Here is a 256,095-nt window from a genome sequence, read left to right on the forward strand (position 1 = left end):
TTTTAAGTATTCTGCGACTATTAATCAGTCCAAGCGCCAAATAAAGAGCTTCTCCTCCTTGTTGAGCTACACCTTCTGCTGCTGCTGCTCCCAGAGGTGTTTTAAACTAATTTGTTGTCCCGTGTCTAAATTTCCCTCTGTGTATTCTGTAATATGTTGTTTTCTGGAGGATTTTCTTTTCGTACCAGGAGTTCTCTCTTGATTAAAATCCCAGGTACATCCCCACACCGGCTTAATTCTCACAGTGTTACATAACAGGTTGCCCTCATCCCAGGTACTCTGATAAGAACCTTGTCTCGTCTGACGATGGTAAAAGAAGTCAGGTATTCGACATGATAATGGAGTGTAGCTGGAGAAACACTGCTGAGCTTCAGAGGTAGAACAGGTAACTCATCTTAATGGCAGAGGAAATCAGTGCCAGCTATATTCAGCACCAGAGGTTTCAAGCAAAGTAAAAAAAATCCACTGCAAGTCTTTCAGGTCCCTAAATTATGATGATTAAAATTTGCAGATTTTCATTTCAGCACTCTCATTCTAATCTCACTGGTGCAATAGGCCGTACCCTACGATATCAAAACTGGATACCGACCGTGAAAATATTTTTGCATTCATGGCACAAATCAAAGAAATCTATAGTCAAGTCTCATGAAAGTCAAAAAAGTCACAGCAGTTTCTCCCCCTACTCGCTGAAATAACATTTCCGTTGTAACTTCAAAGGCTGTAAAGTAACAATAACATAAATGATTCTGACAGAAAGAGGTCTCCTTCTTTATAGTCTATATAAACCATGTTAAATCACAGATGATGCAGGAGCCTTCACTCACTGAGCTCAGTATGTTTACAGGTAGTATCCAGTCTTACTCTTACTGCTACAAAGACGTTGTGACTCTGAGATGATATTCCTTTGTTGGTAAAACAAACGGGAGCTTCAGACGACCTGTATACATAGTTAGCCGTCAACTTGACTCTCACGCGAGACTTTGCGAGTTCGCGCAAGACTTTGTATTACAGCTCCGTTTACAAACATGTCGGCTTTCTTGAAGTAAACAAACCCCTCGGCGTATGTTTGAATAGCCATCTGACGCTGAAAAATATTGCAGTTTTGAGGGATGTAAATAGCCTTAACAGCGTAAAATCGGTTCCTTTAAAAAGAAAATCTTCAGATTACTTCTTTTAAACCTAAAATATTAGGAACCTAAGGGCCCAGGTTGAATTTGCCTGGAATTGTCCTTTAACATGGTCAATAATTCTTTCTTTCTTTCTTTCTTTCTTTCTTTCTTTCTTTCTTTCTTTCTTTCTTTCTTTCTTTCTTTCTTTCTTTCTTTCTTTCTTTCTTTCTTTCTTTCTTTCTTTCACCCTCTGAAGAGGTTTCACAACATCGATTTTTTGGGATTACCAATATTCTTCCCTTAACAAACTTTATAAGCAGTCTGTGACTTAATTCCAGGAAATGTTTATGCAGAAAATTATACACTCCACTTCTGATAAGTCAAAGTTAAAGCCTCCTGCCATATTTCTTAAATTTAAGTCTAAGTAAACATTTTTAAGTCCTACAACAGGAAATGGAAACTAAGTGTTAAGTTAACGCCATAGTGCCCTGCTTTTTAATTGGTCATCAAAGGGAAACTAATCTTTTGAAGGATGCTGAACAGTTTTATAGTAACTTATATTACATGAAACACACCTCATCCAGTCCTCAGCTGTCCAGCCAACATCTGCACAGATGTGTTGTGACACACACAGTTGGCACTACTTATGTGTGGAGCTGCTGTAGGGACCCCACACTGAGACAGTGTATGAAGCACCATCTTAGCTTCCCGCTTCCACTGAGCCGCCAGCTGTAGAAATGAGTGAGGCAGGCTCTTCACAATGGGGTTATTCCACAAGATTCTGCCAATCCAGGCCTGATAGTAATAAAATCTTTTTAAGAGGAGGATGCTGAGCTGCTGCTGTGTGGATATGCAGCTCACACAGGACAGACAGAACTGGTGCACTGTAAATTGGCCTGATCCTGGCTGTTGCTTTATCACGTTTGGCCACAAAAGCCGATTAGTGGATTTCACCCCAGTCTGGTAGAGCAGGGACAGCGGGGCTGTCTTAGCCCCTCTCCCCAAAGAACTTTCTGGAGGAATCCAAAGTCCCAGCTCTGAGTGGAGGAATGGAAACATGTGGGTTGTATCAGGCAGGAACGATGAGTGGGGGAAATGGATCATTCCAGTCAAACGGATGAAAGTGTCAGCTCTTTATAGAGTTCATACTGAACTGACACAACTGGCTATCTAAACAGAGTTTAATATAAATCAACAATGTCAGGGTGTCGACAGATATGAAGATCTGTTACAGTAAGGTTTTCCAATTTCAAATTGTTATGCTCTATTTTCTTTCAAGTTGCTTCAGGTTTTGATTCATTCAGACAACCCTTTGACTTGAAACATAGGTGTGCATTACAATCACAATTACTCACTATTGTGAGTCAGTGCAATAATACTCACTATTCTTCCCAGATAAATCTCCTCCAGCAGCATTACAACACACTGGTAATCAACAGACAATAGAGTGGATGTCGATAAGAGATGAACTCCCTCGCTCCTGTTTCATGTTTCTAGTAAATCATCAGTGGAAATGAATCTTAACTAATGGTTGCCTGGAAGGGAGAACATATATTAAAAAAAACATTTAAAAACTGATTAGCAGTATGGTCGAGCACAGTATGTGCACTTAAATAGTAAATGGACTATATCATTCAAAAACACTGGAATAGTCCTTTACCATGCTGAGCTATTTCCACATCATCAGCATGTAGACCACATACACACTTACTCCACGCTGGCGCCTCGGCACTTGCTTAAAACCACACTTAATGGAATAGGAAATCATATGATTCATTTGTAAACTTTGGGAAATAGAGGTCATAAAACATTCTAATAAAATCACTATTGATTTGCATCTCACTGGTCTGATAACAGCTTGTGCCTATTTTTAAATGGTCTTCAAATACACATGGCTGCTGCTCCCTGGTGCCCAAACTCATCTCAGACGGTTAAACGATGCTGTGTTTGCATGCAGTTTATGTCCATACATTCAAATTCCAGCTCATAATGAAATTGTGGGTTATTTATTTATGATTATCTTGCCTTGCTCTAAATTTTAACAGAGTTGCATTTTGGCATTTTGGCTTCTTTTGTTTTCTCTTTTGTGCACAAAACAAGGACGGGGCAAGTGGACAGTGCAGTCTTTGAGCTGTCCCTCGGTAATGGAGCAGCCTTATCTTCTGTGTGACTCAGACTAGCAGAGCGCGTCTCTCTGCACGAACATGACAGTCAAAACAACAGAAAAGACAATTCTAGTCTGTGGCCTAAAATGTGTATCTGATGAGAGAGTCATGTTCTTATTTCAGAGAGAGGACAGATAGAATTGGCTTTGCTCTCGCATCCTGTATTCAGTGAAACAGTGAGAATAATATACATATAGTATATACATGATTGTTTTGGGTGGTCTTATGTGTCGTCTGCATCACAAGACTGGTGTGTGCCCTGAAGATTATAATAATAATTAAACAGATTATTTTCTGACTTTACACAGCTGTATTCCCATCTGCTTGGCCTCCCAATGAGGGGCTTTGATTGATAAATGCAATAACATTAGCTATTCAGACAAGAATACCCCAGCTCATTTGCATAAAATGGGAGTGGGGGTATTTATTTTACCTTACCTATGTTTTTTTCTTCTTTAATAATATCCTGTATATATGTGTTTTATAATCCTTTGTTTAATGTTACTGCAGGTTGTCAAGACTGCTGTCAAAATCACATAAACACTATAGGCCCACATTTTGCAATACAGTCAAATCAAAGAAGAAAGATCACTTTCATCTTTTTTTTTTCATCTTGTTTTTTGAATTTCTTTTTTATTCTATCATTTCCCATTAATTTTCTTGACTCCCCACCAAGATCTCATCTCAAATATGTCAATTTTTATTGCAATGATATAGAACCAATGATATAATACTGTATAGGCTATTACAGGAGTTGTTACGTCTCAAGCGAAGCCTACAAGCATCTTTGCAAGTTCTTCCATCAGCTTTGGATGATGCAATGTTGGCGCAGTCGAGATAAACATCCAGCTTTTGTATAGCAGCCGGATCTTTACTGAACACCTATAAACTAGTGGATCTTTTGGCTGGTTTTGTGAGCATCATTTATAGTTTTACTAGTTTCTACTCATTTGCATGTCTTATCACAGCCACATAATTTGATATTCCTATGCTGGTAAAAAAAAAAAGAGGCTACGGTGGTGATGCCTGAACCGAGCGAACAATCTCGATTATTCTTCATTTCTGAAAGATAGAAAGCATACACAGTGTAACTAATTTGTCTTCACAGTCTCACCAAATGAGCTCAGTCACTGAGACTTGGAGAATGTGATGTGCACTTTAATACAAAGATTACCTCCCTCCACACTGATGTAATGTAACATAATTTCTACATGTCCAAAATGTAATCCATTTATGCCAAATTAATTTAAGTTAGGTGTGAAAGTTTTTTCTTCTTGAAGTTTGACAAAATAATCTCAAATCAAGGTTAATTTAGGAGACTTTTCCAGAGCTTTCTCCGATATACCAATCAGGCAAAACATTAAGATTAAGACACCTTCCTAATATTGTGTTGATCCTCGTTTTGCTGCCAAATATGCAACAGACTGTGATGCACTGCATATTCTGACACCTTTTATCAGAACCAGCATTAACTTCTCCAGCTATTTGAGCAACAGTAGCTGGTCTGTTGGATTGGACCACATGGGCCAGCCTTCGCTCTGCATTACTATTCCTTCCTTGGACCACTTTACTGACCACTTTACTGACCAGGAACACCCAACAAGAGCTGCAGTTTTTGAGATGCTCTGACCCAGTCGTCTAGCCATCACAATTTGGCCCCTGTCAAACTCACTCAAATCCTTCTGCTTGCCCATTTTTCCTGCTTCTAACACGTCAACTTTGAGTACAAAATGTTCACTTGCTGCCTTATACTGTATATCCCACCCACTAACAGGTGTCGTGATGAAGTGTTATTCAGTGTTATTCACTTCACCTGTCAGTGGTCATAATGTTCTGCCTCATCGGTGTATATTTGTCATACATCACAGTCATGTGATAATGACTAATCCTTCACCTTGCAAACAACATCTGCAGATAAAGACTGTTCTACTCATATGCAGTCAAAGCCTGAAGTCTAAAGTGCATGCATGCATGTGTGTTTATGTGTGTACTTGTGTGTTTGTTTGGGTGCACAAGGAGCACATCATTATTACTGAGAAAATCCATACAGCATTTTATCATTAATTTTGTCCTCCATAAAGTTGCTACAACCGGCCTATAACTTTTAAAGCTTTTATCTGTTGATGAATTAAATTTTTGTTCAGTAAATAACGAGCGCTATGGCCTATGCATATAATATGTGCATATATGCGCGTGGTCGGGAGACACTCACTTATTTGTGTTTGTTTTAGCATTGATTTTTTCCTACTTTTTCATCTATTAAAGAGATTTACTGAGCAGTAAATGCTTTTATAGAGCCTTGGTGGGAAGCACATTACAATGCATCACATGATGGCTGCTCAGCATTTTGTCATCAAATGGAAATAAACAGTTGCCCTTTTTAAAATTCATATACAGTTAGAGGAGTGAATTATGCTCAACGCTAATGCAGAGGGAATCACGGGGATGACTGAGTGTTCGTGTCCTGATTGACATTTCCCTGAAGTAGTGCACCACGTCATGGTTGGTTGTTTAGTATTACAGTAATATTTCTATCAACTTTCCATCAACTCTTGAGGTTTTCCCGATCACAGCATCCAGGACTGAAAATAATCCTCATTGAAGCCATTGACTGTGCACCCTAAACAAGGACTAGATCATGTATCAGTTAAGATAGCCGTGAGTTGCTCCAGCCGATCAATAACAAATGATTGGTAGTTTCCTTTCAGCATCTTCAATACTTGACTGTGTAGGATCTACAGGGCTTACTTGGAGCAGGATGTCCTGATGAAACATTTACAGTTTGTTTACACAAGTCATGGACATGAATTGATTTCTCCTAACAGCATATGAAAGTTTCTTTTAATAACACAACATTTTCAAAATGATTTGCAGTTTGATGTGCGTATGATATGTTGGTATGATTTAATTAGGCTGTATTTATCTTCTATATTTTGTGGTTTGACATTTAATTAATAATTGATAGTCTATTAATAATGAATGTTTTCCCCTCTCTATCTTAATTTTGTGTTTCTTACTTTGTTTTTGCATAGAACTGTTGTACAGTGAGATATTTAACCTTACTGTAGGTGTTTTAGCAAGATAAAAACAACACAACACAACACAACAACAAATGTTGTTAGAAAATGAAACTATCTTAGTATAAAGATGTGTAAATTGCCCTCGATGCTACTCCAAAGTCACTCTGATGACACTTTCTGCAGTGCTGCGTCCACCAAATCATTACATCACCACAGAATGGGCTTTCCATGCAGAGTACAGCTACTTGTTGTACCCCACGAATACTGTGGCTGTGTGTGTGAGTGTGTTACTAAAGATTCTTGACACTGATTGGAACAGAGATAAGAATCCTTCTGATCACCATTATTTTTGCTTCACTGACAATGACAGAATATTCCAGTCCCTGCTCTCTAAATCTACTCCATCCCCGCTGTCATTCAAACGTATGGGCCACTAATTGATTCTCTCTTGCTTGCTGGTTCCCATATCAGTCCGGCTGTCAGCACAGTAGATGGGAAGCGTTCAGACGTATGCTGCTGCCTCAGCAGATCTGATGGATAGCAACCAAGAAAAAAAAGAAAAGAAAAGCTCTTCTCCCATGATGCAGATGTGCAGAAAAGGAGAGCTGCTGCTTTTTCCAGGAACTTTTTCTTGCACATGCAGTGCAATATTGTGTTACTCACAGAATGGCTTATTGGATCTAGGGTTTCAATCTACATGGTCTTGTGTTTCATGCCGTCCCATCTGTAGCTTGCAGTCGAAGCCATCTTGCTTTGCTGACACAGACGCACACAGTGTTTGCTGCAGAGAGGAAAGAGCAGCTTTGTAATGTCAGTCACACAGTTTTAGAGATGTGCAGCAGGCTGGACATGTGCAAAGAAAGATAACATATAAGTTGTTTTCATTTTGATTGATCTTGAACTTTATTTTCAAATTCAGCCACATTAGTCGTTGGTGTAGTTTTCATAGTTAGTTCCTGAATATTATCATTACATTATGCAAAATCTGTCAAAAAAAAGAGATTTATGAATTTTACTGATCTGTTAAGTGTCACCAGCGTCCACTGGAAATGGCAAATTTGCATCACTTGCATGTTTATAATGCATTTAAATAATTTAGTTTTGCATATGTAGTTTCCTGGCAACATTCATCAATTTTTTGTTTTTTAGGATTTCTGTTTACATGTCAAGGCAGTGATTTCACTTAATCTAATTATACTGAAAAATGTCAACATGGAAAAAGAACTGCTATATTTTTTGAAATTGCAGACTTCTCCCATCTTGATAATGACATCTGAATTAAAAGGGTTTGGGGACCATAAGAATGAATGACGATGACAGTTAATTTTCTCTTCCTTTAAAGGATTTCTCCCTTATCTAATGACGTTTGCAGCATTATACTAAAATAAATGGGAAAACAAGCAGCAGTAAAGAAACAGTAATGGCAGAGTGATTAAGAGTAGGAAGGCAATTTACGGTGGAATAGTTACAGAGGAGTCGGATGCATTGAAGTTACTTCAGTGTGTAGCATCACATCTTATGTCTCATTTTATATCTACTTACACTTTTTTGATCAACAACTACACCGGGACAGTAGCAGCCATTGACCTACACCTCCAGAGCTTTGACACTGCAGCTGAGGCACTGCAGACTTCATCAGTCTGCAGACATAAAACTACAATACACTAAAGTTTCTTCGCAGCCAGCCAAATGTATCCTCATCTTTTCTGTGAGCTGTAGAGCAAAAGGCATCCTCAGAAGGCTTCACTGTACAGTCCTGGTAGCAGTACATAAATTAGCAGGAGAATGCAGCGCTCACTTTAGGATATTATGCAGAGAAGGCGTCATGGGCTGTCTCTACCGACACTGCAGCAACATTACTGTGATTAATGCCGCGTTTCACCCATCCCAAAGAAGAAAAGTCCTGAAACTGCCTCTTGTCCTTCTCCTAATGCACCAGCCAGTTTGACCTAATTGTGGCTCATCTCAAGCTAGAAAGCTGCTCACTGAGACAGTTATTAACTATCCCATTTCCCTGTCATGAAATCGCAATTGCATCAGAGCATTTAATGTTTAATACTTCTATAAATTTGCCAGCACGTGTCCTATTCAGTCAGAGGCTGAACCTTCTATGCATTTTCACTGCCTCTAACTGTGACATACAACCAGCCCTTTCCCATCAGCCCTCACTGTGTCTGGCGCAGTACATCTATAGTGCATGATGCAGTGGGTGCTCTCCATCTTCCTATAGCCAGAACCATAACAAGCAAAGTCACTGAGATATTAAAAGTGGGAGAAAACACAAATCCTTCCAACGGAGGATTTGGAATTTTTCTCTCATTCATCTCCATTTTAATATATTCACAGTCCAAATGTGAATTAATTCAATGCTTAACAATAACAAATACATTATTTTCTTTTCTACTGCAAAGTACAAATTACATTTTGTTGGATATGGTGTGAATGAAAGTTTATAAGATTTCAAAGGTTTAATCTGCTCTCCAGTTATCTCAACATTTTCTGATGCCTCACACCGCATCACATATGGCAAAATAAATACTGTATAAGTACATCTGTAAACCTCAAGGTGGCAGCCCAGCCACTGCCTTACTTCCCACTGAGAACATCTCATAAACAGTCAAATCTCCGTCTGCCAACACACACTGAATCACTGCTCTTAACAAGACAGTTTGGTCGAGTGCATGTCTATTTCCTGACCAAATCTGTTTTTTCTCTCCGCTTTTGAAAAGCAGCAGTGTGTCCTTAAGCATCAACTAGATTAGCTATTGTATAGAGCAGTCTCCAGTGCTCTACGCTGGGAATCAGTGGTCAACTTAAGTGGCAAGTGTTTTATTTTCGGGCACTTCCTTCTCCACATCCGAGTTCTCTTCAGCGCCACAATCCCCCGGCCAAACACATGCCTGCTCCCAATCTGTCCCCAAATGCAGTCCAGCTGCCTGTTGTCTCCTACACTGTTGGAGGAGGTTAATGAAAGGGTCCAGAGCCCATGATGAAAAGGTACAACCTGTGCTGAGGCTTATTACCTTGCGTAAAACCTTAAAGCAGGCCTTCGAGCCATATGTAAAGAGGAACTGTTGTGGTAATACTTTTTTTTTTCAATAGAAGAATGGAAAATTGTTCCTTTAAACACAATGTTTAATAGTAATTTTAAATGTAACCAGTGTGTGAATGTTTGACCTAGATCTCTTCAGACTGCAGGCTCAGCAATTCCCATTTAGATCAATATAAGGCACAGAAGCACATAGATGCATCATCGAAATATGCAACCATCAAATTGCTTCCTTCAAGTGTGATTTCATGACGGTTTCACCATCACTGACTGCACATATAGTCCAATACAGAAGGTGACAGATAGGCAATACAGTCAGTCCAAGAAATTTCACACTCTTTTTCCCAGAAAATCCAAGCTGGTCTCTCATCTCAATATTCAGTAGGGTCAGACTGCCAAGAAACAAGAACACACAATGTGCCATCTGGTAAATCGTAGTCCTCTCATCAACTCTTTCCAATCTGGAGTATCTCAGGAAAAGAAATGACATCAAAAAGCTACTTTGACCAGAGGGTAAGGTCTTAAAGTGATGTTGAACAGATTGTTAAATAAATACATGAATAAGATACAGGGGTGGTACAATATTTCTCAAAATTGTTAATCCCATGTGAGATTTATTTTTGGGTTGTCATTCCAATGTGAAAATACCAAAAAAACATACAAAAAACACTCGATTACATACTCTCTCAGGAAACACTATTATATATTTATTTTAAGTAGCTGATGAACATGAAGTCAGTATTAATGCAGGAGAAATGGTGTTTGCTGATGTGTGAAAAGGCGCGATCGCAGCTATGCTTGGCTTCACTCCAATGCCCAAATATCCAACCAGGATGTGTGCGTGTGTGTCTGTCTATGTGTCTGCATTAGCTGGCCACCGTCCTGGATTCCTGTGTTCTTATTTTAGGCTTGGGAGATTTAAACATGACCCATAATTGAATGCAAAAGGGTGCAAGTGCCCTGTTTTTTCTCCAACCAGTCCCCGGTGACTGAGCAGGAGGGCTGTCCACACAAGGCGAGGGGCGGGGGGAGTAGGGGGTTTCCTCAGTTACCCACACATCCACAGGGTGGATAAAGTGGGAATACGGTGCATGTAGCTGATTTACATTTAGGGCCCTTAATTGCCTACTTTTGATTCCTATTACTGGAGTTTTGTACCTGTTTATGTTGCCAGCCCCGTATGTTCCTCTAGGATTTGAAATTCATGTACTGTCTCAATCGTCAATCATACTGACAGCTCGAGAGAGGGCTCCAGCTGCCATGGAGGCCAAATGCTTTAACTCTAAATATTGCTGAAATGATAATTAATAGTAAGCCTATGAAGAGGAGTTAAAAACCAAGGTGAACAACAGAAAATAAACATAGGAAGAGAAAGACATTATACGTTGTGTAAATACATAATCCAATGCGGTTATTTTCATTTTTATTCAAAGCATCAGGACGGGATAAGATTACCTACACAACAACACATGTAGCCTACTGTAGATAAAATATGCTCACCTGATCCCAGACCTTTGCAGCTGTTGCCACCAAATGTCTGCTTTACTGTCTTCTCACTAGTCTTCTTTGGTCCCTTTGATATCCCCACACCCACCTCAAATCACCACTGATGACTCAACATGCTCTGACAACATGCTCCTATTAAAAAACAACAAAAAGAAACTTTCCAGCTACATGGCAGGCGCTCAGTCTGTGATGGAAGTTATGGCAAAAAGCAGTTATTAACTCTGTGGGACACTTACTAACTTTCTAAATTCTCCTGTGGATATTTAATCAAACGGCCAACTACATAACATGGATACAATATGAAAGTCAGACTTCATTTCATTTCAGACAAGAAGCTAATAACATTACACAATTTCCATATTATTCAGCAATTACATTTCTTATCGTCTAATTAAATGTGCCCATGTCAGAAGAGCTATGTTTTACTGTTGCTGGCTACATAGCAAACGTTATCATTAACAGTTGTTTACTTACTAGTCTTAGCAAGAGCTTCAGCCATTGCTGCATTTACAATATTAAAGAAATTTATAAGATAGGCAGGGTCTAGCAGTATGCTAACTAGAGAAGAGGGGAAAACAAAACAAAGGAGTTGCTTTCCACTAGTGGAGACAGCTCTCGGGGAGTAAAGGAATGGCATTTGTTGCTTAACTCACAAACTAAAGCTACAGATAGCTATTTTAAAATCCATAAAGGCCCAACTAAGCTCCTAAAGTGCTTGGTGACATGGTAGACCCTCAGCTTTTTTGTTGTGTGGGTAAATTGGCTGTGGGGAACTATGAGCTGCCCTTTTGTAGCCTATATCATTGAAATGGAGAAAGATGTTTGTCATGTATTTTTGCGTCGTTGTGGAAATACAGAACTCAGTTTTGACAGTGTATGGGGGTCAGTTCAAGTTGAAATAGAGTTTAAAGGGGGAACTCAAGCACTATTGCATATGTGGAAAAAGTTGAACAAGGCTTTTTGTGATTCCAGCGGAAGCTGAAAAAACAGCCTTTTGAATAATGACTTAAGTTTGGTCTTGAGAATGAGGTGATGTTAGCAGACCTCTCTAGTCCATCTCTGCTTGAGGCTAATGGTTTCAGGATTGATGTACTGTGGGTAATGTTGGTGCCATAGGTATATAATTATATATTTTCTTGAGTTGTGCGCACTTTATTGGAAAGACCCAAGGACTGCATGGGAAACCAGCTAATGCTATAGAATCAACGTTAGATAAATAAATAATTAATTAATCAGGATCGACTTACTCCATCATATGGAAAAAAGCCACAAGATCAATTCTGCACTCTCTATGTTGGTGGTATACTATTACATTATAACAGATCTGCAGAGATGCTTTGCAGAGAATTTATCCACAGCACCTGTGTTTCTTTCTCAGTAAAACTCCTTGTAAACAGTAAAAATGAGAAGAAGCTTTTCCACCAAGTTGAGGTCAAACTTATGGGCTGCTCTTACAACATGACTGATGTCTCTAAATGTAGGCAGTTAACAGCATGAAGGGCTTGGTGACTTTGGAGGTGTTTGTACATGCTGAATGACATGCAGCAGATGAAGGGAAAATGTGACTGAACAGCGTTTCCCCCAGGACTTAACATCAAAGCCTCTCCAACAGGAAACATAGTTAATCTCCCTCGTCTTCCTCCCCAGTGGGGTACTCGCAGCACAATGAGGAAAAATGGGCCAAATGCATGAGGCCTGTAGAAGGATCAACACATATGTGCACAAACAAAAGTGCACACGTGCTTCCAAATGCTTGCACACAAACCAACATAGAGTTTAGCCTTGGATTACGCCCACAGTGACCACTACTGCAGGCCCCTGGCCTTTCCCATTTGCATATCACTGCACTACTTACTTTCCTTTTTTCTTTCATTCTTGTTTTCTTTCTACATAAAAATGCATCTCTCAACCCTTCGGGGAAGTAGAACGCAGACTAACTTTTGTGGGCTGTTTGGAAAAGACAATAAATTCCACCTTTCCAAATGCATCAGAGCTGTTTTCAGCCATGACACAGTGCTCAACGCCATAGAGAGAGGCGAGACCCACCCTAGCTTAATGGCTTTCCTCCTCTGAAAGGAAGCCATAATTAAAGTTAAGTGAGCAGATGCTGAAAGAAAAGCATTTTTTGAGATAATAAATGTGGTTTTGAATTTAACACCTCAGGGTAGAGGAACCCTATCTAAATGACCCTGAGGCCCCTGCCACTTCTACAGTACGCCATAGTGCTGTAAAGTGCGGTGACAACACCCTCCTCCACTTCCACTCAGCCCTCCTCCCCTCCCAGCCCGCTGGCTAAGGTTGAAACCCTTCTGTTTCAGAACGGATTAGGTTACTGCACTTAAGTGTAGCAACAATGTCAATGAAATCGAGACCAGTAATGTTTGCATTGTACCTACAAGATAGCTAACCCCAACAGTTGAAAGAGGTGTGGGAAGAAAAAAAAGATGGTTAAAGCTGCAGAAAAAATCTCTGAGTGCCAGACTGTCAGAATGCTAATTATTTATTTGAAATACTTGCAAGCAAGCAAATATTTGCATTTTAAACATTTATTTTCTCTCAAAGAAATGGCACATCTTCAGCATTTGTGCTTTGGAAGAGAAATAACAAATATCTACAGTTACAGTTAAGAAGTGGTTGTGAGATTATTTCCACCATTATTATTATAACAGCCGCCATTGTAGCTCAGGATCAAATCACATGATGCAGAAAATGAAAACGAAAACATTACACAATACACTGCAACAGTGGTTGTGTTATCCAGGTGTATTTTCTATACTCTGCATGTGACTAATATAATATGGTCCCTTTCCCACAGATGGTGAATACACTAGATTCACTAGATTGAGTTTGAACATGATGTGTTTGAAGGAACAACTCCTTTCTTGTGGTTACGCTCTGATCTGCATTTGACTTCTTTTAATTGCGGTTCAAGCTGAGGATAAGGAGACCCTTCAGGGACTGGGAGGGGAGGACCCCCTGCTATAGCCGGTGTAACCTGGAGCAGAAACAGAGCAGGGGTCCTTAGATATCACCCGCCCCCTGCCCATAAGGGAACCCCAACAGATCCCCTCTCCCCTCGTCTCGGAGCCTGAAGTGAAGTCTGCCTGAAAGCCTGAGCCCGTCCGCCACAGCCCATATCAGCAGGGGTCCACTGGAAAACTCTCCGGGCTCCTGTCTGCTGCAGAAGAGCGACAATAATGAAATTAAGGCCCTCTTTTGTTTCTTCATCAACACCCACTTGAACGTCTGGTTTTTCCTCCTAAGGCAATAGGATTGATAACAATCAATCCTTCATACTGCTTTCTGCAGTTGTACACTGTTAAACTGAAGTATCTCAGCTCTTCTCACTATACAAACTAAGGCTTATCCACATGCATTTCGTCTGGAGCCTTTTTTTTTGTTGTTTTCTTAAATATGCTCCTCTAAAATGTTTTGCCTAATTGTTTGCGCAAATGGGATTTAAGAACATTTGCTTTTTACTTTTCATGGTGTTGTTTTAATTTGTTCATTACTCCAGTGAGTAAGCACGCTGCTTACTCATTGCTGTGCATTACAGCTCAGCACTAAAACAGATTTATGCAACAATATAGCACACATGTAAGGTGCAAAAATAAATTCCAGCCCAATATTCAAAGTTTTCCATTAACAGTTACTTACTTTCACGTAAACAGCTCACATTATACGCCAAAGAAACATGATTAAGTGGGACTCGTCTTTCTTGTTGGTAGCAAATGTTTAGTTACAAATTAAAAGCCTTACCTATCCGTACTGTAAGTGCTTTATGAGTTGAATAATGTAATGCACTGTGACTGTCAGTGTGTGTGTTTATGTGTGTTGCGTCGCTGAGTGTGTATGACCATGGAGTGGGTGGTGGTGGGGCGAAGGGGGGGTATTTTGATTTCCATTTTTCCTGCTTGGTTTGCATATTGTTCCCCCCTGGCAACAACCTATTAATGAGACAAGCAGGTCATTCCTAGCAAAGGATGCTTGCCATGCGACTACATACGAAAAGACACACGCTTTTTGCCTTTTTTCTGTTGAGTGTGCATATGTACACACACACACACATGCACACAACTGTTAAAAGACGCACGTTCACATGCAGGAGTGCACTTCCTCTCCACGCATCTTTTCACTCTCTCACGACCTCTAGAGAGTCCAAAGTAAATTGGCTGTTTTTCGATTGGTTTGACCTTGTGCTGACAGTTTGCGTCCATCTCTATGTTGCCATGGTATGGAAGAGGAGTAACAGCCTGCCATTCATGCAAGAAGGATGTAAGAACCCATCTCTCCGTGTCCACTTCATCCTTCCTTTGAGTTGCTCACTCTTTGTGTTTACATGTTCCCTCCCCACCCGCTCACCCCTGCTCCTGCAGCTGTGCAGATCAGATGGCTGATACATTAATGGGACCTGTGCTGAGTAATGGGGCAGGATTGGAGTTTGACACACTGACCCCACCCATCAGTGCTGCTTGCCACCAGTAGCCCCACAGGATGCTCTCTGGGAAATGTCTCTACTGCTTATTGGAATTTCTTTGATGAGCCTGAGTTTCAGGTTACGGAAGAACATGAGCTGCACGAGCGTGAGCTCCGTCATGTTGGTCTGAGCCTCATAAGAATAGAGATCACAGATTGGATGGTTTACAACAGCTATTTTTTCTTCATCATCCACATCTTTCTTATCTTGGGTTGCACGGAGTTCATTTACAAATCAGGAAGTAGTTTGTCAGCAGAGAAATGTTTCTCTGAGATGTTTAAATGAATCCTTTGGCCTTTTGTTGCCCTGAAATGAGACAGTTTCTCATACAGTATCATAAGACTGGAATGCAAAAGGGTGAAATGGATTCCTGTGTGAGCTTTCATTGGGTGTCATACATTGTGTTTACAGTAGCTTTCTCAGTCTGACTACATTACCATAACCTGGCATTGCTCCCCCCTCAAGCGTTCATAAATCATTGTTAACAGACAGAGTTGACATGCTGCTCATACATCATCACGCAGGCCTTTACTCCTCCGTCATTCAAACGCTGGATGTACAAACATCCCTGGCTGTGTCATGTCAGTTCAAAACATAGCTGAAATTCACACCCTAACAAAAGACAACAGGCCTGACTCTCAGACGAGCCAGATGAAAGCATCTTAGAGTAAGTGGAGAGCTCTTATGCTGTGGAACATTATGCTGTGCTTTCTTCTCTCACCTACTAGGAATTTGAGTTTTTGCATGATCCAGGCAAAGTGAGACGGCAAAATGAGAGTGATTCAGACTTTGGTGAACAATTAATTAGACGTTTGTTGAACAAGAAAGGGCAACAGGAAAATTATTATAATCAAAAAAACAACGAAAAACCTTTCTTTGTGAAAACCAACCCAAACCTTTTATTTGGAGTTCTGTAATTACACAAAATCCTATTTTGGATGTGCACTGTTGCTGACTTTCGAATGATATTGCTTTTGTTCTGCATAAACATGAAACATGAAACGTTCAAATAGTTTGACAGCTTTATGGAGCTTTGGGTTATTAAAGACACAAAAGATAAATTTTAAGTATGAAATCTGCCTCTCCCCTCCTTCCCAATTACATCCAAACATTTCTTGGCAGCCATCTGGCTGATTGTAATCAGAGTGTTGCTCTTGCTTTGCCAAGACTCCAATTGTTGCCCAACTGTCGTTTCACCTACAGTGAGGACCATTAATGCTGATTTCCTGGACAAAAAATATATGGGAGCTGATGATTTATAATGGCGTCTATATATAGCAACGCTGGTGACGTGTGGTGTCAGGCTGAATCCATTTGAAATGTGTGTTACAGTACTTATATGGACAATAGGATACAGTTCTGTAAGAGTTTCCATTGGTCTGGTTGATGATCCACCACACTGTCATCACAGTGAAACAGACAGAGCGGTCTCCTCATTGATCACTTGCTATAGCTGCTTTTAAACCATCAATACCTTTTAAAGCACCACTTAAGATGAACAGCATATGTCTCCCTGCTGCCTGAGTGCTCCTGTTGTAACGAGCTGGAGACCGGCAGAAGGTAGAACGGCTTGATACACGAGAGAGTCTGGTGGCAAATTCACAAGCCTTAACAAATCCCAACAACAATGTGCAGTGTAAATAACCGGTTCATCTTAAAAACAATATTTACATGTGTACAATCAGACTATTTTGGTGGATAATCTGGATGCTATTCTCTCTTGAGGAGACAATGAGCTAAAATCCACAGCCTGTATTCAGTGCAAGTAAATGTAGCTCAAGTTAATTTGAGGTGCTTAGCAGTCTGAGTTACACAATTAAGTGTATATCATCCAAAGTTACTGTCTTTGTAGTACAAATTTCCGCCTTTGTCTGACTACGCCTCTGCTGCATCTCCACACAGAAACACTGTATAATTATACTTCTCAAAGATGCTCACTTGATTTGTTCAACTCAGACTGCTGAAGCCAGGCATTAGCCTCAGCTGGGTTTGAGTTGTTTTCTCCACAGAACAAGGACCATGGATTTTAACATTGGAATCCATTCAGGAAGTGTTTTCTTTGTGGCTAATTTGGACAGGCTGTGGAGTACAAATATTAAAGTTTAAGTTTTAAGAGTCTTTCTGACCATCATATAGATAATTTGCCAGTGGCAATGACATAGTAGGGAAAAAAGAGAGTTGGCTTCAATTTATTTTTCAATCTTGCAATGTTGTCGGAATTGAAGACATCAGCAAAGTTATTCACCTTAAAGAGGATACAGAATATGTCAACCTTACAGTATAGTGGAGCTGTCTAAAATTCGTCTCAAGAGTGCCCGTGTAAAATTTTCAGATGTTTGGCAGGTGAAAACTCTGATCTGCTGCCGGTATCGAGTAACAGAAAATCATTAAAGTCAGGTTCATCCGCTGGGGACCACGATGTCAACACAAAATTTCATGGCAACCCGTAAGATACTTAAGTCTGTAACAAAGTGGAACCGCTGCTTACAGAGCCACATTACTGGCTGTGCAAGGGAAATCTTTGTTTTGGAAAAAGCTGGACAACATTATGGCCCCACTTCTATATGTTTATAAGGCTTGAGAGGTGAGATCACTTGTTGAGGTAGAGAATGGAAATAGTTTACAAAGAGTCACTCAAGTTGTACAGGCATCGTCGAGCCTTATGTCGGAGAGAATTGAAGCACAGAAATGTTCTGCTCTCACGAGTAGCAGTGACTATTTTTTATTGTCTTCAAAATATTCTTCATTTATTTTTGTACACTTTAACATCAGTGATAATAAAATAAAGAAATTGATGCTTCCCAAGAAGAGGTGAAAAATCGGCCTCTGTAATCTGATTCATTTTTCACAGGATTTCCTGTTGATTAAGCTTGAATTCCTGTTGACAAAGGACTATTCTTTGCCAGCAAAAATGGCACTCTAGACCTTCATGAATAATTCTCACAAAGCTGTTATTGCACTGGATAATACTGGGTTGCATACAGTACATCTCGGTTGGCAAACACTGCTGATTCTAATTAAATAGCAGATGATCATAATGGATGACAGTGGTCTGCGGTCAGTGAGCGACATCTTCATGCTGCAGTGTATCATAAAACATGTCATGAGTATACTCGGACTAATTAGCTGAGATTGCTAATGTCAGTGTTAGCTGGTTAGTGTCAGAATATATTAGACTTTATTAAGCCATATTTTTGGATTTCAGAAGGGAATAACAACATGTGGAATAAGACAGTGGTGCATTTTACATGAATAGTCCACATCCACATATATGTTAGAATAACAGATTCTTTTTCAGGCTCATGTAATACTCTGAAAAACAACAACAAAGTACAATAAACACTTTTAATGTGGTCACTCGAGAAGAACAAGTAATTATGACTGAAATGGCAGTTGTACTTGCCATTCATGGTTCATAAACTGTGTTAGATTGTGCTATTCATCTGTCTCAGAGCTAATGATGAAAACAGTACATCAAAAATTGAGCAATCATAAATATTTGTCCTCATTTTCGCAATGTGGGTTTGCATTATTTTGAAGCTCTCTCCACAAGCTTCCTGTCAAAAGTAGATTTTGTGGTAAATATCAAAGATTTGAAATGTCAAAGAACAGACAATAATACCGCATCTTCATTTGGTATGAAGAAGTGAAAGTACACAGTGGATCTTTTTTTTTTTCTTCTGACATTTACCAGTGTGTGAGTTTTTTTTGTGTGTTTTTTTTTACACTCTCATATTCATGAAAGATCACTCATTAATTTATGCTTATCCACAAGTGTGATTTCCTTGTATTGTTGTAGAAATTAAAAGGGAAGAGAAAACAGAAGAAAGACAGAAACAGTCTTCTGTCGGCCCACTGCTCCAGTTTACAGCAGCATATTTCACCCCAAGCCAAAGTCCCACCTCCTCTTCTCACCGTCCTTGACACACTTACCCAAGGTGGACACACTGACCCCATCAGCTGGTGCTGTACACGTCCCATAGGGGGCCGTAACACCCCGCACCCCTACAGCATCTATCTCCTGCTCCCATGTGCCTCTGTGTGGCCCCCTTCAAATGCTGTGGGCTGTCCCTCAGACAATTCCCTCTCAAGGAGTGATTAATGCCTGTTTACTTCAGAAAGGCCAAACCATTTCCCCGGATGGGAGGTGGGGACTGTAGAAAAAGAAGTGGGGGGAAAAAAACGAGAAGGGAAAAGAGGGATGAAGCAGATGTGAGGATGGGAGACTGTGAGATGCTGCAGTGCTGTGTATCCCATGTGAAGAGATAATCAGAAGCTTTTATATAGTTAGGAAAGGCCATACAGGAACCTCTGAGGATTTGAGTCACAGCATTCAGTGGGAAGAGAGCAAATACTTCGCTTCAAGGATGCACTCAGTGTTTATTAAACAATGAATCACAGGCATTCTCTAACTGCCGCATGGATATTGTAGTGGAGCACTGTTTTCCTGTTGAAATGCCACAAATTTAGGCTGTTGTTTAAACGCTGTCTTCATTAAATGACTGTAATCTAAGGGCCCTAGATGAGTTCCAGTTCCCCAGTAAAACCAACAGCGGTTTTACTGGGAAAAGACAGAAGAGCAAACACAAATGCATCATTCAGTGTGTTACGTAACAATTGGTTCCATGGGAAAAGTGAGAAAACGGTTAGACGACAAACAAGTGATTTATTGTTATTTCTCCATGATGAACTTTCCACAAGCCTTTTTTTTGTTGTTGTTGTTTGCACGACATACAGGGTGGCATCTAGAATCAGTAAATTGGCTGTGCATATGCATGAGCTGTTGGCTTGTGTGTGACCTGCTTATGTTTGGCACTATGTTTGCCTTGCGTTGCTTTTGATGTTTTCCACGATAAAGAAAATTTGCCCAAGAGGGATTAATACTTGATGTACTTATACTACTACTACAACAACTAATAGTATTACTGTTACAACATCAGCGGCTGTGAATCTTTTAGCCATGTTTCTGCCCAGATTAGGATATCTGCTTAGCTCAGATCTGATCTACTCGGACGGTTTGGACAGATACTAAACAGAGGCAAGCTGGAGGCTTTGATCCAGCTTCCACAGCGCAGCCAAACCTGAGCAGTGGCGGGAGATATTAGATGTGTTGAGGGGCATGTCTGGTCTGTGGCGCAGCAGGGCTCTCACCTTCCTCGAGGCTGTATGTTCAGATGAGAAGTCTGAACTATCACTGGCTGGTGCAGCAGGGTCAAGGTCTGGCTTGCGTCAGCAGTCACAATGGAGCAACTGTGGTGGTCTAAGGAGCTGCAGCAGTGTAATCAACCCCGGGACTTTTTAGTACTGTATATGTAAGTAAGTACAAACAGCATGAATGGACCCTCATCAGGCTGCTGTCACGGAGGCCCCCGACCGAAATTTAGAATCAAGTAAAACTGTTTTGAGAAATACCGTTCAGGTGCATTTGGTGAACAGCATTTCCATTTTTGCCTTGAACCATTCTCCCAGTAAAACATTCCTCGTGTAAAATATTTAAAACCCCATGCCTCGCTCAAGCTGAGCACTATCTGAAACAAACAAACAAAAAAGGAATAAGTGGAACCCCTCTATGTTGACATGTTTACTGGTTGTGTGAAGTTGATTCATTTTAAAAGGTCGGCAAATTACAGATTCTGTGGAACATCTTTTCTGTCAGAATGCCATAAATATAAGAAAAGAAAAGAAAATATGAAAAGAAATTTCAGGGCAGCGACAATGACCTATTTTATAACATGTACATCAAAATGAAATGATATTCAATAAATGACAACATTTTCAATTATGATGAATTTCTTTTTTTCCCCCTGCAGTCTTCTTGTATTACATAATTGCAGCAATGGGAGACACCACACCGGCACCAAAAAAACCCAGCTTGTGTGCCGATTGTGTAACTGTCATGTTGAAACACGCCCCTGGTGGCAGCAGTGTCTTCGGCTTGGTGTGTTTTACAGGATGACTCACAGGCGTGATGGACAGGCAAATCGATATTTTGACTTTGGCCACTGGTTTTTCTCTTACAGGAGGAGCAACGGTAATGGAAGAGGACTGTAAATAAGTGGAAGGTTCTTGACAAATGAATCCATTAACATTTGCCTGTGTCGCCTGGCGAGCAGATTTGCTGTTTTATGGAGCAGGAAAAAAGAGCTAGTAAATCTGAGGGCGCTGTAAGGGTGAGGAGCTGAGAGCAGGCTGGGGAACACATCTCCCATGATGCAGCACTTTATCTCCCTCCCAAATGGCATCTTTATCTGCCTAAATTAAGTTTTGATTCCTTGCCACATACGGAGCTGCAAATCACTTTTAATACTGATATCAAGAGCAGCAGTAAAATGTGCCCAAAGCGATAGAAAGTAGCTTTATTGTGTGACACACACCACCACCACCACCATTCACTGTCTCTCTCTGGCTCACAGTTGTAAAAAAAAAAAAAAAAAAAAAAAAAAAATCAGCCCCAAACCACTGCTTTGTGTGCAAATCATATTACGCCATTTGTCATCATTCAGTTTTCTCTCTATCCTGCAGCTCAGCACATGGAGTAACTTCTACTATCTACCTGTAACTCCGTGGAGGAGGAAGAAGGATACCCCTAAAGGTGACTTAATTTATAGCTGTGATTAATTTCCAATTCCATTTTCACTCAGTGATGTTTATCTTTAAAATTAGAAAGAAGCTGAGGTCTATTTGTGTGTATGTGTATGGTGATGGGAGGGAGGGGGATGGGTCGGAGTTGGGGGAGTGGGCTCCACGTAGAAACTGCATTACATTGCCTCTGCATTATCATCAGTCTGCCTGCATATCTCTCTCTGTTTGTTTGTCTGCCTATCAATCTGTCTGACTGCCTGTCGCTCTGTCCGACGGATCGGCAGCCTGATGGTAGAGACAGAGGTCCTGTGAGCACTCAGCAGGAATATGGGATGTCTGACGTGAGCCTGTGCCGAGAAACAAAGGATGAAAGTGTATGTGTGGTAACAAGGCCAAGAGTCTATAGACATGCTGGTGGCTCTGTGAGACTGTGGGCTACATAGGCGTGATGTTGTTTTGAGCTGACAGCTAACATCACCATGCTAACATTTTAGCAGGTATAATGTTTACTGTAGTCAAAGTTGTGCTAAGTTGCACAAAACAAAAAGTAGAGCCGGGACTGATGAGGACAGGCAGACTAGCTGATGCCACCGGAAGAAAAATCACCAAAGTTATTATAGTTCATCCTGTGCATGCAGGGCACAGAGATTTGTTCAAAATGTCATGCCAATCTATCCAATAGTTGTTGAGGCATGTCGGTAACAACCATGGATGTCAACCTCCTCCTGGCCTTTTCTGGCCTCTGCACCAGCGACAGCCGAGGAAGGAGGCAGAGTGTTTTCACATTGTCCATCCATTCATCCGTCTGTCTGTCCGTCCCACCCAAGTGGACATGATAGCTCAGGGGAGTCTCTTCCAATTTGCTGGAAACATTTACTTGGACTCAAGGAAGAACTGATTAGATTTCGGTGGTCAAAGGTCAAAGGTCAATCTCCAGGTGACCTCAGTAGAACACGGTTTTGGCCTGGTGAACACAATATCTTGGGAACCCCTCGAGGGAATTTCTTCAAATTTGGCGCAAAGATCCAGTTGGACTTAAGGATGAACCGATACGATTTTGTTCGAGGAGTGGCCAAAGGTGAAAGGTCAATGTCACTGTGACCTCACAAAAGACATTCTTGGCCTCTTGCTGTACAAGTCGTACCTCAAGATCACGATGAGGGAATTCCTTCAGGTTTTGCACAAACATTCAAGTGGTCTGAAGTCAGAAGTCATGGTCATGGTCACCTCAGAACAGAGGGGATGCCGCTACAGCCGACAAAAAAAGAATGAACTCAAATGTCAAAAGTCAAGGTCATTGTGGTATCAAAGATTCATGAGATTCAAGAGATTGTTTTTGGCCATAAATCATGAATTTATACACTAAACAGATGTATAATAAGAGCAACAGTGAAGTGATGACATTCCATATCTAAATGGTCAAAGGTTGACTTCACTGTGGCACCAAACACCTAAGAGCTATAGGAAGGGAGATTGTGAACATATTTCCTGTAACTTGGCTCGTTGGCAGAGACATACAACTTCAAGGCGGCAATTCTATTTTTTTTTTTTTTCCTTTTTCATCAAGTAGGTATTTCACAGAGTAAGTGACAACTTTGACCTACTGGTGGCTCTAGATGAAAAAGTAAGGGGGGTCACCAAAGTCAATAGGATTTATCCTCTAAGGAACATGAATGTCTGCAGTAAATTTCATGGCAATCTACAGTAGTTGTTGAGATATTTCAGTCTGGACCAAAGTGGTGGACTGACCAATATTGCCGCTCCTATGTGGCTAACAGCAGAGATGATTCGCACAGAGAAGCACTATCATTAATGTCTCCACTCGAACCATTTTGATGAATGTCAGCAAAGGTTAGCAAAAGCATGTCTGAAAGGGACGTGCTATCTGCCTAACTTCTACTTTGGGCAGAGCTATTTACATCCTTGTAGATTCTGTGATTGACTACCACAATATAACCTCCCACTCCTTCTCATTTGAACAATATACAATATAAGTTCACATTTTCCCCTTCTCTTAAGGAAATCGTGCACAGATGTGACAGAATCTTATGCTTTTCACACATAATAAATATTCAATAGGATAAACGTTTGATTTCACACTTCTTAATAATTTTTAGAGGAAAATAAATACAAAACATATACACACTCTGTATTCACCTTCCAAGGTTCCGTCCCATTTAAGCAAAGAACTGAGTGACTCAGACGATGAGTCATGCGTAAATAAAGCATCGTTATAAAGCATGCAGATAAAGCTCAAGGGTTCAGTTGCTCTCAAACTGAAAGCCAAAATGGGTAAGATGTTTGATTTAAGTGACTTTTTGCTTGCTGTGGTTGTTTGGTCCAGACGCTCCACTTCCAGCATCTCAGACATGCCCGCCCTCCTGGGATCATCATGCACTACAGTGTCAAGTTTCCTGCGAGACTAAAACATCCATCTGGCAGCAGTCCTGTGGGCCTAAATGCTTCTCTCCTGATAAAGGTGTGCAGGGAGAGGAGTTATTTGCTGAAAAGGGCATGTTAACAATCTGGGTGGTGGGAGGAGAGGTTCATTTACACCTCAGTATTTCCAGGCTTTTCACTACTGGCACTCGTGCTGTATATCCCCTCTCAAAAGCTCACGCAGGTCGGAAATAAATGTTTAAGGTCACATGAGTGTTTCTGTCTTCTCCATAAAAACTGAGAGCATCTTCCTCCTTTCTGTCTCTCACTCCTTCGGACTAGATACATTAACGGCCAAATAGTGTGCTGCTCAGTGGCAATGAAATGCAATTAGAAAGAAAATGTAAACACAAGAGCTGTAGAGAGAGCAGACAGCTATATACAGTAGAAATATGATAGATTCAGTGCAATTCTTCTGGAGGCAACGGAAATTAACTGCATGTGATTATGTTTTTGAAATTTTAAATGAAACTCCCTCTGAAGTTAGTGAAGGTCAATTAAACTTAAAAGACATACCCATAATAAGCTGAAATTAATTGATATTAAAAAAAAATCTGTGTTTATGCTTTACTGAACAACTCACAACAAAAGTGAGACAGAAACCATAGAAAGGGTTGTAATGGTTTTGAGAGCCACTGCTCATCAAAGGACAATGGCAAAACTTGTTCGAGTTAACAGGCCACAAATAAATGACAGCAGTACAACACAAATGTGCAGAGGGACATCTCAGAAAGCACACATCATTTAACCTTGAATTGGATGGGCTGCAGCAGCAGAGGGCTACGCCACTTTCCACTCCAGTCAGCAAAGAACAAGAAAATGAGGCTATGTGAGCCATCACCAGAGCAAGGGGACCGATGAGCATTTTGAAAAAAAAAAGAAAAGAGGCTGATCTGAGAAATCCTGGTTTGTGATGTGTCAGACATGGTGACAGCATATGGATGTGGCCTTCACGGTCGCCCTCTTTATGTTCAGTTGGATACACGCAGCCAGATAACGTGCCATTTCACATGCACACATCGCTTCAAGATTGTCCTAAGACCACGACAGCAACCTCAGTTTTTCTTCCATAGTTTTCCACCCACTCTGCATATCTCGACCACACAGAGCACCGTTGGGATGATGTGGAATGTGTTGATAGCAGCATGAATGCATCACGGTGGAGTCAGTGTGGACTGACCCTCTCTGTGGAGCATTTACAGCACCTTGTTGAATCCTTGTTTCCATGAAATGGCAAAAAGGAGCTCCTACCTTGTCAAACACACACTGTGCAAGTATGCACTATATATTTAGAGACCCAAACTGCAGCTTTCTTTCCCACCATGTATTTGAGCGTTTGGGTCGAGAATAAAAGCAGTTTCCTGCATATCCTACCTGTAATTAAAATGCCAGCAAGGTGACAGTTGCCCATTGACATCAGCGCATGTTAAAAAAAAGAGACGTTGGAAGGGAGGAGAATAACATGCTTCTAAATTAGATTCATATTTTAAGTTATCATGTTTCATTTTGGCGCAGAGATAGTGTCAAGCTCATATTTCACATTAATCACATAGTGTCAGGGGCATTGCCTAGACATCTGTCATGCATTTGTAATTACTCATCAGCCTTTTATCGGAATCACTGAAACAAATTTCCCCTTGCAAAGCAAAAGTCGTGCGTGTGTGCGTGTGTCCACGTGTGTGTGTGTGTGTTTGAAAGTACGTCAGTTGGTTGAGCTCATTATTGATCAGGTTTTGAGACATGCTATTATTACTTCTAAATAACAATTAGAGTGGCTGAAACAAGGGCGAGTGCAGGGCCCAGTCAGATAAATTATGCCTTCCTGTTCCAGTGCCTGCACTAAATTAATGACGATTTATGTTCTCAAAACACACGCAGCGAGCAGCAAACGGAAGCACCTGTTTGCCATACACAGGGCTGGGATATAATGAACGTTTTGTTCAGTACAGTACCGGACAAAATGCATTTCCAGTTTCAGCTGCTCTGAACTTCTACTCCACAAAATATCAAAGGGAAATATTTATGTTCTACTTCACTTCATGTTGTAGCTTAATGTTGAATATTAGTTGTGATCTTTCGCTTTAGTTTAGTTTTGTTGATCCGGTGTTTTATTATTATTTTTTGCATTTTGCTTTCAGATACTGTTTTGCCATTTTGCCTGTTTTAACATGACCCCTCTGAACAAAAAATCAAAAACATCAAAGAAAAGGAAAAGAGAAAAAAAAGAGTAAAGATCTGTGCACCTTTCTGTTTCCTTTCCCATTAATTATCTGATGACCCCTCAGATTTATCTGTGACCCCTTGCAATGGGCCAACCCATTTTTTTTTAATTCTTGAGAACCTCTGAACTACACTAATGAATTGTGTCTAAAATAGTTATAATACCAGTAACCACGAATAAAATGCTGCTTTTGCTCTTATGCATCAGTTTTCACAGCCTAAAAATGTCCCATAATATGTCAGTCACCCTGGACATTCCACTGCCACTGTTTATATATATATATATATATATATTATATATCATGCTTTAAGTTTTTAATAAAGTTAAAACCACATGCAATACAGCCTTAATCAATACAATAAAGCTTAGAATATCCCTCACTCGTTTTGCTGAAACTCTGCAGCTTCCTACATCAGACTTTTCTACAGAGAAGACCAAATGAACGCCACAGGTCACTTCAGGCCACTTTAAAAGCCCCACTAACTTCAGCCATCGTCATGTGCGTTGAACCGAAAAGCTTCCATGAATCATGCACGTGATAGACTCCATCCATTCCTTGCCGCTGTCCGGGCCAGGTTTTGATACAGCGCCACCACTTGCCGGAGCACTTGGATTGGCTGAAGGAGCAAGGTAGCCCGCAGAGACGGCTCCTTCCCCCCAGTTCAGTCCCGTCAGTGGAGCGCGAGGCGCGGCGCACGCACAGCTCACACACACACACTTGTCTGTACGCGTGAAAGGTGCGACAGAGAGAGAGAGAGAGAGAGCAAGAGAAAGGGGGGCACTTACCGGAGGACTTAGATTTTTTTTTTAAGCGTGGGACTGACCGGAGCATGAATTTGCCATCAAGACATCGATCCACACTTCTAGACAAACCAAGTGAACCTTCCAAAGGAGAAGCGGACGGAGACAGATTTTAATGCAACATCTTCCCTGACGGAGGGCGATGCACCCATCTCTTGTTCCATAAACTGTCACAGTTCGTATGTTTGCAGAAACACAGCGCTGGATATATCTCCCGCACAGATATTTTTTTACGCTCGGGGTTGCGAGGGGTGAATTTATTTTGGCTGCGGCGCACAACAGCGAGCGTGTTTGAGCGCAATTTCTCCCAGTGACTCGGACTTGCCTCAGAGCGGAGTTTGACTCCTCATCATGGGGTACGGTGCACAGATTGACAGAGAGGGAGGAAGAGTGTCGAGAGCTTCCCCGGAGATGCTGACCGTGTCCTGGCTGTTGGTTTTTCTCCTGGTGGATATCGGTGTGGCTCAAGGTAAAACTTTAAACCTTCTATTCTTGACCTGTTAACTTGGCGTCATTGTTATCGGTAAAAAAAAAAAAAAAAAAAAAGTTCTGTAAACTCAGCCACAGGAGTGAGTGGAGTGAACAGGAGGAAGACCCACCTGAACCAGGCGTACTCACATTCGCTACAGAGAAATGGAGTTGATCCACCTTTTGGCTCTGGGCTTTATTAAAGATTAGAGGATAAATCCAGCATGTAGCCAGAATCAAAGCAAGTAGGCCTGTTAGGCCAACACACTGCCAGAGTAATGTGAGCTCAACTACCACAAGTCTAAATTGACTCTTCTCTGACAATTTGTTGACATCATATGGTAATAACAATCCAAATTTACCTACAGCTGTACTGGGATATAAAATCAAATTATTAGGGGACTATATTTAAATATCCAGAGCAGAGGTGGTAACAGAATCAGCTCTGTCTCATTCAGTAATCAGAATATTGCTCATTTCAGTTGAGTATAAACCACATCTTGGCTCTGTCACATCTGTTACTCGGAGGAAAGAAATCAAGAAGTGCTGCTGTGCTGCTTCAAATAGAGCCTCTGACATAACATCAAAAATAAAATCAAAGCCATGTTCAGGCTGTTGCTTTATATTCATGGGAAGAAAAAGATCCTAAACGGTTGTTGTTACACTGAAACAATGGCAAAGCTCCAGCAGATGAAATGTAACACAGAGACTGTTCTTTTCTGTAATTATTAATATAAATCAAATTGAATTTCAAGTTCAGATTCTTCAAGCTTTTCGTGCAGTTTCAGATGGAGGGCTGAATGTCTATTCATTCACTTGCTCCTTTGCCATCCACTGGGCTGTTTACTTGAAACTGGTTCAAACAATAACTCACAGAATGATTCATTCTTCAGTATTGATTTGGCATACATATGGACTACGTATAAAAACATCCCCTAATAATGAATGCTATCAAATTCCACTGAAGGGGTATAAGATATTATAGTGTTGACCTTTGCTCAAAGGACTATTTATCAGGGCTGAATAGCCTCTGTGTTTGAAATATGAAGTAGTGAAGTTAAGGAAATGGCCGTTTTCATTTTCAGCCGAACACTTCCGATGTAATCAGTCCAAGTCAGTCATTTCTGTTTAACTTTAAAGCTGTCGGTGTGTGTGTGTTTTCAGCCCGTTTCCCTCAGAGTAGAGTCGTCCGTTGAAAGATGTTTTCTGTAAACCACGGTAGCCTTCAGGTCTGGAAAGCACTGAGATAATGCCACAGCACCTGAAGCCATTTACTTAATCTGCTCTCTCCTGAGTGGGATTGTCTGTCAAACAAAGAGAGCTGGGAGGGTGAGGGTGGATGCACACGATGTGTTTGTGCATGTGTGTCAGATGCAGAATGTGTATGAGTTAAGGTAGGTGGTCTGTCGGCTCCTTCTGGAATGAACTGTGGCTGAGCAACATGACAAGATGGGGGGAAATGAGCTGTTTTTTTGGAGTGGTGGTGGTGGTTGTGGCAGGCATATGTCTACATGGTAAGACCTAAGGTAGATCTTTAATGGTGTAATATGTTTTTTTCCCACTTTAAGGCTTCACTGCTCATACAAGAGTAACAAAAGCTTAAATTGGTGGTCCGAGCACATAACCTAGACAGGGATGAGGTTCTGTGAGCAACCTTATCTGGCCGCTCCAGACCTTCATCTCACTCCTACATAGTTAATGAGCAAAAGAGGGCGAGGAAGAATGAAAAACACCACAGGTCCGGTTTCTGAAGGGCAGGGTGAGATGACATAATACCCATTGCAAAACCCCGGAGAGCCCTGTGTCATTGACTAGATGGGAATACGAACAAGGTCCTTCTCTGTCCATTAAGAAGTCGATACACCAGGAGAACATTGTTTGAGACTAATTAATGGGCCCCGCTATTTTTGGGCACTGATGAGCTCTACACATTTCCAAATCGCTGGAGAGTCACTTCTTCAGTGTGAAACTACTGGTGATTAAAGTGGCTCACTTACCCAGGCGCTCCCTCATAACATCACTCCCTTCCTGCATATTTTGTTTTGGGGAGTCGTTTGAACATATTTTGTGGCACAGTATTTGTATATGCATTTCATCTGGCTACAGTGGGTTTATTTTTTCACTTTTTTCTTTTTTTTTGGACTTCAGCCTCTGAAAGGACTCGCTCTCTTGCCGTCGTGCACACAGAAGTCAGCAGTGGGAAATGAGAGTGCTCATTAACCTGCTGAACTCTTGACAAAGGAGACAGGTTGAGACAGATATAAGCTGGGAGCTGCCAGAGAGGTGGCTGAGAGCTCTGTGACAGTAGCTTGATTGGAAACCCTCGGTGCAAGAACAGATGTGCTTCTGGTGTTTCCAGCACAGCGGCAGAGCTGTACAGTATGTCCAATGTCCGTGTCTGTGTGCATGTTTTTTCTTTTTCTTTTTTTTTTCCAAGTTGATGTGGAGAATGTCAAGGTGTTATGGGAATACATGGAATACTTCCTCTTAAGAAGGAGAGCATGTGGGGGGGACTAAATGATATTTTCAACACTTTTTCTTTAAAAAAAAAATAGTTTCCTTTATTGATTTCTTTCTTTTTTATGTTCATGGCTGACCTATTTATTGTGTGTCTTTGTATCAGGCAGTGGGCTTGTTATTCATACACTTAAGGCAAAAACATGGATTTTTCATGCATTGGTCAATTTTGAGATTTTGGACTATTTTACTCCCATAACATGTCTTCTTGAAGACTAGTGGGAAGAAAATGTCCAAATAAAACACATTTAGACGTTTATTTTATGGCAGTTTGTGTATGTATCTGTAGAATCCACTGGAAGTCAACACACAGGGGTTGTTGTGTCTTTCCCCTGCTCAGTGCTATAGGATCCAAACATATTCCCTTCGAGTGTGTCAGATATTGTGTCTGTAAATAGTGGCTTCAAATAAAAATGCATGGAAGTTTACAATACATATAAAGTACTTTTTTCTCATACTCTCCACAGTAGCACTTACATGTTCCAGCATCCGACTTTATTCCTGTCTGTGTTGTGAAGGTTTTTACAGACGAGTCTGTTTGTATATTGCTCATAGTCTGGTTTATGTAATATTTTATTCCTAAAAAAGTGTGGAAAATGAATTTTTTATGGCTGTTGGCAGAATTTTCTGATATATGGAGTGATAAAAAGAGAAATCCCTTGATTTCAATATCTAAACAAATGGAACAAGAATTTGGACCTGGCTTCATCTAATGTTAAAATTTCTGCTCTGGAAACATGCAAATCAGTGCATATCTAATTAGATAATGCCTCATTTACATATGGAAACAAAAACTTCTAATATGAAAAACTCTTTTCATTAAGTGGGCAAGTTTGATGGTGTTTTATAAGTAAAGATTTGTACTCCAGTGTCCTTCCATGAGCCCAGGGGTGGTGGCCTTCCAGGGATTGGTTGAATTTTTCCACAGTACTGCTCTTATGTCTTCCTCTGTCTGTCTTACTCTCACTCCGTCCTGTCTCTGCCGTCTCTCCGCTCTCTGACAATGTGTCCTCTGAGGATTGTTAATGGAGGGAAAAGTTGAAGGATCTTTAATATATATGGCCTCTGAAATATTGTAACTCTGTGCCCAGTAAGAAGTTGCCGTTACGATGGCTCCCTTTCAGACTGAAGCGAGCGCTGCTTTAACGGTGTAGGTAAAAACACAAATGTTATTTCTATCATTATAATTCTAGCTGGTTTCCCTGTGGCCTGACAACTGGCTCCTCGGGGGCCGCTAATTTTACATCCTCTGCGGTCATTCTATAAACAGGGGCCCACGTATATGCACAATGAGCACATTGTGTGTGAGGAGTGGTTCTTATAAATTATAAATCACCTCTTATGATAGCCTTCTCCAGTGCTTATGAGCTGACAATGCAACACACTTACAGACAAGCAAATGTAACGTAATTGAAGGAAATTAACATTCAGTAACACTCTCTCTTACATGCAGGTGAAGGAAGAGGGCAAAGTAAACAGTGTGTACAGTATGGTCAGAGAGTGCTGAGCGGGATCAGAGGTGCATGCTGGTCACTCGCCGAGCCACAGACGGAGCGTGGTAGTGAGTGATAATTACTGTGAAAAGTGGCTGCTGAGTTTGCTTCCCTGCTCCACTTGATGCCATATACTATTGTTATGAAAGCAAAAAATATATGACGTGCTATTTTGAGGCTTGGGAGCAAATTCTATAGTCATGTGAGGATATCTTTGCTGTGCTAGTGGGGGCAAATACTGTTAAGTGTCTTTGTGGCCAGGATTTTAGATGTGCCTAAGTCATGAGTCCTGATTTCTTCTCGCGCAACCATGCATTTTATTGATTTATTTAACAGTTTAGTTATATTTTATCTCTTTATGGTGTTCTAAACATTCTTTTTAGATCTCTCCACTCACTGCCAGGATGTAACTCTGGTGGAGAAATTCAAAATCCTTGTCTCATATCTGAGTCTAATTTAACACATTTTGCCTAAAATCTGTCAAATTTAAATGCATTTAAACTAACGAGCCCCCGGAAGCCATTATATTTAATTTGTGCATATAATGACTGAGTGTAAACTCCTCCGCAGGTTGTTAACACTCTCAGTAACAATACAGAGGATATGATCTTGCTGTCAACAACGTTTCTCATGTTTAGGTGCCCTGCCGGTTCACCCGAGCAATTTATGTGTTTATTCTGTGTTTATGGTCTCTGACCAGCAGCGCAATGAATGAATGACTACTGTAATGTAAAGCTGTAGGAGGTTTTTTTTTTTTACTTTTTTGTTGATTATCCCATGTTGCAGTTGTTTTGCAGGGGGTTTACATGTAAACATGAGCTTCGGGGAGAGTAATAATGATTTCAGATTCTCATTTAATCTCCAGGGAGAAAGATATTAAGACAGGAGAAGAGGTGCAACAGTAATGATGGGAAAAGGGTGATTGCAAGGACACAAAAGAAGCAAATGGGACAGAAAGATTAGTGGAGAAGAGAGGGAGCTGAGAAGTGGGGAAAGAAAAAGAGAGTGAGAGAGAGAAAGAAAGAAGGGTGAAAGCAAGATATGGAGCGAGGACAGGGACGGACAGGGGAGAAAAGGAGAGAGTGTCATTAATCACCCTGTGTGACACTCCCAACTACAGGGGAGCTTCACAGTGCAACATTCACTTCTATTAGCAGTCCATTAGCAGAGCTCAGCACAAGTAGCAACACTTGACAGGCAGGTCTGTGCCAGAAAGGCTGACCTGTGTGTCTTCACAACATATACTGCACCATTTAGGCAGTGTGTAGGTTGGCTAAGAACTTTTTGGTGCGAGTAGGATAGGGCAATAAAAGGGCTTTAAATTACAATGACATACATCTGCAAGTTTTGCGTTCCGGGCTATAGACAGCATATTAAAATAAATATATATTCCAAAAAAGTCTCACTTACAAGTACACTACTGGATGAGATAGGGTATAATGATTGTAAAGATGATGATGGTGGCGGTGACCTGATTTCCTACCTGTGATATCCCCTCTGCCAGAAAATGGCTCTTCAAAGTTGAGATGGCTGATGCATTAGAGGAACAGTCATTTGTCATTCAAAGAGTTGTTGGCCTCTCACAAGCCAAGAGCCCTGTGATTGCAGGATCCCAGCCAGGGGGGGGGGGAAGGGGGTGTGGACCACTGTCCCTGCTCTTGATCTACAGTTCATTTATGATGAGAGATCAGAGCCAACAGTCAGGAAATCCAGGGGGTGATGGGTGAGGGGGGCTAGAGAGGTAGGGGACAGGGGGGGGGGGGGTAGTGATTACGAGTTAAGTGGCCCTTCTCATGCCATTATAAGCAGCAGGGCTGACAGAGCACATCATGAGTGAGTATAAGTACACACTCCACTCCTGCCCTTTAATTTGGCATCATGGCCTCCCCCCTGGTGCTCAACCACTAATGTCCTCCTGCATTTTTGTGTTCCTAGCACGAAATCAGTCAAGGACAAGTCATTACCAGCGCAGGTAAATAGATAGGAGTAACTAAGAGGTGGTCAGGGCAAGGGAAGGTGCTTTGCGAGTTGTTGCCGTATCTATGTTTTACATTAATGATTACTCCTCCTGATACTTTAGTAATAGCTCTTATCAGTTTCTCTTCGTGTTTGTTATATAATAATGCGATGGACATCAGAATTTTGCCATGATTTAGATGATGTAACCATCTGTGGACACAGCATAAATGAGTGTCCTGTACTGTTGCCATACATGCCATTCTACCTATTAAAGAGGATTAGGGTGCGAAATAGACAGAGTTATGGGGGATTTGAGATGCTGCTGCAATGCTGGTACGCTTATGTATGCACACAGACACTATAAAAAGCTCAAAGTGCTGATGAGCAGTAAAAGGCCGAGTCAGTGGTATCGCTGTTATTTCCCCGATGTCCTTTAACTGTGTTCCCTGCCATCTCGGTTCCCCGGCCCAGCGTGGAGCGCAGACCAGCCACAGTAACTACCACATAGCAAGCACAGATCTAACGTGGCACAGCAAGATCTGGGGAGAAGCTCTGACAAGTACCCCGAAAAATTTAGGCCAAGCATGCCCTGCATGCAGTGTGAAGGTGTGAGGTAATCCTACTCAGTTGTTGGATTTCAATGGGACCAGGAAGCAGCAGTGGTCAAAAGTATAAGGGAAACTTTTAACTTGAAATTCCTGCAAAATGGCTTCCTGGTCCTAACAAAATTACACCTTATAATTTAAACTGCCAAGTGCACAATTTACAAAAAATTTAAATGACTATACATCAAACGCCTAAACCCACATCCTGGTTGTGCCCACAGACAGTGTTGGAGACAATTTTCCTGTCACTTGTATGTCATTTTAAAAACATTATCTAAAAAGAGAGGCCATAGATCAGAGGGTACAGTAGCTTCTCCTAATCCCATAGACATCCACTCTATTATATACTGAACATATGTATAAGTCACATACCTTAGGCTGCACACAGAGGAATAACTAGGAACTAGAAGTTCCACCAAATAACAAGCATATCTTTAAATTAAGACATTATATTTTTAATAGATGATTGGAACATTCAGAGACGGAGCTCTAAAAACAGTCTTGAGCATGAGTATCATCATTTCAAGGTGCTCTTTCAATCCTCTGCTCCGCCGCCGCTGGGGCACCTTTGATGTTAAAGGGAGGCTATATGTTCAGGTCTGATGAGAAAGGCCAACATACCACTGAGGCGGTAATGAGCGAGATGGTATCATTGGTGACTCATAACACCTGAGTCACACACACGCAGCGTGGCGGCTTTGGCAATCACCTGAATTTTCACGTCTCTGTGGAAATGCTGCACGCTCTCCAGAATGGAAATCCAGCTGCTGTCTCCCCCTCTATTCTGACTCTGATTGACAAAGCTAAACCCTTAATCCTGGCTTTGCCCTGTCTTGTGCTCAGAGCCGGGGCTTCACTAGTGGAATGGGACTAAGGCAAATCTATGAAAGCCCTTCCAAAGAATAGGAACAATATTCATCTGTAATAAGTCATTTGGCGAGCTGGCGCGTATTTTGTTAAGCCTTCAAGTGGATAGATCCACACATTTTATATACCTGCGGACTCGTAACATTGGCTTCGTTGTTGTTGGAACGTGTCGCATCCCTGCATCGCGGAGAGGAGTGGTGGTTTCCAGACGCTGCCCTAATGTCTGGGTTGGGGAGGGTTGTGGTCTATGTATGTCAGCAGAACAGAACGGGGTGAGGAGAGAGGGAGAGGGGGGAGGGCGGTGGGTGTAGGAGCGCTGGTCCCAGCTGAAACATGAGAGCAGGAGACCCACGCTCCCCATTTCCTGTCTCCACTTTATCAGCATCTTGCTCTCTGTTATTCCTGTGCTCTTAAAGCATCCAGTGAACGCCTTGCCACAGATAAATGTTTGTTCCTCCTTGTCTTTTTATGGGGCTCAAATGAGGGACTTTATCCGCCCGCCTGCCTGCCCCCCCTCCTCTCTCCTTCATCTCTCTCTTTTTTTTTCTTGCTCCATTCCTGTGTCTGCTTTGAGATGCCACAAGAGAAGTTATAGCCTCTGGTTTACATTACTGTTCCTTAAAGATGGGCTTGGGACGCCTAAAAGGACAATGCTTGTTCTTGTTCTTCTGAAGGAATACATTTTTACTAGACATTGGAGAAAGGGCATGAGAAACGGCGGGTGGTTTCAATGACACCGCATTTGTGCTCACTTTGTAAGAAATAATTATTTCCACCGCAGATTCATTCAGTAAGATGTGGAGAATGAGAAGTTATATTCTTTTGAAAAGAAACTCATTGTTGTGTCCTTAACAGTCCACAGTCTCTCTCCGCTTATCACCTCATGTGATATTTTCACTCTGACTCACACAATTCAGTGTGCCTCTGTTTTTTTAGCTTTCTGCATGAGCATAATGTTGTGTATAAGTGCGTATTGTGTGTGTGTGTGTGTGTGTGTGTCCTCTCTGTGCGCATGGTGGCGGAGTGGTGTGTATGCGGGTGTGTATGTGTGTTTATTCAATAATAACAGAGTCTGAGAAAGTCTGTTTCAGATAAATCTGTGTGAATACCAGACCATTCATCCCCAGGAAATCAATCTTTCTCATAATTCCCTTCATTTTTCTTCCATCTGTTATCTACAGAGCTGCCAAACAGACTTTTAAACAGAGCAGGCCATTACCAGAGGGCAGAATTAAATGTGTGTCAGAATGCCAGCCTGTAAAGTTGTTGTTTTTACTGAGTTAAATGAGGTGCTAAATTAAAGCTTCACAATTGGTATGCACTGTTGTGTGATTAATCCCCCTCCCCAGCCCTCCACGTCCTCCTGTTGACAAGAGCAGAGAAGAGTCCAAACGTGTGCTAAGAGTCAGGGATGTTTAAAGAAATATGCTATTGAAATCATGCTTGACTGTTGCAGGCATGTGATGAATGGGCTTTTTTGTCCCTTTTGTGTGTATGTGTGTGTATGTGTGTGTCTGTAATTACTTTGTACAAGTCTCAGCAAACACTGTGGAATTCATCAGCAGCATCGTGGAAAACATTTTGTTTTTCCACAGTCAGAGTTAAGCACCCAGCCCCTGCCGCCATCATCATCACCACCACCGCCGCCACCAACCCCAAACACCCTACTGCGTGACCTCCTTTCTTCATTTTGGGCTTTGTTACTGCGAGTCCAGTAATAGTTTGCAACTCGAGATTGCTCTTGGGTGTCAGCACTTTTCCTGTGTTTGTACAGCGTGAGTTTGTGAGTCTGTGTGTGTGTGTGTGTGTGTGTCTGTGTGTGCCATATCTTGGCGATCTATCAGTCCCCGGTGACCTAAGTACTGGCAGACAGTGTTTAACTGGGGCAAGCTCAATGGGTCTAATTTAAATGGGGCCCAGACAGAAGCCCCACGGTGACGGGCTACTTTATGACTCCTAACATGTAAAGCACACTGTCGAAGCTGCTACAGTTTGTGTGCTTGCCAGGGAAGACAAACTGGAATGTATTTTTCCTCCTCTCCGTGAATCTGTCAGGGAATCCAGAAAGTGCTGCTAAAAATCTGCCAAATTAGGAGGTTCCATGCAGAGCATAAGTGACTGTTTTGTCTTTGATTTGCATTCTGTATTTAACGAATACTATGGAGATGAGGTTGATAATGGCAGAAAGCCTGTCTGTGCCGCTCAGAAAGTTCACTGCTGTAAATGTCAGAATTATTAATGAGCTCAAAGTGTCAGTCCCTCGCTTGTCCTACACCGTGTACTAACACAAAAGGATTGAGGGGGAAGTCAAGTGTAGCTGCCCTTTTACATTCATAATATTTCTGTATCACAATGAATGCGCGCACGTCCTCATTGGCTGAACGTGTTCTCACTTTAATACATTAGGAAAGATTGTACGGTGCAATAAATGCAAATCCTCCAAAGTTGCGGAGGGGATTGGCAGCAGAGGGGGAAGCTTCCAGCTGTGCGTTTGCCCCTTTCAATGAGTTAACCAAACAGTAGGCAGAGGGTGAATAATGGATGTTGTTGTCATGATTGCTTAGAAATGCAAAGAGTGAGAGAGGGAGGAAAAGAGAGAAAAGTTTTTCCCTAAACCAGGTCAAATGTTTGAATTGGCCCTATTTTGTATACAGACGAGCATTCTTGCTGGAAATTTCTCCCATAAACACAACTCCTGTTTGCCGTTCAACCTCCACGGGCTCGCAATCCGTTCAGGCGTGGAACCCACAATATTGGTACAGACACTTACTGTGGCATGCACGCCTCTATTAGACTTTACTGAGCCTCCTGCAGATTAGAACAAGCCCTCAGTATAACTCCAACAGGAAGGATCTATTTCTGCTTTTGCAAGCTGATGAAATCACTGCCATTATTGTTCAATTATTAGTATTTGCACATATGCACTCCTTTCATTAGTTGTGTCATGAATAGTGGGATTACATTGACCTGGGGAGTTCTGCTGTTAACACAGTGGAGGGTTTTCGAGAACTTCTCTCCCTCCAGTCAAACTGACGGAGAAACGAGATCCTGAGTTTGGAAAAAATGACCGAGCTTAGTAAGATGACAGGCTTGTTTCTCTAATTCCAGACCTCTATAAACTATGACCCCATACAGTACACCAGCTGCACTGGAATCAGCACACTGGCTGTAAGCTGATACACCATAATGGCTTGCTGCAGATATGCCGGAGCATGTGCAGCGGAAACCGATAATTCAGTGGTGACACACCATGCATAGGGGTTCCCATGGTTTTTTAAGGCTGACGTGAGGTAAGCTGATCCATCAGGTAAAAAGCAGAGAGGGGAGGGGGCGTACACAGGAGAGACAGGGAGGTGGGGGTGGCAGGAGAGGGAGGGCAACACAGGGTAACCTCCGCTGTGTAAAGGAAGGAGCAGTAGACTGGTAAATCATACCTCCTGATGAGTTTCCTTCAGTAGCTGCTTGTTTAAATCCGACTGCACACATACTCCTCGCATGGAGAAAGCAGCTCCGTTACTAAATCATGGTATTTTTGTTTTTACAAGTCTGCGAAGACTTACTAGCTTTCTGTTAGCCACTTTTTTTTCCTCTTTTCGTTATCGCTGTTCTTCCATGCCAAATGTTTTATTTAGCAGCCTGCTCTTGCTCAAGACCTCGCCAACAAAAGCAATGATACCGGCCAGAGGAAGAGTAGGAGAAAAGGGGATGGGGGTGGGGGGGTGCAGGCTGAGACGAGGAATGAAATGAGACAGGGATAGTAGAGCCACTCCTAAGCTGCGTGGCTTTTACCCACAGGATGAACAGGCTGAGAGCATCCACAATTGAGGCACATTAACCCACAGCTATTCTGGGCTGCTTTGTGTGGCTTTTTGTTCATGGAAAAAAAAAAAAACAGCAAGGATGTGGTAAACAAATACAACAATGTGGAACACACCGATGTTTTAAGGACTGAGCAGCTTTGAGCATTTACCAACTGACATACGTATTTCCATTTCCCCAGCAATTTTTTGGGAAATTTGGCAGCGTAACCCGAACCTTATTGTGTTGCCTTTTTCTGTGGAACACCAGATACCGGCGCAACCTGGTTTTGGTTTTCTACTGCCATTTTTCTTGTTGGCAGTTGTTTCCACGTTGATTGAATTTGAGCGCGAGGGCATGAGAAACTCAGAGCCGGGGTATTTACACTGTAGCTTCCATTTTCGTCCCGTTGCCAGAGTTTGTTTTAATAAGAACTTGACAGAATGCAGCGTTCTGTCAGAGGAATTTTCAACGTGGGCATGTCAAGTGTCAGCGGCCACTCTCGTAACACGCTGTTGTGTCTGAAGGCCGGCGGCCGCGGAGTCGGATGGATCGGTCAGAGCAGTTCTGACACACAGGGGTGTTTAACGAGGACTGGACAAGTGGGAGGACAAAAGTGATCAGCGCTTTGATGGATGTGTCACAATGAGGGGATGTAGCTGTCTGTCTATCTATGGGTGGTTAAAGGTTTTCTCGGCACAGCCTGTCACATCCAACTTTACTCTTCATTTCTATTCTTCTTTCCTTTGGCCCTCCTCTCTCACTTTGTCAGAAGAAGCTGGTTGTCAGATGGGGGGGAGAGAAAAAAAATCCTGTCAGAGCCTACAAAGAGTTTTTGTAATGGCTTACAAGATTATTTGTTACTGCGTGGCCCCTGTTACACGCAGACATCTCTGTCCTTTGTATCGGGGTGGTCTCTCGGGAGCGAAGCAGACGTTTTAATTCAATCAGCTGCAAACAGCAGTAATGCTCTCCTCCCTCCTAAAACTCACTCATCGCACTTCAGTGATACAATTACGAGCTGAGCAGCGTTGGCCATCTTGTTGTGATTATATGTGTTTACATGGGAAGGAGGTGTTTACTGTGGAAACTGCAGCCCCCCTCCTGCTGCTCATTTGGCTACTGGAGAGAAAGAGCTGCTCTGAGATTTAATTCATATACATCATCCATGGAAGTGAGTTCTGATGATTTTCTATCAAGCGTCACGATTGTTTCGTCCTGAGCCCAGTTCCCTTGAGATGAGTAGCTCCAGATTCAGTGAGAAACAGATACAAGAGTTCTGCATAGACACAAGGACACATGGATAAACATGTTTTTCTGTCAGAAGCAATATAGCATCCACTCTTCAGCCATATCTGTACTGTTGCTCTTTTTTTGTAAGTAAAAATAACATAGAGATTACAGATGTGTGTTTGATCCACAGTTTGTTAGACTTTTCTATTTCTCAATCCACAAAACAGTTAAAATGTTGCAGGCATGTGATGTTAAAAATGTTTGAATAGTCTATTAACTCTCAGTTATTTTAGTACAATATGCAAAAGTTCAAAACTGAAGTTCAATAACAGGAAGGAAATCTAATTAGGAGCACATACTGATTTTCTAAAAGGAACATTTAGAAATATAACAAAAGGATTATAAGAATGCTCATTGTATTATTAGAGTATTAAAAAGCTTGTTTTTATATATGGTCTTATTTTTACTATTCCCTCTCTATGTGCTCACAATGCAATTCATAAGAGTAAAAGGGCTAAGTGGTTATGAGTGATTGTATCCACAATCAGTCTCTTAAACTGCATGAGACTTTTAAAAAGGGCAAATTGAATCATTTGTTTTCCATTTCATATTTTTAAGTACCCATTCACCATCGGCCTTGTACCGTCCCATTACTGCGGCATTCGAGTGATAACATAGACCTCACTAATCTTCCTGATGGTCACATTGCTTTCTCAGCCCCCAGCACTCTGTTTTATTGGTGCAGCATTAAGTACAGTGTTTTGACCATTGTTTACTCCACAACATGCCACTTGTTATCTTCTGCAGCAAATGGACATGTCTTTACCAATTTCGTCTGGCTTTTGTCTACCTTCCCTTTTTTTCCACTGGATGAGCAGCCATTTAGTGCAAGGGTCAGGGTTGTAATTGACAGCCACCGCTAAACAAATCTGCCTGCCTCGGCGGTAGACCAACCCCACCTCCTGCCCCCCCCGTTACTCTAATCTAACTAATGCACCCATGTGTGTGCTGGAAAGTGAATTAAGCATAGAAAACTCAATACCTGATCCATCTGACAGAGCTGCCTGCGTGCACATTAGCAGTTTCTCTGCAGCCTCTGTAATTGTATTACACAAGTTGGCCACTCTAACGATCAGGCCTTACACACACTTACACACTTATGCACACTCTCCCTGTTGTCGTTAATCGCTGCCTTCGCTGGCCCCGGAGGCGTACAGCAGGCCAAGAACAGAGCGATCGGGAAGGAGGATGATGAGGCGAGTAGTTCAGCTCTCCCTCAAGGCTGACATGAAATGAATTCATATGCCGTCTCTCACTGTCTCTCTCTCTCTCTCTCTCTCTGTATGTATGTGTGTGTGTGTGTGCACTGAAACTGGCATGTTGCACTGCATCTTCTTTTGTTTTTTAAAGCTCCGCCGTTGAACTGTTTGTATCTGACTCTTTGCCTTCTAATCAGCGCCTTTCTGGGCACTCCTGCTGTGTGGCCCTGTTTCTGTTTCTGCCTTTCCCGTATCCCCGCTATCTGTGTACTGTCAGCAGCCCTGCCCCTTGCCAGAGACCACAGCGTGATATGATGATGTTTCACTCTCCCTCTCTCCTCCCCACTAATCTCCCTTGACCTATGCCGACGTATGCAAGGTTAGAAAAATACATCCCTGTGAAGTATTTTCACATTACGCAGCAGGTAAGGTGCGAGGACTCGGGAGATGTAGATGTAATGAACAATATATTTGGTCGGGTGCAACAAAAACACATACCTGTGACGGTGTTTCACCTTAAAGAGTTTAGTTAGTTGACTTTGTGGGAAGAGGAGAGGAGAACAAAACAGAAGGAGAAGGTGATTAAAGGGCTTGTTGTGTTGATTTGCTTTGTGTTGCCATGCAAGCAAGCATTTGCTCTGGCCTCACTAATGGAGACTTCAGTTTGAATCCAGGGAGAAGCAGTTTAAAATTTTATTCCTTCTAACATGCTGATTTATAATGATGAGCCCCAGACTCTTTCCACCGCAGCAGGACATCACAAAGAATCCAGGGAAGCGAGGGAGCTATATATAGCGAGACCGTGAAGGGGCTTGCTGTAGGCATGGCAGAATCCAGCAGATAGATGGTGAAAGATGACCTCCCCGCATGTGTAGATGCACTGTGTTGTCCAAAAGACTTTCGTGACCTCTCTATAACCGCTCAAGTCGCCCGCCCCCCCATCCCCCAAGGTTCCCAGCTCCCAGGGTCCAGTGATACCCTACCTGCCAGATGACACCCCATGATCCTATATGCCTGAGAAGAAGTCTGGATTGTGTGCATGTATAAAAAAAAAGAAAAAAAGAAATCCCTCAGGGAGTACTTGTCAGAGAGTAGGTCATCAGATACGTCTGTGCGTGTGTGTGCCTCTGTGTCTGTGCACGCTTAGATTTGTTTGTGTGTGTGTGTGTGTGTGGTGCACATAACAGCAGAGGAAGAGGGAAGAGCTGGGATGGGCAGCTTTATCATGCTTATCTGAAAGGTCACTCCGTCATTGTCGAGCTGCACTTTACAGAACCTCCCCGTGGTGACCGCAAGGCAAACTGATCTTGGAGAGACAGACGGAGGGTAGGGTTGACAGACGTGAGGTAGCTACGCCTCCAAAAACGCTGCAGCGGCTTTAAGCAAAGTTCCAAAAGTTCCAAATGCGCATGAAAATTAAGTTATCAAAACTAAATGCACCTTTAACTCTAATGTAATTCCCGCTGTATGTTATTTTGTAGATTTTTTCTCATCTGGTGTGGGATTTATGAAACTTGGCCTGAATTATTTTCCTCTCTACACCTATGTTATTTTCTTTCCCTTTCATTTTATAACTCTAAGTAATACTGGCATCTGTGGTTTGAATGTACGGCTCCCCCACCTCCACACTGCCTGAAATATAACAATGTGCATCCATTCCACGCTCCTGTAAATTAAACAAGAAAAAGATATTGTCAGTCATCTCAAAAAATCCATTCCCATCTCCTTTTGTGCGTGTTCGCTCCATTTTCCCTGTAAATACATCAACTTTTCCAACCCTGTCAAGTGTAAAAGCTTTTATTTGGGATTTCTTACAAATCTTTTGAACTTTTTTTTTCACACTGTAAGTTAGAGTAAATCCATGTACTGGGTGAAAATAAAAGGGGAAATAAGGAATAGATGTCAGAACTACATGCGAGCCTATGAAGGGGTTAATTAGCTCTGGAAGCACAATTATCACCAGCGTGTAAAAGGTGTGGGTGTGGGGACTTGTCCTCCTGTCCCTCCTGTGCACAAGCCAAATCTCTGAGCGACACTAATCCTACTGGTTCTGCTGGTTATCCCTCCTCCTTCCTCCTCCCATCATCCCTCAGCAGGTACTGCCCCACTGCCAAAGGTCCTTCTGTAACACCCCCACCCCACCGCCCCCGCTCCACCCGTAACGCCACTTCTCCCATTCATCCCACCTCATCCCCTCCTCGCCCTCCTCTCCTCCAGCACCCTGTTTGTTTTCACTGTTGTGTCTGAGTGACATTAGCCTCAGTAATCCAATTGAAAGTTCCACAGACCCGGAGCCGGGTTCCGTGGGGTTGAGGCGTTTCCATGGGGATCTCATGGATTCCTAATTAAGCTCATTAAAGCTCGTTATTAAAGCTCGTTAAATCTCATCCTGACACGGTGGCACAGCTCCTGGTGTCTAACTTTACTAATTCATACACTAATACCCCCATACACGCACATGCACACTTAGAAACGTGCACATTCAGGCACACACACATGCACACACACAAGCACACACACAGAACTCACCAGTATAATGCGCTTTGGTTGGTGTAATTAAAGCTCTCAATAAGCCCTGCAGTTTTTCCCAACTCCTTGGTTTGAACGCAATGGAGAAGTGAGGCATAAGGATTTTGTGAACAATATCATTTACATACACAAACACATATGCACTCATGCTTGCTGAGTTGATGTGAGGTTATAGTGCGAGTGGGAATAAGATTTTTTTTTTTAAGTAGTTCTCTTAAAATAAACAACACATCATACGTGAATGATATGTTTGAGCCATGGGAGATATTTCAGTCGAGTCCGGGGAAGGAGGGAAACCTCACTTTATTTTTCACTCACACCTACTGAACCGTGTTACCGGGTGCCCCTTGACCTCACTCGCAGTTTACACGCCAATTCCAAATATTGTTCTTTGGCTGCGAAAGGAACAGTAAACCATGATGTTTTTTGGGTTCTTCTGGGGGGCTGAGTGGAACTGTGTGTGTGTGTGTGTGTCTGTGTGTGTGTGGAGAGGGAGAGACAGAGGGAGCGAGTCTCCTCTCACAACCTGAATCAGCCCTTTGATGCTGACTGGCCTTGACATCAACAATGTGGCCTTTCACAGCCCTCACCCACCTCTGAGGAGCTTACCAAGAACACACACGTATGCACTCTTTCTCTCTCTGTCACTCTCTTTAGTTTTCACTGTTTATTTTAGCGTGTGTGAGAGAGTGTGTGTGTGTGTGTGTTGCTTTTTGTGCCCATTCACAAAGAAACGGCACTTTAGCAGGAAAGAAAGAGAGTGTAAAAAAGGCAGAAGAGGGACTTGTCACATGGATTGAGTGGAAAAATAGACAGCATCAGATTCAGCAGTCGTTCATTCAGCAGCTTCCCAGTAGCCCAGAGACCTGGTTAAGTCTTGTGAAGAAATTACATTGTAAACACCAGAGAAATGAAAGGATATTGAGCTGAGCATATAAGGGTTGAGTCAGTCACAAATCGGGACATATAAGACAGTGGATTTCTTAAATTTCCTGAATATTTTCATCCGTTTTCAGTATTGTCTTAAATGCATCCTGTGTCACAATGTCTGTGCTTTAAGAGTCTGTAAATGAGGTCCACACCAGATGAATGTTGAAGCACTCAAAGTCCTCTGAAGGGGAGTTCTGAAGTGCGGGCCCTTGCCTAGGGGACATCCATCATTGACATCACTGCTAATTTTGGTGACATAGCCGGCAAAACATGCCCAGCTGTGTGTGAAAGAAATACATGAAGTCAGTGTTTCCAAGTCACTTTTTTCTTTTTTTCCCCTCAAATTTTACTCCGGCACTTTTCAACAGCTTACAAAACCAGACGCTTATATCAAACATGTGTTTCTGTAACACTGTATGTGTGAAAAGAATTGACCGTGATTTGCGCTGACAAATGATGTTTCCAGATGTGTGTCAGGCCGCTGGAACGTAAATTCTCCCCGAACTTAATCTTTTGTTTACTCTGGGCACGCTGCGATGGACCTGTTAGCATTAATTAGCATTGGCTCACCAGTAATACGGTCGCATTATGCCGCTGTGGGCAGAGACATTTATAGAGGTTGACACTGGTTGACAGGGGTGAAGATCTCTCCTCGGGGTTGTGGCGTTCTGCGTGCAATAATGAGATAATATGAAAGTGCAGGGATGACACCAACCTGGCTTTTGTGCTTCTCAATCATACAGCGGTTTAGTTAATTGAGACTCTACAGTAAACTACGAGTAGATGCATGCCTCGATTTCGTTCAGGTCCTTTCCAGACCTTTTGTTTCCACTGAGTTCCTCTTAAAAACCAACAAGAGGCCAGTGGTTAGGACATTACCTCTGACTTAAACACATCTCACAGAGCATGCTATTTCCTGAAGATGAATAGGGCTCTGATGCGGAGAGCTAAATGCATCCAGTCATTTCCCCTGGAGCACGAGTCTGTGTTTAGGTGATGGGTCGAGCTAAGGATGTGGGCAGTTGCAGGATGGCTTGGTTTGGTGCCTCTCCGCCTGCCTCCTCTGCCTCTCTGCCACGTGGATGCTCGGCCATTAAATCAGCTGTTTGTTTTTTTTCCCTCGGGGGAACGACTTGCGTGGCCAAGCCTCAGCCAAATGACTAACCCCAAAGATGGCAAGGGAGATGAAGATGAAGAGCTGCATCTAGTGAGCTGGAATGTAGAGAAGAAGCTTCTTCTCCTGATACAGAACTGTAACTTTTCTTTGAGCCATCTGGGTTTTTAATAAACATGCCGCTACAGCCCACCTGCCTTTCAAGATACCCATCTCCTGCCGCTGTTGCTTGGATATGTTGTGTAGTTCCGCATGTTGAAATTCACATTAAAAAGTGTGTATTTTGGTTGAAGAATCTTTGCAGATAGAAAGTGAGAGATTGAGAGAGAGACGGTGGTTATACTACTTCTAAGATATGGTAAGAGGCTCCACGGGGAGTGTTGGAGGTCAACACTCATCTTGTAACTTATTTGCGGGCATTTTGCAATATGTAGAAGTGTGAGTTTGAGCAGGTTTTGCAAGGCAAGGGGTGGACCTGTTCAAATACATAAAGAAAAACAATCCTGAATGCCACTAAGGGCCGTTGTTACGGCTGCTTCTTCTGAACATCGGCTCATACAATAGGTTTTTCTTTTTCAGAACTAGTGGGGAAAACAGCCCAACCATTTGGATTTAACAGTGTATAATCAATTACTGCCTGGCTGATTGTTAAGTCAGTTAAGGCCATTTCCCACTCAGGGCACAGTGATTACAGTAATGGATACAGCGGAGATACAATCCCTCTTCTTCCCACTGATGATTTAGGGATTCTTGTTTTCTCAGCCTGTACAGCACCAGGTCAAGTCAGCTGCTGTCAGGGAGCCTCTGAGCTCTGCCCAGCTGCTGCCTACCCTTGTGCCTGCATCCACAGCTCACAGTGGTCAGAGAGCTCATATTCCAGTCTTTCTGACTGGGGTGGTTTGCTTTGATAGTCAGGTCTGTTTACCGCTCCATGTCCTGGGGGCTAACTGGGCTCAGATCACCCTCAAATGAACTGAAGAGTGAGGGAAATATTCAACACAGCTGTGCTTACTCCGAGGGCTGAGGCCGAGAGAGACATGCTGCTGCTGCTGCTGCTACGCTTTCAGGTACAGGGCAGGTCTCGCCTCTGAAGCCGTCTTCAGAGAGTCTGTTTGCATTTATAAAAATGTTTGCTTGGATACAAAAATAAAGATTTCCCCAATGGTGAGGGATGGGAATGTAAAGAGAGAAAGTGAGCTTGGATGGAGATAAAAGAGTTTTGTAACAGGTAGGAAAGTAGCTAACCCAGTGGCTGCGAGGGAATATAGCATGATCTCCACGGCAAATCAAAGCTTGCGGTTGTGTGAAGACTCAGGCAGGCAAACTGTCCTTGAGTAAATCCACCCGGCCTCTCTCCAGAAGCTTAGATTAAGAAAAATGGTGTAGTGAATGTCATTTACTGTACTTTTTTTTCCTTTTTGCCTCATCCATATGTCTTATGCAGGCTTGATGCAGCATCCCAGTTGAATAACATCCCCTCATCTCTGATGCCTGCCTGTTTCACTTTAAGATTCATGTGCGATGGGGAACCGTTCAGCCTCTGCTCTTTTCTCACTCTGTCTAGATTTTGTCTCAGCCGACTTTGTTGCTCTGACCAACTCACCATCTCTGTGTTGTCTGCACAGCACACCCAAGGCTGGCAGCCGCCATATGAGTGGCACAGGGAGACTGCAGTGTAATGAATAGAGGGCATGGCTAGCTATTTGGCAGGAGCCGATGGGAGGGGATCGCATATGCCGCTAAAGCGGGTAGAGTGGAGAATTATGACAGGTAGTATGGAAACAGTTTTTTCCTGCCAATAATCAACCCTCGTCGTGCTTTCCATGCATTTCTGGTGCAGTATTAAATAACCAGCTGTGGAGCAGTTGTCACTCGGGCGTGTTTATGTTTGATGTCCACACTCCTAATTAAGAAATCCATTCTTAATTCATGAGTGTGGCCTTGTAGATGAATGAATATCCATGCAGGCCTAGTGTTTGTTTGCCCAATTAACGATCCGTAATGTGCCTCCTTAGTCTTACCCACTTTTTCCGGTTCTGTCTCACACACACACTTGCACACACACCAACCTAAATGTAATGTAGAAGTATACCATACACAATATAATTACCTTACTTTTTAAGAGGCCTTTATCAGCTTTGCCTCTAATCACGATACAAGAGTTACCTCCTTCCTAATTAATGTAACACACATTTGACAAATGCCAAATGCACTGAATTGGATCTTTTCCATTTATCTTTTCTGGCCTTTGTGAATGTTACCAAGTCAATGTAACGCCTAGATGAATATGGAACAACTGTTGTCAAGAGAAGTGGAAAGTCATGAGCAAGCAGCAAGTGAAAACATGTTGTGAGTGTATCCACACTGCCCACTGTGTTGCTGGCTCCCAGCTTGGCCCCCTGTTTGCGTGTGCATCCTGTACCCCTCTGTTTCATCGGCCCTCCCTATGTTTCTCCATATTTCCACTAGTCCTCTCTGTCCAAGCTTTGCCTAGTGTGAGTTCTGGCATGCCGGTCCTGCCCTGCCCCTCTCCGCTCAACTCTACTTCCTCCCCCTGGCTCGGTGGCCTGGCTGCCTGGCAGGGGCAGCCTGCTCACCTCCGGGGCAGCTGGCATGCCTGATGGCCCCATTCATCAGACCTGAGGGTGAGGGTTGGGGGCCCACAGTGGAAAGGGAGGGTTGCATCGTGGGCCTCGTTGTTTACTTTATTGGGATAGTTATTAAATAAGCCATGATGACAGGGGAGACAGAGGAATGCTTTCAACTCCCTCTGCAGGAGATGTCCTACACAAACCCTGGGACTGGATGGATGTCGGCAAGGACGGAAGGAGGGAGGGACGCGGCAAGGCAAACAGTAATTTTTTGAGCCTGAAACACAGAAGGGGGGAGAAAAACAAGCAGAGAGATATATTTATAGGGACAGCGACTTTCAGAAAATGAATTAGGGATGTATAGAAAAACTGAACATTAGGGAAATAAGGAGGGTTTTGATTGTGGAGGGAAAGTTTGCTGTTTGTTGTCATTTAAAGACAGATGACTTGCCCTAGGCGAGGGGCTGGCGGCCCGCAATGTTGAGGCTGGTGGCTGAATGGCTGATGACTGAATGACAGAACCCCTCCTGAGATTGGCCATTAACACACACAACTCACACATACACACACACAGAGTCCATTGAGTGTCCCAGCAGGGGAGAAGACACAGCCTCTGGGCCAGGGGCCAGGGGAGGGATCCAGAGGGCAGTGGAGGTCTCCCCACAGTTTCAAATACAGCCAGCAGTTAACTATTGGCATGGGAAAATCCAGCCCTGCGCCTCCACACCCTCGGCTGCATTCAAGCCTAACAGTAGCACATCCTTGTATGTGTGTGCGTGAGATTCCCTTGACCCTAACCCTGCTCCACAGCTGTTGAACAAGGGAGGAAGAAAGCCGCAGCACTAGAAAAGAAAGAGAGGGACACAGAGAGAATGGATGCCAGAGATGAGAAAGCTTGAATGTAGTCCCTGGGGGCAAAATGAATGACTCACTGACATCCTCTTGGCTTGACTCAGAAGTCTAGTTGTTCAGAACAATGCTCGAAAAAAGTTTCATTCCACTACGTTTATTGCCACAATTTATCTTTCAGCTCTTTGTGCTCGACTTTTATGCTAATACACAGTGGACCTTCTTGTGTACAACGTTACCTGAGCTTTACAGTAATATCTTGGGGCATTTACACCACTTATCTTTGAAATGCATAACAGGGGCCATACGCTTCTTTTAAAGACTGCACCGACCATTAAACTCATTTTTAAAATTTGTGAAAGAAGGCCGACTAAAGAAAGAAGACAGGATCTCACTCTTAGGTGTTGTCACCAAAAAAATCACAAAGGCTCAACCTCCTCAGCAGCCCTGTTATTTACTTGTCTGCTTGAGAAAACCTGCTGGCCAATCACAGTGCCATAACTGTCAGTCATCGTAATGCAATTTACAGCAATTAGGCAGCAAGAAGTGACACTACCTGTCAGGTGTCAGGAATCTTGAAGGAACAGGTTGTGCAAGCACTAATTAAAGTTTATTTAATGTTATTACGCTGAAGACAGCTTCGTGTGGATGCATATGAAATATTATGTTCATCTTGCAAATGTTTTTTCTGTCCCTTTGAATTTGACTGCTGTGTTGCTGTGACATGCAACCTGGAAAAAAAAAGCCTTAAAAATATAATCATTTCTGAACCTGGCCTGTGTGGAGAAATGTTCCCATTGCGAAATACATGACTGTGGCTGATCGACAGTAAGATAAAGTCAGTTTTATTGTAGGCAAAACTGACAATATCGACGGAACATTGCACGTATATTATAGGGCATTTGCTGGATATTTAATTTAATTTGCGTTATATAAAATGCATAATTTGAACATGCACTCTCCTAGTTGGTTTCCTGGCTTGTTGTTTGATTATGTTCTTGCTGTGTTTTTGTGGCTGGCCAGGCCACTGTGTTGTGTGCGACTGCTGGCATGTTTGCGAGGGGAAAATAACAAAAGTAGCACGGTTACAGCCAAGTTTCCCATGAAAAAAAAATTACCCATGTAGTTGCTCATTACAAATAAACAAATACAGCTGGCAGCATAATGAATTGCACTTCAAAAAAAGAAAAAAAGAAAAAAAAACATGTGCACATGTTCAAGAACCCCTTCCACACTTGTGTCTTAAAAACGCACTTGAAGGCATGCGTGTGCCAGCGACTGCCGGTTTTCATCCATCGCCTCAGTCATGTAATTATCTTGTCAATTGACCTGGAGGTGGAAGGATAAATGATGCACTCGTCTCCTTCACCGTTTCCACTGATGCCTCCTGTTTTCCTCTGGTTTCACATGGCTCTGCAGAGGAGTGACGGAGGGAGACAGACTGATGTATATTTCTGGGTTTTTTGTTGTTGTTGTTTTCGTTGTTTAAAATCAGGATGTATTTAAATGTGACTTTGCTGATAATTTGAAGGTTGCTCCTCCCCCTCTAAACTGTGTGATTTTCTTTGATTCCTCCATGATGTGCAGAGTGGCACACATTGCAGTGCACGAGAAGAAAAGTAATAAAGAAGTGCTGCTGTTCTTTTTTTTGTGCCTAATTTCAAACTTCAGATTTTCAACATTTTAGTGAGAAAATAAATGTCTAAGCTGTATTTTACTTGGTAAGCATTTTTCTTCCTGCAAGACCATACTGTTAGTTTTTGGATAACAGAGCTGTAATGTGTCAGAAACTGGCATTCTAGATGAAATATTTTCTGCTTTGTCCTCATGTCATGTTCTTACACCTTGATGGAAGTAGACACCAAAATGTTTGTTTCATCCGCCTCAGTGCATCAGCCAAATGAGTATAGACTTTTCACCCTCATTTACTGTATGTTATGCGTTGTGCTAGATCTGCAGAAGTCCGTGTCACATCTACATCGGCTCAGCAGTGTAGACCGAGTAAATGAGTCCGCCTGTGTGTCATTGTGTTGAAGGGAACAGGGACAAAATGCTGTCGCGTCTGAGCAAGCGAAGCGCAGTGACTGCTTGGACCCGTGCAGGATCCGAAGTGTCTGTGTAGTTTTACTCTGAAGATTTCCTTACCTCAGCAACAATGACAACCCCCTTATTGAAAAACCTAAAAATAGTGTGACAAATGATGAATAACTGAACCTTCCTATTCATTTTTAACATCACATATATGAAATGAGATGGCAGGTAGTTTGGGGAATTGAAAAAAGGATGAAGTAGCTCAGATAGCGTTTGAATGATGAATGCCACATTTTATCTATCTGTGTCCAAGGTGTCAAAAAAAAGAAACTGATTTGAAAATATTCTTCGGGTACCCCAAGGACACCCTGAATGCACCATAACTAAAACTTGCAATTGAATGTTTTAAGTGTGGTTCATGTGGTTCGTTTTTTATTTTTATTTTTATTTTTTTATTCTTGTACAACAGAAGCCACAGAAACGGTCTTTGGGATTCAGTTGAGATAATTTTGTATTTACTAACTGTTCCTCAGAGAAGTCTTTGAATAGAGATGGACAAAAGTGCTCCTACAGTCAGTGGAGGCAGATAGTCAATAAGGGAAGATGGGCTTGGCAGCTTGCTTTTTCTCTTTTTCTTTCTTTCTCTTTTTTTCTCTCTTTCTCTTTTTTTTTACCCCTGCTAACTGACTCATTATTCTGTATCAACTCATTGGATCTCTGCTGTCAAAACATGTTTGTTTACAGACAGGCCACTGCTGACAGATGTGAGAGGCATTTAATAAGCAATCTAGCAGTCAAAGTTGTTCCATCAAGGAGAGTGCAACAAGAAAATGTTATTTACTTTTATTTACATTCACCTGTGTTTTAAAATGACACAGCCTGTAGTCTATGTTGTTGAATAGGGTGAGCAATGTTTGGGAGTGAGGGTTGTCAGGATCCAAATGTGTTCATAGCTCTGGCCAAGTGGATCATTTTCATTCAAATGAAAGAACATTTTGAAATATTATACTCACCAAGCACCTTATCAGGGACACAGTGTTAATACTGGATAGAGCCTCTCTTTATTATGGAACAGCTGGTTCCTCGTGATTCCACAAGATGTTGACTTGACATATCATCGTCATCATCTTCATCATATAATTTCTTCAATCCATTCATCCTCACTCATCCCTGTGGTGTTCTTTCGGATTCAGACCTGGTGACTGGGGAGGCCACTGAAGTACACTGAACTCACGGTGCATTATCATGCCGGAAGTGGCCATTAGAAGAAGATGGTCAATTGTGGCCATAAAGGGATGCACATGAGCAGCAGTAATGTTGAGACAGGCTGTGGCATTCAAACAAGGACGGATTGGTATCAAGAGGCCCCTAAGTGTTGTGCAAAAACATACTCCACACCATTACACCAGCACCACGGGTCTGGACTGTTGACACAAGGCATGTGGGTCCCTTGATTTATGCTATTGATGCCAAATTCTGACCTGACCATCTGCCTCGGAAGAAATACCTTGAATGGTCGGACCAGGTTTTTTTCTGGTTTCCAGAGCCCGTGCCCTCTGCAGCCTCAGATTCTTGACGTGTTGTGGACTCCGAGCTGCTTTTCTGCGCAGTTGCGAAAAGTGATTATGTGAGATGCCGTAGCTTTTCCATCATCTCCAACCACTCCGACCATTCTCATCTAACCCCCCCACTCCCCCTCATCAAGGAGGTGTTTTCCGTCGGCAGAGCTGCCATTCACTGGGTGTGTTTTTGTTTTTCACACCACCGTGAAGTGTTGTGTGTGTGAAAATCCCCGCAGTTCAGCAGTTTCAGAAAATACTCAAACCAGCCTGTCTGGCACCAACAATCATGCCACGGTCAAAACCACTGAGAACACATTGTTTTTCTCACATCCTGATGTATTATGTGAACATTAACTGAAGTTTCTGAGCTCTGTCTGCATTGGCATGATTTTACACTTTCCAAAATACTCTTTTTAATTATGAAAAACACAAGAACCAATTCTAAAATTGATGACACAATGTCTATAATGGTGGAAAAGGCATTTTCATATGGGATTATTTGGATAGAAAACCACTGACATCATAATGCCCACTCCCTCCAAACCAAATCCCTGGCTTTAGCTGTGCCAGTGATGCGCGCTAAGACTCGTGGTAATTGTCATTCTAACACTTTGTAATTGGCATTCTAACACTTCGGAGATGTACTGCCGACACCTTGCCCCCGTGACCCTGCATAACAATGCTTATACCTCACACACCGCTGAGCACAACCAGTGCAGGATGGATGCACATGTGTGCATGAAGACAGGGAGACAAGGAAAGAAAAACAGAGAAAGAGAGAAGGAGAGAGATATCATCTGTCCATCAAGAGTGTTGTCGGTGCATCTCTCCTGTTGGTTGGTGTGTATCTGCAGGTGCTCACTCCACTGAGCACTCAATCACTGGGAATGGCTTGTGTGAATTTTTGTGTCTGACTTTGAGCAAGAGGAATGAGGCCGTGTGAACTGTGTGTGTCGCAGGGTTACCCATGTGGAAGCTGATCAACACACCGATTGCATTAACACCAGCATTGTGTGTGTTCGTGCGTGTGTGTGTGTGTGCCCTACATGTGCCTGCATGTCCATCTGCGCTGCGCTCTTTTTACAACTCCTTCACGTCTTGCCACTTGTGCTCGGAGTGCAGCTTTCGTGAGCTCAAGCTTTTAATTTTTCAGGAGCCAGTATGCCTGTTAACTTAACCTCCGAGTGACCTCGCTGATGTCAGTCTCCCCGGACCGCTAGGCTCCGCCCTTTATTTTCCTCTTCCTCTTCTCAACCAGCCCACAAAACCTATCAGCGATGATTTCAGCGATAGGAATGGGACTTAATTAAGAACCAGCATGAAAGGCTTCATAGCACGGTAGTCCCAGCAGGGCAGATTAATGTGATAGAGATGGTTTGGATAATGTATTGTGCTGTACTTGCTCTCTCTCGTGATCTCTAGGGACACAAGACAATAACAAGCTTGTAAATTTTTTTTTCTTTTAATTTTGAACATTATTCCTTTGAAAATTGACGACGATTAGGCTGACATTGTTGAGTGGTAACATCTGAAGGCACGCAGCACAACCCATCATTATCTGCTCTTTCTTCGTCCCTTTTGTTGGATTTTGCAAATGCGTAGATGGATGGGGAGCGACAGGGGAGGAGCGGGTTAGAACAGCGGGAGCAGCTAATGTAAATGCAGATGAAAAGGCTCATATACTCGTCTAAACACGGAACACATGCTGGTGCTGTGGCCTCCGGAGAGCCGGCTCCAGCATCCCCCTGAACTCCTCATGTCGTACCGGATCACAGCAAAAAAAAAAGGAGAAGAAGTGGAGAGAGAGAGAGAGAGGGAAGGAAGGTGGAGTGGAGGGATTGCATTTGACATTCAGCCCCCCTCTTGCCCCCCAGTCATCCATTTAACCCTGCCACCGCGGCTGGTGCAATATTAATGCCCTTAAACGCAGATGAGGTGAAAATGTGTCTGAAGGAGCGGATCCCTGTAGGGAGGGCAGCTGCATGCATGCACAGGGTTATGGGCACACACACACACACACACACACACACACAGTACATCTAGAGCCCCGGATATTCACACACAGCGTCCCCCATACACAAGTCATAGTAAGCCATTTGATGACATTTACATTCAGATGGTCTTCTCGGCCAGATGTATGGATGTGTAGAGTCTCTATACTGTACATGATCTGTTCAGCAGCTCCACTGCCTGAGTGTTTGAGCAGGCTCTTTTCCTGCTGTTTGAAACTGAAACAGGCTTAGCAGAGATTTAAGGATCAAGGTGTGTTTATGTGAAATCCTAAACCCGCTATAATGCGGGCTATTCCACCAAATACCCCTGAATACTTGCTCGTGTGGCCGGGCCCTTTGCACTTTGTGTGGAATGTTGATCTGAGAGGAAGAGGAGGCAGGTGAGAGGTGAGGGGTGAGGGCAGGAAATCGATTTAGTCCTGTGTTACCTGAATAATGAATAAGGGACTGTGTCCAGAGATTAGAGTGTTACAGCTGGACGGTGTGCAGGGAAGATAGTTGTAGAAATGTGTTTTTTGGGTCTACATGGCTTTGAGGATGCTCTGCTTAAATGCTAAAATTGAAACATTAGTCATAAGGTATTTATGCATAAAATAAACTAAGTGGAAATGCAAGAAATTAAAAAAACAAGGATAAGCCTTTACAGGCATGCTACCAGCTCAGCGAGGCTGCACTTAGGAAAAGCACTGCCCTGATTCCTTCAATAATTTGTGTAATCTTGTTATGTCCTTGTGAATATATTCACATAAAGGTACTTGATGGATGCATGCGCCAATTTTGCTCAAATCTTTAGCGACATTTTATATGGAAACAGGAATCAGGTTTTACATGACCTCTCCAGCACAGTGCATCAGGGAGCAGCACGTCACATCGGGCCACACCTCTCTAAGCCAAGGGCCAACCCCCAACATTTACCTCACCCCACCTCACTCTGCTCAGAGCGAGTAAGTGTCCCACATTGCTTCTGAAGCTGGACAAAGTGGCCCCGGACTGCCCCGTGGATGAGCTTTCTGTGTTCTCCGACCCTGCTACTCCAATAACAGCACAGAGCTCGCAGATTCTGTTTTATTCTGTGAAAAAGCTTGTTTGAGGCGTCTCAGGGGCTGATGGAAGTAGTCACAGCGGTGGTGGTGGTGAGGGGAGAGGGGAGAGGGGAGAGGGGAGAGGGGAGAGGGGAGGCGGCAAACAAGAGAACAGAGGGCTTTGGGAGAGTGAGCTCGAGACAACTCTGTAACGCTCTGCAACCTTTAACTGTCGCTGCAGAAAGAGCAAGAAGTTATTCTGAAGCCCAAATACTTACCATTAAGTCCCTCTGAACCTCTGAGAGTATTCTGCTGCTACCACCGCCCTTGGCTGGCTTTTAGGGGGTGTTTTGCTTGGATGTTTTATTGACAAGAAAAGAGGAAAAAAAAAACCGTAGCACACTCAGTCATGCGAATGAAATGTAACAGATTTGAACTTGTGACACTCTTGGAGTGTGAAGGGAGACTATGGAAAGACTTTCAGATGGGTGGGGTCACCAGTTTCTGCTCATGCCACCAGTACTGGATGAGGTCAGCTCCTTAAACTCGGTGCTGCCCACACCACCTCTCCCACAATGAGAGCTGAAACCACGCAGTACAAATATTCACTTTCAAAACGCCTTTCCACCCCAGCTCCCAAGAAAACACAAAAATCTTTTTTTTTTTTTAAGCGATGCCCTGCGTTTGACCTCTGTCTTTTCACAGCTACTGTACACACACATGCCTCTGTCACAATTACTTTCACATCAAAACTCATGCATGCACGCACATGCGCACTCACAGGCTTGTTTCCTGCACTGGCCGTGGTCATGGTGATGGGGTGACAAAGACAGGACTAATATTGCCCCTTAATATTTGATGTGCTGAGAGGAGCTCGGTGTGTGTTTTTCATCAGGACATTCCTCACTCTGTCTGGCTCTCGGGCTGCGTCTCTGCTCGGGGATTGTGTAAGAAACTTAAGATTACTTAAAGAAATAGATGGTGCTGTGTAATCTACTTATATCATTGATTTATCTTCTTATCCAATTGTGTTTCCTTTGTAACCTAACTCCAGGCTATATCTCTTTATAGGAAGAAGGAGCAGCCTCTTAAATGTTTATCGACAGATTCTTTACACATTCAATTAACAGTTAGCAGGTATTGTAGGACAGATACCCCAATGAAATTTATAGTTTGCTATGTTTGAATTTGTAGCTGGGGCTCTCCATTTTCATGGAAAGCTGTCAAAAATCCAAAGATTGTTTTTTTTTCTCCTTTCTTTTTTTTCCCTTCAAAGATCCCAGAAGACACCGTATTTGATGTCATTGTTTGTTGCAGGAAGGAAAGCAGTGTGTGCTATAGCCCAAATAATTGGTGGAGGATTCTCAGCAGGGGAAGATAAACTGAAAGTGACACCAGGGTGGAAGGCTCGGCATGATGCCGTCTTCCTTTCAGCACTTCAGCTAAAACTACAGACCCTCTACGGTTCCACGGGAGCACGAGTGAGAGCTCGCTGACTGGAGGAGCACAGAGAGCCTTTGGCAGACCCCAACACTGATTCTACCCCCCCTTCCCCTCCCATTAATCTTTCATATCCAAGGCTAAATATGAGCCAAGTTGATGTGACGCTGTGTCTGTGTCAGGGGCAGACTGAGAGTGTATGTGTGTGTGAGTGTGGGTGGGGGGCTGTTGAGGTTAAGTGCTCTGGTGTCTGCAACTCGGGGGACATGAGGAGAAGAAGAAGGAGGGGTGCGCTCTAGCGGGGGAAATTGAGGGTGGGAGAAGAAGAGATGGAAGACAACTGAAAGATCATCCCATGAGGGGAGACCTCAGAGCCGGGGGTGAGGTTTTATGAGTTTGGCCTCTGTGCCACACGTGTGCGTACTCACACAGATACATGCGGAGGCACGCACATATACAGGTGGTGAGCCTCTAACAAAAGCTTGTCTAATCCAGACGGTTCTCATGTTTCTGTCTGTAAAGATCCCCAGGCTCCTCTCAGGAGGGGGCACAGGCATAATATTCTGGGTACTGTAATCCAAGAGAAGTTTGTACATTTTAAAAATTCTCACAGCAGAGGTTTTGATTTTCTGGGCTACTGCAGATCTTCATGGGGTGCTTCCACTGCGCTGCAGTTTTTTTTTTTTTTTTTTTTCAAAGCGTTGTGTGATTCTATTGTTGGCAAAATTTAAAGGGAGCGCTGGCTGGGGATCCGGTGCAGCGTACAGTAAATCTTAACTGTCTCTCACTTTGTCTCTCACACTCTGCACATGTGCGCACACGCAAGCCGTAGCAGAAACCCCTGCTGTTCGGCTACATTTTGTATGTTACTAGATGCAGATTGCTGCCCGTGTTTGAGATCCCTTGCGTGCGTTAAGGGTGTGCGTGTGCGCATATGAGGTGGAACACGGTGCAGCAGAACACACCCTGATCATCATATCAAAACAATAATGAGAAGAAAAGTCAACATTGTTCTCTGCCACGCTCCATTAACAACAGCAGAATCCATAATCGTATTCATTTTCAAGCAGCTTTATTTAATAAAGTGGAATAGGCCTGGTACCTCCATTACCATAATGCTACTTAACATTAATCTTGGTCATTAAAGAAGACTGATACACAATCCCCAGGCATCCGAGTTGTAGGAATTAAGGATGAACTGAGGGAAAAGGAGCGTTCGCAACTGTGATAATGTGTTTGCCCCTGTTTTTCAAATAGGGGAGTCGTTGCAAAAACCCAACGTTTCTTAATGTATGTGGAAGCACTGACGCTGCCAACCATGACTTGGAGGTGAGGTTTTGATCTGCTGCTGTGGATGTAAACAACTCATTAGGAAGAGAGCAGGATGCCTGCTGACTGGCAGGGACAGCAGGGGTGCCTGGGATAGCTGGGAACATGTAACTATCTCACCATCACTATCTCTCGTGCTCGCTCGTCTACTCTACTTTCATCCGCTCATCAGCCACCGGAGGCTTACATTGGAGATGTGGGGGTATAATTGTGTCTTACTCACAATACTCAGCTTTTCTTTCTTTCTCCCCTTCTCTTTACCTGCAGATTGAGCCTGAACCTACATTCAACTCCCCTTGTTGCTCTTCCTCTTACCGTTTTAGTCATCCTTTTCATCCCACCTTCTTACCTCTACCTTTTACTCCCTTGCTGGGCTGTCTCCTCTAACACTTCCTTGCTCTCTTAATCAATAACCCCCCCCAGCTCTTCTTAGCATTCTTCATTTCCTCTGGCTCTCTGTGTCTCACTCCTCCTTTGAAGAGGATGTCAGACAGTCTTTCCTCGTACGGGGCCGTTTTCATTCGACTCCATCACCCCAGAGACGTGACCTCCCCACGCACCTCTTTTATTCCCCTCCTCCGCTCCACCTATGGTATCTCTTCATCGCTCGTGTACGACCAATTCACAATTGAGTCACATCTCCCTCTGACGAGCTTTGATAACAAAGTAATTGTGTGGTCATCGGATTCTCTTGTCTCAGCTGGGGATCAGTAAACAACTGCTGTTTGAAGACTTTGATTACTGTGACATCTTCAGCTGGAAAGATTATACATTTTGCTTTGTGGTTTTTGTGCAGCATGGAGTACGCTCCATGTAGGCCTACATCCCAGGAAGCCCTTGAGCAAAATGAGTTTAACCTTAAATGCCTGAGAAATGTAGCTCCTTTGTGATTTATGCCTGTATTTCTCAAAGCTGGGCCTGGTAAAAGCATAGTTTTGACTAACACAGTGCTTCATCCATTTTTATTTTCACCCTGATCAATAATTAGTGCTCTAACCAAGCAGAAAGAAGAGTTGCCATTGGTGATATATTGATTGGGAGTAATAGTTCATGCATGCTAATGAGTCTTCTGATCCATAAAAAAGAGCTTTATTTATTAAATTTGAGTTTTACAATGATGGTGTCAATGGGCAGCCTGAGCAGAACACGAGGGTGGACTCAAAAATGGATTTGAAGCTTATTCTGCTCTTTATGTTTTCCAGGAAGGATGTAATCATCTTTTGATTTATCTTTGTTCAGACTTTTAGATCCTCTTCCAATCCAACATTATGTTTAGTTAAGTTGTCTGTCCTCATACCTCCAGCCAGTCAGTTGAGCGGGGATTAGTGTCTCTTTGTCCTCCTGACTGGCAGCGCAGGGTCTGTGACAGACCTCAGAGGCACCGGAGTCCCATCAGATCAACCACACTAATTAACTTGTTTAAACAAACTGGGAGCGAGAGGCAGGAGAAAAAGCTTTCAGCCTCCTTCAAAAAGCCATTAAAAGGGAACAGGGAGGGGAACTGAGTGACACAAGAGGGGTGGTGTGCACTTTTATCAACGGCCTGGAACCTGAGTCTTTTTTTGTATAAAACGCATGTGTGTTTATGTGGCGAGGAGAGCAGATTACGGGGCTCTTTGTTTACGGCGTGGGTCGGTCTGGAATGAGGAGCTTCCTGAGGAATCCCAGATGCGAGCAACTTGACCTTTGACCTCTGTGTACTGAGCTCAATCAGAGATCGCAAACACAGATTCTAGAGAAAGAAACGATACAGAGAATGCAAGTAGGAGCAAACAGACAACCAAAGAAACACCTCAGGGGAAAGTCCTGGACCACCACAGCTTCATTGTTAACCCCATTTAGCTCAGTGAGTCACCCGCGCGCTCATACCCAGTGAATCAGCCGTTTTGTTTCTGCTCCCAGACCAGTGAATGTGTTTACTTCTTTAGGCTGTGCACACAGTGATATAATGTGATTGTCACATACCAAGCTGTTTCTATTGCAGTCACTGGTTTCGCAGCAGTGATTAGCTCTGTATTATCTGATTGAAGCTTCTTTATAGAGAGCCATCCGCATCGTCACAGGCTGCACTAATGAGCTCAACTTAGCAACAAACTCTTAGCATAACAAACGCGGTCCTGTCATAGAGCTGTGTATGATGCATGCCACCTTTTCCTTCCTCCTCACTCTCTGTGCTGTGTGTGTGTGTGCGAGTGTGTTTGTGTGCGTTTGTGATTACTGGCATTGTAATTAGACTAAGGGACTATTATCCAGTAAAGATGTTTTCCCCCACAGACCAGTGGAAGGCTCGCCTTGAGGATGTCGCAGTGCTGAGAGTTAATAATAGAAATGTTCATGCCGAGTAGAAGCAGCATTTCCATAGGGCTTCGTTTAGTAATAAAACCCCCCATCGGGATATACTGTAGTGGACAGTCTCGCACGCACACACATATACTTGCACACTGCATGTCAGAAAATGACACGCAGTCACATTTCTTGTGTTTTCACACCCACATCTACGTGTAAATCAGTTCCATTAAAAATCGCCTTTGCCAAAATTCCTCCGCCACCGAATTATATTCTACATCATATCCCATGAACGGCCATATGGTTTTACTGCAGCACGACAAACACGCATAAACAGATGCACGGTCACACAGTGGAGACAAAGCCATGTTAGAGTCGCTGGGATGCCTCAGCGTGATGTATGATCTTCATTCCCTCCTCCCATGGGCCATCTCCAGCTCAGCATCAGCCATAAGACAGACAGAGGAAATGAACGTTGGGGAATTTATCTCCCATGCTGGCATTGTTTCTGCCTGGTGAGCTCTGAATTAACACATTTATTAAAGTGCTGGGTTGAGACCTCCACTTATTACAGGGCAGAACTGCTGAGCAGGGCTTGTGCGTTGCGTGTTTTGTGAAAGCACAAATTGAAATGAAAGCTTTAGATTAGTGAATTAAAAGGTTGTAAAATTAAAAGGAGACTATCACCACACGTATCATCCATGTATTTATACTGTATGAGGGGGCAGGGGGGCATCGAACCTCACTAGAAACAGTGTGTGAGTTTGTATATTAATTTTGATATAGTCTGTATATGAGTCTTAATAAACAGATATACTGTATATTTACTCTATTTTCTCCCAAAGTCATTAGTGAGTAGTTTACCGTCTGTCTGTATATATTCTCTCTGTCTTTGCAAAGTCACTTGGGAAGTCGCTGCTGTCAACATTTGCCACTTCAAAGAAAGTTGCACTAAAAGAGACATACTTGAGGGGATAGCGAAGTTCTTATCTTCCAGGATTGTGTATTTTGTGTCATCTTCTGCTTCTTTTGCACGACATTATGCTTCTCAGCTACATGATGGTTGACTCGAGCAGCATTCGAAACTGACACGTCCCTGCAAACTTAAGCAGAATTTGGCACAAAGAAGGAGATAATAAATTAAGAAGCAGTCAAGTTTGGGCAGATTTTGTGTGTGTATTAGATAATCTCTTGGCGGATTAATATGGATTTGTTGCAGTTTGATAGGGTAAGCCATTGTACAGGAGGAATGGTGAACATGGTCGAACACATGGACACAGGTTTAAATCCCTCATGCACCCACCCTCACATCACAATCACTCTCTCACACAGGCAATTACGACCCCCCTGACAGAACATTAACTAAGTGGCAACGGTCCCCTCTATAAACACTCATTCTTTAACTGGAGAATCCCCGAGTTGCTCCCTATCAAACATCCAGTCAAAGTTTGGAGAGCTTGGGAGCATGAACAGGAAATACTGCTGATTAATGATTGGATCGGCTCATAAACCCAGAGGCCAGATTTGCCAGCAATTGAATAGCAACTGCACTGATTCTTGATCAGACTCAGATGTGAGGACCATGGACTGTATAAGGTCCAGTGGTATGAAACCCCTTCTTGGTTTCTTTTTCATTTCCTGTGGTGTTTCCTGCTCTGTTCATTGACTGCATTGCCTCTGTCTTCAGGCTGGAAGGTAAAGCAGAGACTTGGGTTTGACGTCTGAGCGGCATGTCTTAAACTTTGCCCTCCAGCCCTCTTTTCTCCTCTGTCCAGGACTGATGTCTCAGGGGCACCTCATCTCCTGTCTCTCTCACTCTTTCATCCACCCACCCTCCACCTCTACCCCTACGGCTACAACAGTCGGCCGGGCTAATGGAGCCACTTACTGGCCCTTTAAATCTTAACGGTGCTGGTTAACCCTTTATTGATGTTCCTAGACCCCTCGGCTGCCTACAGGCTGGTCCGACTGTAAATCTACTACCTGCACTTGATCAGCTGCTCGCAGGGAGGCTTTGACTGAAGTCAGGCTAGGTCATTAGACAGAAAAGAGGGGGGGAAAAAAACGTAGCCATTCCCATTTGTCAAGAACCGAGCTGTGATGTGTTTTTCTCTGCCAGCCCTTTGTTCTGTTTTGAGGCCGCTGCCTTCTGGTGTCTGCTGCCACTTGAGATGGGGACACAATGAACATTTTGAGGTTTGCCAATTTACGCAATGACATGAAAATTAAAACGTGGAAAAAGTACTCAACTCCTTATATCTGTATCTAATTTGTGTTGGCTTGAGGCTTTTTTTGTTTGTTTTTTTCATGAACACGCTTTGCATGACAAGCTGGCGACGATGCGTTGAAGCTGAATTCAACCCTCGGGTCTCTGCTTCACATAGATCAGCCTCAGTGGCGAGGGGTAATCTGATCACAAAGCTAAGAGATATACACATTAGCTGTAATCTTATGAGGCCCATTCACATCAACGTGACTCAGAGTCAAATGGGAAAAAATGAGGAAAGAGGGAGAAGAGTGTGTAAGAGCAGCAGTTGCGAGCGAACAATGACAGGCATCTAGATCATACGTCTCGGATCATTTCCCCTTCCATATTGGAGTTTATGGTTTGTAGATTCTACTGCAGTAAAGAACGTATTTTCTGAGGCAGATGTTAGCTTTTGATTGATTTCTTCTTTGCTGTAGAACATCTCGCAGATGCTCACAGATGCTCACTCTGTGTTCCTTCACTGTTTGCAATACAGGGACGGGCTAAAGCCTTAAAACCATCAGCAGATCTCCCCTGAGGCACGTAGAGCCTTATGTAGTCTGGTGTGCTTGTCCTAATATCTAATAACCCATCTTTGGTCTTTGAGCTACATCCCACCTTCATCCTCCTTATATCTCCTTTCCCCCTGAGGGCTTGAATGGGAGGAAATGTGTTTACCCAAAGGGAAATATCCAGGGTTACAAGGAATATTGCAGCTGACCCACCTCCACTGATTTTCTTGTACCTATAGCAAGTATATCTACACGACAGGTGGCCTCAACTGTGGCCCAATAAACTCTGCAAGACTGCTTGTCTTCCTTTTTTCTCCCACTTTGAGGGCCTCCCCTCTCTCCATCCCCCCACCTCTCCTTTGCTCCAAAGGCCAGCCGTATCCTTTTACCTCAGGCGAAGTTGGTCTGATGGTCTGGGACATGTTAGCCAGCTGCCAAATGAAAGGGGATAAATCACACAAATGAAAACAAATAGATCCAGGTCTGCTTGACTCTAATTAAAGCCGGTTCCTCTACTCTGTAAACTCGGCTGTGTTCTACATACTTGATGGTGCTCCCGGAAACATGTGTTCCTCCTGAATTCCCCCGTTGCTGAAACAGAGCCATGTGTGGCTGCACAGTGGGCAGGAGTACTCAGGCTTTTCTTTCTTTCTTTCTTTCTTTCTTTCTTTCTTTCTTTCTTTCTTTCTTTCTTTCTTTCTTTCTTTCTTTCTTTCTTCAAATGGTATGTTCTGCTCATGCTCTGCAGAAACATTCTTTTCACTGTATAACAACGGTGATTAAATTTAATTGTGTTAAAAGAATATTTATTATGATTTTGCACAGTATTGAGTGTAATTTAGAACCCTTGTGCTAATTAATGTTTCTCCCTCTCTTTTTCTCTCCCATGCTTCGTTTGACATTTTCCTCCTGCGCCTGGTAACTCCACTGCATATAGGTAAGCATATTCTAAAATATGTATTTCTACCACATTATTACTCATCGGTACAGTTAGAATCATCTGGAGCAATTCACAAAGTTCACGAGTTTGAATTATACATGCATGCACCACAAGCCATTACTTTGGCGGCTGCACTTACATAACAGGAAAGCCAGACTAATGAGCACTGGCTGCATGGCGACTAACTTAATGGGCTGTAGTGATAGGCCTTGATGAACCTGCCCCCACATGGCATGTGTCATTCTCCATCACTCACACTCTCTCATTCATATTACAATGTCTGGGACAGGGACAATTTCATTTGTAATGGGTCTATTCACAGAGATGGGATTGTTGGCTGTGTGTGTGTGTGTGTGTGTGTGTGTGTGTGTGTTTGATTGTGTGTGCATGTGCTTCATCATCAATCAAGAGCTACATTTTGGGGAGGAATGCATCAAGGACTTTCGATTTTCCTTATTTTCCCGGTGTGAATGAGACATATTTATTATTTATTAATTATGATTTAATAAAATGCCTCTCTCCATACTGCTCGTCAGCAACTGGCTCAGCGGTTCCTCTCTGGTCTTTACTGTAAAGCCTGAGAGCAGCTCTGTTGTCGTACAGTGGGAGGCAGGAGTGCCCTCCAGCAAAGACGATTTCTGCTCTGCCAGAATGTATCTGTACACTGCTGCTCAGGGAAAACAGGAAGGCTCACTGACCCATGGACCAGTTCAATTAGCATTCGCCACCGACACCTGCTCTCACCAGCAATACACAACTCTAGAGTGAGCATGCATGTGCGTGTGTATGTGTGTGTGTTTTTTCTCTGGTATTACTGCACATCGCCATTAAATATTAAAACATAAGGCCGGGAGTGCACTGGGGTAGACCTCCTGTTCCCCTCTCTCATCAAAAATAAAAGGACAGCAACTGTAAAGTATTTGGAAGATGGAAAAATGAGAGGCAAGCTGAGAGTAAGGGTTTTTACAATAGCTAGAGGAAAACAGCGGTGGGAATATGGGCAAAACATCAGCAGAACAATTAAAATCAAAGTTTAAAGTAATTATTAGTTACACAGTAAGATTGTAGACAAATTATGAAAATAAGCCATTAAGCTCCAGTTCACAATATGTTTTATGGTTATACCAAGGAGCTGTAGAATTTGGTAGCACCTGCTGCTGTCCACGTTAGTTTCAACTAGAGCTGCCGGGAAGAAAAGATAGAGTGTAGAGAAATAGGGTCAAAGGTCAGAAAGTGGAGCCACCCAGCTCGTAATGGCTTTAACCTCTGACTCCCAGCCATGTCCTGAGTCATCTCTTAATGCAGTATGACTGACAGCTGAGCAGTGCTTCACATTCTCATGTCTGTGTCTCCAGCAGGCAGAAGAGCAACTCTAAAAAGATTCATGGAAACTTAAACACCCATTACAATGAATTAATGAATTAATGGTTGTGTAAGCCATCGGTTTATAGGCTATTGGTGCCATTGCACTTTGTGTGTGTTCTCACAATCAAATGATTTAAAATGCATCATCACCATGATGCAAAATGCTGAAAGTTCATTTCCAGGAAGCCCCCTACTGTAGCATGGCTTCTGTGCTTCCTTGAAGCCAGCAGCCACAGCTTTCACTGTAATGGAACAGAGGACTTCAAACGTGACTAATTGTTATCTATTTGTTTGTTAATGTGCCTCTTGTTTGGTGCTGTTGGGAACAGATGTGCCTGATGAGCTTTGTGAAGTGGCGGAGATCTGCAGTGGGACGAGCCTAATCAGTAGCGCAATTATAAGTTGTGGAGTACATCATCTGCGTGTGCTGAGGAGGAAAATAAAGTTGTTGTTGTTGTTTTTCATTTGCCGTACATGCCACATCTCGAGCCTGCCTCTTTCACAGTGAGCGATTGCCAAGTTTTCAATAGAGGAAGATGAAGAGGACAAGTCACGCTCCAAAGAGAATAAGAGATATGATGAGAGCCTTAAAGAACATCTGGCCTATAGCCCGACCTGCTTGTGAAAAAATACTGACAGGGGAGGAAGGAGGAGAGGTGTATAGTGAGATGTGGGATTGAAATGAGGATGGATCTGTTGTTGAAGGATGAAGGGCGGTGACATATTCCCTGACCTCTTGCCTGACCCTAAGTGGTGATGCCTGAAGTCTCCTTTGGAGGCCACGACCTCAGAGCTCAGTGATAGATGCCTCAGGCATCACCGGGATTGTCTGTGAACACCTACTGGGTACTTTATAGTCAAGTGTGGGAAATTCATTTCATACCATACCCACTCATTATCTTCCTAGAAAGACTTGAGTGACCTCACACTAACCCTGGTGCTAATTATTTTCTTATAAATATGTTATGAAAAGATATTGTTTTCTTTTCTTTCTACTGTATCAAGGGCGGTCATGCTATAGAAGGGGTGGGTTTTATATGTGTAGGCTTTAGACTCCTGTCCAACATATCACAATCATTTTTCTCTCCTAGTGTGTGGCCTTTGGCACACAGCGTCAGGTCCTGGCTGGCATCTGAAATGTGCAGGGTCTGGAGGTTAGGGTAGAGCAGCTACACAGCTTGGCAGCAAAGGACACAAACCCCTCTGTCACTGCTGCGGCACAGAAACATTAAACTGTACAGTCTCAAACAGAAGACACATCAAGCCTCATATCACCCACATTAACACAACCAACAATATTTGTTGAACACATCATCCCACGTGCATTATGTTCTGAAAGCAATGGGATGTCGGGGTGGAGCTGCACTATCATCATAATGGGAGATGGATGTTGCTCAGCTCATTCCCCAGGGAATTTGTAATGCTTTTGTCTGTTCATGAGGAAAAGTAAGCTATGATACACTTTGGTTAAATGAACGCTGATTTTCCTTTTGAGATGCTCTCTTTACAAGTGTAATACTTTAAGGGAAACCAGCTTGGATTTATGCGGATTTGTTTGGCACTGTGTCTTTCCTGAAAATCCTTTTTTTTTTTTTTTTTTACATTTAGCCTCCTCCACCTTCCCTATCTTTAGCTCGTGTTTTGTCACACCAACCCTCTATTCACACTTCCTTATCCCCTATTAAGCTCAGAGAAAGAGTCTTTACTGCGTATAAAGGGTGATTTACACTCATATGCAGATGTGAGTCTTCACCATAGGTATGCACATGCATTGTTTGCCATTAAATTATACATAGGGGCTTTGCATGCTATATGGACACAAACTTTTAACTAGTCTGCCTGGTCTTCATTATATTTCATTACAATATGGATGAGGTCATAAAAGTCTTTCTTGCAAAACTTCTTTATTTTTGCATGTAGAAAAATAATATCTAGTGCAAACTTTCTATTTTCACTACTACCATCACTAGGTTATTAATGTTTGTGAATGTATAAGGTACAGTATGTGTTGTCTTTCTTATTGCACAACACCTCCATTTAAATTCAAGTTAGAAATGTGACAATAAAAGGGTGAAAGCCACCAAGAGCTATAAATCGTTTGGTCAACATGGTGACATGTCAATACAGAGGTATAATTCAGGCTGTAAATTAGAATAACATTCTCTATATGTAAGGACTGGGCACATGTTCTTCCCTCTTCCTTTCCCCTGATTAGAGTAACCCACACAACCTCAGCTAAGACCAAATCCAGATTCCTGCAATGAAACACAAATCTCCACAGGCTGTCTGGAAAGGCCACACATCTAAATTACATTTTTACCGCACAACACATCGGAGCTCAACACACTTCACACCACTTTCGTGCTCTGAATGCAGAAATGACCTTCTGCTGTATGTGATGGAGATTTTGATGTGTGTGTGTGTGTGTGTGTGTGTGTGTGTGTGTGTGTGTGTGTGTGTGTGTGGATCATGTATTCCACTCTGTTTGCATATCTGTGTGCTTTCCCTTGCAGTTGCACATACATACAATTGTGTGCATGGTTTTGTTTGCATGCCTGCATGGTGTGCAAAGCCGTCTTTGTGAAGTCTCTGATGCTGAGTGTCCCCAGCAATGTGTAGGAGATAATGGCAGCAGACAGAGGCTAATGTACAGTCCTATAAACAGTAATGGATCCTGTGGGGATGCAGAACTGATAGTAAACTTGTAGGCCACTCTCATGGTATATTGCCTTTATTATGGCGTTGTTGACACACAGCGCAGTGCATGATAGGCAAGAATGTTTAGAGAAACAGTAGGAATATGACATGACTATATTAAAAAGACATTAGGAAAATACGAACCCGGCGCTGGCAGAGGCTCAGCGCTGAGCTCCAGTCCTCTTGTCAGTACATGGAAGATCATTTTTGGATTTTAATAGTTTTAAATTATTCCAGTGTGTAGGAGATAGGATGGGATACGGTGCTGATTGTATCAGTCTTGCCTCCAGAACTGTGTCATTAATCTGAGCATAAATCCTTCATTCCTCCCCGTTATTAACACAATGGAAGAGAAACAGACAAAATACAAAAAAAAAGCCTCTGGTAGCCGTCTTCTTTTTCCGTATTTCGTAGAGGACACTGGGCTTTTCATAGTCTCAGTGATTATGCTGGAAAAAAGTTATGATAATGTTTAGTGGAGTCAGGGACAATTGTGCTTGCATGACCAGAAACACCATTAATCATTCTGTCGAGAGGGGAGGGAGGCACGGCTGGAGAGGGGGATGCTTTGGAGGGGGGTCGGTGTAGGGGGCAGTGACAGTTTGGCAAGGTGATGTGAGCTGAACTACTAGCCTGTGGAGAACCCTCCCCAACCCCACACCTCCTCCCTCCTCCCCCTCCTCCCTGTCTCCTCATTTCCCCTCCCCATATCGCACCATCTCCCCTCAGCGGCCACCAGTCTCTTTTTTCCTCTGTCACCTGCTTCCCTCTTACCAGTCGTGTTTTCATCCCGTCTATTAAGGCGCTGTGTTTACCCCCTGGTGTGTATCTCCTGGGTTCGACTGTCACTCACATGGCTGAGTGTCAGGCCACATGTCATGCAGAGATAGGATAAATTGAATTCTGAGGAGGAAATGTGTGTAACAATTGATATGTGGCCACAGTATATACACGCCTGGGATATATATAGATATCCACACGCATAGCCCAGGCCAAGCTGATTCTGATTTTGTGTGAAGAAGGCAAGAGGAGAAGATGCAAGCGACTTTGAAAGAGGGTTCATTGTAGGGGCATGGATGGCAGGAGCTTGACTCACAAAGACTGCTCAACTGGCTGCTGTTTCACTAGGAGCGGTGACTGAAGTGACATCTGCATTCAAATGTACTCTAGTGCAGTGCACTGCTCAAAATGTGCCCATTGGGAGAGGATGGCTGCTTGCTCTGTGTAAATGCAGCCTACAGCTTTCTTGAGAGCATCACCCAAACAACTTCACACTCGACATCCAAGTCGTGTGTGTGTGTGCGTGCGTGGTTGTATGCGTGTGTGGTCAGTGGTGAGTTTAGTTATCCGCTGTGATTGCGTGACCAGAAAGTGCCGTCACAGTCGAGTTCCGCTGCAGAGGTCAGTGCTGCGAGAACCGTAGGTACTGGTCCGCAGAGATGTGGAGTGTGGAAGTGATACGGTCAGATGAGTCACCCTTCACCATATTCTTCACAACTGGGAGAGAGAGAGAGAGAGAGAGAGCCCTGTGTGGTGGACAGGACACCAAAGAGAACAGCGCGAGCTCTGTCTTGTAGGGGTGGGGCATTCTGCTGGCACAGTTTGGGTGCACTCGTCCCCAGAGAGAGGAGGGTCACTGCAAATCAATACAAAGTTGCTCTGAGTGACTCGTAGAATCAATGGTTGTAGATGGAAAGTCAGGGGGACCACCAGTTATAACAGTTTCCTCTGAGACGGACACGAATGCTTTTATAAAATGTCATGGCAATCCAGACAGTAGTCATTGAGGAGATGTTTCAGTTGGATTTACAAAGGTCAAACTGATGGTGGAAAAGCTAGGGGACGAGATAGGTCATAGTATTAATTGTCTATGATTTTTGATACAAAAAAAACTCATGGATAGATAAAGTAGTGAACAGATTTGATTTGTCTTATGGAGCCTGTTAATGTAAAAACAATGATTGATGTGTATAAATTAGATTATCTTTTAGCTCATGTTCAGAATTCTCTGTTGCTATCAATGCAATTATGTGTGTTTATCGTTGTGTATACATAGCTATGCTGTGCAGCCATCAGTTGTAACAATTTTGTGTAGTCAGACTTTTAGCTTTTCAGTGATTACCGACTAATTAGATCTGACAGTAAATGTCAGAGTAGCGGCTCTTCTTCAGAGCTGTCGAGTGAAAAGCTTTCATGTTTTAAATTCAGTTCAAGGATTACATGCTCCTTAATGGGATGAGAAAGATGTCCATACCCTTGATTCGTGAAACTATTTCGAAACCAATTAGATCAACTGGAAAAACACACAGCCATCAAACTGAAATTGACCTAAAATAATAGTTGTGAAGTACAACTCATGTCTTACATGAAGCGTTGACATGTAATTACTCATCATTTCTGACGGTCGAAAACAATAAAAATATAATATATATATATTTTAAAAGAGTTCCGTTTTTGGTAAGGCAGTTTTGAATGTCAAGTACGCTGCATGTAGCTCATATGGGCCGAGAAGGGAAGAAAAAAAAAACTGTATCATCTGTGGAATCCTGATATGAACTGGAAACAGCAGTGGTCATTCCTTTAACACAACCGCAGGGATAATTGGTTTTTAGGAAAACATCCCTCGGTAGATTTTCAAACGATCTCAAAGGTTCATCCCCGTGTGTGCGCTCTTTGATCTGTCAGCCTGATTTCCCTATGAAGTTTCCTCCTCGATATTGTGCGTCTGCATTCGTGTAAGCCGACTGAATAGACTACATGCTCCTAGGTGGGCATGCATGTGTGTTAGCGTGTGTATTATTTAATGACTGAAGGCCATGTGTGCAGGAGTGTGTAAGTGTGTGACATCAAGGGCTGAGGCTATAGACAGGAACCCCAGGGAGTTGCATCAGCTTGGCAGCCAGACACGGCACTATCTGATGTGATTGTCGTGTCTAATTTAACCTCACCTGTTTCAAATGAAACTCCCAGCATGAATATGGGAGTCACATTGGAAAAATTACAAACATATTAGAATATTTCTCTTTGTCTTTATTTCTCTTCCGCTCTTCGTTTTTCTACCTTTTCTCTCCGTCTCGTTTCTTGTTCTGGTTTACGAGTGAGGCTTCTGTGTCAGGCGTGTTTTAAACACCTGCTTTGAAAACAGAGATCAGTCGTGTGGAAAAGCCCAACAGAAGCCTTCAAGGGCTGTGGATCACAGGCAAAGTCAAATATTTGGGTATGGAGCAGTGGGGAGGTGCACAGAAGAAATCTTTTCAACCCCCCCCCAGATGAGGATTTCTGCAGCTGTCAGAATGCATCTTAGGGTTTTAGGGGAATGAGTCCCGGCAGGTGACAGGGTGAGATACACACACCAAAGAGGCTGATTACAATATCCCTCTGTTAGGCCATGTGGCTCACCATTGTTGTTGCAGGGAAATATCCCTGAATGTTTAACTTGATATTCCTTCTGTATATACTACTGTGTAGAAGAGAATATTTAGTCTGTATCAGCAGACATTTCTCTCCTTCCTGTGGCTTCTGTAGAGAACATAGACCTTTATAACAGTCAGTGGAAAACGAATTAGTTGGAAACTTACCAAAAAAAAAAAAAAGTTAACAGAATAGGCCAGCTAGGATGACTCCAAAGCCTGTCCAGCTCCTTCTTCTCTATTCTTTGTGATACTTTCATTTGTATGCGACCGTCAGGTTTATATTAATGACGATGATACCAGTACATCCTGAGAGCACAGATCCACTTTAAAGTGTTCCAAAGGTTACTGTAGATGTGAGTTATTATTGCTTTCTTATGTAACCTATGCTGCTGCAGCACCCGTTTCTCAATGTTTTATCTTAAAAAAACAAACAAAAAAAAAAAAACGTTTTTGCATTTTTCTATGAAACTGCAAAAACCTGTTGCTGTCAAGTGTTGCTCTCTTTATCTGAGGTCACTGATAAGACAAAGTACAGAATTATTCACATTCACATTTTTTTTGAATTGGAAATAACCTGAGTATCTTGAGTGCAAGAGAGACTTTTATCTAAATGCAAGCACCAAGAAGTCAAGGAATTCAGCAATCTCGAAATCTTGTGACTGGTGAAAGTGAGAACCCTGTCGAGGTTGGCAGCAACAATGAGACAACCATATCAGATCACCGAGGTGAAGAAAGAGCACCATTTTGCAAATGGTCATGAGATGAGGTAGTGATGCAAAAGAAGCTGATCACAGATAGCCAAGGCAAGCTGTTGCACATGATCTATTTCACCAGGCTACCATTTTCAACCAGCTGAATGGGCAGTATTAGGATTTATAACATCACTTTATCTCTCTATCTTTTTCGAAAACTTTGAACTTGACAAGACTGAGGCTTTGCCAAAAGAGCACTTTGGGCGTCTTTCAGGAAGTCCTGCGCATTTTCTGGGAAAAGCTCATCAGGGCAGCATGAAGAATGGTGGACTGAAGCATTTTAGCTCTCTATGGTAATTACAGCATATGTTAAATACTGACAAATAGAAGGTATGAAAGAGAACAATCTGCATCCCTACCGTATTGAGGAACCTTATTTCAGCTGCTTGTATCATCTGCAGCGAGGTTCAGTACGAAAACTGGGATAATTGGCTGAGTTTCTTTATGTCTGTTGCCTACTGTCATCTCTCTGCTCTAGTATTTTAGATATCTGCCACTGGGGAGTGTCAAAGAGATGTATGCTGTGTAGATGAGAGGAGGCAGACTCCACTTTGTAGACTGTGGAGCTATCGCTATCCATGGCTATTTATCTGCATTTCCCTGTGGGTGACAGGGAATGTGGCTGAGCTTGACTCCGGCTTAGCTCCGTCCTTGGAAGTGGAGGAGCAGCGGACAGGCTGGGAGTCAGACAGATGCCCTCAGCTTACCACAGATCATTAATGCATGAGGGAGATGGAGATGGGCAGTATCCTGTTCCACTGGAGAAAAGGTCACAGCCAGTGGAGACTGCGGAGGAAAGACAACATGAGTTGAGAGTGCAGGAAGATGCAAAGGATATAAGTAAGATAAGTAGAAGAGAGGTAGGGTGGAGAAGCGGACTACGAGGGAAAACTTGCAGTGTGTTGATGGTATGTGCATGCATGTGTTAGCATGTGACATGATTATAGGAGATGGGGGACAGCAGTGTATTTGATTTACACTTTGAATCAATAACTACATTTACATGGACTACAGCAACCAACCTATTGATATACTCTATTCTAAACAATATGAAGCTGTTTACCGCGGTTATTAATAGTTAAACCATTCATATTTCCATTTATGTGGTATGGTACAAAGCCAAATCAATGATGGGGAACTGGTCCCTCCACCCCAGTATTTAAACTACCATAGATTTCTGTTGTGTTGTTTTGTGCTTGGTGTGTTCTTCATGCAAATTTATCACGATGCTGTGAGCAGTCCTTTTTATTGCTACAAATGAGGGTAGATTCCGGTGAAGCATGTACAAAGGTGAGTCCCCTGAGAAGGGCATGAACACACAGGAGATTTGTACTTGACAGAGAAACAAAACAACTGAAGTGACACAGTTGCAAAGAGTCTGCAAAGATTATAACAAGATGGGGCCGAATGATGCAGCGAGGGCTAAAATGTCCTGACAATGCTCCAAAAACTCTGGATCCTACTACTAAACTTATAGTACCATATTGCAGCCCGTATGTTTAAATAAGTTTAGACAATCTGGTGATGAGTCATTCTAACAAATCTGATAAAAGACATGATGCAACTGTTTTCCCTATCAGCTGGGTAATACTTCCTGCCCCTAATAAATTGACTTTGACATGCCACACTGGTGGAGTGCACCTTTAATGTCGATGCGTTGCAGTCCCGGTAAACAGCTTCCTTAGCTATCCTCCACCTCTCTCCTCCTCCATCTCATGCTCCCTATAGCAGAGTGACAGTGATGAACCATTTTGTGATTGCAAACAGTTCCACACAATACACACAATATCCATTATTAAATTTTTTCCAATTTCCCCTTTCTCATTCAAATTTGCAGAGATGAGCATTTTAAGCCGATGGTGCGAATTTGTCTTGTACAGTAAGTGTGCACATTCCATGCAAGATGCTGGATTCTGCTCCGTTCAAGCGTGGCTGTGTAAATGGCTGTTGTGGCTGGGAGGTCGGGATGTTGTGGCTGGCTGTGCCCGTGTCTCCTCAGCCAGCCCCTCCGTGTCCGTGGGGGGCCTCAGCTTGCTTTCTGTTGCCGGACGGTGGAGGTAACGGGTGTGAGAGTGCAGGGGGGGACAGGAAGGTGGGGGCGCATACTTGCTCCTCGTTGCCCCTCCATTATATCTGGTTGACCTATTTCAGCAGTGAGCAGCAGAGGTGGGGAGAAAACTGGGAGGGGTAGAGGGCAAAATCACAGGCTGACAGAAGTCCCCCGGTGAGTGGAGCTGGGTGTGTGATTCCCTAATGCAGTCACCCCCCACACTCGCACAAAACAAACACACACATACACATATACACTAGCTGCCTGTCATCCCGCCGAGCATCTCCTCCTCTTAACACATCCATTAACAGGTGTGAGATGTGTGCGTGTGTGTGTGCACGTATGAGGATACAAAGCGTATCTGAGTGGCTTTGTGTGTTTCCCTGTGTCTCTTACGTGTCAGACTATTAATCAATATGGCAATATTGAGTTTACAGTATACCATATATCTTGCAATATGCTCTCCTGTGATAGCGTCAGACTTTTCACAAATTGTATTGAGGGCTACTTACATAAAAAGCACCATTGTTATTTTTCTCCAGTAGTTTGTTCAGGTTTTTGTGTGCCTATATGGCATTGCTCATATTTAGTAATAAAAGGCATCTTGATTGAAGGTTTATTTATAAATACAAAATTACTATTACAAAAGTATTAATTTACCAAGAACATGTCATGATACAGTACAATCATTCAGTCCTCATTATGCCTTGGTGGGAATCCATGGAAGGGCCATGTCCTAGTATTTGTGTGGCAGGACAAAGCAAAGTCTGCACCCGAGGCAAGTTTCCATCTTGCTTTTGCTTTTATGAATAGTTTAAACTAATATACTAATATAATACATTGTTTATTGTGTCTATATCTTCTGTCTGTTGAGTTGTGTTGTGTTTTTTTTTTTTTAGCCCTCTCTACTTTCTTCCTTACTTGGCTGATGTAACAACAAAATTTCCCCATTGTGGGATGAATAAAGTACATCTAATCTAATCTAATCTACACAACACATTTTATTTCCACATATTAAATAAATAAAAAGGGACAGTGAAATCTGATCGTAAGTGGTCGCTCAAGATATATTTGAGATGCACTCTGGTCAGAGGTGTGCACCGCCATCCATCTCCGCCACATATAGAAACAGTCCGGATATATCTGATGCACTGACGATAGCAGGTCTGACAGGGGTCACAGTGACAATATCTGTGTTTACGTGTGTGTGTAGACTTATGCCTTCATACGTCCACTATCATCAGTGTTTATTACACCATAAAGATGCAGCACAATTACCGCACATACAACTGCGCCGCTTTGTTGTGGAGGCTTTCCCTCCCGTCCATTCAACCATGATTACAGTATGAGCCGAAGGCAGAAAAGGCAATAACAGCGAGCAGTGGCTATTTGGCTTAGCAAGGATGCAATCGATTGTCCAAGCTGGATATGGTGTAGTATGGACCCGCTGCTTGAGAGTCAGTGTGAATATGATACCCCCATCCGATGTGTAATAGCGGCTATGTTGTCATTTCTTTCCAAGCAGATATTACAGTGGAAAGGAAGTGTGTGAAATATAGCAGAGACAACAGCTTTCTTGTTATTCTGGTTGAAGCCAGTAAAACAAGCCCAATATATTGATTGGTTAAATCTGTCTAACATAAAGTATGAGGTTCTGGACTAGTGAATGTATTTATTCTATGGAATGAAATAAAAGTAGATCCACAAATGTACAGTACCATGTGCATGCAAATTCACAGGTAAGTCAGCAGGTAGAGTCTTGACACACCCCAAAATAAAAAAAAGCTAAGACCCTTCTGCAATTATACACCGTAGACACTGTACAATGCTACTGTAGCCTGTGTTGAAATTCCCCCTGAATGCTTACAAAGCCCTTTTCATTTTAGACGTGAGCCAAGCAAGCATCCTGGCTACCCTTGAATAAACATGCAGGAAGAAACAGTAGAGCTACCCAAATACAAGAGGAAAATTCGACACCACAAAACCATTGTGAGGCAGCCAAGCATAGTGCACGTCCTGCTGAATTCCTGTGCAGCTCAGCAAATATGCCTTATATGGCGAAATCGGTAATAAATAGGTATAGGTATTTCACTGTAGCACGAATGAAGGCAGAGTGAGATGAATGTTTATGATTGTGTATGTGAGGTGAATATCAAGCGCTCTCAGAAATGCAGATACAGTATGAGGTGCTGCATTAATTATTGTTTTAATTCACCGGAAAATATGTCTGCAGCTAAACCAGCTCAGCCCGATGCATGTGTGCAAGGATGATAACTTGCTTCTCCACTGGCAGAATGCCTTATAATGTGCACGCCAAAACCCATAAGAGCAACCAGAAAAAGAAGGTACCTGTTGAAATGAATTTACATATGTACAGGCGGTGCATAGATCAGCTTTCAAGGGAGCAATCACAAGTAGAACCAACAATTAGGTTTGTGCTTAGTACAACAAAAGTGCAGTAGTAGTAAATCAACAGTAAATAGTGGCAGCTGTCAACATGCTGTGCAGTCTGGTGAGACTGAGTCTACTGATCAGCTGGTCAGGAGAGTTTGACAATGAGCCATGTTGGATCTTCCGGTAACAACAGCCACAGCGTCATCTGTGATCCTGCTGCAGTGAATAGTAGCAATACTGAGAACGGAAATGCTGTCATGTTATTATTATTTTATTTTACTTTTTTTTTCAGAATCCCATCCAATGCTCTCTAAAGTAAGTAAAGAATTAGCATGTTGTACAACAGAGAGCTTGTGTAACAGTATTAAGATTTTAACAGCATTACAGCCCTATCTAACACTTGAGCTGCTGGGCTCAGAGCGGCATAATAAATTGCTGGAAAAGTGGATAGAGTTTGTGTTTTGTGTGGATTTGTATTCTGCGGTGCCATGTGCATGTGTGCATATATATGTGTGTGTGTGCATGTCGTAACCTTTAGGGCCAGATATAGAGTCATGTCTATTAGCTGGCTATTGCGGCTGGAGTCTTGTTTTTATTATCAGCATCATAATGGTGGCGGTGGTGTGTGTGTGTGTGTGTATGTGTGTGCGTCTTTTGTAACATCACCTCCTGCTCTCCCTCTACTGATCCTGAGGCTAAGATTTATGATTCTGCATTACATCTGCCTTGTCACATTAATTCAGCCATCACACACAGACACATGTACACACAGGCAGTCACATACCTCACCCAGCCCACCGCAGACACACACCCACGGTTGTACCATCACAGCCTGCATTAGGCCATACACCTATGTTTGGTGTATCATGGCATGAAGTAAATACTGATCTCCTTATTTTCAATACACATCTGAGGCCTTAGCACATGGCTGCAGGTTCCTTTTATTCAGCTCACCAGTAAAGTTGGGAACACAACAGAGCGTACAGGTCTAGAGAGATAAGATATCGCAGAACTTCTGAAAGCTCTAATGTTTTCTCACCTTGCAATTTGATTGACGAGATGGCAGGAATGTGATTTAGCGGGCTGATGTGTGAGGGCTGTTACATATCTATGTGTGAACATGTATGTGTGTGTGTGTGTGTGTGTGTGTGTGAGTGAGTGTGCGTCTCAGGGGAATAAGCAGGCAGCCAGATTCAGTGACAGACATGGAGAATAGACTGTGTGCGCTCTGGGGACGGTGTCTCACACATTGTGACACACTTCATTCTGTAGTGTCCTTCAGATGAAATGCTGCCAGGGATTTCATATGTGTGTGGAGGGGTTGGACGTCTGAGTGCTCCAGGATATACTGCATGTGCGAGGCGTGCATATGTGGGAAGTGTGTGCACATGTGTGGGGGTGGTATGTCCTCTTCTGCATAATGTCATTCTTGTACAGAGAAACACTACGAGTGACTGGATATCTGCCTTTTATTATTTTTATTTTATTTTTTTAAGCTGTCATTTGCACTGACAGTTCTTATTGTCATCATCCATCTACACATTCATCCTGATATGTCTCCTCAAGCACTGCACTGATGTATGAAAATTTGTAATTTAAACACGGGATTCTATCACTGCTCTGTGCATCAGGAAAAGAAAAATACTTTTTTTTTTTTTTTTTTGCTGAAAACAGATTCCTGCTGTGACATGACATAAATGACACTATGAGAGTGTGAGTGAAGAACTGTAAAGCTGTGAGTTACACGGCTAAACAAAGAGCTAAAACTTGCTACGAAGCTCTGTAAAGTCGAGGAGAGCTGAAGATTCAGGATGTAACAGTCGACAAGTTCATCAACACTAGCAACAACATTGTGGCATTGTTTTCACATTCTCATTTAATACCTTGTTATACTATACCCGCGATGATTTAATAAAAAGTACCAATATCAGTGTATTATTCTATAATTCCATTATGTCAATGTTGTACCTGTTTTCATCATCATTGCTGTAGAGTCCAGTGACATGCAGCTCATAGCAGCTGAATTTCTGGTTGGTGATCATTATCACTGAAATGCAAGCATATCATAATACAACACAGAACAAAAAGACATCCAAATGCGAACTTTCTTTTATTAAATTTTATGAATTTTAATTTTGCATGGCAACTTCAAGAGCTCTAGTCATGTTTTTTTGTGCACAGTGTTGCGAGAGTAATGTAGCAGAATGTAAGATGGGCTGTAATGCACACTTGAATATGCACAATGGAAATACTTACGGAAAGCATCAGCACTTGTACTGTACTTTACACCTCTGCAGCCTTGTGTAAGTAAAGCTGATAAATAGATTGGCAGCCTCCACTCTCACTTCTTTTCAGCATTGTAATTTGGCACAGAGAATGAATTAGTTATCATTCATTCTCTTTGATATTTAGCCCTCCTCCAGTTCGCAAAGTGATTACAATGGCGGTGAATGGCATAAGTAGTAGTGAGAGAATTTTCAAGCTGTCTCTTTGAATCTACTTCTTTGCCTCCCTCAGCATCAGCTCGAATCATACCCTGTAATGTAATGTAAAAAAAAAAATACACTGCTGTGCTGGTCAACCATTTTCGGCTTTTGTTTCACCATGAAGTGCCCTCTCCTTGAATATCTTGTGAAATATGAATGCAACAGTGTAAATATAATACTTAACAATTGCGGAGTGTTTTCTGCTGGTATAATAGTGATGTGGCCTACTGTGATTGTAGCTTTTTGGTATGATGATACTGTGTTCCTGTTGTCATCTAACTCTTTGTATGTTTTGGACGCTCTGGTCTTTTGGCCTCTTGCTGGTGGCAGAACGGCTCTGCCCGCTGCTCTGAGCCAATTAGCCAAAGTAGAGGCAACGCATCAAGCTATTGGGCACAGTGAGGGGTCAAAGAGTAGGACACGTCTCCACTGACAAGAACCGCTCCACTCCATGGCCCACCGGTCGGTATGGCGCAGGGTGATGGCCCTGTCTGGCTATGGGCACCCAGGGGTGTGACAAGTGAATGGGCATGCCAGTTTGGGCTAAAAGGACCAGTCGTTATGACAGCAAGTGAAGTCAAGCAAGGGGCTTCTGCATGCGATGGCTGCCTTAAAACTGTATTAAAGTGTTTGTGCATCATTGAATCTGTGTGTTCGGCCGGCAGTGGGTGGGCGGGGCAGGGAAGCATGACACATATTCATATTGACACCTGTCATTGAAGCTATGAAGCATAAAGGCAGCAAATATTAAAACCCACATGGAGTTAATTGGGGTTTGTCTTGTACTGTCTGTGTTTGAAGCCTTGTTGCACCTCTTTGGTAGGTGTTAAGGTCGGACCCCCTCCCCTTACAGCTCCTCCTTTACACCATTTCCCCCTCTTGTCTCTCCCGTGGACTCTGCTCAGAGACTGATGTCTGTGCCGTCCCGCACCGCACCGTAAATTAGTCCCGGGTGGTGACATGGTGCTTGCTGGGTAATTTGGACAATGGGGCGTTTGACAGCTCACCCATCACAGCTACAGCGCCCCAGGGAGCCACTACTCCTCCTGAGCTTTTCTCTCTCTCTCCTTGCTCTCCTCTCCTCTCTCCTCTCTTGGTGCTGATGGAGTGACTCTCTAAGTAGCAGCATCATTCTCCGATCAACCACCAAAATGGCTTTTCATCCAAGAGGGAGCAAATGGGAGGGAGGACGGGAGGAGGAGGGGTGTGAATGGGAATATACAGCACAGGCAGAACGTCGGAAAACCATAACTGCTGGAGAGTGAGCTGAGAAACATTTATAAAAGCTGTAGAAAAACAGAGATTGTGACGCATGTGAGAAAAGTGCCGGGAAAGAAACCGATAACAGATTTCACTTAAAGCCTCTTCAGCGATGTAAAACTAACAAGTATACATATGAACACAGTGTAACAGACAACGTTAGAAACATGTTAAACAGATAAATGCTTTGTAAGTGCCATTGATAAATACTTTGTGCATCAAAGCAGCGTGACCTTTGCTCTGAGAAGAAAGGTTCCCACATACAGTAACCTGCTTATTGACCTTTCTCTCTCAGTTACTGTAGTGACATAACATGCTTCTTATTCTTCTGTGTTTATGTTACTGTGTGTGATCTTATGAAATAGTACAATGCATAGTCTCTTGAACGTTTGAACACAAGCAAGATCGCTCAGTATTATTTTCTTATTTTCTTTCTGGTATTCCCATTAGGGTTATCAGGGTTATCCCATTATCACTCTGGATCTTTTAATTACAAAACTGCTAAATTAGTTAGTTATTTTTACTTTTTTTTTTTTTTTTTAAGTTTTGTGCAACTCATTTTCATTTACTGTCTATTTTTTTCTTTTTAATTTTCTTTTTGCATTCTCCATTTTGTTCTTAAATATTACTGGAATAAATTTGTTTTCAAGAGAACTGTGATTGTTGAGGTGGCAAGAAGCACAGCAACATTTAAACATGTGACAATGACCAAGACAAAAAATTCTAATTTTCATCAATTCATTTAAACTTTTATAAACCTGTGTATTTTTGTGAGGATGAAAATTTGTGAGGATTTGAAATGATGAGCCTTAATTACCATGATACTTTGACCTTGCCTTTCCTGGCACTGTGATGTGGGTGGACAGACAGTGGCCAAGGCCTAGCATGACCCTGGCAACCACCAGCTGCCTCCTGCCAGAGTGTAGCCTGAGAAGGCTGAGTGAAGGTCAGGGATAAGGACCAGAGAGAACATGTAAACACCACCAACCAGGAAGAGATGACTGGATGTGCAAAGACAGGAAGAGAGGAGGAAGACCGTGCTCTGATTACACAACGTAATGGCTGCTTTTACTGTGTTTTTTGTTTTTTTTGATATTGGATTCTCCTCTTTTCTCTCCACCTAATAAGCTAAAATGGGGATCAGTGGAAGGGAGAAAGGAAAACACAGGGCACAATTTACCGCGTGAATGTCCATTTCCTATTAGATAGATTTTTTTTTTTTTTTTTACCGCTTATCTCCAGACCTTCTCCTCAGTAATACAACCGCTTTCCTTCCAGCTGTGTGTTTGCACTTTACTGCAGTGGGCTAAATCATTTTGTGCAGGTTCATTTTTCCAATTACCACACATCCTCTGGTAAAGATAAGGCCCATGAATTGGACCTTTCTATAACGTCCAGATTGAATTATTCATTTGGTTTATTTAGCTGCTTTAGTGTGCATGAGCCCTCTTCAGGTCATTGGAGAATCTGGCCCGCACTGGAATGACTGTGAGCCGTGAACTGATTGGGAGGTTAATGTTGTAACCGTCTGACTTTTAACTTTAGGGAATGTCTGCTTGTTTTTCTTAACTACTCCTCCCCTGCTAGGTTTTGTGATGGCAGGATTCCCGAGAGATGAAATATGAGTGTGCTTAGCACGCCCCAGCAGTGAAGCTCAGATAGGACAGGGCAAGGGAGGGGGGTCACTGGAAACCAACAGTAATCAATAAATACCTGCTGCAGCCAAGCGTTAGATAGGGCCCTGCAGACAATGTGTGCAGACACATTAGTGTATATAAAGCACTCGGCTGGAAAGAGACATTTGGAGTAGAGGGAAGCCTGCGCTCATTTTGCCTGTTTCTCGTGAAGCTTCTAAAGGATTGTGCTTTTAAAACAACAGCCATACATATTGATTTAAGCCATCGGGATGTATGGGGTCTTTACTTAATCCAATACTAACAAGTATTGACTGGGGAAAGTCATTACCATTGATTTATGTTCACTCAATATAATGGGTAGGTGTGCTCAAAGCTCATTTATAGGTAGATCTGATTGACAGTCTATTTATCCTGCTTCAATTGACATGACAGCTGAGTGGTTTATTATTCTGCTTGACCACTCAGCTGAAAACCACCTCTTGTCCTTCCCCATGGCAGCATAGCAAAAACATCTCCCAGTAAAACTCCCTGTTGTCTATCTGGCCAGCCACTTACAGGGCATTGTCTCTATTTGGAGCAGGGATGAGGAGGATGAGTGGGAAGAAAAGTGAAAGCGAGAAGGAAAGAGAGGAGGGTGAAGAGGATAAATAGGAATAAAACAGGAATGAAGAGGGAGAAGATTTATGCCAGTGTTCATCCTTGTTCATGCTTGACTCTCCCCTGATGGAAGGGAAACATTGGCCCCAGTGATACAGTGCTTTCCCTGGGACAATAAATCTGCTTGAGCACAGATAGAATAGAGAGAGCTTATCTTGCACAGTGGTGTCAGTGGCCAGCATTCAAAAGCGGTTATCGCAGACATATACAATATATGATATAAGAAATACAGTCTTAAGAATATTCAGCAGAGGCGTGCAGCACGGGGAAGACAGATGATAGATCCCTACAGCTTACATAGCGTGTGTAGGGTATAACCTAAAAGCACCGTAGGATGACATTTCTATCTTTTTGATTTAAAGTCAACAATGTGCCTTTAAAGTTGCATTTATCAGCCAACCATGTTATCAACAGCCCAAGTACTGATATTGGTATTTGTTAATTGTTAAAAGATTTTTAAGACTTTTTATAGATAGTTTTTATCATAGGTAATAAAATGATGTTAGGTGACGTGATTCTTTTTTTAAATTTTTTTTAATAAAAACTGGAGTTATACTGTAGACCTTGTGTCATAGTGGACGACCAGGTCCTGTGTAACCATGGTTTCCATTGTCTCATTATGGTTATGTCAGTCTTGCGTCGACAGCCTTGACAGGAGAATTGTGCTATTATAAAAGGTCTCCAAGCAAAGTATGTGGCACATTCTTTTTGTACATTCATATGTTCTCTAGTAGGTGTCTCTACTTCACCTTTGTGGTCCGGCTCCATCACTGATGCCATGAAAACGTACCATGCAGTATCTTTACAGTGTCTTTAACAGTGTTGGCATATCAAATATTGGAGGCATAGCCTTCCTAAGCCAGACATACGGCTTTATGCTTAGATAAACTTGGATGAATCTGTGATCTTCAATGTGACACTAGAGATGGGTTCACCATGTTAGTGAATCCTAAGTGCGTAATAATCTGGTCTCATGTGCCTTGCTGTTAAATGCTTCTTCCCCTCACTCTGGAGCCATGTAGGGAGATTTACCGATATCCCTCTATGTCTAGTGTTGGCAGGTTTCCAGAGGATCTCTCATGGAGAATCGACTTTGGCTCCTGGTGACATATAATGTCAGCGTGTAAAATCACACAGACCATTTATGGTCTTAAAGAATTTGTGAAAAGATGATAGAGGAGCTGCTGTAGGCCGGGTCAAAGTCATCGTGGTCTGGACACTGACTCGACGTCTAATGTATTCTGGGCGTCCTGTCATCAGTTTTCACTGTTCTCAGCACAATAGACCTCATTAATGTGACTAATGAAATGATGGTCCACTAATGGAGGTGTACTGATTGCAGAGTCGGGGAGTATTAATGCTTTGAGAGGTATAACTGCAGCTTCTTTCAAGGTGTGCTTGAACTACATTTGCCAGACGATTCTTGATAAAACCAGCTTGTGCTCATTTCCAGTGGGAACTATTGATGTAGTCATTATGCCCCTGTTGTGTCCAAGATTCAGTGAGGTGATGGTTACCCAGACAACGTTAAAGGAAAATATTGTCAATACTAACTTGTAGCAGAAACAAGGAACACAGGAAACGCACACTTCTGCTAATTGGACAGGTCGTTTTAGTCTTGGTGAGTTGTTTATCCCACACTGAGAAGCTGCAGGGAGCAAACTGCATGTGTGTATATTGTGTGTTTGGAGTGGGAGTTGCGCACTTCTCTATGCAACAGTTTATATATTTATGTAACACTGATATTCTTTTTTTAGCTCACGATGAGCCTCTTTGTATTCGTCTTTGAGGTGTGTGTCTTATCTCTGACACTGTGTGTTGATGTGAGCCTGTGCCAGGGTTATGAGACTGGCTTGACTTTGATTTGCTCGTGTCCAAAATGTAATCATCCCTTAATATTGCTCCACTCCCACAGCTATTGGAGTTGACTCAAACCAAAGAGGGGCTGATTGCCAAGACCCTCTCATACCTCCCTTCACTCCCACTTGCTAAGCTTGGATTAATTAGATTATTTCTGATCCCTTTTTAATTTGCTTCTTTTTTTTTTTCCAAATCATTTCCCCCCCTACCTGATGAATTCACTGACAATGCAAGAAGGCGCATTTCATCATTAACTTTATTTTGAGAGCAACGTGGAGCTCATTTATCTTTAAAACTTTTTATGTAGTTGGGATGTGGAACTGATATAATATTCAACTAATATTCAATTTGAGTCTTAAAATATTCACTAATAAGAGTTACAATGAATTAGGAAAACTCACCCCAATTACAGAGCAAAATACAGTTTGAACAAAAGTGCTTGGAGGACATATTTCATTAAATGTTAAACACTTAATGTGCAGGCAATTCAGAAATGTTCTGATTAAAATCAAGCCACAGAATTACAAATGCTCTGAAAAATCCATAATGCTTATCAAACAGTGGAGGCATGCCATATTAATGTTCATTTTAAAGGGATATGACACTGAAAAAGAGGGAGAATTATTTCATAATGCATATTTGATATGCTTAAGTATGGTAATATTTCTACGCACTTGTTGAGTAATAGGCTTGTTATTACACACACACCGTGGCTGTGTGTTTCCACGGAGATTGCATCATGCAGAACATGGCGGCGCCTAAACCTCTAAACTATTTCATTATGAACCGTTGGAGTTGGTGCGAGGGGGAGCCAGAAAAAAGTGATGTTTCTCTTTGAGCTTCTGCATGCTTTCAGTATTCTGTTCACCAGGGAGGGACATGCTGGCATGTTTGGTGGGTGGGTGGGTGGGGGCTGCAGCATGATTGGTAAGAGTCGGGGTCTTTCATTTTTGTCATGTGGCTTGTTTTTTCATTTCTGGGCTGATTTTTCACTGGAGGGCTAGTTCCATTCACTTGAATGTATTATTTCTCGCACTGAGGAAGTTGATGAATTCGAATATCTGTGAGCAAGTTTGTGTGTGCTCCTGTGCGCATTAATGCATGCGCGGGTGTATGTGTGTGTGTGCGTGTGTGTGAGCATGCGAGACGCACGTCGCTATGTGTGTAAGGGAGCCACGCTTTCATGGCTGTTTCAGATCTCTCTCTGCCTCACAGTTCGACAGAGCGAGGGAGCCAGGAGGGAGAGAAAGAGATGGAGAGATAATGGGAATGGAGGGTGAAAGAAGGCTAACACAATCTTTAATGAGTTTCCTTGGTTTCTGGGTCAGGGTCCCCTGGCTGAGGATGTGGGTGGACTGAGGACTATGGAGCAGAAAAGAACAGACTTAGCCAAGGTCTGCTGAAATAGACTTCTACATTAAAGAGTCATCACCTACATGAAGACATAAAGGATGAAAAGCTTGACACTGTTTCAAAGTTTTTTTCTTGTTTTGACAGCAAAAGATGAAAGTTGATGGGCTAAAGCTCTTGTTCCAGCTTTTTGTTGCACCCACACAAAATGTGTAAAAGAAGCAGTTTCTCTTAAAGGTCAGAAGTCACTTGAGGATTTACTGTGTCTAGTCAATTAGCAGCAGATTAGGAGAAAGTGAATCAAGTTTATACTCTTCATGCTTAAAAAGCGCACTCGCACAGGCACACAAATTATACCGCCATCGTACGTCTTTCATAACACAACACAGACGAATCCCTCCCTCTCCCTGTGGTGAGGACGGCTTTGGTCATTTTCTGATTGGCTCCCCATGCCCTTTCATTTCCTAGCAATCAACTTCAATCTGTGGCAGGTATGGAGGGAGAGATAACATTAGAGAGACATCATGGGGAGATATCTGCTCAGCCGAGACATTATTTAGTGCTCTCAAAGCATCCAGGAGGCAACCTCTGTCAGACAACAAGGCTCCAGCATGTCCACACAGGACAGTGAGGCGGGTAGATGGAAGGACATGGAAGAATTACTGATGGGCTGATAAACTCCTCTGTTATCCAAACAGTCTGCTTCGCTGTTTCTGTCATCCTGTGCTATGTTTCTGTCTGTCTGCCCAACTCCATTTCAGTGGCTCAATCTACGTCTGCCTGGCTGAGTTACTCTCACCGTCTGTCTCTGTTCTTCCTCCCTCGTTCTCTCTCTCTCTTTCTCTCTCTCACCTTCTGTTTCCCCACTGTATCTCTGTCTCTATTACTCTGCCTTCTATCCTTCACACTTGTGAATAATTGATGTCTACCGGTTCGATGGTAAGAATAGAACAGTTCTGGAGGTGACAAATGGGGTGGCGAATAGGCCTCATCCTCCTCTCTTCAAAGAGTTAGAAAGTTAGCCGTGCTCGCTCGTGGGCGTGTGTGCCCATGTATTTGTGTGCTTGCGATGTTTTGTGCCAGTGCGAGCGTTTGTTTCGCGCTTGTGTGCGAGCGGGGTGCGCGCACGCATGCAGTTGTGTGTATGTGATTTAAGACAGGGAGATGAAAGGGAGTTGTAATTACAGGGAAGCGTATCTGTCTACTGCAGAAGTATCCGAGGAATGGCACAAACTGGGCCAAAAGCCTGAGGTCATTAGATCTGCTGCATGTGTGTGTGCACGCGTGTCAGTGTCTGTGAGCTTGTGAGGGGGTGTGTGTGTGTGTGTGAGAGAGAGAGAGAGATGGAGAGAGAGAGAGAGAGAGAGACAAAAGTAAAGAGACAGAGAGGGAGAGTGAGAGAGAGAATCTGGGAGACAGAGAGAGATCAGCTTATAACTTTAGTTCCTCAGAGTCAACCTCTGAACCCTGCTTCTCATTATTGGCTCTGCCTCTCCATCGTTTCTCAGCAGTAGCTGGTTGTGGTTAGACCGAGCAAGGCCTGGTTTCTGTAAATCCATGCAGCCTTATTGCCTGCAAGGAATCCCAGAATTTCCTGCTCTCCAAAATACACTTGTGTAAACATTCCACAATATCAAATGATAGGGATTTCACTGTGTGCTGTGAGAATGGATAATCCCATGCAAAGACTGTGGTTATAATACACTGTCCCACTGTCTCTTGTCTGCTTCCCCCCTCTCTCTCTCCCAACCCCATCTTCTTTTCTCTCTCTCTTTTTTGCTTTCTTTCTGGGGCTTTCTGCCTCCCTTCATCTTTTCTTTCATCTGTGCCTGTGTCCCTTCCTCCCTTCCTCCCTCCCTGCATCCCTCCATCCCTGCCCCCCTATCTCTCTCTCTTCACAGTTGACGATGACTTCATTGGTCTCGGTGAGCTGCCGGAAACCTTCCCTTCAGACCCCCCAGAGCCGTTGCCTGTGTTTTTGATGGAACCAGAGGAGGCCTACATTGTCAAGAACAAGCCAGTCAACTTATACTGCAAGGCCACACCCGCCACCCAGATCTACTTCAAGTGCAACAGCGAGTGGGTTCACCAGAAGGAGCACACAGTGGAGGAGCGGGTTGATGAGAACTCTGGTCAGTGAACACAACACGAACATTCACCCCAACCTTCACCCTATTACAGGGATCTCACACTTCCTGTATATCATCAATGTTGTATTGTATATTCATCATTTTGTATGTGGACGGGTTGATCAAAGCACACGTACACATCCAATTTGATCACTAGAATGTGTTTACGGACACATAATGGCTTGTGTGCTTATCAATTGTACATGGCATCGCCTTATTTGCAGAAATGAAAATGTCTCAGTGAGGACATTTTTTCCTTTTGGCACACTAGCACCATCATTTCTGAGGTGTGTGTGTGTGTGTGTCTGTATGCCTTTAAGTGTGTAGGTGTGTGTTTATGTACATGTTTGTGAGCATCGAGAGGAAGTGAAGGTAGTGAAGCTCCAGCAGGGTTGTTTTCGACAGAATTCGGCCCCTGAAGGCACCGGAGCCATTACACACAACAGCCCAGCACTGATTGGCTGCATTCAGCTGCTGTATTGGAAATTGAGTTCTTTCTGTCGCCCACAGGTACCAATCACATCGCATTTACCCTTTTCATCCCACTGTTTTGCCACACAAGTCTGCATTGTCACACACACACACACACACACACACACACACTGACAGCTGCTCCTCCACTTAAATGTGAGTGCTCGGGCACACACTATACTAAAGCAACCAAACATTCCCTTACATGTTGTATGTCGTGTATTTAATAAAAAAAAATACCTCTCAAGTGCTGTTTCAATGGGAAGCAGCACTAAAGACAGCAGCCAGCTCAGGAACAAGATACAAAAGCAGATACACAGACAGAGAGGGAATGCTGCAACCAGCACAACAAACATAAATGGAGTATTGAAAAAACAACCTGAATCGCAACCTGAAATCATTTCATTTCGACCTAGTGTACTTGAGGAAAAGTACGCAGATCTGAGGATGCGTTTCATAGTTCTGATTATGACAAAGCAGAAGGCTAAGGTAGCAGCGGCTCTTAGCCTTTGTGTCGGAAGGTTTTGTGCTAAAAGCATCAACATGGAAAACAACCCACATATCAAACACACACCCACTCTACACAGCCATATCCACAGGCTATTTACTGCACAGATATTCATTCATTTATGCTCTTGCACCCCCACCACCACCACCAACACACACACACACAAACATACACACAGCACCACTGGAGCCCAGTGGAGTTGTGTGTTGTGCAGCCTCTCTCAGCCCACTCCATTGCTCTCTGATTTCCCCAGATTGACAGAAAAGGAACACCGATAGAAAGTGGCCAGCCTGGTCAATATCACTGAGTGTAGCCTGAAGAAATTTGATCTCTCCCTCTATACCCTCCTCATCCCCTCCCCCTTTGTGTCTTTTTTTTCTCTCGTCCTCTCTCTGTGTCTCACTTTCATGTTGGCGAAGACTTAAGATCTTATGAAAATAAGACGAAATGAGAGATAATGAGATTAAGAGAGTGCGAGAGACGGAGAGAGAGAGTGAGAGCAAGCACAGAAACTGAAGATGTTCGTGTTCATCTGTTCTATCCTTACCCAGATGTTCGACTCCTGTGACAACCAAGGTGCTGACTACCAAATACTGTACAGTACATGCACAGGAACCGCCTTGTAGAGTTTGCGTGTGTGCTTTTGGCTTTTAAAATAGAATAGTGGCCTCTGAAAGTGTTGTTTGCTTTAGTCAATTATCACCGGTCGAGCCGGAGCAAGCCGCATATTAGTTAATTAGGAAGCACTGCATGTAAACAAGGGGGTTCAGTTATTTGTTGTGTAAATGCACCTGTACCGCAGATTTGGTGAGTCACTGTTGTGTAAAAATCTACACAACGAAAAACAAACTAACACCCCAGGCAACTCTTAAAAAGGCAAGATGAAAAGCTGAGGAGGCACAAGTAAGAGTTTGGATACAAGGAAACCTTCATGTGACTGGACATCCCTTGGAGCACAATGAAAGTAGTCATACAGTAAGAAGTAGCAAAAGTATGGCACAGAGTTCGAGTCGCCCAGGGGAACCTAATGAGGAAAGCCACCAATAAGCCTATGACAGTTCTGAGGGTGCTACAATCTTTAAAAGCTCAGACTGGACAGAAAGTACATACAACAGCAGCTGTCTGAGTGCTTTGCTGGTCGCAACTTTATTGCTCTTAAAACAACACACTTATGACATCTTGGCTGCAGTTTGCCCGGAGGCATGTGGGAGATTCAAGTCAGCTGTAAGATGGTTGTATGATGTGACGAGAGCAAAATTGAGCTTTTTGGCCGATCAAGCTGAGTCCAGATGTCCGCCCAAGTGAGTATTTGGTGCTGGACTTGAAAAACACCATTAACTCACAACCCCCTAATCTCTGTATATAACAGAGCTTGAACAGTTTTGTGGAGGAAAAATGGCTTTGTCAAGATGTGCAAAGCTAATACAGACCTGCCCGTGCAGAATTACAGGCTGCTGTTGCTGCCAAAGTTGCATCTACTAAATACTGACCTGGAGGAGTTTCATACGGTAGTTTATGCAGTCAATTATTTTGCCTTTTTATAATTAAATAAACATGAAAGGGTCTTTTCCTGTTGATCAGCATCACATTAATCTGATTTACCACAATAAAACATGAAAAGTTTCAAAGGGGTTTCATTCTTTTTATGACACAAACAACAGTAAAAGTGTCTTGAAAATAATTCCCAGCCAAGAGCTTAATTTGTGCACCATGAGTTGCAGTGTAATCAGCAAAATGACTGATTCACTGATAGCACCTACAGTACTGTACACAATGGCTTTTCAGGCACCCATGCTGGTACTGAATGTGTACTTACCACATGGGTGCCACATGTGACAGTGAAAATACCCCTCAAAAGTACATATAGCACATTAGAACTGATTACCGTCTCAGGAAGTAGAATTGGACATTATCATTTCCTAAGGAGCAGGTGATTACGCATAGAAAATAATAGAGCTTTTGATTGCATGTGATTATCCTTTGAACAGAAGGTCGGTTAACACAATAAAAAATCAGAAAAAGGAAGTGCTGCTCCCAGAAAAGAACTCAAACAATGAACAAAAAAAAAAAGTTTTATTCACACTGTCACCTGTGCCTGCATGTGTAAAAGAGTTCCTGCTAAAGTTCAGCTTATTTTACCGCTGTGATGTGATATGAAAGAAGGCAAAGATTCAGATCATGTGCAGGAAATGTCACTTAACGGGAAGCAAGAATGAAAAGGCAATTGGGTGCAAGACTTGATGACAGCGTCACATATTCACCCTGCCGCCGCCTGAACACCGTAGCGTTTTACCTCCTCGTGTTGCAGGTTGTGGTCTCTCATGAGCAAGAGGAGCATTGATCAGAGCAAATGAGCAGCAAATTAATTATGAGTAGGAAAAGGCAGTGTAATATACACTGGAGACAGCTTGTCACTCTCTCTGAGATATGAGTGAGAAGATCAAGCAGGAGTACTCTCCATCTGGCCAGATATCAGAGCGCTTATACCCTCCCTCCTCCTCCAGCTCTCCTTCAATGACCAATGCCTCTTCTTCTGCCTGACTGGTCTGATCAATAACCTTAGTCGGTGCTAACTCCAAAGATCTAGGCTAGCTCACTTTAATTACCACATTAATAATGAATCATCTCCAATGAGGCGCCCTACTTCAACCAGCTATTAATGGGACATATTGTAGAATAATTTCTGCAGCTAATGGCCACATTGACGGCTGTGAAGTAGCCCCTCGATCGTCACTGGCCCTGACATGGCCCCTCGTGGTTTGTTTAGTTGTTATCATTGTTATGCTGTACAGTGTATTAAAGGCTACCAGTGCAAACACATGAAGTCACTGTATGAGGTCAGCAGGCTCTGCTCTTCTGCTCGAGTGAGTCTTGTGATGTGTTTCAAGTACACTTCAGAAGGAGTTTAATCCAGCTTTAGTAATAGCTATGAGGTCATGAATGACTCTTAATGTCGACATATAGCAGGTCATCGTCATCTCTTTAAGCCTCATGGTCTATAGTAACAGCATCAGACAGATAAGTCACCACTATAGGACCTGCTTCAGACACACTCTGGCGCTTAGACAGAAAAAAAAAAATTAACTGATTCTGGCGTGTGTTGTACGCCCTCGAGAGAATTCATATCTGCTTATTGTTTCCACTATTGATTTCTCGCTGCTACTTTGTTGTTTGATGTTCTCCCAACATCACATCCATCCTTGACATTCTCAAACTAACAACGTGCAGCCTCTTGCCATAGACGAACTCTTTGGCATACAGCACAGACAGTCACAGACGCACACCGTTAGACGCACGCACACACACACACATGCAGAGACAAATGCTCACACAACAGACGCGGCTGTTCCTCTGCCTGTCGGCGCACTGTGTAAATTTTACATGAGAGCTAAGCTGGTGTGTGGGATGTCACTGTGCCGGGTGTGTGTGCCAGAACAAGGAGGCTGTGTGAATGCACTGAACCTGAAGTAAAATGGCATGTTCATTTTTCAACCATCCATTTGCTTTGCATTTTTCATTCAGACACTAACCTACTCAGACTGTACAATACGTCCCCAGCCTTTGTATAAATAGAGGTGGTAATTCAAAAGTACCAGATATTAACTTACACACAAACAGATGAGACAAATATATTGACAAATGAGATACTGCCACCTGTTTTATTGATGACTGCAATTGTTCATTAAAATTTCTCAGCAGATAGTAACACGTGTGGCAGAAAGGACTGGATCCATACAGAGCTAGAATGATGTTGCATTCAAAGAGGGTGAAATGTGTTGGGAAATTAAAGGAACATATCAGGAACACCTGTTTGGCAGTCTTACCCCATTTGAGTCTGGTCCATTTTGTCCCCGGTTGAGTAGACAGTGAATCACTACGTAATGAATTAGATTTCAGGCAAAGATGAGATTACTGATTGAAGGAACACTGGGACGATGAGTCAATGATCTGTGACACGATTGCAAGACAGTGGCTGATAATGATGTCACCACAACAAAATGTGACATCTTTTAGGTAAGCTCAGCTGCAAAGACCTTTAGTATTATAGTAGTTCATACAAATTGTATATGTGTTATATATGTTATATTTTTTTTATAATAACAGTAGTGATTTATGTTTCATGGGAGCAGGAGTCTGCAGACTATAACTACACACATAACCACCGAGTGTGAGGATTGTGTGCACAACTCATTAAACTTTGGACGTGTAACAACTGCAGCCAGACTCCCAGTGTCTGTTACTCACTCAGCTTCCATCCAAAATGGCCACAAAATAAGTCATCACCAAATGAGTGAATAAAGAGCAGTCAAAGGAAAAAAGGAAGAGAGAAAAAGAGTTGTGAGGTCAGGTCCAACAAATAGCGGTTTGTAACACTGATGACATGGTCTGAATTTGGTATTGGCCTGCAAACTATGGTTTTAGTGGTGAGGACTGTGGTGTAATGGTGCAGGGAAACTTTCCTAGAGCCACAAAAGTTCCGTCAGTAGCAAATAGGCATAATTTTAATGTCATAGTCCACTTTCACATCGTTGCTGACCAGGTATACGAGTGTGGCCGTTCCAGAAAAATCACATAAACCTTGACTTCTTCCCAGTGAACTGCTAATCCTCCATATCTAAACCTAATAGAGCAGCACATGGAGATGAATTGGCATTGGATATTCACAGCATGTTCTTCTGAAAATCTGAAGAGCTGTTTCGGGCACAATTGAATCAACGTGTCCTATAAAATGTTTCCGGTACGAATCCATATGTATCGAAATTCAGGTTACTCTGGAGACCGGCAGCTTCAACCTGGAACTGGGGACCGTCTGAGTGCACAGGGAATAATTCACTTCTGGTACTTTCCATCCTGCTCACTTTGTGTTCATATACTCAGGAGTATTGTTCACAGTATGGAATCTGCCTCATTGTAGCTTTCTTTTTTTTTTTTACATAAAAATTTCATGATATCACCATTGTTCTCATAGATTCACCATTCAGTCAAACTGAGGGCTGAAATACAGCATGATATTGCACTAGAATCTTCAGTGGATGCTCTTGAACTGCATAATACATATCCGCGCGTCTGCTCTCGCACACAACACATACACATATACAGACGTGCGCACACTGTAGCAGTAGCATAATCTGCTCTAGCGGGGCAGCTGTGGGTAGAGGCATTTGTTTTGGGGATGATTTGTTTGTTTGGGTCCTGGCACCCAGATGAGCAGTAATCAGAGGAGTTAGCAAACAGGATTGTGTTAGCCATGATGCAGAGAATCCTCCCCCACAGGGCCCGGACCCAAACAGCTCAACACTCTGGCTCGAGAATCGGGGCCAGACTGACACATCCACAGCCTCGCACACACACCAGTGTCAAAGCATGTGATGTGACTGATGTAAATGATACTGATTTGCATGATAGGATCTATATTACACATTCATGTATGTGGATTGTTAGTGAATTGGATATCAGTAGATTAAATTTCCTCTGTTTTAGTTGCTTATTTTCACTTGGTTGTCGATCTGTTGATGTACTAATGTGAACTTTTCTGTCACTTCTCCCCTCTCCTCTCCTCATTTCTCCTCATTAAACCTCTTTTCCACATCCTGTACTGCCAACCCTGTCCTCCCTCCTCTCATGCTGTCTCTGTCCTCCTCCCTTTCCGTCTCTCCACACAGGCCTGGTTGTGAGGGAGGCCAGCATAGAGATCACTCGGGAGCAGGTGGAGGAGCTGTTTGGGCCTGAGGACTTCTGGTGTCAGTGTGTGGCCTGGAGCTCGGCAGGGACCACCAAGAGTCGCAAAGGCCACGTCCGTATTGCTTGTGAGTACCCCCCCCCACACACACACACACACACACACACTCCCATCATTCCTCTCTTCATCTCATTACTCAGTCTCTATCTCCTCTTCCATCTCTGTACTCCTCTCCAAACAAAATCTCTTGGCTGCCAAGGAAATGTGTCTCACGCACTGACTTGTGCATCATGACAGATTTATAGATTCTGGAGACGGATGTAGTTGAAAAAAAAAAAAGAGTATTACTGACATGGGACTGAAGTGTCCCTTTGAACTTGAGTTGGTAAAAAGCCTGTAAAACCCAAATCAGTTTCCTTGTGTATGGTATAAACCTGGAAGAACAGTGTGGAGGAAGGGGGAGAGCTGCGACAGTGTATACACAGACTATGGCACATGTTTAAGCCAGTGTTCCCTCTTTTTCTTGTAGGTGGTCCTTATTTGTTCTCTGCCTGTGTGTTTGTCCTCCTACTGCAAAACACAACACAATTACTTCCAAGTAAATGAGAAACATTCTGGTGCCTCTAAAGTTTGGTCTCATTTTTTAATTGTTCCCAAAAGGATCTGCCAATCAAAATCTGAAAAGTGTTGAGCCTACAGAGGACGTGGTGTGAAAAGCGAAGTTGAAAGAACACAGTTTTGCATCAAGGCAGAGCTTCTGCAGTGCGTATTACATAACACCACCGCTCACACGCTGTTGTCAGGCTTCCACCTGAAGGGATGTCTTTTATAGTATCATCTAGATCATCGCACTTTCAGCTCCTGTCAAAGACATTTTGACTGACATGTCCCGCCCCAGCTTTGCTGTTTATGTTTTGACTTGTGGCCATCAAGGAAAGAAAAAAAAGCAACACCCACTTGCAGTGTGTATAGCAGTCTGCATCAAATATATTGTTATCACTGTTGGATAGGGATATCACTGGAGCCTAATGTTTGGCTGGCAAACTCAGCGCCACTGTCGAAATGATTCAATCTCCTCTCTACGGTACAGCAGAGTAGCACAGTGAGGAGTCAATATCTATGGTTTTCACCTGATCTCCTCCATTCAGAAGCACTTAGCAATCATCTTCAGGTATTTCTCAATTTGTACCTCACATAATTCTCTTTCTCTGCATTCTCTCTATATTGCAAACTCTCTAACAGCCTATCTCTTGCTGTTTCTCTCTGATTCTGGACAGTTTCTCTCTAAATCCTGCATATTCCCTCTGTTTCAAACACCAGAAGCTCTTCTCATTACTGCTACGGTTATACTATCCTGGCGAATCCGAACCAATCCTCTCAGTCTCCCACCGAGCCCACTCCCGCTGCTCCACCTCCTATAATCACCCATGATGAGCAGACTGCCAGCACTAACCTATCCCTCAAATCACAATGGACCCCTCTTCCCCTCCCATTAGCTTCTGCTGAATGGATTAGCTCCTCTGCTGGGCCCTCTCTCTCTCTCTCTCTCCAGGCAGGCGTCTTGTCAGAGCCAGACTCTATCCCGTTAGGCTAATGGAAACTGGGCTTGTTTTCCTCCCCTCTCCCATCATCTAAACATATACAGTTTAATCAGACGGTGAGTCAGAGCCAGCACTGCTGAGTTAAGAGGCTGTTGTGTTGAAGAACTGGCTTTCAGACTTGCAAAAAGGCTGGACTGGCTGAAGGTATTGACAGAGTCTCTGTGCGCTTGTTGGAAGAAGAGGGAATGTGTGAATTCCTGGTGATTGCCTTTCTTTCATCTGACCTCCATAAATCTGTTTTGATTGGCCCCCATTTTTTTTGGAGGGTTGCGGTGATTGCCTGCCAGAGAGAGACAATGTAATAGTATGAAGAGAGGTAAATTAAGAAAAATGAATTGAATCAGGCAAAACACCTTTCAAACTGGTGGAGGATATTGTTTATACTAAAAAATATGGAAATTTGATTATTTGTGTTTGAAGCCTAGTGCACAGATCCTAGAGCATGAGACGTAAAGCCTCGGCTTTTCTTGTGCTTTACTAATGATACAAACTTGGTGAGTCCTACAGTTTTACACCAGTACCTAATGATTTAGCATGAGAGGAAGAAACTGTTTCTGAATTGTGAGTGCTGGTGTAATTTAGCATGACAAGTAGCCAAACACTTAAGGTAATGGTTGTCACATGTGTGTGCATGTCTCTATGGGGGTATGCAGGAGCTGGAAGTGTTTGAGTGCTGAGGGGGGAATGGTGTGACTCCCACAGGAATGTCGACTCAGCTGGTCCCACACCCCTCAATGTCCCGCAGTACCATTCAGGGTTATGAGAAGTGAGTAGAGGACGGACCCCAGAGGGGTGGGGGGGCATAATTTAAACCCACATCCAATAAAAATACACAGCAAAAAAAAAAATCACTTGCATGCTACTTACTGCGTTTCATCAAGAGTAGTGCCAAAGGTCTGCAAAGAAATAAGAAAAAAATGATAATACAAGCAATGGGTGTTTAATTTTAGTTTAACAAGCTGTAGTTTATCTGCTACAAGAAGTATGAGTAATAAAAGCATGAATATTTCAAATTAACTTACAACCTCTAGCCTCTGCTATTAATACTAATAGTCTTATTCAGGCTATTTGGTGATTGTTATGTTCTGAACAATAATGCATGATTGTAGTAACAGGCACTGGTTTAATACTACAAGAATTTAATTATTCTTTCAGTCACAAAAGACAAAAGTGTGTTTTGGGGAAATAAAAACATAAATGTAATTATTTGGAAATGATTCATTTGAATTTTATGATCCTGAATGTTGTTTTTGTTGCTTGGCTTGCAGGGAGCTCTGCAGCTCTTTAGTCAGAGTTTTCTCAATTCATTCATTTTAAACCTGCTATGGACCTACCCATGGACACTACCGCCAGTAGCTGCAAGGCATTATGGTCCATTATAAACCATCAAATGATGCTGAAATTCTGCACACTGAGCATCCAGGCCAACCCCCTGTAGTGCATATACCCTATATACTGTACTGTATCATAGTTTTTATTTATCTTTCCCTTCATTTCCTGCCCTGTCCTGTCCTCTCCTGCCCTGTCCTGTCCTCTCCTTTCCTGTCTTTTCCTGTCCTTTCCTGTCCTGTGCTGTCCTGTCCTTTCCTTTCCTTTCCTTTCCTTTCCTTTCCTTTCCTTTCCTTTCCTTTCCTTTCCTTTCCTTTCCTTTCCTTTCCTTTCCTTTCCTTTCGTCTGTTTTAAGAAAAACAATCAGTTGGATGAAGCTGTGTCCCACAATATGCCCCTCCAGTCATTCCTTCTTTTAATTTCATACCAGACATTTACGGAAATTGCTTTCAATTCAACAGTCACCCTTTCAGCTCTTATAATACATTGAAATTGTGTAGTTATAGCATATTCCCCCGAAGATACACACACTCTCAGGTTGCATTTGGGTAAACTCACATTGAATTTGTTATTCTAAGGTTCATTTCTCCAAATAAAAATGACGATAGATATTCTTTAGGGCTTCCTGGTGTGGGCCGATCATGCATTCTGTAATAAGAACATGATATAGTTTTTCCTGTGGAGGATTTGGAGCAGTTAGCTGAACAATGAATTGTCTCCATTATAGTATAATGTCTCCCAGTGTCACATTGAAGAAAAAGAAAACAAATCTCTAAATTTAACTTCTATCTTGCTCAGTTCCTAGGGATGTCTGTTTCTTGCAGTTGATAGAGCCTATGAGAAAAGAAGTATATGGGAATCACTGTATGCTCTCTTTGTACTACACATACACATACTTTAATCTCCCCAGACACTGAAGAACAATCATTTAATATGATACATAAAGGTACTGTGTCCTATTACACTTGTACAACCACTGTACCCAGGAGTGTTAGCCTTACTATGAGCACTCCGCTCCGTCTGCTAATGTAGAAATTCAGCTGTGCAGATGTATCACCGTGGTGCTTCCAGTCTACAGTCTGCTCACATCTAAAACTCAAATTCAAAACCAATGTGCTATTGTCGAACTATCTGATACAATAAATCTCTTTTTATGTTAGCACACAATATCAATAGCAATCCATCACTGCATTAATGGCGTTCTGTGAAGAAGAATTTCCATATCCTTTTTACAGATTGAATCTCTGAACTGGGGTCATTTCTGGGTTTGTTTCCATGGACACACTTAAGTGTAGATAGAAAGAGAAATGGATGTCGTTGGTATGCAATGAGAAGCTTAGAGATTAGAAATCAAGTCGAAGCAGACTTAACACAGCACATTTGCATCTGTAGATCTGAATGATTCAAAACAATAGCTCTTTGTTTCACACAGCCCTTTAACATGTATAGCCTAATGACTTCTGCTTGTATAGAACAGCTGGAATATTCAGCTCTGTTTCACGCTTTCTTATAGGACTGTCTGGGTCTAATGGGTTCACTTCGTGTTTGAGTCTTGATTCTCGCTTTGCAATTTACAGTTTTAGAGAGTTGGTTTATCATATTTATGTGTTACATATGATTGCTATTATTATTATTATTATTATTATTATTATTATTATTATTATATAGGGAATATACAGTATGTATAGAGTGTGCTGTGGTGGATAGAGTTACATGTGGCAACATGACCAAGGCTGTGGGGATGGTATCAGTGGATTTTGTAGATTTGATGCTCTAGTGGCTCCAAAGTTCCCAAGTAGTCCTCTAATTCCTCTCCTCTCCTCTCCTCTCCTCTCCTCTCCTCTCCTCTCCTCTCCTCTCCTCTCCTCTCCTCTCCTCTCCTCTCCTCTCCTGATGTGCCCGCCACTCCTGTCACCGTCTGTGCAGCAGGTGATGATATATGTCTAATGGGCTTCAGGTTCCAGTGTAGCATGACACCTCCAGTAATCCTGCCCTGTCAGCGCCACTATCCCTGCCCTGCACTGCTCTATCAGGCCTCTCATACCACAAAAATATTGGTTTTTCATTGGAGGGCGAGTGATTCTGCCTCTCCCTATCTTCCTTCCATCTACTTCAGACAATTTATCTGAGTGCTGAAGGTGAGGGATACAGAAAGAAAGCATAAATCTCAGTCACGGTTTCCTCTATTTAGATACACATTGTTGTGTATTGCTGTTGTATAGGGGGGATTATTATTGATGAGTTGCCCTGCCTTGTCTTTTGATGATTTATTGGTAGCATACCAATACTTTCATTGATTTACTTTTCATTTAATATGAAATATTACACTTAAAACAGCCCTCGCACCTGTAAGTGGTATATAGCTAGATATTGATATTCTGTATGCTTTTTTGTATTCATTGTAGATCTGAAGAAGACATTTGACCAGGAGCCCCTTGGGAAGGAAGTGTCACTTGAACAGGAAGTGTTGCTCCAATGTCGCCCACCTGAGGGCATCCCAGCTGCTGAGGTAACGTTTAAAAGTCTTTTTTTAAAGTCTCTAGACTGTGAAGTTTGATTACTTGTTTGAAAGGATAAGTTCTGATTATGTACGTAGACATGTTTCCCATAGATATGCAGCGTTTGCCATTATCCAGACTAAGCTTAGCAAAAAGCTCTCACCTCAAATCCAATAAACTGGCTGTTCTGAAAAAGGGGTTTATGTGAAGAGCATTGCTGCTGAGTTTTTGGAGGTGGGTCCTGCTAAAATGTCACGATCGACCCTGATTTTCGTTTTAAGTATAACAGGGAGCTGGAAACGTACAATTCCCACATAATTGTATATTTAGCATATGCATTTATTAGCATGTATTGTAGTGCCAGTCGCTGGCTCTGTTCTTTCATGCCACATTAAAAAAGTGAACACTATGTTGATAGCAGAATTTGCCTCAGTTGTGAACTTTGGCCGTTTCAGAAGTTGTAATGAAATAACACTGAATAAATCTGACACAGTCCAGCTCACAGATAAGGACTTTTTTCCACCAATGCCTGGGCTATTTAAGCTGTTTGGGTATTTCCTGAACATCAGCCAGTCACTGCAATTTAGCGAGAGGAGAGAAAACTGTAATTATCTGCAGAGGGTGGGGGGGGGGGGGAACAAAACCAGTTGTGTCCCTGTGTTACCTTAGCTCCGCCAATATCTCCTGCCTGCTCTACTTCCTCCCTGCCCTACAGTAGAACACTGTTACAGCTGCATTTGAAAAGGCTCAGTTGAGATTGCAGGAACATAAATAGAGGATGAAAGGGTAGTTTGATGGGTGGGGGGGGCTTTGGTGTGTTTTTTTTTTTTTTTTTTGGAGCTGGGGGTGTAGAGACTGAACTCTGTAAAGGCTTGTGATTGACCTGGAAAAGCCGAGTTAAGTGAGTGGAACTGCACAGCATTTATCCCCGCTGAAAGTGCTGACAGGCTAAATGGACGAAAGTTTGGGACTGGCACTCGGCAGACTCTCCTTATACAATCCAGGCTTCGCTGTGATAGTGTTGCTGTAACAGCCATATAGTAATGGTGATTCTGCCGCCTGTCTGAGGTCTCCCTGTCAATCCTGGACCGGCTCAGTGCAGCGATTAAAGACTCAGCTGGAGTCCAATCATGGCACATCTATGCTTTCTGAGATATGGAGTTGCTGTGGCAACGCAGATGAAGACATATCAGCATGAATAATGTTTTCATTCTGGGTAAGGCTATTGCTGTTTAGTGAGTAGAGTAGAAGCAGAGTCAGTGTTGTTTTCATACAGTTTCCCATCACCAAATTGGCTATGCAGCAAACAAGAAACCCAATGTTTGGTTAAGATCTACAAGAGAGAATGAAGTTTTTCCATCTCAAGTCAGAATTTAGACGACAGGTAATGTAAAACACTGAGCAGATTGTTTTCTACTCTCTATCCATGCAGCATTTCTGTATTTTGACTGAGAACATCAGTTGCTTTCTCTGTTTACTTTGCCTTGTATGATTGAGTTGAATTTTATGTGTGTGTACAGAGGCCCACTTTCAGCTTCTTTAATTACTCACACTTACCTCATGGCTACGAAGAAAAAAAGACAACAGTTCCTTTCCACAAGTTATTTTTCCTCTTTTTTTCTCTCTCTCAACTCAAACACAGCTGCCTCAGTGGGAAAAAGGACAAAACTGAATGCTGCTTTTTCATCTGTGTTTGTCAGGCCTTTTCTCACACAAGCCCGCCAGAGAAAAAGCCTCGGAAAAAGCAGATGGGCTAAGTCTGTGGTTACATATGAAATGGCAGAAATATGTAGCAGCCGTTGTGCAGGAAAGATCTGTCATATTTCACCCACTCTTAGACAAAAAAAAAATAGAGAGAGAGAGGATGAAGGCAGAAGGCAGAAGAGGTTTGTCAGGGTTGGATCCAGTGGGTTGTTGTCAGGCCTCCAGAGGGCTGTCAGTTCGCTCTGTGGTTCCTTTACAGGCCTTCTCCTAGAGAGGGAGAGGCTGGCAGGATGGCAGGCAGCGGCTGAGCCATAAAACCCCATACTCTTACAACACTTTTGTTAAATCATGTGGACTGTATGTGATGGACATTGTGCCGTGTGGCATGGCTCCCAAAGCTGTTCTTCCTGAAAAGGACAAGGAGGACACACACACACACACACACACACACACACCACACACATATACACGTGCATTCTGTGCCGACTGCGTGTAATGCTTTGTCACACTGCTACACTCCCACATGTATGTCGGAGCACCAGTGAGCACATTAACACGCCTGCATTCACAAGCACACATGATAACAGGCTGCCAGCAACTCGGATGAGCGGTGAAAGACTATTCATCTATTCTATAGAGTGAGCACTGATAGAGGCTTACCAGCTGGCAGAAGGAGATTCAATGCTGATGAACTGGAAGAAGAAATAAGACTTTTGTGCTTTCTCCTTTTCAAAGTGGAATGAAAGAGTTTTATGATTAGAATCTGTCATTTTGGTTTTTGACAGCGATCCAAACATCACACAAGTGCAGGGAACCATCACCATCTTCTTTTGTCACTTTTAATCGCACTTAAATAGCATTTAAATGTTTGAATGGCTGACTTCATAATAGTTAAATGTATGCACGTACTTAAAGGTGGAAACAAGCTATCATGCCAGATTTTTGCAGCTGTTTGAGGCAATAAGTCACCGCAGTGAATAACCCCAACTCACACACACATACAGATTCAGAACCAGGAAGCCCACACTCTGCAGAATCAAAGTAAGTCCATCACAATTAGTTTTCATCTCGGATTACAAAGTGGCACTGTGCTATTTGAGTTCCTCCCTTGTCTTTCCACTTTTCAGATGATTTACATTATAGGTTGTCATGATGGTTTACCACAGTAACGACATCCTGTGATTCTATTCAAGTGGTTTTGAGTCCGCATTGGCTTTCTGTGACGGCTGTTGTCCCGAAAAAAACTCAACTTTATGCTGAATAATCAGGATTTGCTCCTGTGATGATGCAGCAGGTTTTCATCACAAAACATAGGAAACAGTGTCCATCAGAGGTTTTCATATTTGGAGGTTCAATCTGAGGTTTCCAAGCCCTTAGGTTATTCTCAGTCGATACGCTGATTTTTCTTAAGCACAGATAGTCCCTGAGATGTTGTGGGACACGCACACACACAGAAACACACACATACCGTACTCACACAAAGAAAACAAGCAGCAGGCATTTATTTTGGCTCTCCTTTCGACCATTACCAATGGAACTTTGGCCTGAAACTCTGCGGGTGAGGTTTCTGAAATAGCACAAGGATTCAGTCATCTGGACGTCTTGTAGGGGCTAAATACATCAGACAATCAACCAAGCTTCCTGAAAGTCATTGTTACACGTCTCCACGGGTCATGAATATTTGATATATACGTAATCAAGAGCAGATGGAACATGTAACTATTGGGGCTATTCTAGGAAGTAGGGAGAAGAGGTGATTTGGCAGGAAAGGCTCTGTGCACTGTGTGGGTTTACTTGGTGAGTGTTGCCCATATAGATTAATACACGTGAAGATGGGGATAGAACACTTTTCCATCAGCTCAACTCAGATCATTTCCTTTGAATAACTCCATGATGCTCTTTCATCAACATCTCAAGGGCCTCCACAGAGGTAACAGTGGCCTCTTTTCTTACTCAAGAATATGTGGCAAGCTCATAAAATGGACTTAAATCTCCTAAGTGAAAGAATGCAGCTTTATTGTTCCTTTCTCTTTTCTTCTGCCGTGCCCTCCATCTCCAGCTCCACTTCAGAGCACTTGTCACAGCCTTGAGAGAAATACAAGAGTTCAGAGGTGATGCAGCACCGTGAGCTGCTGAGCCTGTTTCCATGGAAGCAGGATTTTAATTCAGGCATCTCCTCAGTCAGCCAGGGTCCTGCCGTGTTATCATGGGTAACGAGTCATTGATGCTCTGCAGGGAAGGGGCCCTGCTGCCATGATTAAGTCCACTGGCTTTACTGAGAAGAAAGCCAGGAAACAAAAAAAGATCTTTACTTCACACTCTCTCATCCAGAGAAGTGAGGGAACTGAGATGAATTCAGTCAACTGGAGCAAAATTCAAGAGTTTCTTATGTAGTTCTATGAGTCTGGTCAAATAAAGCTTCCACCATTTTTTTTTATTATTGACTAAATATAGTAATAATGACTTTCTAAAGCAAATTCTATGGTATAAAATCAAAATCAAATACAACTCATATATCTTGACCGTGGCACATTATGGAGATCTAGTGTCCGCCTTTTCCGCACATCACACCATGTAAATGTCAGTGATTGCTGTTGATTTTAGGCCCAGTTCCACTTAATAGGCGAAGTAAAGGCATAGCGAAAACAGCAGCTCTTCGGGTCACCTTGTCAAGAAATAGCTGAGTGCTTCCTCCCACTGCAAAACGGTGCACGGTGTATTTATGAGCAGGGCCGTGGATGTCAGGAGTAACAACTCTTCAGTGCCCAGTGAAACAGGAAGTGCGTTTCATTAAGGTTACCCATGGGAAACAAGGTGTCAGGAGGCCAGACCAAATCCCTCTGGCAACCAACCAAAGATTGCCCTTCAGGCACTCACCTGTCAATCAGTGCAGTTTTCCACTGCAAAAGACTGTGATTTACTCTAATAGGCCAAAATGTGTGCTGTCGTCTGCACTAAGTCACTGGCCTTTCTGCTCCTGAACCAAGACTTAATAAACACTTTTCATGCAAAATTAAACCAAGCCAAACCAAGAAAAAAATAATTATTGCTCATAGGACAGAGACGGCTTGGGAACTATTATTTCATTTTGAACCTCATCTGCCATCCCAGCTCTCTCCTAACAAAGATTCCCTTGTTTTCAGTTCTAAAAAGGGCATCAAATGGTAAAAATAAATAAATAAATAAAAAAGTAACATTTCTCTAAGCAAACTGAAATCATGGGGAAGGTGAATTGCTGTGTGCCAAGTGGTAAGTTTCATTTAACCCAGGAATGAGGCACAAATGAGAGAGTTCTCATTTCAGGGTAAACTCTATCTCTATCACTTTGAAATGGTTTCTGAGTTGTTTGCACTGAGCTTGTGAATCAGTTCCAGCATTTTTTTTTTGTATCCTTCCTGCTGAGGGTTGTATTGTATACAGTACCAAGAGAGTTCTGACCTCTATCACAGCATAAAAAAAACCTCCTACTTGGTGGATCATCTAAGCTTTTCTAAAGGCCAGGGGAGAGTCTGGGACCCCAGGAATGGAAGCGCAGTGTGTATCACTCAGTTCTCCATCTTGCAAAAAGCCTTAACAATGGCTTATTCCAGTTTATTATTTATTATTCCACCCAAAAAAATATCACGTGCCATGCCTAACTGCAGTCAAGTTGTAAATTCAGATTTGTCCACCCACACATATCAAAAATTTTTTGGCTTAAAAACAAAATGCATAATGGCTAAATCCCATCAAAACATAATCAGCTGTTTCCTGGACCAAGGATGGTTTATGCATCAAATTATAAACCAGTCATTTTTTTAAGATACCTTGCCAACAAACAGACAAAGGAGAGTGAGGGGAAACATTACCTCCCCCAAACTTTATGTCACTTTAGTGAATGATAGGAGAAATCATATTCTAAGAGGCATGTGAAGTGTGCAAGAGAAAACAGAAAGAGTTGTGTTGCAGGAGTGAAGTGTCTGCCCGTCCTTGGAGCTATAGTTTAAGAAATGGCTGCTCTCCCTCAGCAGACTGCAGAGCTTCAGGCAGGGCTGAGCTGGAGGAGGTCATTACTCCTGGCTCGAGTCTCAGCAATCCGTCTTCTGCGTGGACACCTACAGCAGTAACCACTCCAACTCCACCTCTGTTACCTAACCTCCTTTTACCTTACCCTTCCAGCTCCTCCACAAACACCCTCACAAACAAACACACACACGGCGTAGCGCTGGCGTGTACACACATACAAACATTTTTCAAATCACATCTCAAATCACACCTTTGTGCATTTCAGCTTGTTAATATTTATACAGCTCACATTTCCATACTTGTCATGCAGGCAGATGCAGAGCATATGGCTTGTTGTCTCGTAGTGAATGATTGAATAATCAGTTTGTAACCTTTTGTGGCTCATTCTCCAGGTGTGTCATTCAAGCCTGGAGCGGATGTATGCTGTGAAAAAAGGGAAATGAATAAATTACATTGGATAGATAGTTAGACTTCATGTGGAGAAGCAGGAGAGCTCATAATGCACATCGCAGTGGAACATTTTTTTTTCTCCCTGTTCTTGCTTTTCACACCCCTTTCCACCCCCATACTGCTGTATGTTCTATTTTTGACACAACAGCGATGAGTAATGAATGGTTTTGCCTCGCACTGGTTCTTAACAAGTGAGTGGATTGTATACAGTGTGTTCTGTATATTGGGCTAATTAGTGCTGTGCTGGAACACCCTGGCAGCACATAGAGGCATCCCACTCGATGGTTACTCCTACGTCCACGCTGCTGTGGCCTGGGCTGCAGCCGCCTGTGTTTGCCAGTGGGAGGGGAAAAAAAAGTGACAGCTGAAGGACACCGACGCTGCGTCCTGATTTTGGATTGTACGGTGGCCCTGAGAGCTCAATACGCTGTAATTTAGGGAAAAACACACACAGATACACAAATGCCCTGCAAATACAGAAAACATCCAGTCATGAAGGCCGAATCCCAACCACAGCAGTTCATGTTCAAGTCCAACCCATGACCCCGTGCTCCACATCCTGCATCCGCTCTCATTTTCCTGTATTCCTCTCTGTCCTCTCACAATCGGAATTAGCCAGGTTCATCACTTCTTATTGTCCTCTGGAAACACTTATGTCGCTTTGTGTGAATTTTTGGCACAAGATGTTTGGTTTTTTTATTCTGAAAGAAGAGCGATTTTGTATTTGCATTGTGTTTTCTTAAATTGCAGTGCATGAACTCTCAGGGACACCACAGATATATAAACCTGTGATTAGAAAAATGCAAAATGCAGAATAAAAATGCCTGGAACCAATATGTTAAAGTGTAACCCATTGGTGCTCGAGACCAAAAACAGTAAATTCTGAACTTACATGAGTCGGGTGCAAGCAAATTAAAGCTAGTTTGGGTTCATATCTGCTGGATGTGTTGATAAACCACCATAAGGTGATGTCATGAGTGTTGAAAAATAATTGTAGTTTCAACAATGGCAAAAAAACTGAACTGGAAAACATTGCAGAGGGAGAACTTATTATCACATCCAGATTTCAATTGCAAAAGGAATTATGTCATAGTAAATAAAGTAGCAGTGCTATTTCATGTGACCTTTAATGGTGAATATGCAGTGTAGTTCATTGACTGTATTTGCTGGTAACAAATGATGACTTTAACACAGATACCTGGTTGATAAATTGGGATCATGTGGATTTTTCCCGATTTCGCAACTTGACAAGAATCAACTAAAATGCGTTGAATTCACAAGTACGAGCACAAGCAGCTGTGTTTCCTCACATTCTGGAGAATCCCCTCAAATGAACTGATCCTTGTTCAGCTTTCATTTCATATTTGGTCTAGAAATGCAAAGTTCAGAGGTACCATGTCTCTACAATGGGCTCCTGTTTCCAGAGTGCATGAAAGGCAATAACACAGAGACGCTCCCAGGCTGCCTCTGAACTTCTGTCTGTGTGACCGGCTTAATGAATCAGGGCACCTGCGCTTGAGGTCTCCGTATACGTGTGTGATGTATGCACGCACGCCGGAGCTACGCCTACACTACGCCTACACTACGCCTACACTACGCCTACACTACGCGCTCACGCATATGTCACTGATTCATCACCTCCACATTGTACAGCATCTCCTTTGGCTTTGACACGTCTATTCTTCTAACCTGTCTCCCCTATTTTTCTCTATAAAATCCATTGCAGTGTATCCTGGTCTGTGAAATTTCCCGAGCTCAAGAGATGAAAAAAGTGTCTCTTCTCAGTTGGATCTCTTTCTTCTTTGTTTACCTCATGCTGCAGTGTTTCCCTTTACCTTGCTCAGAGTCTTCACCTTTTCGAAACAGCCCCCCCGCCCCCATTGTTATTCTGTCTTGACCGTCTTTGCTTTCCAGTGATGATCTTTTATACATGTTCTGGCACAGTGACTGTCCTCCTGCATGCACACCTGCTTTCCTTCTCACTCTTCTGTCTACCTGTCTCTCTCTCTCTTTGTTTTCTCCTCTTCCTCTCTAAGTTTAGGTGTCTGTCTCAATGTCTTCTTCCTCTCTGTCACTTGGCTGTCTCCGACCAGACAGGAAGACTCTCTCTCTTTATGACAGCTGACATGTGGCAATTTCCCTTCATTAATGACAAGAAATATGCCAATTACCTCTCCGGATGTTTCACTGCCAATCAGACGCTAACGAGCAGTGAGTGAGCGTGTGTATGTTTTTGTATATGTGTGTGTGTGCAAGTTTTTGAGTCTGTTGGCATGAGAGAAAGTTGGGCAAGTGCTGTGTGAGATGTAGACTGGTGCTGAATTTTAATCATTGGGAATCTTTTTCACAAGTGTAGTATAGAGATTGGCTTACCTTTTCATCTCGGGTTTTATTAATGAGTCCTAATTATAGTCGCTACAGAATAAATGATGGGTGAACTGTTGCTCACTTCTGCTCTCTCTCTTACACACACACACACACTTAGACAGACAGACACACACACACGTTCTCACTTCTGACATGAGTTTCTACCACTTTCTATCCCTCGTCACTCTGTCTCCCCCCCACCCCTCCATCTGCGCTGAAAAGCTCTTTTGTTCAATTTTTAATTACCTTCTCATTTAAAAGTGCTCTTGACATCTGAATGCGGCGCGGTTGGAGAGGCTGCCTCTGTGATTGGTGCAAAATTGGATAACCACCTTTTTGTATCAACTGTCAGTCTCTATTCTAAGATCAGACCTTTCACTTTACAATGCCCCGTGCTCTATACACCCACTGCTGTGAGTGCTAAAAGACAAAATATTTATCATGTCAACAAAGCCATTGTTTCTCTTGTTTGCATCATCTTTATTTGTTTTATTGGACCTATGTTCCCTCATTTTCCAGCATGACAATCGGGAACAAAGAAGCCACAAATTGGTAGTGTGATCACTGACACATCTTTGTTCTGAGACAAAGGGGCCCTGCTCCGGTCAGGTTTGTCATATTTGCTTGTGTAAGGATTTTTTAAGTTTGATGGTTATATTGTAACACACGCAAACATATGCAACTTTTATACAATAAATACATTGATCTATGCTCTATAATCACTTTTTCCTGTAGCAGTTACTACATTTTTTATATGCATGGTATGCATAAGTAGAACTTAATAAAAGACTCAAAACCTCAGAGGGAAACTGTCTTGGCTGTCACCAGAAGCTACAGGTTAGCGATTTGCTGCTGAATTCTTCCGGTGCTTCAGTGCTTAAACTCCTCACAGATGTCTAACTGTCACCTCAGCAGATGTCAAAACAGATGAGTTGTTATACGACTGAAGCAGAAGCCAATTTAATAAGAATGGACTGAAATACCTTATCATAGGCACCTATCACATGTAGACACACTTAGCTTCAAGTTCCAGGAGTGCTGCGACTGATGCGTTGTTTTTTCTGTCAATCTTTTTTTATTTTTTTTTAACCCATGTAGGTTTTACAGTAGCTCACAAAAATAGACAGATCAACACTTGAGAATCAGTCCCTGCCAATAAAATGACAAAGATAATTGTCGTTTGTGCCTGATGTTCCCACTGTGACCCAAGTGACAGTTATCCCAACACATCCGCAACTACTGTAACATGCAAGATCTTTTGTTTCTTGTATCTTCATACTGCAAAATTAATTGTCTTGTGTAATAATCAAGCAGCTCTCATTAAACATCTATTCATGAATTAGATATGACATGTAATGCATCTCCCCTCCTGTACATGGAAACATTTGTCATGCTGCACACTTATTGCAATGTGCTCATATGAGAGAGAGGTTTCATCTCAGCCGTTTAGATGACCAGTGAGGGAATTTTATCCTTCCCCTGCTCTAAGGGATTGATTTAGCTGATGCATGTTTATGGAGGAAAACACTCATAAGCAGCAAATAAGCAGATAATATACATTATGCTTGCAGGCGTTGCACTGTGAGGCTCTGCTGGTATTAAGTTTTCATCCGGTGTTTGTTCAGATGTAAGTTTGTCGACAGGGTGTGGTGTCTGAGGTGTAAGTGTTGCAGTGTATTGAATTGGAGTAAAGACAGATTGGAGGGAGAGGTTAAGTGTGAAATAATTGTGAAGTGAAGCACTGAAAATATTTTCCTCTCAGCCTCTTCGGTGCGTTCTCGCTGGATGAGAGAGCAGGCAGTCTGGCTGAGGTGTGGCATCTTTTTTTTATATCTGCCATGTCAAGCTAACACGGACACTGGTGAAGCTGGCGATGCATATAACTCGGTGCATGTGACAATCGGCCCATCACCTCTTCTGAGAAAGTTCTAACAATGGCCGGTGTGTTTTACATCTCTGCACCACTGCATGTTGTCTCTGTGTTGTCGTTGGGACTTTTTGAAAGAACAGTGAGCCAGCAGACTGTTTTGTCTCGTCAGGACTCATATCAGGTTATTGCCCCACTTTTTTTTTTTTAAGATACTTTATCTCATGTGAAAAACCCTTTATAAACATCCCACTTATCTTTGCCTGTACTGCTCCTTGGTGTCTTATCTCTTATCAGGCCTTGCTCCTCATGGGATATCACAATACACAGGAAGTTAGCTGTTTGCCAGGCCTCCACATGACTGGACAGCTTCTTTGAAGAAAACCAGAGAACCAGGAAATATTTTTTGAATCAAAGCGGCTGCAGAAGTGTGAGGCAGCACGTGCGATTTCTTTTTCTTTTTGTAATGGCAAACCTTTTACACGTCTCAAAGAGGTAAAAGGATCTTGGTTATTTACAGCCAAATAAAGGCTCTAAATGGTCTCCTGTTTCATGATGGTGCCAAGAGTTCGATATCAGTGTCATTTAGGGATATGAAACTCATAAGGAAAGGTCAAAAAGTCTCTGAGCTTCAGGAATTGTGGTGAGCTTTTTCGTTCTCTGGTGTTGCTGTGACTGTTGTGCTTTATTCTTCAGGGAGAATAAAAAAGAGCATAATAACTATTGACTTTTTTTTTGCATTACCACTGAGACTTAAACTATTGTGCTTTAATCCTGACTCTCAGTGTTGTTTCGGGAGTAGACAAGAAAAACTCTATCTGTTTAAACACTTTGCTGTGATTCTTCTACAATTTAATGAGGTCAACCTGTCTTACAACTCCTCTCACATCTCCTGTTTGCAGTAGTTTTTTGTTGTTGTTATTTCTGAGCTGCCTACTGTATGTTTCATGTTGCACTCCCTCCTCCTTCTTCTTTTTCTTAGGTGGAGTGGTTAAAGAACGAGGAGGTTATCGATCCCGCGGACGACAGAAACTTCTATATCACCATCGACCACAACCTGATCATCAAACAGGCCCGGCTCTCCGACACCGCCAACTACACCTGCGTGGCCAAGAACATTGTGGCCAAGAGACGCAGCACCACCGCCACAGTTATTGTCTATGGTAAACTGCTATATAACACCCAACAGCACAGTCAATTAAGATCTCACATCCCCCCGACCTGCAAACACTCATCCTCCCCAAATGAGAGATTAGCAAAGTGAGAATGTGCTGCAGAGGAGAAGTGTTGAATTCCTACAAGCAGTCAGCTCAACTCAAAATAAAACAAATTTCAAAGTCACTCTACATAAAGCAAATCCCTCTCTCTCCTGTGGCATGTAACATGCGCTCATTTTGTTCATGCCGGAAGGGGTGCTAGGAATGGAAGATTTGTGATTTTTCTGAACTGCAAGCAAGGTGCTGATGTGGCTGAGCCGTACTTAAAGAGTCCCCCGCTGTGGTTTCACACAGACTCATCCGCTGTCTCCCTAACATCAACTAACATGACTGTCATTGTGCGGCAATGGCTGTCTGCTGGAGGCTACTCGAGACGGGAGGAATGACACATTGAAACAGATGCTCTTTTTGAACCTGAGACACCGTTTTTCTGTGTAGAGTGACAACTGGTTTGATAGTCTAGCTAACTGAGGACAGCAGAGTTCATCCCATGTCAGATGGATGTCCTCCACCTTCCACCAGATTGAACATCACAAACACTCTGACTCTTGTTTCAGAAACACTCACAGGAATCGTACAGAATCTATCGACATAAGCTAAATGACGAGGAAATGGCTTGTTGTTTTGTTTGCTGTAACTTTAGCTACACTTAAGTGAAAACTGAGTAGGATGTGACCAACAGTGGATGTAGAAACACAAATTGTAAATCCAAGAGAGCAGATTTTAAGGGACAAAGGTCGTTGTCTCTGCAAGGCTTTCCTGTCACTAACACAGTCTATTAGGGCTTAGTGTTGAAAAACTGCTTTGATGTCGACTCATCCTTGAGAGAAAGTTAAACAAGCCGCTGCATCTGTTTGTGCTGTCCTTGCTTCTTTATCCCCCTTTTTTTCCAAAATGGAATCCTTGCAGATTTATGCACAGTTGCGCTGTATGTGGAAGCACACATCCCCACAAAGCGGTGTGACAAACCCAAAGGATAAGTGAGAGCTGTGTCAATGCTAGTGATGAAAAAAGTGCAAAGGATAGGCAGTGTGTTTTTAGCCCAGTGGTTTCCAGCTCAACCTCTCTGCAAGGACACAGGAAACAGGAGCATGAGCTGGCAACAAAAAGTAGAAAGACACAGAGATAGAGGGAGAGAAAAGATGGAGCCGTAATCCATGGAGGAAAGAAAGCAGACAGTAAAGAAATGTGGGGTTTTGGCGTTGTTCCCCTAGAGTCCAATATTTTGGGCTTCACTCATAAGCATGTCATATTTGAAAGTCGGAGGCTCCGAGGGGCCCGGCTCCACCATCTCAAATGCCACAGACTTGTTCTCAGCCACAAGCCCTGGTGTCACTCTCCACTGGATTTAGTCGCTGACAGAGATGGATGAGAGAGGAAGAGAGGCATTAGGAGGAATCAGTGAATGGAAAATGCAGCAATCTGACCAGAATTTACTGTCTGGCTCCGTGGCAAAGTAACGACCTGAGATCTCAGGGTCAAAACACAAAAACTCACAAATGTGGACACACATTCAATAACATGCTTATTTCACTGCATTTTCATTTTGTCAAGAGTTGTTTTTTTATGAATTCAATTATGTTTTTATGGCTGAACATCCTCATACAAAAAACTTCAGAAAGAAGAAAATGTTTTAGAAATGTTTGGTTAAGCCACGTGTCATGTTTTATGTTTTCTAACTGTGTATTCCAGTGAATGGTGGATGGTCGACGTGGACAGAGTGGTCAGTGTGTAACAGTCGCTGTGGTCGTGGTTACCAGAAACGCACACGCAGCTGTACCAACCCAGCGCCTCTCAACGGCGGAGCCATCTGTGATGGGCAGAGCATCCAGAAGCTGGCTTGTAATCCTCTCTGCCCAGGTAAAATGACAGTCCACCCACTTATTAGTGGGAAGAGAGGGTTTAGGTGCACAAAAACTAAATGCATAAACAATATGATGCAACTCTCTGTTTGCATATTTCGCTCTGTTTGTGTGTTTGTGCCCTCCACCCTTACGTGTGTCTCTCTCCCACATATCTCCCACTGTCTCGATCACGTGTCCACTCACCCACTCGTGCACTTTTCATCTTCTCATTTGCCATTTCACTCACTCTTTCCTCATCTGTCCTGTCTGTTGTGTGGTAGTGGATGGCCTGTGGACAGAGTGGAGTAAATGGTCCACCTGTGGGACAGAGTGCACCCACTGGAGGAGGAGAGAATGCAACGCCCCAGCACCCAAAAACGGGGGAAAGGACTGTGAGGGAATGGTACTCCAGTCCAAGAACTGCACCGATGGGCTGTGCATGCAGAGTGAGTACCCGACTAATCCTCTGCTACTCTCTCTGACCTGCCAACCAAAGAAATTTCTTTACCCTTTGACCATGAGTTTCACTCTGCTCTTTCATCATCACGCTGTGTTTCACATCCTCACATAACACTCTCACCCTGTCTCTTCACTCACTCTGTTTCACTTCTCTCATACATAAACAATAAGACATGATAAAACGCCTTTCTTTCTGTCTCCTGCACTTGATCTGTTTTCTATTTATTTTGCACATGTATAATGCACAAAAGATGTTGGATGAAAGTGACATAGAAGCTGAAACCACTGTGTCAGCTCTGCTGAAAATATAAGTATATGTTTGAAAAAAAAGACTTGGCCACATGGGAAAGTGCTCTAAGTAATTATCCTTGTCACAAGCTAAGCATTTGGGAGTTATTTTTAAAATAATAATAAGTGATTATATTGTAATTACATAAGGGTTGGGGTGGGGGGGTCACAACTACCAAGTTGCTGTGATTACAACTTTAATTTAAAAACTCAGATCCTTTAGGTCACATGAGAGGAAACGTGAAGCCACAGAGTGGCAGACGTGCCCCTTTTTCTGAGCTGCCACTTACATATGTCGGAAAGTGAGAAACTATTGTACATTTTGTACTCTTTCAATGAATTTAAAGTACACAGAGTCTCCAGTATGCACCAGCATTTCTGTCTCATAAATCACAATTTTTCTATTGGTTTTATTGTTTTGTTGTTTTGCTGCAAAAAAGAAAAGAAAAAAGGTTTGGGGGGGGGGGACAAAGCCAGTCTGTGGTGCATTCAGATATTTTTCTGCAGGCAGCAAATTGTTTTCTGTTTCTCTGTCTTCCATCAAGTTAAAAACAGCCACACAGTTCGGGTGGGCCAGCAGTCCTTTTGCTGTTGCTGCTGCTCCCTTATGATACATGCACAGATTAGATTCATGCTGCAGTCGCTCTGATGGGCACGTCTCCGTGCGTGTGTGTCCACCGCCACGTTAAGAAGTTACACGGTCAAGTGTCTGATACCCTGAAGATCATCTGCCTACTCCACAGTCTGCTTCTCTTTTTCACAGACCCTGTGCCTGTAATAACAAGAGAGCAGCAGAAGGAGGTTGCTGGATAGACTCCACAGTAACCAAGTTAAAATCTGTGTCTAGTTTGATAAAAATCCCTCTCCAATAAACATCTCTGAAGGTGTTAGATGCACAAATTGTCGCAGCTGCCTCCATCGTCCATATAACCCACTACAGATGGTGATTGTGACACTAATACTGTAATAGGATGTCTCGAAGTCTAGAATATGATACAGCTGGCCGTCATTGTGTGCAGCTGATGTGAGCTTTTTCTGCACAATGATGTTGTAAAATGCCACCTGCAATATGATGCTGACGTGATGAACTATCAGCTGTGTTTGACATCACATTGATGGTCAATATGCATCACTCAGTGCAGCTGCCTGAAGGCTCTGCATGTGTTTGTCCAAAGTTAATACATGCAATGCATGCCCATTTTCACTTAGGAAATTGTGACTCCTGTGTACATAGATTTTATTCAGAGGAATGCATGAGCTATGGCCAAGGTCATATCTCTATATAAAAATAAATCAGGGGGCAATCTATGAGAGAACCCACTTGTATTCGCCTTATTCATCTCATTTAATTCCCTCTGTGGCACAACATACGTTCCCCCCACGGCTCCCCGCCCCACCGCACGCCCTCTCTAACTCAGCCTATCACAGAAGCATTAGTTCTTAGTAGATTGATAGCCAGTTTGCAGAGAATATAAAGCCATAATGATATAGATTTAGGATCATTTCAGGGATTGATTTTTTTTGGAAGCTAAGAGGGTGAAGCCACTTATGTCAATGCTAATGACCATTTCCACTAGCATTTAGGAGAATGGCCCATTATCTAAAAGCTTGCATTATAGCAAATATGATTGGGAATGGAAGTTGTGTGCAATCCGAACTCACCTTGGACCGTAGATCTGCTCCCTCCAGTGCAGCGCCGGCATCTGGGCAAACACGTGTCTGTGGATTCCATTGCAGCTTGATCTTATTTTCTGTTGTTTGAATTTATTTAAATCATTTCAATTGCAGTCCATCACAGAAATCCAGCAAAGGAATTTGATACGACCAGACCTGGAAACAGAACTCTTGGTGCTGCTCCATTGCAGCACACTGTAAAAACTCTGCTGACCCAAGTCAAAAAGGAAAGAGTTATGTTATAATTTACTTTGTATCTTGTTTATCACATTTAGACAGCCGGGGAGTTTGGGGGTTGGGTTTAACAAAGTTAAGTACCTGCAGATTGATCTAGAGAGGTTGCACTTTGCCTGTTCAGACAGAACTTCCGAACTCTAACACATGAGTATAGTTTTCACACTTCACTGAGACTCACCTGTCTAAATCTCTGTTTTGCACTCCCTTGTGGTCTGTCTTCCTTGATTCTGATGTTGTTTTCCAAGCCTTTGGTAAGCCTGCTCTCAGACATGACATTTTCTTGACATATTGATCTGGAGAAAGGGGAGCGCACACTCCAGCAAGGGCAAATGCTTTATTGCTATCAAACAACAGAGACTGGAAAATCATGACTCGAGGGTTCCCCTCATCTTTCCAAGAACATCAAGTGATTTTACTGCTTCCTGTTTATGAAGTGAGAAACAAGAATTTGTTTACATGTAAATAAATAGAGTAGTTAATTCAAGTTATATAAGCTCATAACCAAGAAGTAGTGGATATAAAAATAAGCGATTCAGATGTTACCCTCAGTTTTGCCAGATGACAATATATTTCCCTGAGGTTGGGTATCCGCCATATTCAAAGACGTAATGACTGAAATGCACACAGTGATCCTTTGTGTGTCTCCCCTTCACTCCCCGGCTCTGTGCTGTCAGTATGGAACAATCCCTGTCCGCCTCTCTCTGAGGTTTCCTAAGGAGCCCACCCACTGAAGCATGCCTTCACCCTGCTACACTGTACACTCAGTCAGGATGAACAGAAACTCTACAGGATGGGTTCAAATGGGCCATCAGTTAGACTGACCCTGACAGTCACCTCCCCCTGCTCCAGCCCAGCCTCCCCGTTGCCTGATTACATGTACACACCAGCCCCATTTATCAAGCCATTGATTTTCCTGTCGGTCCACTTGTCTGCCTGTGGCTCTCTCCCTCTCCAATAAGGACTTCATTGTTTGTATAGTTGTTTATGGATGTCCCAGGGAGACTGAATATTATGTGTACTAGCGCACAATCCCTGGCTGTCATTGTCGCCTGCTTTCCACATCACTTCAACATGTTACCTGGCCACAACAAAGCCAGACCACAGCCCCAGTAGGGCAGTGCTGGAAGTTTTTCCTCTGAATCTCTGTCCTGCGACCCTTATTTTCCATTCCCTGTTTTCCTAACATAATCGTTCCTTTATCCCGCTCTCCATCCACCTTCCAGTGACAGATGCAAGGCTGTAGGTTCTATTGACTCTGTTGGAGCCCACACTTTATCAGCCCCCTCCATTCCCCTCACCTGCCAGCATCAGTCCTGCTGCTGCTGAGGCACTAAGCCCAGTTGATGGATCACGCCACTCCCTCACAGAGCCTCCATGTTCCCCGCGCTCTTCTCATCCATCTCTATACTCTGTACAGAGATCTGGAGAGGAGGGGCGAAATCAAGAAAGATCGCTTCCCTGTGTCATCACTCCTACTCATGAGTTTGTTGCTGTCTCATTTGTTGAGTTTGTTTTTCTGTTGGCTTAAATTTGATTTTCATCATCCCTCTCCCTCCATCACCCCCTCCCTACCTTCTCCTACTCTCCCATCCACTATCCCCTCCCTCTCTTCAAGGTTCCTTATATCAGAAGTCCTCTGTGGCAAAAGACAAGAGTGATTTGGGAAATTCATGTGAGTTATTGTTTTTTTTGTTATCATTATTGCCTTTGTTTTTTTTTTCTTCATTCATTTTCATGTCTTAACTTTATTTAGTTTTTTAATGATCACTCCATGGGCAGGTTGTGCACAAGAAAATTTGCAGTCGCACATCATCAAATCATAAGGAAACTAACAACATTTCATCTTTATTGCATTAAAACTGAACACACAACAAGAAAAGCTTCTTTATAAGAGAATGGAAATACATGGTGCCATTGTTCTTTTTTTATCCCTCACACATCAGTGCTACTATGATGTTTTCTGTTGGTTTGTTTTTTACTAACATTTAACCACCTCAGGACATTTCCCTCTTTTCGATTTATGCTCTGTCGTTTCCCATGATGTGTCTCTGTTAGCTGGCTGCCTTTTCGCAGCCATGTAACCGTTCTGTAACTCAGAGCTGACACCGCCCTTTACCCTGTTGCTCCTCATGAACTCCATCCCGACGCGGTGGCTTTGCTGTCGGCTCAGGCACCGCGTCTGGGCTCCTTGTGTCTCACCCTCCCTCTGTAAATCTCTGCGTCCTCGCAGAGAATGGAGTGTTCAATAATCCCTTTCATTTCCATTTCTTGTACTTTTCCCTTTTCCGACAATGGCTCATGTTCAAAGGGATGTATTAATCTAAGTGATACATTTTAATGCGTACACTTAGCAGGTTGCTGCCTTTATCATCAAAGCGTGGATGGAAGATTGTTCGACTGAGGGGATATATGTTAAATAACTGCGGGGAGGCTTGGCAGAGAGAGCACAGTGAAATTACATTTTCAGACTTTCATCATTTGCTTCCTCTTCTGTTTTCTGTTCATGTCTGTGCCAGAGGAGGGATTAAAGGCCTAACATATATGAGGACATATCTTGACATTCCTTCCTAATGTGATGTCTCTGTTAAGGCTGAAAAGGGAGTGCCAGGCCACACATGTCCTTCTGCGGAGCTGAGGGAGATGAAGTTTTTTTTAAATGACTATGGCAATAAATCCAAAGTCTCTTCAAATGTAGCCATTCATTACATCTTAAACTAAAGAAACTATCAAATTTGTAATCACTATGTTTATACAGTCATTTCAGGGAATGCCACAGTGAAGGTCAAACCCAATTTAAATTCAGATTCAGGTTTTCTAAAAGCAGTCTATTTTAAGTGTTGAGAAATGCACTTGTCCGATGAAGAGATTCAAATCACAACAAGCAGGAGAGAAAACACAGTTACTATACCAAGTATGCGATAAAAAATTACACAACTTGCGTCTTTCACTTGTCACAAAAGCACTCTGCTCTTGCTTTTCTCCCTCCACTCCTTTATTCTCTTTTGTGCAAGAGAGCGCAAGTGACAGATTGACTGCCATCTGCATCTCTGAGACACACAAGGCTAATTTACACAAATGCTCGGCCATCATGAATGTCCTTAAAGTGCTGCGTATGGAGTGATGTCTGATGCTGCCATCTACTGGTGTTGCATTTGCATACTGAAATTATTATTCCCTTATCAAAATACAATTCTTCTCTTATTAATAAGTATGCACGTACGCACTTTGGTCTTTGACTTTTTTTTTTTTTACAACCTCCTGACATGTACAGTGTGTATTCATACCTTAACAATGCACACACACAGGCTCACACATGCCCTCTGAAGAAGAGTTTCTCCACCATTTGTCAGCATGGTGACAGTGAAGGACATTTTTCACCAAGCACCACAGAGAGTTCAGACTGTCAGTAGGCATCCATTAAAAGGTCTGATCTGTAATGAGCGCCTGTCTGAGTCTGCGTTTCTAACAGCCACTATATCCATGCCAGGCCTAGTAATCACAGAGGTTTCTCCAGCTGGAAAGTGGACAGAAAGACTCTGGGAGGGAGACAGAGATGAAAGACAATTTGAGAAATGCAAGCTATGTCTAGATCTTATCTGCAGTGTGTAAGAACAAAGACAGAGACAGACTCTGAACTCCAACATAGAGCACGGTAATTTGAAGATGAAAACATCTATATCTCTGTCTTCACAACTTTTGATCTCACTTCTGAGACTGCTTGTTAGGACAGTGTGTCATTGGGTTGCACTGGAGCAGCCTTCCTTATTAATTGCACTGCTGCACTTGGAGTTTGTCATAATTATCTTACTTTTGTTGTTTAATTTCATGTTTATGATGCACGGCATATACACGAATACGCGCAACACACAAACATAAACACAGGTTACTACTCTTGCACCTGGCAGGTTACTTTGTGAATGCAAGGTGTATTATGAAAATTAAGTGGCAAAGCTGAAGAAATGCAAAAGACCCAGTGTTGTGTTTCAAAACAAAGGGACTCACTTTTGACAGTGTTATTTCATTAACACACACACACACACACACACACACACACACACACACACACACACACACACACTGATTACCAGGTCAGCACTAACTTCAATGAAAAAGACAGGAGATATATTGTGTGCATTTATTTCCCTGTAGATGGTTATTAATATCCGGCTCAATCTTAAACCAGGATATTAGTCTTCTGATAATGGCTTCATCACACCTCCTGCATATTGAGAAAGAAAGCTAAATGATATGAACTTATGAGATCTTAAAGGACTATTTTTCTCTCTCTGTTTTGTCTCCTCTACCCCCCACCCCCCGTCTCTTCACTCATCCAGTGGCCCCCAGTACAGACGATGTAGCTCTGTATGTGGGTATTGTCATAGCGGTGATCATGTGCCTGGTTATCTCTGTCGTGGTGGCGCTCTTCATCTACAGGAAGAACCACCGGGACTTTGACTCTGACATCATCGATTCCTCAGCCCTCAACGGTGGCTTCCAGCCAGTCAGCATCAAGACGGCCCGCAAAGGTTTGGAACTGGAGAGATATTTATATGTGTATATTATATGCATACGTGTTTTGTGTGTACGTATGTGTTAACCTGCTCATAAGGGGTTCAGTATCTTTAACACTAGCTGTGAGTGTGCTAGTGAACACCGGTCACTAGAGCTGGGATAATGATATAAAACTTGAGTTTCAGCACTAATTTGTTTCCTTTTTTAATATCTTGCTTTAAAATTCATAATCTTCTATTTTCCACTTGTACATCTAACAACAGAAGCAAAACTTAAACATTCAAGAAGTTATTTGTAAGCTTTTCTATTGCTATAAAACCAACATTAGCATTTACAGCTGTTTACTAACCAGTCTAGAGGAACACATTTTGAGTTCAGCATCAAACTACTCCTACTATCACATCTTTTCTTCTACTGAAGTTAGCATGCTAACCAGCTAGCCGCAGCCCATCTAATCCCTTTCCGATAGCGACTCACTGTGGCCTCCAATGTGCTCTGATTGCTCAGATGACGTATTGTAACCTCTTGTCATGTAAAGGCAATAATAGTCGATGCTCCTGTCGTGCTAAAAACACCACCACCAGCTCCTGGCAAGAAACCATGTTCTGCAGCAGAGAAAAATTATAAAAGGCCCCTTTCAAAATTAACATTTGTTAAATGTATCTCGCTTTACAAGAACATTACTTGAATGAAATTAAATGAACTGGGCAAAGTTATGATTTATATAGAAAATATCTGATTGAAGCCTTAGTAAACAAGGCTGAGCGTGAGCGAGCATTCGATCTTGACCATTTTCATTATTCAGTACTACAAACACATTTCAGTCTGCACCAAAAACAGTATTACGATTCAATACCCAGCCTTAGGAGGTACACCTGTTTTGTCAGGCATTGGGAATTACTTGCATTAGCAGCCCGTAGCAGCATTAACCTGGCGGAATATGTTTGACTCTGGTAGCACATGTGTGTTTGGAGATGATGTGAATGAAAATGTGCCATTTTCACTGTAGATGCGCTGGGAGAAACTCAGGCAGCATGTTTGTGCGGTCGAGGTAAAACTATTAAAGCGCTTGTCGTTGTGATGGGAGGCCAAACTATGCCCCATCATTAAAGCCTAATAAGGCCAGTCTGCGTGCCGCATATTAAACTGTAATTAGATTTGGGCTTGTGACGCAGGACTTAAAAGTAAGACCGCGGGGATGAGGACAGGTGGCAGTGAGCTGGGCAAAAAGACAGCAGGGAAACAGACAGATCACAGTAATTGTGTTGTAAATAGTCTGGGGTTTGGGGAGCATGACAAAGGAAAACTAAAAATAAGAGTAATAAACAGACAGATTGCAAAGACAGGAAAGTAAGATTTTAATTGCTTTGGTAGCAAATGCTTAATTGGTAGTGAGAACCAAAATCCTTGCTTGTCTTTGTCCTTGTCAGTCATCATTGATATAAAAAAATCTTTGCTAATCCATCACCAGGCCAGTGAAGACATTTTTATAAGCAACTCTGACACAGAGAGAATCTAAGAATCTAAGAATCTAAGATGGATGTTGATATTGTTGTTTCCAAATTTCATGTCCACAAGTATGCATTACTGAAAAGGCTTTAGGTTTCCTTTTGATTAAACAGGGTTAACGGTCTTTTCATGGGATAATTAGGCTGCCTTTACAAATATATTTCATAATTATATTGATGTTAGCCTCCAGCTAGCCAAATCAGTAGACGCCAGCACCAGATGACTGAAGCCAGGATCTGAGAACACATCAAACCCTATTTTGTGTGAAGAAGGTGATCGTAGCCACTGATAGAAAAAGTGCATCCTCTCACATCTCTAACCACACTTATGCAACAATACAAACTGTGCTTGGCATTTTATACAGCATTGCATTGATAACGACAGACACGCTACTACAGTACTGTATAACTAGTTAATTACTGCACAGGTTCTGTCTATCTATCATTCATATTTCAAACCAACTTTTGTGACTTTCATAAACATTTGCATCATCTAGAAACAGTTGGAAAACAGTGAGGGTTCGGAGGTAATGGAGAAGCTGGAGGACAGAGAGCCCCCGTTGCCCTCACTCCACCCACTCAGCCCGGCTATTGAACATTCATCCTTGTACCTGCCGGGTAAACTGAGTGTTAGTGATGCCATCTGTTAGTGATGAATCACAGCTGCCTGCGCCTGTAACTTCTCTGACTGAGTAATGTTTCTTGGTGGTGGAGTGGACTTCCCTAATGAGTGAAAAACAAATGAGTAAAGCCAGGCAGTGGTCACGCTGATTGCTCTCAATAGTTAATTTTCTTGTGGGTATTTTGGTTTCGAGTTACCAGTTCCTCCACATTCACAGTTGGTAAGGGTTTTAGATTACCGCAATTCTTCTTTGTAGACATTTACTTTGCTTGACTGATTGTCCAATTCTTTTTCTTTTCTAGCTGACCTCCTAACAGCACCCCCCGACCTGACCTCAGCGGCTGCTATGTACCGCGGTCCAGTCTACGCCCTGCATGATGTGGCTGACAAAATCCCCATGACGAATTCCCCGCTGCTGGACCCTCTCCCCAACCTGAAGATTAAGGTGTACAACTCCTCAGGTTTAGTGACTCCACAGGATGACCTTGGCGGAGAGCTCTCCTCTAAACTGTCACCTAAGCTGCCACACTGCCTCCTGGACAACAGCGACAGCACGATGGGTCGTCGCACGCAGACCCAGACGTTGCTCCGCACCCGGGATCCATCCTGCACTGCCCTGGGCTCCTTCAGCTCCCAGGGGGGGCACCTCATTGTGCCGAACTCAGGTACTGCACCAGACCACGATAATAAGTGCTTTGACATTTGATCTGTAATTCTGTCCATATTCACATTTTTATCAAACAATAGGTGTTGTATTTCAAAATATGCAAAGGTAAACATTGCAGTATTGCAAAAGAATAAATTAGCCGAGGTCTGACTCATCAACAATCTGCTTTTTCTAGCAAACTCTGTCATACTGTAGCTCATCGTAAAACTCATTACAGTAGCTGCATGTTTTAATTTATTCAGTGGCTCGTCCTCAAATGAGCATTCAGCAATACTACATCTGTCTGTGTGAGTGTCAGTCTTTGCATGTGTGCATAGTGAAAGGATGAAATGCTCTCCACAGAGTAACTTGACATGGATAAGAGACCATCCATCAGCTTTCCCCATGCACTCTGAAGGGGCCACTCTCCACTCATTTATAATAAGCCACTGATGATGATGTTCTTCTTCTTCAAAGTGTTACCCTTAAAGATCCCATGAAATGGGCACTTGAAGCCCTAGACTATTTCTTGGTTGGTTGCCTAGCAACCTCACATTGACAACAAGACTGGAGGAAGTCAGAGAATTCAGACGAGAAATTATCTACTTGTCATTTCTACACTTTGGATTTGAAATAGATTAAAACCTGAGCTAAGATCAGCTAACTGGCTGAAGAAAACACAAGTAAAAACACCTTTTAGGCATCAAATGTCAAACAACATACTGTATAGCATTACTGTTTCTAATTTAAAGAGCATTGTTAATCTATGCAAATGCTCCAGTGTTTGTGTATAAATTATGGTCAACATGTATGAGATCAGAGCTGCCTGTCTTATATTTTACCATCTCTGCCAGGATAGCATTTACACACACACACAGGAATGACTTTGAAATAGTATGCTAAACCATATGTAACCTATCAGCGTAGTGACCGCACATAGTATGACAAGAGGTGATGGATACCTGAGGTGTGTGTGCACCATGAGTATTGAAGTAGAGGTGTACTGTTTCAGTCAGCTTACATTAACCATGCTGTCCTCACTTCAAAAACCATGCGGGCTGCTTGTAACGTGCCACAGATGCATGTCGACAGGCTCAGACAAACTAGCAGCGACATTAAAGGATACACCGTCTTCTTAAGTTTCTTAACTTTTTCTTTTTTCGTTTTGATTCCTGTAAAAATGTTCTCAGCTGCTGGTTGTGCTCAGCCACCTCATCATGTTACATAGGCAGAAGGAGAGGAAAGAGCACATTTGATATTTGATCTGTTGGTGCGTCTGGGTAATGAAATATTTTGTGGCACTGTCAGTGGGGCTGTTTGGTATTTTGCATCTTAAAATGCATTTCCGATCTCTTTGAAGCTGTGCTGTGAGAGAGAGTGGCAGTGTGCTGTGCGAGACGTCCCCATGGCAGAGTTGTGATTGCCTTTGCTAGCTAGCAAGAGAAGCTGTCTGTCACCTTTTAAAAACTTCACTACAAGGACATGGGAAATCAATGAGCTATCTGAGAAACCCCCTCCAGACAGAGGAACAGTGTGTGTTTGTGTGTGCATGTGTGAGGGAATGTGGGGAGGAGGAGGAGGAGGAGAAGAGGGGAGTACGGTGTCGTCCTAAAAACCACGTCGGAGAGGGCATCATATCAAATCAATCTTAGATGAAAAAATGTAAATCAGTCTAGCTGCAGAAATATGAGAATGCTATGACGAGCAGAGAGACCATTGATTTTAGAAATGAAATGTCACATCATTTCCTCACGCCAAAGGAAAAGGCAGTAAGTGCCTTAGTTTTTATATATGGACTGGAGGGACTTCACTTCTCACTGAGGCTTTAACTGCTCTTTACTGGTGCTGTACTGAATTAATATATATATGTGTCCATTACAAGTTAAACCATTAAAACGTAAGTGGGTTTGTAGCTGTGTGTAAACATATATAGCATATAGTAGATACAGTATTCAGAGTTTTTCTATCTTGACCTGATGTCTCTGTCTATGCTCTTAAAATCCTCTGGTCAAACTGACAACTCACAACTATATGCCTGTTTGTTTGTCTCTCTCTCTTTTTGTGCTGCCCAGGGGTGAGTCTGCTAATTCCAGCGGGGGCCATACCTCAGGGCAGAGTGTATGAGATGTATGTGACAGTTCAGAGAAAGGACAACATGAGGTACGCAGCACCGCCTGGCATATCACCGCCCCAGAGCTGTGTTTACCCCTGTCAGCTCTGCCATGTCACACGTTACACAGAGACTGCTGTCAAATCATCGCTAAACAGCATTTGTGTGTTTGTGTGTATGTGTAAGTGTGTTTCTCTCTCTGTCACCTCCAGGCCCTCGGTGGACGATGGCCAAGCGGTCCTCAGCCCCGTGGTGAGCTGCGGGCCCCCTGGGGCGCTGCTGACTCGCCCCGTCATCATCACCATGCACCATTGCGCCATATGTGACGGCCAACAGGATTGGCTGATCCAGCTCAAGAGCCAGTCACCTCAGAACCAGTGGGAGGTGAGATGTGGGATGCATGATGACAACTGTGCAGAAATCCTCAGAAAATCTGTTTTTGACCATCATGTGAAGTATTAAAATAATAATCCACTCTGTATTTGATTGGTTGAAATTTCTACTCGGCATTGAGCTAAGAACAAAGCACAAAGATGAAGTGGTTTGGGACAATAGCTAGAATAGATGTGTGAGTGTGGGCATGTGGGACGTGAAGGGGATCACCTTCCCCTGCTTTGTTTGTGCAGCTCAGCACTTAGAGGAAACCCCTGTTGCACCCAGGTGCTGAAATAGTAAACCTGTGATAGCAGGGAAGGGGCTGGGACTGCTTTCCCCCTAGATTGTTTTCTTGTACCTTTTATGAATGCCTATATATGTGTGTGTGGGTGTGGGTGTGTGTGCTGTGTTTGTGTTTTTGGAGGCCCTGTGCCTGCAGGCTCCATCATTAACAATGCTGCTGATGATAAGTTGGGTTGCTGAGGGCAGTGTGAATGTTTTCTGCCTATCCCCTCTCTCCTTCTCCTCTCCTCCATGTCACACACACACACACACACACACACACACACACACACAGAAACAATCCAATTACCGTAGAGATCATTTGTAGAACAAATATGTCTCCACCCTCATTAAAAATACTGCTTTTAACTCATTAGAAATAGTCTAGTTGTCATCTTTCTCTCCAAAAATCTCCATCAGTAGTCCTAACATAATAATACAACAGACTTTGTTGTTGGCAGTTATAAGCAACTTTCTCTTTTCTGTCAAGAGACCATTTCTTGGGAAGCTATCTTTCTGTGTGGGTTGCAATGAATTCCTATGGACAGGAATTTGCCGAAGCCTTTTTTAAAGGGAAAGGTGCTCAAAATGTTAAAAAGAGGCAGAAGCAATTGTGTAGCTCCAGGGCCCAGCACAGCGCGTGGAATGAAAAGCAGTAAGAAGATGATACAGCACACAAAATATTTATTTTAAGAAATTGGATTTTAGTCTACATTGGTTTAGGAGCTAAATTAATAAGATATAAATTCAAAGTGGGTACTTGTTAGTGAGGAAATAAGGGAAATGTGCTTATGTGAGGTTATGCAAGGATATAGGCCAGTCAGTCATACATATATTGAAAATCCAGCTGCTTGGCAACAGCCTATATCCTATATATGACCCTCAGCTTCTCATTATTGAATAGAGGTATGAAAAACAACATTTTCAGAAAGCCTTTGCAGTTTGCACAATCTCCACTGCTGATGTGATGATATGATTTATGGTGCAAAAAAACAAAAGAAAGCTGCCAGACAGGCCCCACATGGCTTTGTGACAGTGATGAATGACTTGGGGGCAGCCAATAAAGCTCAGTGTAAACTAAGTATTTTTAAGGAAAGAAATAACTATTGATTACATCTCTGACCTGTCAGAAATGCAGATGGTAATTTCCAAGGTGATGGCTGCTTCCTTTATATGAGCCACTCTTCCCATCGAGGCCAGCCTTCATGCTGCGTGTGTGTATATAATATTGCTTTATATGACACGCTCTGTCAAAATGTGTTCATCACTGCAGTAGAAACAGGAGAGATGAGCCACTCTGAAGTAATCCACGGATATCATATTATATACAGTATATTTATAGTCTATACAGTGTATGTGTGTGTGTGTGTGTGTGTGTGTGTAGTCTTCACCACCCAGTGAGAATTATCATTTCCGTTGGCACCCATGTCGTTGCCGCAGTCCTCCCCCGTTGAAGCACTGAGGCACACACACACACACAAACAGGCGCACAAATGGACTCACAGTGTCACTGAGGAAACATGGTGTCGCGATGATGATGAAGACAGGTCATATAATGAGGAACATGTGGGACTTTCTGCATCAGTAGCGCTACGAAGATTTATCAGCCTGTGCCTTTAAAAAAAAAAAAAAGTCTTAGCTGATGAATGCAGTCAGAAATTTGTGAATAAATTATGCCGTGTGAGCATGTGTGAGGATGTGTGTGTTTGCATGTTTGATTGTTTGTGCCTTCACACATGTATGAAGCAAAAGCCCACTTTTCCATTGTGTGGTATAATTATCCCCCAATAAGGAGCCCTAGTACCATCCCCCAGGAGCAGTTAAAGAGTCTAATGATCAGCCATAATACTGCTGTTAAACGGCCTAGCTCACAATAAAATACTGTAATTCCTCTTCTGTCTCTCATAATAGGCTGAATTAATGCCAGTGTGCTACTCACAGGAGTGTTTGGATTAGAGAGAGAAAGACGCTGAGCAAGAGAGAAAGAGAAAGCAAGATCAAGAGAGATGGAGAGAGTGTCAAAGATAGAGAGAGGAAGAGAAAGACAAAGAGAAACAGAGAGTGGACCACATAAGCCCTCTCAGACCAGACAGTCTTAATGAAAGAGAAATATGTCCTGGCATTAGTGCCTTTTATAGGGGTCAACTGCAAGCGGCCTTGATACTCAATCTTCCATTACCTCACATACACAACGGTAGAGTGTCGCACAATTGTAACACAGACATACAAAGTCCAATTTCTAAAAGGACAGAGCTTATACGAGGAGGCCATGACCCTATATTGTATTTCCCCATTAAAATGAAATTTAAATTCAGTTCACTTTCAATTAAACTGAATGGAAAGATCTAAACATGATGAACCAGTTCCTCCCCACGTGTCTGTTTTAGAATTAGCTACTAGAAAATCACCAGATTGATTTTGTCAAAACAATAACAGAATAAACTCAAATATTCAAAACAGTTAAATTAGTAAACAAACATTACTAGTTTTTATGCCTTTCATATAAAAGCCTTGCATATGCACAAAAATGGAGGAGATTGTTCAAATGACTCTCTGACGATGTAAAACTGCAAATTGAACTCATTTTCCTGTGTCTGATTATCCCATTGAATGGTGAATACATAGAGAATGTGTTATTTTTTTATAGTGCTTTAGATTGAATAGTCCCATTTCAAGGAATAAAATAGAATTGAATTGGATATAGAGATACAAAAGTTTCATAATGAGTTTTGGAGACACAGGCGGCAACAATAAGTTGAGAACAGACATAGAAACTTAGGTGGGACCGAGCCAGAGTGACAGATGTGCACTAATTAGAAATGCTAATTAATCGTGTCCTCTTTTGTTTTTATCTTTGTCCATTTTATAACAGTATTTTTTTTCCCCCTCCCAACTGCAGTCACTACCACACAAAATAATGACAAACCTTTTGACTATTCCTGGCTCTTTCAGCTCATTATCTCCCACACTTCTTCTCTCCATTTCTCTCTCTCTCTCTCTCTCACTCTGTAGGATGTAGTGGTGGTAGGGGAAGAAAACTTCACCACGCCGTGCTACATCCAAATGGACGACGAGGCCTGCCACATCCTGACAGAGACGCTGGGCACCTACTGCCTCGTGGGCCAATCTCTCAGCGCCTCCACCACCAAGCGCCTCAAACTCGCCATCTTCGGCCCCGTCACCTGCCCCGCCATGGAGTATCACATCAGAGTCTACTGCCTGGACGACACGCAGGACGCCCTCAAGGTAAATTCGCAGCGCGTGCGTGAGGTTACGTAGCAGAAAAGTAGATGAATGCGTTGGTAAGCATTAATGATGTTTGTGTTGTTACTGAATTGTTAATGCGTGTGGGTAGGCATAGCCAGCAGCTGAGGTGTGGGAGGCAGAATGAGAAGTCATTGTGTTGGTGTGTCACAATAAGGGGATACAAGCATTTGAATAGCGTCTCTGCTGCTGCTGCTAGAAAGATGTTGCCGCTGTGCTGACACAAAATAAGCCAAATTTATCTCTGTACTCCTCTTGTCTCCTCACCTCAGTTCTGTTTAATACCACCCTCTACCTTCATGGAGGACAGATAAGGAAGGATTATTACACTGAGTAGGGGTATTGAACACGGTTATTAAGTTTGGAAATGGGTAATGAGAAGTGATAGTGATCCTGCTGCAAAGGACATTGAAGCTGCTTTCAGATGGCAGGTCCAGATTCAGGTTCATAAAGCCCTGAGGGGAAGTGTTGAATATGCTGTAAAAAAAAAACAAAAAAAAAACATTTCATTTGTAAATTTCCATTTGAGCAGCTGCAGGAAACCGCTGCAGCAACACGGGGTACAACAACAGTCGGCAGCAGCACAGAAGTAGAAAAGTCAGGATTGTTTCTGAGTTCAGCACCTTTGGTTTCATATGCAGTGCTGAGCTAGTGTGTGTTTGTGTATCCAGGAAGTCCTGCAGATGGAGAAACAGATGGGTGGCAAGTTGTTGGATGAACCAAAGACTCTCATCTTTAAAGACAGCACCCACAACCTGAGACTTTCCATCCATGATGTCCAAAACACGTTGTGGAAGAGCAAACTACTAGCCAAGTACCAGGTAGGCTGCTCGTGCCCTCTCTCAAAAGAAATGAAAATACAAAACTGTTTAACATGCTGCTGCAGCTGAGTAACTTCCTTTTGCCTCTTTTACATATTTGCAGGAGCTTTGCTTTCAGCAAGTGTGGAACGGTTCACAGAGGAACCTCCACTGTTGCTTTACCCTGGAGCGCTTCTTTGCCAGCACCGTGGACCTGTCCTGTAAGATATGTGTTCGCCAAGTGGAAGGGGAAGGGCAGATTTTTCAACTGGACACTACACTGTCAGAGGTACAGTAGGCCGACATTTAGGTTTTGTCTTTAATTTATAGCAGTGCCTTGTTTAGATATGAGCAATGCATCGCCAACATCTTTAAAGATCAGTGTGACTCTTGAACTTCCTTGTCATCTGAATTTTGCATCTGCTGTGTTTCTCTGTTGTGAGAGATACTTGGCTGAATTTATTCTCTCCCCCATGTCCTCTTGCCTCTTTTTGCAATGCTCACAAAGAGTGACAGGATGGGAGACAGGGAGTCTTGACCCTGCGGCCTTCATATAGTCTTTCCTATGACAGACCAATGCAGAGCAGAGAGGAGCAGAGGGGGAGAATAATCACCCTCCAGTCGCGCTGTTCTTGCTTCACAAAGGCCATCTGGCCAGGAGAATAGAGCTTGAGGGATGGAGGAGTACTCGGGCTTTGTGCTCAGTAATGAGATGAATTACAGTACACGTAGTGAAGAGCTGTGTCCCCGCCTGGCCTCGGTTCATTTGTCTCCAGGTCTTGCTCTCGCTTCCGTATCCAGACCTCCAGCACTTAATCCTGCAGATGCAATATATTTGAAAATCACTCAGCTTGCATCAATAAATGGATGGCAATGAAATGAATGATTTTCACCTTTTATAGAACCCAGAACCAGAAATTTTCTGTGCTACAAATCAATTTGAGCTACATTATGTTTCGTTTTGTGAGATGGTGTTAAATTATGTTCATGCCGCCTGCAGCCTGAAAGAATGCCACTGCACAGTTTGTGTCTCCTTCAACCTCTCTCTCTCTGTCTGCTCTCTGTCTGCTCTCTGTCTCTGTAGGATTCCCAGAGTATTGACACATCTCTTCTGGACCCGGCCAGTAACATCACCACACTGGTTGGCCCCAACGCCTTCCGCATCCCTGTCTCCATCCGACAGAAACTGTGTGGCAGCCTGGACGCGCCACAGACCAGGGGCAATGACTGGAGGATGTTGGCCCACAAACTTAACCTTGACAGGTGGGTAGAGGAGCCGGAGGAGCCCAGGAGAGAAAAGGAGCGAGACTGTGACTCAGACTGAGGCCCTCAGTGGTCACAGCCTGGCCACAGGAACAGCCTGGCCACAGGAACAGGCTTATCAGCTTTCTTATATATTTATTTTTCTTTGAACAAGGGCAAATGAAAGAGCTGCAACCAAGAGAAACTTTGTTTTTGAAACTAGCAAAACTCCTCACTTTGTTAGAAAAATTATAACTTTTATTTCATTAGAAGGAGGCAACATGATTGCATGGGAAATCAAACTGTAGATAACTAATCTTGTTTTATTTGATAGTGAATCTGACTCCTATTGATTAGCATCTGTACAAATTAGATTAATTGAGCCGGACACAGAGAGAGAGATAGAGTTGGAGAGAAAGAGGGGGAGAGGAAGAGAGAATGATGCTTCTCTTTACGAAGCATCATCCACGTGTCTTTGAAAGGCTTGTGTGTGTGATGGAGGTACAGTGTGTGTCCATTTATAAGGTCCCAGCTCAGTGGGGCGGCCTTATCACAGGCAGCAGCTGCAGATTGACGAGACCACTGACAGGGTGTGGCGTGAAAATAAGGGCGAGCGCAGGGGAGAGATTTCAGCCGAGCTCATCCAAAGCCCACACTGATGACTCATACCTAACACCAGTATATAGGTTGTTATTTTCCATTTTAATGTTTTCAAATAATAATAATATTAATGATGATTTTAAAAAAAAAGGAATATAAGCGTTTATTTTGAATACCGTAAACTGGGTCAACAGATTAAAAAAACATCAGTGTGAAAAATAGGATTTCAAAAATATCATCTGCAGCATAACCAGTCAGTTAACACGGAGGTAACCTTTTTAAAGGGACTCCAGTGCTTAATCAGCAGCTCATTTGCATTTTATCACCACTTTTCTTAACTTTTTATAAATCACATTTTATTTTTCGTGCCATGCAGAGAACTGCAGAATCTGCACAATTTTGCTGCAGGAACCATGAAAATCCAGATGAAAGTCTGTTTAAACCATCTGACCACATCAAAAATGTGTGAAATATTCAGGGGAAATCTGAAAAAAAAAGAAAATAACCACTGATTCTCACACCACAAACACATATAGGGATGTTTGTCAATACTCATAAGCAAGTGTTTTCCTGTCATGCCCTTGTTGAGGAGGAAAGCTGGTGACCACAGAAGGAAACTTGTCTCCTAATAGTTCAAGAAAACCCATTTCTCTCTGTTAACCATCTACCTAATTGTTTCTACCTCTGTTATGTCACATCTTTCATCCAGGTATCTTAACTACTTCGCCACCAAATCCAGTCCCACGGGAGTGATCCTGGATTTGTGGGAAGCCCAGCATTTCCCCGATGGCAATCTCAGTCGCCTTGCCCAGGTACTAGAGGAGATGGGACGCCATGACAGCCTTGTTCCTACAGCGACTGAGCACTGACATCTGCCCACCAGGGAGTGTGACATTCCAGGGAGGAAGAAGACATAAAAAGAAAATAAAAGAGGGAGAGGATGGGGGTAGCAGGGGGGGAGGGAAGGAGGGAGGGAGGGAGAGTCATTTGGCATCACAGTGACAAACACGCACACACACACACACACACTCACAGACACTGCATGTGTGTGTGTGTGTACACTCAAAGAAGTAAGAAGATAGAGACAGCTAGGTCTACTCAGCCATGACCCAGTTAAACATTGGCAACAAAGGGTTTAAAAACTTGGGAGGGTAAACAAGGCTCTCTGTCAGTCATCTCTCTCTGGCGGTTCCCTTCTCTGGTACAACGACTTGATATTTCTGGCTCTGGTTTCCTTGGAATCAGCTGTCCGGATGTTTGGATGGACTGTGCGGACTACGCGGATGATGCCGTCGCCCCTTGCCAACAGTCTAAATAGTGACACCCAATCAGAGGTCAAAGGATCCAAGGAGCACGGCTTGGATCGGAGGAAGCATCTCTCACTCTCCAGAAATCAGTCTCCATAGCAACTCCATGGATGAGTATGTGTTCTGTGATAACATTGTATTTAATAATATGCCTATTTATACATATCTTTTTTATTTTTTTTTTGTATTTTATGCTGCCTGTTAGGGAATACTGTGTAGTGTCCTCACTTTTTATTTTTTTGTTTGTGTTTCTTTTGTTTCTTCTTTCATTATGTATGACTGTATCATAGCACCCCCTGGTGGACTCTTGCAGTTATAACTCATCCTGTCAGCCACACTTGTATGTACAGAAGGAAATCAATGATGTAACCATTTTACAGATTTAGTGTTGCTGTCGTAAACTAAAAATGGACACTTTTAAACCCATGTTATGTATGATTATTGATTTTCAAATATGTGAGCTTCTTTAGTTGCAAGTCTTTTAAAAATATTTTTCCTAAGTTGAATTGGTTAATTTTGTGTTACTTCCTTTGCTTTTTGCATGTTTTCTTTATTTTTAATCAAGTCATTTGAATAATTCCACCAGTCTATTGCCCCTAGATAAAAGGTGATCAATGTTATGTTCCCAAACTGAAATTCATGACTGATGCTGATGACTTGTGTGTTGTTTCAAGACATCATCTACGTGATCAAGACCAGGCAGAGACGAGAGGTAGATCCCGTCGAAAGGGGAGTCAAATAAGTATATTTTTGTAGGACCAATGCAACTGAATAAAAACTGCTTTTTACCAAATAATTGACAGTGTGTGAGGTTAAATTTAATACACGAGGTGATCATCTAAATGTCGAAAATTCATTTCAGAAAGTGTCATTTCCTGCGTTCAGGACCGAGTTACATTCATGTGTAATTTTTTGGAGGAGAATGGGAGATTTTAACTCAGACTTCTATGGTTGTACATTACTGACAGAAGCCATTGGTATAATGATGACACTGACTCTGTGCATAAAAAAATAGTGATAGTTGTAAATGCAACATTCCTTTGATGCAGCAGCACTTGTGACTGTTCAAGTGTTCTTGGTTGGATATTTTTTGTTCGTTGTTACGTTTTCTTTATTTTTCCTGTTTTAAAATGGCAGTTCCCAGTCCCAGTTTTCGTAAAGCCGTCTATGCAAACTCTGCATCCTTAAAAAACAATCTTTACATTCTCAGTGGGCTAGCCTTTGCATTTCCCTAGTTGTTCTCCAGCTTCATGATTATTATTGTGTATAGTGAGAATGTATCCTGTCTGTTTCTGGCACTCATGATGTTCCGCGCAACTGCTTGCATTTCATCTGTCAAGTTATTGTACAAAGTGTAAGAAAGAATTTTTAAGACTAATAATAAATTATATTTATATGCAACATTGGAAAGGGTGCACAAGGAGCCTTTTGTCTGAATGGTATGACTGTGAAGCAACACAAACCTTACAGACACAGACAATCCTTCAAAACACAGTTGTTTTATTAGGGAATGTTATCCAGATCCACTCATACACTCTCATAATCACATATGTACAGATTAAATAAGGCACATGCCATAGTGGTAGAGTGGACGGGATATATTCTGTACATAAAAATCCTCAAAGAAAAAACAAAAAACATTTTTTTAACATCCAGAAAGGCAATGTTTATCAAGAGTATTTACAAATGAATTGTGGGTGATAAGTAGAGACAATGAGGGAAGACAAGGCCTTATCTGTCTCAGCTCTGAAGGATTGAAGGACAAAGCCGTCAATGATCTAAAACCCAGAGTTTGTCTTATTGAAATAAAATGTATTTTGAAATACTACATAGAAAAGTATGTTTGTTTTTCCCATTAATTTAGTCTTTCTCTGCTTTGTTCTGTAATAATATTAATATTAATAGTAATAACAATAGTAGTAATAATAATAATTACATCTTTGAGGTCACTGGGCATGATTTAGACATTTCTTTGGATGGATGACAGTCACTATATGGAACTGATCGTGAACTGAGAGACAGTTTACAGTCTGCTATGATATTACAGCATGCAGTGACTGAGTCAAACTAAAAAAAAAAAAAAAACATGGAGGCAGCTGTGCAATACAAAAGACTGCACATGTAATACTGCTATATGGCTTTCAAAGGACAGAGCAGGAGCTTCCTCTGTACTGAACTGATCAGAGGAGTTTCAGTCCTCCTCTCCTGTGAGGGTCCCAGTCTCCCTGCCCACCTGGACAGTCTGGACCCGACAACCACTCAGCTTTCACGGAAAGCACACCCTGAACACTTTGTCTGAGGTGGAGGTGACTCAGACAATAGGAGGTCAGATCTCCCCAGACATTATAAATCTTCCGCCTCTCATTTTTCTGGCTCCCTGTCCACCATTACGTCCATCACTCATCCTCATCCCTGTCAGTTTTCCATTGTCCCATCATTCACAGACTCTTTATTTTTTTCCCTTTCTTCTACTGGCCAGTCTAAGCGGCGCTGTGCCATCGGCAGTGACAAGTCTCTGGGTGATGAGAGCTTCTCTCTCTTGACGATCTGTCACATTTTGATGTCTTGGGACTCTAACATCTTCGCCAGGCTCTTCTTCACCCTCAGAGCTGTGAGGCGACAGGCCGGGCCGTGAGCCCAGCACTCCGACATCAGTTTCCCCATCTGTCGTAGACACTGAAGACACACAAACACATACATTTACATTAGAACATAAAAATATCATCAACTTTAAACAGTAGTGTTTAAAATAAAATAAATACATGTACAAAATATTATTGACACACTGATGTACTGCATGATAAAACTTTAACACATTGTTCATTAACTGTTAGTAAAACATTTGAATTTTTGAAACTTTGCACTGTATTGAAAACCATTTACTGTAGAATACCTCATCACTGCTCCAACGATTAGCAAATGAAGGTCTCTGTTTCTTAATGCAGACAACCTCTCTCATGTCCTCATAGGAGGGATCAGTGGGCACAAGGTCGTGATAAGGCAGCTGATATTCCTCCACGATGCCTGTAGGGAAAACGTTAGAATTAGTAGGATCACTGCGATAACACAGAAAGTTAACTTTTAAAGAGTTTGTCCCCTGACCTCCAGAGATACAACGTCGCGCCATCTCCCACATAATAAGGCCAAAACTGTACATGTCCGCCATAATAAAAGACTGGAAGTAGGTCCTGTTCAGAGTCTCATCCAGCACTTCAGGGGGCATGTAGCGCTTCGTACCAACACGTAGATTGAGAGGGATATCCACCTCATTGGTGTCGCTGAGGGAACAAGAGGGAGAATAGAAAAGGTTTAGGTTTTATTTCTCTGTGCTTTGGGAAATACCCGAGACAGAAGAAATCCAAAATTCAGTGATGTACCTGTTAAACTTGACAGCCAGACCTAAATCTGCTATACAGCAGGATCCGTTCTTTTTGACCAGGATGTTTTTACTCTTCAGGTCTCTGTGTGCGATGGCTGGTTTGCCCTGTGTGCCGTAGATCTGAGTGTGCAGGTGACAGAGGCCGGATATGGCCGAATAGGCCAGTTTCAGCAGAGACTGGACGTCTAAGGTGTTGGACTTGAGGTAGTCGTATAAGGATCCATTCTCATGGTAGTCTGTGATCAAGTAGAGCTGAGTCCACGAGCCGGTTCCTTTAATGTCGGCTGCTATGAATCCTGGGGGATGGAGAGTGGGGATGACAGGACTGAGAAATGCATAATAACAACACATGGGGTCTTGGTCACTTTTGGGAACACAAGTCCTTATTCTATTAACTTTCCCTTACCAAGTATGTTGTCATGTCTCATGAGGAAGGTCTGATAAATTTCAGTCTCTCTGAACCAGCTGTCCTCCTCTGTGGTGAAGAAAACTTTGACAGCCACCCTCTCTTCTCTCCATTTGCCCATCCACACCTCTCCGTATCGTCCTTTCCCGATCTGCTTCACCATCTGAATCTGTTTGGCGATAGTTCGCTGCACCTGGGAACAAAATATATGAAAAATAAAGCTGCTTAATTATGTAATTTCCACTTAAAACAAAAATCTATTACTTCAGTTACATTTGTCTAAATAGTTGTAATGCAATGTAGTTTTTTTGCATTCAAAATCAATTACATTATTTTCTTCTGAATTTTATTGATTGCAACAGGGGAAAAGTATGAGATGATGCCCTAATCAGTGAAGCAGATGTGTAATGCTCTTTTCTCACCAGTAGAGGGAGTCCTGACCCCGAACCAGACCCGACGCTCCTGGAGTGCTCTAGCATGTCCTTCAGAGACTCCCCGGGGGGGATGTAGGGCTCATTCTGCTCCAGATCGATTCTGTAGTGTGGCCGTGACTCCGGCCGCTTATACCTGGCACAGAGAGGAGATGCGATAATAGTAATGTTCAGTGTGCATCGGGAAGTGTGACTTCAGTGATGGGTACATGTCGTCTTCAAGTTTCTCACCTGAAGTAGCAAAAGATGATGATGAGACCGAGGACGATGATGCTGACCGTAATTGAGATGCAGAGAGCCATGTACTGGATACTGCTGTCCACATAGTCTGAAAAAATACACAAAAAAACAACGGGAAGATTATAAAACATGAGTTATGTGTCATTGTGATTACTTTATCTTGAATGTGCATGATCCTGGTCTGAGCAACACGATAAAATTACCAACGGATGAATAGATGGTGACACTCATTTGTTCACTCTTATCGACTCCAACATCTTTCTAATTTTCATTGGCAGGGACGAGCTCCTTTTCCCCCTTCCTCCCTCTAACCCTGCCCTGCACCCGCCCTTCTCTCTCTCTCTCTCTTTCTCTATCTCTCTCTCTCTCTCTCCCCCAGCGTGTGATCGATCCCATCCCCTTCCTGAATCCCACATATCAGATGTCACACTGACGTCGCTACAGAAACCCCTGAGGCCTAAAGCTGCTCTGGGCATCTAGCCTTTCTGTCGTGCTCCTGTCAATCAGTCTCACGGGGAGGGAGGGGGAGGGAGGGGGTGGGGGGGACTTCATGGTGTGAACAGACCAGAGCCACACAGTAAGAAGGATCAGTGGACAAAGAAAATCTGCATGAACAGCAAAGTGTCTTATGAACTCCCTGCAGGATCATTGAGTTAAAGGATAACTGAATTTAGATGAACTTATTTAGAAGGACATGACTTCTGTAGTTGTGTGTGGTTTATTACTACATTTTTACTTAAATTTACCCTTAAATTAAGAGGTTTTCATCATTTGGCTAAACTGTTGCCTGGTTAACAACCTGCCTGATTATCTGAACACTTGTTTCTTGCCCTGTTAGACTTTGTCTTTCTTTTTCTAAATGTGAGTGATGATTTTAGTGAGTTCAGTGTTATCCTCTTTATGAAAACAAGTGGTAATAAAAACCATATGACAATACACCCCCTTAATTTCCTTCCAACTTACGTGACAAATCAGTTGATCGCTGTTTGTTTGAAGGGCATAATGAAGGATGGTGAGGCTGTGTAAAACTATAATGATGAGTGTGTGCGTGTAACAGAGATAGGGAGTACGTGTGAGCGAGAGAGTGAGAAAGAATGTGTGTGTGTTTGTGTGCGTGCGTGTTGGTGTGTTGCAGAGTGACAGATGGACAGATATCTCACATCCGTACCGAGGCAAGAAACTCAAGCAGGCCCTGGGGAGAGGCTGTCCTTTTCATTAGAGGGTGAGAGAACAAGCCAAGCCTGCAGGCTCTGTTTCACCTGCCCCTCTCTCCCTCTCTCTCTCTCTCTCTCTCTTTCTCCATCTCTCTCTCTCCCCCAGCGGAGCAGCATGTGCCACTTCACTACAGCACCACACTGTGGTTTGTAACAGTTTAAACTGTCACTCCCCATCATCACCCAGCACGGCCTGAATGAGCCTGTTCTAAAAGCCACCGGCGCTTTAAAGTGGAGCAGGATTTCAGTGTGTGAAAACCTGTGTGAACTAAAGTGTGTGTGTGTGTGTGTGGTGGCGTCTCACCTGATGTCATGAGCGGAGGAAGAGTGGGATGTAAGTCTCTGTTGCAATAGTCCTGATCAGTGCAACACTCGATAGTTCTCCTGTAACGTGGAATCCCTGTGTCCTAAAACACACACACACAAACACACACCCAGACACTAATGAGGACACAAGAGTAACAAATATTTACAGCCATACTTATTCCCAATGAAAACATTTAACAATATACCAAAGGTTTTTCCACTGTGCGTTAAAGATAGCAGCCTGGACAAGTGTGATTTAAACAGATCTCATAAAGAGCTGCAGCGAGTCGAGGAAAAGCTCATAAAGACTTAACAATGGCTCATGAAAGAGGACACACATACACCGACATACTGAAGGTTTCACCCAGAAAGAAATATAAACACAGAAACTAACAAACAAACACACACACACAGCTGACTTACTCTGCACTGGAACTCTGAACCACCAAGTGCCAAACAACCTGACGTGAGCACAACCACTCCGCCCTCCTCCTCCTCCACCATGGTGAAACAGTAACCATTAGTCCTGCCAAAACACATGCATCAGATTTTATCAGTGGAGCATTTCATTTACTTTACTGAACCTGCTTACTGAGACAATCTATATAGTTTGCATGATAAGCTCTAAAACTATAAATACTCAAAGACATTTCAGATTGGATTAGATTAAATTTAGTTGGAAATTGATTTAATTGTGACATTGTGACAGAGTACACCTGTACCGATCTGACTTTTAGTTTAGTGATCAACAAGGCATAAATCTGTAAGTAGTAGCATCTGCAACCATTTCCTAACACCACTAGCTTTGGGAGTTTTTATATCTGATCAAGCCTCAAGAACTACACAGCTTTGGTATCTGATCCCTGAACCCTTTACCTTCCTTTCAAATTAGTTGACCATATCTGAATTAGAGGTTTTGATGTAATCTTGTGCTGAGTGAGAGACTTTTTTATAATAGAATTGTATACACTATTATATACTTAATGTATATATTATTTTAAATCACTCCAGTGCAAATAGCTCAGCTAATGAAAGTGCTAATAAAGTCTATCTTTCATAAATGTTTAGGTAAAGTTTAGGTTATTAGGTGTTTGTGTAGTCTGTGCTTCACCATACATGCAAGTGTTGTTGGCTGCTTTGTCAGGGCAGTGGTGGTTGCAGTGGCACCAGAGCATGTTCTCAGATGAGACTGTGCTGCTGCCCTCCTCCGCCCTTCGCCCAGATCCCCCCTTCCATCCATTCTTCAGCATGGTGTCCAACATGTTGGCTGTGCAGAGAAAGAGAGAGAGAGAAAGAGAAAAAAGGAGAGGATGGGTTTAACATCAGGTCAGAACAAAACATCTGTACACTCCTCCGGTTCCAGTTAAATCTACGTACACTTGCCCTGGGAAAGTTTAAGATGGAATAAATCGAAAGATCCAAACTGCATTTCCACTCATTTCAAATGGGTCTTCTTGATTATACATAGACAAATATGCACCAGTTCTGCCTACCTTGGCAGTGTAACCATGGCAATGCAATCCACAGAAAGTGTGAATACTGTATGTTGCTGAAAGCAGCCCTGCTGTCCTGGACTGGACTCAATGTACCTGCGTGAAGTCTGGAACCAGAATAACACTACTCACCAGAAAGAAGTCTTTGTGCTGTGTGTGTGTGTGTGTGTGTGTGTGTGTGTGTGTGTGTGTGTGTGTGTGTGTGTGTGTGTGTGTGTGTGTGTGTGTGTGTGTGTGTGCACCTTCTTGCAAGTCTGTCTGTATGTAGGGTGAGGGTGCATAGCGTGCATAGTGTTTTGAGGTGTAAGTGTGTGTGAGTGCGGTTTATTGCAGTAATATTTAAAAAAAAAAATTATTTCCCAGAAACAAAAAATATAATCTTTCTTTATAGACTTTTTTTTAAGGCTATAGTATATCCAAAAATCAACTTAAAAATGTTTGGATAAACCTGTTGATTCCTCCTATAATATACAGTATAATTCACTGCTATCTGGACATACTGTATGTGAGTCCTTAGTACTTACAGTATCTTCTGAGAGGAGAAGAACATTTCCCAGCAGGCAATAGCTGCTATGAGCCCTGTACTAAAACATGCACATATGAGCCAGGGAAAGTGCAGTGATACGGTACAGATGTATTCACATAAACCAGGAGGAGGATAAATATTATTGCTCTGGATCTGCTCATCCTTGAAAGTGTTAACCTTTACTGCTGCTGCCACTGAACATTGAACCAAGTTCAAGGGAATTCTATTTCTGAGTTATTTTATTGTTATTTAGTAGCGTGAATTGTGTCTTTGTCTTTTCACGAATTGGAATTTGTGTGATTGTAACATTCAGATGCACCTTTGATCAAGTCTATCATCATCAGATGGAATTTCCTCTTAACCCCCTAAAGATTAATATGTGAGGTGAGGTAATAACTCCAAGGAAACATGAACTATTTATTTATTTATTTTATTTATTTGTTTATTTCGGCATGTCAGTTAGATCAATCATCGTCACACATCATCTTAGTTTAAATCATACAATTCACATTAACAACTATTAATGCACCAGTGAACAGTGGATCATTGTTTAAAATGATTAAATGCCAAATGAATGGTTACTAATATCTACAGTCTGGAGTGGACAAACTCTTGTGGCAAATTATTTAATTCTAACAACAGGTAGAGAAAGCGGGCATATTACAGTAAAAAGGCTGAACTGGGGTTTGATAAGATTGCAAACACACTGACTGTTCTTTAAGTTCTCTGTGTACTTCCAACTGTAATACTGTGTTTCTCTTTCAGGCAGAGGGGAAGTCCTCCCTCACAGTGGCCTTGGTTCACATCTGCTCTGCAAGTGTGCCTAAGACGGGAATGTTTCATGAATTTGTCAGTCTTTCAGATACACTCTTTCCATATCAGCTGTTTTATTTGAATTATTTTTCACGGGGCGATAAGTGAGTAAAGAAGACAGTGGGATGACACCTTTGGAGAGGAAAGTAACACAAAAAAGCTGATGTCAGAGATGGGGAATCTTGCCTTGGGGGTAAACAAATGAGAAACAAGACTGAAAAACTAAAATCAGACATCAGAGGCACTACCTTAAAAATGACAGCAGCATTCAGCGTTTCCTCTCTGTATTATCTCTTTCTTCTTGTAACAATAAAACGACAAGCAGAAAATGCAGTAGAGAAGACATTTATGGTTGCATCAAGCATTGTACAACAGTTCACATACAAAGAAGGGAGGAAAGAAGGAAAATGCTTTGATCTCGTCTAACTTAACTCAACTATTATTTGTTAGATATTAGATATTGAAAGAGAAGATGAATGACATGCTTTCTCCAAAAAAGCCTACGATAATATCAATGGGATAAAAGTACCAGTGTCTAACTGTTAAAAAGGTTATTAAGTGAATTGTGTTTTGAATGAGCAATTTGTTGTTTTTTTCTTATTGGGTTTTAAGTGTGATAAAACTGTGCTGTTGTGGTGTGTGAGGAGAGTTTCTCATGCTTAGTAATATAAGAGCAGGTTCACTACAGAGTCACTGTGTGTTCAACCGACTATTAAAGAGGGTATAGGATGTAAAGTCAGCAGGAGTCTTGAGGGAGAGGCCATCTTTGTTACGCTTACTACTTTCTTCTCACTAAGCTGTTCTTCCTCAAACACAATGATGATGAAGTAAAAATTAATTAGTGACTAAGACTAGTGCGTTGTCTGTATCATACACACATGCACATTAAATCATTTCCCACGCTTTGTTTTCTCCTTCTCTTTGTCTTACACACTCACACACACACACCAAACAGACTTGCTGTGTCAGCTACGGGGCACACTCAAGGTCACCCCGAAATCTGATCTGCATCCCCCACACATTCCACAGGCTGCTCCTCAACCTAGACACACACACACACACACACACACACACTGAGAATCAGTGTTTTAACCATTGAGCAATTAGAAGTTACATTTAGGAAATTTCAGTCACAGCTCATCAGTATCTGAGGTGCTGCATCTCTGGATTAAGCTTCTCCAAATGTCCCTGCATTAGTAACAGGTTTTAAAACCATTTGTCATCTCTCTCTCTCTCTCTCTTTTTTCCCTAATCTCTGAGGATCTGAGGTTGACAGTGTATTAGTTTTAGGTTTAACTGTGTTATCACAGTGAAAAGGCTGAAATATTGTCATTACCACAAAAATAACAGATTTCATATGAGCTCAGGAGCACTGATGAGGGAGATGTGCAGCTGCTTAGCCTTAAATCAAGGTAGGTCTACTATACACTCCAGGATGAGTCAGTCATTGGGGTTTTCTGAGCACACACATATGTGACCTTAACATTTTTCAAACTGAAAATTCCTTTCATTTATAGCCCATTATCTATCACTGGAAACAATGATCTGAAATTGTGTCCTAGAAAACATTAATGTCTTTTCTCTAACATTTAATTCCTGATAAATATTCATATCGCTCACATCTACTCTGGATTCCTCTCTGTGTACTGCAGATAGGCGTGTGATGTCAACCTCGTCTGCAGCTCAAGTTGGACTTCACCAGATACACGCAGCCGGCAATCAATAAAAATATTGTTAAAGTAATGGGTTTTATTTTTTCATCAGGATATAACTGTAAATCAATAGGAGGTAGAATTACAGCTGTTACTAGTAATAAGATAGAGACATGTTGACAGGGGAATTTAATTTCTATGAAACTGGGGGGGGGGGGAGAAGCATGGTTAAAAAGGCTCCAATTAACACCTCTGTTTCACTAGAGCCAACTTCACAGAACTCCAGCTATTTAATCTGTGAGCTGAGACCTTCACAGAGACTCTTTATCACGGGCAGAGGAGGAGGACATGAGAAAAAAGGGAGATAAGTTACTCCAGGTGGCCGTGATAAATCACCCCCTCAAAGGAGACATCTTCCCCAGTGTCTCCAGAGTGCACTCCGACCCCAAGGGGGTCACAACCAACCTGCAAAGGGGCCATACATCCTCCTCCACCCTGCCGCCCCACCCCTCGTCCCTCTTAACCCCCTACAGGCTTCAAAGGCCTCTGCCACACGAGCCCCTCCGCACATGTGCGCATATTGTACAAGCGCACACACAAGAGCGCGTCTGAGGTGCACATTCCTGTCTCTCCCTCTCCACCATCTCGCAACCTCCGCTGCTACACCCACATCAGGTCATCTGTTTCCACCGTGCAGCTTCCAGCAACCTGTTCTGTGTCTACCAGCCATGACCAGACTGCCTTTGGAGGAGGGGGGGGCACCACCCGCAAGCAATAATGCATCAACGCATTTATAGAGGGGAGAGCTGTCTGTCATACCTCCACATTGTTCTCCACTTATTCTATGGAAAAACTAGTTGGACTCTCACACTAGTGAAACTGAAAAAAATAATTACATGTGGGTGTGAATACGGCAGAGAGCTGCTATATCCACAACAAAATACTCCAACACAGACAGACACAGTCACAGACGGACAGAGACAACCTGACGTTCACTATAAACATCAAGACCAGACACACACACACACACACACACACACTTGGTGGTGTGTAGGTACTGTATACAGAGGTTTTTAAAGCTTAATATAGTGATAAATCACAGACTAACTTGGGACTCAGCTCTTTGTGAAAGTGTTCCTACCATGTAAACATTATGTGCACATCAGACTTGATAAAATACAACACACATTTGAATATTATACATGCAGGGATGAGCAATTTCATTTAGTTAAAAGTTTTGCAGACAAAGAGACACACATACACACCCAGACTGATAGACATAGAACAGGTGTAGCAGCAGGTTTGTTCTGAAGCCAAGGCTTTGTACTGACCACAGACTGAGCGTGTGCATGTGTTTGTCTCTCATTCAGACAAAAAAAAACCTCAACCTCAGTCCCATCCCCTCCTACAGCACATACTCCTGCTCCTTTGAACGTCACAGTATTTGTTTTGAACGTCGTCGACCCTCAGTGTCCCGGCAATGCATCTCCCTGCTCGCCCATCTATCCAATGTGGTCTGGACTTACTGGAAAAAAGCCGCAAGCCACTGAGTAATGTTGAGCTCCATTACTGACATACTGAGAGATACAGCCATAGTGCCACCACAATGTGTCACTGAACTCCACAATATTACCTCTGCCAGATCACTGCAAGCTTCTGTTTTTCTTCAAGGTTATTCAAGGTCCATCTAAGACCAGATATGGTAGCTGACCCAAGGCTTATAATTTAAAAGAACAAGTTTTATGTTTTGTAATGCTGACTTTTTCACTTTGTTGCATATGGAGGGCTGATAACTAATTAACATTAATCTTTCTAAACTGGGCTGTAGCTTGATATTTACTGTGATTATCAGTCTTGTCAACTTAGAGCAAAGAATTGAATCAGTGTTTTTCCATCAATGTTGAATATTTGTTTTTAATATCACTCCTGATAATCTTTGTTTCCCAGCACGACATGTTGAAGCTGCATTTTCTTTTTACAACTCGATCACATTTGCAGTTGTCTCTTTTGTGCTTCCTCAGAACTCACAAAAAGTAATCCTAAACTTCCAAATCTCACAAGAAAGATATCCTCATGTGTATGCATCTGAACAACTATTACACAAAAACACACACTCAAGACACACAGAGTCTATGCTCCCATGCCTGACCGCTAGAGCAGCACATCTGCCTCGGGATCAAATTCTGTGTTGGGGAACTGTATCCACATCCTGACAGGAAGCTGTGCACAGAAGGCTGGAGGAGCCTGGTCCTGTTGAGGACCAACTGCTGCTGTTTTGTACTGCTGGACTGCTACAGGACACCAGACTCTGACTTAATTCCACCACACTCAGCTGCACACAGATATCTTCCAAAGAGCGTTAAGTAAGTCACTGCCACAAAACACTTTTTGGATATCCTTGAAAACTGGACATGTTTTTAATACTGTATGTGGCTACAGTTTGAGGACCCTAAAAAGGCCCCATCTCCCTTTAAAATCTATAGAGTGTTTGAAGCTAATGTTAAATTACAATTACATTCTACTGATTCTCATTAGCAACATACAAATATGACACTTGCAGAACATCAATTTGATTGTGTTTGGCCTCTTCCTTAAGGGAAGATGCAATTGGAAAGAGTCTGTCTCTAAGAAACTTAGAGCTTAATCTTCACACTTCCGCAGCTGAAGTGGAGCAGCAGAGAAGGAACGGCTGTCGATAAGGACAAAACTAGTACCTCCTCTGAATGCTCCTACTGAGACACACTGACATTTTCAGGTATTTGAAGATTGCTGTGAATGAAAACACCACACACTGTACTTGGAAAACAGCCCCTCACAGAGTCCTACTGCTTATACATGCATGTCCAGAAGACTAGTGGATGGCTTTAAGGGTGTAAAGTGAACGTGTTGTTGGTCTTTAGAAGATATGTCGGTCTTAAGAGGATACAACGTCACGATTTAAATAGAGCTCGTATCAGTTTCACATCTATCATTCTCACATAATCTGGAAGGTTTTCATTTGTTTGAAGTGTATACTTGTCTTGAGCCGCTGTGGATGAGTGTTTCTCCTTGTCTGGTCGCAGTTATGGCACAGACACATCAGGTTTTCAAGGTCACTTTGCGGTTTTGTGTTTCAAACATGAGACATAGGGAATCCGAAGGCTTTTCAAGGAAATGAGCCAAAACCAATACAATTTTTCTTTTTTTTCAAAAATGCATCCATCATACCAGGTATATGTGTCATAACCGCACTGTAATCTTTGTATTTTCACTAGGTTGCCACTGGACGAACAGAGCTAGGGTTCATCTATTCTCTGTGAACCTTACCAGCCTATAGAAACAGGTGGCAAATTGACCATGCTGCTTAAGATTTATGGGCAACCTCCCACATGTTTTACTCATTTGGCCGACCTTTAAAAAGATCGGATCACAGAGGAAACAGAAAAAAGCAACTGGTAGTTGAAGTATTGGTGAAAGAAAATGGACAGAATGAGTGAAACTGAGGAAGTCCAGAAACGCAGAGAGAGATTTAGTATGAAATTGTTCCAAGACGGCTCACAGCTTCATTTCTGCAGTGGCAGGAACAAGCAGAGAATCGTCTCTGTTTATAGTCAGACTGTTGGAAGAATGGAAATCAATGCAACCCTTCAGAGATGATCCTGTCTGAATTTCACTCCATCTTCCCACATCCCTTGTACTTGTGTGACTACTGACCCTCAAACCCACTGGGCAAACACTGGATGAGAAATTAAACACCTAGCTCAGACTGTCCAGATAAGTGTAAAGGAAATTCTCTGAAGAAACATTCATCAGCAGCTGAGGTATTTCATGACCAACTGTGAAAGTTACAGCTAGCTCTGAACCACTCAGTCACTAAGGGATTTTGCAGCTGGTCTTCATTTTTGACACTATTTCTGTAAAGAATTTCTTTGTATTGCAAAATAAAATAAAAAATAAATGTTTTTTAAGTTATAATTTAATAATTTCATCAGCTCTTTATTACAGAATAACTTTTTTACACTATAAAAGGATGGAGAACACACTAACATGTTGACAGATCTATAGTAAATGAGTACTCGAAACTGATAATACATGTATAGACTATGTACTGTGTCATAATAAAGTAGATTCTAATAAAAGAGGAGGTGGAATAAATAGGAGGCTAGATTAAAGATCTGACACGTTATCAATCATTCAGTAGCAAATCCAGTCACAGCTAAGAGTCATAGGCTGAAATCTCTTTGTGGCAATACTTATAAACACACACACACACACACACACACACACACACACACACACACACACACAGAGTTTGTGAGTGCGTGTGCACACACAGATGCTGGTTTTACAGCCTGACACCAAACTGTCTTCTTAATGAGTGCTAGACAATAAAAACTGCTCAGGTCAAGCCTGCAATGAACTGTTTACATTAGTGATTAATGTGACTCACTTTTTCATTTATTGTTTGGTTTTAACACCATTTAACAGTCCATTTTCTAGAAATACTCTGTTTGACAAAGTTATTTCTTTGTCGATTGACTAATCAATGAATCATGTAATTGTTTCAGCTCCAACAAAAAGCAAAAAAGACATTCTCAGACCATAAAGGCAAAAGAGAAAAAAAAAAGTGAATGCTAACTGCGTAGTTATCAACTCTCTAACTGATCAGCTCCACCTCTCTACTTTTTCCTGATCAGCGGCACAACAAATGCACAAGTGTCATCTTCTTGAGGCTGGGAGCTCCTCGACCCTCCCAGCCTGTCACAACCTTTCGAGGCACCGCGACACTGTTGGCATTCATCGTAAAAGACAACTGGCTGTCCATCTTCAAACAATTCAAAACACGAACAGAGGGGTAGGGGAGGGGGTGGGGGTGGGGGTGGGGTGGCGGGGGTTTGTTGGGAAGGGAGAGGACGGAGCAGATAAATGCACAGCCGTTCTCATGGCAGCCCCTGTGGAGATCATAATAGGTTTTGCTCATCATAAATGCCACACGGTGAAAAAAAGACTGATATTCTCACGGCTTGCACAACATCAACCTGTCACCTCATAATACCAACAATAAAAACCTGTGAAAACATGCTTCAACATCGGAGAAATAAAAACTCCCAGTGTAAAACAGAAATACTGATATCCACGTATATGGAATTCTAAAGACTTGCAGCTTAACCCCGACAGAACTAAAGCGAAACTAAACTAAACAATTGGAAGAAGGCCTCGGCCTCTTCAGCCTCGTGACTTGGGACATAAATGCAGCAGCAGAGGCATCAAAACACACAGAAGTTGGAGCTGGTGTCCAGCACAGAACTCACCATCAGACCCACGGCTCAGTGATGCCAGTCCTGTCACCAGGAGAACAGCCTGCCAGGCCCACTCCTCAGGCAACCACACTATCACCATTGCGCCAGCACCAGCCCGCCTCCTTCAAATCCCCGAGGTGGTGCCACAGCGAACAGGCCCGTGCAAAGAGGCGGAGGTGTGAGGCTGCGTTTTTATATCCTTCCGTTGAAAGAGCGCCAGTCCTCTTTGCGGTACAAGTGTCTCTCTGTGAGTGACTGCCACTCTGGCTCTCTGCACTCGCAGTAACTTCACACAGCGCAGCCTCCAGCTTTACTCCACACTGACAGCCTGGGAGAGACAGACATAGAGAGAGGAGAAAGGAGGGAGAGAAGAGGGGGAAGAGGGTGTTACTTTGTTGCTCTCTTACTGTGCTATTTGTCCAGCCCTTTCTGTGACCGGTTCACTACAGAGGGAACAGCTGAGTATATCTTAACCCACACACAGCCTCTCTCTCTCTCTCTCTCTCTCTCTCTCTCTCTCTCTCCCTCCCTCCCTCTCTATCTCACACATACACACACTACAGATTCTCACATCACTCATACACAGAAAGCAGAGCAGAATAGAAGGGCACTATGGGGGGGCGAGGCAGGGCCGTGGATGCGAGCAGGGGTTGAATGAGGTGTGAAAGGCGGCAGTGAAAGCATTATGAACTTACTGCCACAGGCACACAAACACACAGCACGCCAAGAGGGACACAGAGACTACAGTGAAAACTAACTCACACGAGACGTGTACATATAACTTTGGTATAAACCACCTGGTGTCAAATGCTGCAGGGCAGAGCGACTTCCAGCTCTGAAGCGCCATTTGATGCACTGGAGCAAGAATCATGAACAAAACGCGCCTGTGGCTGGTACGACTGGTTCACTGCAGGTGTGAGAGGTTGTGCACAATAAACTAGAGGGGCTGTAGTATATTCTACTGGGCAGCAGAGCTGTTTAAAATGAATTTAGTAATAAGTTTTTGCAGTATATTGTAACAAATGACTGTTATGCTGGATGTTACCAGATATCCCCTGCTCAACACTTGTTTCTGTGGAGTATTATCTTTATGTTAATCATGTTCCATTACGACATCGAAAGAAAAAAGGGACAGAATCCACAATGAACACAGATAAAGCAGCCAAATTCTCTCTGAAAACAAAAAAAAATCTCAACCCACGTCTTGACATAGCGTGTATGGAAGTACAGCTGCAGACACAGGTGTTGAGTGAATGGCGAGTACTGGGCATTTAATCTGAAACCAAGAGCCTGGTGTTAAAGCTCAGACACAGGCTGAATCCCGGTCAGTTCCTCATGTGAAAGGGGTGAAAACACAAGCGCTTGTGGAGCTACAACAGGGGATCAGGCCATCACACGTCAGGTGATTAGAGGTGATTACAGCTCACACCTCCAGGCACCACCACTACAACTCTGCAACTTCACACTAATCCAACACACACGCAAACATGCAATACCACAGAAAAAAAAAAGATAACAAAGGGGACACATTCCAGTGGTGAAAGATTTATGTGGGTTACAAGTTAAGAGGATTAACTGAGCATTTAGACGGATAACATCAAGTCTACTACAGCACCTATACAAATCGACGTGATGGAATTTAGTTAGGACGCGCTTCCTTGAAATAAAATATGTTTATCGACTCCAAATGGTTGGAGGGAAGCAAAGAAAAGCAGAACAACAACAACAACATAACAACAGCCAAATGGGCTTCTCCCCCATTACACCTGTTGCCTCCTCCAAGTCTGACTGGGTGGGAACAGCAGCTCCCAGAAGCCACCTCTCTCCTACAGTGCTCCACTATAGCCCTATAGCTGTCACTGCTGATTTGTGCAGGGCTGAGTATTACATGTGATAAGTCAGCCTATTCTGGAGCACGAGTGCATGGGGAGCAATGTGAATGGGTCAGTGCACCTCACACACCCTTCTGCGCTCCATCAAACGCCCAGCGTGGAGCCTCGCCCGTATTCTCAGACAGCCTCGCTCAGCCCACGGGGGACGGGGGGTCCAGGGGAGTGAGGAGCTCCGTAGGTGGGGGTCACTCCTCCACATAAAGGGGTTGAAAGTGGGGCAGACTGGTTGGAAGAGTTGCTTTCAGTGAAATTAACTCTTTGCTTTGCGTCCCACCGCCCCCACTGCCTCCCCCGCCCACCTACCTCCCTTCCTCTTTTAGTTTGAATCTAAACTGCAGAGCGCCCATCTGTCATCACACACATAGTTACAGGATGATTAATACTGCTGGAGAAATCACTCTGTCAGCACCTAGATCACTCTATAAAACCACAATGTTTGTTACAACTGGAATGGAGAGTAGTCATTTTAGACAAGATGCCAGAAAACTGTTCAAAAACCTGAGTTAAAGGGCCACTCCACCGATTTTAAACATGAAGCTGTAAGTTAATGATCACAGGAGCACTTCATACTTCATACTCAAACAGGTTTCATTTCTTTTCTCTTTTTATACTGCAACTCCCAACTCTGTAAAAAGAATAGAGCCAAATGTTTGTAATTATGCAAGCCAACTTGTTTCAGCAAAGCACCCTTTAAATGCACTAACCTGTGGGCTAATTTTGGCACAGTGGCTGGAGTCGTAATTACAGGTCACATGATACCCATTGGTCCACAGAGACATAAACGGCTGAATTGTAATGATTTTTTTTTCTTCCCCCCATGTCACACAAACACTACTGAAGTGACTCTTTGTATTGTCAGAATTCAGGCCATTAGGTCCAATAAAAATGAAAAAGTCTAAAAGAGCTGTATTTTGCAAATTGTTTTCATGCTGTTCTTTTGTAGCTAGCGGGAGGTCACCCGGCTCGGCTATAGGGGGACTTGAATGAAAAGGCTCCATGGGCCAGAAAAACACAGGAAGCCTGAGGAAGACTGGTGTTTTTTTCAGCACATGTTCCCAAAGAGAAACTTATTAGGATGAATGGAGGGCCATTTGGAACATAGCATCCAGTTTTCATCACACATCCCCGGTTTCCGACAGCTTCGCAAAGAGGCGTTTACTGTATGGCCGACTTGCTGCAGATACAAAGTAAGCACAACTGATATATAGTTTGTGGAAAATTAGTAGTGGCGTATCCACAGGTCCTGAACTGACTGAGGCATCTGTGAAAGTGTGCAGACCTTCCTCTGAGGAGCAGTGCACTGAAGACACCGTAAACATTAGACACAATGTACTTTGGCAAACCAGCAACGTCTCCACTCGTCATGGCGACACTTCCCGCTGCTACAGTATCTTCATTTCACTTTAATCCACTACTGACATTGACCTCTTAAAAGTGAGTTTTGATTTGGGAGCGTGGGGCATTGTTTAGCCATGAGATTATTTTCAATTTGTTTTGCAGACCGTGTATCCCCCCCTTACTCCATCTCCCGGCGTTCAGAGATCAATTAATGCAACCTGATTGTTTGTAATAATCTGTCTCCATTTCATAAGGCAAACATTTTCTAATGAAATAGAGACCTTACATTAATGCCAGCAGTACTTTTACAATGCACCATGAAAGCGAGTCACGTTTTTTATTTCAGAGAAGGACTTTAAGGAGTAAATACACCTTTCATCTCGGCAGCAAGAGGAATGGGATTGATGACTGTGAAAAATCACCGCTAACCTGTGAAACAAAAAGCCATGGCAGAACACAGATGATGAAATTACGGCGGGCAGAGACGGAATGCGTATCATGAGCGATGTTCCAGCCGGGGCCAAGCTGACCCTCAGCTCTGTGAAATTAGGAGGCTTTTCAGCAGATCAGGGTTAAAACTGTCGTCACAGAATACTGGAGAGCAGTTTATTACCGTGGCAACACAGCTGTCCAGCCCCAAATGGTGCAACTGGGGTGTAAGAGTCAACAAAGAGTGACATCGTCTTCATCACCCAGCAAAGCAAAGATTTGCATGCTCTTTTCATTGAGATATAAGAAGCAATTACATGCGACTACATTTTGCACCAGGGTGCGGACCTTGCGCAACTTTTAGCCGAGCTCCACCATGATGAGTGTGTCATAATGATGGATTAATGGATTAATCATTTGGTTTACAAGGTGTCAAATAAAAGCCTGAGGTGATATCGTCAGATTGCATATAAAAAGCTAGATGGTAGATTTATAGATATAAAAAGGGGAAAACCAAAAAAGCTACACTTTTGAGGAGCTTGAGGTAAATATTTTGTGGGGGTTTCTTTGTTTTGCTTTGTTTTTTTGTTTTTTTGTGTGTGGGGGGGCTTTTATGCCTTTAATTGATAGGACAGCTGTAGAGAGACAGGAAATGGGGAGAAAGAGAGAAGGGGAATGACATGCAGCAAGGGGCCACTGGGGGAATCAAATTGGGGCCGTTGCGACGAGGGCGATAGTCTCTGCACACCACTGCTCTACCCACTGAACTAAATGACGCCTCAAATATTTTGTGTTTTTGTGTAAAAAACAACATTAATGATTAATCAGATCAATCTTCCATCCAACTATCCATTAGCTGCACTGCTTATCCTTATATGGTCACGGGGGAACTGCAGCCAATCCCAGATGACATATAGGTCGAGTGCGCTATACACCCTTGACATGTCTCCTGTCAATCACAGGGCTGACAAACAACCACTCACATTCACACCTACTGGCACTTCAGAGTTGCCAGTCAACCTAATGTGCATGATGTTGTTGGACTGTGGGAGAAAGCCTGAGCCCCACACAGAAAGATCCCAGGCCCTGTGCGAACCCAGAAGCTCCTTGCTGTGAGGCAACAGTGCAAACCCCTGCGCCACCATGCTACCCTAATTTATCTAATTGACTTGAGTAATCAATCAATCTATCACGTGACGCTTCTTTTTTTCATTTCAAGAATGAAATGGGAAAGTAGAAAGGAACCTGGTATTAAATATGCAGTGGAAATGAATGTAGAGTATGTATGTATCCATCTATATCTAGACAGCTAGGCTTACATAAGACATCAGACAATATCTATATCCACCACTGCTTGTATATGCAATGGCAATTCATCATGAGATCCCTGCAGATACCCAGCAGAGTCTCAGGCCTCAAGGGAAAGAAAGAGCGTGATGAATATTCAAGATTCACACAATAGTCGGGCCAAATCGCTCTGCTGAGATTGACGCTTTGAAGTCCCAAAGAATGCTGAGGGGGAAGAAAAACGTCATTCATAAGGAGTGAAAAGGCCGTCCCAGCAAGATTCTGCCTCCTTCCCCTCACTCTGTCATGCTGTCCCTTTCTCTCTCTCAGTCTGCCTCTCCGTTCTTCCTCTTTCATGATGTGACGACGTACTGAGATATTGAAAATCACTGAAACATGATCACTTCTGTTGAATGTGTTAACTTTTTTTTTTTTTACCCTGTCTTTTCCTCTGACAGTTTTACCGACTATCAACATGAAACAACTGAAAGAATGCAGAGAAACCAGGAGTGCAATCAATTCTGGAGAATTATGTGATGATCGCACTCGGAGGGTTTTAAGTTTCAAACTGAAAATGGAGCGCTCCTATCCCGATTCACTGTTTAATTCAGGATCTGACCTGTCTGACGGATGAAAGTAATCCTTGTAAAGTCTAGAACTGTGTTGCAATCGTGACAACCCACCGATGGCATTCAGACACACATAAAGATGCACGGAGAAGGTAATAATTATATTTGTGGCAACCTCTCAGTTTCTATGAGGCTGATTGTCTGCGTCAGCTCGTAAATGTTGTAAATGTCAAAACTTTTGTGGAGCTCATAAACATTTGGCTGCGCCCTGCTTCTACACAGTTCAGGGTCTTCGTGCCGGAAATAAACTGGAGATGGCCCATAAAGTCATGAGCATACAATGTCATACCTGCAATCATGATATATGTAATTCTATATCGCTTTATCATAAAATGCTTTCTAAAGATACAATTGAGAACTGTAAAATTACTAAATCATGTCTCATTTTGGTTAATGCAGTGAATGAAAGTACCTTGGTAAGTACCTAAGTAGGTCTTTCAACACAGTAAAGCAGAACTACCTTAAATTGCATAATGTTTTATACTAGCCGGCATACAGCTCACAATCTGATATGATATACATTCTGATTATATCAGATTATATATGATAAACAGTAGAACAAATTGCTCTCATTTGATAATTTTTGATTTATCCTCTCACCTCCACTGACACCGTGACAGTGGATTCAAATCAGATTCAAATCACTTAGTAAGCCAATCATAACCCCAAACCCTGGACACGGTGTGACTGGGCCCTCTCCACTGCTGTCCGAATATAGGCTGAGGGTGGGGGGTGGGTGGTAGCAAAGTGTATCTGCACAGTGAATTGTTATGGCCGTACAACTCTGTGAGTATGATTTGGATATTCCTGGTCAGCTGTTACCCACACAGCTGGGGGATGAGCTATTAACTGTAAAGCATGAAGCAGTGCTGCTTATCCTTATGAGTAGTTAGAAAAGCACCCTACACACACACACACGCACACACACACGCTACTGTATCTAACCAGTTGAGCCAGTACGATCCGATGCTACGTTGCGGGGGCTGGTAAACCTTCTGGATAAGACAGAATGCTGTACCTGGTAATACTGAAAGTGGGCACACTCTGCCTTTGTAAATTGTCAAAAGAATCATCTCAAAGGCAAACTGTTTGAACATTAGCCTCAGTGTGTTCAGATTATAGATTGCAGGACTCACTCGCTCACCCCTCCCGTCGGCTGCCGAGGACAAACACGTTTGCAAACTAACCGCTTACTGATAACAACATCTTTGACCGATTATTATTGTTATATTATTATTATCATTTTTAACACACGTGCAGACTTCCACTCGTGCCTTCAGTCACATTTCACAGCAAAAAGTTACACAGGAGGACTTACAGGATGTGCCAGTTACGCAGTGCGGTCCCATGAAGGAAGATCAGAGGACAAACATACTCGGACATAGATACGGTATGCATCACCTGTAACAACGGCGCTGCTAAAAAAAAAGAGAAAAGAGAAAAAAAAGAAGTGGGTCGCTGTGCTCTCCAGCCATTCAGCTGCAGCTCCACAGATGTCAGAGGAGCCTCTGCTGTCCCTCTCTCTTCAGCCTGGTGTTTGGCTGCACTTTGTATAAGAACAGTTAAACTTTTTAAGATCTAGCTGCTAATGCTGCTCAGATGTAGCACCATGTGTGTTTTATAACGGCAGAAAAAAACAAAAACAACGTCGATCATCCTCCGGGCACAAGACACGAGTCACAGACACTCAATAGAGCGTTGGAGCCAAGTTTGTCCGCTTCTCTGTACCGTATTCAAAGATGGCGATGCAACATGACAGCCTCCGGTGGGTGCACCAGCCACCCATGTACTGTATTTGTAAACAACTCATTCTAAGCTACGAGACAACTTTCAGTTGTATGCAGTTGTGATTAGACTTCGGTAAATACGTATTTATGAAAGCAATATTTGATTTTTTTCTAATAAAAAGCTACATAAGTTACACACTGTCCCTTTAACATTTTTGAGAACAGGTTTTTGTTTCCTTTCACGTATTCACTACCCTGACAACAGGCTGTAAGCTTAGGCTGCGATTTTACAGTGAATGTGTGGACAAAAGAGAGTTAGAGCCGGACTTGGACTTGTTCCATTTGCAATACAATGAGCTGGTTATAATTATTAAGTGTTACAGAACATTTCACTATAAAAATATGTCTGACATCATATTCTGTGGTTACAAGTTCAGTGAAACCTGAGTTTTTATTCTGCAGAACAGCTTCAGCTCTGGTAAATCATGGCACTCTTTACTAAATTAGCAGCAAAGAACCTGAAATCCTGATTGAACTTCTTCATGAGAAGCTGATCGGATCACTCACGGATAAAAATGTTGTTAAGTCTTAAGACCACTTACACCAACGATAACTGCAAGGCTGTGATTACTACAATACACAAGGCCCTCTCTGTGGACCAACTGGTGACTGCACCTTAAACACACCTGTGGCTCAGATTTCACCCATGGGCCCAGAGGTTACAAAACAGTCACACAACCTTACAGATGTAGAGAAGTGTCTGTCTGCCTCTGAAGGTGCTGTTAAGAAAATGTCCTGTGATTTTCCACGGCCTGGTCAACGACACGGACCAGCCAAGAACAGTGGAATGAAATCCTTCCCTTCTCCCTCTCCCACTCCCCTCTCAGTCTCTGTAGCTCTGAAGGTCACTGGGCCAGGTCTCTCTGAATCTCTACTGAGTAAGCCTCCTTGTTTTTGTCAGCAGGACTGGCTGCCAGTGAGCCATGCTTCACTTAATTCCTTCACAGCTCTGTTCCCATTTATTTTCTGGCCACTTGATCACTCTACTCTACTCTGGCGTCTTACATAATAGTATATACTCACACTGCAGACATGCACGAACCAAAGGTAACAATCTGTTGAAATAACACTGTGCAGCAGTGTGTAATCCTGTAATTAATCATTCTGAGCCGCAAGGATTGACAAAATAAGAGAATAGGCTAGATACAGTCTATTGTCCAACTAAAATGTATTTGCACCTTGTTTGTTGGCCTTCAGAAACACACTGTTGCCTAATCACAGTTTTTCCAGTAGGTAGAGTTCAAGTGTACGTAAACAAGTTGTTTCAATTCTGACCGACCAGAGCAATTTGCTGAATCTAAATATTCTGATAACACGCCTCCATTTCTCAGAAAAGGAAAAAAAAAAAAAACTAAAACAGGTGCTCTCAATTCAAAGTGAAAAATTAGAGGAGATTTTCTTAACATGGCCTTTGTGCAGCAGGAATTGGGAGACCGAGGCTCTTCTTGCCAAGTCAACCAGGAGCATTTAATGAAGGGATTGTTGCTGAGTGTCTGCTGGGCTGCGTCGGGCGGACGCTGCAAACCAAAGGGTCTAATTAAGGGGTTCCTCTGACGTTCAGACAAAGCAGACAGCAGGGTTCAAGACGCTGGCCCACAAACTGGCTGTGACCCTCACACCTGCCTGGTTGCATTATACTGCAACATGTCTGCGCATAGTGGACACGCTCACACTGACACATCATTACCGAGCTGGTACCTTACCACACACACACTCACTGACAGAAACAGGGGAAGAGAACGAAAGAGACCCATGGACATGTGATTGCACCAGGATGTGTGGTGGACCCATTTGAATAAATGCTGCAAGGGGAAACGTGTCAGTGCACAGCAGTACAGTATCATCTTGTATCTTTAAATCTGTGTGAACACACACACACACACACACACACACACACACACACACACACCACACACACACACACACACACACACACACACACACACACACACACACACACACACACACACACACACACACACACACACACACACACACACACACACACACACACCACACACACACACACACACACACACACCCAAAACAAAAAGATGAATGTGAATCACCGCTGGAGTGTAAATGACAGGAGGACGACCTATTCAGAGTAAAAGTAGAATGCATTTCCTGTCTTATCAAAGCATATTCATGGATAGAGAGATGTTTTTAATGGTGTTGTGCAGAGAGCCTTGACATCAACCACAATAACCGAAGCCTGGCAGGCTGCGGAGGGGCCCCATGTGAGTGTGACAAAAGTTCATGCCCTCCTTCCACTGTTAACACTGCAAAAACAAAAGGATCGCAGTGTGAGCTATAGTCCCGCCACTAACAAGACTGATTGCTACAGAGTGGCTCCACCTGTCTCTTGCTCCAATTAGTCCTGCTAGCCACTGAAGTGCTAAATAGGCAGCGGCGAGGGACTGCAGAGTCAAAGAAATGGAAAAATTGCAAGAAAAGCATGGAATGTGTGTCCGTTTGCGTGGAGGGTGAGCAGAGACAATAGTTTGCACTTTTACGATTCAGTTTAAAAAGGACAGAGCATTATGCAGCTTTAGCCCTTTTAGACGGACGTTAAGTCACCCAGAGCACTTGCTTCCTCTAAGGTTCACAGGAGGCTGTAATTATGGGAAAAATGGTGGTGTATTTACCATATCACATGCTCTTTAACAAGCACTAATTGTGTGTGTGCACTGAGCGCGTGTAGGAATGTCGTACCCGGGCTGCAGGAAATGTTTAATGAAGAGAGCAGCTTGGACGACATGGTTTGTGTCAAATCTGTCAAAAACAATATAAACTGGGAAGTGTGAGTCTGAGGTGACTGGGACACACTGAGAAATGAATGAGGCGGTTGCCACATAACATACAGGGTGGCCACTAAATGGTCAAGTTATATTCTTGTCTTTGTGACAAATTAATTTTTTTTGTCTTGAAATGGCACAACTACTGTAGATACAGAGCACTGAGGTTATTAAAATCATTTTTTACAAGACGTACTAAACAGATTTTCAATAAAATTTCACATTATATTTTTAACACATTTTTAATATTAGGAGAAAATGATGGAAAACTATGTTCCAGCTGCTGATTATAATGGAAGTTCACCACAACGTCCTTCACATAAACTGTTGTTTTTTTTCCTCATGGATGTTTGCATTCTTGCATCCTTGACATAAGCAATAATTTTCTGTTTTGTTCTTGCTTTCTTTGTACATATGCTGCGTTCAAGAAGACAACTCACAACTCGGATAAAACAAGCTCCGAATTGTGAAAAATGAATTGAACGGCATCAAAATTGGAAATTACTGGTCAGAAATTCAGGTATCATCTCAGAGCTCCAATTGTCCGGCAACCAAACATGGTGGCCCTCATCGCTAATGGTAAGAATGGAATTGTAACAAAAGTTATTTGTCGATGTTTTCATGCATTCTCATCTTCTTCCAAAATTAGCATAAATTGCTGGTGCATATATTTTTTTGCCAAACTTCTTTCGGGCATCCAAGTTTTTTCTCCTTCGAGTTAACATGTAGCGTGATTGTTATGATGATGGCAGTCTGAAATTTCCATTGGAGTTCCGACTTTTCGGCTACCTCTGAGTTGTCTTGAACGCAGCAATAGATTACTGAGCTTTCAGCCTTTGGCCATCATCAGAACAGGACAGCAGCTACACAACAACATAAAGACTTAGTGATCCTTTCATCCAGCCAACTGACCAATCACATCATCAGCAATCTGATATTGAACAAGGGCAACAAGGTGAAGATTTAAAAAAATATGTAAAGTTCTCTTGAAATGCAAATTAGTTCTACTGGACATAAAACTCAATTTCAAGATCAAACTGGGCGATATGTTCAAAATTCACAAACTAAATACTGTCATTTAAAGCAATTCAAACACCCTTCATTATCCAGAGGTTTTACTTTTAGTAAAAATAACTAAACCTCACTATCCCTGTCACACACTCACAGATAAAACAAACTGCACAGGAAAAAAAATCAGTGTAATGGGCTCCATGTATCTGAAGAAATTAAACAGCCCGTACTTTATTCATTGCAGACTTTTGCACACTGGTTCCTTTTCACCATGCTCCCTGTCTCTGGCTGTAGTAATGCATGAAGGAATGGATACAGCCCAACCCTTGGAACAGCCATTGGGCCCCATTTATGCACCTCTCTATGGACTAGTTGACACAGACAGGTGGGGTTTAAATGGCAAATTAACTGGCCGTAGATGCCCCCAGAAAGATTCTGTTCATTACACTAGACTCTCCTGGCCATTGTGATTAATGGTGTTTGGATAAATTTAGTTTTACTGCTTTATAATTCGGAGGGGGAATCTATAGAAGGGGCTGGTCCACTGCCGCTGGTCAACCTGCTCTGTGTTGTTGCAGTTTGATTGAGAGGGAGTGCAGAGCAAGAGTAGGAGGGAGGGAGGGGAGAGGGGAGGGAGGGAGGCTTCTCTGCATATTTTCCATGTGCACCCACACCCCTGCCTTGGCTGTAGTGCTGAAAGCTCTTTTGTGTGTTTGTCAGTGGTGTGACGGCTACAGTGATACAGCATGCACCCCAGCTCCTTGACTGTGTGGTCAGTAGTAATACTTCAGTGCCGTAATCCCTCTTATCTCGTCATCTGAAGCAGGATTTCAGAGAGAGTGGTTATTAAAAACGACTCATGAAGATATTAATCACTTTGTCATCGTAGCAATACGCCAACATGATGATTAAGATCAGCCTCAATTAAAGTGAAGATGCACTGAGAGGATAAACACTCGAACACAGATTGAAGACAATACAACAGAGACAGAGATGAAGCGATACAATTAGGATAATTGCCCCCTTAGCTGCCATTTATTAAATTAAGTAAAAGCCGAAATGATTGAATGAAATGAGGTGTTGGTTTTGTGTTCAGATGAGGACACACAATAGTTGTAATGTGTGAATATCACAGCTGTTGATACTTGAGGTACTATTTCCATGCTGGAGCAAATCAAGCACAGTGACCTTTTGCTGAAGTGGATTTTTTTTCCATCTGTGACTAGGTGGGAAGCACACTGAGAGGTGCACGTTGGGTATTATACTGCAGCTTTAGTGTAGTGAAACTCTTCAACCTGTGCTTACACAAGCAAGAACATTGTTCATTATTTTATTGCTGCTTTCATGATTTTTTTTTTTTAATTTGTTTTTGGCAGCTGCTGAGGAATGTGCAGTGCATTTTCAAGGAGCTGCAGAACAACAAAATGACTGTGAATGCACTGATTCAATCTTCTGCAACCAGTGCAGTGATCACATTTTCTGTATCTATAGGATTATGTCATAATGTAATATGGTTGTGGTCTTAATCGCTGCATTCAACCTCTTCCCAATAATAAAGTAATGTGAGATAACGACATTTAAAAATAAATAATCTCAATCTGCTATTCTCAAATTAAGTACCACAGTTCTGTTGCAAAATTAATTTCTTTAGAGAGGAAATAAAGATAAGTGGAACGAAAGTAAAAATGAAACTCCAGAAAAACCAACATTTTTTTTTCTATTGAAGGCCACTGGTATTAAATAAACTGAAATGCATTAAAGCAATGACAGAAATCAAGCTGTGACTGAGCATAAAGAGACAGACCATCCTCATCATCTTCATGACCTTCAACCCCCTACGTCTGATCTCTGTCTTCATCAATTGATAAACTGTTTCTGTTGTTCCCGTCAACAAAAATACACACAACTCACACACACATACACAACACAAGCTTCTACTTTTAAAGGATTTCCGCAAAAGGAAAGCTCAACATAGTGAATCCTGTCTAGGAAAGATGGAATAGCAGATCGAAAAAAAAAGAAGATATAATTCAACATCCCACATCCAGCTGTTACACTGCTCATCTTCAAGAGAAACACTGTTGATGACAATCACCGTAAGCACAAATTGATTCCCATCTGTTTTCCATGTACATCCCTATGGCTGATGAGCTTAGACAGACAAATGCAGATGTGGCTGTCTGAATGCCATCCAACAAGATGGATATGAACGAGGCAATAACTCACTAGAACAATCTAATCATCATAAATTTGAGATGCTTTTATGTCGGGTCCCATATATTAGACTTTAAGTGTTTTAGGTGAAGTTTTGATATCCATAAAGATGATACACTTGTGATTTTAAGTACCTTCACTTCTCTCTGGAGTTCTACTGTAGCAACTACAGCGTGTTTTGTGAGTATCACGCAGCCTGGCACAGCTGATGGAGGTGATGTGATGGTCAGACAGAACCAGCTGGATTTGGTGTGCAGCTATTGACCAGAACCTTGAATATACTGTATGTCTTTTATAGTCAAATAAGACACTTTCTATACTATGCTACCTTTAATATGAAACTCAGATTTTCCCATAGTTATATCTACTAGCAAAAACAAGCATTGGTCTGTCTATGCAGTACAACAATGTAATTCACCTATCCAGTATATGGGTGCTCTGCTCATACATGTCTGTAAACCTTAAAGTTATGGTTGGTACTGTAATCATGTTCAGAAACACTTTTTGTTACACTGGGTGAAATGGTCCTTCTATCCTAAGAGTAATCAATACATTATGACTTTAGAAAAAGGAACACGAATAATCAGACCTCTGCAGCAGCTGCAGGACTGACAAAACTCCATGCTTTTTTCTCCGAAACGGAAACACCAATCAGATGCCTTCATGTCTAGTTCTGCCTACGCCCAATCAAGCTGCCATCTCTCTCCTTCTCTCCTTCCTCTCGCGTGTGCGACCAGAGTCTTCACCTACGTCCACAGAAAGGCCACACTCCAGTCTGATGGGTGGCAATGTAGCTCTGGCAATGCGCGTTGTGTGTCTTCACCCACGTCCGCGAAAGGTGGAGGCGTGGCTTCAGAGAGAAGTCTGAGGAAAGAGGACTTTTGACTTGTGTATTTTCGAAATGTGGCCTGCTAGAACCGTCAAAAGTGGAGTCTGAAGTCATCTGTGGTCAGGTGAAGGTCAAGTCTGAAGTGTAACTCAAGTGCAGAATCAAATCCCATCCCATGCGCTTTGCCGGCAAGCTCAGAAATCAGAGAACGATTCCACGAGGTAATCAATCACTAAACAATCATCAAATATCCATTTCCATTTATTCCTTTTTGTACAGTAATCTACCATCTTAATCCCTCAGCTCTGACAAAAGCAGATGAGACTTCCCTTGTTTTCCTCCAGGAAGGCTGGACTGAGCGTTAAACCATCTGCTCCCCATGGCTGATGGGAAACCCATAGCGGCCTTGCAGTCTTGGCAGGGAAACCCTGTTTCTGCTTGGCTGGCTGACCCACAGCTCATTTGTCAATCAGACACCTTTTCGCTTAATTAGGAGAAACAGTCCAACAGCTTGGTTTGAGCGTTAACAGAGACGTTTAATTCAATGGGAAAAGCGAGTTGTTTTACAATTCCCTCTCATCTATCTGGCCCCACATAACACACACACACACAGAACTGACACCTGCTGGATAATGAAATGGCCTCGGCAGCTTTGAAACAAATGTATGACAAAAATTACAGATGACAGAACCTTTATGATATTGTATTACATGTTTAACAATAGACGCACAGTCCTTTTCCAAGGGCAAAAATAAATGTGTCTAGTGGAATATTTATTATTTAAGGCAATTATTTTGAGGTACAAGAATGTAATCATACAAAAATTCCCTTAATATGAGTTTGACACAATTTGAAATATTCATGTCCTCAGTGTGGGAATAAGGAGAGACGCGCTTGATGTTTGTGATGGACCATCTGTGAGGGAGTAGAGCGCTACAGGAGATACACAACAGTGTGTCTTAATAGTTCACATCTGTGTAAAGTTATAGAGCACTTTGGACATTATTCATGTGCAGCGGTGTAGAAATTACCAGGAGAAGCACACGAGTCCATGCACATGTTGCTCTTAAATTTCAGACATGTGGGACGATCACACAGCAGCCCCATGTCTCGTTAGTTCTAACTAATCGTTTAACAATCTGTGGGATTAAAAGTAAATAACAAGTGACAAAACTATAAACTTGTCAGTACAGTGAGAGGAACAATTGATGATCTCACTGAAAACATAGAGGCAGTCCTCCCTCCAGAGTCCAGACCCTACACAGCAACACAAAAGTAAATAATAATAATAATAGCTTGGATTTATATAGTGCTTTTCATGGCACCCAAAGCGCTATACAGAAACCATTATTCATTCACCACATTCACACCGGTGGTGGTAAACTACATGTGTAGCCACAGCTGCCCTGGGGCAGACTGACCGTAGTGTGGCTGCCAATTCGCGCCCAACAGCCCCTCCAACCACCACCAAACATTCATACACATTCTCATGGGGCAAGGTGGGTAAGGTGTCTTGCCCAAGGACACTACGACAGAGACAGCCACCCTCTGATCATTGGACGACCCGCTCTACCGCCTGAGCCACTGAGGATTGGAGCCTAATAAACATTCCTAGAAGATAATGACTTTTTTCTGGATTATGTGGATAGTTTTGATCTGTAAATACAATACAACAATTCTTTTTACTTCAGTCAATGCTCCAGCTTTGATCCAGGCTCACCTCCTATAGATTCAGTGCATCATTTTCCATTTTTAAGTAAATCTCTTCAGTCAGTTGAGTTGAACCGAATTTCCTCAGTGTAGCATTGACTGCAGAGCTCTGAGATAAAATGGGATTTAAAGGATATAAATGGAACGAGTGGAGGATACATTATGAATGAAGACCACTATTAGACCTGATAAAAACTGAGCCAGTACCTTCTCCTGGGCAATGAAGTATGCATGTGTGTGCTTGATATTATTGTGTTGTATTTTTTACTATAAGTATCTCATCCCTAATAGCTTATTCAGTGGCATGCAGACATACAGCACATACATTATTAGCCATTCTAGTGAATGTAAACCTCTCCCCCTCGAGATTTGAGCACATTAGATACAGAGCTATCAGTAGTCTTTCCCCCTGACGTTGTTGTTTGCTCTCTTCCAATGATAGCACAATGAAAACACAGGAAGCAGCCCGGAGAGCGATGGGGCTGCGATCGATGCCTCTGCGTCCGACTATAAGCTAGGTGATGTCTCAACGTCTGCCCTCCTCACTTCGCAGCCCCCTCTGACAGGCCGTCAAGACTCCCTGTACCGCTAATGTATCTGAATGCAGTGTCATCCAGGGCCGCCTCGCAGCAGTCGATAAATACTGGAAATGCTATCCATCTCTGAAACATCACTCCTTCACTTACTGTAAGTGCACATCACTGTGGGCACAATCCCCACACTGCTGACAGGGAGGAAGACAACACCGGGCGGCCCGAGGCCATGACCGAGCATCTTCAGATGCAACCACAGACACAGTTTTCACGACTAAAATTGCAGAGAACAGACGTTGTGTCTGAATCGGGCTCTCGTTATTAAAATATGAGCCGGCCTTGCACATCATTCCAGGAGTAAGGACTGACCAATAAAAAGTTGTCCTTATGGATGGAGTGTGATAATAGGCAGCTCTGTCCTCATAGCCTCTGAAAATGCATTATCCCTCAGCTTTACTGTTGGTATTTATTACTTCTGGGCAACTGACTAATCCATCGGAGCTGTCCGCTGGGGAGGAGGCTAATTTTAGTCTTCCAAATTTAACACTTACACTAAAGTATAACACAACTGAAGGAGAATTTGAGTCACACATGATGTCAGGACTAATTCTTCCGAATGCATTAAAATTTTATTGGTTCCAATTTGAAGCTTTGAATTACTCTGGTGTACTACATATAATATAATATAATATAATATAATATAATATAATATAATATAATATAATATAATATAATATAATATAATATAATATAATATAATATAATATAATATAATATAATATAATATAATATATAGATTTTCTGTCAGGGGCCTGTCATGGATGAGTCTTAACTATCTGGTCTGAGATGGAGGAATAAATAGAAAGCCTAAGGCCCTTACCAGCAGAGGCAGTCTAATCAATAAGGTTGGCCAATGTTAGGTATTAGTTTATTGCATAAATATTAATATATGTGTCTTTGTTGCCAATAGGTGACTGGAAATTGCAGTACACAATGATGCTGTATATCATTGCAGGAAAAATCTAGCAATCCTGCTGTGAGGAAGTGGTGTGACTCATAATATTTCTAGCTAAGACTGAAGAAAGAGTAACTTGGCTCAATTAATCTATGACTCACATGATGATTCAGCAGTCTAGTCGTGTTCAGACACTACAGGTCCGGTGAAGTGTCCATTTCTGTATCTGATTTACAAAACACTTACTATCCCATCTCACCCTCCTCTAAAACGTGCCATTGAAACGGCAACAAGGACCACTTCTCTCACAACAAGAAAACGCCTGCAGTCACTATAAAATCCGCTCCATGTGGATTACCTCTGCCTCTATGATTCCATGGAAAAGTGTTGATTTTCAGTAAATAATTGTGTTCAGTTGTTTTCTGCTCTCTTGACTGAGGCTTTTGGCTGTGAAGACTGGAAACTCGTTGGCTGAAGCATCTCATTAGACTGTTTCCACCTTCAAATCTTCTGCTCCCACAGCACTTCTCACAAGGTTATGAGACATTTGTGCACTTCTGGAGTATGCGATGCAATTACAAAAGGTGCTGTGATCACACTTGTGTAATTTAAGATATGCTTGAGCTATAGTGCAGGAAACATTTATGCACATCAAGGTATATTGAACATTAATGGCGCAGAACTAAGACATGGAAACAGAGTGTGAAACAAATCAAGTCATAGTAGCACATTAGAGCAGCACAGTGCTGGTATTGTCAAACACAATAAATGAAAAAGGGCCCTAACTATGGATTATTTTGATCATCAGCAGATCATTTTCTTGTTTAAGAAATTATTATTTATATATTACTTATTATGTCTACTATGTCTATATTTTGTCTTTAAATCACAAAACTGTTAACTATCAAAATATACACAGTAGGTGGAGCAGGCGCCCCATGTGTAGAGGCTACAGTCCTCGCTGCAGGCGGCCTCAGTTCGAATCCCGCATCGGGCAGCCCTTTGCTGCATGTCATTCCCACTCTCTCTGCCTCCCCATTTCCTGTCTCTTTCAACTCTGTCTCAAAGTGTCAAAATGGAATTCATGGTGAATGACGAACATGGCAAAGATTTGTTGAACAACTGTGTTTCCTGCTTTAAAAAAAAAAAAAGGGATTTGGGGCACTGCCTACACGCAAATTAATTAATTCAGCAGGACAGAAAAGTCTTCGTAAAATGTCCAAACTGAAACTGTATCATCTGAGAACTTTACACATTCATGGGAATAAGTCTCACAGCTGGGTGCACTGTGTTTGAATTCTCATTAGAGCGGTTTTCTTCCCTTCACGATGAAACCAACTCTTGTTATGTCACGTGTGCCAGTTTGCCAGACTCTCAACATGTTGTCACTATTGCAAATTCCACACAAATTATGCACATTTCTACTTGGTTTCTTATCTGATCTGATCAACAACAATAAATTAGAACATTTTCCAATATTATTTGGAGTGCGCCTTTGGCCTCCACAGTCAGAGTAATTAATGGCGCCATGGGTCCTGTGAGAGTGGGACCAGCTGCGTGTTATGTCTTGTCACCAGTCCCATTCTGTTTAACACCTTCGGCCGCATCTCTCTCTTTCCATGCCAAGAGTCCTGCTGGAGTACTGCGGGGTCTGAGGACTCTTTGTGCCCACCCTCAGAGAACAAACACTATTAAGACTCGACAACGTGCCCCTCTGCCCATCCCCAGAGTGCAGGCAGTGCCAGCGTCTGTAACTGGAGAACTGAGAGCAAAACAGCTGCTCCCAGTCTATCCTGCATCTGCCACAACTGTGATCTCATGGAACAAAGCGAGAATGCAACCACACGTTTTGACTCTGCTCAGTCACACTCCAGCCATTGTCCTCTCTGTCTCTCGCTCGTTCTCTCTCCAGCCCACCTTTTCTTCTTCTGTCACACTGATACGAACCAGGATGCATAGCATGATATGTATTTTCAATCCATCATCAGGAATTGACCCTGTTTTTGTTTTGTTTTTTACACTTTTTTACTATAATAAGACCTATAAGTCTTCATGTCTCCACCTTCATGTCATCCTGCAAAGCAGTGGTGCAGTCCAGTTTGATGCCAAGGCCACTGACTGGGTTCTTCCAACTGATTGATGGGGATCTTTGGGGCACTGCTGTCCAATTGACAGGTGCTTCAAACAAGCAGGCTGCATATACCACTTAAACTGGGACCATCTGTTTACCCAATGTGCCTTAACAGTTACTGCAGGGATGACTATGGCTTGTGCTTTCATAAAGCTGGGGGGCTGAAAATCATCCAGCAGAGGCCAAAGTATTGCAACTTTATATCCTATTATGGGCCCAGCCGCACAAATCCCACACTTCCCATAATGCAACAATAAATAATATTGATCTGACTCCGCAACAAGTCAGTAAAGTTCAGTTTAAGATTTCTAGTCTCTCACCCCAGAGTACTCCAATTATGTCACTTGACCTTTCTCATATTTTTACAAAGCTCATCCAGACACACAGAAGACGTTATGCAACTGTTTTCACAGGCTGTATAAAACTCTGCAGGAGAACATTTCTGGGTCATTTTCAAGGCCTGGGTTTTTCTTTACTTTACGACTGGTGTGTTGCTGTGCTGCTGCATTTTTTTTTTTTTTTTTTAAATCTCAGACATAAATTGAGTTAAGTGACACAATGGTAACATACTTACCCTGGAATGAAGTGAACAAAACAAAACTTGAACAAAACAAAAAAGCCATATTTTACCATCTTTTGTTGAACATTAAATGGATATAAAGTATAGGAACTATAAAACATTTTTGAGAGACACCATTTCACTTACTAGAAGTATCCAGATTGGCTGCATCAATCCGCCAATGTTTGAACATAATATAAGCCCATTAAAACAACAGGTTCTTTAAATCAGCTAATTACCAGTGTTTTCCTTTTAACAGCCAGTGGCTTCAATCTATTGTTCTTGGATCAAGTCCATTCGCTCAGAAAACAGTCAATAAAAGGGCAACATTCAGAACCATATTCAGATCATTAGCAGCATTTTGTTTTTACAAATCTTGATCCACAGCCAAATACAGTTTAATACCTCTCCACAAAGCCAAAGTTTATGTGGGCCGCTGGGAAGTTGCATCCAAAGATCTCTTCCTCAAACTGACTCACTCTACTTTTCATTCACAGGTCCTTCAATGCTCTTTGACATTTCCCCAATGAGGCATTGACAGCTGCTTTTGATGTCACACCTGAGCACCGCTCCCTACCTGGCTGCATTTCTTTACTCCACAAAAGAGCAAAAGGTATTTGGGAAACCAGTTGCTCCCTGGCACGCGTCAGAGAAACAGCACTTATTTGCATCTCAGAAAAAGAAGTGACACTTCAACACCTGTCTGCAGTAAAAGCTAGGAGAGCATTTGGAGTGGAGGGCCTCCCCTGATCATCACCAGAGGGTTAGCAGCCCTCAGACTGTTAACTGACTGGAAATTGTATTCATCTGTTGAGGAGTGAGGGTGTTTTCAAATCCAATTATTTGTATAGTTTCCACATGTTATCAATGGGCAGTGCCACAATAATAAGCAACTGGCCATGCATAAATATACTATAGGCACCACCTGAGTTTAAATTGTACTTTACAACAGACTCCTCATTTCTCAAATACTATAGGGCATGAATTTTACCTCCAGTCCCCTTGGCCAATCAAAGTAAACATATTTTCTTCCACGTGAAAAGCCACAGAATTAATGAGAGGAGACATGAAAATGCACTTTTTCTTCTTTTTGCAGTTTTTCCTGTTATGAATCTGTGATTAGCCTCATGAAAAAACAGGTAGCCTATACACACCCATCTAGTACCTACTGATGCCATCATTAGTTAGACAATTAAAACCGAAGTGATACTGACTACCAGCAGTGAGCTGGCCTGCAGGATGTGAACCAGTGTGCTGATGTCTTTGCGATACATTTTTGAAAAGCAGCCCCGGTATTTGACGTGATGCTGCCACTACATAAAAAGTCCACCAAAGATATTACATTTAATCCTGAGGGAAACATATACAGTACTTTATGCCTGGGCCATATCTGATTGTAATCCACGCAATAGTTGTCAAGACTAAAAATTTCAAACGTCAGCCTGCTGCTGGCACAAAAATCAACACATTTCTACACCACTTCAGACTCCATTGTGTTTTAATTATAGCCAATCATGTGAATTCACTGCAGGCAAATAGGTACACTGACAGTTAAAAGTTGTGTGTTTGTGCATGCTGGCTGGTATCCAGCTATGGTGAGTGTAGCTTGTGCCTCCAATATATGTAACCACACTGATGGATATCTCATCAATATAACAATTAAAAACAGTTACAGATGACAGCTTCAATTATATTTACCAACTGCTTTGATGTATTTCTGAACAACAAACCAAACAGGTTTCTTAAAAAGTCAACAAAGACGTTTAAATGCTCAGTTAAACTCCTCCCAACTCTGAACCTTGGCTGCCAATGTTTTCTAATGAAGTCGAGTCCCTCTAGTACAGTTTAGCTTAATTAGGATAGACGGTTGCTGTGTGTTAGTCAGCAAAAGTGAAACAGCCACAACACACAGCCTTTATATACAACAGGCTAATAATGCATAGACTTCAGGGACTGACATTTAAACTGGAAAACAAAATGGGCAATTCGGTCTTTCTCTGGCCAACGTAACGACTCCACTATGAGCCATTAAATCAGCCACAAATTGGCCTCGGCTTGTATTTGCTTCTATAGTTAGATGTGGTGAGGCACGCAGCCAGGGTGGCTATGTGCCTGTAGGTATGGCAGAGTGTCAGTCCACCAGACAGCCTGTCTAGGAAGGATCAATAATGGATTACGGACAAATCCCTCCCTTCAGACCTCGGTTTTAAGTGTGTACAATCCTCAAGTGTTAAAAGTTTTCCCTCATGAAGCCAGGTGATCCCAAAACTTTCCAGCTTGGCCCTCCGACGGTAAAATGCGTGAACCTTTTGCTTCTATATCCATCACATCACAACTTAAATCTATTCGTCAGAAACAAGAAAAATCAAATGACGTTCTGTAATTCACTGCTTCCTTGTAGGTTCCTTGGTTCTGGATGTATATATACACGTGTGTGTGTGTGTGTGTGTGTGTGTGTGTGTGTGTGTGTGTGTGTGTGAGCCTGTCGCTGGGCGGCCATTACCAGGTGTGCCCATGCAGGGAGTGGAAAACTAAAACAAGAGGAACATAGGAGAGCCAGCCCACACTGCTTACTTGACATCACAGTGGAAGAGGTTGACTTTGCAGGCTCCAGTAATTGTAAATAACTAAAAACAGGTGATTGACAGAATGACTGACATGTCATGAGAGCGTGCCCAGTGCTGCCTGGGAAAACTCAAATTCAGACCAACCCACAATACGAAACATGTTTTTTATATTTTACACGATACTGGAATTGTTACAAGGACCTGATCCTGAGCAAATAATTCAGTGTCTTGGTGGTTTTTAATCGCCACGAAACAAAATGAAGCATCGTCCTTGGTTTTTGAGTTTGTCTGTTTCTGCTGAGATATAGTCACTTTTAAAACACGCCAGCCAGTGATCCTGTTTGGCTTTTAATGTGCAAAATTGCATACAAAATGTAAACTTTACATTCAGTAATACATACAGCATGTCATCTGTCTCCAAGAGGAATTGCTATGGAAAGCAAATAACTACACACAATTTGCTCTCCCAAAAAGTACACAAAACAGTATTTTATAATTGACCGTGCAGATATTTTTAAGCATCCCAGACCGTCTAACCAGACTGCCATGAGGGCAAAAAAATTATTGTCATTGCTCAGCTAATTCCAGAGCTTTTCAACTTTGAAAACAACACCGGCAAACTATCTGCAAGAGGGGAACACACATCTGCCTCATCTGTCAACACATCATAACGGAGCCAATAACAAACTCTGGGCTCAGAGTGAGGTGGCAGAGAGGTCAGTCAACTGTGTGTGTGTATACGTATTGTGTGTGTGAGCAGGAGAAGAGAGAAGGAGAACGTCTATTCACAGCATGGATCTCCTCTCCTGCAGGTCTCCGTGCTCAGCCCTCCCTTCCCACCCCCCACCCCCCACCCCCGACCCCCCTGGGAAGCGAAGCCGCAGCGGGCAACCTGAAACCCATGATGTCATCCTCAGAGAGCACGGGCTACCGGCAGTTAGTGAGAAAGTGTACAAACCCCAAAGTCAACATCACACAATCACGAGGGTTAATTGTATTTACAGTTGAGCAGCTGTGGTGGATTAAGAGGTTCACAGATAAAGTACGGTACATGTGTAAGGAGACGCGGAGAGGCTTCGCTTCAGAAGTTTGACAAGTATTCTACATTTAAAAATGGCACAGTGACTCTTGGAAATGTTTCTGTTTTGGGCAATTAACACCAAGTGACCCCTGTGCAGGGCTGAGAGTCTGCAGGTGTCACAATCAGCCTGTGTTTTCAGTGAGAAACTCACCTTCGACCTCAGAGGAGGAAGTCAGCAGTGAGATCACAATGCTCTAGTCTTTTGTTGGGGGAAAAAGCTGCACATTTTTGGCTTTGCGTGACACATTGTTGCATTTTGGTGGAAGAGCATCTTATTCTTAATGGCAACTGTACATCCTTTAACAATCACATGGGTAAATTATCTTTTAATTCTTTTTTTTTTTTAAATTTTAAGTTTATTTTTCAGGCTGCTTGTGAGAGGGAGGGAATTCTTACTTACCTATGGGGGAGTGAACGTCATGATGGTGGGAACTGACCGTTCTCTTAAGGATGTAGACAGCAGGCTTTGTCCACTGCAATGATGGTGAAAGGTTGTCATGTGTTAATGCTTGTTCTGTTTTGTTTTTTTTACTTTATTTTCAGAACTGTCCTTCAGGTATCAATTATTATCCCGCTATGCCCCATTTCAAGTTACGGAGAAATTGTTTATCATTTATTTTTATTTACTTAAATGCCTTGAGTTAAAAAAAAAAATATATATATATATATATATATATAAACTACAGAAACAATCCTTATTTTTTCTCTTTATACTGAGACAAAAGAGAGAGCGAGAGCGAGATGGGACACAGGGTCAGAGATGTCATCATGTGCAGTCTATGATGGATGGCCATTTCCTGTACAACTCCACAGGTTCTCACAGAAGACTTGAGTCCCTGTTTAACTTAATTCATCAGGGCTGCAGGGCTAAGAGATCATTCTTACCCTGCAGTGCCCACACGACACATGGTATACATCTTACACCCTTAAATCTACTTTAAAGCATCTCCACCCCTATGGGTATTAGTCCACAAGTAACATCAACAAAGTTTTCACATGGGCCTTTATAATTCAGGTGATTTGGTGATTCTCTCCTACATATTATATTTTGAAAGCCTTCACAATCATTCTGGGTTTAGATTCAGTTTTATTCTGCTGTTGCACCACAAGAAAACAGCGACCTGCTGAGCAGCCAAATCAAAACAATCGTAAATTGAGCTCTGAGGTGTAACCACGTGACCTTGCGTTCTCTCTTAACATGTGTTCATCATTAAAGTGAGGATGCCACAGGAGGAAGATTTTTTTTTAGATTTTGGATTCTGACTTCTTCCTGAAATGTTTTTGGGCTGAATAAGAACTGGGTATAGTGTCACTGAGACATCAGGATGATTGTCCATACAGAATGTTTATCATCACAGTTGTGGCTTTCGTAATATCTGTGTTGTTTCTATCTGAAGGCCCCGCATGGAGGAATGTAAACAGTCCTGGCAAGCAATTATAGTCTCATTATGGTTTGTTTATGACAGTCATCTGTGGTTCTTGGCCCTGGAAATGAAGTCACTATACTTTTAATTCGTTTCGTTGGATTTCAAAGCAGGAAATTGCGAACTCGCATTTGATCGACAGCTCAGCGGGGGCGATTTCACACTTGTCTGACGGACGAAGCAGCCTCACAGGCCACTGTCTGGATGATAAGTTATGTACATTTGTGGCGCACAAAGGCCATTCTTCAGCATAAGATGAATGCGGCATGCTTTCCTCCTCGCACAGTACATTAACCCTGCACCCTCACTGGACAGCGCTGTGATCAAAGTCTGCCAAATTCCTTGGTGATGATTCCCCCTTTCTGGGTCCAATGTCAGGATCAGAGACTGGAGCAGGGAGACAGCATACTCAGTCAAACAAGCCATGTAACATTAATTTGCGATGCCAGATCTATTGCAAAGGCACACATGAATCCTTGTGTACGCACACACTGACCAAAGACAAGGCACGGAGACAGCTGTCCGGTCACCCTGTGTCTAATACAGATAGACAGTGGGTGAAGAAACGATTGGACGCAGTGGGACGTCCACTCAACTCACAGGGGAGGGAGGGGTTGAGAACATGGAGATGATGATGATGAACTCCGTTTGCACCGGGGTTCACCGTGTAAACCCGTGTCTGTGGACGGGAGAAATACAGCCTGCTTGGGTTTCTGCAGAGAAACATATCAAGTGGAAAAGGGCAATTCCAAAGCAGCTCAAGAACTGTATCTTCAAAATCTGTCCATAAAAAAAAACAAATTTATGATTTAAAAGACAGACGGTGGTTGCATTTTCATGCGCACCAATAAATTAAACTACGACATGATTTAAGAGGAAGATAAGATGAGTTTAGCTTAGCACAGAGACTGGAAGCAAGGTGATACAGCTTCATAGGACATCTGATGAAATGTTTAAATGTTTGCACAGAGGTCAATCAGACAATCTAATATTCTGCGAGGGGAGGCTTCAGCTAGTTTTGCCATAGATGCTTCATATCCAGCTTTAGCATTAACATCTCTTGGCAAATGTTTTAGCCATTGTTGCATTTACAAGGCAAGAGGTTACAATACGTCCTCTGGGCAGTGTTTCTTCTTCAGGGAAGACTGGAAGCTACTGTGACAAGGATAGTCTGTCTGAGTCAGAGCTGCACTCCAGTGCAAGAAGCAATGGTAATAGAAAGCGATCTATAAACCTGTTCCAATTATCTTTTCCCCAAAAAACATCAGAAAGAGAAAGCCAGACAGGAACATGGACAACAATCTTGTATCTCACCTGTTCCTTTCCCATTGGTTTCAGACAAAAACACTCTCAGCAGGCTTCACATGTAATACACTTGACACACGCATTGAATATGTCATTCCAGACATGTTTACACAGACAAAGTTAGATCTCATGGTAGAAACCCTGTGGGTTTTGTCTTTGCCAGAGGGTCGCCCCCCCCAACCCCCCTCCTTATATCCCTACATCCCTCAATCCCCCCTTGTCCTTCTGAACCCTGGGGAAGGTTCAATTTTAGGGACTAAACTCCGACTCGGCCCCTCAGGACTGTCTGTCTCCCTTTGCTGTATTTTGCTTGGTTTAGGTCAATTTACTGCCTGCGGTTATACTGTTACCAGTAGTCTGTTGAGCCACCATGAGAATATTCCCACAACACAGTCAGCCACATAGATGGTTTTCATGATCCGCAGCTTAGACCGACACTGAAACCTAATAAAATAACAGAGAGGAGGACCTGCCAACCCAGCCTTATTGACAAGACCATTAGCTTTACTTGTTGACATTGGTTTGAAACGATGTCTCATCGTCGGACAGGCTTGGAACACCTTGGATCAGTCCCAACCAAACCTAACCAAAGACGCTGTTGTCAGGTCTTGGAACACAGCGACCAGCCGGCCCATCCACACACAGAGCACGTCCCAAAAAAAAGAAAACCCCTGTGCCTCCTCTCTGTCCGAGCCTGTCAGCGTGGATCGAGGCCGTCCCGTCAGTGATTGATGACTGGAGCTCTGCACATTTCTGAAGCCGACACGTGCTGGCTCTGTTGGCCGGGACTCGTCTCTGCTCTATTTAGTTTACATTATTCTTATTATTTCTCTGACCAAGCCTGCTGCTGAGTGCATGCATGTGCGTGTGCATGTGCGTGTCCATGTGTGTGTGTGTGCAAGTGCGCACACAGGGAGGGGTTTTTCCATGCCCTCAGTTGTCCAGGTATGTGTAATGAAATCTTGAGTTCTGTTTTGAAAACCATGGGAGTTCCAGTCATTTTCACATTTGAGGTTTCTCCCTCAGCTCCCCTCTTCTCCCCTTCCCTCTCTCTCACCCACTTGCACTCCCATGGAACAGTCCACCCAAGGTTACTTACTGCTTAATTTGCAGCACTCTCAAAAAACTAAAATAAACATGGGTTTTAAAAATATGGGGAACACCCAGCATCTTGACCATTTTGTGTCCAGGAGCTGAAAACAGTTCTTAATTGTCGAAAAAACGGTGTGTGTCCCCGTCTGTGTGTGTGTGTGTGTGTGTGAGGTTAAATCAAGCACTTTCAGCTCAAACTTGAATCAGGAAACCAATAAAGCCACAAAGTGCTGGCGCGCGAGACAAAAGTCACTTATCATGCGATTTCTCGCTAGACAGCTCAAAAACACGAGTAGTCATTAATTAAACTTGATCTCTGAGAAAAAGCTAAAGAGAACCCAGAGACCCATCGCTCAAAGTCACAGCGCACAGGTGGAGAAAAGAAAGAGCAGCTGTTCACTTGCGCAAACACAAGCACAAAGATGCGAGCACACACACCTCATAAAATGTTAGGGAGTTCACTCCTAAACAGAGTTACACTTGTGATAAAGGGCTGTTTAAATCAGCACAGCGCTCTCCCTCAGCTAACAGCCACTCAGTTAGACTTTCTCCTCAAACCAAAAGTGGCCTACAGTCGTGAATATTCATCGCCCTCTCCAGTGCTGTGTGTCATCGCCTGATGATGTGATCGATGCGTGTTGACAGACAAGCAGAGGATGGAGCTGCAGCAGCACTCACTTAGACAGACAGACAGAGACGAGCTGCACTCTTATGTTGGTCTGATACTGATTAAATAGACAGGCAGGTGCTACAGGATGTCTGCAATCTAATCCTCTACATCTGTGGGCCTGATACACGCAATCATGTCACTGAAGACATTGTAAACACTTCTACTGAACTGAAATATGTACATAAACTAATTGTGTAATTGAAGCTTGTTGGCAGAAGCTGAGAATTGACTCAATCGAAGGCATCTGATCACTAACCTGACACTTTTGATTACATGAGCATCAACGTACCAAAAGAGAAAACATCTTGTCCACTTGATGCCTAAATCCTAATCTGTGTTTTCTGGCATCGCCAACCTGCACTTGTATGTGGCCATTCATGTGCGTCTGCAGCCCCACATGTGTGACTATGTAGCTGTAATTAACAGCTCCTGAGCACCTGCAATAACAATCCAGGCTGTGGCACGTTTGCCGACTGCTACTCTCGCTTCCTTCTTTCTTTATATTGTAATCTGATCCAGCTTCTCCTCCATGTAAGAGCTCTCAGGGGCCGGACTCAGGACAGACAAAGGAGAGGAGCTGATCTCTTTCTCAGGCTGGACTAAAGATGGAGGACAGGACACCAATGTGGCCGACATCAAGTCAGGTTTTGAGCAGAGATTTCCAAAGTTGGGTTGGGTGAGATGGATGAAATCAGTACGATGATGATGTTGATGAGAGTCAACTCTGTCTTCAAAAGCAGCCGAACAAGCTGCTGGAAAAGTCTCTCTCTCTCTCTCCCACATGGTCAGCTGAGGCCAAACTCAACACGACCTTGGTAAATTCATTAAACAAAGTCTGCCATTTTTCTTTCACTAATGTCATCAGGCCTCTAAACCACAAACAAAGCACATCATTAACAAGAGTTAAATCACAATTACATATGCTGCTACCAAAGGCGGCTCACATTAGGCTCAAATGATCTCTGCGGAGGAAAAACCGCTCAAAAGTAAACAGAGAAATCATTGGAAACATCACGGAGGAGTACGCTGGAAAATCGTGACAACTCGTGCCAAGAAAAAAAAACTGCTTCGACAAAGAACAACAACAGCTGCCACAAGCTGAAACTACCCCACAGGGGATGTGACAGGCACACAAACTAACAGCCCGGCCACAGCAACATGACTCACCTTTTGTTTGCAGAAGTAATTTAGTTTATCCAAAGTTAAGATCCTTCTCATGAGGTGCTGACATCCGTATGTCACCTGTCACCTGTCACAAATTTTATTTGTGAATTTTATGTTGGAACTACAGATGGAAATTAGCTGCTGAAGCTAAATCTGGTACAACCATCTTTCCGCTGCTCTATACAATTGATCAATGATATTGTACATCTGTATTTAACTAAATAAACTAAATGACTGGTCAGGGATTGCACTGTGATGTAGTACTGCGTGTGAATACAAGTGTGTGTATGTGTGTCTTATTTCTACTTCACTTTGTGTTAAACAAAACAGATGCTAAAACTATTAAACATCTGACAAATATGTAACACTGGGTGTTTTGTTCCTGTTGTTGTTCACTTTCATTACACACACACACACACACACACACACACACACCGCTCCACTCTGTTCTCCTTGCTCCAGGATGTGAGTTGAGTTTTTAATTAAGGGATTACGGTTGATAAGAGATGTCACTCTCAGGGCGGACTCACCTGATACCGATCTATGCAAACGCAGCTTCCTCTGTTCCGTCACTGCAGCATCCTCCTCGTCCTCCTGCTATCCCGCGGGTTGGAAATGCAAAGCGCTGATGTCAGCACATTTCCATGCAGATTGCCTCACAGGTACGACTCTAAATGCTCTCTGCCCTCTCCCGAATCTACAAGGTGTGGGGTGAGGGAGGGGGGTTGAACAAAAAAAAAAAAAAAGAAGAAAAGTCACATATGAAACCCATTTTACAATCTGTCATCAGAAACACAGGGCTGGGCAGGCAGGAAAAACAGGAACAAGAGAGAAATTGATTTCATCTGTTTCTCCATCTCCTCTCCCACAGGCTGAGTGGCACTCGCTGTCACTTGCGATTTAGCCGACGAGCGAGGCGCTCAATCGCAGAATCAGATATGAGGTCTACAGTAGGACAGATGCACTAAAAAAAACATCGGAACAAAGGTTTCCAGATTAGTCTGTTGAAAGATCAAACCGACGGAGTTGATCACATTGATGTGTTTCGAGTGTGGTGAAACAGAGAACCTCTTCTTTATACTGATATAAGGAATTAGGAGCTCTAAAATTCCCAGAAAAGAAAGCAGAGTGTCATAAAACATTTTTCCACCGACGCTGAGCCAATATTTTATCAGAGAAATAACACTGAGTCACAGCTGGGTACGGTGCTGAACACAGCGAGGAGTGTTGAGTCCTGGACTTTCCCCTGCAGATGAAACAGGTGACTTATGCAGTGATTCTGGGTGGTCTGGCTGACCTGTCTTTTTCTTAATAAACCGCTAAGTTAAAGCATAATTACGGGTTGACATCCTGCCTGTCAGATGTGTATGCGAATGCCAGACTGCCATATTTGTGACACGCTCGCTCAAAACATGTGCATTAAGTTACAGAGCAGCATCTTCCCATGCAGTAATAATATTTATAGAACTTCTCCATTCTTCGACTTTCTGCAAGTTTTCCTCATTTTCGCACACACACACACACACATGCTCACATGCATGCACACACACAGACACAGCTGTCTTTTATTTGCCAGGGTCCAGACGCAGATACAGTGTGAACTTTAACACACAGATTCTTGACATTCTTTACGGGTGTGAGTTACTCTCCAACTCAAACTGGTGCCTTGGCTTTGGCCCGCTTTACTTCCCTGCCAGCGGGTCACTGTCACAGAAGGAGCCTCTAACATATATACAGGCTACTATTGTCCTCTCTGGATACACTAACTCTGTTTTTCATGGCTTGGCCGTTTGACTGAGGCTCTGTGTAGGAGCTGTGTCAGCATATTTTGCTGTTTCTGATGGGTCCTGTAGTAGCAAGTTCATTGCTTAATATAAAAGGAATGCTAATTAATTAATCTTCCTGTTGAAATCAACGAGGTAATAATATACAGTGCGTCCACAACGACTCTTTGTGCACCGTAGTAAATACGTGAGCTAATATTTCAAATGTCTCGATGGATTTGACAGCAATGAAAAGCTGAAATAACACGAGCAGTGTCAAAATCTGTTATATAATTCAGTCAAAACTGCGACATGAATAAGTTCAACCTTCACATTCAATAGACTTGAACAGAAGTTCGCCGGCCCTGCGCTGCTGTATGGTAAAACAATCTGCTGAAATTAAAGCTTGTGAGAGTTTCTAAAATTTACGACTCTCTATCAGATGTTGATCTCGTTCATTTCCGGCCCTCGGGTTCAGCAGACAGAGCCCGTGTCTAGTCTGATACTTTAGTAGCAGAAAAACAGGATTCTATTATATAGACAGTGTGTGGTTTATTTTACATGGGCCATCCACAGGCTCAGCAGAAAGTCAATTAGCTCGCCACTTTGGAGGCAAATTGCTGCTGAGACGGAATTAGTATCTCAAAACACGCAAACAATCTCTCTCTCTCTCTCTTACACACACACACACACACACACACACACACACACACACACACACACACAGGATCAGCCCTGCCAAATACTACATCTACTACAGGAAAATCAACACTCAGTCCATCTTGATCAATACAGCTTTTAGCTTTGGATTTCACTTTCTTCACAATATTATCGGTTCGGCGCATCAAGTAAAAACCACTTCAGGTCACATTTGAGAGTTTACACGAATCGATACATCTCGACCAACAACCAAGAAAGTGCAAGATAAATGCATCTGATGTCAATCAATGTATGAGAACAGGCTGAAAAGTTTAGAAAGAGAAAGGTCCGTTCAAAGTGAAGCAGAGTGCTTGTGAGTCTGTCTCACCGTCCAAACGCAGGAGATCAGAGAGCATCCTGTCCTGTCACCGTACCCAGCCTGATGTCCTGCTGCACTTGTCTTTCTCTGGAAGAGAGGGGAAAAAAAACATGGAGTTATTAGAAGGAGCTCATGTGTCTGCCATCTATGACTGAAAGGACTGAGACTAAATTTCAAGCTCAGGTCATTTCCCCACTTTGACTTTCATTATGCTAAAACAGCCCTTCCCTTCTTCTCTTGTTAAATCTTCATTCATCCCCCCCTCCACTCATCCTGTACCTCATACTCCCTCTTTCTTTCTTCGGCCCCTCTTTCTCGCTAATAACAGGATGTCGGCTTTTTCTAACATCGACCTTCCAGGCAAAGAGCAGATGCAGTTTGCAGCTTTAAGTAAATCCTGTTGTTCCCTGCATTTGTCTCCCGTCAGTGACTATTGATGAAACGGTGAGTGGGACATCTGTACTTTGGTCTGGGCACTGAATTAATTGTCCAAGTGGCCAACAGCCCCTATAGGTAACAGGAAGATTACTGCTAAGTGGAACAAGATCGGTAAGCTGTGCTTCCGAGCTGATGGGAGCCAGACGAGGACACAACTACCGCCGATCGTAACGACAGTTCATCTGAGATTCAAACGCAGTTAGAAATGAGGAATTTCGGGTTGCCTGCCACCGGATGATCGTCTCTATCTATCATCCAGAGAGGGATGAGGCAGTCTGGAAGAAGTACAAGCACGGGCCTGCATCTCAGTCATTATCTGTGTTGTTACAAAGAAAATAAAGCTGTGTGATTGGATTGTGTCTTTCCTTTGGTATGTACTGTATCATGGGAGACACAGTTCAGACTGTTACAGCAGCAGGCAGAAATGACTTAGAATGACAGCTGGAAAAGCCATACCTGTGGAAATGCCTTGATATGAGATGCTTCTCCATCTGTGTGTGTGTGTGTGTGTAGACATCATGAAATAATATAATGTCCTGACAGCTGGAAAAGTCGTCAAGCAAAGTCTGTCAGTGACTGAATCTGTGACAGTTTGTGTCTTGATATACTGCAGCTCCACCTTCAGCTCAGCCTGACAGTCACTGAGCTCCTATCACATGACAGACTGAGTGTGAGGTGATAAACTCAAAACTCGAAGCATTACATTTCCACCGTCTTCAAAAAGAAATCTGAAAACCTGAGTCGCTCCTCAGTTTCTCCTCAGCCTCTTGGATCTCCCCCCACATTCTCCGTCTTTACCTGTCTGTTGCTGAAATACTGCTCCCATTGAGCTTGTTAATATGCAGCAAATATCTCCGCTCTGATTGGCTGGACCGGCTTCCTGCAATTATACGGGAGGAAACTTGAGGTGAAGGGTCACAGCTTGATAAGTTTAGCCCTGTGGACAAACGCAGAGTGAGGCCAGTATCTGCTTAGATCACAAGTGTTTTGTGCACGTTTACGTGCATCCAGCGGCCTCCGAGCAGAGCTGCTGTCCTCCTTTTAATGTGTTTGTGGTGGTCTGATTATCTGATTTCCTGTTTCAGGTCAGGGTACCACATGTACTTAAAACTAATAATAATAATACAACAAATATTCAGCTTCTTTCTTTTTTACGAATTTGGGTCATGAGAGTTTCAAAAATTTTCCTGCAGCCATATTTCCATCAGGCTTACATCATTTTGAAATGTGTGATCTCTCATCATCCTTCACTTTTCCATTTGTGCTGCTTTTATGGATAACAGTCCATTAACCAGTCCACAAGTGAACACACAGAAAGTCTGATTCACAGGCAAACACTTTTGAGTGCTGTCTAGTGTAGAATTTAACCCTTCAAAATTGCTATTAGTCAGCAGTACACTAAATGCACAGCCCTCTGCGGACTCCATGTCACAGGCATTTTCTTTCTTTCTTTTTTTTTTTTTACAAACAGGCCTGTCATCGTGCTAGCTTACAAGATGAACACTGTTAAATTTCAGTGACACACACACAGTGAGCCATCAGTGCCAGAAAAGTCAGACAAACTGAAGCACTTGAAGCTTGAGTTTGTGGTAGACCACAAAACACTGCCTTGCCATGCACCCTCACTTGACATGCCATCTTCATCGTGTAAGGCTAATGATGGGCGTTCCTCCTGCCAGTAGCAGCGCCAGGGTAAGGTCTGGGTGGTGGTGGTGGTGGATACTGGTTTGATCACTCTCTGTGTGTCTAATGTTACCCAAGAAACACTCACTCAGCTCTGCCTCAATGAGCCTCTCTGTCCTGGGCCCAGTTTTGAGGCTTGTTGGTGCGTTCAAAGACAGCACCGCAGACCTGCGTGAGGGTGCAGCAGGTCGACCACGGCGGCTGAGATGCTGATGTATACACCACGATGTCAGTCATGTCACACACACACACACACACACAGCTCTGGTTCACCGACGCTCAGTGATCAACTGCAGAGCACAGGCAGGTTTTGTGTAATGCATTCAACAGTCAAATGTTGCCATTGACCCAGTGCCACCATACACTGACTGGCAATGATGCCTTTAGCTCACTGCCAGACATTAACACACATAGTGGTACAACTCACAACATTTCTCTCCTGCACTGCACTGTATGTATTTAACCCCCCCTCTACACTGACAACTGACCACAACAATCAGAGCCTATTATACATCTGAGGTTTAGTAGCTTTCATGCATATTACATTCATCAACATATGGAGTTTACGTTTAAATTAACATGGTGAGAAAACCTGAAAATCTGACCGACAGCTTCATGGAAAGTGGGCAAAATGTATGTGGTAATGAAGATTATGTAATATAATGGAAACTTTCAAAACAGCAAGTAAACCTAAAGCAAATTAGCACTTTTAATGACTCACTGTACCTCATACTGTACCTTATGCTATATAACCAAGATTATGGGTAGGGGAACTTGATGATCCACATATGATAGATTGATTTTAAGAAGTCATCAAAAAAACAAAACTCTCAACTGTGAGATTACTGTAAAATTACTAAAATGTTAAAATATATTTAAAAAAATCACAAATTATTCTGCAACACATATTGAATTCGCCCAGACAGATATCAATCACTTTAACTATCACATCACATGACTTTAATTATATCAGCAGCTCACTGTCAGTTAATTTGATGTCATTATAACGCTCATCAGGAGCCCCTCTCTCCCTCAGTTCAGGCAATAAGATGCACAGTAGCGATCATAGCAACAACCACTGATAAGCATCACCATCATCACCAGAGTCGTAGTAACAGTCGGGGGTCCCGCTGATCGGCCCACAGCTGCTGCCACCATCCAACTCACAGCTCACGCAGCTAAATAAGCACTGGAGCGAAATTCTGGCGATCAGCGCGGCGCGGAAAACAAATCGCAGATCCCCTCTGCTTTCACAGGGGGAGAGCTTCATAATCAGAACCGCAACAACCACCAACACCAACATCAACACCACTGCTGCTGCTGCTGCTGCTGCAGCTCCGACACACGCCGAAGCTTCAGTTTGTTGAGATAAAAGTGAACTTACCGTTTTCTCCTCTACTCAAACCCGCGTGGTTCCAGTTTGTCTTGATTTAAGCACCACTGCGCTGTTTATTTGCATGTGTCCTCCTGTCTTCTGGCAGAGTTTCCCAACTGTTCCACGGCTGTTTTTTTTTTTTTGAGGCTGGTTAAATCTCGTGTCGCCCTGCGCACAGCTCCCACCTCCGACGTCTTGGAGAAGTGCACACAAGTGCGCTCAGCTCTTCCTGCAGGCGCATTTCCTTACAATAACACCCTCAACACCCTGTTGTCTGTTACTCAATTATTTAAGTAAGTGCATAAATCAACGACAGTTATATCAAGTTTTTAGGCAGGAAATAATTCACCAAATGTGTGTGTGTGTGTGTTTGTGCGCCTGCTTGTTGTTTCTCCTGTCCCTATGGAGATGTGTACTTTTCCTCTACTGTAACTGCAGGTGAAGTGCAGGAGGCAGCTCATGCTGGTGCCTGTCTGCCTGCCTGTCTGAATAATTACTGTCACACCTACAGATTTATAATACACATGAGAGCCACGGCGCATCATCTCTTTCTGTGTATTGACAAACACATAAAAAAGGACAGTGCACGGACAGGGTATTTGCAGGAAGAGGAGAAGGATTCACCTTGATTGACACAAGATGGTGTTGAGAGCTACAACATGAGACGTACTCTGGAGCTTTATGGTTTTCATTGTTGAACCCATTTATTTGAAATGAAAGTAAGAAGAGAAGTGCTCGTTTATCCACAGTGTCCAATGAAAAAATCTCCATTACACAAAAACAAACTTTTTTTTCTATGCATAGAAATTGTGCAAGACAAAGCTCACAGCAGCGTCTGGAAGTATATATTAAAATTGTTTTATGTTAATTGACTGGAATCTACCAAACATCATGCATTTTCATGTCAGGAACAATAGTTAAATGAAGTAGCTATGTTTTCATGTGGGTATTCATTTACAAGCATGCTCACCAACCGCTTTGTTCCTGAATCATAGGCATTAGAGAATATACATAAAACAGCAGAGCGTCACTACTTGATCTGTCGTGTTGTTATAGAGCCCTTTTGAAAATACTCCTGGACTTCATGCTCATCGTTTTCATGCATAAACTATAAAGCAGTGGGAGCTATGTCCACTTTTCACACTGCTACGCATGTTACTAATTTGTGCTTCTCGTTTACTGGGAGTGATTAAATACAGCATTACTTTAAAACAATAAAAAATAATAATAATAAAATTTCCCATTTTTATTCTGAAGGCCAGATGCCCCATAAAGTCTTTTTGACTTGAATGGTCCCTGCTCACAAATAAATATTTTTTTTCCCCTTAAATAATCCTAATTTCTAAACCTTGCACTCACTTTGCTGACACATGGCATAGCTTCATCATCGTCATCTTTTTTTCTTCTTTCCAAACATGTGACCCCTGAGGGGCTCAGTAGGTCATTGCAGTAAACTACATGTATCCTATTCAAAAAGCCTATCAAGAGCTTAACACACCACCCGCACAAATAAAAAGCCCAGCACAAGTTCATGTATTAAAATCCACTTGCTCAGATGTAAAACTGGCACTGGGGGATAACAGTGTATTCAAATGTACTCCTGCTATTCATCCAAGAAGAGGAAAAATAAAATACTGAAATGAAAAACAAATGAGAAAAGGTGAATAAAATACTACAGCAAAAACAGAGCTTACAGTGGAACATTTGACCCAACGTTTTTCTACCAGATAAAACCAGATCAATTTTAATTATGACAATATTTAACTTCTGACCGAAATATGGATCGCTGTAAACTGACACCGTTACCCTCTCCCGTTCGTATTCACAGAGGCAGGTCAGATGTTAACAGTGTGGGCATGTTTCTTGCACAAAGGCTTGTCTTTTTTGGAGAAGAAAGCCTGACCTTCCAGACTAGCAGAGCAGACCTGTGGAGAGAGAAATTATGTTATTCACACTATAACCTCAATGTTTTCTCATTTTTAAATCCAACCCTCATCATCATCCTCTGGCAGTGAAGTTGCCCCCCTGACATACCGCGCACACAAAGCAGGTGTCATGCCAGGTGAATCCCAGAGCATCCAGGAACTTATCGCCTGCCTCGATGGGGAAGTCACACCCGTGGCAGTTGGTCCCAAACAGGTTGTAGTAGTCTGTGTAAGTAATGCATCAAAAAACATTCACGTTAAAATGAGTTTGTTTGTATGCAAAGTTGTCATGATGCGCTCTTATTTGGGCCATCCTGCTGCACCTTGTTCACAGTATGGCCGTCCATCCTCCATGTGGAACATGTTGCCTCTGATTGGCTGCTGGCAGGCAGTGCACATGAAACAGGACACATGCCAAGTCTGTTTCAGAGCATTCATCACCTCCTGCAGAGAAAATATAAACACAGATAATAGTGTTATTCTTATATTTTTCTTGTATATGTAGTTGGATTAAGTACATTATTACATCATTACATTATCTATATATAGATCCCAGTTCTTGTTTTACATATCCAGCTTACATGTAAGATACGACTGATAAAGTGCGTAGGCTGGATTTGCTTTAATAGTTGAATTAAAACATGAATCTTCAGTGTATACTCAAGTAGATTAAGAAGCTTTACATCTTTACTTGATAACAGCAACTAATGTTTAAAGTAGTATTAAAGACTTTCAAGTAAGTATAGCTATAAGCAGAGAATATATCCACTCAGTTTTTACAGCTCACCCCCAGAATCTTCTGGTTGCAGCGGGAGCAGGTGGGAGCAAAAAACTGCTCGTAGCAGCGTTCGCAGTACACCTGGCCCTTCTCCTCCACAAATCCACGGTCTACCAGGGAGGAGTGGCAGTGAGCACAGTCGAATTCCTCAGGGTGCCATGACATGCCCATGGCCACAAGGAATGGGCCCCTGATGAAAACAAACAAGGGACAGAGGATTCCAGGGAAATTATTTAAATATATACCGGTACATTAAAAAAACATCCACGCACTAAGCGTTTTCAAGTAGAAATTTAGATTTTTACTGAATCTGTAATCAATGAAACTGCTTGTTCTAAAGTTTGTACTGTGATTGTGTTTTTTTTATGACCATTACCTTATAACATTGTTGCACTTGTTGCACATTGGGGTGCGTGTACCAGCCGGGATGTGCTCGGCACGCTGCACCAGAGAGTTGAGGTCCTCTGGATGTGGCTGTGGGGTGGGGCGGTCCGGACCTTTGGGAGCAGGATTGGTGACTTTGCCAAACGAAGGAACGACTCCACCCTTAGGAAAACCTGCACCAGCTGGGGAAAAGAATGTGTCATTATCCAAACGGAAAAATACCTGGCCTGGCATGAATGCACGAGATAAAGCATTTAACAAAATGTACCTACTTTCCCTATACTGGAAATAGAATAAACAATCAAACAACCATTGATACACTTTGTGTTAAAGGAACTGCAGTTGTCCTCCTCCACCAACTCACTCATTTCTTAGCACGACTGGACCAGAACATATGTGCACAGTTGAGGTGCATGTAGTCAGATAATGAATGGGAGTGATTTGATGATCTCTAACCTCCAAGCCCGAAGCATAAGACAGCTGGGCTGGACAGAGCCACCCCACCCTCCACAGACAAGGGACTGATTTTTCCCACTGAGGGAAACAACACATTCCCAGAGTCAGAGGAGACACCTGGAAAAATAATCCCCCTCCTCTCATCTCAAAACATGTGGAGAGGATGCAGAGTTTTTCCCCTTCTCTTCTTTTTCACTGCAAGGACGCATCCAGGAACGGAGGTCAGTGCAGGCCACCCTCAGTGGGAGTGCCCTGGGGGGGAGTGTGGGGGGGTGGGGATTGGGGACAGAGACTCTATTGAAATACAGCACCATTATCAAAGACTTGGGAGGTCAAAGGACAAGTGCTCCCGAAATTTCCTCGTAACAGTGAACAAACGAACTGAATAAACAGAACGGGGCTCTAGCGGGGAAGTGAGAAGCAGTGGGAGTGTGGCCTTCATAAGAAGAAAGAGGCTGGGGTGGAAAAAGACAAGGACATTTTTTACTGGTTGATTGTTATTATCTAATATAATCTTACTGTTATGGGTCATTTGAGCTGCTCTTGATGATTAATACACTTAACAGCTGCTTCCTGTGAAATTATCAGACACAATTTAATTGAAAGTGTCTCATACACTTAAGCAGGACCATTGTCAGAAATAACATAAGAATCAACAGATAAAATACAGCTATTTGCCTGTTCCTTAGTTACTGAAAAGTATTTTAATATAAGTGTTTGTTTGACTATCATAGTCTAATACTGAATGGCAATTGAAAATAATACAAAGTGCCTTTATCGTTCAACCAATTAAATTAGGAGGAAGAGGAGGAGAAAGAAGTAAAGTTCGGGAGAGAAATGCAAATCGCAATTTACTCCGAGGATATTAACATATCTTTTACTGGTGTCATGTTTTTGCTTCATCTCTCTGCTGGTTAGATTAAAAAAAAACCTGTCACTTCTTCACTGGATGCAAAAAATATTTTTCAGCGGCATCATATGACATTATCTGTGTGAAAGCTGGTGCGAGCTGTCAGCAGGGCAGAACCAATCCTTCAGCAAAAGCAAAGATTGAGGGCTGAGTCACATTATTAAATAGGACAGAAACACAGTAAATTTGTGAGTCTGAAAAAGTCATCATGAAAAGACATTCCAGGCGCAAGAGTGAAAATCTCAGTTTTATCCGTTCTGGAGAGGGACTGACAGCAACGCAAGGTCAGTGTGATAAACTATATTATTTAACATCCATGTGTAACATTTTCATGTGATTGTAGCATCTTTACATTTTTCAGCATCATACACAACCTTAATATTGTGCTACTTTTCTGCCTTAGAAGGTGCCAGCAGTCAAATCTCCAAAATAATCAAGTCATGTAAATAAAATGAAAAGGTCACATACCACATATTGCACACCCAGCCCTGTTCCACATGGTCACTATGAGATACGTGCTTGTTTACTTCAACTCAAGTATGTGTTAATCTGATGAATAACATAGCCAACAGAGAACCAACTGTGGCCTCTCCTACCCTCTCCCTGTGGCACCTTTCATCAGCCTTTTTTTTTTTTTTAAAGGCCGCTGGAGAACATCGTTAGGGCACATAGTGTATCTGTTCATGTATGAGTGCATACTTGTGTCTTAACATTACTAATAATGACCCCTGACTGATGCCTTTCAGTAAATATTTATCCTGACCACCTCGGGGTCTCGTGGCAGGGATTTGTGTGTATTTAAAGGGCAGCCTTCACACAAAATAAAAGACATAATTCTCAATTTCACAATCTATTTAACTAAAGCAATCTCGGGAAAAGCTAATAATCTGAGCTCATTAACGGAATACCTCTGGTTTTTATAGCGCTCATAATCTTAAATGGCTTAGTGTCAGGTATTAAAGCAGCAATAAACTTGAGGGCTGAGCGGCAGTGATACTGAAGAATGGGGCTGCCCTCTGTAGGCTAAAATAAACCACTGCACCATCCTGGAGGATTCTGCACAAGCGTATGATACCGCACCTGATGGAGCTCCGGGCTGGAAGGAGGACCTGGCCTGCCCTCCAGGGCTCTTGAATGTGAGAGCAGGGGCAACGTTGCCATTCCTGGGTGCAGCTGCAGATTTGGAATACGTTTTTGCTGCAGGCGATGTCTGCAGCATGGGAGTGGCTTTGTCAACTGCCTCGCTAAGAAAACAGACACACACACATTGTATAAACCTTAAACCACAACAACAACACACACACACATATAAACTGCATTTGTTCCTCCCATAAATGTCTTTTTTTTTGTGTGTCCATTTTGTTTTCTTGTGGTCAAACCATTTTCAGTCCCATCTCGAGGATTTGTATTTCATTTAAATCCCCAAATCAGAAAGAAATATCTGTGCAGACTACTGCTTAATGTGATCTGGTCAACTGCAGGTCCCTAAACATTACAATCAGTCTGTTGGAGTCTCGGTGACACATGTAAACAATCAAGGCTCATTACAAAGTACCCCTGTAATGAGCCCATATCCTCCTGCCCCACTGTACATAGGGGTTTTCAACGACTGACATAAGGGAGCAATTACAGGTGGGGAAGCCAGCGTATCTAGTGTACATGCAGCTCACCCTCCAATACTACCCTTCATTTCATCATTTAGCAGGGGGAGATAAAAAAAGGGGTATAATCTTAGCGAGCAGGTTATTGCTTTTTAATGTCCTGAAACAGCAGAGACAGAGACACTCCGAGGCAGTGGTGTCTTTTCCTGTGGCAGTTAAAAAAATGCTAAGTGCCTCAGTATATTTTAGGAGAAAATGAGAAGTGCTAGTCTTTCTGGTCACCACCCCTTGTAAAAATTTCACAGCTTTCATTTCAAGCTGTCAGCCTCCTGTGTGCAGCCGAGTGTCCAGGCAAAATTAAGGCTAAAAACTGGTGTACTATTACATTTCTCCACTAGCTATGGCAGTTTGGTATATATAAGTTGCTTCTCAAATGACACCATATTTGATTGAATCATAAATCACTTTGGGAGTTTTTTCTGCCTAGGTAGGGCAGTTAAGCAAAGGACTTGGAGCAAGAGTTTTAAAAATACTGTTTGGTTTTCAGCTACAACACACAGATCACAACATCACCCACTGGTCTCATACTGTATGTCACACATGAGTACATTTACCACCAACTATAAACACAGTACGTTGGTGTCTGTGGTCTGACTACATTCAAAATGATATTGAACATTTCTTAGAAATTCATTGTGTATTTAAATCCAACACTTTATCTACATGTTTAAGGCTTTGAATGGTGTGGAGAAGATCTCAGATTTATGTGACAGTGAAAAACTTGTAACTTGACAAGAGTAACAGCTGGTTGTCCACAAGACAGCACAACGGAGAGACATACAAGTACTGTAGCCTTCAAGAGAACTGATTCTTATTTCATTGTGTTTAAATATGTCTTTGTCAATGCTCTAATCTACAGTAATTCAGAATCAAACATTTTGTGATTTTCAAACACAGATTGACTGTTTTCTGCCAGGGAAGAAGACAAGAAAGAATGACAGATGACAAGATACTGTAGGAAACAGCAGTAAGGAAAAAAGTTTATTGAAGTAAAATGATCAAAAGTTGACAGATCAAACTTCTTCTGTTAGTATAGAAAATAGACAAACAAGATATAGACATGCAGAGAAAAGTAAAGTAGAAGATCAAAGAAAGTGTGCAGAGCAAAGTGCAGGCTCAGACATAAACAATATACTAAAGAAAACGTACTGTGCACTATAATATGATGCAATGATGCAGTTTCAAGCACGTTCATCTACTTGCATGCATTTAATTTACATTATGAAATACACTTACATGTACTTTAGAACAATTTTTACAACAGGGTCGGTTTGCTGGTTATTCACATTTTTCTTCTGCATTTAAACTCTGAAAGTGGTTATTTGATACCAGGTATGCCAAATGAAGATGAAAATGACTATGTTGCATTGCAAACTGAGGCAATGTGAATGTAACAACAGTCAAAATGAAATAAATAAAACCCTAGACAAAACAAAGCACAGGTTTGTCTACTGGACATTTAGCACTCGTGCTGAAACGTCATGATGCCAATCTCTCAGCTTGTTGTATTGTTGTCCTACAACTTCTGGGTCCAACTTGTTTGCTCTGATTTTTCCCCATAAGAGAAGATTAGAGGAGAAAAGAAAAGTTGAGAGGTTAAGATAGGAGAATGAAAGTTAAAGTAAGTAAATGAAGGAAAAATAGCAAGTCACAGGAAAACCACAGTCGGGAGATAAATATAAAGATAGACTTTCCTTTTGCAGATGTGTTAAATTATGAACTCAGGCAGATGTGTAATATCTGTTCTATCTAACTTTAGGATCAGGACACTGAATAAAATCTCACTAACAGAAGGAGAACAGGAATCTCCTCCTGGCAGGGCTGCCATTACCCGCAATACCACTTAATTACCCACAGTTTCCAGTGAGTGACACACTGATTGGTTGTGTATCTGGTACGGAGGGCAGACTGTGCTTACTGCAGAGTAAAATCGACTTAAGACTGAGAAGTGCAGCAGCCATTACGGCCCTGTGCTGAATCTATGGCTGTCTCCACTCAACCATCTTCCTCTGAGAGCTCGCAGTGCGGTCTCTCCAAATTTAGCCTTAAATTGAGCGTGACGCTGAGCGACCATAAGATAAAGAAATCAGGACTTAGCTCTGAATCACAGGCTGATAGACGTGATTACAGCAGTACTTTGAGAGCCAATTCTGAATTTGAAACCTCTATAATCAAGAAATTATTATAACTGTGACAACGCCATTGCTAAAACAGATGCATTACATACAGCACTTTAAAAAAGTATTTACTGTACAGATAGAAGAGAAAGGCAGATAGGGAGGACGAACACTAACGGCCATACACCAAAATTGATGTTAAAAAAACAGCAACTACTTACTTCTTTCCACTGTTCTCTGGAAGTTGATCTGCAACAATAAAGGGAAAAAACACCAATCAAAATAAAGTAAATAACAATAAATGGCTAGTGAAGATACAGGCAGACACTCTTGTAAGAAACAATGCTGCTGCTGGTTGATGTTGTATCTCTGCTCTGACTTATTCTATGATCATCATGCCATTGTAACAGTGAAACACACTGAATATTCATCAAAATGTTTAAAGCCCATCACATATTCCACACAGGCCTGGGAACATCGTTTGACTACACAGAGGAGGACAAGGCAAATATCTCATCTTACTTCACTCTAATTAGTGAGTTACTGTAAATGTCACTGTGCATCAGTTGAATAGATCCAACCCTGAGGAATGGAGGACGGCCCAAAGCCACAGCCTTCTCATGTAACCATCAATGACTCTTACAGTCAACACAGTAATGTGAAAAATAAATTAAATCAAATGGTGATGAAAGCTTTCTTTTATTATTTAAAGGAACTATGAAATCACTATAATCTACAGAGGCAAGTGGGTTTTGATAAATGAAATATGATAATAAAGCAGGGAAGCAATAAAAGTCAGTTAGACTGACCGTCTTTGGATAAATATTTTAAGTGCTCTGGTGCTTAGTGACATAAATAATCTAAACTCAGCTGAAGGCTGAGTTTACAGTAGCCTGCTTCGACACTTCAACAAAAGTAATGAGTCTCAGTAGAATTAAGCTTCAATCATCAACCTGCCTAAGACAATCTGAGGACGTTGAGGTTGGTACGCACCATTTTCAGTGCCGGTGAGCTGGGCTAGGATACGGAAGGAGCGGGACTGGGAGGTGCCCGTTCTTGGATGCCAATCCTCCGTGTCCTCAATCAGACGCTTCTTGCTGGCATCGCTCAGCGGGGGTGCGTGATTCTCAGGCTCCACAACAAGTTTCCTGGAAAATCAGATCAACAACTTAATGACTACAATACAGACACGGAAAGCAACTGTAACTTGGACATACAGCCGAAAGTACAAGTACGCTGTTGCCAGAACAACCGTTAAAACAAGTATTACATGGTTAAATATTAACTTTTCTGGTCCACCCATACCATAGAATAGCAATGTTGCTGTTAACACACACAAAGAAACAGCAGTCATAGCAACCAACACACACGCAGTAGGTGAGTCAGAAGTGCTCCACATTCAATCAAGGTGCAGCTTGTAGATACAAGTTTGGGACCATGACCTAACAGCTGTTAGGTCTCACAATTACCTCCTTGGTCTAGGTGGAGGTGGAGTTCTGCAGGCGAGCAATGAGAGGGCAGTGAGGAAAAATGCACATAGGCAGAAATAAGTTTACATAAGTCACATTAAGTGCTGAGCACTCTTTACATAAGAAAGCTGCTCCGACCTATACTTACTACTTACTTAAAACTTCTCTGAGGCTCATTACTATCAAGGAAAACCACAGTCAGATAACTAAATTAAAATGCAGACGTGTCAAAGGGTGTCCATTAATCTAGATTCACCATACTAAGAGTGAAATTCATATCCACTTGCATATACACCAGTGAGTGTTTGAGGCATGACAGTGGCAGTGACCAAATCTCACCACAAGATGGGAGTAATGTGCTTTTAAAAATGGGATGATCGTCTCTTCTTCCCAGTATGATTTGATGCTTCACTAGAATGCAATAATATTTTTGTTAAGTGTTTACATGCACCGTTTAGTTCAAGTGCAGCTTCAAACTGTGGGTCAAATAAATGTCAGAAGTGTGCGTGTATTTATTTGTGTGCATATGTGTCAGGTGAGTGGAGGTGAAAGATGATCAAAGACAGCATGAGTCAGGCTATTCTTAACCAAAGCAGAATATACTGTACTTGGCAGTGATTTAAATGGCCTTGAGTAAACATGCTGACACCAGTAGCAGACGGAGCCAGACAAATGTGGAGTGTGTTGACAGGCCTGGCTGCTGTGAGTGTAAATACATTAGCGAACACAGAGCTTGAGGCCACTGAGATGAAAATGAACAGACAATACTAGCTGACGCCCCCTCAACTCGGTGCCCTATGGTGTCACAGAGATGGATAATTTAAAGTTTATTTGACCCTTTAAATGAGCATGTACCGTAAGTGGATTAGCCCGAATGTAAGGTTTGTGAGGGTTAGCTCAGAGAGGTGCAAGCGTGCCTTTGGTAATCATAAACCAGGGACATGTGAAGGCTGTAATCACATTCCATGTGGTTAGAGAGACACTATATTATCATTCGCAGCACTAACTTGATGTCTGCCTCTTCTTCCTCCTGTTGCAAAGAAAAGGTAAATGGAAAAGAACTGAAGTCATGAAGAGACCAGGAGCAGACCAGTTGGAAAAAGAAAAAGAGCGCAATCACAACACATGCCCTTCAACTGAAAGGCCCTTCTGAGAGAATGTGCAGAAAACCACAAAAACCACACAAACAAAGCATGCAGGACAGGAAACAAACACACACATGCAGCAACAAATACAACGCGCACCATGAAAAGGTGACAGGTTTCAGGCGACAGAAAGACTCAATAGATAACAACAATTTCATGCCTGACTACAACACCAAATCTGTTCTATTTCTTGCAGATTATCTGGCCAAATAAGGAATTTACTGTCATGTATTTCACATTTTCCAGAAGATAATCTCACTACTGTTTACTTTGTACCTTTGTATAAAACACAGACACAGGTGGGTTTTATAAGTGTGAAGGGGTCCAAGAAGCTTTGCTCACTTTAAGCTAATAAAAACAGATCTCCGTGACCTATTTTTTCAGGTGACAGAGAAAAAGAAGTGGCAAAGCACTTAAATCCAGCTCAGTCTACTGTTACCCAACCAGTGAGCCAAAACCCTGCTGATGAAGCCCAGTCGAGTCAAACTTAGCTCTGTCCCCTGGTCGCTGGAGGAACAGAGCTGCCAGGATCCTGGCTAATTAGAAACAAGTGTTACTGCCTGTTGGGCAGACTGTGTGTTTGGCACAGTTGCCAACCCAACTGTCAATTAATGATAGGCAGAGGCGGTAGCATCAGTTAGCATGTTGTCTAGACTGTGCTCCCTTTTCAGTAGCCCTATGAAAGATCCAAACAAGCTGTGCGGTATGGCTTGGATTTTCCTTATATGCAGCTGTGTGAAAACTTGATGGTAACGGACTGTTCCAGTGTTAGCTTTTGAAATGAGAGGCATATTTTGCGGTTAAAATTGGGCACTGAGTAATATAGGAAAATTAGAAGGGAGTATTTGATTTTCTGTGATCCATGTACATTCTTTCAGATAACGCAAAAATGTCAACTAATCTGTGGTCTCTGTGGACTACAGCACCTTCTGGCCCTGCAGACTATAAGCACACAAAGTAGGTGCATTACCAAGTCACTCCATCACATTTCAGACTAACACCAACATAGTGAGGTCATACACATGGTTCAGAAAGTATTCAGACGCCTGAACTACTATTTTTACTCATCAATCTACAGTCAACACCTAATGACAAAAGTAAAAACGTGATTTTAGAGATTTTTGGAAATCTGAAATCCCTGTATTCAGACTGCTCGTTGAGGCACACATTGAACTCTCTGTAGACCTCCGTAGATAATAAAATTGTGGTGAGGCACAGATCCAGGCAAAGTGTACAAAGCCATTTCTAAAGCCTCAATAATTGTAAAATGGAAGACGTTTGGAGTTAGTTGTCTGGCCTAACTGAGTAACTGGGAGAGAGAAACCTCAGTCAGTAAGGTGACCGAGAACCCAACTGTCACTCTGAAGGTCTTCTGCAGAGATGCGAGAACCTGCCAGAAGAACGACAATCTCAGCAGCACTTCATCAATCTGGCCTCTGGACAGAAGCCACTTGGTGTAAAAGGCATATGACCGATCGCCAAACAGCATTTAAATGACTGGAGAAAGCATGGGGGAAAATATTCTATGGTCTGATGAGACACAAATGTAAGTTTTTGAGCAGAGACACAGTTTGGCAAACACCAGGCACCTGACTAATACCATCCAGTATCATGATGTTGGGAGGGGGCTCTCAGGAGCAAGGACGGGGAGACGGGTCAACCTTGTCAGTACTGTCTGCAGCACCTGGGATTCGGGTCACGCTTCTGATCCTTTCAGCACAACAATGACCTGAAGCACGCAGCCGTGACAGTGCTGGAGCAGCTTCTGGACACGTCTCTGACTGTCATCGAGTGGCCCTGCCAAAACCCTGACTTGAACCCCAGAAAGCATCTGTGGAAGGAAGTTCACAGGCGCTTCCCATCCAGGAGCTTGGGAGGACCTGCCAGGGAGAATCCTGCCCGAATCCCAGTGTACAAAGGTTGTAGAAAACTTGAAACTATAACTGCTACCAAAGGGACTTATAAAAATACAGAAAACTTAGATAAACAAGAGATATAAACTTCTGATTTCAATAAATATGCTAAAGTTATGGGTCACTGAGTGCAGATTGATCAGTAAACACAACAGAGAGCAAAAGGAAGGGGTTTCTGAAGCCACTGTGCAGACCAGACTTCAACTTTACTCTTCAGATATAAAAAAGGGACATTTGAGGATAAAACACTTTTTTAAACTGCATTTAATGAATGGTACCTACCCATTGAAGTTCTCCGACAAGCCCTGGCTCTCCAAAAGGCCACGTCTCTGCCCCATAGCAACCTCACAAGCGTTGGCATTAGAGTAGAGGTTGATAGGTGTGTTATAGACGGAGGACTGTGGGACATTGGGATTGGAGGAGGGGGCTGTCACTCTGGCTGGGGAGGAGGAGTTAGACGAGGATGAGGAGGCAGATGGGGAGGTGAAGGCGGAGCGGACAGGGCTGGGCCTGGAAATTGAGTTGGCTGAAGCGGACTCTGGTGCAGGGAGGTTGGACCTCAGCGGAAACGGAGGCTGTGGCGGCTGAGAAGGGGCAGCTGGCGTGAAAGCAGATGATTCAGAGGGAATGGAGGCAACTTTGGGAGCAGCTGGGGAAGAGGAAGCCGTAACCACGCCACCGCTCCCCCCGAATGGCCGAGCTGTCTTGTTGTACAGAGGGTTGGGCTGACTCGACGGCTTGGTGTATGTGCTGCTTGGGGCAGGGTGAGTGATTGGGACAGGCTTAATGATTTCTTGAGGTTCGTCCTGGATAAAAGGTGAAGACACACAACATGCACACACGGCAAATCCACAATAAACTCATGCGTGTAAACCAGCATTCGCAAAAGCACTGCACAAAAAAATCACATCAAAATCAACAGTGTTCTCACACGGCTGCATGGATGAAAGTCATGCCAGTGCCATCCAAGTTTAAGAGGTGCCGTAAAAATGTGGCCTCTTAGTTCTGCATGCCAAGCCAATTTGTGTTCTGACATATTCTCAGAAGGGCAAAATGAGCATGCTAACCTATAACACAATTTATTTTTATATTCAAATAACAAATGGAATTCATATGAATTTTAGTAAATGCAATGAATATTTTAATTCATACCTTAGGCACTGCATCTTGAGGGACACTGGAGGGTCTGTAAAGACAGAGAGAGAATTATTACATCACTGTTCACAAAAGACATCCAAATTTTACAATCAACGCTGTAAACCCTGTGTAATTGAGCTGCATGGAAAATTCAAGTTTGTGTATGTAAAGAAAAGATTGTATTTTCCACACATGCACAAACTACTCATGTAGATTTATTACAGAAGTTTATAAAGAGTTGATTTACAATCGCATACTTCATTTGTGAACATTACTTTACAAGCTCAAAATCTTGTTGTGCCTAATTTGAGGACACAGAGGATTAGATTACATTGTGTTGGTGCTTGGTTTTACAAACCCTAATCAGACCTATTATCTGCACTGGAGAGAGAATTATCCAAGCACAACTGCACACACTGTAAATAAACACAACTAAGCAACCACTTAAAAAACTGAAAGGTATTTAATATAATGAAGACTGAAGACTTTCTATTCATGAGCCGAGTTAACATTTCATCTGTTTCTTGTCAGAGACATGTCAACACATCCTTCAAATGGAGAATGTAATTGCATTACTGTGTGATAATAATGAAGCTTTGATTTTTTAAATGAAAATAAACGAACCAATGAAAGGCACCTAAATGTTTCCAGTGATGGATTATCTATCTCAAGGTTCAAGTTCTGCAAATGGACTTTTATTGCACTGAATAAATGGAAATGAAATAAATGGAAACAAATGCCAGCCAGGAAAGCAGAAAAATACTCTGGAGCTGGTTAAACAATAATTATATGTAATTTGTAGTTAAGGTGCTAAAATATGCAAAACCACCAGTATGTGCGAACACACACTGTACTTCAGGGTGTGTGTTCATACAGTATGCAGGGGTGGTGTTGAAGTGTGGTGTGTGTCTGATTTACACTTATGATTCAAGCAGCTGCCACAGTTTTAGCACCGATGGGGCAAGGAGGGTGGTCTGTGTATCTCCTCTTGATATCCTAGTTAGAAACCTGCAAACCCTCCACCCACTTTTTGTTTCATTCCTATGATACTCTTTTTTTTACTCTTAATTTAAATTTTAAAAAGTACACACCAGCATGTATTGTGTATTAATACATGTTAATACCACCTGCCCTTCATGCCTAACAAGACACTTGTAAGTCTCTCTCATGAAGCTTAAATAACTTAAAATGACTGTTAGTGAAGCATTAAATCAGATTCAGACAGATGCCTTTCCAAACAATGTGCCCTATATTTAGACCTGACACTCAGACAATGTGTCCCTTATTCCTCATAAAAACAAAATACAAAAAAAAAAGAAAAGATACAGACAGTGAGTCAGCAAAGCTGGTTCCGGACCATGAGCTACGGTATGTCCGCTGCCGTCTCTCCTTTCTCTGCCATATTAGGAAAACAGTCAACAAACTCTCACGCATTTCCTCTACCGACTGAGCCTGGCATTGGGTTATGACAGAGCCCCACCCTCCGACCAGATGTTGATGTCATCCATGCCCATGCCTTCATTTACAGTTTCCACATAGCAGTTAATATACAGTATGCTTTTTTTCCAGTGTACTCGTGCTATTGGATTTGCTTATGGAGAAACACCACGCCGCGCCAAGGACAACAGCAAAAGGTCTAAAGATCAGACAGCACATTCCATTACAAATAGGACCCGGTCTACAATGAGGCAGTGTGTATCTGCCATCAGTGGCCCGGAGAGCGGCAGCTGGGTGGAGTCTCTCTCTATCTGACTTTTCCCAGAGCAAACAGAAAAAAAAACACACTTGTTAAGGTGATCCTCCGAACATCTGCTCTGCTCTGCTCTGGGCCTAGCTGGACCTACTATTATTCTGCTATTACAAAGACAAAAAACACTGGGTGAGTGTGTGGGCGCACGTCCATGTATTTGCTTCCTGGTGTCCAAGTGTACATGTTGGTTAATCTGCGTGTAACTGGATAGTATCATGACGGCAGCTGGACTACAGTTCCCAGGCCTGTCGTGCTCGGTAGTGTGCGAACTATCTGTGTCGTTCTAATTTTTTTGTGCTGACCTCTGCCACATTCTCTATAACTCATTTTTTTGTCTTCGAACTAACATGAAATTGGAGATACACGTTGAAAAACTTGGACTATGCCTTCGGTTGTCTTAATCAAAACTGCATGACAGTATTGGTTCTATTTTCAGGGTTTGGGAAAATACTAGATACAGCAAATTCATATGATTTTTGCAAACAAAACCTTCTTGATAAACAAAGTGTAATAACGCATTAACCTTCATCTGGTGTATCTGACTGCTTGTGCTACTGTGTGTATTCACAAGAGAAATCTCAGCCCTCTAGAAAACCTCGTCCTGATTTCCCTCAGCCTCAAACATCAGCTCGTCTGAGACCAACTAATCTAATCAGTTTTGTTTCATTTAATTACAGATGCAGATATCTACAAGGTTCATTTAAGGACCAAGTTTAGACTCTGTACCTAAATAAAATAAACATGTGAAAGACATAAATAAATATCACATTAGGTCGACAGAAAAATTACTTGGATGAAAAAAAAGCTGTTGAGTGTGGTTTTCATCGACATAGACTTCTCTGTGCACCCGCTCTGTCTCTTTCACACACACATATACACACACACACAAAGACACACACAGTCCCCGAATAAGAGAATGAGGGGGCTAGCGGGAGCAATACGCCTGAGGGCAAAGCAGACTGACGCATTTCCACCCTGCCTCTGTCTCTTTGAGGGCCAAGAGAAACAATCTGGCATGTGGCATTTGACTGAGTGATGGAGCTGCTAATAGACACAGCTTTCTCACCACACACACACACAGACACACACATGCCGTACCAGCTTACAGACTCACAAAACCGTTTGTTTTTTTTTTAACATGTAGGGCAAAGTCCTCAAATAAGTGTAGCCTTTCATTTTCCCTGTGCTGTTTTCACTTCTGTTTCACACACGGTCCCTGGAGATGAAAACTGCAGACTTTAATGATCTCCTGCAATAACCATCTGACTCCAAGCATCTGTCTCTGTCTTTTGCTCTGTCCTCCGGTTTCAGCTTTGTTTACTCATATCAAAGCAGACGGAGCTGGGCACTGATACGTGGGAGGATGAATTCATACCTCCTATTAATGTCACGCACAGTCTACATTACTCCAAAGCGCTGCTGAGCAGGCTCTCTGCCCTCCTATAGTCAACTTGTGTGATAACTGTTAAAACTCAGCGGGAGACCTGGCAAACACCATCTGTTTTCTGAGATTTACCACTGCATGAAAATTTGAGAAAACGCATGCAGGAGAAAGAAAACAAAGAGAGAGAAAAAAAACATAGGAAAGCAAAACAAAAACTCCAACAGAGGGATGTGGAATTAGAGGGCTTGGAAAATAACTCCTTACTTTTTCCTGCTTTTCTGTTTTCCTGTGCAACCATCCTATCTGCTCAGTGGCAAAACTCACAGCTTGTGTCTGGCACATGGCCTCTCCCATCTCTTCACACTGCTCCCTCATATTTACCGAGAGCGAGCGAGCGAGCGAGCGAGCGAGCGAGCACCTTGGAGGAGGGAGCTTCGACGTTTCGTTGAAAAGAGAGTGAGAAGATAAGGTTTTAAAAGAGCGTCAGAAATGTGACTGCTATCTCTAGAGTTAAACTGTGCTAGCATGCTAACACCGGGCAACTATGTTGCTGCTGACAGTTGCCTGGATACTTGACTAACGTGGTTAGTGTCCATGTCTGCTGTGTCTCCACACGTGTCGAGTGAGAACCCCGTGCTCTTGCCCATATCAGCAGTCACATGCGCTGGAGTGATGGAGGGCATTCATACCATTCATCTCCATGTGCCTTGCCGTGCCCTTCTCTGTACAGCACTTCTCAGAGAGTAATAACTCTGCTCAAGTGTGCTTGTCCTGCCAAGTAAATTGTAGAATAAAATGTGAACCACAGAACCGGACAAAAGACGTACAGAGTCACAGAAGCTCGGTGGATACAAGAAATGTGCAAGAATTAAGCGAGTACTTCTCAAGGGTTAGATTTCTGGACACTGCATCTACGATAGAATAAACTGCAATTCTAGTTAATGTATCTTTTAATGCACGTCCAATGAATGTAATAACCCCTCATCCTTTTTTACTTTTCTTCCGACCACCACACCACATCTGGCTGAGGCAGCCAGAAGTCAGCGGGGGCTCTGGGCTGCATTGGATTGTCCTCTACTTCACCCTGTTACAACCATAGCATAAGACTGGTTGGGTGTACATTCACCATGGATGAGAGTATCTGTAGGTTTAACCCACAGCTCCCTCCGCTGATTTCTGTTTAACTACAGTAAGTGGCCTGTGGGCAGAAAAAAACATCTGTATCATATACTGTACTGTAGCTACAGCACCGACTGTGTGTGGGACAGTAAAACAGGTATATTTAAAAACAACGCTGTAATTTCAGTTAATCAAATCTTAATTTTAAAAAAAAGGGAGATGATGTAATCAAGAGATGACGAGTGTGATTGGGTATTGATGCACAGGTATGTAACACATACCCACACATGCACAAACGCAGACACTCACACACAAACACACTCTTTCTGTGGGATCTGACAAAAATTATTGCAAAAAACATCAGGATATGGTCAGATTGCAGACCTCTCCGTGTTGATCAGTATTATCTTTGAGGTTTTGGAACCAGGTGCAGCCAGCCACAACCTCTGGGGAGCGGTGTTTCATTGCGCTGTGCTGCATATTTCAATGACAATAAATAAACATCAATTATCATACTTTCCTACGGCTACTTCCCACAGCTGCCTGGTGACTGTTAACTGCTCAGCAACAAGCTTTCCATGGTGGCAGAACATAAAGTACCCATAAAAATTGACTGATAGCTGCTGACCATATCAGCTGCAAGTATATATATTCAAACAGATGGATAATTACAAAACATGAAAATATCATTATTAAAGATTAGAATTCAGAGAAAAGCCTGTTCCTCACAATGTAAAAGAGTTTAGTCGTCATTTTTGAAGTGAAACTCGCTCTCGGACTGAAACTTCAGCAAAACTAGCTGAAGATAGAGACTAAACAAGCTGTCCCTTGCACAAATGAGCATGGTGGTGAAACTTAAGCCGTAAATAAGAGCCAATATAAAAGACCGGATCCACCACATAAACAGCCTGACTACACAAACCTGAATACTAAATACTTGAGCTCTGGCAGTGATATTCTCCCAACGAGTAAACAGACACTGCTTTGACATCTGAGATCCGGAGATCCATCCTGAGACCACAGTCTTGGAAAGGAAAACCTGCTTTCTCCGCTCATCACAAAACACAGAGCAGCAGCAGCAGCCTTTTGCTCATTCAGACCCATCAAGTCAGATCTGTTTTGATTTACTGGAACGACAGGATGACGGGGGAGTCCACTGTCTCTCTGATGAAAACATGTTCCCTCACCTAGCAACGGGGACATAACATAATGGCATCAGTGACTGTCAAGGTCCTTTTGGCAAGACAATATAGAAAAGTAAAATGAACTCAGTGGTATGTGTTTTTTGGTCCAAAACATTTCCAGCTACTGAACTAAACAATGGACGGCAGTAAATGTATACTATTTCCATTTTATGCTCACTAGTGAATGTACAACTATAATGCAGGGTGTTATCTTTCTTGGAGCGTTTGCAGTTTAACGATTGTGATTCCTGCTTAAATAAACTATAGCCACCATTCATTATCTAAACCCTGATAGTGAGATCAGTGAATGTGGGTGAACCTCATACTGCCCACAGGTGATCTTTTCAGATACTTTCTACATAGGGGGTAAATGTCACTGGATAAGGGCGTAGTACAATATCAACAACAACCCGCTCTCAGAAATAACAACAAAAGCAAAGCAAACTGCAATCATATATCATTTTAACGAGGAGACCTTTGTTGTTCGGTGGGTGATTTTAGTTGTAGTTTACATGTGCTATGAGACCAGAATGTTTGATGTTTCATTGTGCATCCATTACCCACAGTAGATTACATGCAGCTGTGGGACAACGCTATTTTAGGACTATTTTCCCACGATTGAAGCACAGAGGCTCCCCCCTCCTTTGATGTGGTGATGGAATGACAGGACATGCAAACCAAGCTTTGAGTTTCTGTCAACATGTTTTACAGTTTGGAAAGGGTGCGTGCTTCGCCTCCATTTGTTTGTGTCTGACACTAAAGCTACTCTTCCTTGCACTTGGCTGCAGAGAATGCAATGCAATTTGTGTGTGTGTGTGTGTGTGTGTGTCTGTGGTAAACAGCTCAGCAAGAATTCACAAGATCAATGTTTGTAACATTTGTGTTTATCCATTTCCTTCAAAATAAAATAAAACAGTCACTCGTCAAAACAATGTCTGAGCTCTGTAAACTGATCTTGGAAATTCCAGTCAAGGTGTCCACATAAGTGAAACTATTCTGCCTTCCTGTAGATGAACTATAAAAGTTGTTCAGGGCGTTTACTAATTGAAACCTTTCCTTGGAGGACAAATATAATGTCAACCTCTGTTGGATCCCTGTTTTATTTTCTTTGAAGTATATATTAAGGAAAGGGGGGCTTTAAGTCTCATATAAGACGCTGCTAATATTGCAGTAGGAGCTAAATACACTCAAGGCCTCTAAAATAACAGGGCCTTCCCTCTGCTGATGTCTGGAGCAGAGGAGCAGCTGATGCCGAAGCCTGTTCTGATGACTTCAACAGATTCTGTGCCCGACACTACACAGCCAGGAAGAACATATGTAAACCATTAATTAAAAACTTCACTGTAAAAACACAGAGATGGGATGGTCCTTCATTTCTTCCATGTGCACTGGGTAGCAGAAACGTACAGTATATGGTGCTTTTCTAATGAGGTATTTAAGCCTACATATTTAAACACGTACTTCCTGGAGATCCAAAGGCAGGATTTCCGATCTTGAAATCACAGTTTAACTCGAACTTAACCGTCAACGCAGATCTGCACTAAATGTGTTCAATAAAAGTCTCGAAAATGTCATTGCTTTGTCTTAAAAAGAACTTTTCATAACACAAAGTAATGTATCAAGGCAACATCATATTTTATAACAAGTCAAGTCTGATTATAATACAGATCAGATCACATAGGATCTGATGTAAGAAACAACAAGCCTAATCTCATCTTTTCAACATTTCCAAACTCCCTGCAGGACCTCGGGGCCACAGCATCTGTGGTGGCAGAACACGGACCTGTTTTAAATTAGCACGACAGAAGCTCATCTGTTTCAAATGACGAAAAGGCAAATTGAAGGCAGCACAAATAAACCAAATATGGCAATGGAGCTTCCTATTGCTGCACAAATATCTTTTTGTTTGTCGCGTTGCTATCCTGCGAAAATTACCTTAAAATACACAAATGCACATTGTACAATAGGCTTGGGCGATAGGACGAATGTATCGCCAATCGACCACCGGCTGAGTCCGTCACGGTTGATTTAATTTTTGGCGATTGTCTGGGCGATTTTTTTTGCATTTTATTTCGCCAAATTAATGGTCTGGCTCCACAGAATTCAACTCTAATTTACATGGAGCACAATTCAAAGCATGCGTAAATTGGATCTGGCAGCTATGTAATATGTAGCCTATGTTATTCACACTGATTTCCGACGAGTCTGAATTATTTTTAGAAGAGCGTTATGGCTGTAATGTTTTATGATATTCACTGTGCCCTTATTTTGAAATCCTTGTACCGGGGGTTACTGTTACCAAGGATACTGAAATAAAAGTAGCGAAGCTCCGGACAGAGTTGCGGTGATTGTATCCACGTTATGAAAACACATGTGTCGATCACAACAACGGATTATCAAGCTGATTATCCATACGAAAGGTAGGCTGCCGGTTCTCACGGCCCGGACTTTTTGAGGGTGTGTGAGTGTGTGTGTGTGTGTGTGTGTGTGTGTGTGTGTGTGTGTGTGTGTGTGTGTGTGTGTGTGTGTGTGTGTGTGTGTGTGTGTATGTGTGTGTATGTGTGTGTATGTGCGGCGAGCGGACCCGTCTTATAGAGACACGCGTCTATGGGACAGGCTTATAACAAATCTTATGCTCAGCAAAGATGGAAAATATATAGTCTAATATAATAAAATGGTTCTGTTGTTTGGATACTTTGGATCCAGAGTAGCATTCATTTACAAGTCAGCACCAATTAAACTACTTTTAAATAGCCTAAACGTAAACATTAACTCGGGTCAGGTCGGAGTCGGACCACAGGCTTCTTTTTTTCTTTCTTCCTCACAGGAGAAATAAGGTGTGCGCTGCGCTGCGCTCACCTCGCTTCTCTCTGAGCGTCGGTGCTCTGGTTGTGACTGATCTGCTGCCTTGAATCCGCCCTTTATACGTGCGCGTTCACAAATTCACAGCAATTCTGTTGAAATTATTTATCTATCACCTGCGCTCTACACACGTGTCATAACGGACGAATATATCGTCAACCGCCGATTTAAAGGGGTACGGTGGCCGATTGGAATTTTTTTACCTATCGCCCAAGCCTATTGTACAAACTCCTTAAGTAGGCTTAAATACACACAGGTACTGTAGGCATATCAAGAAAGTCAACAATTCATTCTGTTGTCGAGCTAGAGAAGTCAAAGACTATATTGTAATAATTGTAGACAGTGTGCGTTCATGTGTGCAGCTGTTACCTCTGTAGGGTGAGGCTGAGGTTGCCTGTGCAGGCCTTTATCTTGTTCTGGGCTTCTAGGTGATTCATGCTCTCTGTGGAAATGCCATTAATGGAAAGAATGATGTCCCCGACACTCATGTTGGCTTGGATTGCCTTGCCTCCATCAGTCAGCTGCAATTAGAAATATATTAAATTCATTAAAGAGATAAGCAAACATCTGTTCCAACCCCATGAGAGTACTCACACAGACTTTTGCTAAACACACTCTGCCTCTTGGTACAGGAAGATTAATTCATTTTTAAACATTTCAACATTTTCAGATTTTACATTTGAAACATCAGGGTTTTACGTTGCTCTGCAGTTTATGCAGTTTTTAGAGATGAATGAGAGAGGATTCTCAGTAGTGTGTACTATGGAGCTGGTATTTTTCTTGTAATCAGAAAGCATAGCGCTCTCCTTTCCGTTTCCTGTCTTATGTAACCTTTGCCAGATAAGATAGGCATCTCTTTCTCTTCACAATATCCATGGGACTGGATTCTACATCCACCAAAACAATCTGCCCATTAAAAAAAAAGGCCAAAACATTCCCACAATGATGACTCACTAACAAATGACCACTGACCACAAATCAAAACCACATGATTTTCCAAAGTTTGAATTTTAATCACGGAAACATGGAATTTGTGCTTCATATTTCACTTTGAATTATATTATGCATGGGGATAGGTGTAACTCTGAAAAATTAAGAAATACTTTGCAAGTTAATCAAAAATGAAATAGTAGAAATGAACTGTATAATTTATATGCTGTATAAGGGACTTTGAAAGAGCATCGCTTCCAATGAGCACAGCTTGGAGTTGCGTTTGCCTCTTTCAGCTTTGCACAACTCCATTTGAGAAACTGAAGCCTCTCCTCTTCCCTGCTGACCCACTTGAGCTCTGTCAGAGTAAAAAAGTAGAGACTGGATGTCTGTAAATTTGAATCCTCAGTTCTCCCTTCAGATTTTTGCAGGCCACATCAATTTCGTTTGCTGAGTCTCTTAAGAACATTCAGAGACTTGAAGCCGCTCCAGGTTTTTTTTTTTTTTTTGCCATGTGGTTCATTTGTTATTGTGGTGCTGAAAGGTGCTGGTGCGCAGGTTGTCTGGTCTGAAGTGTTTTTTCTCTCTCCAGTCCTGTCTCAACCACTGAGGTCAGTGAAAACATTTTTCTGACCATATGAGTGAATGTTTTTCTTCAGGTTCTGAGCCTTTCTGTGTTTAGTACATGCTCCGTAAAACTTGCTATTTGCCATAACAAATGGCTAAGTATGGAAAAGATCAATATTTTTAAAATGAGAAGTATAAAACACCAGAGGGGAGTTTGATGGAAGGAAAGGTTGAAAAGCCGACGTGGTGTCTCCCAGGGAGTAAAGCAGGGCTCATGTTCGTCAGCGCTCCACCATGCTGAGACGTGCATGTAACGCACGGGAAGCAACGTAATAAAACCATGACGACGGGATGACTCTCTACCAGGTGTGGTGATCGACCAGTGATTACACAAGTCTCATCAATCACTCAGCACACACATACACATTAAAACCTGTACAGCCACGTCGGCTGTGATCACAGAGGAACAAAAAAAAAGAAAAAAGAACTGAGTGTACTCGTTTACCTTCACGCTGCCTGTGTAGTGATCATATCTTTTTCATCTCTATGCTGCGCCAAAGAACTGAAGTCATGGTGCCTGAGGCCTCCAGCATCAAATACAGGGGCATGGGAAGGGCATACATGGAGATAAAAGCGGCATCTCAGGTGAGGACTTTAAGTGTATTTTGAATGAACATAAAATGAACAGCAGTATGCTCCACCTCTGTCCTTTAAAAAATCCATTATAAGCCTCTGTGAAATTAACTTCCAGTTGTCCTCAGCGACAGATGAACACACAACAAGGTGTTTGTGCTCCCCACTCCCACAGAGTGTGTGTAGGTTAGGTAACTCTAAAAGAGTTCACCCAGATTTTTTTCAAAAGCTGCCAATGAGACGTAAAGAATGTGCCATTGTGTCGACCCTAACACTGACAAAAGTAGGGGAAAAGAGAGGGAGGCAGGGAGGGAGAGAAAGAATGAGGAAGTGACAGCGGTGGCGACAGTGACTGACATGTTTCTCCCGGAGTCTCGCTTTCCTCGAGTCATTATCAAGGAGATCTGTAGGGGAAGTGTAGAACGCATAGCAGCGACTGATGTATGCATACCAACATCTAGGAAACCTAACAGCGCAGCCACAAGCAAAGAGCGACTCACAAAGGCCGGAGCACTCACTACACAGGCACGTAGAAAACTTCACAACTGACTCACTTGTTCACCCCAACGTCTGACACACACTCACAAACACACCTGTCAGCATTTACTGTGTCTGTTCTGACTCATTTACTTTCAGTAAAATAACTCGGTGCACAGGCCAATAAAGAGAGCGTAAGCACTTTTCAGAGATCACTGGCTCTGCCCCGGAGGTCAGCGGCAGAGAGAAGCTGGAGAGGGACTGTTGACTGAACACGTCCTCGGGACATGTCTGTCCACTTCTCTGAATGTCTGGGACTGTTAGTGTGTGTTAGAGAGAAAGAGTGGAAAGAAGAAGAAGTGAGGCTCTCTCCTTGTAGGGATGTGAGAAAAGACAGTAGAACGCAGCTCTACATATGGTAACTCTACTACAGTACATGTCCTATTTCTAGAGGTGATGAGAGGACTCTTGTAACATTCTCACAGAGGTATGTTTTTATATCTGCTTCACAATATTTAATTCCAAAGGCTTCAACAGACAGAGAGCTTTTTTTCACTCAATCGCCGCCTTTCTCACATGGATACAAAACAAATAGATGTTACAGTAAGAATCCCTGGCATCCACAGTCTATAAATATAAATCAAGAGAGGCCTGAGGCACTCGTGACAGGGAACAGATAAGTAATGAACTAGAACTTTGGCTCTGCTACTCCAGCTCTCTCAAGAGAGCAGGATGCTTTTGCAATGGGCCTTTACCAAACACCGTCATATTGCATATTATGCAATTTGTGCATTCAATCAAAATGTGTAAAGCGAAAGTTACTATTTAAAACTTTTCTGGGCTAAATTTAAAAAAAAAAAGTCATGAACAGGAGTTTCACACAGGATAAATGAGGAAAACTTTAATCACATGGAGTTAGTGGGCTGCTTAAGGGCTTTGTGTTCGTTTGGCAGATGATGAAGACGTTTTTCAAATGAATGAAGTGTCTTTCCAACAGCGTTTACATGAATGGGATTCCAGCCACATAATGGTGTGGCTGCTGTGCTGCTGCGGTCCTCTCCACACTGCTGATTTTACTGCTGTGCAGTTACTGGTAATGACTGGCTGCTCCACACTCCACATGCAAGTGCCTCTGCTCCGACACCGAACAGCACATTGCACAACACTTGGTGGAACTATCTGAGGGTTTATGGCAAATCCTATGGTACACTAGAGATTATGTCATTACTAGCTTCGTAGCTCCTTAATATATCTGTGGTACAAATGTCTGTGTTGAAGAATTCCATCTTTGTCTGATCATAAAGAGATGCAGAAACTGCAGAGGGATGGTGAAACTTAAAAACCATAAAAACACAAGAAATGCAGCTGAAGCCGAGAAAAATTAACAGCCCATTGCTTCCACGTGTCTTCAATCCATCTGTTATTCAGCTATAATCAAATACAGTCATAAAGGCATATAATAAAAACATCACTCACATTCTGAATGCATACAGATGCAGATGTTTGCTAATAAAGTAATAAAGACCAATGAAAGATTCTATAAGATTCATTATCAGTAAGAATAAGATGCATAGGTTTTGTTTAAACAGAAAGGCTGCTTTGTTAAGTAATTGATTTATAACGTCCATTGCCTCTGCAAAGAAAGTCTCTGTTCAATGGAGCAGGCTGCTGCCAAAACATTGGAATTCTTCGCCAAATAGATCAATGCTATTTTTATAAAGCACTGATTTATGCTTCAGTTCTGCGTCAAACATTTTTAAATTTCATGCACCACTCTTCATGGAAGAAGGAGACATTACTTCTATTCCCAGTACAGTAAAGTACAAAAACTGGACACATTTTGGGGTAAGGTAACATAGTTAATGTAACACGTAGGCATTATTGGGATACTAATCATCTTCCCTGCTGCTAAGTTTGTAAATTCCTGTCTGCTGTGGAATTATGGAGTAAGGAAGAGGGTTGTGGTCATTTCACATCTGAGAAGTCATGTTACAGGAAGTGTCTTGTGGTGGGGGCTGCAGGCCTGTGAGATGCATGTCATGTCTGTGTAGGGTAGACTAAGATAGAAGACCTTATATGGAGAAGGCTTGGGTCTAACATTATGTCATCACAAACACAAGAGGCTAAAACAGGTTGACTCATTCTTACTATCTAATTATGAAGTTGGCTTACACCAAAATGCTTACAAACTTTCCGTTATTTGCAACAATGTGATTTTTATGGGAAAATGCTGGACATGTTTTTTGTCCGAAAAGCTGACAGACGACTTTGAAATGTCTCTTAATTTCCAGGCTCATCACAAAATGTATCTGTTCCCCTTTTCGGACGGCACAGACTGTCTGTGCTTAACCTGTAAAGCTCATCAAAAAGAAACATTTTTCCCTGCAGAATCTCTGGGATGAATCTGTCAGGAGAACCTTGGACAGCCCCAGCGCAACACAACCTGCTGGGCCTTGCGTAAGTAGAGGCCAGAAAAATAAAGTTTACTGTCAAGAGACTAAAAGTTTTCTCTTTTAAACTTGCACACCTGCAACATTTTTGCACAAATGGGGGATTGTTTCAACAGTAAAGAGGAACAGAGAGGCGAGGAACACACTAACGGCGGAGACAGCAGTTGGGAGGGGACAAAACAGTGAGTACTCTTTTCCTCCAAGCCAAACATCCCAATTAACCGCACTCGAACAGAGGTAGGCTGGTGGTTGTCATGGTTTGACCCCTGTCTCTTATTACATCAATCAGTCTGCTGGAAAACACGAGATGCCAGGCAGACCTACATAGGAGCTCTTAGTTAAATCTCCATGACAACGCAAACAAAACAGCACAAAGCAGTACCAAGCCCACACTGAATACTGAATGTGCTTTAGTCAGGTCAGAATCAAACCCGACTGACAAGCGCTGCGGAGGCAGATGATATGAAAGGGCTTTTAGACACGGTGGGGCTGGAGCCAAGCGCCAGGACTCGTTTCTAACTCCATCCATGGTTCATTCATCTCTCCGGCAGGTTTTTTAGTCTGAGCGTCTTGGCTTGCAACCAAGCCAAAGTGCAAGATAATTGTGAAGTGACACCTACTGTCTGAATGGCAATGTGTTGGGGAGACAGTTCGACACAGGTTACGGCTCATACTTGCAGAACACACTTTTCCTCTGCTTTCCAGCAGCTACGACATGAAAAACACAGCTTCATTCAAAAGATACAACAACATTACTCATGAGGCCACTTGAATACTAACAGATACTTGGAATGGGAGATGATGGTTTGCACATTGGGGGACTGTGGTAAATGCTTAATGGATTACATTTACTTGTATCAAGAGAGTTGTGCAAAGAATTTTACAGTGCTTTACGGAATACCTGTTATCAGCTGTTATCCCCCGTCACACAGCTGTAATTGTGGGTTGTAGTCCAAGCAGCAACTACAGTATTGAGGACGAACCATGTTCAGGGCCTTTAAACCTACAGTTTAGTTCAGACTCTGTGGAGCAAACTATCTCAGGCAGCGATAAAGTGTATTGTTCCTTTAAATATCTGTAATCAAAAAGTAGTGAGGGCGATCTAAATCAAAATCAACTGATAGCTTAGTTATGCTTTATAGCTCTGCCATATACCATTAGGCAGATTGAAAGCAGATGCCTTAATAAAACTTAGACAGACACCAGGGAGATCAAACTGGGATCAAACACATACTGCAGATAACATTTTTCTGTTAAACCCATATGTAACCTCAACACTTCTTTAGGACCCAGCGCAGAATCACAGATTATTAGAAAGTTCCCTGTGAAATGTTTATTTGAGAAGCTGATAAAAGAAAATGGATAGATGTTACTGGTTTCTATTAAATTTCAGTTTCCATGTAAAAATACTCTGGAGATTTTAATACAAGAGACAGATAAAGAGTTACAGACAAACGGTTTGGCAGCTATGCAGCACAGACCGCAAGCTATCTATCTTATTGGTTTCCTGAAATGCCAGGGGAGTTTTTCACTGCTGATTTTATTTTTTCTGGATGCGAGCTGAACCAAATATTTAGGCCCGACGTCAGACAGAACCAGTCACATAATTCTTTATCCATAAGAGCTATACAACATACACTTATGTCAAAATATGTTTTCTGAGGTGTTACGTGATATCTACATGTTTGTCTACATAGTAAATGTTAACTCAATGCCCATAAGTGCATATTCTGAGCTGTGGTGCATATTCTGAGCTGTGGGTTGCTAAGAGTTACTGAAAGCTATCCGCACTTGATTACACTTCTTAAAGCTCGTATGCCGAGTGTGTGGGCCAAGTTTCGTTCGGCTCTTCATGTTTGGTATATGCTAGATTTACAATGTTGTAAGGCGTTGAGAAAGAGTGCCATGTTGAGGAATGGTTGGTCAGGAAATGATGTGTTTGCAGTCGGATCAAAGAACACGGAGATGGGTGTTACGAACCAAATTTAATCTGAAATACTTGCAAAAACAACAACAATTCTATTTTTCTCACTGGAAACCCACAGAGCAGAGCTTGTGAAGTTTTCCGGTTCACTCAAAAGGAGTCATGTTGATGTAGTTCCAAATTAATCTTCATTTTTATTCCATCTTTATATTTACTTATCTGCAAGAAATGATTCATGATGAATTTCCAATTTATCAACAGAAGAGATTCAATTATATTGTCATAATCATAATATAGAAACTAATATTTTCCAGCTGCCCAGTGAGGCTGTCCAGATCTATTGGATCTCTTTTAATATAAATACACAAAAACACAGGTTTTTTTTACTCCTAATGTTATTGTGGGTTGGCCTGATACGCTATATCATCACATTCCTCTCCTTTTAGAGTGAAAGAAGCTTCAACATATCAAAACAATAAAGGTGGAGCATGAAAAAGATCACATCTGGCTGGTGTGGAGCCTACTGCAAACACGCTGCTAAACTTAGCTCGTATAATGTTCTCTCAATCTATCACATGCCACTAAACCAACAAACAAAAGGATACGAAAGACAAGGGGGGGAAGTTGGGGGTCAATGGGAAAAAGAGAGGAAAATTTCTCTGTGCTGACCTCCTACCGACCTACAGTAAGCAGCATTTGATAGACACAGACACGCATGGAGGAGTTAGTGTTTTTACAGTTTTCATAACCTTTCATAAATGATGCTATAATAGTACTCCCACTGAAATTAATAGAATTTTGAGTGGGAGGCTTTCCATGTGGATGTCTGTCAAGAAATTCCTAAAAAGGAGCTGGAATAAGCACAGACAACGAGGGCGGAAAGAGTCTGGAGGGGCAGGGACACTGACACTTGCACACATACAGTATCAATGTACTTAACTATTGCCTTACTCCAGACGTCATCCATACAGAGATGGGTGGTCTCACTTTGAACATACAACTGCAATGGTAAAACTATCTGAACAGGATGCATCATGCTAACATTTCTGATAAATAAGAATTTACATATGTGGCATCAACTTATTCAATATCCCTGCGACAGATCGTTTCAGTATCACACTGTGAGAGTCACACTCATTTAAGCTGTGCTTTTTCATGGTGTTGTATGAATATTCACATCATATCGTTATTTATACTGTGACAAACAACTCAATTATGCACAATACATATGGCTCACAGACAGTACAGTTCTCTGCATCACATATTGATTTAGTGTTATTAAAGCCACCGAAGATAAATATTCCTCTAACAAGGCATGAGGACAAAAAGCTGCGGCTGTCTTGTGAGCAACCAGCCTTGAAGTCTGTAGATAATCGGTGGAATCAGTTACATATGGGAAGCATATGTAATGTCATTACATCATTATTCCACAGCTATCGCATCCATCTAAGTAAAACAAAAATCAGCTTTTATGTTAAAGCAACAGATGCCTATTCTTTAATGCAAAAAAAAAACAGTCTATTTAAAATTGTGGGCATCTAATGAACCTTAAAATAGGCCTGTGGTCTACTCAATTTTCTACTCATTCTTCTAATGACGGAACAGAGCTAATAGTTAAACTGTTGGCAGATGTTTCCATATGTGCACCTACGTGTAACTTCAGATTACAGATACAGTTACTTAAGTGGTCAAGTATCAAGATATCTGTCATATTTAGCAATAATGCATGCAAACTGAATGGATAAAGAGGCTTTCCAGCTTTCCTATAACAGCATACATTGTATTGACTGAGCCGTATGTGACAGAAGAATTCTAAAATAAATAGACAAAAGGGTGACTTATCCCTGGCGCCTGGACAATAACAAGAAATCTGAGCCATTCACCGGTCATGCGCAGGGGCTGAAACTATGTCACTGGAATGACTCGGACCAATGAAATGAGAGTCATGTTGCCCAGCTCTGCAGAGCTTGTGGCATGCCCCAGACCACTGATGACTCAATACGGGACAGAGAGGTATTCAACGCTTTCATGGTTCAGAGCTATCCACCACTGTAACCTCGAAAAAACAACTTGTCATAACTACTGTATACCATGCGCTTTGAATTTTAATAGAAGCAAAGTTTCTGTCAGGTGTTTTTCACTGCTTTTTCTTTTTGACACTTCCCAGCTCACCTGTCTAACTCTGTCTTTAACCCTCCATAAAAACATGACATGGCACATCCCTACAAATATCACAGTCAGAGGTCGGGTTCCCATCTGCTTTTAATTCCTCCTGTGAGTTTTACACATCGGTGTGTGCATATTGCAAACACAATATGTCTCGACTGAAAGTTTGCATTGTCCCAACTCTCACGAAGAAACGTCTAAACAGTAAAACCTTGTGTGAAATTAGGATCTTTGCCCCTTTGTAGGCCCTTAAGAATTTGAAGTGAAATATATGTGGCTGCAGAAAATTCTTAGCAGATGTTTCTTCATTGGTCGATGGCAAAGTTGAAAGAGGCGGAGGCAAATGGCCAATTTGATGCTGATTTCCTCTTCCTCTCTGGGCAGTTCAGAGTTTTTTCTATTTTTATAGACGAAGAAAAAATCTAATCAGGTGACAAGTGTGGGGGTCCTTCATTCACGTATTGTTTTTGAGATATGATGACAAGATGTCTACTGACAGCTACGACAACATAATGTCCTAGGTACCATTGTTATCATAGTGGCAAGGCATAAAAATAGTCTCAGCAGCTATGTTGGCCTTCTCATACTCTTCAGAGTGACTACGTCCAAACACAGACGGTCACATCTCCACTTGAGAAAAAGTAACTCCCTTCTCAACACGTAAGTTTCAAAATTTTGTAACTGATCTCGCCAATGACAAATAAACAGAGTCACTGACCTTGGTCATGACTTAGAGATTACAATTACATAACAGGAAGCGGCAGGAACTGAAAAACACTGCTCATTCTGCAGGAGACAGTTCTTTTCAAACACAGACCACACCGGGAGAAGACAAGCTGCCTGCTTATAATCCTGTTTGACAAGACGTCTGGTAGTATAATTAAGTCACTTCAGATACCCTCAGGTCAGAAAAGGCTGCCTGCAATAGTATCCTGCATTGCACTTCCTTAAACCTATGCAACAGTCACAGTGGTTTACACACGCCTTGAACATAAACAGTGTGTAACTACTGTGCCATGTGTGCAGTATAGGCTGAGGCAGGACCTGTCCCAGCAGCTCTTCTCCCACCTCTGGCCTCGACATAACCTGGTCAGCTCATTTGGAGTTTACAGTATGTCGCTCAAAGTCCCAAGCAGTCATTACAGAACCGCTGTGGCTTTCTAGAGTTTCAGTGTGATGGGCTGTTTAAGGACAGGTTCTGCAGGGCCCAGTCTCCTGCGTCTCACATTAAGACTAACGCCAGGGACAAAGGCCAAGTCACTTAGCACTATCCCTCATCTGAATGACCAAAATGACAGCAGCCATTAACAGCTGCCGGTTTAATCCGCCAAATATATCCTGAATGGCCGTTCAAGGGAATTTTTTTTTTCCCTTTAAAATTGACGGATGTTGTGGTTAAAGCTCAGTTATGTAACATTATTATGTCAATAGTTATGATTGTAGGCTGGTCAAGGCCATGGGGCGCTGAGCAACGGGGGCCATGAATTGTTTGAGAAGGTGTCTAAATCCAGCAATGAGTGTCACACAGGTGATGAATGGTACAAGCACTTCATCACCGACTGGGCGAATGGCATAGTGAGCATGAATAGCATTCCTCAGAGGTGACTGTCATGAAGTGAAGGGTACATAAGTGGCGTGTGAGTGCGTCAGCGTGTTTGTGTGTGTTCCACTCACCCGTGAGATGGTGAGGGGCAGACAGAAGTCCTTCCCTCCTTGCAGTCTGAAGCCCCAGGGGGCAGGGCCAGCCAGGGAGACGGTGTAGCTGCTGCTCATGATTCACCTACAGACGGAGCAACAGACATTTGACGCTCAATTGTGCATATAAACATGGATGTGATTTCAAAGTGAGACAGGCGAAGATTATTCTTTTCAAGGTGCTGCAGCTTGTTTTCCATCACAGTGAGCCATAATCACTATAAAAAAGAAAAAAAAAGTCCACTCTTCCAGTTCCTTCACACAATATCTCCCTAGAAGGGATGCAGCTAAAATATCAAAGTCTTATGGCTTACATTAACAATAATAGTCTTCATCCAAAACTGTTTCTGCAGACAGCTTCACAGCATGTCTCAGGAAATAGGTAATATAATGCACAATGGGCCTAACAGTGAGCCTGTGTAATATACTGTAGAGTAAATTTTCTTAAGTGCTTGACGGATATTCTGAAATGGAAAGTGAAGACAACAGATTATTTTTGTGAGGCGTGAATTGCAGGATTTAATAACCTCCCAATGAGAGGGTGTTAAAATATTTTGATGCAGTTGAAAAAAAATGACAGGAGGAAGTGAGAGACACGACACGTAAACACTGATAATCCTTTGTTTACTTAACACGAATCTCAGATCAGCGCAGGAGTTGCACTTTAGACTGATCGTTTCAGTGTCCTTTCACTGAACCCGCTGATGAGAATTTATCTCTGACGAAAGATACACAGAGGCCCAGACGGAGACAAATGATATTCTTGTGGTTAAAAACAAAACAAGAACAGAGAGCAGGGACCAAATGAACACCAGACTATTTTTGACAAATAGTGGCATAGTTTTACAAATGTGCAAATATAATAATACTGTCCTTACAACGCATTCCGGTTAAACAAACGAACCAGAGGCATGTGAACCACTTTGACAATTAGGCCTCGGAAAGCAAAAGAATCATCCCTCATTTTTTCCAACAGACCGGGCAAAGTTTTGGTTTCTAATCTTCGCAGTAGGCTAAGACATGCTCTAGTGAACAGCATTGAGCCCTGCATCATCCTTTACACTCATTCCTGGGGTTTAGAAATGGTGATTTAGAGACTGAAAATCCTGAAATAAAATGACCAGCATGTATTCACATCTTGCTAAAACCCTCGTTAAATTCTAGTGTGTAACAGAGTGAGCGTTGGCCTTTTCCCCAGACAACTGCGCTGTTGGGTCGACTCCACACAGGGACACAGTCAAAGACAAGACACGCCCTGGATGGCTAAAGACTTGTTAGAGCTCAGCTTCACTTCGCTGCCAGCTCAACGTTTCATTGGAGGGCAGGTTCGCCTCGCGTTGCCGCAACTTCTAACAACTTGTTGGCAAAATGGACCGACACCTACTTTACCTCATGGGTGGATACAAATGCCATATCCTGATTAAGCACATGTGCATGCAAATTACATGGACAGCTCCAAAAGTGAGTCACAGCAAGGGCCGTAAAAAATATTTCATGCACTATTGAGTTTCACTGGTTTAAGCCCTTGACTGTCATGCATTCCTTTTCCCCCTGAAAAATTGAAACTGCAAGCTCTTTATTGGAAGCAAGACTGAGGTTAAGTGCAGTCACATGTTAAGAGTTAGTACATTATCAAATTTATTTGGTTGATGACTGCGGAAATTGGAATACTATGTTTGCAGAACACACTTTGTAGTGGGAGAGAGAGTGTGTGGTGTGTAGTGTGGGTGTCAAGCAACCACGCTGAAGTGAATCTGTGTAAGTGCTGTCTCTGTGTACAGGTTTAAAAAAAAAAACACAGATCAAGAGGAAATATATCACCTTTCCGCCACCCAACAGGAAGGGTGGTTGTTGATATAAAAGCATGACATCACATACCCACAAACATGGTATGTACATTATAATTATGACACAAAGGCAGGAAATGCGGAGTTAAAGCCGAGTTTGACTTCGATGAGATGAATGCATTGTTATCAGAATTTACTTTTAAGAGGAACACCATGACATTTTGTTCTCTTGTTATGCAATAAAGTTCTGGTGTTTCCACTAAACTCATTGGAAAAGTAAACTGGAGGTAAACAGAGACATTTTTGATCGTAACTGTGGAACGTTTAATTATTTGCTCTTTCATTTTGGCATTGGTGGACTTCTGCTGAGGACATAATAAACCCACGGTTGGAGGGAGATGTGAAACTGAATGTGTCATCCGCTGCCTTTAAAAGAAGCATAAAAATATTTAAAAATATTCATGCATGCATGCTGGGCAGTGCAGAGAAAGCATACTTTTTTTTGATGAGTTTTTCATTAATATTAATGTCGTGTCATCCCAGAGGCATGTCATTTTGAGACTGTAAGTCACGCTGCCATCGCAAATCCCCTAAGGGGCACGGCACCACCTGCTGCAGCCTGTCACCTGGTCAGAGACACAAATCAAATCAGAGGCCTACACACTGTCTCCTCATCCCCACGCCTGGAGAGGAACAGGCTCTTTACAGCGGAGGAGCCATAAAAGGGTGTGGAGAGAGAGGAGGGGAGAAGAAAGAAACTCACGTGTGAAAGTGATAGGGAGGAGTTGAACACCTGGGAAGCACAGGGCAAATATAAATAGCTCTACTATTTATACTATGCACTTTCACAATCAGGCTAATGTACCAAACAAAATACACACACGCACACATGCCGAATATGCAAGTCTATAATAAGACAGAAACCAATTGAAGACAGCTGTCTCCCTCTTCAAGGTGAACTGGAGTTGAGGTGAGCCAAGAAGCTTACTTTAAGGGAAAATTACAAGGCCTAAAACCAATATCATTTTCCATACACTGTCACCAAGAAATTCAACCATGCTCCAACCACACTGCGGCATTGTCTGAGTAACGTCCTTCTATAACACTCTAATAGTATCAAGAAAGCACTGAGCACAAATTTCTACGTATTTATACTAAAGCTTTTCCATTTTCACTGCTGTAGATACACTGGTCAACAATTTAAAAACAAAGACGTGAAAGCTGCTGAAGAAACTCAGTCACATCTTTCACATCAGTGGAGAATGACACTCAATTTTGTGGAGTGACATTGGAAACTGAGGACATACGTAAGTACAGGAAAATGTTTTTTATCAAACTCTCTTTGATTCAAAAGCCAAGGACATGCTCCCATTGTCTAAAAACAACCCTTGAGGGATGCATAGCATTGGATTGCTCTGTTAAAAAAAATGTTGGTTGTTCACAACAGATTCCTTCAGTATTCGGTTTCATGGCCAACCGAGGGCATCTCAGTAAACGTACTTGGTGACGCTGAAGAAAAGCAAACTGAATTTTATATCACACAGGATCAAGTTATGTCAGACCGGCTTATCAGCAGCATTTCTTTTCCTAATATGGAGAGAACAAACATTAGTCTAAAGGCTCATCTCATGTCACTGCTTGTTTTGCAATCCCTAATGATATCATGCATAGACATGAGCAGACACACCTTTGAGTGTTCCCAAACAATGAGAAACAGTTGAGCTGTGCACAAGAAATGTCAGCAGCAGCACCCACACCAACGCCGTGCACTGTGCACTTGGACCATAATTCTGGGCCTTATCTTTTGACTTCCTGTCATAATGGTGCTTTATTGTGCAGAATATTTCAGCACTTTCACACCAAAAACAAGATTAAAACACAATCCTTTCAACACAGTACAAATAAGGCCTCTTGACGAAGTTATCTACAGTCTCAGACATTCATATCATCTTATAGTAGACTATCACAGTTATTTTAAGTGACTGAGCAGATAGATTATCAAAATAGTCTGATAGTGAATCTAAATAGGAAACTGCAGCAGATACAGTATGGCTTTAAGATAAACAGTAACATGCAGGGTTTATTAATTGACTAGATTTTGAGGGGCCTTCCTGGTTGTGCTTGTTGTAAAAGTTGTAAAAAAAAAAATCAAGGCACCCCAGACTGACAAACTTCCTGAAATGTAACACAGATCAACAGAGCTGACTGTCCCTGGATACTGGGAAGGACAAAAAAACAAAAAAACATCACTGCCTCTTCAATGTATCAGACGTCATGCTCATTTCACAATGCTCCCAGAGACAGTTGTTACCGGTGACATCATTGCAGGACATGTTGAGTCACAGAGAGTGGAGTAAGTTTTCACTGTACTGTACCTAACTAGTGTGCTGTCGATGAACAGGCAGAAACACTGTTTCATATACAGCATTTCTTATTACTAAATAAATAATATTCCATTCAAATAAATGTCCAAAATAAAGATTTTCCTTTCTTTTTGTTCTACTTCACCATCTTAAAACATAAAAACACTGCTTGAAACGTAACCTTCAATATCCTTGGTTTATAGGCTGTCAGTGGGACAACTTGTTCCAGCCTTTACTTTATAGGAGTCTTTTTTATGAACAAGCTGATTAAACGTTTTTGCTCTAAATCAACAGTTAACCCATGTGCTCTTGTTACAAATGACAACTCATTTCTGTCTGTTTAACATCTCAATATGCATTTCTTTTATTTTTTTTTGCCTCACCTCAGAGTGCATTAAACTAAACCATTAGGTTATAGCCTACTATAAAATAACATTGTAGCTTTAGTTATAGTCATGGGACAAAGTAATAACTGTCCAAAATCTTCCTCCCTCATGTTGCCTTTGGAGAATTTACAGTAGTAGCGTCTGTACTGTGCAGCACGACTCCTTTTTCTCACGGAAACTGAACGTTAATTTGTCTTTAGTTGGCTAAGTGGGTGTGACATTAAACACATGTCCCACACACATTAGTTCATTTCTCCAACAGACTTTCAGCCCACTTGTTCCTGCTTTTAAAGCCAAGTCAAGATAAATGTGTAACTGTCAGCAGCAGTGCAACAAGTCGTTCATTTCTGTAGAAGCTGTTAGAGCAACTTTGGATAAAATGTTGTAAGAAACTGCTACTTTTGTTAACACGGTGGTGAGCTAAAGCGGTAAAATAACAGTTTTCAAACGCTGCGTCAGGTGTAGTAGCTACAGTGCCGTTACTCACCTTGCTCGTGAAGCCGGGTCTGGTGCTCAGAGGGAGAAGCGTGACTTGAGTCCGTCGGGTGTCAGTTTCGGAGTGAACTGGGCTGAGCGGAACTCAAACTTCCGCATATAAGCCAGCCCCATCTGTCTGCCGGTGGGAGGGTTCACGGCAGCGCGTGTGAGATTGACGGCGGCCGGGGGGGGGGCGACGCCACTCACACACACTCACTGCAGGCACGGGCTTGTTCCGCGAGAGACACCACACCACCACACACAGGTGAGCTACTTACCTTTACAGGGCGGCTCTGACCTAAACTCATCCCGTCAGAGTCAAATGATGAAACTCGGTCGTGTGAGTTCAAGTCGAAAAATCAGCACCTATCAGAGAGCTGTAACCCTCCCACGTGCTCATTTAAATAATTGTGATGCGTTTTTTATACGTAGCTATAGCTATAGGGCCCATCTTTTAGGATTTATAGGCTACTGTCGCACTTAACCTATTTTTTCTGCTGTACAACTGGGTTTAAACCACTGAGCGATAACACATATATTCAAACAGTAGCCAGCACTATTCAGCCCCTTGGCTGAACAGTGATTTTGAACACTTAGGCAAGTTGCAACTTTCTTTCTGCCAAAGAAGGAAGATTTTCAACTTTGTTAAAAACAGGTTTTCTCAATTATAGTCGCAGTGAAACTATAAAACAAAGGTAAATGTGATTAAGATGAAATACTTGGCTTTGGTGGTGGTTTCTTTTCAGGGTTTGATAGGCCAAACCAAAAAGGCAAGTCTTGGTTCTAATATATCAGGCAAATTTACCTCAATAACTATGTACGTAAGCCCTTAGAGGGGCTATTTTCTCAAATAACACCATCAGTTGATTAAAACTTTCCTGCATGATTTGTCCAGAGGCCTCTCTCTTAAAATCTTATTACATATACCCCAGATTGGATTCATCCTAAATTAAAAATCAAGCAGTTAAAATGTTCTCACTGGTATTTCTGAGTCAAGGAAAGTGATGTAATTCTAGTGAGGAACCAATTTGTCAGTGGTCGTGAATATATTAGGGAAAGATTTGTGTGACGTTAGAAAAGAAATATTTCAACATGTGACAAGGCATCAGCTTACCTTGTTGCATCAATGGACAGTGATGTCATTCTTTCCACTAAATGCCTCCTGTATCAGACAAGTCGAATGCCATTTTCATGTAGGCTACTGTATGAGCTTTTTAAAGATCGAGCAGTCACTATCACTGATGCTGGAATAAAAAAAACCTTTGGGCCTTTTAAATAGGCCAGTTTGTCTGTCGAATGAGACACAAAACAATTATTCCTTGTGGCATTGGATGTTTTCTGTAGCCTATATTTTAGGTGTTTTAGGTAGCCTATATATAGTTACAGTAGAGTTTCACATCAAAATACCACTAAAATTATTTTTGCCCTTTTGTTTAAAGATCTCGTGTAGTGTTTTTGCTTTTGTGTTATTACTCCCTGTAAAGGCTTTTATAGTTTTGGTGTTGTCATTATTCAACTGTCCATTCGTTTGTTTAAAATTAATTATACAGTCAATGTGATATGGCAGTGATTGAGAAGCAGGATTTAGTGTTTGCATAGTTGCATAGTAGTGGCATGGTGTTGGTACGCTCTCTAGTGGCCAGCAAAGAAAGTACACATTTCATAGTTAATGCAGATTTCAGGCCACCTAAGATATTTACATATGGTAATGTTAAGGTTTAATTGACAAGGTTTTAAGAGCAAGGTTAGATTTGTATTTCATTCAGCGTGACAGATGTTTGTCACCGTTACATATCGTCAATCAGGGCACTAATGGGCAGACATTGAGATTACTGACCACATTTATGCGATTCAAAGAATAGGCTACACGTGTTCCTTATGCACCAGAAGTTTCTAGTTTAGTTTATAATCTGGTCTGTTGTTGAAGGTGAAGCAAATGGTGATTTCTTTTCTCCAATCTGTGGACTCTGGACATTGTTCAGGTGCACAGTTCATATGATTATAGTGTAATCCACAGTTTCAATGAGGACAGGAATCAGTGTAGGCCTACTAGGATGTCAGTACTTATATCACATTTTCATCACAGTGGTGTTTCACATGATGTCAGAGGACACATCTTCAAGTTTTATCAATGATTGAATGTGTCCTGCTGATTTCTAAGTAGTTAATATGAGTAAATATTACATTGTCTGACTGTCTATAACAGCTCTCTGATGTCTGTTGCATCCTTTTATTTTTGCACTGTGGTATTTTGTTGAATAAACATACATTGATCCATGTTACGTGACATGTTAAAAGGCATGACCTATTTGGCAGATGACCAGATTACCAACTGTTCAAAGCCGCCGAAGCTAGATGTTAATAGATGTTTGCATTGTGCCGCATAGATCCACTGGGCTGTCTTTCAGCTACGTGTGTGCCATGTCAATATATGGTTATAAACCGACAAAAAGCCCAGCAGCAAAAAAATCCCCCCCACCACCAACCCCCGTGCAATGCTATTGAACCACTGAAGTGTGCTAGTCCTTTACGTAAGACTGCAGTGCATACCTTTGGATCATCTTTACATAACTGGATAAGCGAACCGCTCATCCTGAAATTAATGTTTAAAGACAGTTCAAAAAGGAATTATCTGGGTGTTTGACTGAGATGGAAGATTACATTTTAAGTGTCCGGGGAGATGGTCTCAATATTTAAGGCAACTGTACTGTACCGGGTTATATGAGGATATAAGTTTTAAAGGGGGGGGGCAGGTGGGAAGCATGCATCATATGTTCCTTGTTATTATGGCCTCCTGTCATCATGGCGGCTCATGGTCACACAGCACATGAATCTGATGTGCCCTGGTTTTGAATCCAGTGTGGGGCATCAATCCCAGTCTCTTCCTCCCCTCTCTTCCTCTCCATTTACTGTACTATACTGAATGTTCAAATGCACATCAACAGATTTTCACATTTGATAAATAAGTCTGTCTAGAAGAAGTCTGGCTCTCTAACAAAACCGTATGCACAGACTCGGTTAAATTATGCATAACACCATATATCAAAGTTTATTGTGAGTAAAGTTTTTGATTATAACACTTAATAACACTGCCGGAAAATTGAAAAGCATATTAAAGAAGACACTGCTTTGATTTTCTGGCTACAGCAAGTTGTAAAGACACATTAAACTCTGAGGAAGTATTCATGTCTTTTTCCCTGTAGATCACAGCTGAGGAAAGCACTCAGGCTTTTGGCTTCAGTGATGTGGAAAGATTATGATTAGCTGCATGATTCAATTCACATCAAATTCAGAGGATCATTCTGCAAGAGGATTGTTAATAAAAAATCTCATAAAGCTCATGAAGGTTATTTTCCATAACACACAGCAACACTTCTATGATCACTACTGTGCCTCTTCTTCTCCTGAGACTAAAACTGGTAATTATGAGAATGATACCAGAATGTATCGTAATAGAAGTTGACGATGAAACATCAGTGTCAAGTGTCTTTATGACTTGCTAAGTTTGGTAGCTGAAACATTCACATACGTTATAAAGTAAAATTCTGAGATGAGATCAGAAATGTAAAACAAAGTAGCTGCAGTGAGTGAAACTTGCATCATTTAACACATAATTACTAAAGTGCCTGAAGTCATGATACAGTACAGCACAAAATGTCAGCAACTTACAAAATATGGTAAATGCTGTTATACATCATCATACAATGAGTTCTACAGTCACTCATAAATGCATTATAGACTTAACAAACATGTTAATAGTGCATTATGGACATGGCATTCAAAAGAATAACAAACAAAATGTAATCATTGCTCATTTAAATTAGCAAGACTAAATTCATGAAGTCAACTTCCTCACAAAACATTACGAAAAGATTTATTTTTTCTTTTAACCTGGGGGAAAAAATCAAGTTTTTAAAGTCCTTTGACATTTAGCTTCCATTTGAAATATTTTTCTTTGTTTCACTGTGACAGTGTTGACAGCACAGAGTGTGTGTATATACTATTGCACATAAACCTATAAAACAGATGTATTTAGTTGCACTGCATGGCGAAACAGTTGAAATAAAAACTGTATTAACTGCATAAGAGAACATTAGCTTTAACATTCTTGGACAAAAAAACAAACAAACTTATTTTACTGTGCTGCATTACAGTAGCATGTCGCCACTTAAATAAATATATACAGTAAATTCAACATTTAGCTTCCTGGTTTTGGGGAGAGAAATCTTTGCACAGACTCGAATAGATGAGCCGAACAGTCCAGAGGCTGTAAACTGAGCAGCAGTTCTCTCTGTCTGCTCTGTGCATTCTGTTTTTTCCGGCAGTAGCCATGGCGCAGAAGGCCTTTCTTTGAGTTGGGTCCGATGATGGTGTGGGAGTGCATACATGCAGTATTGTCCAGAGAGTCTGGCTGGACGACGGCCTGCGACTCCTCCTCTTCCTTTCCCTGCACTCGACGTGTCTCTCTCTGCTCAAGTCCCCCCTCTTCCTCTTGTTCTTTCTCATGCTCCTCTTTCTGTTTCTTCCCATTATTCCAGCATTCAGGGCTCTTCTCCTCCTCCTCCTCCTCCTCCTCCTCCCTTCTGCTCTCCCTGGCTGAGGGCATTACCATGTTGACAGACTCAGGCGATAGGTTGTGGTCACATCTGCTCAGTGAGCCTTGCTCTGGGATGGGAGTCTGGGGCAGAATTTAAATGAAATGCAAAACACAATTGGCATAGGGTCTTTTTGTGAATCCACAACTGTGCACCTTTCTACCTCAAGATGGTTTATATGTAAATATCAACAGATACAATGTGAGCACCTACCTTACCTGTTCCTGGCTTGGGCTTCCTCTTTCCTTGGACTCCTTAGCCAATGATTTGTACTCTTTGTCCCTCAGAGTGGCGAGGGAATAGCTTGACCTTAAACAGCGGCTCTGGTCGATGGGGTCCAACTCCACATCGCTCCAAACCTGCTACAAGGCATATGCACATGAATATATGTATATCGAAGTAAGGATACGGCACAGTAGTGAATATTGGTGGTACAGTACATCATTCCACATTTGAACCTCTGCCAGTGCTGAAAAGTTGTTGCATTTGAATTTACATTAGAAACGTTAAAATGATGAACTCCACGCTGCATGACATAACTCTAGATTTAACCGGCTAAATGACCACCAGTTTCTAAGCTCTGCTGAAAACTGAATGATCTAACTAACAGAGGATATGATTTCTCCTTAATAGACACAACACATGATCCTGTGCATTTTGATTTCTGTCAAGACACCATCAGTGGTGCTTCTCTGCTCTTTGAAGTCAAACTCACTGTGTCAGACGTGGACATGGAGGAAACTCTGTGAAACTTGGTGTTGGACACCGAAGACTGTCTGCTCAGCATCGAGTCCTTGAAGGAGGACTCGCTGTGTGACACTGATAAGCAGTCCCTCCTGGGGGTCTGGTCCAGGAAGTGCAGACAGGGAACCTTTTCTGCAAGGGTGTCCCTGTCGGAAAAATAGCGACATGTCAATAAAAGCCGTACATCTTTTTCATGTTTATGGTAGTGATTAGTTGGTTGACTACACTCACCTGTATTTGGAGTGAATGATGGCGTAGATAAAAGGGTTGTAGATGGCAGATGCCTTGGCTATGACAGCAGGGACAGCCTTTGAGTAGGGATTGAGGATGTTTCCATATCTAAAAAGGTGAAAAAAACATTTGAAGATTAGAAGTGCACACCACTTTTACTGATCGTGACTGCAGTGTCAGCTTACTGGTAAGCGTGTCATCAGCCATAACCATATTCTACCAGAGGTGAAATGGTTGATGGCAGAAAATGAATGTGAAGCAAAGATCCTGTATGTTGTTATGTTTTAAACAAAGGGCTACCAAGCTGTGTGTACACAAGTGATGCTGTCAGACTGTTAGAAAACAACACCAAGGGCCCTGTGTGTGGTACACACACACAGGTCCCTTATCACGCTGTACAGTATATTTACCCAGCCCAGGCGATGAGGGTGACACATGCATAGGGCGACCAGGAAAGCACAAACACTATGATGACGACAAAGGCAATCTTGGCTAGCTTCCATTCAGTCTTGATGGACTGCTGCTGGATCAGGGTTGACTTCCTCACCTGAGACCCCAACTTCTCCACATTTCTGTTAGGACAGAGAGAAACAAAGAAGAAATGTTGTTGTCAATGTCCATTTCAGAGGCTAAGTCGTATTTGCAGACTGCTTTTATTATCTGTAATGAACACTAGGATTTCAGACATTCCTTTAAGTCAACAGGTAAAACTGAAAGTGGATAAGTTGCCCTTAAGGTAAATGCTAAAGGTTAATCCTGTAGTATCATATTTGTGCCCTCAAAAATAAAGCAAAGAAGGGTTTATTTCAAAGCTTCATTTCAATGACCCTTAAAAAAGCCTTGAAGCGACCCTAAAATGGAAAGCAGTTACATTCTCATATGCTGACAGGTAATTTTACAAATGGACAGCAGCCACAGAGATACAGAGAAATTGCTGGGAAATTCAATCATCTTCTATAGTATATAACACATAGGACTGTTGATATGGTTCAATAGCTGCATGCTGTTTTATACAGTTATTAAGTAGATTTCATTTCATTTCACTTATTTGAGTGTCAGCGTCAGTGTATTCATATTGCACATATTTACCTGCTTGTCTGTCGAATTGCCAGGAACATGCATAGATAGCAGTAGGATATAATGCCCAGAGGGATGAAGAATACAAAGCAGCATAACATCAATGTGTAACTCTTATTGGCTGGAGTAGACGTCACGTAGTCCCACGTGCATGAGGTCATCAAGCCCTCTGGTATATACGAACCTTGAGGAGGGAAGATTACAGACAGATATGAGGAAGGTGCATTATCTAAACCTATAAAATGAGGTTAGTTACATAAAATGGTGTAATGAGGATAGAATAAGATACGTACTCCAACCCAAAAGTGGTGCAAGGCTCCATGCGAATGAGTACAGCCACACCACAGCAATGATTAGGCAAGTGCGTCTCTTTGAGGTCCATCGTAAGGCCTGCAGGGGCTTGGTGATGACAATATAGCGGTCTACAGAGATGGCCAGAAGGTTTATCATGGAGGTGATTCCAAATAAAGCTCCACAGAAGGCGTATATTTTACATCCTGTGGAGAAAAAAAAGGAAGGAAGCATTTGTCACCACAACTGTGAGGTAAGTAATGTGATTTGTCAGACCTCCAGACTTAATTATATACATGAGTTCTACATATTGACATCACACGTATCCTGAATTCTTGACACTAAGAAAACATAAAGGACATGTATTGTGTGTACGGTTCAACAGAATGTAGAAAGAAATACCTGTTTCACCAAAAATCCACCCCTTGTACAGAGAGTTCACAAAGAAGATGGGTGATTGTGTGATTGCCATGAGGAAGTCGCTGACTGCCAGATTCATGATGAAGAAGTTGGGAGGAGTCCGAAGCTTCTTGTTACTGAAACACATGAGGATTAAAAAGTCGCACACCATTAGTATGGTGGTTATTTTTGACACTAGTTATTATGCATAACACATTTTCAGAACAGTTTATACACCTCTTAAATCATAAATTTTCTTTACTTTACATTGATGACATCAGTAGATATTACCAGTAGTTCACCACATACAGTACCACAGCCTGTCTCTTTACTGTAACTTGTGGGCCTACAATAAAATTCAAGTGCATTGCCTGTAAGTTCCAACAGTGACATTTACATGTTCTCATTTGGCAGATACTTTTATCCAAGGTGACTTCAAAGTGAGGCACAACTAAAGATTTAGTACTAAGTGCTACAGTACATCTGTTTAATAGATGGTAGGAGACCAAATAAAGAAGTGCAGTAAAAGTGTTAGGGAGAGTGTTTGGAGTAGGGAGGAGGAAGAACTCAGTCTGATGAGAGTCTTGAAGATGCAGAGGGACGTGTCCATGTCCCCATGTTCCACCACTGGGTAGCCACAGATGAGAACAGTCTTGTTTGCCAATGGACTTTCCTTGAAGGAATGCAGTGGCCAAGAATGATTGAGTTCAAGCTAATGGATGGAGACCCCGAAGTCACTCTGCAGGCAAGCATTAGTGACTTGAATTAGATTCTGGTGAGCGTGGGTAGCCAGGGTGGGTCAGTGAGTGTAGTGGAGTGACGGGCTGCATCATGAACCATATGTTTTGGTTTCACTGTGTGTGAAGGGAGGGCATTGCAGTGAGAGACCTACTGTGTCCAGAGGTTGTTTTTAAAATTACTTTTCCAGTTTATGGAAGCTCTTGTTTGCCCCCAGAATGGTGCACAAACATAGAGAGAAGTTAAAACCCCAGCCAATGCAAAATCCATCCAATAACTCTCAAATCTACATCCTCCATAATATTGTAACATCCTAATAACTATCATTAATTCTCTTAAAGTACTTATTCATTGCAGATGCAAGATTGTAGCTCTTTGCAAATGCAACTACCAGACCATAAAGTCGGGCACTTGAGGAATAGAAGCACATATTCAATACCACTCTTTGTTCCTTCAGTGTTGAAAGAAGAGGCAGTCCAAGCAGAAACTTCATCACAAGAGGCCAAAATTACAATTATAAATGACCTTTAACTTGAGATGCATTGTTGGCAAAGGCAATGTTAGCCAAATGCCTGGAGGATATTCAAGAATCAAACCCATATTGACATCATCTTCACTCCGTGATGGCCATGGTGCTTTCAGAGGGGCTGAATGAAAGTGAATGTGTTGCTACTTAACACAGATTAACTTTGTGAAAACCTGTGAACTGTGCCTGCATTAATACATTTTATAGCAGCAGCTATAGCAGCACATGTCATGGCCACAGCAGATATTGGCAGCTCTCCCTCTCAACCTGCACATGGACACAGATGGTCACATTGTAATGCATGATCATGGTGTGCGCTCCACAGCCGTCCGCAACTCGCAGCGCAGATCATACACAACCCTAGCAAATCGATATTGGTTATCATATTCAAAGCCTTTGTTCCATTGAAACAAGCGTCTAGAAAACAGTGCAGGAGAATCTAAAAGCCTTTGACTTTGTCTATTTGTTGCATTACGTAAATCTGGTAAAGAACAAAATCTAGTTCTAGCTGTTCTAAATGCAGATACACAAGAACTGTTGTTCATAGCAGCCTTTGATGTCTTTCATCTGTGAGGTGTCAGTGTAATCTGTGTCAGTGAGCATTTCACATTCATATTTACTGTATTAGATAATACTTATTCTGTGTGATATAACAGAAATGGGTAGTGTGTAAGTATAAGAACACAACCCAAATGTTTTGTTCCAAGTGAGCTGAAAACAATGGTACTGTATGTTTCCCTGTGCGATGGCTAAATTTGAATTGGAAAGTTAAATATTTATTTCAACAGTTGCCCAATCTCCATTTATCACAGACAGCCTTTGGCTGCTCTCTCCCTTGTTTTGCTCTCTGACGGTGAAAAGAGCAAAAATATGTAAACGCTGCAGAGAGATAAGATTGAGTGTATTTGTGTGTTTACATGCAGGCCAGTGGGTGCGGAGCGCGCAAGTGTGACTGGAGAAGAGATCAAGTGATGCTGCGTTTGAGGTATCACTGGAGGTTGGACCTTAATGCACAAAACATGTCAGGCCCAGGATTGTATCTAACACTTGGTCCTTAGCTAGATTCACCGGCAGACTATATACCCAGGAGTGGCCATATACTAATCTCATAACATACACTCCAGTGTGTGCATGTTTGTATCTCTGACTTCTCTTACACAGGGATAATATTTAGTCAGTCTTGACACAGTTTGACACATTTCTATTTTATCCATTTGTTAATTCATTATTTGATACAAACGGTCTTTATTCCTCTCATGCCCGAAGCGTTTTGCTAGAGTACACTCCAGATGTATGAATTATTCTAAGAGCTTTATGCTTGTCAACTGTGCTGGACCACGTGTGTCCTCTCAGACATGAACACCCAGCTGTTGCTCCCAGCGGTGTCAAAAAATAAGCCAGACGCAACAGCATCACACAAGAGTCCGTCGGCTCTCCTCTCTAAGGTTTGACATGAAAGCCAGTGGAGGCTGTTCTGGGTTGTGATGTGGGTTGTTATGATACAGGGAATATAAGTTATAGAAACGCTAATAATCAAGAAATACAGAAGGTTTATAAAATTATAGATTTTTTTTTGTGTCAGCTGCAACCCTCCTCTCAGATATCACCACTGTATTTCAGCAGGACACAATAGTTAATTTGATTTACACCGTTATTTAAGCTTGCCTATACCCTCATAAAGGTGGAAGCGTAGTGTTCAATGTAGATAAGCAAGTAGCTGGCTGAATTATTGAATTCATTCATTGATTTATCCAGCACAGTTAGAAAATCACTAAGCCACTTCCTGGTATTGAATGCCTGCAGGCTGTGAAGACCTTTCTGCCTGTGTGTGCGACATCTACTTTATACAGTAATGCAAAAACACACTGTTTCCCTATTTGGTGCTGTTAAACTGTTCAAAAGTGTCGACTTTGAAGTTGTTCTTCCAGTGTGTAAAACAAATGCGCTGATATACTGATATTAGTAGATTTAATACACTGTTGCCCATAAAGTTGGAATCATTTTGTTTTCAGACACATTCTTATTTTTATTCCTGTTATAAAGGTTAATCGTCGAGTGATATCTTTGGAAGAGCTCGAAAAAGATATGAAAAGATATATTTATTTATTAAAGATGAATCACTTTGTCACAATCATTTCATGAGAAGCTGTAAATTTTATTCCAACTTTATTCCAACAGTGTACTCATATATTCAGTTTTATTGAATAAAAGGTTGAATGGATAATCTTTATTAAAAGCTATATTTTTTCAAAAATAATACATCCACAGGGTGTTTAGAGAGGTGCAGAATAAAAGTATTGCTTTTCCATAAGAAATTATATTTAGTCTGAATTAATTATTTTTAAAATTTTGACAGGTTCGATAATGACTTCCTGTTTACATCGTACCTGCCAATAGGTTAGAATTATTTTTCTGTTGTTGTTGTTGTTGTTGTTGCCTATCTTGATCAATGGATGGTGGTATTCTAGTAATTCTCCATATTCAACCTGGTATCACTTTATTTTAAGGGGTCCTTGTTCCTGTGTATCTACCTAATTAATTACAGTGTAATTACCTATGTAACCGTATGTAATAACATGTACTTACATTGTAAATACATAGTGTATTTTGGTGTACTTACAGGTCCTTGTTACACTTGTAATAGAATGCTTGTGCAAAGAGAGAGGCCACTTTGGCATTTCTTATTACAAGTGTAACAAGGACCTGTAAGTACACCAAAATACACTATGTATTTACAATGTAAGTACATGTTATTACATACGGTTACATAGGTAATTACACTGTAATTAATTAGGTAGATACACAGGAACAAGGACCCCTTAAAATAAAGTGTTACCTTCAACCTTTAAGTGTGTCGGATATCTCAAATGCTCTGTTTGATATTACAGTGTGCCACCCCAGGGACTGTTTAATATGTGTTAAAGACCTGATGAACAAAACAGTCCTCAGGCAGACGGCTTCTGTGAATTTACTTTTTTTTTTTTGAGATCCAACAGAACATGAACAGTGAAGCACTGTGCTCCCACAGTCCATCTGTGCCGGCCTGTGTGACTCCCAGGATCTGTTTTTAGGACTAGTTCACATGCATAAATGTGATAGGCTAAATTAGGCTTGTAATAAACTGTGTCAAATATGGGGGGCGATGACTGCGTCTTCTAGTAATTAACAGCTGCTTTTAAAGTCCTTCTTTATTCATTAGAACCTATAGAATTGTGGAATAATGTTTAATATATATTAGTACCTTGATAATGTACTGTAGTTAACTAATGTTTAATATACTCTAGTTCAGTATCAAATATTTCAGATATTGACCTATTTATCCTATTTGGGGAGCGAAATTAAATTAAATTGCATATAGGCCTACAGTATCTAATCAACACTGTCACTGTCATTGATGTTTATTTGTCTTTAAGCTAAATTTCAGTCATAGTCATGTTTTTTTCCATCTGTTTATCAGTACTCAGAAAACTCAAAGTGTAGGTAATGGATTAATGTTGTGGTTAAAATAAAACTTTGTGTGAAATCTAAATTAGGGAATCTAAATGAGAGAACAGTTGTATATTATTGAAGCTGAAATGGAAAAAGTTCTGATATGAAATGATGCTTTGATTAAATCGGAGAAACTAGTCCACATGGAGGTGTGGTTCCAAAATATTAAAGACTGTAATGAAGCCTGGTGGTAAGACGCAGTGTGAAATAAATAATGCAGAATTTTAGAGATGCAAGATTATGAATAAGATTTAGTTTCAAGTATAGAGAAAAAGAAAAGTCAAGTCATTCACTGTACAAGTAGCTGAATAATGATACCAGTAATTACATCTTCACCATCACTCCTTGCATTAAAAAAAAGTCTCTTACCAGGAGAAGGCATACATGACCAAGGCATTCCCAGTAACCCCAACTGTTCCAATCACCAAAACAAAGAAGGCAACGATGTAGTGAGCGTGGTCATGGACGTCCACCTGTCGATAGAATCCGTGATCCACATCCATTTCTGTGACGGGAAACAGGAAGACAGATGTCGGCATCAGTGGGTCTTTGTTCTCTATAGTACGTCCAATGGATTTCATGCAAACCCAATCTTCCTCTCTGCCCCTCTGACCTACTAAACTCTCCGGCATTATGTAAGAGTCCTTACAATGATGAGCAAGATAAATGTCTGCTGGGCAAAACACGAAGATGTGACAGCTCAGTCTGCTGTTGCCATGTCGACATCTTGTTTTGTTTGTGTACTTAACAGGGACAATCCAGTTTAACATAGTTCCAAAGCAAAAAAAAAGTGAATTTATAATAAATTATGTATAGATTCCGCCAATGTTTAAACTCTTGCTCCTATTTGGGCTTTTACTATATATGTAGAGTGTAATTGAAATAGTCAGTTTCAAGTATGCTGAAATTTAAAAAAGAAGATAAGACAATCACAACAACAAAAACAAACAGACTGACAAAACAACTGATAATAACATACAATTAACTAAACTGCTCACATGTACTTTTCTATAAAAAGAAACACAAAAGAACGAAACAAGCAGAGAAACAATCAAACAAAACAATTAGCAATGCAATATAATTAGCTAGAAATGGGTACAGCTCTAGGTTTGACCTTCTTTTGTGAGAGAATTCATATCCAGACTTAATTTGATTTCAGATAGTGATGTGCTCCAAAGTTGACAGATTGTATCTCTTCAGTATGCGACAGTGATGCCATCAGACAGGCTGCGTGTCCGTCACGTTCAAAGCCTGATTGTCTAAAGGATGGGAGGACTCTGAGTGTAGATGAGATGATGTTGCTCAAGCCCATGATATGATACAATATGAAAAATGTATGTTAATTTTCTCACGCTCATGTGACTGAATTTGACTTGTGTCTTGTGTTCATTTATGATTTGTATTACATTTTATTCTCTATCCATCTTTTAAGTTGTGATCTTTTGTTTGTTTGAAATGTACCAGGTCAGACCCGATTTTACTATTTCCCTCTAAGAAATCTGAGAAAATCCCCACATTTCCTCTGTACTCATGACTTCTTGAAACTCAGCTGAGAGGTTTCCAACAGGAAATTTTGGAATTCGAGGGTCACTGTTCTGCTGTATGTGTGTCTGTAAGTTACACACAACACTGGACGTCTGATTGGTTGGTTGGACATTGTTGCCTGTCTAGCTAGCTGGATAGATAATAACTGAAAGGCTTAAAACTGTAGGCTACACCTTTTAGCCTTGCTAATAACATGGCTCTACACTGTTGTACGGTTGTGATTTTGAGTGAATTTTCTCTTTCTTTCTTGGATGAAATTAGGGTCACACATCCATGCTGTCCTCGGGATAAGTTGTAACACCTTGTTGATCCCTTAACTTTTTCTCTTTCACCATCATCAAGTTCATTTTTACATCCATTTGCTATACTGCTTTTTTGTTTTTTTGTTTGCTCATTTTAACACCTAAGCCCCTACTGGCTGACATCAGTGAGGGGTGGATTACACCCTGGACAGTTTGCCCAAATATCACAAGGCCCATCATCAAGTCAAAATTTCAATTGGTCTAATAGTTTGTGACTAAATATTGTACCTGCAAAATTAATGTTATTCCCAACAGCCTCGCCTTCCCATTGTACTCTGCTAATTCATAAACGTTAGCCTGTTAATACTCTCAACCTGTTGGCTGTGCTGAAAGCCTGGGTATCCTCTGGTTTGTGCAACACTTGTGCCAGATGAAAGGGCTCAAGATAAAGTGGTGAAATTTTTCAAAAAGAATACATATAACTGATATTAGATTGCTTCTGTGTTTTCTTTTCTTTTTTTTCTTTTTTTAACCAGTGGCTAAAATCCATTTTTCTGCTGACCCTCGTCCACAGCTGCACATCACTTGTGCTCCTGCTGCTTCTCTGAACTTGGGAGGGTGTTAATCCAAATCTACAGCAGGCAGTACGCTGACTCCAGATAAGTACTTCACACAGCTCCCACGTCAAATGACCTGAACTATCACTTTAAGCACAACCTCACAGAACTGCAAGCATGGCTGGAGACTCATAGTTTTATTTGCACACCAGGGGCCACATACATGAAGCCTGGATATGTTCAGAAACCATGCACGTACCATTCTTCACACATAACAAAACAGAAATGTGTTCTTGAGAGTAAGTACACCTCATGCATACAGACGAGCCTCACTCATGTGGACGGACAGATCAGAGGGCGGTGCAGTAAGATGGAGATGCTTTTTGCGTTTTATTTTGGACCACAATGTAACAAAATCTGTTTCAATTAGAGCTCTATCAAGAAAATAACTGACTATTCTTCTTATTTTTCATGATACTGAAATACATTTCACAGCCGGTGATTGTTTACATGTTGGAGACTTGTTGGATGTTGTAAATAGCTTTTTATTTGTATATTTGTGTTGAAGTTTGGTTTTTTTTACTGTAAAAAGCTTAAGACTTTCTCCACTTCACGGCAAAGTCCTTTTTTTACACCAGACATTAACAGGTTAATATTGCTTTTTGCATTTTCCAGCTGTTTTCTCGTAAATTAATTCCATATTTTGCAGCTTATAGAATCAGGGGGATTATGACAGTCAATGCCTTTTAATATCAATTACTCAGCCTCGCAAAACTGTAACATCGCCGGGCTGAGTATTAATCACGTTAAGAGTTGGAGAGCAGAGAAGCTGCCTTGGCCTTTCTGCTCAGAGGGGAGATCCTCACTCAGTATTATTGAACTGATGTGCTCTGGGGGTTTTCATGAGGACAGAAGAACTTTTACAAACAGCTCTAATAGGGTATCACGGCTGGACAGCAGTGTGACAGGTAAGATGTAAGAGTGTAAGTTTCTGCCACAAATTCCCAATGATTCACGATTGATGCACTGCGAGTAACTGAGAAATATTGAGCACAGATGTGATTAAAGCCAGGCATTATTGATAATGACAATGGCTGTATGGACCTCGCTGCTCCATGTGGCCATTGCTCAGCTGCTGCAGTGATTATAAGAGGATTTCTATGTTTTGTTAATGTGATGGAATCAGGAGTGCATATTTGAGTCACGCAACATTAACAGCATTTATCCCATGTAAACCCGCTTCCTGTCTGGCCCCGACCTGCATTATAGAAGGGAGTTAGGTGCTGGAGCAGCACAATGCTCTCTGTCACATCAATTTACAGAGGAAGCCATAAAACATCTGTCGCGTAGCACATGAATAATTTGTTTGTTTAAGAACAAGAACATGTTAAAAACGGTGTCCACTGCTGACTCAGAGTGGTCTAATCTAAAATTAATCTGAGTGATTATACTGTACTTAATCCAGCAGAGCCGTGGCGAATATGTATGACTCATAATATATGTACATGAGAAGCATGTTACTGAGTATATTATGTCTTTTTCATGGTCTTGCATGTAAAAAACATTGCGTACAGCATGTGCTTCTATTAAAAACACTACATTCTGTAAATTGATAGATTTTACTGTATCCTTTTCTGCATTACAGCACAATGGGCCAAGTATACACGGGCATGCAGAGTGTCAGGGAACTCTTGCTGTGCTCATTGAGCCTTGTGCGTCAGAGGAACCCTCAATCACCTCTTACTTCCCCTCATTGGGCATCAAAGCATTGTCTCATAACCACGAGCAGCTAAAGGTGCATAAATCAAACACACATCTGATGAGATGCAACCATGCTCACTTCATGGGTGACCATCTCCGAGGAACGTTTCATAAGCGGGACAGGTGCACCGCATGTGTTCATGTTCATTCAAAAACTGGCTTCATGTTCATGGAAAGCAAATGGATCGAATAAGCTTTGCCAGAGAGAACGTCTCACCTGATTCTTGTAGAGTTTTAAGTGAATTACTGAGAAATACAGTATAACACCTGTGTAATGGATTTTAAGGTAATAAATAACTGTAGATGTTTTTCTAAATGATTCAAATGTAATGTTAAGCATTACACAGACCATAGGGTGAATCAACAAGTGTGTTTGTTTTGAGATTTTCCTGTTATTCTTGCATTACATTTGAGAAGGAATCTTTCCTTATAGAGACACAAACATTAAACTGATACAACCAACAAGCTGAAACAAACAAACAAAAATGTTTCAGCAGGAGTATGGAAGCCCCTGATGTTTCAACAAACCCAAGACACAACCTTTTATTTTCTTAGTCTGCTCCATACTTTTGATTTTAAACAGATTTGCCCTAAAATACACAGTGGGCACAGCATAAAATCCAGGAGGAGACTCAAGCCTGACCTCCAGCCTGTAAAACTTTTAGTAATTCCATTAATAAAGCATAACTTTACCTTATCCAGACAGCGAAACCCCTTTTTCCTCTCCAGGGCACCTCTGTGTTTGCAGAGTGGAGTGGCGAAGAGGATCAGAGACTCTGAGACTGTACAGCATGTAAAAGAAGAAGAAGTTGAAAAAAAAACTGGTGTAAAATCCACCACGTTCACAGTTGAAATAGCTGAAGATCGATGGTCTGCTCCTCTAAGTTCTCCCCCAAGTTAGATGGAGATTCTCTCACACAGCGCAGCAGCAGTCAGCCGCTGCTCACGGTGCTGGAGAGATTATGAGAATACATAGAAAGAGAGATGGAAAGAGAGCAGCTGCACATTGACCCATCCCCCTGCTGGCTACCCATCACACACAGCTCTCATATGGCACAATGCATCGATCAAGCCAGTGTGTGGTGCATGTGTGTGTGTGTGTGTGTGTGTGTGTGTGTGTGCGAGTGCATGTATGTGTTGCTGCTTGTTTGTTTGTGTGGGTAGGTGGTATTGAAGACATTTTAAGGGAACAACTGATGAAAATCAAACTCTTGGAAAATTCTCTTATAGAAATATATTTCAAATCACACAATAAAATACAGTCTCAGGAAAACTATTTTTCATAAGCATTGCTTTCTTTGTATCCGTTGCCACTGGCACAATATGCAAGCCCCAGATGTCAGCCCTGATTATATGTGAGGTGAGAAAGCCGCCGCGTCCCATTGGGCGCTCTGAAGATTGCTGAAAGAAGTCTTGTGGTTTTGAAAAACACCCTGCCTTTTACATAGCATCAAACTTGTTCTTGCTCATCCTTGTGTAAGGAAGATCTTGAGAAAAGCACTCAGGTAAAAAGCTTCCCAATGTTTATCATCTCATGCAGAACTGAGCAGGCGGTTACAGCACCTCCTTCTGCCCTTAATACAGTATTTGTCTGAAATCTGTTCCCTTTTGTTTGACTTGACTGTTCTCGCACCGGAAACAGGCTGCACGGGGTTCAAACCGGGTCAGAAGATGCACTGACTTATAAAATGGGCTTTCTCTGTGAAGATCCAGCCTAGTGGATACCATCCAGCAAGAGGAAGATAAGCCTTTACACTTACGGGTCACTGCACCTCCAAGAGAATTTCTCCATAACGAATCCTGACACAGTATCTCAGGGAAGCAGATATTAGTTATTTGTTGCTTTTTTTTTCTTTATTTACTTTCTTTTCTAGGTCATGTGTGGTTTCTTTGCGTCTGGCTCAATCATTTTCTGGGTTAAACGACAAGGTTGTGTTGACCAGCTGATTCACTGAGCGGGCGTTTGAGCGTCACGGGTACAAGGCTGAACTGTGTTCTGTATGTAGCTCAGACAAAGGGAGCTTTCAGTGATTCTTTATATTTGATCAGAAAAAGAGGGGGGGGCTCTGAAGCATGTACAGATGATGAAGTCAATGTAAAAAAAACGCTCTGCAAAGCAAGCAACAAGTCTGCAACATTAGATTTTGTTGGAGTTAATTTGACTTAATGGCAATTTATAGGTCCTTTTATGGTTGCACAACATTATGTATACTGTACAGTAGGAAGAATGTTATTGCATTTGTGTTAGTTGTATTGCACACATAATAAATACTGACATGCTGTGGTTACAGGGCGGGAAACTGTGTTGTAACACCACTTTCTCCACAGTCTGAAGAAGGACAGTTCAGTTGAAGAGCTGTGGAGACATCAACATCCAAGTGTGAACCACAGTGGCTGCTGTGCCCACCGGTGCATCACGGGTTAAGTAGGATGGTAATACTTGTGGCCATACACTAATAGGTACTAATGTCAGTTGTTTTAGTCAGGCTAGAGGAGTGGGTGAAAGTGTTGTTTGTTTGCTCTTTTTTTTGGCCTGAGGTGACCCCCAAGCACAACAATCAAGCGTCCAATTACTGTCAAAATGGTCTGTCACCTCTGTCACTGGCTGTCATGTGTGAAAAGGACAAATGCACCCTGTAAAATATGTCTCAATAAAAGAAAGAGGGAAAAAAAGAAAGAAGGAAAAAAGCCTGTACTCGAGAAGTACTTTGTCCTTAAGGGGCTTTAGTGACAAGCACTGATCTACAGAATAAAACTCCAGGGGGAAGCAGAACAAGAGGAGCTATGGGCTCACCAGCATATACAGTATATACCGTATGTATCAAGATCAAAATCAAGAATGAGTGTACAATCATGTACTGAAACATCTGAGAGGGACGTGTTAATCATGACAAGGTCACCTAAGGACTTTTCTATGACATGACAAGGAAAGACATACCGGTAATAAAATAATGATAAATACCTAAGACAAGCACGGTGAAGCCCCTGACCCTGATTGGAATAACTAGACTGAGCTGCAGCTTCAGTATACTAACTATATAATCTTTCCCCTTTCAATAAAAGTAGTTAACCTGTTAACATGTATTCAACAAGTAAAATAAAGAAATACATAAATGACAAATATTAATACATGTTAAAACAACAAGAGATGGCATTATTTCTCACCATGTTCCTGTCGTAAGTGGCTTTATTGATTAAAAGATGTTAAGATGGATTATATATAATTATAATTATACAGTAATGGGTTTATTAGTGCTGGAAATAGTACTCAATCATTTTATTGATGACTACAACATTATACATTACACCAAGACTGAAACATTTTTCCTGAAGGCTGAGAGTCATAAAGTCAGGTGTTTATCACTGACACAGTTGGTGTTATGATATAAACCTCTGTACTCTCTGATTTCTTGAACCATTTTGTCACTGTCAAAGTTTCTCCACTGAGACGTTTTTACAGGGTCCAGTCCACTTAGGTCAACGTTTTTGTCAGCTAATGTAGCGAGGAAGAGGGGATTGTACGAAACTAAATTGGATGAAGTGCATCTTGTAGTTCTGGTCGCTTCCCTTCGGGGACTAGATGGCATTTTATTTCATTTAAGGTTAACAGTTAGGCCAAGCTTCCTCAGGCACTGCTTCCAGCCACCAGGGGCTGGCTTCCCAGTCTGTGGGTCAATACTGTATGTTGCATTTATGAGTTGTCTCTGACCTTGGGAGGTGTGGTCTATAAGGTTATACCTAGATCTAATATGGCCATAGATGAATTTAGGCTGAAATCCAACACACAGGGATGTTAGGATTGGATGTCAGTGTCAGTCTAATATCTAATATACTATATATTTCTGAAATGGATTGTCAAAACAAGGTTGTTGTTTTGTTTTGTTTTTTACAGAATTTACGCATTTAAAGACAATGTTAATGACAAATGAACAGAATAATATCAATGCAAGCCGCTTTTGGCAAAAATATAAGCAAGAGATATTATCAAAAGAATCACATGGAGCCTTTCAGCAGCCATGACAGTGACATGTCCAGTGGGAATTGGAGCATTGGCTAGAATGGTAGTGGGTTGTCTTTGGCAGCTGCAACAGAGGACATTGTCTGGTGGAAAATGCACTTGGGAACTATAGCAAAACATTTATGCCCCTTCCCTATTTATCCATGTCAGGGAATATAGCATTTTTCTAACCATGTGATTGACTTTGTTTTGTCTTTCTCGGTTCTCCATCTTTTAGTTACCTTTGGCCAGTTTTTTAAACTTTGCAATATGCAAGATAAAATTTGCAGATAAAATTCAAAACAAATAGCACAGTTAACAACCTTTTCTTTTCTTTTTTTTGCAGTCTCTTCACCTCAGCCGACCCTCCCTCTTTGTGCTGTTACTTCCATGTGCAGGCGTGACAGGAGATTGATTAATTCCCATACAGTGTCCCACCAGGTGACAAATGTTAAATGAATGACTGGTCACCTTCACAGCTATGCCCTTGTTCATTTTATATTGATTGTTTTTTTCCCCCCCACATTATGTAAGTGTCTCATTGAGGCAGCTAGAGCACGGTTGGAGGAACACTCTGAAACCATGGCCATCATTAGGAGAAAAGTATTATTTAATGGCACAGAGGATCAACTACTCACTTATATTAAAGGCTCCTGCAGACTTGTCTATATGGATTACTACAGATTTAGTTAAGCAACTCACTCAGGAATGAGAGATTATCAAGAAAGCTAACCTTTGTGACTCAGTGAATGGTGTCAAAGGCCGTGACAGGGCTTTAGTGAGACATTAATGAAACATGGCCTATTGTGTGTTTACTCAGTGGTGTTTACATTGAAGATCAAATGTCCAGCTCTGTTGAAATCGCTCTAAAAGAAGTCCATTAAATCAGGTGTAAGAATAACAGTAATGCTGCAGAGGAACATTTAGTAAACTGTTCCTGTATCAGCCGCTGACAAGGCTTAAATTTTCAATATGTTGAAGCCTTGTGGTCGACATAGCCAGCGGATATGTGTGTGGTGAGAGCGAGGTGATGACAGCACATCAGAGGTCGCCACGGTAATGAATCATGACGCCCAAACGCTGGGCTTCCTTCACCTCACACTCTTGCAGTTCAGGCATTATTCCTTCATATAGTTCAAAAAATATTTTGGCACACCTCACCGCTTCCTGCCAATGATGGACTTATTACACGTCCTCTTCCTCTTCCTGCTCTCTATTGCCCTGGTATTGTTTCATTCACAGTTTTCTTTTTTTGTATCAAGACCTCCATAACCTCGCTGAACTTGCTGTGCTCTACCGTACCGTTGTGTAAGAGTGGCAGAAAAAAAATATGCAGTGTACCTCGCTTTACTCTGTGCTGAGGCAGCTGTTAAATTAAATTGTCCTGCAATATATGAATCTCCAAACTAGTGTGTGGTGAGGAACAGGCTTGTCCCTGTGTTCATGACTACGACTGCTTCAGTGATAGCACTATAATTTGAAACATCTCACTCGTACGTACTCTTTTCTCATTTTAAGTAGTTTAATACTAAATGTATGTGTAAAGTTGTGGTTTGATTTCTCACTGAAAATCACACTTCCCTTTCCCATCTGCTTGTAAACCACCAGAGGGCGACATGTTGACTTTTCCTCATTAAATAATAAAATGGTCAAACACACCCCCAGAAAAATAAGGTAAAACTTCAATTATGACTCTGTGTTGGTGTGTTTTCAGGTTGTCTGTCTCATTCTTGTGGACACAAAATTTCACACAAACACATTTGGATTCATGAAGGAAGTGATGAGTTTGAGGTTAAAGGTCAAAGGAGAAGGTCACTATGACCTCACTTGAATGTCCCACTGTGGGAAATACAAGATATCAAAGGAATGCTTTGAGGGAATTTCTTCAAATTCAGCTCGATTTCATTTACTAACGACTTTCTATGAACTTAATTTAATCAACTTAAGTTGACTGGTAAGTAATTTAATTCAATGTGGAAAATTACATCAACGTGTTTTTTTTTTAGTTTATTTATTCAGTTTATTGCTTTTAGATGTACTAATGCATTTATTTCAACTTAATATAAATTACTAAAACTGATGACAGTGATGATGGTTTTTAATTTGCAGTGCAGTAGTCGTATGTTATATTTTTCTTATGTATATCATAACTTTTACAAACACAGTGTACTGGATTCCACAAATGAATGTTTGTCAATCCACTGGATGTTTTTAATAGCTTTTGAATTCATGAGTTATTTTTACTTAAATGTCACAGTGTGCAAAATGTGCACATTTTAACCACTGTACTGTATAGGTTTTTTAAAAAAAGATTTTGTCAGTTTTATTTGTTATATTATAGAAATACGATAAATATTATTATTCTTCTGCTCTGTGTTGCTATACTGTAGGTTGCTGGATGTCACCTCCCAAAACGTGTCGCTGGAAGACTTGGACCAGTGTAATTGTGTATTCATGGCACTGCAATGAGAGATGATGCTCTCATATTGCATATGGAGTTTTGTTCTATTTTAAATATTTGAAAATAAATTTAGTAAGTCTACCTCATTGCTCGAGACAACCAGTATGCATTCCAATACTGTTAGCCACGCTCCAACTCTGACCTGAACTTCCTCGCGACCTTGAATAAGAGCCCAAAAGGTTATGGACCCGTTTCAAATTAAGGACATAGTTATGCACTCACATGCGTGGCCACTTATGCATTCAAAGCTATATCCAACCTCACTTATGGTTTCATTTCAGCAGTTGAGGAATGCCTGTATGTTCACCCCTCTCTTCATGGTTTCTGCTCAGGTAGTGGAGGATCAGAGTTCAGACATATTTGCAGGTATACTATCACTTGACTGATGATAAGAGTCACTCATGCGGGGATGCCGTGATGAAGAGCTGCTGTGTATGGAGCTTTACCACCACCTAGTGGGTCCTGAGCCACAGCACCCCCTTGTAAACGTACAGTATTGTGGTGGAGGAGCAGTTGTAGGTGGTCTGAGGAGGGCCTCTCCAGTTGTAAATAGTGTTCTGACACGTGTGTGACCACTTCGGTGTCTGTGACCTCTCACCCCTGAAAGCTTAGTTTTACCACCTGGGGGTGGACTGTTCTTGATCTGGCAGCACCTCCACCAGACTGGAGCGCAGCTCTCTACACTCGCCCTGTAAAGAACCTCAAGGTCCACCTTATCACGCACACACATACAAAATCATGTATGTGTGCAGGCGTGTACGTGTGTGTATGGTCCTTTTTAGAAAAACAGCTCCATTACAAAGGTATTTGACGTGGAGGTCTTTGGGACAGTGTTACTGCAAGTGGCTCATGTTTCTAAGTGTTACTTTTATATCCTTGTCACAGAGTTTGTTTATATTATGATTCTGAATACCTCAGTCAAAACATGGTCTTATTGAACACTTGTTGTATTATAGTTATTATTTCTTTATATTTTCATATTGTCAGTGTATATTACATTCCAATGTGTCTAAGGATCCACACCTCTCTGCATAGTGCATAGTTAAAAGTATAAATAGGACATGACAGTAAAAACTGGCTTTAGATGTTGCTTATTTTGCACATCTGGGGTTTGTTATGTCTCTCAGATCATCTCACTCCCTCTGTCTCTTTCTCTCTCTCTTTCTCTTAAGCTGTCATCGCAGACATGAAATATCTTGATATCTCACATACAAGCGGGAGGTTTAGTACGTAGGCAGATGGTGACAGACGTTGGATGATAAAACAACACGGTCCAGGTGTGTTATTCAGTCCTCGGGTGTGTCTTTTCAAGATCTACACGAGCTATGATATCACTGTTGATGAGCTTTTTCATCTGCGCCATCAAGTTCCTCCTACACAGCACCTCAGACCCCCCACTTCTATTCACTCTCACTGCCTTACCAACTAATAACCCTCTACACCCACCAGGGCAATCATATGCACCCCTTTGATCCGCTTCATCCCTCACTTTAGTAGTGTTTAGAAAAAAGATACAGTGTTAACAATAGGAAAAAAACTGTGGCTCACTCCCACTGCTTCACTTACTCTCTTTTTTATTATCCGTCCTCTTTTATCCCCTTGTCCGCATGCAGTACAGAACAATACAGTGCAGGCGCACAGGGTGGAGGCTCATGACAGGACTGGTAACATGATGACACACCAAAGGCCAGGTGAGTAAAAATCCCCCTCCACAGTGGGACATGTGTCACGGTCCAGCCGTGTCGCCAACCTTTTTTGTGGTCTTGCGTCTTTCTGCTTTGGCTCTCTCCGCCTCCGGCCACAACGATAAAGCCTCCATCTGCTGTGGGGACCCGGGCCTGTGTCTCTCTGAACTGATCCCTCACAGCAGTTTCCCCTTTGTCAGATATGCCGATCGGGTTTCACTTTTGACACCTCTCTGTTTTACATTTGCGACAGGTACCAAAGTTCTTCTGTTCTTAGAAGAAATATATTGGAAATGTGATATTCATCTCTTTACAAAGCTGTGCCCCCCTCTTGCGCTCTTGTCCCCTCTGGAGAAAACAGTGTTTTTTAAAGAGCAGAAAAACAGTTCTTAAGGAATGTTTGAGTGTGTTGATCCTCACTAAGAGCTGGATAATTGACCCTTCAGCTGACCTATAATATAACACAAAGCCTGCAACACTGAAGTTGAAATTTTTACATCTAAAAAAAAAAAAAAAAAAAAAGTTTTAAAGGGATAGTTCAACATTTTAGCAAATTGGCCCATTGCCATAATCGCTATAGTCATAGCAGTAGGTTCGTTACCTTTATTTGTCGGTGCAAGCTATTTTTAGAACGGTGGAGCAGAGCCGTGAGCCGCTCAGAGCTACGCTATGGAGGCTCATGGGATTTCTTGGTTTCCCTCATCAAACTCATCAAATACACAATCCAACAACTCCAAAACGCTCCTGTGGACAAGTTGTGACCTGCACATTCAACACGCTATGAGATAATAACGGAACGTTACGAGACAGAGTTGTTTTCGAGGTAAATACAGAGACTACTTGCTGAAAAACTGTCCCTGAAGGCAACACGCATCAGCAGTTTTGCATGAATTTGCCTCTAAAACAACTCTGTCTCATAATGTTCTGTTTGCCAAAATGTTGAACTATCCCTTTAATATAACCGACAGTTGTGTATTATAGCTTTTACTGTCTGGCTATGTATCTATCTGTCTGTCTATCACCTGTCTGACCATACATACAGCTATATATCTAATCTATCTATCTGTCACATCCATTCATGAGGCCGTCGTTCATCCATAGTGTTCTCAGCTGTTTCGGCGCGTCAACGTTGTTGCTGGTGATTCTACACACAAACTCGCACATGCCAATTGTTAGTAACATGAACCGACTCAGCATCCTAACCTGCAGTCAGATCGCCTGTCACAGGTCAAAGAGACAGCTGAAGTGTTTTCAGACTCGGGCTTAAAACTGATAAAGTGTCTTGGAATGGGAGTGATGTGTGATATGAGGCCAGATTATCTTGTTACAGTAATTGTAAAAGTTCATATGTTATCATGTGTCTCACCAACCTCTGAGCAGGGTGATTTCTCATCACTAACCTTAGTTTCATTGATTATTTTTTTCTTTATTGTCTTTGAAATAACAAAACATTCTCTTTCAGGGCCTAGACAAATATATGCCGCCAGCAATTCAACATCTGACACCTGAACCTTGATCTCTGAACCCATGCGTGTGACTCCAGATACTTCAGCCTTCAAAACAACAAATGAAAAGTGTCTGAAATTTTCTCTCTCCACCATCATGACTGGCTTTTTGCTTTCTTGTTTGGCACAAATCATTCTCAACCTTGGAGCTAAACACCTTGGTGATTACCAAATAAAGTTGCAATCTGATAAAGATGATAGCGTACATGATTATCCCAGCATCCTATTTCTGTTCTTAATCAGCAGTCCTGACAACGGTGTTTTCCTGTAATCCCTGTGAGATCACACACACCCACACACAATCACCACTGAGGCTTAAATGTATACAGATTCATGTCAGGTTCTTTAAAGCGAGTTAAACAACATGTATAACTACTTTTAATAACACACAGTATTCACTGAGGTTAAAGTATGCTGTTTAATTAGCTCATATCTAATCTGTTACATTACAGCTCATTTAATCTGGGACCAAGGATCCACCTATACAACCAGTAGCTATGACTAATTTATTTGACCTTGGAATAAAATTAACACTGCATGTCTAGTTACTTTCCCATAACCTCTACTCCCATGGGAACTGATTAGATTATCATGGTATTACATCCAATTGTCTCCATGTAAGCTCCGTCCTGTTTGTTATTGTAAGCCACATGTTATGTGATGTTCATGAAACAAAGTTCAAGGTTGCCGCCACATTTCCTTCACCTCTCTTTTCATTCCTAGAACAAGTGAGAGGCGTTCATCTGAGGTACGGAGGCAGAGTAACAATACCTGCTAACGCTCCAGCCTGTGAGGCGTTCAAATGGTAATTTAATTAAATAGTAGTGAAATATGAAACATGCACCAAACGCCACATCCTGTTTAGCATCATCATGAGCCATATTTCTCAGGGCTGCAAAAAAAAAAAAGTTCACCCCTCCCACCCCTCCGTTTTCATCTGTCCACATCTGTCCTTAATGGATTGAGCCCGGCTGGCAGCACCAGGCGTTTATACATCTTAACATGGGTGGCCCCAGTTAAAAACCTGAACTTCTAACCCTCGCAGTGTGAGAGCCGTGTTCCACATATGGAGGGGTTCAGTCAGCTTGCAGTACTGGTGTGTGTTTGTGTGTGTTCGTGTGTGTGTGTGTTTGTTTGTAAACATTACAGTACAGTACAATGCAGGATTAGGATGTTTGCCAGGAAGGGCTATAGTCAATGTATTTAATGGAAACATTTGCATTAATGCAGCATCTGGCCGACCGCAAACAGATTGCACTGAATTTGGAGTATTATAAGAATCTCAAACTCACTGATGCGATGCATTTTTAAAAAAAATGCTGCCTTGTGTTTGTTCTTATATTGTTTCTTTCTTTACACCCTCTACATTTGATTATTTAATTTAAATTTAAACCACATATCTTATTTTATATTTGTTTACATCATGCGTTGGAGAGAAACTGAATTACAATCTCTATGTCCCATACATATACAGTAACAGAGTTGACAATAAAGCCGACTTTGACTTTTGACAATACATACATTATATTTACCTATTACTGTGTATTATGAAATTATATAATTTCTGGGTCTGTGAGCATTCAGTTATTGAAAGTGCACCTAACCTACACGGTTGCCCATAAAGTTGGTATAAAATATTATTTTTATGAAATGATTGTGACAATGTGATTTATTCTCAACAGATAAATTGTATATCTTCTTAAAACTTTATTGATCAATCTCTTCCAGACATACAGTATCACTGTGAAAATGTAATCACATGAATTAACCTTACAGAATAGGAATAAAAAGAGGAATGTCTTTATGTGTCGTGGCTTGTTGCAGTCATAATATTTTATAATAAGTGATCTTTAATGCGTAGAATCATTGTGGAAAAAAAGAAAAAACAGATATATAAAGGGAATATTGTGTATGAATGAGTCAGGTGTGAGTTTGTGTATCAGCTGATTAATCTGAGAGCAAGATCCTTTCACACATTTACAATTCAAGCACTTTTCAAGGTGACTGTGCTACGTGATTTACATCAAAGTGACCATGTGGCCGTGCTGCTCTGATCAACTGTCCAGTCTGCTGAGAGAGATATAATATCCTCTGGGTATTACTGACAGGGAGCATGATATGTGTGTGCTTATGCCCCGCATGTGTGTGTGTGTGTGTGTTTCTGTGTGTCACTGTGGTCCACATGTATGAGTGTGAACGTGTATGTGTGTCACAGTGTATTTATGCAAGCGACTGACATAAATACATCAAGGGGAACACACAGCTGTCCAGTGCCATGTTTCTCAGGGGTTAAGACCTGAAGTGGACCGTGGGACTCTTCCTGTCGGGTCATTTCATTTTAAGTTCCCGTCAGTGAACCGGGCTCCCGTGGGCGAAGCCTTACGGCAGGCGGTCGTCTAAGTGCTTTCTTCAGTGATTGTGCAGCAGTGGAGGAAATGTAGACTTAGCAAGTGCCACTGCGCTGCCACCGGATGGCTGCAGTGAAAGGGACCTGCTCTGATCTCAACACATACCAGGCTGGATTAGAACGGGGAACCAGAGCAGAAACAGGATCTGACCCTCTCTGCTATCACTCTCTAACCCTGCCGCTCCTTCCCAAAGACATCCTCAACACTTCCTCCTCCAATTAGTGTGACCTTGTTACATTGGAGACACAAGGAAAGCTTTGTGAAAGTCAAGACTTCCGCACTTTTACCATGGCGAGCAGCGACTAGAGGTCATAATCAAAATAGCTCAGTTCAAATGTGTAAACTGACACAGATGCACAAAACAAACGGACAACAAGCTACGTAACAGTGCCTCTATATCCCACGTAGCTTTTCATCTTCCCCAGTGGATGTGATCAGCACTTAGCCGGCTCCTGTTTGTTTAGTAACACAGTAGTAGGAGGCCCCCGGCGGACGCTCTTTGAATGCTGAAAACCGTAAAGCCAGCACAGAGTCTGACACTGTGCCACCTCGGGGAGCAGCACTTCTATCCCACATGTCCCTTCTTTCGGTGAGGGGCGCCACTGACAGCTGCCGAAAGTCAGGGGTCAAAGTCACAGCAGGTAGACATCAGTGCTCAGGAGGGACGGATGATTAACGGCTGAATTAAGAAATTCGAGCAACTCTGTCAGTCCAACCAGACGGCCATGCTGTGGCTACAGTATACTCTATGCTTAGTGTGTATGTTGGGACATGTGGACCACCATCCAGCACACAATATACAAACACGCACACGCACACATTTCCTTTTTTCAATGTGTCTTCTGTCATGCAGACAGCTGAAGACAGGCACTCCTGGAGGTTTTCAGAGTTTGGGCAGTAGCCAAGACGTCCCAAGTGCAATCTCAGAGAGTTCATCATTGTTTCCCACATGTCCAGCCATTCATACTCAGGGAAATGCATTCCCCAGACCCAACATCAGTATTTGTGAATAATAAAAATTTAAAAAAGAAATGGAAAAAAGCTGTCAGCAGTGTTATTGATAACTTTCACAGCTCTCGCGTCCACTCGAAGGACCTTGAATTCATCATTTTCATTGTCACTGGTCTGTGGGACCGAGCTAACTGGATTCCCATTTGCTCTAAGGGCGATAATTCAACCTTGGCCATTAATAAGCTGTTCACACAGCATGCAGCTATAGCAGGCTATGTATAGGCTAAACCTTCATATAGCTTTTACAGCAAGAGCAAAACAGGCCTTTTGACATTATAACCTTTCAAATCAGGCTGTGAATTTGACTAAAAAGCTGAATTATGGTTACACTGCTCTACCATCCACACTGTGTGAAAAAAGTGCACCACAAAAAGTAACATAATGTAAATGTATATAGTGGAATGGGTCCTAAAGGACATGTGGGTTTTTAAATGGCTCCCTCCAACACTTTTAGTAACTGTGTCTGAGAGATTTAACCTTCCTTACTTCCTCCCTTCTATTTATAAGAGTGTCATAGTCCTGCTGCACTTTGATAGTACCAAGTGATCTCATTTACACACTCGCTCTCTCTCACACACACACACACGCAGAGTTACACACAGACATACTCATGCTAGCACATATTTTTCTGCACGCATGCACTCTATGTGTGAATGATGCCAGCAAATACTCATAAAATGTTTTAGCAATGAGCGAAACAGATGGAAATACTGCACCGAGTGCCACAATGGCTGGGCATTTGGCAGCGGGCCACAGTTGAATTGTAGCATGTCCTAATGGATCAGCTGAAAGCTATGTGAATCCTTCAGTAGCCTATCTGCCCCTGACTACTTGCCTCTCTGTCCGCTCCATCTCTGTGCCAAAGGGTGATCCAGGGCTGGAGCCGGTGCCCGCTGACAGCTGAGCTGCACTCTGGCAGACAACCGGCACTTCTGACTGAGTAAATGTACTTATTTACATTCCACCACCATCGAATACTAAAAAAAATCCTAAACAAAAAACTGAACACAACAAGAAATGAGTCACCTATGCACTTTGCTGGAAATGACTGACCACTATATACCTGTTCACTGCAGTGTATCTGGTGTGTTTTTTTGCTTTCTCTTTGAGTAGGAGTTAAGCATAGCAAGATGCTGGAAATGTTTCATGTGGGTCACGGTCTAATGTTACTCAGTAGCAACAATAACAACACAAGGTTGCTGCTGCTTTCTCAAAGGAAACTGTGCAGAGTGCTTGTATTCACAAAACCAAAGTTGCTTTCAGTTTTCTAGGTCTTTCGACACTTTGTGAGCTCATCACAATGAGTTTTCCCAACACAAACAAAGTGCACTTTGGCAGCAACAATATGTTCATGGCAGCATTATGCATGTATTATATATATATTGTATTTAAAATCATGTTCCCTTGGCACCAGTTGGCTCACCATGCACAAGCAAACCATGTCCCATGCCAGCAACCAGCTGCCTGCACCGTGCACACTGTATTAATGTGACCCAGCGATCAGCATGTCACAACAGAAACAGATAACCCAGCATGCTCTGCTGCTGCTGCTGCCCATCTATTATTGTAACACTCCTGTAACTGGGCCTGTGGTGTGCAATCACATTTTTAAACAAAACAGACAAGCCAGCTATTGATGAAGCCGTATTCATCGTACTCGTGTTCAAGTCGTGCTTGTGGGCCAGACAGATTTTCGAAGCACTAATCATCCAAACCGCAGTAACGCCCTAAATGAATATGCCATTGGTTGTTTGTCTTCGGCTGATTTGTCCACCGACTTGAATTTATTGCGTCGTCTTTGTGCTTTGTGTGAAGCTACTCATCAAAGAGGAAGTTAAGTTTGAATCAGTCGTGTTCAACAAGCCGCCAGATGTTAAAATCAAGAGGCTGAAAACACATAAACAACAACACATGAGCAGGTTGCCAGTCGTTATCATATCAATATGACTTTAAATACAACAAAACAAGTCATTATCAAGAGATATAACACTCACAGGGAGACAGGATACCCAAAACCATGTGTGACATTTGTTTCCTATTATTTATTTATTTTTTACAATTGTGTATTAACCTAAACCAGCTGCAGTGGTGTGGACTGTTTGTGTGAGCGCTGTTATATGTTCACAATACATACTCTGCAGGGAGTCATTGTTATTTCCATCTGAGGGCCCGTCATCGCTCTGTGGAGCCTCAACATCAAAAATTGAGCTGCCTGTCCCGTCAGTGGTGCAAATAATGAAAGAAGGAGCCCCTCTGTGGGGGTGACGTGTCTCTTCCTCACACCCCACGTGGTGATGATTCGTTCAGCTTACTCATGTTTCTCCTCCAAACAAATTAATATTTATTATAGTTGCCCGAGTGTTCGGCTCTGGGGGACTTCTGACGCCCCCGGTCTGTGCAGGGCCCGCTCATAAAGGAGCTCTCTTAAGATTGTTCTATTTTCGGTGGCCATTATCTTCACAACTCAGTCTGGATGAGACAGAGGAGGGTCACAGAGGAATCCTTTGGTGACACTGCTGCAGATATCAATAAACAATACGGCCTCTGTGTGACTTATCTCTGAGCAGCCCGTGTCCTGCACCGGGCTGAGATGTCATTTCAAGTGACATTATGTGAGGTCAGCCACAGTTAACCAGTCAGTCATCCATTTAATATACTAACAAACATATTATTATCAATGGAAGCTGGAGTTGATGAATTTTAAGCATTTCTTCAGAAAAAAATTAAGTGATTGTGATTAATTACTTAATTGTTTGACCTCTAAGAACTACCTTTGGGATATCACCTAATGTATACTGAATGGGTATAATGTTGTATTTGTATGTGTATATTGAGCATATTGTGTCAAGTATCTATCTATCTATCTATCTATCTATCTATCTA

The 256,095-nt window shown here is 42.2% G+C and overlaps 4 protein-coding genes across 13 annotated transcripts; 1 reads left to right on the forward strand and 3 right to left on the reverse strand.

The window, feature by feature from the left end:
• Positions 1-27,058: 27,058 nt before the first annotated feature.
• unc5cb (unc-5 netrin receptor Cb) lies at positions 27,059-135,890 on the forward strand. 3 transcript variants are annotated; one of them, XM_085793428.1, is made up of 17 exons: positions 27,228-27,838; positions 88,786-89,016; positions 95,656-95,799; positions 101,008-101,111; positions 112,476-112,656; positions 114,403-114,570; positions 114,836-115,000; positions 118,828-118,884; positions 121,547-121,738; positions 124,157-124,519; positions 126,573-126,660; positions 126,823-126,994; positions 130,280-130,513; positions 131,203-131,352; positions 131,456-131,620; positions 132,416-132,594; positions 133,883-135,890. In XM_085793428.1, exons 1-17 carry the CDS (start codon positions 27,721-27,723, stop codon positions 134,040-134,042), a joined length of 2,871 nt encoding a protein of 956 aa, XP_085649554.1. In that variant the 5' UTR covers positions 27,228-27,720; the 3' UTR covers positions 134,043-135,890. The 3 variants fall into 3 exon arrangements, with proteins under 3 accessions (XP_085649555.1, XP_085649556.1, XP_085649554.1); XM_085793429.1 differs by lacking the exon at positions 118,828-118,884 and having other exon boundaries at positions 27,059-27,838; XM_085793430.1 differs by lacking the exons at positions 114,836-115,000; positions 118,828-118,884 and having other exon boundaries at positions 27,096-27,838.
• Positions 135,891-136,333: 443 nt separating this feature from the next.
• On the reverse strand, positions 136,334-186,043 carry bmpr1bb (bone morphogenetic protein receptor, type IBb). Of its 2 annotated transcripts, XM_085793436.1 has the most exons (14): positions 185,911-186,043; positions 182,415-182,492; positions 180,155-180,321; positions 150,232-150,547; positions 141,573-141,723; positions 140,880-140,982; positions 140,455-140,557; positions 138,928-139,024; positions 138,688-138,832; positions 138,266-138,458; positions 137,858-138,155; positions 137,583-137,758; positions 137,374-137,504; positions 136,334-137,156 (listed from the first exon to the last, which is right to left on the reverse strand). In XM_085793436.1, the coding sequence occupies exons 4-14, from the start codon at positions 150,317-150,319 to the stop codon at positions 137,031-137,033; spliced, it is 1,611 nt and encodes a 536-aa protein (XP_085649562.1). In that variant the 5' UTR covers positions 150,320-150,547; positions 180,155-180,321; positions 182,415-182,492; positions 185,911-186,043; the 3' UTR covers positions 136,334-137,030. The 2 variants fall into 2 exon arrangements, with proteins under 2 accessions (XP_085649562.1, XP_085649561.1); XM_085793435.1 differs by lacking the exons at positions 180,155-180,321; positions 182,415-182,492; positions 185,911-186,043 and having other exon boundaries at positions 136,790-137,156; positions 137,374-137,758; positions 150,232-150,544.
• Positions 186,044-186,578: 535 nt separating this feature from the next.
• pdlim5b (PDZ and LIM domain 5b) lies at positions 186,579-224,039 on the reverse strand. 4 transcript variants are annotated; one of them, XM_085793433.1, is made up of 15 exons: positions 223,961-224,039; positions 218,917-219,022; positions 208,465-208,616; positions 199,812-199,845; positions 196,609-196,631; positions 195,757-195,780; positions 195,602-195,628; positions 195,126-195,280; positions 194,354-194,381; positions 191,435-191,598; positions 188,981-189,170; positions 188,614-188,794; positions 188,150-188,270; positions 187,936-188,051; positions 186,579-187,826 (listed from the first exon to the last, which is right to left on the reverse strand). In XM_085793433.1, exons 2-15 carry the CDS (start codon positions 219,013-219,015, stop codon positions 187,737-187,739), a joined length of 1,404 nt encoding a protein of 467 aa, XP_085649559.1. In that variant the 5' UTR covers positions 219,016-219,022; positions 223,961-224,039; the 3' UTR covers positions 186,579-187,736. The 4 variants fall into 4 exon arrangements, with proteins under 4 accessions (XP_085649559.1, XP_085649560.1, XP_085649558.1 ...); XM_085793434.1 differs by lacking the exons at positions 195,602-195,628; positions 195,757-195,780; XM_085793432.1 differs by lacking the exons at positions 195,602-195,628; positions 195,757-195,780; positions 196,609-196,631 and adding an exon at positions 198,942-199,465 and having other exon boundaries at positions 188,981-189,161.
• A 2,986-nt stretch (positions 224,040-227,025) lies between these two features.
• Positions 227,026-241,238, reverse strand: opn4xa (opsin 4xa). Of its 4 annotated transcripts, none has more exons than XM_085793439.1 (10): positions 240,839-241,238; positions 236,410-236,545; positions 231,291-231,424; positions 230,891-231,094; positions 230,610-230,781; positions 229,931-230,092; positions 229,521-229,628; positions 229,261-229,435; positions 228,764-228,904; positions 227,026-228,628 (listed from the first exon to the last, which is right to left on the reverse strand). In XM_085793439.1, exons 2-10 carry the CDS (start codon positions 236,541-236,543, stop codon positions 228,149-228,151), a joined length of 1,710 nt encoding a protein of 569 aa, XP_085649565.1. In that variant the 5' UTR covers positions 236,544-236,545; positions 240,839-241,238; the 3' UTR covers positions 227,026-228,148. The 4 variants fall into 4 exon arrangements, with proteins under 4 accessions (XP_085649565.1, XP_085649564.1, XP_085649563.1 ...); XM_085793438.1 differs by having other exon boundaries at positions 227,027-228,628; positions 228,764-228,907; positions 240,839-241,234; XM_085793437.1 differs by lacking the exon at positions 240,839-241,238 and having other exon boundaries at positions 227,027-228,628; positions 228,764-228,907; positions 236,410-236,749.
• Positions 241,239-256,095: the final 14,857 nt, after the last annotated feature.

Source organism: Trachurus japonicus, chromosome 12, assembly GCF_045865225.1.
Source record: "Trachurus japonicus isolate A0001 chromosome 12, Traja_1.0".
NCBI classification, from domain to species: Eukaryota; Metazoa; Chordata; class Actinopteri; order Carangiformes; family Carangidae; genus Trachurus; species Trachurus japonicus.

Coding starts and splice junctions, on each gene's coding strand:
- unc5cb (XM_085793428.1), top strand. CDS start 27,721: ATGGGGTACGGTGCACAGATTGACAGAGAGGGAGGAAGAGTGTCGAGA. Junction 27,839..88,785: donor GGATATCGGTGTGGCTCAAG/GTAAAACTTTAA, acceptor CTCTCTTCACAG/TTGACGATGACTTCATTGGT. Junction 115,001..118,827: donor CGATGGGCTGTGCATGCAGA/GTGAGTACCCGA, acceptor CCTCTCTTCAAG/GTTCCTTATATCAGAAGTCC.
- bmpr1bb (XM_085793435.1), bottom strand. CDS start 150,319: ATGGTGATAGTGTGGTTGCCTGAGGAGTGGGCCTGGCAGGCTGTTCTC. Junction 141,724..150,231: donor ACTGAGCCGTGGGTCTGATG/GTGAGTTCTGTG, acceptor TTCTCTGCACAG/CCAACATGTTGGACACCATG. Junction 137,759..137,857: donor CTGGCTGTCAAGTTTAACAG/GTACATCACTGA, acceptor TTGTTCCCTCAG/CGACACCAATGAGGTGGATA.
- pdlim5b (XM_085793431.1), bottom strand. CDS start 219,015: ATGAGCAGCAGCTACACCGTCTCCCTGGCTGGCCCTGCCCCCTGGGGC. Junction 194,382..195,125: donor GCTCACCGGCACTGAAAATG/GTGCGTACCAAC, acceptor TTATTGTTGCAG/ATCAACTTCCAGAGAACAGT. Junction 189,171..191,434: donor CCAGCCCGGAGCTCCATCAG/GTGCGGTATCAT, acceptor TCTTTTCCCCAG/CTGGTGCAGGTTTTCCTAAG.
- opn4xa (XM_085793437.1), bottom strand. CDS start 236,672: ATGCCGGAGAGTTTAGTAGGTCAGAGGGGCAGAGAGGAAGATTGGGTT. Junction 231,425..236,409: donor GTCATGTATGCCTTCTCCTG/GTAAGAGACTTT, acceptor CATGTGTTTCAG/TAACAAGAAGCTTCGGACTC. Junction 229,436..229,520: donor ATCATTCACTCCAAATACAG/GTGAGTGTAGTC, acceptor TTTTTCCGACAG/GGACACCCTTGCAGAAAAGG.